Source organism: Pteronotus mesoamericanus, unplaced genomic scaffold (assembly GCF_021234165.1).
Source record: "Pteronotus mesoamericanus isolate MK-2021 breed Mesoamerican mustached bat unplaced genomic scaffold, CSHL_Meso_final contig_24, whole genome shotgun sequence".
NCBI classification, from domain to species: Eukaryota; Metazoa; Chordata; class Mammalia; order Chiroptera; family Mormoopidae; genus Pteronotus; species Pteronotus mesoamericanus.
The window spans coordinates 1-210,409 of record NW_026555100.1 but is presented as its reverse complement, the minus strand read 5'-3'; the positions used below and the strand labels follow the sequence as shown (position 1 = coordinate 210,409).

General features: G+C 43.8%; 4 protein-coding genes, 1 long non-coding RNA gene, 1 other non-coding gene and 2 pseudogenes across 10 annotated transcripts; 5 read left to right on the top strand and 3 right to left on the bottom strand.

Moving 5' to 3' along the window:
- Positions 1–71,793: 71,793 nt before the first annotated feature.
- Positions 71,794–74,242, bottom strand: LOC129069720 (tRNA wybutosine-synthesizing protein 3 homolog; annotated as a pseudogene).
- Positions 72,946–115,659, top strand: ANXA11 (annexin A11). Of its 2 annotated transcripts, none has more exons than XM_054572482.1 (15): positions 72,946–73,099; positions 95,186–95,248; positions 97,095–97,207; positions 98,216–98,608; positions 99,992–100,079; positions 100,313–100,407; positions 101,187–101,300; positions 103,943–104,033; positions 104,473–104,552; positions 104,690–104,746; positions 106,885–106,978; positions 111,633–111,728; positions 112,722–112,780; positions 112,989–113,111; positions 114,588–115,659. In XM_054572482.1, exons 2-15 carry the CDS (start codon positions 95,194–95,196, stop codon positions 114,645–114,647), a joined length of 1,518 nt encoding a protein of 505 aa, XP_054428457.1. In that variant the 5' UTR covers positions 72,946–73,099; positions 95,186–95,193; the 3' UTR covers positions 114,648–115,659. The 2 variants fall into 2 exon arrangements, with proteins under 2 accessions (XP_054428457.1, XP_054428456.1); XM_054572481.1 differs by lacking the exon at positions 72,946–73,099 and adding an exon at positions 76,276–76,525.
- Positions 108,007–108,170, top strand: LOC129070037 (U1 spliceosomal RNA). Its single transcript, XR_008529059.1, has one exon. It is a non-coding gene; the product is annotated as a U1 spliceosomal RNA (small nuclear RNA).
- Positions 108,515–108,597, top strand: LOC129070042 (uncharacterized; annotated as a pseudogene).
- Positions 115,660–125,666: 10,007 nt separating the features above from the next.
- PLAC9 (placenta associated 9) lies at positions 125,667–138,773 on the bottom strand. The gene is made up of 4 exons (XM_054572480.1): positions 138,488–138,773; positions 128,668–128,765; positions 127,235–127,358; positions 125,667–126,727 (listed from the first exon to the last, which is right to left on the bottom strand). Exons 1-4 carry the CDS (start codon positions 138,549–138,551, stop codon positions 126,717–126,719), a joined length of 297 nt encoding a protein of 98 aa, XP_054428455.1. The 5' UTR covers positions 138,552–138,773; the 3' UTR covers positions 125,667–126,716.
- LOC129069838 (uncharacterized) lies at positions 136,923–153,806 on the top strand. Of its 2 annotated transcripts, none has more exons than XR_008529053.1 (4): positions 136,923–137,067; positions 138,943–139,065; positions 152,714–152,820; positions 153,312–153,806. It is a non-coding gene; the product is annotated as an uncharacterized LOC129069838 (long non-coding RNA). The 2 variants fall into 2 exon arrangements; XR_008529054.1 differs by having other exon boundaries at positions 153,283–153,806.
- A 5,105-nt stretch (positions 153,807–158,911) lies between these two features.
- Positions 158,912–171,212, bottom strand: TMEM254 (transmembrane protein 254). 3 transcript variants are annotated; one of them, XM_054572478.1, is made up of 4 exons: positions 170,719–171,008; positions 169,148–169,251; positions 168,895–168,954; positions 158,912–159,202 (listed from the first exon to the last, which is right to left on the bottom strand). In XM_054572478.1, the coding sequence occupies exons 1-4, from the start codon at positions 170,821–170,823 to the stop codon at positions 159,088–159,090; spliced, it is 384 nt and encodes a 127-aa protein (XP_054428453.1). In that variant the 5' UTR covers positions 170,824–171,008; the 3' UTR covers positions 158,912–159,087. The 3 variants fall into 3 exon arrangements, with proteins under 3 accessions (XP_054428453.1, XP_054428454.1, XP_054428452.1); XM_054572479.1 differs by lacking the exons at positions 158,912–159,202; positions 170,719–171,008 and adding exons at positions 163,018–165,085; positions 171,091–171,212; XM_054572477.1 differs by lacking the exon at positions 158,912–159,202 and adding an exon at positions 163,018–165,085 and having other exon boundaries at positions 170,719–170,990.
- On the top strand, positions 171,169–209,109 carry LOC129069834 (pulmonary surfactant-associated protein D-like). The gene is made up of 5 exons (XM_054572476.1): positions 171,169–171,428; positions 203,932–204,133; positions 205,415–205,531; positions 206,156–206,239; positions 208,532–209,109. Exons 2-5 carry the CDS (start codon positions 203,935–203,937, stop codon positions 208,909–208,911), a joined length of 780 nt encoding a protein of 259 aa, XP_054428451.1. The 5' UTR covers positions 171,169–171,428; positions 203,932–203,934; the 3' UTR covers positions 208,912–209,109.
- The last annotated feature ends 1,300 nt before the right edge of the window (positions 209,110–210,409 follow it).

The window sequence follows — 210,409 nt, the reverse complement described above, 5'->3', positions numbered from 1 at the left end:
GCTGGCCATGCCACTCAGAGTCACCCTGCCTCAACAATGAAAATGTAAACATCTCTCTTTGACCATAACTCCTCTCCTTCCAACTTCATCACCCACCTTCTCTTACTCTTGTCTGTTCTTCTTTCCTCATGTACTTTACCTATCTTGGTGTGTATTGTCTATCATTCTCGTCAGCATTTCACTGGCCCCATTGGCCTGGCATCTCACCTGCCCAGAAAATTTCCAGTGTAGATTCGTCCATCATCAGCCTTCTCTAGATTGGCCTGGAAGGTCAAGGGTTGCTGGACAACCTCATACAATCACACAGCCTGAGGCCACTAAATTCTTGGTCAAAGAGATGGCATGATTGAATATGTGCTTCTGACAGGATAACTTGGCTACAATGTGTAACGCATCCTGGAGGGGAGGGCCTAACAAGCAGAGACCAGAGCGGAGTTGTTCATTCACCAAAACTTTACTGAGTACATTCTTTGTGCAGGCACTATTTTAGGTCCTGGAGATCAAATAGTCCACAAAACTACAGAAAAACCTTTGCTCCCAGCAAGCTTACATTTTAGTGGAGGAATTTAGACAATGGACAAGTGTATTCATCTAGGTTCTCCAGCAAATCAGAATCAATAGGATATGTATCTCCCTCATCCTCCCCTTGCTTTCTCTCTCTCTCTCTTTCAGATATATATATATATATATATATATATATATATATATATATATATATATCTGAAAGGCAAGAGAGGACCAATACCCCAGCCAGAGAGAGGGAATCATTACTCACTTAGCCTTTTATTCAATTCAGGCCTTCGACAGATTGGATAAGGTCCATCCACATAGGGGAGGCAATCTGCTTTACTGGGTCCACTGATTTAAATGTTAATCTCACAGAAACACCCAGATTATTTTACAAGTATTTGGGCACCCAATCAGAATGACACCCAAAATTAATCATCACAACCAATAAGTAAATAAAATAAGTAACATGTTAGGAAGCATAAGTGTTATGGAGAAAAAAATAAAGCAGGAAAGGAGGCTAAGAAAAGCCAGCAGTTGATGCTTTAGATGGGGTAGTTAGGGTAGGCCCCTGAGAGGAGGTGACAGGTGAGGACTTGAATGAAATGAGGGAGTAAAACCTTGGGGTTATCAGGAGGAACAGCATTTTAGGAAGAGGAAACAAGTTCAAAGGCTTTGAGCTGGGACTAGCTTGGCCATATTCAAGAACATGGAATAGGACCCAGGACAGCAAGAGGGAAAGTAGAAGACAATACAGTTTAGAGAAGAAGCAGCATCCCACATAGAGCCTTGTGGGCCATTGTAAGGGTTCTGGCTAACATTGAGTGTGACATGGAGGAGGACTAAAGAGTTACAAGTAGAGTGACATGATCTGAATTATACTTAGAAGCGGGCTAGAGCAGAAGCAGGGACAATAGTTGGAAGCCACTTGTAATCCAGGAAAGAGATGATGGTAGCTGGGACCAGTTTGTTAGCTGGCAGGGCGGTGGGAAATGGTTAGACTCTGGATATATTCTGAAAGTAGAGCTGGCAGAACTTCCTGACAGATTTATTGTGGAGTGTGAGATATAATACCAAGTATTTTTTACCTAAGCAACTGGAAAAAATAGGGTTGCCATTAACTGAGATGGAAAAGACAGATTGCAAGAGAGCAGGTTTGTGGGAATGATTAGAAGCTCAGTGTTGGATAGGGTTCATTTGAGATGTCTGTTCAGTGTTCTAGTGGAGATGTCAAGTAGGCAGTTGAGATACAAATTAAAGATAGAGGTCTGAACTAGGGCTGGGAATCATCAACATAGAGAGGGTATTGAAATCCATGGGACAGGATGAGATCTCTCATGAAGTAAGTATTGGTAGAAAATAGGAATTAAGAAATGAGCTTCAGGGAACACCAACAGTTCAAAGTTGGTGAGATGAGGGTGAACCAGCAAGAAAGACTGAGGGGATGTAGCCTGAAAGTTAGGGGAGAAATCAGGCAAAAAAAAAGTGTCCTGGAGACAAGTGAAGAAGGTATCTCAGGACAGGGAGAGGTCCCTTGTGTCAGCTGCAGCCAGTGGGCAAGTGAAGATAAACTCTGGGAATTGTTGGATCTGACTTGGTGAGGGTGCTGGAGATCTTGATGAGAGAAGCCTGGGAAAAGTGAGGGAGGAAGAAGCTGGAGTTGGTAAAACAGAGACACTAGGGAGACATGGAGAGAGAGTGTGTCATGTCACAGTGTCCCAGAAAACTGATGGGGCCCTTCATTGCTCATGGGTTGTTGGACAGGGGAGGGTGCAATCGAAAGATGTCAAAGAGGGTTTGCAACTGAGTGGATATAGGGAATGTGGAAGACCAAAGCTCTAGTTGCCACCCAGCATTCTGGCTTGGGTCCCTGGTTGGATGTTCTGGTCTTTCTGAGACTGCAAACATTGGAGGAGTAGCAAGCCTTCAAGAGGAAATGAAGAGTTCGGTATGGACATGCCAAGTTGGGGCATACTGAGACTCTAGGTGGACAGGCCTGGGATGCATTGAATATTCAAGACTGGGCTGAGGTGCTGATTTAGGAGATTAAAGCAAGACCAGGGTTGAAAGCCGGCTCTGTAGTAAATTATTACAAGTATCTTCCATTTTTCAAGTCCATTGTACCAGACATTAGATGCTTATATGCCTCACCCCGTTTGCTCTCGCAGCCACACTGTGCCATCAGTAACATCATTTCCCAGATGTGGGACAAATGCTTGAAGGTGTTAAGTGACTTACCCAAATCATACTTGAATTAAATGGCAATTCAACATACAAACTGTTTTGACACCAAAACCCAGGTTTTATCCAGGGCCTCTGAGTTTAGCAGGGACATTGGACTCCCCACCCAAACCCCCACAGTGTGCCGGTCCTGGTGCTAAGGTCCTGGATGAGGGCCCTGTGGTGGCACGGGCACACAGTAGGAACTCTCTAAATGATGCTGGATCGAAATGTGCTAGTAAGTTCTTCCAATGTCCCTGAGTGTGGGCAGCCTGGAATATGAAGCTAATCCATTGTCCTTGTCTACTGGCAGAAGGTGTGCCTGGTTCAGGGCTGGCCTGCCCCGGCAGAACCTAGGAAGATTCTCAGAGACAAGCTTCCCACAGGGAAGAGTTGACCAAAAACAGCTGCAGCCCACGGAAAGTGTCTCTGGAGACCAGGAGCTGAGCAACCACCTTCCCCATTTCCCTGCATTTGCCTGCCTTGCACCTGTTACTACCTTTGGCCAGAGCTGCCAGTGCTAGAGGCTTGATCTTGCCCAGGCAGCACAATTTTCTCTCTTGGAGTGGGAGAAGCAGTGCCAACTCTCAGCTCCCACTATTGTCTCAACACAAACAACTCTCCTTAGCTTAGTGGAAAGCCAGGCTCAGTGGAAATTCTTGTTCCTAGTGGGTAAGCTCCAAGCAAGCCATTGCTGACCCCATCCATTGTATTCAAGTGTCTTCCCTCAGAACCCGTGAAGAGAAAATGGATTTGTTCTGCCGTATGTGGTTAGACCCAAAGAAGGACTTACTGATCACTGGGTCATTATCGCAATCATCATTAAAGCTTTAATTAATTGCACAGTATGGACTTGTTTTTCAGAGTTGGTCAAGCCCCTGGGAATGTATCATTTCAGAAAGGTAGACTTGCTCAAAATACGAGTAACAGAAAACACATTTGCACACATCAGACAAAATTCAGAACTCCACAGATGGAAGGAATTTGAATTTAAGGTAAAAGACTCTGAATATATCTTAGATATGTCACCAAAAGCATAAGTAACAAGAGAAAAAAATACATAAATTGAACTTCATTAAAATTTGAAAATTTTTGTGTTTCAAAGAGCACTATCAAGTGAAAAGGAGCCCTACCAGGTGTGGCTCAGTGGATTGAGTGCTGGCCCATGAACTGAAAGGTTGCTGGTTTGATTCCTCATCAGGGCACATGCCTGGGTCGCAGGCCAGGTTTCCAGTTTGGAGCGTGAAAGAGGATGGATGTATCTCTCGCACATTGACGTTTCTCTCCCTCTGCTCCCCTCTCTCTAAAAGTAAATAAATGAAGTCTTTTTTAAAAAGTAGAGAGGAAACCAGCATAACAGAAAATATTTGCAAATCATATATCTGATAAATAATTTGTATTCAGAATATGTAAAGAACTATTACAACTCATTAATAGAGACAAATAACCAATTTTTGAAAATGGACAAATGATCTGAATAGATATTTCCCCAAAGAAGACATACAAACAGCCAATAAGCAATGAGAAGATGCTCAACATCATAAGTCATTGGGGAAATGCAAATCAAAACCACAGGACAATACTACTTCTCAGCCACTAAGATGGCTATTTTAAAAAGAAAAAAAATAACAAGCATTGATGGAGGATGTGGACAATTTAGTGGCAGAAATATAAACTGTAACACTTTGGTGTTTCCTCAAAGAGTTAAACAAAAAATGACCATACGACCCAGCAATTCTACTCTTAAGTATATACCCAAAAGAATGGAAAAAAGGTACTCAAACAAATACTTGTATGCACATGTTCATAGCAATACTATTCACAATAGCCAAAACATGGAAACAACCCAAATATCCATCAACTGATAAACTGATAAGCAAAATGTGAATGTCATTCAGCCATAAAAAGGAGTGAAATAATGATATAACTACAACATAAACCTTAAAAACTTTCCATTAAGTGAAAAAAGTCATACACAAAAGACCTCATTTTGGATGATTCCATTTGTATGAAATGTCCAGAACAGGCAAATCTACATATATAGAGTAGGCAGTTTAGGGGTTACCAAGAACTGGAGAAAGCAGGAGGAAATATTGGTGTGGGTCTTTTTTTTGTTTTTTGGGTTTGTTTTTTTCTTTTGCAGCGATGAAAATGTTCTGGATTTAGTGGTGATGATTGCAAAACTCTACGAATACACACAAAAAAGCTAAATCACACACTTTAAATGGATGAACTTATGCATGTGAATTACAGTTGTCTGCCTTTATCTACAGGGGATATGATCCAAGACCCTCAGTGGATGCTTGAAACTGTAGATAGTACCAAACTCTATATATACTATTTTTTTTCCCTATAACTGTCCACCTTTTCACTTACTAACTCTTAAAGGGAGCACTTTGCAGCTTCTCTTTGGCATATCCAAATTGCCAGTGTCACGACTCTTGCGCTTTAGAGGCATTATTAAGTAAAATAGGGGCTACTTGAGCACAAGCACCGAGATACCTTGACAATTGATCAGATAACCAAGATTGCTAAGTGACTAAGGCAGATAGCATATACAGCGTGGAAACACTAGGCAAAAAGATGATTCATATTCCCGACGATACAGAACCGAATGGTATGAGATTTCATCATGGTACTCAGAAGAGCACACAATTTAAAACTTATCAATGGTTTATTTCTGGAATGTTCCACTTAATATTTTCGAACTTCAATTGACTGAAGATAATTGAAGCAGTGGAAAGCAAAACAATGGATAGGGGAGACTACTGGATACCTTAATGTTTTTTTAAAAGCTGAGAATAAATTCTCAGATCACGTAGGGGCCGATTTTCCAGCACCCCTTACATGTAAACACAGACTTTTGTTTGTTGCCTCCATCTTAGGCTGTGTTGAAGAAAGAGCCAAGTGTGGGGACACGGAAAAGGAGCCCTCTTGAAGCAGCTGGAGCAAAAGGGAAGATTTACCAGATCGATGCAGAAATAGTTCATGATGCCTGAGGGCAGGTAAGGCAGGACTGGGGGAGTGAAAACAGGAAGGGAAAGTTGTCAGGAACCAAGGCAGCCCCTTTCCGAACCTCCCTCCTGTCTCTGCTTATGTAAGAATCCACATGACTGCCCCCAAAGACCCTGTCTATTTACCTCCAGAGCTCAGCACTGGCTAATATCTGACCTTGACACCCTGTGCTCCAGTTCTAGGATACATACAATCTGTTGGACCAATCCTGTTTTTGGGTAGATTCCCAATCAGCTGAACCTCAGAAGAGGCTAGGAAAAAATGGGCCATTCCTTTTGTATGCTAAGGATGGCTTGCACCACTAAGTGGTGGGAGAGACAGGCTGAAGAACACCTGACCCTTGGACTCGAACATGTTGTGTCATTTGTCTCTGTTTCTCTCTGGGTGTCAGCTTTGTTCCCTCACTGCAAGCTGGTATTTTCCACATGGCTGCCAGCAGCTGCAGATCTACACACAATGGAGAAGGAAGGATTCTTTCACTCCCAACATGAAGAATCTCAGAGAGCTCTATTTAGCCCAGCTTAGGTCATGGAAAAGGCATGATGTCAATGGAGGCCCAGAGATGTGGGATAAGCCAGCAAGGTGTCCCCTCTATAGACATGTGAATGGGATAAGGATAGTCCCCAAGAAGAAGAAAAGACAGAACTACAGATATCTTCTGTATGGTCTATAAAAGTTGGAAATTGGAACAGTATAGGAATACCACACTATCTGATCAATATGCGAGGGCATCTTGGAGGAAGGCAGGAGTTTAGAAGTGTTTCCATTACAGAAGAGTTACCATCTGGTGCCTTCAAAGTTGCAGGGTTACTACAACAAAAACTGGTAGCCATCTCAACGGTTTCTGATAATCAGGGGAGCATTGGGGAGGCCTCCACTGATAAAACATAAGCCACATACCTGTTAAGAACCCAGTGTATGCTCAGTACTTTTGCATTCCCAGGCCACCTCTGCAGATGATTTCTTTCCCTGTTTTTCAGAAAAGGGAAACTGGGGCTCTGAGAGGCAAAATCACCCATCCCAGAGGAGCAAGATTCACTGCAGGACTTCTGACTCCAGCTTGGATTCCTTCCATTGTTGTATACACCTCACCCTTTGCAGACCTCTGAGTAGTGGGGGGTCAGGGCTGGGGCTGGATGTGGAGCCTAGATGTGTGTGGCCAGATGGGAGCAGCCTAGACCTCAGAAACCACAGCCTCAGAGCACATGGCCATTGCCAGACACTTCAGAGCTCCTGTGGGAGCTGCTGGGGTAGGAGGCAGGCAGAGTTTGTATGTCTAGGAGATCACATCCTCCAAATAAACACATCCATGAGGAAACTAGGGCTCCTCCCTGTGACTGAGGCCATTTGTTTCCAAGCAGTAAACTGTGGCTGACCTGGAAACTGGATTCCAGAGAAGAAACTCATCTGTTGTTCCATAAACTCCAAGGTGCTTGCTCTGAGGGCCCCTCCAGACCCCCAATCCAAATGTTGGAGCCCTTCTGTGGCCACCATCTCTGAGGAGACAGGCTTGGGAGGGGCCAGTTTGTTTCAGAGAAGTCTTAGGGGAAATGCAATCACTGTTTACACTTCCCTGTAAGACAGAGAGTTAGGGCAGATGAAGCAGATGTGTCCTAGAAACTCCAGAGAAGATACAGAGAGGAAGATTCCAACACAAAATGAAGAGAGACGTCTAATGGTTAGAGATGTCTGTGGAACAAATACGGATTACTCTGAGTAGCGGGCTCCCTATTGTTGGAGGTATATGAGCTGAGACTTAATGCCACTTTGGAGGACAAATGAGGAGGGAATTGCAGCAGCACCAGTGAGTCAGGCTATGTGATCTTCAAAGTCCTCTCCCAACCCCAGGCTTCCAGGCTTCTGTGCTCCTCCTCTCCCAAGCTTTATTTCCATTCCATTCCTTTTATTCTAGGGAATACTTATGAGATGAACACTGCCTTTTGTTTCCCGGCATCCTTCGTACCGTCCCAACATTCCGGGACAGCTGCCATGCACTTCTGGTGGACTGGCCCCACCTCCAGTCCTGGAAGGGTGTGAGGAGGCCCTGGTTTGTCTCAGCCACTCAGCATGACTCTGTTTCTTGCCACAGTGATGGGTTACTGGGTGGGCAGTAACAGAAGACTAAGGCAATCAGACAGAGCGTTCACCTGGACATAGGTTTTGGTTCAGGTGTGGACACAGGACCTCAGCAAGACAAATCAGAGTGCAGTCCAACACTACAGTGTGACCGCTGTGGGAAGGATTGCTCCCTCTCCCAATAGGCATGACTGAGGAAGCACATGCCCGACATTACAAATGTACTTGGTGCCCTTCCCATACCCCCTGTCCTGTTTCCAATTGCTAGTTCTTGGGTTTGGGAGTTGTTTTTTGTTGTGTGTTGTGTTTTTTTTTTGTTTGTTTGTTTTTTGCCTGAGGCTTTTTGTGGCTTCTGGAGCCTACTCTGCCTGCTCCCAAGGTTGTTGGGATAACTCTGATACATGGTTCTACATCATTGCCCCTAATTGCTCTGTGGGGTTGCTCTAGTTTTGAAACGTTATTTTCTAGATGATGCTTTAGACATTTCTTCCCCTCCCTATCACAGTTTCCCATTTTTCTACTAATGTTTCCACAGATTGCCTCTCAAATAAACTATTTATTCTTAAATCCCCATCTCAGGATGTAGTGGAATCTAACCTAAAGTACCTAGACTGCTGCTGACAGCCCTGCTGAAGCCCTAGGGGAGCCAGCGGATGGATGAGACCAGGACCCGGAAGAAGGCAGGCCAGGAGAACGACAAAGTGGCTCCTCAAGGACATTGATGAGCCATTGGATCCACCCTTGCTTGAAGTCTAAACAGTTCCTTTCCTCTAAACATTTAATTTTTATGTACAGCAAATTCCCTGCCTGGTCTCAGCCAGCTTGAGTTGGGCTTTTTAGTACTTGCAACCAAGATCATTGTGAATAATTTCATTCACAATATGGAGAACCCCAAGCATGACCTTGCAGGTAGGGGTGGTAGTGGATGCTTGATAGTAAGAAAGGGAGAGACACCTGCCATGGAAGACAGAGTCGGATGGACGCTGTTAAACTGTCCACCCTGCCACTCAGCAGAGCCACTTACTTTTCCTCTCTCAGGCTTAGTTGCCTTATTTATAAAACAGAACAAAGTTACCAGCCTTTCCAAATTATTGGGAGTTTAAGGAAAAACACTTGAAAAGTGACTATCATGTAGCAAATATTCGATAAATGGTACTTATCACTGACAACAGAAGAAAGAGAAAGAAAGGCGAAGGGAGAGGAGGATTTAATCTGTGCCCTTGAAGACTCTATTGAACAGAAGTTCAGGGTTGGGAAGGGAAACAGGGAGTGGCCCATTCTGAGTGGAGAGGAGGGTCTGTCTTGGGATACAAAGAGGTAAAGGTAGTAGCTGACAGTTATAGAGCACTTTCTGAGCCCTTTTCATCTACTAATTCATTTAATCATCACAAAAACTCTATGAAGCATGTACTATTATTACTATCACCCTTTACAGAGGAGGAAAATGCAGCATGGAAAGGTTAAGTAACTTGCCCAAGGTCTCACAGCAAGTACGTGGCACCCGGGGGGTCTGGCAGCAGAGCCCACACTTTCGACCTCACTCTGCTGAGTCATTGCAGCCCCGAGATAAGAGCAATAATGCTGCAGATGCTGAGTGGCTTTAATTACAGGACAAGGCATTTGGGCTCTATCTAGTAGGCAGTAAATATTTCCTGTGAGGACATTGCATAAACCCCTGGTAATTGGTTAAATAGTTATGGAATCATCCTAGGGAGCAGATTTTCATCCCATCCTTCCCATGGGAACAAAACGTCCAGTGTGTTTTCCAAAGGGGAATCCAGAGATCTGGGAAGCTGCTCTTACCCCAGTGAGAGATGAGATAATGAGGGAGGAAAAAGAACGATGGTCAAAATAAACTTGAAGAAAAACTACCAAATGCATCCTAAACTGTTTAAGAGGTTGGGAAACGTTGTTCTCCGAGGAAGGCAGACTCTTAGTCATCCTGAGATGGTTGAGGTTGAAGGAATACCATAAGGCCCTTCAAAAATGAACCCCCAGAAAGGACATACATGTTGTTCCAAGTTTCAAGTCACACAGCTCTCTTGCTCCCCACCCAAAGACATAAAAAAATTATAGCAAAGATATTTAAAAGCCACCAAATAAATATATAACAGTTCTCAGAAACAAGGAGAAGATATGCAAGTGAACCAGAAACATGGAGAATCCTTAAGAAACCCAAAACAAACGATGGGCTTGGATCTTAAAAAGAAAGTGTGATGCAGAGTGCATATAGCTATGATATCTGTGGTACATCCAGAGCAGAGCATCTCTGCTCAGCTAGGGGTGAGGAAGGGGACTGGCTGTAGATACAACTTGGGGAGTCCTTGGGATCCAGGCCTCCAGTGAGGGCACTGAATGGATGGAATCGCCTAGGGAAAGGGCTTCCTGGGAAATGTGAAAGAGATAAGGGCAAAGAATATTAGAAGGTGGTCAGAGGGAAGTAATTCTACTCAATGACCAATCTCAGTTCCTTGACTCTAACCCTAAATATCGCCATCTTTATCACTCCCCCCCAGAAGGTTTGCTGCAAGACATTGTTAGGGAGATGAGAATGGACATGTCAGAGACAAGTTTACTGGTGGGATTCTTCCTTTATTTGCCCCTAACCCTCACCCACCATTTGTGTTTTTTCCCCCGGGCTGAGCCATAGACACACATGGCCTTGCTCTGAGGCCTCCAGCTCAGAACGTTGAGCCAATGTCCTTCCCTTCTCAATAGGTTTGGGCCTTCAAAGCCCTAAGGAAGGATTCACCAAGGGCAGGGGCTCAGGACTGAGGCCCTGTCTGAAACAGAGATCTGAAGCAGAGGGTCTTTTTTTTAAAAGTATATTTTATTGATTATGCTATTCTATTACAGTTGTCTCATTTTTTTCTCCCTTTTCTCTCCCTCTGCCCTGCACCCCCTTTCCCTCCAACATTCCCCGCGCCTTTAGCTCATGTCCATGGGTCATACATGTAAGTTCTTTGGTTTCTCCATTTCTTATACTATTCTTAACCTCCCTCTGTCTGTTTTGTACCTACCAACTATGATTCTTACTCTCTGTACCTTTTTTGCCCATTCTACTCCTACCCCTTCCCCACTGATAACCCTCCATGTGATCTCCATTTCCGCAATTCTGTTCCTGTTTTAGTTGTTTGCTTAGTTTGTTTTCGTTTTTGTTTTTTTAGGTTCAGTTGCTGATAGTTGTGCATTTGTTGTCATTTTACTGCTTATTGTTTTGATTTCTTTTTCTTAGGTAAGTCCCTCTAATATTTTGTATAATAAGGCCTTGGGAATGATGAACTCCTTTAACTTATCTGGGAAGCACTTTATCTGTCCATCCATTCCAAATGATAACTTTGCTGAATAGTGTAATCTAGCTTGTAGGTCATTGCTTTTCATGACTTTGAATACTTCTTGCCAGCCCCTTCTTGCCTGTAAGGTTTCTTTTGAGAAATCAGCTGATAGTCTTATGGGAACTCCTTTGTAGGTAACTGCCTCCTTTTCTCTTCCTGCTTTTAAGAGTATCTCCTTATCTTTAATCTTGGGTAATTCAATTATTATATGTCTTGGTGTGTTCCTCCTTGGGTCCAATTTCTTTGGGACTCTCTGAGCTCTCTGGACTTGCATGTTTATTTCCTTCCCCAGGTTGGGGAAGTTTTCTTTCATAATTTTTTCAAATAAGTTCTCGATTTCTTGCTCTTCCTCTTCTCCTTCTGGCACCCTATGATTCGACTGTTGGAACATTGAAAGTTGTCCCAAAGGTTCCTAAACCTCTCCTCATTTTTTTGAATTCTTGTTTCTTCATTCTGTTCCAGTTGAATGTTTATCTCTTCCTTCTGTTAAAATTGTTGATTTGAGTCCTGGTTTCCTTCCCTTCACTGTTGGTTCCCTGTATATTTTTCTTTATTTCACTTTGCATAGCCTTCACTTCTTCCTCTATTTTGTGACTATACTCAATTGCTTCTGTGAGCACCCTGATTACCAGTGTTTTGAACTCTGCACCTGATAGGTTGGCTATCTATCTCCTCATTGCTTAGTTCTTTTTCTGGAGTTTTGATCTGTTCTTTCATTTAGGCCATATTTATTTCTCTCAGCGCATCTGTTTTGTTATAAGGGATGGAGGCTTAGGTTATTGCCAGGGTAGGGAAACCCACTTGGCTGCATTGTGCCCTTTCAGGAGCTGATTCCCAGGTGGGTGGGCTTGTGTACATTCTAGGATCCTGTGAACCCTTCCAATGGACTTTCCTATGAGACTGGGAGTTTCTCCTGCCACTGCAACCCCCACAAGTTTTTACAGCCAGAGATTTTGAGGTTTTAGTTTCCGGCACTGGAACCCTGGTTTGCACAGTCTGTCTCACTCCCCAGTTGTTCCTCTCAGCTTCCCAGCTCACATGCACATGAATGTGGGACCACCTGGTCAGCCAGCTGCTGCCTTGTCATGCATCCTTGCCACTAGCTACCTGTCTCCACCCTCCTACTAGTCTGGATGAATGTTTCTTTAACATCTTGGTTGTCAGACTTTCATGCAGTTCGATTTTCTGGCAGTTCTGTTTTGGGTTTTTTTTTCAAGTTGGTTGTTATCCTTCTTTTGGTTGTGCAAGAAAGTGAAGGGTATCTATCTATGTCTCCAACTTGGCCAGAAGCTAGAGGGTCTTCTCACATGACTGGAGTCACAGCATCTAGGCCTTAACAAACACTGGCTCTCCCTACTACATCCACCAGGAAAATCTCAAATCTCAGCCTTTGAGAAAGAAAGAGAAGGTATTTATGGTTGAACACTGACATTAGCTTTCACTCCGTGATTCTCTAAAATGACAGTAAAAGGTCAAGAAAAAGTAAAACCACAAAAATAATGGGACTAAGAGAGGCAATTATGCAACGTAATTTTCCAGGTTGGAAAGCTGATGTAAGAGTGTAACTAGCCTTCGTAGAACAGAGAAAGCTGAATCTTAAAAGCATAGGTATAAAGTCATGAAGCAGCTAATTTACAGTGCAGAAGCCCAAAAGTTATGGGAACAGGTGACTTTTTTTCCTCTGAAAGAGAGTGTGAAGGTGGGGCCAAAAAGAGGAATGATTGGTCAAAAGTCTGCTTAATTACCGAGCTGATCTGAAAATTTATGTCCACAAAAAAACATTTATTTTTGGAGCTTTGAACTATTCTTTCATTTGGGCCATATTTCTTTGTCTCAGTGTGCCTATCATGTTGTAAGGGGCAAAGCCTTAGTTATTTGGGGGTGGGGGGTGGCCAGGTCACACTGCATTGTGACACTATATGTGGGGGAAGCGTCCAAGAGTGAACAATGCCACTTGCTCAGCTGGCTCTCAGCTGGCTTTCAGTCACTTCACCTGCTACCCACAAGCAAATTTGGCCCTTCTAGTGCTGATTCCCTGGTGGGTGGGTTTGTGTACATTCTAGGACCCTTTGGGTCTCTCCAATGGACTCTCCTGTGAGGCTGGGAGTTTCTTCTGCTGACACAACCCCCAAAGTTTTCACCTCTAGAAGTTTCGAGGCTTTCTTTTCCTGCAGTAGAACCCTGGATTATGCAGTCTGTCTCGCTCCCCAGCTGTTTCTCCAGTTTATCCGCATGCAAATGTGGGACTGCTTGGTCTGCCAGCCACAGCCTCTTCCACCCAGTCCTCCAGCCACTGCCTTGCCGTGCATCCTCTCTTCACTGGCTGCCCTCTCCACCCCTCCTACCTCTCTGGATGAATGTTTCTTCTTGAGCTCCTTGGTTGTCAGACTCCCATACAGTTCGATTTTCCTTTCTTTCTTTTTTAATTTATTTATTTATTTTTAAAAAAAAATTTCAAATATACTTGTTTCCATTTACCCACCACCACTTTCCCCTGCCCCGCCAACCCCCCAATTCTTCCCCACCTTGGCTTCATCCATGTGTCCTTCACACCTGTTCCTTGATCTGACACTTTCCCTTCCCCTCCCTGCTACCCTCTCCCCTCCCACCCTCCCATTCCTGTCATTTTATTCTTTCTTTCAATGTTGCTGGTCATATTTTCCTTGCCTGCTTCCTTTGCTGATTAGGTTTCACTTATAGGTGAGATCATATAGCATTTGTCTTTCAGCACCTGGCTTATTTCACTTACCATAATGCTCTCCAGTTCCATCCATGCTGTCATGAAGGGTAGTAGCTCTTTCTTTCTGCTGTGTAGTATTCTATTGTGTAAATGTACCATAGTTTTTTGATCCGCTCATTTACTGATGGGCACTTAGGTTCTTCCAGCACTTGGCTATTGTAAATTGTGCTGCTATGAACATTGGGGTGCATAGGTTCTTCTGAACTGGTATTTTGGGACTCTTGAGGCATAATCCCAGGAGTGGAATTGCTGGCTCAAAAGGCAGTTCCATTTTTAGCTTTTTGAGGAAATTCCACACTCTTTTCCACAGTGGCTGCACCAGTCTGAATTCCCACCAACAATGCATTAGGGTTCCCTTTTCCCCACAACCTCACAAGCACCCACTGTTTGTTGATTTATTTATTATGGCCATTCTGACTGGTGTGAAGAGGTATCTCATTGTCATTTTAATTTGCATCTCTCTGATGGCCAGTCATGCTGAGCATCCTTGCATACATTTCTGGGCCCTGTGTATGTCCTCCTTGAAGAAGTGTCTGTTCAGGTCCTTTGCCCATTTTTTAATTCAATTGTTTGTCTTCCTGGAGTGGAGTCATGTGAGTTCTTTATATATTTTAGAGATCAAACCCCTGTCTGAGGTGTCATTGGCAAATATATTTTCCCATACGGCTGGCTCCCTTTTCATTTTGCTGATGTTTTCTTTAGCCATGAAGAAACTTCTTATTTTGATGAAGTCCCACTTGTTTATACTTTACTTTATGTCCCTTGCTTTAGGGGACATATTGGTGAAAATATTATTGCTTGGGATATCTGAGAGTGTCCTGCCTATGTTCTCCTCTAGGACTGTTATGGTCGCGACTTATATTTAAGTCTTTTATCCATCTTGAGTTTATTTTTGTCTACAGTGTAAGTTGGTGGTTGAATTTCAATTTTTTGCATGTAGCTGTCCAGATCTCCCAACACTATTTGTTGAAGAAGCTATTTTTACTCCATTTTGTGCTTCTGCCCTCTTTGTTGAACATTAATTGACCATAGAGACATGGATTTATTTCTGGGAGCTCTATTCTGGTCCATTGATCTATGTGTCTGTTCTTATGCCAGTACCAGACTATTTTGATTACAGTCACCTTGTAATATAGTTTAATATCAGGTATTGTGATCCCTCCTACTTTGCTCTTCTTCCTCAAAATTGCTGTGGCTATTTGGGGTTGTTTATGGTTCCATATAAATTTTTGAAATGTTTGTTCTATGTCTGTGAAATACGTCATTGGTATTTAAATAGGGATTCCGTTTAATCTATAAATTGCTTTGGGTATTATGGACATTTTGATGATGTTAATTCTTCCAATCCATGAACATGGTATATGTTTCCATTTATTTGTGTCTTCCTTAATTTCTTTCTTCAGTGTTATGTGTTGGATAGTTTTCTGTGCACTGGTCTCTTACCTCCTTGGTTAAGTTTATTCCTAGGTACTTTATTTTTCTTGTTGCTATAGCAAAGGGGATTTTTTTCCCCTCATGTCTGCTTCTGATGTTTCATTGTTGGTGTGCAAAAATGCCTTCAATTTCTTAATACTGACTTTGTATCCTTCTGTTTTGGCAAATTCACTTATTAGGTCAAGGAGTTTATTGGTGGAGTCTATAGGGTTTTCTATATATACACGATCATGTCATCTGCAAACAATGATAGTTTTATGCCCTCCTTTCCGATTTGGATGCCTTTTATTTCTTTTTCTTTTCTGATTGCTGTGGCTAGGACTTCCAGTACTCTTTTGAATAGAAATGGTGAAAGCGGACATCCTTGTCTTGTTCCTGACCTTAGTGGGAAAGCTTTTAGTTTTTGCCCATTGAGTATGAGGTTGGCTGTAGGTTTTTCATATATGGCCTTTATTATGTTGAGGTATGCCCCCTTTATTCCCACGTCGCTGAGTGTTTCTGTCATAAATGGGTGCTGTACCTTATCAAATTCATTTTTCTGCATCTATTGATATGGTCATGTGGTTTTTGTCTTTCCTTTTGTTTATGTGATGTATTATGTTTATTTATTCGCAAATATAGAACCATCCTTGCATTCCTGGGATGAATCCCACTTGATCATGGTGGATGATATTTTTAATGAATTGCTGGATGTGGTTTGCCAATATTTTGTTGAGGATTTTAGTGTCTATGCGATATTGACCTTTAGTTTTCTTTCTTGGTTGTGTCTTTATCTGGTTTTGGGATTATGATGATGCTGGCCTCTTTAAGAGAGTTTGGGAGTCTTCCCTCTTCCTGGATATTTTGGAATAGTCTCAGGACAAGGGTTAGCTCTTAAATGTTTTGTAAAATTCTCCTATGAAGCCATCCAGTCCAGGGCTTTTGTGTGCTGGGAGTTTTTTGATTACTGTTTCAATTTCACCAGCTGTTATGGTCTGTTCAGGCTTTCTGTTTCTTCTTCATTCAGTGTTGGAAGGCTGTGTTTTTCTAGAATCTTGTCCATTTCATCAAGGTTTTCAAATTTTTTTGCATATAATTGTTCATCGTAGTTTTTTAGGATCCTTTGTATTTATGTAGTATCAGTTGTTATTTCTCCTCTTTCATTTCTGATATTATTGGGTCTTCTTCGTTTTTTTTCTTGAGGAGTCTGCTAAAAGGCTTGTCGATTTTGTTTATCTTCTCAAAGAACCAGCTCCTGGATTGGCTGATCCTTTGAATTGTTCTTTTAGTCTCTAGGCCATTCAGTTCTGCTCTGATCCTGATTATTTCCTTCCTTCTACTCGCTCTGGGCTTTGTTTGTTGTTTCTCCTGTTCTTGAAGCTGGAGAGTAAGGCCATTTATTTGAAATGTTTCTATCTTCTTTAGGTAGGCCTCATTTGCTATGAACTTCCCTCTTAGGACTGCCTTTGCTGTGTCCCATAGGTTTTGGACTGCTGTGTGTTCATTTTCATTTGTTTCCAGAAACTTTTTGATTTCTTCTTTGATCTCATTACTGACCCATTCATTGTTTAATAGTGTGCTATTCGGTCTCCATGCGTTTGAATGTTTTTGAGTTTTTTCCTTGAGGTCAGTTTGTAGTTTCAAGCTCTTGTGGTCCAAGAAAATGCTTGTTATGATTTTGATTTTCCTGAATTTGTTAAGGCCTGTTTTGTGTTCTATCATGTGGTCTATCTTTGAAAAGATTCCATGTGCATTTGAAAAGAATGTGTATTTTGCCTCTTTGGGATGAAAGGTTCTCTATACGTGAGTTAAGTCCATTTGATCTAATATGTCATTCAGTTCCACAATATCTTTGTTGATGTTTTGTTTGAAAGATCTATCCATTTTTGACAGTGGGGTGTTAAAATCTCCTACTATGAGCATGTTGCTGTCTATATCTTTCTTGAAGTCATTCAAGATTTTCCTTATACATTGGGGTGCTCCTATGTTGGGTGTATACAAGTTTACAATGTTTATGTCTTCTTGATGGATTCTTCCTTTGAGGATTATAAAGTGTCCTTTTGCATCTCTCGTTATGGCCTTTTTTTTTTTCAAATCTATTTTGTCTAATATATGTATTTCTACCCTTGCTTTTTTTTCCCTATCCATTTGCTTGGAATATTTTTTTTCCATCCTTTTACTTTCAGTCTGTGTAGGTCCTTTGTTCTGAGGTGGGTCTCTGGTAGGCAGCATATGTGTGGGTCATGTTTTCTTATCCATTCAGCTTCCCTATGTGTTTTGATTGGGGCATTTAATCCATTTACATTTAAAGTTATTATTGATAGGTACTTATTCATTTTTTCCTTTTGTACCTGTGATCTTCTCTTTCTCACTCTTTTTCTTCATCTTTGTAAAGCAATCCCTTTAGCATATCTTGTAGTGCTGATTTGGTGGAGGTGTATTCTTTTAGCCTTTTTTTGTCTGGGAAACTCCTTACTTTGCCCTCCATTTTAATTGAGAGTCTTATGGATAGAGTAGTCTTGGCTGCAGGCCCTTACTTTTCATTACTTGAAATATTTATTGCCATTTCTTTCTGGCTTGCAGTGTTTCTGTGAAAAGTCAGCTGTTAGCCATATTGAGGCTCCCTTGTATGTTACTACCTGTTTCTCCCTTGCTGCCTTTCGGATTCTCTGTTTGTCTTTGATATTTGCTTTTTTAATTATGATGTGTCTTGGAGCGGGCTTCATTGAATTCCTCTTGAATGGGACCCTCTGTGCTTCCTGGACTTGTGTGACTTTTTTTCTCCTCCAGTTAGGGAAGTTTTGCATCATTACTTTTTCAAATAGGTTTCTATCCCTTGTTCCTCTTCTCCTTTTGGTATCCCTATTATACAGATACTACGTTTCAGGTTGCCCTGCATTTCTCTAAATGCCTCTTCATTCTTTCTGAGTCTTTTTTCATTTCCTTGCTCTTTCTGGGAGCTTCTTTCTACCTTGTCCTCCAGCTCACTGATTCAGTCCTCAGCTTCATCTAACCTGCTTTTGATTCCTTTTACTGTGTTCTTCAATTCAGAAATTGCATTCTTCATTTCCTCTTGTCTCTTCTTGATAATTTTTATGTCCTTTTTCATGCTGATATAGTTTGCAGTAAGTTCCTCATAGTTTCCCTGCAGTTTTTGGTAATTCTCTTTGAACTCACTGAGCTCACTGAGCTTCCTTAGAACTGTTATTTTGAACTCAATATTGGATAGTTTACTTGTCTCTATTTCATTAGTTCTTTGTGGGGATTCCTCCTTTCCCTTCGATTGGGGGGGTCTTTTTCTTCCCATTATTTGTGAGAGTCTTCTTTTTTGCTTCTGCTTCTTAAATTGATCTGTCTTGACTTCCCAACTTTGTGGTGTGAACTTCTATGGTAGGATGCCCACTTTTTTTTTTTTTTAATTTTCTTTCAGTTCTGCCCCTGATGATGTCAGCTGTTGATCCCATCTGACCTTAAGCAGTCTTTAAGAGATTTCCAAGAATCTATTGTCTGTGTTGGTCTCCTCCAGTTGTTAATCTAGTCACCTTTCCCTCAACAGCCAGGGTGGGGCAGAGTCCCTCTTGTGGGTGGGGCTATTGTGTCCCTTCACGTTGTTGCCATTCAGGGGAGTAGTCTGCCTGAGCAAGATGGCTGCTGCTATATGGGGGAGGAGTCAGCACTGGGATCCCCCTGGCTACTCCCTCAGTTCTCTAGCTAAAGCCTATGTCTCCAGACTTTCCTCAAGCATCTCTAGACTACTCTGCAACCTCTTTAGCCAGGGATCTACTATCTGTGACTGCTGCTCTGTAGTCAGTACCCATGCCTGTGCAACGCCTGGCTGGAGCAGAGACTCCTGGTGTGGGGGCGATTGTGTCCTTTCATGCTGCTGCCACTCAGTGGAGTGGTCTGCCTGAGCAAGATGGCAGCCGCGGAATGGGTTGTGAGCCAGCACCAGGACCCCACCGTTCAACTTCTCCGTTCTTTTCCCAAAGCCTCCCTCCCTAGTTTTTCCTCAGGTGGCTCCAGGTCACTTAGCCCTCGCCTCTGCTGGAGCCCAGGGTAAGGTGCTGCCACTGCAAATTTTTGCATTGGCCCTTTAAATGGCTCTCTGCATTTCCAGCGCCCCATCTCTGGCAGAGAGCACCCTGACGCTTTTCACAGCTGGTTGTTGTCTTTGTGCTTTTTGCGCTCTGGTTCTGTAGACTGCAGACCCTGCTCTTCTCAGGAGGATCCAACTGGCCATTTCGATATCCCTCTAGTTCTGCTCCCTGTAGGCACCCAGTCCACTTTCTTGAGCCTCTACTGTACTCCTTACCAGTCAGGTTGTGCCAAAGCCAATTCTTCTGTCTGAGGTTTTAAGGCTCTTCTCTTGCTACCTCTCAGCTGCCTTCCATGTGCTCTCTCCACAATTCAGTTGTAATTCCAGACTGGTCCTGGGAGGAGGTCAGCGCAACTTCCACTCACTCCTTTGTCTTCTCAAGTTCCTCCAGCCACAGTTCATTTTTCTAAAAGTTCTTTTTATTTTTTGTCTTTAAATTTGTTGTTGTCCTTCTTTTGGTTGTGCAAGGAGGCAAAGTGTATCTACCTATGCCTCCATTTTGGCCAGAAGTCCTCTTTTTTTCTTTTTAACCTCACTGGAGTACATTTTTTTCATTGCTTTTTAGAGAGAGAGGGAGGGAGGGGAGAAACATTGATGTGAGAGAAGCATCAGCTGGTTGCCTCCTACAGATGCCCAGACTAGGAACTGAACCCACAACCCAGGTATGTGCCCTGGCCAGGAATCAAATCCACACAACCTTTCAGTCACAGGATAAGGCACCAACCAACTGAGCCACACTGACCAGGGCCAGGTTTCGGTTTCTAATACAACTGTCCAGTAAAAGAAACAAGGACTCCTTGGAGAAATGACTGACCTAGAACTGATGCAGAAAAATATACAAATGAGCTTGGAGCATCTTATAGTTCCAAAAAGTAAGGAAATTCATATGCATACACACAATGCACCCACAACAATGAGGACATGTCAGAGGACACTGAAAGAGCTCCTCATAGCCAAAGCTGGAACAGTTTGAGCAACTACATAAAACAGTATTGGTTTGTAGCTCAAAAAGGGAAATAAATATTGATGTGGCCATATTAATATAACTAATAATTAAATAAGTAAATAGAGAATAGTTAAATCACCTGTGCAGAAGAACTCCAGCCTTGGCTGGTGTGACTCAGTGTATTGAGTGCCAACCTGTGAACCAAGAGGTCGTCAGTTTGATTCCCAGTCAGGGCACACATGCCTGGGTTGCAGGCCAGGTCCCCAGTAGGGGCGTGTGAGAGGCAACCACACGCTGTTTCTCTCTCTCTCTCTTTCTCCCTCCCTTACCCTCTAAAAATAAATAAATAAATCTTGTTTTTTAAGAAGAATTCCAAATAATTTATGTAAATATTCTGCCTTCAAGGAGAGGGAACATAACCCCACAGTCTTTAAGTATGGCCTGTAAATAGTGACTTCCTTCCAAAGACAACAGTATGGAAGGGGAGGGGAAGGTGGAGAGAGTCAAACAGTACCTCAGTCAGGTGATCAAAGTTAACATCATCTGTGACAAAACATGTTGACATTTTGTACTCTTGGCAATGTAATGAGAATGGCATTATACATCTGTGGTCTGTCTCTCAAGAATGAATAACCCTAGTCTAATAATGAGGGAGACATCAGCATATCCTAAATGAAGGCAATTCTACAAAATACCTGACTAATACTCCTCCAGACTGTCAAGGTCATCAAAAACAAGGGAAGTCTCAGAAATTCATAGCTACAAGGAGCCTAAAGAGACAAGACTACTAAACAGATTATTTTTAATAAATAAGTGGAAACAATAAATATATAATGCTAACCAGAATACCTTGAAAAATCTACTCAACTAAAATATACAAAAAATATTTCCTAATAGGAATGTCTTGTCCAACTTCCTTCATTATAAGTACAGATAAAGGGTAATAAAGTTGGATCTTTGGGTGATTAAATGACAGAAAAGTATGAATTTTAGTAAAATCTTATCTTCGGATGACAGAAAAATAACTTCATGTTTTTATTAAAAAGAGATTATTGGAAATTCATGTGAATACATATAAATTTAGTATCACCATTTCTGATCTTAAAATGTTAAGTCCACAAGTAACATTAGAAGACACTAAATGTTATCCTTGTGGAATACTAAAAACTTGGGAAAAATGAAATCTTCCCTTTTGAACAAACTAATTTATTATACAAAAAAATCTAAAAACAAGTTTAACCCATATTCATTCCTTCTCTCACTATACAGATGGGGAACTGTCTCTTCTCTACCTAAGCAGAAGCTTAAAGCTTCATTATCTAGAGAGGATAAAATAAGGCTATCCAGACAGAAAGAAACCAGGCACAGATGACTGTGGAGCATTAAAAGTAGGGATTAAATGGAAGTATATGTACTAGATATTAAAACCTCCAGTCCTGGCTGTGTGGCTCAGTGGATTAATACCACTGCATACCTACTAGAATCGCTAAAATCCAAAACACTGACAGCACCAAATGCTGGTGAAGATGTGGAGCAACAGAAGCTCTCACTTATTGCTGCTGGAAATGCAAAATTTTACAGCCACCTTGGAAGACAGTCTGGAAGTTTCTTACAAAGCTAAACATACTCTTACCATATAATCCAGAAATCATGCTCCTCAGTATTCAGCCAAGTGAGTCAAAAGCTTATGTTTACACAAAAACCTGCACACATATGTTTATAGCAATTTTATTCATAACTACCAAAAACTAAAAACAACCAAGAAGTCCTGCAATAGATAGATTCTAAAAGTATCAACACAAGCAAGTTATTGTGCAATATGGAAGTAAATACCAAGAAGGAAGTTGTTAAAAAGAGTTGGAAGTGGTTGCCTCCCCAAGCTTTTGTAGTCGATTAATATTTGACAAATGAGACAAAGACATACAATGGGATAAAGATTGTCTATTCAATAAGTGATGTTGGGAAAATTGGACAGATACATGCAAAAAAAATGAGACTAGACCACCTTCTTATACCATGCACAAGAATAAACTAAAAATGGACTAAAGACTTAAACGTTAGACTTGAAACCATAAAAATTTTAGAAGAAAACAGGCAGTAAAATCTCAAACATTTCTTGTAGCAATATTTTTTTTCTGAGATATTGCCCCAGGCAAGAGACACAAAAGAAAAAATAAGCAAATGGGACTACATCAAACTAAAAAGTTTTTGCACAGCAAAGGAAACCATCAACAAAAATAAAAAGACAACCTACCGAATGGGAGAACATATCAACAATGATTCATCTGAAAAGGGGTTAATACCCAACATTTACAAAGAACTTACAAAACTCAACACCAAAAAGGCAAAAAATCCAATTAAAAAATGGGCAGAGGACCTGAATAGACACTTCTCCAAAGAGGACATACACATGGCCCCTAGACTTATGAAAAGATACTTGACATCACTAATTATCAGAGAAATGTAAACCAAAACCACACTGAACCCTGGCTGATGTGGCTCAGTGGATTTGGCACTGGCCTGTCAACTGAAAGGTCGCTGGTTCGATTCCTATCAGGGCACATGCCTGGGTTGCAAGCCAGTTCCCCAGTGGCAGGTATGAAGAGGCAATCAAACAATGCTTCTCTCACACGTCCATGTTCCTCTCGCTCTCTTTCTCTCTCCGTCCTCCTCTCTCAAAAAGTGAATAAATAAAATCTACAGAAAAACACACCCCAGACCTGTCAGAATGGCTATTATCAATAAATCAACAAATAACAAGTGTTATCGAAGATGTTGAGAAAAGGGAACCATGCATTGTTGGTGGGAATGCCGACTGGTGCAGCCACTGTGGAAAAACAGTGTGGAGATACCTCAAAAAATTATAAATGGAACTGCTTTATGACCCAGCAATTCCACTTCTGGGAATATATCTGAAAATATCCAAAACACTAATTCAAAAGACTATATGCATCCCTATGTTCATTGCAGCATTATTTATAGTAGCCAAGATTTGAAAGCAGCCCATCAGTAGATAGAGGAGTGGATTAAAAAGGAATACTACTCGGCCATTAAAAAGAAGGAAATATTACCCTTTGTGACAACATGGATAGACATGGAAAGCATTACGCTAAGTGAGATAAGCCAGTTAGAGAAAAACAAGTACCATATGGTTTCACTCATATGTGAATTCCAATGAACTAAATAAACAAATAAGCAAAATAGAGACAGACTCATAGAGAGAGCAGGCTGACAACTCAAGGGGGGATGTTGGAGGCCTGGGTAAGGAGGTGGAGGGATTGAGAAAAAAAGGAAAAAAGAGAGAGAGAAAACTCAAGGACATGAACAACAGTGTGGTGATTGCTGGAAGGAGAGGGTTGGGGGAGGTGATAGAGCATATAGAAGGGAAAAAGACGGTGAACACACAATACAGTGTACAGATGATGTGTTATGGAATCATGTGCCTTAAATCTGTATAATTTTGTTAACCAGTGTCACGCCAATAAATTTGATAAAAGGAAAAAAAAAAAAAGAAAGTGGTTGCCTCTAGGGAAAAAATAGTGAGGACAGGATGGGAAACTGGTTTTTGTTGTAACAAAAGAAGAATTTGTCTCTTTAACTATGTCCATGGATAACTGTGATCTGTGATAAAAATAAAAAACAAAAATAGAAAAAAAGAAAAGAACTAGAGAGGAAGGAAAGCTGAGCACCCACTCTGAGCCAGCGTTGTTCCAGACCCGCCCTCCCCCCCCCCACACCGCCCCTGCCCTGGCTCGTGCCTTGTCTCATTTAATCCCCACCACCACGTAGTATATATCACCCCTCCTCTGGTCAGGTGAGAACACAGAGGCCCAGAGACGCTGAGAACCTGCCCAGACACACACGCAGAGTGAGACAAGCTCAATGTGTGCATCTCTCTCCCTTTGGGCAACAATTTACAGGCATATTATTTTTCTTCTGATTTAGTTCCTCTAAGGAGAAAAGGCCTGAGCCCTTCCTCAAAGCCTCCCTCTAAGCCCCCACTTACTTGGGAACATAACTCTGTCAGTTATTTAATTCAATCCAGATGGAGGCTCCACTTGGGAGTGCTGAGATTTGCAGATAAGCCTTGGGGTGCAGAACAAGAAAACAGGAGGGTGACAGAGTATGAAGGCTGGGGGTAGGGGAATCATTTAGGGATGAGTATGAACCTAATAAAGCAGCCTCCTCCACAGCTGTCAGGCTTGTGGCCAGGGTTTGGGGCCTTGGGCCACCAGCCCAGAATCTTAGAGGCAAAGACGCATGCACTCCACCCATTCACAAATTCCCCAGACGCTTTCAAATGCCCAGTGGCAGGCATTGGGGTGGGAGCTTGGGTACAGTGTTGAATAGGACTAAATCTCTGCCTTGAGGGTTTCATAGTCTAGCAAATGAGACAGTAAGATAGACAGACACATGGATAACCAAATATTTAAATAAACATAATAGAAGCAGGGATAGAATACAGAGGAAAGACAAAAGAAAGAGTCAGAGTTATAAAGGAGTGTGTGCTGAATCAGAGAAGCCAGCCCAGGGTTATCTGGAGCCTCCCCATGTTGCTCAGGGGAGCTGCTATGGTGAGGGGCAGGGTCTGTTCCCGGCACCTCTTCAGTTTCTGTTTAATGGGGAAGGTAGGTTTTCAATTTTAAAAAGTGGAAATAATAAATTACATTGTATTTTTTAATCTACAAATATATATTTGCATAATGAAAAACAAGTTTCTTGGTTCAGTTTTCCCTACCCTGACTCACTTCCCCAAGGTAACCTCTTTTAATTAGTTGCACTTTTGTTTATTTATGTAGTTAGCTTCTCTAATTCCAAATAAAGTGTTATGGATCTATTTCTTGATTTACCATCTTTAAGGTAATTTACTGACCCCATGGTATAAAAAATGAGAATTTAGTTTGTACAAATTCCTTCTTTTTTCTCTTCAGCTCTGTTCTATCTATCTACTTATCTACCTACCTACCTACCTATCATCCATCTATCTACGTCTTCCACTGGCTATATTTGACCATTTAAACAATGTACTTACAATTCTATTCCTTGTTTTATCAACTCAATTCAATATCTCAGCAGCCCTGTATGAGGACTAGACTCCTCCATCTTTTATTTTCCTGCTCCCCTCTAACTCAAATATACACTTATTATATATTTACTTTTATATTGTCAAGATTGTTAACATTTACATTCTCTCTTTAATCATCACTAAGCTTCTATACTTTGTAGAGAAGTTGTTTCTAAAAATCAAAAATAGTGTTTATATACTTATAACTACTTAATATTTACAATGTAATCAATAGTATGTTATAATTACATTTCCTTTATTGTTATTCTTGCCTTTTTTTCTCGGAGTTTATAATTGTCTTTCTTTTTTCCTTACATTGTCTTAGTCTACTCTGTTCTCAAGTTCTTCCAGTGTCTCAAGAATAATATAAAATCTATGGGTCTTCTATATTGCAAGCTCCACAAAAGCAGGCATTTTTATCTGTTTTGTTCACTGCTATCTATCCTCAATCTGCCATCTTCAACCTGAAGTCAGAACAATTTCTATCTACCTCTCAACACTATTTTAAAACTCAGCTGTACCCAAACAATGTATTACCTGTCTAGTACTAGGAACATAAAATTATTGTTTTTGGTTTTTTTCTATTTAATTGTATTATTTTCATTTAAATGCAGTAATCCTTTCAATCACCTCCCAGACTGATGACTGTTCAATCTCTGTATGCAGTAATGAATGAGAAACTCACTTCCTATATTTAAGCCTCCCTGACTCCTAGAACTTCTTTCTTCTATTATGCTTAAATTTCCCTCTCTATATTTCCTTGCCATTGAGCCTAGCTCGTTTTTCTATGGCCTCATTGTGACAGGCAACTCACTCTTCCTGGGCCAGTCCTTTGGAGATAATAGGATGGCCAAACCGTAACTTTCTTGAGGTTTGTCTTCTGTAGATTGTACTTTCAGCTCCTCCCTTCATTTTCCCCCATCATGCAGATTTCCACCGTTCACCGTCCCAACCATGCTACCCCAAGGACAGGGCCTAATACTGTCCGCTGATTCTCGGCCCATCCCTACCTTCACAGTAGACAGTAGGTGTACATAGATGGCATCATTTTCTTAAACTCTCAACCTTTGGGATAGCATGCAGACCAAATATAGAAAACAATGGCAATAATATCTTCTTTTCATTTAAAGCATCAGGTCTCAATATTTCATGAAATATGTACTGAAAGCCCAGTACTGACACCACCTTAGTGTCACAATCACAACACACCTGGTGCTCTACTCAAATGAGATGCTCACACTGGCTTGCTCCCCAATCACTTCCCCAAGGACACAGGCTGGTGTGTGGTCAGTTTTTGATTTGTTTGTGCAAAATAGAAAAATTGAGGACAATATAATGAATGTTTCACAAAGTTAAAGTTATTAACTTGGAAAACTTTTTTTTTTTAATTTGGACAGTCTATTTCTCTTTCTTGTTTCGCTATTAAAGCAAAGATATTGATAAATATCAATATTTTTAAATTAATATTATTAAAATTTGTAATAAAATTATTTTATAAAATGATGGCATTCCCATTCAAAGGCTCTAGGATCTACATTTTGGGAAAAAAGAAGTGCAGATCAGATAATATTTTAATGGGCTTCCTGGCAAACTTAAAAGTTGGGAACTTGATTTGGCCCTACAAATTGGGAGTTACTTACAAAAGTCTGGGAACCACATGGCTAAATGGATGGAGAGTAGAAATCCATGTGGTCTCTGGCTTTAGCTGCAGTGACTTTTGGTTCCCTCTGAACACATGCACTTACCTTTGCTGCTCTGGAGATCAGCCCAGGGCAGTGAAAAGTCAGCCAGTGTCCTGCATTGGGCAACATAACTGATGAGATGGTGAACTGAGAAGGAACCAGGCTAACTTGCTGGGGCTCAGGCTATGGAACGGGTTAAATTTGTGAGGGATTGGAACGATCTTGTCCTTTTTTTTTTTTTGGTCTTGGAGATGTTGTCTAGAGGGGCCTGTGTCTATGCTTTTCCTTAAGAATGAAGGGTGGGAAGAAGTTTTGTTATATTAAGATGGTTAGAGCTGAGCATTCTGAAAGTGACAAAAAAATGCAATATAAGGAGGGTGCGTATTGAGGCTGTAGCCCTGAAGCCCTGGCTGTGCTACAGAGACCCCCTTTTTGGGGCAGGGGTTAGTTTAGGTCTGTGTGTCTAAGGGAGAGTTAGCAGATGATAAAGAAGTGGCAAAGTCCTTGACGTTTGCAGGGACCATGGAGGAAACATTTGGGTCAGGCCTGACAGTAGTCAGGGCGACCTTTCTCAAGGTGTGCTACATGTGATGTTAGTAAGTATTAAACACAGATAAAGGGAGTTCCCAGTCAATTAATTTGGAAAATGCTACATTTAACAAAGTCATACAGTCTTCTTCATTACAGGGCTTTTAACATGGTAGTTTGAACTAGGACTTTCCAGGAATCAAATATACAGTGTTTCCCAAAATTATAGATCCTTTGCCTGAAAACCTCAATGGAAAATAGGGGAGAAAAAGGTGAAGAGGTTTGATGGGCTAAGGTCATGGAAAGCCTTGAACTTGAGGTTCTCAGTCTCCACTGTGTGTGAGAGGAACATGGGCTGAGTACAAAACATGCGGATTCCTGGGCCCCATCTCCTAACAAGATGTCTAGAGCAGGGCCCAGGAATCTACATTTCAACAAACTGATTCCCATGCAGGCAGTCTAGGGACCACAGTTTGAGAAACTGGACTGTAGTTGAGTCAGTATCAATGGACATAAGGCCTGGAAACTGCACTTTATTTTTAGACCATATTCATGGATTCAAGCCTTTGTCTTTCGGGATAGAGGACTGAAAGTTAAAAACTTAGCTCCTTCCCCTGCTCAAATGTATGTATAAGGGGAAGGAGAGCCCGGTGGGCCTCCTTTCCATCCGAGCATAGGGGTCCAAGCAAAGCCACTTGTCTTCCCCCTGGTGTCTGGATGAGGTACTGCAGGTCAAGGCTTGCAGATCTAGGCAGCAGGTTGACCAGCAGCTGACCTGTGAATAGTGGATGAGGCTCAGCTCAAACCTTGCCTCTTCCAGAAAGCCTGTCTTAACTTCCTTCTGCTCTCTAATCTCCAGCAACACTCATTTCTGAAACATACTACCCCACTTTGCCGTATCTCCTCCTGAAGGTTCTAACGTGGTCATTTTAGAGCTTATGGAGACGCTGATAGATTTGTCTCAGAAACTGTGGAGCCTGAGGGGATACCATCTACGGTGAAAGGTCACACATATTAGAGTTATAACAATAGCAACCAAGGAACAAATACCAGTAATCTAACTGGACGGGGAGAAAGCTCATGGAGAGGTAGTGTCATCTCCCAACTAATATGGCCAAACCTTAATAAAGCAGATAAATCAAGAGACAGCAGAGAAGCTACATGCTGTAACACTCAATTTATATGGCATTGTAGAAACGGCTTTTAAAATCATGGAGACCATAATTACATCTATTTTTGTCAAGGAAGATTTGGGGATGAGCTGAAGAAGATCATCCTGATGAGCTTTCAGTCAGGCTTGGAGCCAAGATGAAAGGGAAATATATTGGGGGTGAGTTAGAGAAAATCCCAGGAAGCGCCCTGCCTCTGGAGACTATGTGACAGTGGTGTAAAAAGCAGCCTGCTTGTCCAGTGCATAGAACTCTCCCAACTCTGCCCTGGCTGCTGACTAATGTCTTAGGGATGTGAGAGGCCTGAGAAGGGATGCAGCCAGGATTCCAGGAGAAGCAGATCACAGGATCTTGGGTAAGAATGAGAATGACAAAAGTAACTGACTTGATTAGACCTTCCCATGTGCCAGCATGATGTGCTATAGGTTTTACATATAGTATCTCATTTAATTCTCACAACAATCTTATTGAGTTATCATTACCGCCACATAACAGAGGAGGAGACTGGAGCCCGGAGATTTAGGTAATCTGCACGAAGTAACAGCTAAGAAGACAACAGGATTTGAACACAAGCACCTCTGGTTCCATTGCTCTTGCCCTTAACCACCTCTGCCCTTTAGTGCCACACAGGTCATTTCCCATCACTCCAGGGATGACGGAGTCTCTTCTACCACCTCCCTGCAATATACCTACCCCGTCTTGGGGGGTCCACCTCTGTTGGCAAGTACTCACTATATCCCGGGAAGCTCATGCTTAAATGGACCTAAGAGTCAACTTCGTAATGCATTTACCCATAGCCCCAGTTACCCCTTTGGGCCCTGATGTAGTCATTAGTGTTGCCCATCAAAACATCAGTGCTCCTGGGCACTGGATGGGGTTAAGTTTCATGGCCCCCTGAACTTCAATATTTCCATGTGACTTCCTTCAGCCAGTGAAATGTGAAGCTTCAAAAGCCAGTGCACTATTCAACTCTTTCCTATGCACAGTGTTTGGGGGAACTCCTGTGTAGAGAAAATTCCACTTGCATTGGACCCCTAAGTTACTAGAACAAACAGAGCTTTCTCCTGACCTGTACTGAACATGTGATATGAGCAAGAAATAAGCCTTGGTTGTGTAAGCCACTAACATTTGGGGATTGTACATTATAGCAAAACGTAACCTACCCTGGCTGAATCTGTCCCACAGAACAAGGTCTGCTCAAGGCCCGTAACAACACAGCCTCCTCTAAGTCTTCTCTAAGCTAGAGAGCCCCAGTTTTTTTCAGCCAAGCCTCCTATGACCTGGTTAGTTGACTTTCCACCTGATCTTTCCTTCTGGGCAAGATGAAATGTGAGAACTGGATGTGATAGTCCGGAAGAAATTTGCAAAGCCTGTTGTTGCCTCTTCCCTCCCTTTCAGTGATGCTCTATCTCAGTGAGGCAGCCAATGACTGCCCTAAGCCTTGGGCAGGCTAGCCCCATCCTAGTATACATTCTTACCTGCCTAGTTCTAATTCTTTGGGGCCCAGATAAAGAGAGGGCTCAGGATTCTGAATTAGACTGGCCTGGGTTTTTTTTATCTCGGTTCTACAACTAATTTACTGCGTCACTGTGAGCAAGTTACTTAATGTCTCTGAGCCTGTTTTCTCAAACGAAGGGTGGAAATAATAATGCCAACCTTGAGATAAATACAAGTAGCAGATGAAGTGGCCAGCACCTCTCTGGTATCCAGTGGTCCTTCTCTTCTTGTCCCATCTCCTTCAAGCTCTCAAAATGCGGAAAGGGGAAGGCATTTCTGGAATGAGACTCAGGCAGTTCCTGTACCATTATTGTGTCTTAATCCCTGAGTCTTAGGCCATTTGGGGCCCCTCCTACCCCCCTCCAGGTGGCAGCTGTCTGTCCCCCCCCTCCTCCATCACAAGGGGCAGCCCTATGGGGCTAGGAGAGAGGGAAGTGGACCCCAGGCTGCAGATGTTCAGAGCTCAGAGGAGGCTGCTGAGCTAATCCCAGGGCTGCTGGTGAGGCTGGGCCAGCGCCTCAGAAGTCAGCTTCCAAGAGGCCCTCTCCTGCCTGTAGCAGCCTATGGCTGGCTCGAATTTCAGAGGCCCCCAGCTCAGGAACAGCTGCGTGCCTTCCCCTCCCCTGCCTCTGTTTTTCCTCCTCTCTTTCCCCAACGTGAGTCACAGAGACAGTGGAGCAGGGCTAGCCAGGGGTCTGGACAGGATCCAGAAGGCTCCCAGCCTCTCAGTCCAGGTCTCTGAAGCTGCAGGGAGCTCAGACACATGGTTTCTTAGGCTTTTCAACTCAGAGACACATTTCCTACTGTTCTCCATTTGGTCAAAACCTCGGCCCCAGCTTTGATGTTTGGTTTCTTGTCCCTCTCTTTGCTCCCTGGCTGGCTGGGTTTCTCAAGATACCTCTACTTTGTGCAAGGATGGGACCAGACTTTGGGGGAGGGGTCTTCTTGGTTTGGCAGCACCCCACTTATCAGTCTTCCAGCCTCTCTCCCACCCAGGACCCTAAATGTTTTTTCCAGCTGCTTCCCTACGTAAAGGTACTGTTAAGTGTGACCTTCCAGGGCATTGGACCTCTGACCTCCCTTTCCACGTCCTCATCAACACCTGTACCTGACAGAGAGGGGTATATATGCACACGCGTGCATGTGTGTGTGTACTCCTACATGCACAATGCTTGTTACATGAAAAGTTTGTTTCATTTTATCCTCAATTATCTTGCTTTTTCATTTTTATGAATAAGGAGATATAGAATCAGAGAGGACGACAAGCTTGATTTACCCACAGGAATATGATATAGCTAAGCCCAGTTCCCATGGTCTGGTGACTTTGAGCCCTTACTCTTTCTCTCCTTAACCACATGGCCTAGTAGAGAGACCAGACCATCTATCTGCCCAGGGGCACTGGGGCAGCTGTATAATTCACCCCTACCTGGACATCGAACATCACATCAGCCATTTTAGCTGAACGCGTCTGGACAGGAACGAGAATGATTTAGTCAATGTTGGAGACCCCATAATCCCTATGTGCTGGGAGGAAGTGTGCAATGGGAGGACCAAATCTGTTACCCTTGACTGTGTCCCCAGCCTCTGGCACAGTACATGTTCCTTTTTGTGATGGGAGTGATTCTGGGTAAGCATAACGGTATTGTTATGTGTGACCTTGAAACACAAGTCAGCTACTTTGCCTGGTGCCCACCAAAGAAACAGTAGATGGGTGGGGTTGGGGGGATGACCTGACCTTGTGGGTTTGTTAGGGACTGCGTAGATTGGTCTGCCAGGTCTCTTCTTATGATGTTCTTAAGGATAATTTTTGACTCTACACAGTCTCTGCCTATGCTTACACACTAACCCAAACATTGAATAGTTGTCCCTTACCACCAGGGAAATCACCTCTAATGATGGGATCCAGAATGGGGTAAAGTCCAGGGAGACACTGGGAACCTGGGTTCTTGTGGCACCTTAATCTGGTGCCGTGAGGTCCCAGAAGCTTCCTGTTGTCTCTCCCCATTTAGGTTTCCAGTGTGGTGCAATGGGGAAGTAGTGCCAAATGGGGAATTAGATCTGGGTCCCAATGCATCTATGTAATGGGACCCGAACAAGTCACTTATACCCCCTCTGGGTCCCCGGTTACCTCATCTGTCAGATGTAGCTGTTGGATAGCCATCCTGATGAGAGGCTAGAGGCCCCTGGGCACTCCGTCTGGGCCAGGGAAGGCTCAGAACCCAGGCTCAGAGGCCAGTGCTGACTCCAGTACCAGCTATATTTTGCCTAGGGTCCCTTGAAACCTCTGCCCACCAACTGGTGCTTACTTTTGGTTCAGGGCTGGCTACTAGATCTGCTTGCTAGGACTGTGTCATCACCTCATTTTCTGTCTTTTTAAAAAAATATATTTTATTTATTGATTTTTAGAGAAGGGAAGAGCGGGAGAAAGGGAAGGAGAGAAACATCAATGTGTGGTTGCATCTCGTGCACCCCCTACTGGGGACCTAGCCTGCAACCCAGGCCTTTGCCCTACATTGGGAATCAAACTGGTGACCCTTTGGTTCACAGGCCGATGCTCAATCCACTGAGCCACACCAGCTAGGGCTCATTATCTCATTTTCTAGGTGAGAAAAGCAACTGTGTTGCCTGAAGGGTCTGTGCAGCCCTACCCTGGCCTTCCCAACAGCTACTCCCGACCTCTGTTCCCCTGTTTTGGAGCCCCACTGTTCTGGCAGCATTCTAACCAGGCCTGCTCTTCTGTTGAACCTCCAGTTCAGGCCTCACTGGTCTCCTCCAAAGCAACTAGATGGCTCCATCTTCCTAAGGACTGTCCCCTGCTCTTTTCTTCTGCCTCAAAAGTTTATGTTTTGACTTGAAATAATCATGGTCCCAATTGTCCTTTAGCACCAGCTGGGTGACCTTGGACAGGTTGCTTCAGCTCTGAGCCTTACCTTTGACATCTATGAAATAGGGGCTGCAATAATAACAGCAATTCAGGAAGCAACCTTGTGTTGGGTACTTCCCATGAAACAGGCTAAACACCAAGTTGTCACAACAAGCCAGTGAAATTAGAGCAGTTGTTTTTGCAATGACAAACTTGAGGTTCAGAGAGGTTACTTAACCTAAGTAACTCACTTAGGGTCACAGAGTGACTAAGTTGTGGAACTGGGAGTGAACCCAGGACCTCAAGTGGTAGAGGCTGCCTCTTGGGTCATCACATCACACTGGGCTTCTGGGACCTTAGTGAGGCTGCCGTGAGATGACAGTGCAAAAAGGACTGGGCAGAGGAATGGCAGATCTTTCCCCATAATCTTATGGTATCAAAGTTATTGTATCCAGTGAATCTTCCTGGTGAAACTGAGAACACCTGGTCATCTCTAAAGCCCTGGGGATTCCATCTTAGAGGGAAGAGAGTCATGCCCTGATCTTAGGTGAGTGTCCCAGGAAAGCCTGGCCTTTCTCAAAGGCTGGGACATTCTCTAGCCACTGCTCAGACTACAGATAGATGGGTTACGGGCTACAGGCTACAGTGGGCTGGGGGCTGCCATTATGTGGTCCCCTGAGTCTAGGCCGGTGCCCACAGGGGCTTGTACATGGCAACAAGCTGGGAGCGAGGCTGAGGGAGCAGGACAGAGGGGACGCTTGTACCAGGGCATCCAGTGTGGTTTTAAGGGGTGACAGGCCTTGTGTGGGAGTACAAGAGGCCTGGCCTGAGGTCTAGCCACCCACAAGGGAGCTGCAATGTATCAGCACTGAGCACCTTGCACCTCACTGTCAAACAGGGAGAAAGTGTCTGCCTCTCAGGCATGTACACTCAGCAGGGGGGTGGCATACGGTGTGTTCTAGCTAAAGGGGGCCCGTTGCATTGAGTTTAGTGGAACCCAATGGGGAGTGTTAGCCTGGAATTGGAGAAGGGTTGAAGTAGGGTTGGGGATAGCAGACGAGGGGTGTTAATGGGCTCCGTGGTGGGATCTGGAGGCCACTGAGGCTGGGGCAGGTTGGGAGGTGCAGGCACGGGCAGCAGTGATTAGCCCCACTTTTTAAATCGAAGTAAAATTCATGTAACATAAACAATTTGAAAGTTATAATTTAGTGACATTTAGTGCAACTACCACCTTTATGTAGTTCCAGGACCTCTTCATCACAACAAAAAGACACCCTGTACTCAGTAAGCAACCACTCCCCATTCTCCCCTCTCCACAGCCACCACTAACTCTTGTTTGCTGTTTCTTGGGTTTGCCTGTTCTGGATGTTTCAGATACATGGATTTACACATGTGACTTTTGGTGACTGGTTTCTTTCACTTAGCACAATGTTTTCAAGGTTCACGTGTGTTGTTGAATGAATTAGTATTTATTTCAGTCTGTTTTATGGCTGAATAGCATTCTGTTGGATGGATGTGCTAATCTTGTTTATCTATTCATCCATTGGTGGACATTTAGTTGTTTTCACCATTGGCTCCATTTTGAAGTGAAAGTATTGAAAGCCTGGGGCCCCACCATCATCACTTAAAACTTGGGGTGAGCAGAAACCACCCACCCCAACACCGCCCCCCCCCACAATAAAGTGTCAGTTCTGTCATGGGGACCACACTAGTATGAGTGACACGCCGGGCACCTGCCAGCCCAGGAAGCTGCTGTGGCAGCCACGGTGGCTTACTGGAGGGGCTGCTGGGCAGTGGCCTTGAAGAGCAGCTCTGAGATGCTCTGGCCTTTATTCAGATTTCATGGTCCAGGGCAGAGGGACAAGAGGATGGGAAGAGAAAGGGAAGGTGGGAGGAAAGAAAAAGGGTGAGCTCCTGTGGAAGCCTCTGGAAGCTTCTGGTCAGTGAGTGGAGTCCATGAGCTACAAAGCCCAATGTCTGAGTCTCACTGAAGCATACCTGGGCACCTTCGACTGGACAGGCTTTGGGTTGTCCAGGCAGGGAATTTGAGTCCTAGGGAGCAGCAGTGGCTTGCCCAGTCCGCAGTCTAACTAAGGACCAAACCCAGACACTCTGATTCCCAGCCTTTCTGACATCAGCATGGGGCCTGGGTGCAGGCTTGGAGGTGCCTCCCCAATGGGCCCATTCCACAGCCCAGAAAGCAGAGGAGAGTGTCAGTCTCCTTCCATCACAGGGGCTGGTGACAAAAGAAGGAGGCTGGATCTGGAGTCCTGGGTTCCATCTGCACCATCTGTTGCAGGTCCCTTGCGCCCTCACACCTCTCTCGTCTCACCTGTAAAATGGGAACTTTAGTTCCCAGGTGATTGTGGGACCCAAATGAGACCACACCTGTCAAAGGGATTTGCAGGCTGTAAAGCCCTAAACCTACTTTTTTGACTCTCTGTGGCCCAGTCAGGTGGGGACCAGCTGTCCTGTCCTCCCGGAGGAAGGACAGTCCCTCTGGGCCTGCCCTCAGGTGCCTTTGGCCCGGAACACACTTGAACCAAACACTGGTTCGCAACCACAGCCTCCTGCCCAGGAGAACTGCACTGATCTACACTAATCCACCCACCTTGCCAGACTTGGGCTGAACTAAGTCTGTCCCAGGCCAGGAGTTCTATCCCTGAAACTGAACCCATTCTTCCTCCTGCAGCTCTCCCACCTACAGTTGTGCCCTCCCTTCGGGCTGGGTGGCAGGAAAGTTGACTGGCCCCCCATCTGCAGCCCTCTGCCTGGCCATCCCCAGGTGGTGAGCAGGAGGACCCAGTGGGGAGGGGATCCTCTTCTCCCCATGAGTGCCTCCTAAATGTCATGCACTCACTTCTTTAGGCACATGAAAAACAAAACACAGATTCCTGCCCTCGAGGAGCTTACACTCTAGTGAAGTGGAACAAATAATAATAAACATGTGAAGGAAGTTATACAGAAGGATATGTGCTGTTTTAAGAAGAGAAAAAGGGGCCACCAAGAGGGGGCCAGGAGGGCAGGTGGGTGGAGGGGCAGGGATGGTTCTGTAGGTCTGAAAGAGGGAGGTCTGGTGGTCTCCCTGACAGGATGACAGCTGAGGAGGCCACCAGATCTCCACCACCAAGGGATTTAAGTGTTTAGAATGCTGGCGTCAGGCACTCGTTTTGACTTTTTTCAGGGGTGGGGAGGACAAAGAGTTGTTGACATGGCTCTTCTGGGTCAGGCTAGTGAAAGGCTTCTCCCTGTCCTAGGCAGGGAGAGGCTCTTCTGTGGGTGGAGTTCCCACTGGAGCTCGCGGCAGCTGGTGCGGCCCAGACGCTGTCTGCTGTCAGGGATGGGGCCAGTGTGAAATCATGGTCTGTGCCAAGAATTTGGCCCCGTTGAAAACAAAAGAACATGCAGTCGACACATGGAAACAGGCCTCAGCCGGGCATGCTGACTTAGCCAGGCAGTGACGCTGGTGTAAGCACCTGGGGGCCCATGAGCCAAGACACATGTGCTGCTGGAGTCACAGGTGTCCTGTCCTCCTGTCCCAGCTCCCTCTGTTCCAGACCTGCCCTGTCACCATACACACTCATACTCACCCAAACTATACTGCACAGACTCACATGTCATACATCACACATCTTTATACACTCGTGAGAACACACTCACCACACACACACACACAATGCACTAATCAGCGGGCTCAAAAAGACCCATCAAGTACACTCAAACATACCAATTATCACACAGCACACATACCTACCCTATCTGCATACACACAATATTATCACACACACAGCAACCATCACATCACACACATTACACAGCTACCCCCCACATGCCCTCAAGTGAGCATACCCAACACACACACTAGTCTACACAGAAACACAGATATATCCACCCACCGTCGCATATACAACACATGCGCCATACTTTGTCATAAAACACAAGCATCTAGACAAGCTCTCTGAAACCATCTCTTTCACTTATAAAGTTAAGTGGGTTCCAACTTCCTGAGCTGGTTCCTAGGAGGGGTCCAGCTGACAACCACTTTACCTCTGTCCCAGGGCAAGCAGGACAGAGAAGGTCAGAATTTTCTAAGCATTGTTTCATAAAATGCTCAGTGAGACGGGAAGACTCTCTGGCATAAATATCAGAAAACAGGTGTTACATGGGCCTGGGTAACTTTTCTACCCCTCAACACCTCAGCTCTTTTTAGCTGCAAAATGGGAATGAAAACTGCTATTTCCCAACTCCTCAGATGGTGTGAAATACTGTGTGAAATTGCTTTGTAACCTAAAGAACTACCAATACCAAGTGGAGTTATCTGTAATTCCTGGAAATAGTATGTGCCTCGTTGCTTGTCCCTCGTCCCCCACTCCACTTCCTGTCCCTGACACCCTACACATCCCAGGGGTGTGAGGAAGGACCACTGCTGGAGCAGGATGGCGCCACACATCGCTACGCATCAGGCCATCGTTTCTCACCTCAGGACCCTGCAGGAAGTGACACTTGCCACTGGCTGCCTGGAACAGCGAGGTGGCAGCCGTGGTGAGGAGAACACCAGTGCAGGACACAGGGTCAGAGAGCGGCAGCCTCCATCACCCAGCCCCGCCTGCGTGCCCTGCTCAGGGCTGACACCTGTACTGGGAGAGAGGTTCCCTGAGCAAGGGGACAGCAGCTCTGAGCAATGGCAGGGCTGCGGGTCCTGGTAAGAAGAGAACTAAACCCTGTGGACCACTGTAAGAACATGCAGTAAACCCTCAAAGCCTCCATCCTCCTCAAAATCTACAAAAGGCTGTAATATATTGAGTGGACACACTTTGGCAGCTCTGAGCCACTGCTACTTGGGGCCTCCCTCATGTAAGAATCCTAACGGCAGCGGCCTGGGGCCGGAGCAACAGCCCTGTGGCTTTAGGGACCAGGCTTCCTGTAGTTTTTCTGCCCTGTTGGGGTTTTGCCCTCATCTTCATGGTCCCAAGTCCCTCACCTTTCCATGTGTCTGCATTCCAGGCAGCAGACAGTGTGGGGCAGCTTGCAGTGTCTGCCACAAAGGGCAAGGAAAGGAGCCCTTCTGCTGGTCCTGTTTGTCACGCCTTCCCCGCTTCACTTGTCTGTCTGCTCTGTGCTAGGGAACACTCATCCTGCAGACTGAGTTTTTCTGGCTCCCTTGCCTCTGAGTTAACCAACAGGAGGTACAGTGGAGTCCTGGAAGGTGGGAGAAGAGAGGGCTGTGCGTATTTCTCTCCTGCTTCCCGCTGTCTTCACCATCCTGTCCCGTCTGCAGGTATAGCTACATGATCACTGTTCCTTCAGGGGACCCCCACCTCTATGGCTCTGGCTCTCAGGGAGTCCAGAATACAACTTCTTCTCCTAATCCCTTTAGCCTGGGGGTGGTAAAGGCTTTCCCCTGTTGCCAGCCTCTGGGGGCCTCTCTCTTCCCTGCCTGTCCCCTTAACCTGCCCACACCTCTGTCATTAGTCTCTGTAGCATCTTCATGGGAACCAACTGGGGTGATTTTGTATCTGTAGAAGCCCTAATGGATACAGCCCTTAAAGGAAAATGATGTGAAAATATCTGGCTGAGATGGAATAGTCTAAGATGGAATAGACTCTTGGAGTCTAAGCTCTGAGTCATCAGCAACAACCTCCTTCCTCCTCTCTCCTTGTAAATCCTGCTACATTTCTTTATAGACCTGCCATGAGCAACCCAAGCCTTGCATTGAGCACATAAGTAGAGTTTAACACCTTCGAGTGAATGAAAACTGACTCTCCATGCTTGAAAGACTTATCTAAGAATGGAGGATCCAATGGGATGAGACTGTCTTTCTCAGCCTCAATCAAAAGCTTAGGGACCTTAGAGTCACATCCCACCTCATCCAGGACTCATGTGAGTAGCCTCCCTGGCACGTGGCCAGCCAATCTCTGCTTGTGTACGTCCAGTAGTGGGGGGCTCAGTGTTTCTTGAGCAGTTTATCCTTTTTCTAAATGGTTTTTCTAATAATTAATTGGAAGCAAAGTCTGCCTCCCTCTATTTCTACCCAGAGGACAGTTTGTGATCTTTACACAAGTCTGTTCCTCCCTCCACACGAGAGCCCTTTGAAGACTTCTTCTCCAGTCATTTCATGTCTAACCCAGCTTCCATGTGGCTTCCCTCTTTCCCTCCTTTCTTACCTGGATATGAATCATTTGCAGCATGTTTTCTGGGGAGACAAAAGGAGAATCACATCTCATCTCACACAGCAGAAACTTGACAACATTCCCCTTTACACATTTCTGATTTCCCCTCCAAAGTTCTTTTATCCCTTTGCTACTTTACCTTCCTCCTCCTCCCCCTCCAGAGTGATCATGTCACCTACCTGCCTACCCAGAATCCCTCAGTAACCGCCGGGCCCACGGCAGAGTGTACAAGACGGCGCACTCTTCCCCAGTCATCACCTGCAGACTCACTACTTGAATCTGGTTTGTTCCACTCCCAAGCTGCCCTGCTCCTCTGACTCTGTGGTTTTGCATACACTGTTTCCTCTCAGGACTATGCTTGTCCCTCCTGTCCTTTTTTTGGCCATCTGGATGAAAATGTCCATCTATAGAGCTCCTGATTACCTTTCAGTTATCAACTGACATCAAGTCTCTAGGGAGCTTCCTTGACTGCCCTCCCTTGCCATTCTAACCCTGCAGAGTTAGATAGCTTTGTCTCAGTGCTATCTGTTCCCCACCAGAGCACTCATTACATGGAATCCTCAGTGTAATTGCTTTCGTATCCTCGAACATAAGCTTTGTACATTTTATATCCTCAACACAACATACAAGCCTGTGTAATACACTGACCAGTGTAGTGTGGGACTATTACCTCTCTTGTTTTTGTTTTCATGTCTTTATTAATCTTGTGAAAGATGGTAATAGCTTATTGGTTTTGTTTTAGTCTTGGAGCCAACCAAAACCCATAGACATGATCCCAGACCCTTTCTGAGTCAGTTCTTCTCTGATCCTGAAGTTATGAAGTTAATTACTTGAACCCAAGGAGAGAATGTTAAGACGAAACTGTAGCAAATTTCTCCTAGTTCATTTTGGCCTTCCATCCATCTTACCAAGACCTCTGGATCTTGATTATCTGGTATCAGCACAATTCCCAGGATTTTTGTTCGTTAGCCTCACAGCAGACCAGTGAAGGCTGCACCTTCCCCATTACTTCCAGGTGCAGCACCTGGCCAGCAAAAGGTAGCAGCTTTCCCTCCATTGAAGGCAACTCTGAACATTTCTCTAACCTGTCTTTATCCTCAAAGTCAACCAAATTGCAAGACACTCTCTCACCATCTGGGACACAGAGTAGACACTCCTGGCCTCCCGCTGGGTCCAGGCCTCACCAGCCCCTCCCCAAGGAGCTCGTTGCAGTCAGCCTGCCCCTGTCCCAGGATAACCATGTGGGACTGAAAGTACTCTGTTGGTAAGGCAGGATGGAGGAGAAAGATTATTCTTGACAGCAGCTAGCTCTGCGTCTGCCAAGCTCTATTAGCCTGGATAAAGTAATTGCTAAAATAACTCAGACACACAGCCCTGTGTCCTCGGGAGGACTCTGGATTCTAGAACAGGAGTCCCCAACCTCTGGGCCACGGACCAGTACCAGTCCAGGCCTGTTAGGAGTCGGGCCGCATGGCAGGAGGTGAGCTTGAATGTAATGTGCCTGAATAATCCCAAATCCATCCCTGCCACCCTGGTCTGTGGAAAAATTGTCTTCCACGAAACAGGTCCTTGGTGCCAAAAGTTTGGGGACTGCTGTTCTAGAGCACAGGCCTGCTGTCTTCCCCAGTGAATGTCTTACAAACACCTCGTTGAGGAAGAACTCATCTCATTCCTAGATAAGTAAAAATCAATGAGAAACACAGCATGTATGAAAAGATACTTCATACAGATAGGAAAATGACAGAATATTTGTGAAGTAAATGCTAGAATGGTAGAAAAATATCACTGCATAGCCATTGAAAATTGTGTTCAAATACATCACCATCAATTTTATCAATGTAGCCCTGGCTGGTGTGGCTCAGTGGATTTAGCACTGGTCTGAGAACCAAAGGGTCACCGGTTCAATTCCCAGTCAGAGCACATGCCTGGGTTGCAGGCCAGGTCCCTGGTTGGGGGCGTGCAAGAAGAAACCACACATTGATGTTTCTCCCACACATCGATGTTTCTTGCTCTCTCTTTTTCCCTCCCTTCCCCACTCTCTAAAGATAAATGAATAATATCTTTAAAAAATAAAGAAAGAAAAAATTAAATAAGCCATGACCAGTGGTATGGCTCAGTTGCTTGGGCATTGTTCCACAAAGAGATAGGTCACAAGTTTGATTCCCAGTCAGGGCACATGCCTGGGTTGCCTGGGTTGACTGGGTTGTGGTAGGGATGCCTGAGAAAGGCAACCGATTGACGTTTCTCTCTCATAAATGTTTCCCTCTCATTCTTCCTTCCTCTCTCTCTAAAAAAAAATAAATAAAATATTTTTTAAAAATAAATTAAATAAGATTTGCAACTAGAAAATGAATATGTATGGAGATCTGATGCATAGCATAGTGATTTGAGTCAACAATGCCTATATTTCAAAGTTGCTACTAGATCTTAAATGTTCTCACCACAAAAAAAGAAATGATAATTATGTGACCTAATACAGGTATTAGCTAAGCTACAGTGATAATCATATGACATTATATAAATGTATCAAAACAACATATTGTACACCTTAAATTTAAAGTGTTCTATGTCAATTTTACCTCAATTTAAATAAGAAAAAAGGGGGAAGGGAATACAGGGAAACCTGTAGTGACTGTAAACAAACAAACAAACAAATAGATATTACAGGATTGAAAAGAATAATTGAAATTAAGAATCCAATAGACTGGTTTAACAGCAAGTTAGACAAAACAGAAGAGATTAGGGAAGTGGAAGTTAGGTCAGTATAAATACTAAAATGAAAGCTCAGAAAGGAAGAAAAGGATGGAAAACATAGAAAAGTGAATAAGAGATAAGGGACATGTTGCAAAGATCTAACATATGAATAATGTCACAAATTTAGCAGGTTAAAACAGCACCCATTTGTCTTCTCATGGGTGAGTTGGACTAGGCCAGAGGTCCAAAGATGACGTGGCCGGGCTCTCTGCTCAGGGTCTCACAGGCTGAAATCAAGGTGCTGGTTGGGTTGTGGTTTCCTCTGTATCTCTGGGTCCTCTCTCCAGCTCATAGTGGTTGTGGCAGATTTAGATCCTTTAGGTTGTGGGACTGAGGTTTCCAGGTCTGTCTAGGATGTAATTAGGATTACTAATCTACTGACTATGAGTTAATAAAGAGGGGGATTACCCAGATGGGCCTGACCAAGTGACATGATCCCTTCAAACCTGGGTTTAGAGGTCAGAAACAGAACAAGTCCGAGAGATTCAAAGCATGAGAAAGAGTCAACATGCCATTGCTGGCTTTGAAGCTGGAGGCGGTTCCGTGGCAATATAGGTTGTCTCTAGAGACTGAGAATAGCTTCTGAATGACAGCCAACAATATAACATCATCTAGAATGATACCTGTCACATTCACAGATTTGGTCTATTTTCTTCGGGAGCAGAGGCAGTGTACCAGGGTGGGGGGTCACGAAGGTCATCTAAGAATTTTGTCTACCACAATTAAATTATAATTAATAACTTCTGTCCTTCAAGAGACACTTATAAGAAACTGGAAAGGTAAGCTATGGAATGGGATACAAATTTTACAATATTCATAAATAATAAAAGAGTTATATCCAGAACATATTTTAAAACTCTTACATATTAATAAGGAAATAGACAAAACAATAGAAAAATAGACAAAAGAAATAAACAGGTATTTCACAGAAGGAAATTAAAATATCAGCAAACATGAAAACATGCTCATTATTAATTGAGGAAAAGTAAATGGAAATCCATATCATCCTACCAAATGAATAAAATGTTAAAATATCTGACAATAAGTGCTTGTAGTGAATCTGGGGTTATAAGGACTCACACGCACACTTCTGATATGAGTTTAAGTTGGTGCAACCTCCTGAGATAATAAACTGTAATCATCTACAAAACTGAAAATATACATGGTCTACAACCCAACAATTCTACCCCCTTGGTACATACTTGACAGAAATGCGTGTGCATGGATGTCCAAGGCAGCAAAATATTGGAAACAGGGGGAAACAATTGAAATGTCCATTCACAGTAGAATGTGTAAATAAATTATAATATATTCATATAATAGAATGTTTTTAAGACAACAATATGTTTCTATTTCTTAAAGTTGGTAGAGGCTGCACAGGTGTTTATTTCACTTTTCCTTCCAGGAGTCTTTCAATGCCTCTGTCCCTTCCCCTGAGCAGATATCAGAAGAGGACTGGTACTTAGAGACCTGGCATCCAACATTCAGTTCCACAAACAAGGAGACAAAGGAAGAGGACACATGTCAGGCTTTCCTAGGGCGGATCTTAAAACCCTCCTCTTAGTCAACCCAGGACACCTTCCTCCTTTGCTTCTCAGTACTCACCTATAACATTCTCTTTACTTTTCAAGGTCCTCCCTCTGGATCCTTGCAGATCATGCTAATCCATCCACCTGGTCCTCTCCTCCTTTAGCTAAGTTTAAATAAGAACTTTGTATAACTATTAAAATTTGATGCTGCTACAAAGAAAATGACCAGCAGGTGACAGCATTTTGCTTTCCCAGCTCCTGACTTCCCAAATGCAGGTCTAAGGGGAGAAAAGTCAGGTTTTCTTTACTGTTCTCATAGCTCTGCCGTCAGTGCCTCTGGAATGCCCATTACTCCCATTTGAACACTCACCCTCCCGCTCCTTTGCTGAGAAAAAGTACTGAACATCTGCAGAAGGTCCAGTTTTAGACATGGTGGCAAAGGAGAACACAGGGATGTACCAAGAAAAGGCTGATTCCCATAGATGTCCTGGGGGACAGCAGCAGGGAAGGCATTTTAAGATCTCCATTTTCAGTTGGGAAACTGAGGCTCAAAGACAAGATAATATGCTCAAGGTCACACGACAAGGTCAGGTTTTCTGACTCCTAACCCAGTCACTTTTTGCTTTACCATGTTAGGTCTGTGGAAGAAAATGGGCCACGTACAAAACCTGACAAGCTCAGGGGAGGCCTATCTGGCAGCCTTACAAACTCAGAGACCTGAAGCAACCACAAAGGATGGTCTGAAATTAAAATTTTCTAACTAAAAACAGTTCAGGGTGGGTAGCCTTGTCCCAGGGCAGTGTTTTTTCCTAACAAAGGTCAATCTTTACCTTAACTGAGCCTGTCTGTTGTCTTTTTGCATCTAGGAGAACCTACCTTCGGAAAGTCAGATTTTCTTTTTCCGGACCCCTCAAAGCACAGGCGCCGCACCCGGGGGAGACCACAAATCCTCATTGTTATTGTTATTGTTTTTGTTATCATGTTAGCTGTTGACTGTTAGGTATCCTATATCCACCTATGTAAAAGTAAGTGCCTAAAATTTTACTTTGTAAAAAAAAAAAATTATTTATTTATTCTTAGAGAGAAGGGAAGGGGGGGGCGGGGGGGGGCGCGGGGTGGGAGAAACAGAGGGAGAGAAACATCAGTGTGTGATTGCCTCTCAAACACTTCCTACTGGGGACCTGGCTGGCAACTCAGGCACGTGCCCTGACTGGGAATCAAACTGGCGACTCTTTGGTTCGCAGGCTGGCATCCAATCCACTGAGCCACACCAGCCATGGCTATCATTTTACTTCTTATCCAGTCCCAGAGGTTTCCCCACTTCTTTGCTTTCTCCCAGCTCCCGAATTTATCACCAATAGATTTCATGTAACCCTCTTCAAGTCTCTTCCTTTGATTATACTGTATAAAATAAGGTGCAAAACCGCTATTCTCTGGAGCGTTTTTTCAGCTGACTGAGTTTTTGCTTCCCAGCAATTGTCATCAATTTGGCTCAAATAAACTCATAAAAATTCTTACAGGTTTGTAGGCTTCTTACATTGAGAGGTCTCAAAGGCAAAATCTACCCTGAAGCCATTTTCAGCCTATATGTGCAGACAAATGGACTGAAAGTTTAAAAATAAGCCAAAATGCTATCTTGTGACTAGTAGAGGAACAGCGTATAGAAGAGGATCTGGGCTCAGAAAAGCAGACCATACCACTTCAAGGCACGCACGCCTGTGTGCGTGCGTGAGTGTGTGTGCGTGTGCGTGTGCGTGTGTGTGTGTGTGTGTGTGTGTGTGAAGTGCTGTGAGGTCAGGGGAGAAAGAGTTCCTGGCAAGTAAGGAGCTCTTACCCTTGAAAATAGTCAAGATGGGCAAAGGAAAAAGAGCTGCAGTAGAAAGTTTAGATCAGGATGACAAATGTGTTGCCTGGGTTTTCTTCCTTCCTTCCTTCTTTCTTTCTTTCCTTCCTTCCTTCCTGATTTTATTTATTTACCTTTAGACAGAGGGGAAGGGAAGGAGAGAAACATTGATCAGTTGCCTCTCACACGTGCCCCGGCCAGGGATCCAACCGGCAACCCAGCCATGTGCCCCTACCGGGAATAGAACCGGCCACCTTTTGTCCCACAGAACGATGCCCAACCAACTGAGCCATGTCGGTGAGGGCTACTACTTTCTCTCATTTCCTATCATGCCATGGGAACCACCCCTCATGCCGTGAAGTCTTCCTTAATTATCTGTGGGTCTCTTCCCGCCCCCCAAACCTGAGCGCAGGGCCTGCCCAGAGTCCAGGTCAGCACGGTGCTCCAGGCCTCCCTACCAGCCAACAGCAGATGGCACGCCAGAGGCAGCTACTGGCTCTCCTTCACCCTGCTGGTTTGCTGCTCTAATGGCTGTCCTTTATTGGGCACTTACTATGTGCCCGCTGTTGTGCTCAGTTGTGCTGAGTCCTTTACACTCACTTTCCATTTAATCCACTTAATAACAAATTCCCTACTTTACAAATAAAGGAAACTGAGGCACGGAAGTGTTACAAACCTCATGGTAGCAGAGCCTGGATTAAACCCAAGCCTGTCTCTAAAGCCCATGCTCTGAAACTACCAGATCAACGATTTTCAACATTTTTCATCTCACAGCACACATAAACTAATTACTAAAATTCTGTGTCACACCAAAAAATATATTACATTTTTTTGCCAATCTGACAAAAAAAAATTTGTGTAATTTTGATTCATTCACACCAGACGGCTATTGTTGTGTTGGCAGCCATCATTTTTTTTGACAGTCTAAGGGAAAGAGATCAGGGCTCTTGACTATATAGTCAGGTATTGCATGTTTAAAAATTCTGTGGGCACACTAGTGTACCATGGCACACTGTTGACAATTGCTGTCCTGGATAGTTGGGGTAAGCCCAGGTTGGAAGAAGGTCTGTGGTTTAGGCCCTTGATGAGAAGGCTGCAGTAGAGACTGAGTCCCAGAGAACAAAGGGCGTTAAAGATGCTTCTTTACTCATTCATTCCCTCTCCGTAAATTTATTAAGTACCTGCAACATGCCAGACACCTTCTAGATGTTGGAGTATAGTGGATAACAAAAGAGACAAAACATCTCATGCTTCATTGAGGGAGACAAACAGATCAATCAACTGCATTACACCTCGGGTGATGCTGTGTGCTGAGAGGGGAAATCAAGGCAGCAGGGAGGGGATAGGGATTGAGAGAATCACAAAGACCTTCCTGAGCATTCTAGTCTGGGAGATAAGGGATGGCCTGGGGCCTGAGCTTCAGAGGCTGTCTTCACTCTGCCAAAGGTGCTGTGGCCAGGGAGGGGTAGTCTTATCCAGAATACACTCCCCTCCTGGGCCCCTTCCTGACTCTGGCAGATCTGGGATGGAGGCAGAGAGTCCTATTTGTGCATCATACATTTTTGGAGCACCCGATGGAATTAATTACATTCTTCAGGGCTCTCTGACTACTACCAACATCCAGCCCCATGGATGAGGTTGGGTGGGGTAGGAGATCAGTTTTTAGCCCTCATTCCCACCAGGGCCACAAGCAGATACTTACTGTGCTAGGAATAATAGAAACTGTGGAGACTGATGTTCATCACTGTCAACAAGGAGTGTGATGTTTAGTTGGGGGAGCAAAAAAACTGTCCATGAGCCTGTACAATAACCCAGGAAGCCCATTGTTCATAGCACAATGCCCACTGCATGTCCAAACTGACAGATCGGCTAGATTCAGGAGGAAATGAATATGCAAAAAGAAAATAGCCTTGCCCTGCTAGAGTTTTGATTTGTTTTGCTTTGTTTTTTTATCCTCTCTGAGGAAATTTTTTCATTGCTTTCAGAGAGAGAGGAAAAGAGACAGAGAAAAACATTGATGTGAGAGAGAAACATTGATTGGTGCCCCTGCCCCCGCCCCGTATGCACCCAGACTGGGGATTCTACACATCCAGACCAGGGATCAAAACTGCATCCAGGCATGTGCCCAGACTGGGAATCAAACCTACAACCTTTTGGCTACAGGATGATGTCCAACCAACTGAGCTACATTGGCCAGGGCCTGCTAGAGTCTTTAAAGTCTCCCCTTAGGTGCATGAGCAATGGAAGGGAATAGAGGGAGAGATGTCACCCTCCATAACTCAGGCAGTGTTGCCAAACCCTCATGGCCAGTTCCTTCATGCCACCTTGCTGCACCTCCCCCCAAGAGTTCAATGCTTTGCGGAGGCTTTCTTGTCACTGCTCTGAAACCATGAACAGCCAGCTTTTGGATAACTTTCCCTCCAAGTGCTCTCACGTGGGGCCTGTGAACACCCTAGGAGTATTATCCCCCATGAGCAGGGTGGATCATTATACACATGTGCACATGCATGAGTATAAGTATCCACACATGCTCCCAGTTTCCTTCTAATGTCTCTGAGGTGTATGTGCTAGTTCTTAATTTATATTCCTCAGGTCCAAGTTCACCCACCAATGCCTGCTCTGCGATAATGAGCAGAATTCCCATAAGCTTCTTTCCCTAACAGTGAGAATAATGCTAAGCTTTCTCAGGAAAGAGTGCTAGAACACAGCAGGAGGAAGAGGCTTCTTCTGCTTATTTTGGCAGGTGTAGGATATCCTGTGGTGCCCTCCCCAGTTATGTGCCCAGAAGGTCCCTCAGAGACCTTGCAGTCCTGCTTGGCCTAGTGATTGCCTTCCCAAGACCCACCCAACACAAACACTGTGTGCTCCATGCCACCCAGCTCCCTCTTCCTACCCACGCACCCACTCACTGGAGACTTGCCTCCTGCTTGTCCAGCAACTGCAGACCAGCTCTGGGCTGGGCACCATCAAATTTCCCTGCCATCCAGGGAGCTGCCATGACATCTTCTCCGATGAGGGACTCCCTTCTTGGATTGTCCTCCCTTGGGTAGCCTTCCTCAGGTCTAGGGAGAGTAGCCCTATGATGTTTACCTTACATCCTATAGTTACCCTTTTTCATAACCTATTAAGTTTTCAAAGTTTCATTGCTTAAACCCCAGTGGTTTCTGTCTCCTGATTAGACCCAGACTGATGCAGTACTTGTGGCCCTCAAACTATTAAGATCCACCATACCTAGTCCGAGATAAAACAAAAATATAAAAACTCTCAGCACATCACCTACGACACAGAAAACAGTAAATCTAAGTAGCTATGTTACAATCATATGTTGGAGATAGAGTCAGTTTCCTGTTACCACCAAGGTTTCCTGTTACCACACAGCTCTTGAGAACCTCCCTCCGATGGTCGCTCTTGTCTGTTTAGCTAGAGCTAAACAACAAGCAGTTAGAGCTATCATTTCTGAAACACACACTTCATAGCAAGCAGTATGCCAAGAGTTTTCTACATATTATTAGCCCCATTTTTCAGAATAAAAAACTGAGGAATAAAGAAATTAGAAACGACCAAAGTTTCACAGGTGGCCTGGGAAGAGATGGAATTTGAACTCAGGTACATCCAATTCCAAAGCCCAAACTCTTAACCACCAGAATGTGTTTCTTCACAGTAAACAGCTCTTGCTGTGTCAAGCTCCATGCTGGATGGTTCACAGTAGTTACACCATGTGTCTCTAACAACTGCATTTGGTAAGGAATGCTTTTGTTCCTGACTTACAGATGAAGGGACTAAATGTCTTACCAAAAGCCACTCATCTAAGTGAGTGTGGAGGCAGGATTTGAAATTGGCCCTCCAACTTCAGGGCCCACACTTTTAATGTCTACGGCGTACCACTTCTCTGGCTTACATAATAGAAGTGAATCTGAGAGTGAGAATGTACCTAGACCTGGGGACTTTGATGGGCGAAACGATGGAGAGCGCACAGCGTTTGACTTCAATAGGTGCCCATTAATCACCAGCAATGCTGTGTGTATTAAAAGAGAGAAAGCAGTCTACGGCCATACCACCCTGAACGCGCCCAATCTCGTCTGATCTTAGAAGTTAAGCAGGGTCGGGTCTGGTTAGTACTTGGATGGGAGAGAGAGAGCAGGTGAGAGAGAATGGTGTGGAACCAGATATGCCTGTCTTCCCATGTAATTGCCCTACCATGGCTGAGTCTAACCCCAACTCTAAGGGAGAGGGATGATCTGCAGTCACCTCTGTAAGACTGATTTGGAGACACGTGTGTTCATCTCCAGTCCTTGTCCAGGGAGGGGATTCCCTGACACTCAGCATGGCATGCATAGCCCTTAGAGCATATTGCTAACACGCCATGTTCTGAGTCCTTGCTCACCAGTGGTGCCAACCTGAGTGATTTAGTCCCCCTTTGTGTGGTCTCATGGTCATTCACCAACTTAGCTCTAAGACCCTAGCAGCTGATTGGGGAGGGGGAAATATGACCCATTATATAAGATCCAGAGTATTTTCAGGTTGCTAAGAAAAAGCAACTATTCCAGGTAGTGAGGCCAATGAGCATATTCACTTGTATGAGTGGTCCTCATAGAGAGGCCACTGAGGACATAAGGAACATCCTCAACAGATACAGCATCGATGTTACAAACCATGTTTTCTATAATGTTCTTCAGTGCAGGTTGAGGGCCACCAACCAAAGCACAAAGCATTAAAAGTAATTCTTCAAGAAGCCATGGGAAGCAGTCAAGCACACAACTCTGCTGCTCTGGGTAGACTGAAAACATTTAAAAATATGTGTCTAGAGAGTGAATCCGATATGTATTTTGCAGGCACTTGTCCATAAACAGCACTTCTCTCAGGCAAGCTTTTGAAAAGTATGTTGTGACTATGAGGTTGAGATTCTACTTGGAATGTTGGTACCTTTCATTGCCAATGAATAAATGAGCCCTGGCTGGTGTGGCTCAGTGGAACGAGTGCCAGCCTGTAAACCAAAGGGTTCCCAGTTTGATTCCCAGTCAGGGCATGTGCCTGGGTTGTGTACCAGGTTCCTATCTGGGGGCAGGTGAGAGGCAACCTATCAATGTGTCTCTTACACACAGATGTTTCTCTCCCCTCCTTTCTCCCTTCCTTCCCCTTTCTCTAAGAATAAATAAGTAAGGAGGGAGGGGCATATAAGGGGACTATATGGTAATGGAAAAAATAATAAAGGTGAAAATAAATAAATAAAATCTTCAAAAAAAAAAAAAGAAATGAGCCACAAGACTTAATAATAAACTGAGCTGAGACTTTAATTAGATCTTGCTACAAAAAGTCAGGCGGCACCAAGAACATGTTCTTCAAGAGAAGACCGACCCTCATCCCCTCTAAACTGGAGCAGGGGAATCTCTGCTGGCAGAGCCAAGATTTGCTTTGAGAGGAACTTTGAAATTTCTCTAACAATGTAACAAATGGGTAATTAAGGCCGCACAGTGCCACATCAGAACGTGCTGTGCCAGTAAAAATTAGCCTGGAAAAACTGTGAAGCAGGTGTGTAATCATATAACCTATTTGGCGCCCCCCCACACACAAAAATCTGCCACACATCTCATTTTGCAAAACAGGCCTTGCTAGTTAAACTGATTGCAAAATAGACTTACAAAGTAATTAAATAAGTAACTTACTATACATAATTATCTTCTTTTATTTAGTTATTTATTTGAAGTCATTTCTTAAAAATTTAAATCATTTTTTAATATTTCAATTACAGTTGACTTACATTACTATGTTAGTTTCAGGTGATTAGGCTCCCCAGTGATTAGACATTAAATAACTTACTAAGTGATCTTCCCAATAAACCTCACACCCATCTGACACCATACATAGTTATTAGAATATTAATGACTATATTCGCTATGTTGTACTTTATATCCCCATGACTATTCTGTAACAACCAATTTGTACTTCTTAATCCCTTCACCTTTTTCATCCATTTCCCCAACCCCCGCTCCCATCAAAATGTTCTCTGTAACTATGAGTCTGTTTCTTTTAGGCTTGTTCATTTATTTTGTTTTTTAGATTTAATTATTGATAGATATGTATTTATTGCCATTTTACTGTTCATATTTTTTGTCTTTTTCCCCTTCTTAAGGAAGACGATTTAATATTTTATATAGTGTTGGTTTGGTGGTGATGAACTCCTTTAGATTTTTCTTGTCTGGGAATCTCTTCATCTGTCCTTTGATTCTAAACAATAGCTGTGCTGGATAGAGTAATCTGGTTGTAGGTCCTTGCTTTTCATTACTTTTAATATTTCTTGTCATTCCCTTCTTGCCTTCAAAGATTCTTTTGAGAAATCAGCTGACAGTCTTATTGGAGCTCGCTTATAGATAACTAACTGCTTTTCTCTTGCTGATTTTAAGATTCTCTCTTTATTTTTAACCTTTGACATTTTAATTACGATGTGTCTTGGTGTGGGCCTCTTTGGGTATGTCTTCTTTGGCATTCTCTGCATTTCTTGGACTTATATGTCTATTTCCTTCACCAAGTTAGGGCATTTTTCTGTCATTATTTTTAAAAATAGGTTTTCACTTTCTTGCCCTTTTTCTCCTTCTTGCAGCACCCCCATAATGCAAATGTTGGACCTCTTGAAGTTGTCCCAGATGCTTCTTAAACTATCCTCATTTTTTAAAATTCTTTTTTCTTTTTGCGTTTCTGATTGGGTGTTTTATGCTTTCTTATATTCCAAATCACTGATTTGATTCTTGGTTTCTTCCACTCTACTGTTGATTCCCTGTAAATTGTTCTTCATTTCAGTCAATATATACTTCATTTTATACTGGTTCTTTTTTGTTTTCATGTCCTTTTTTACGCTGTTGAAGTTCTCTCTGAATTCATCTGCTCTTCCCCTAGGTTCATTGAGCCTTCTTATAACCTACTAGAACCAGAGTTCAGTATTTTGAACTCTGAATCTAGTAGATTGCTCATCTCTGCTTTGTTTAGTCCTTTTTCTGGAGTTTTGTTCTGTTCTTTTGTGTGGGCCATGTTTTTTTGTCTCCTCACTTTGGGAGCCTCTCTGTGTTTGTTTCTATGTATTAGGTAGAGCTGTTATATCTCCTAGGCTTGGTAGAGTGGCCTAATATAGTAGGTGTCCTTCAGGATCCAGTGTCCTTCAGGATCCAGTGGCCTCCCCTATCACCCAAGCTGGGTGCTTGAAGTTCCCACACCATATGGGCTGTGTAGACACTCCTTTTGTAGTTGAGCCTTGACTGTTGTTAACATCTCAATGGAACAGATATACCCACAGGTGAATTTGCTACAAGGACTGTCTTTGACCACCAACACCAACCTCCAACCACTGTGGAGATCAGTTGCGCACTAGCCCACCCCACAGAGCAGGACTTACTTCAGCGGGGCTCTGGTACCTACTGAACCTGCCCCTTGAATGTGTCACTTGTGAAGGTGGTTGAGTAGCCATGCTTTGATATGGTCTGAAACTGTTCACTGGGTGAACTGACTCTGGGGCCTCCAGGGAGGTGCAGGCCAAACTCAGCTGCTGCCTGTGTTCTACCTGAGACCACCTGGTATGAGATACAAAACTATCTGCAGATAACAGACACTGGTGCTGGGCTTAGAGGTGCTCAGGTGAGGCCAAGCTGCAAACCAAAGCCAGCTGCTGCTAGTGCCAGGGCTGGGGCCACTTAGCCAGAGGTATGGGGCACACTGAGGTTAGATGCTGCTTATTTGAGAGATTTTAGGAAAACCTGAAACATGAGACAAAACAGGCCATCCATATGAATAAGCCACTGGAACTCACTTGGGTGGGCCCAAAAGTTGAGTGGGGCAGGGCCTCAGGGATTCATCAGGGCTGGGTGAACAGTGTGAGTGAGGTTGATGGAGTCTCATATATGTACCCCACCTGAGGGTCCTCTGTGGAGAGGGCTCATCAAAGGAACAATGGCCTCAGCCAGCACTTCTGCCTTGGGAAAAATGACCACCCTCAGCTCTTAACCTGATGCTCAGCAATTCAGTTTCTCTATATGTCCCTGGTGCCTTTTGAGATATTGTCCCAGCAGTGGAGCTCAGAGCAAATAAGCCTGAGTAGGTCTATCTGTGGGCCCTTTCAAAGGAACTGCCTGGGACTCAGACGCCCTCCATCTTCCTCAGCTGGTTTTTACAGCCAGAAGCTATGGGGACTTCTCTTCCTGGCACTGGGACCCTGGCCTGGGGGCTTGGCGTGGGGCTGGGACCCCTCACACCTCAGAGGAGAACTTCACAGCAGAGATATCCTTCCTGATTTTTATCTGCCACATGTGGGTATGGGACCAGCCTGATACGTGTCTCCACTCCTACCAGTCTCATGTAGCTTCTTTGAATTCCTAATTGTAAGACTTCCATTGGTTTTCAGGTGGTTCTGAATGATGGTTGTTCTGTAGTTTAGTTACAGTTTTGATGTGATTGTGGGAAGAGGTGAGTACCACATTAACCTGTGCTGCCATCTTGGCCAGAAGTCCTATTTATAGTTATTTTGTACAATCTCTACTGTTGAAGGATATCTATTAAAATAACCATTTGAAATCCATAATTGGTAACGCTTATTTCTGGAGGTAATGAAGTAGCAGTATCAATTGTCTATTAAGAAAGATCACTCCTTGCCCTGACTGATGCGGCTCAGTGTGTTGGGCATTGTCCCGCAAACCAAATGGTCACTGGTGTGATTCCTGGTCAGAGCGCATGCTTGGGTTGCAGGCCAGGTCCTCATTTGGGGTCATGAGAGAGGCAGCTGATTGTTGTTGCTCTCACACATCAATGTTTCTCTCCCTCTCTTTCTTCCTCCCTCCCCCTCTCTCTAAAAATACATAATTAAAATCTTTGGGGGAAAAAAAGAAAGACCACTCCTAGTCCATGATATCAAAATCAGGTAACTTGCATCCAAAAGAATACTTAGCTTTCTGGTCTCTAATGTAGGGCAGGATGGCATGGTAATACTTAACATGGCCTGGTGATACCATATTTAACGGCTTGCATGATACAGACACTGACCCTTCGGAACTGACACTGGCTGGTGGGCAGCACTGAGTCCAACAGGAAAGCATTTCTGCAGCCCATCCAAAAGCTGTTTCAAGTGATTGAATATCAAGTTAAAAATAAAAGAAGCCAACTAGAAATTACTAACAGTGTTATCCATATTTTTCTCTATGTATTGTGTCATAGGCTGGAAGAGGATCAGCCAAAGTCACAAACCATTTTATACAATTTTTAGCAGATTTGGCCACTAGATCCTATAAATTATAGCAGATGATTGTGCTGTGCACATGGAATGTCAGGTTTACAAATTATGAAGCAAAAGCCAAACTTATGGATCTTGCTCCTACTTACTGGAGTTGAGTGACTAACTTGTCCTAGTTTGCCAGTGTCTTTTCCAGTTTTAGTACTACATGCCCTGAGTCCTGGGAAACCCCTCAGTCACTGGCAAACCAGGACAGCTGGTCACCCTACCTGAAGGCCTTCTTCACAAGCTGGTGACCCCTGGTTGGACATCCACATTTAGGGATGAGGGACAGTACACTGACTGGAATCTCCGTGTGGGGGTGAGGCTTGTGAATAGATGGAGTTCACTGCAGCGTGTTTGAAGATCAATCAGCTCTTGCACTGAAGGAACCAGCATATGTCCGTTATTGGGGGAAACTTGTCTGGGATGCTTCTTTTCTCAACTGATGAATCCTCCGGTGTCCTCCTTGTGGGCTGTAAATCTGTTCACTCCTGCCCTGGGGTTGGGATCTCATCATTCAATATGCAGATTTTTGCTTAATTGTTGTGGTTAGCCCTGTACCTTACCTCCTCTGCCTAAATGTAATGCCTCACATCTCTCATTCTGCAGTCTCCACATTTTAATTTCTAAAGCAGATTGCGTCTCTTTTTTTCCCCCCATGGGCAGAGGGGGCCTTTGCTGAAGGGGAATTGGGAGATGAGCTATGGTTTCCAAACCTATGTCCCCGTTCCTCTTTCAGCCTTCCCCTGTGCCTCATATCTTGAAGGCAAAATCTGAGACTCTAGGAGTGCAGTAGAGAGAATCACCTGGCTTCCCCTTATTTCCTCCCTTTGGGAGCATCCAAGTGAAAGCACCCTCTATTCTGCCAACTCAGTTACCACTGCTCTGTATGCTTTCTATCTTCAGAAAAATATGGTGGGAATTCTTGTCCACTGTTTTCTCCTCTCTTGATCCCCTTGCACTTGCAGGTTTTTACCTATGCCACTCCTCTATGGTCATTTTATTGTATTGAGATTTGACATGAAGAGGAAATGAACTCACACTGCCTGCCAATGAAGCACATGTAATTGGGCAACTATTCTTCTAGTCTTTTTTTTAACTTGATGGATAGACGTTGGCATTTCTGGAACTATATACCATGTTTATTATTGTTTTTCTTTTCTACTCTTATTTATCTTTCCATTGTTTTCAGGGAAAACTGCTTTGCCCAATTTTGCAGCTCACTAGCTCTTCTGCCACCTCTTAGCTCATCCACTGGAGTTCGTTTCTTTTTTTAATTATAAATATATTTTTCATTTCTTTTTTTAAATTTTCATTTCTAACATCTCTATAGAGTCTTTTTTATCTTCTCTTATTTGAGAATATTAATTATACTTACTTCAAAGCTCAGTACTGGTTGTCTTGTTTGTTCTGATTTGGTCCTGGAACCTGGAGGCAGGCAGCCTTTGGTTTGAATTGGGGCTCCACACACTTAAGCTCTACAACTTTGTGTCAGGTTACTTAATTACTTACACCTTAGTTTCCTCATGTGTGAAGTGGGGATGCAAATAGTTCCACCTTAGAAAGTTGCTGATAGAGATTGAAGTCTTTTTTTAATCCTCATCTGAGGACATTTTTTTCATTGCTTTTAGAGACAAAGGAAGGGAGAGGAGAAGAGAGAGAGAGAGAGAGAGAGAGAGGGAAACATTTATTGGTTGCCTCATATATATGCCAGATCAGGGATCATATGCACCTGGACAAGGTATCGAACCCCAACCCAGATATGTGCCCTGACTAGGAATCGAACCCACAACCCTTAGGTTATGGGCTAACTCTTCAACCAAATGAATCACACTGGCCAGGGTAGAGATGAAATTTTTTGATATATGCAATGTTTTTAGAATAGTGCTTGACATATAAATGCTTAGTAAATATTAGCAATTATTTTGTTTCCTCAGTCATGTCTCCTTTTTGTGGTATTGGTGCTTCCCCAATGATATTTAATTTTTTGACAGTGAATCCATGTTTTCCTGTGAGATTTCCTGCAAGAAATCTGTTTGCATAACTCACTATGATAGAGGGGTAAAAACTATTTCATGAATGGGTGCTCCACATTGCTTTCAGGGAGAGTACAAAATGGGCAGGATACACAGAATGGGTGGACACTCTTGTAGTCAGCTTTTGGAGCTTAGCTGCTGCCCATTACTCCCTGGCTTTGCCATCCATAAGGCCCTGCCCTGTCTCTCACCCCCTAACACAGCTCATACCTGGAGACAGATGTGTCTGTCTTGGTCATCTTGTCTGCAATAGTGGGTTTTAGGGTGATGTTTCAGCTACTTATCCAGCTACTTCCATGGAAGCTATTGTTTAATCCCTCCATCAGTACCCCTTTGTTCCCCTTACTCCAGTCCTCCCCTACATCTGGGCATGAGTACACTTGTTTCTGCTCCCACTTTTGTAGTATACGTTGTAGACATTGAAGAATATACGTAGGGTATTCTTGACTACTGCTCGTAAGCTGGGCTGCAGTATTAAATCCCACTTTATCTGCTTTTGGCTTCTCAGAAATTCCTCAGCAATTCTGCTTCTCTGAACATTCTTTACTATCATTTTTGAGAACACTAATTTTTTCCTTTCCTGTTATTTCTGGAGTTTCTGAAGCTGAGGAGAGGTTAGAGCATGTATTTAGTCTACTATCATGAAAAGGGAAGTCTGAGAGCTTCTGTTTGATTAAAAAAAAAAAAAGTACAGTCAAGCAGAATCTTGGAGAATGAGAAGGAGCTACCAGTGAAAAAAGGGAGAGAAAGGCATTACATATAAGGAAACAGCATGAGCAAAGGTATGGGGGCATGACACCTTTGGTAGTATGGTAGGTGAGGAAGGTTTGCAAGCTATTTGACATTTCCAGAGTCAAGAGCTCTATGGGCTGCAAACAGGGAGGAATGGTCTTATGTGTCAGGTAAGAGTCTTAACCTTATAGTGGAGAGCGCCTGGTGGTTCCTAAGGAGTGATACAGCCATATGTGCATCCCGTACCACTCTGGAGGACAGATTTCAGGGCAATGAAACTAGAGCCAGCAAGATCAGTTAAAACAATCCTGCAGAAATCCAGACTAGAAATCACAAGAGCCTGGAAACTAGGACAGTGGTAGTTAAGGCATAGAGAGTGAGGGCCTGATGCCAGAAATGGAAAGACAAAATTTAAAATAATAATAATAAAATGAAAAAATAAAAAATAGGAAGAAAAATCTGTAGATGGAGAATTTCCTAATACTATTTGTTTTCTTTAGATAGAATAAAAAGGGACTCTACTTCCTCCAATATGGTCAGATGTTTTTGCACAATTTGCAAAATAAGCTATTTTAGTTGCAAATGGTTAATACCACTGGTAATATCATACAAATTTTATAACTATTGTCAAAGTGGAAATACTCCTATTGTTTCATGTGTGAGCTATGAGATTTCAGGCATTTTAAGTTTTCTTGTGAAGTGTATAATCTGAAATGCTTCTCGTATTAATACAAGTATTTTCCAGTTTGTCATGGATATTCTTACTGAAATGATGGATTGAGTTTTGTGTTGTACTTTAGATGTAAGTATTTCACATCAAGTCATCTTAAAATTTAATCTTTCCTTAGCAGGTGCAACTAGAAATGTGCAGATTTCATAAGGATCAAATATGTGAGATAAGTTAAGATGAGATCTGATATGGTGGATGTATTAAACATTTAATTTCACATGCAGGAATACTGCTATTCATAGTGCTCCTGCAGTTTGTGCATTATTATACAAGATTTCTAGTAAAATATATTTCCTGAATTGCTCAAAGAAGATGTATTTATATATGTGTATATGTTATAATTGTATATGTTGGCTTATCAATATATTCCCTATTAAAAACAGAAGGAAAGAACTTCTGTTTTAAATAGGCATGGATGAGAATACACTTACATGCTTAAAACTTTATATACACAATGACTGAAAGAATTTCCCATAGACTGATTTCTGGCTCCATTCTTGTCAAATCTTCTTTCTCCGCCACTGCATACATACCATATTTTGTCTTCTATAACCTGATCCTGTGTATAATGCACCATGTTTTGGGCCCAAATTGTCAGGGAGAAAAAATCTTTCATCTTAACTTTTTAATTCAATTTCTTATTTCTATGTTAAACTTATTATCATATTCCAGGGTATTATTTTCATATGGATATTGTTATTGCTTTCTAGAGTTACACTTTTAATGCATAAGCATAAATAAAAGAATTTAAAACATTTAAAAAGATACAGAATTAGTACTACCCATGTATAATGTGCATCCTTACTTTCCCTCAAAAATTTGGGCAAAAAATGCACATTATACATGGCAAAATACAGGTATTTCCAAAAACAGATGCTGTGAGGCATGTTTATAACTGAGCTGGCTGGATCAGAATGGTGATCTTAGAAGCCATTCCTACACTGGAGAGACTAGAAGCAATATAACTACATATAGAAATGACCACAAATAACAAACATATTCCACTATGCCCATAAACATATTCTACTGAACCTGAACTAAATGTATCTCCAGCTTACCTTTTCCTAGCTAGATCCCCAAAATGCCTATAGCCACACCAACATGAGGGGTTTGAGGCGAACTGGGATGGACAAAAAATCAGAGTAGAAAGAGCCATCCATCCATCTTCAGTTTTCAGTTTGTAGAATTTTACAAATTCTATGAAAACATATGACCACATAAAATATTCCTGAGGGCTCCCATGGGGAACCCTTGCAAGCATAATTTGCAATCTTCATGGTGAATCCTTCTCAGTCTCTAGGACCTGAAAAGTGATTCTGGCAGATGGAAATAAAATCACTATCAGATCTCCAGCCTGGATGCCTTGGCAGAAAGTAGTATCCCATGTGAGATATAGGACCCAGGAGAAGAAGCAGGTTGAGGGGGAAAGGTGGTAGATTATTTTTTGACATGATAAGTTTGAGTTTTTTGATGGGTATTCTAGTAAATGCATTTAATAGTTATTTATTGATACGCTAGTAATTCTAGTATCATCTCCCCCACCCTTTGTTTACACAAAGACAATTCAAATAATCCAAAGGAAGGTAGAAAAGAGAATGCATATTTCATATGACATTCAAAATATTTTTTAAATGAAATACTAAGCCACCTATCTGGCCTGTTTGCTGACCAATCAGAGACTTGGAAAAGGTCCTGGAGTGCCTCCCTGTGACAAGACAAGCACTGCCCTTTTTGTTGGTACACCAGGGGAAGGTCAAGGGTAGGGGCACTGTGAGGTCCCAAAACAATCAGGTGGAAGAATTTCAATTTGTAACAATTCAAGGGGTTAACCAACTTGTTTTAGGTGAGTATCAGCCCTGAGAGTATGTGTGTATATATTACAAATGGCAGAAATAAGTCCAAATATTTCTGTAATCATTATCAATATAAACTAGTTACATTCACCAATTAAAAGCAAATACTCATACATTTTTTAAATCTTGCAAAAAATTGTCATTTCCAAGAGACAAACCTAAAGAACTATAAAGACTGAAGAGAGAGAGAGAGACAGAGAGAGAGAGAGAGAACATATACTAGAAAAATACTACCTTAGATTGAATATTAATAGCAGGATAATAATTTTTTAAGGAGAATAATATTAAAGGAGATAAGTCACCAAAAAGATAAAACAATTTTGAACTTGCATGAACCTAATAATTTGTTCTTAAAATTATGAGGCAAAACCGGATCAAATTATGGGAGGAATAGACAAACTATGCGAATTTAAAAATAAAAGGTCCTTTTAAAGTGAGAGACAAATAAGCATTTATTTAGGATCAATAAGTATACCTAGTTGGTAATCATTAATTCAGGCAGAAGCTTGAAATAACATTCTGACTTAGAAGACAAAGGCAATGGGTATTCATGAGAAGGGGAAGGGAACAATTTCATCAATAAAAGGAAGGCATTTCTGTAGCAGGTAGGTAAATAGGCATGAGCAGAGTAGGAAAAATAGGCCAGGTGCAGAGTCACCAGAGTGGAGAGCCCTGGGGGCCTAGCAACCAGCAAAACTACAAACCCTGCAGGACCACTCCCTAAAGCATTAGCCCCTGAAGAAGACATCAAGGTCTCAGCTGTGTTTCAGCTTCAGGCCCAGAGAAGCAGCAAAATAAGACAGAACAATGCCAGGGCTGTCATCAGGACCAGATGCAGTGACTAATAACTCCCTGTCCCGGTGCAGACCTATCAGTGGAGACCGTGGAGACCATAGCCTCCAGAGTGCACATCTGGGAAGACGATGAATAGTTTATTCAGATCCTCCCTTGAGACCTCTAGATAAAAGCCCTAAGACAGGAACCCAGCGCTCCTGCGCTCGCTCTCGCTCTCTCTCCCACTCCCACCCTCTCTCCCTTCCTCCGGAGCACACCTGAGCCTTTCCTCCCTCTTTCGTCTGTCAAGGTGCCTATTTTATTTCTCTGCCTCTAACTTGTTTATTGAGCCCACTTATTCTACTCTGTCTAACTCATCTTCCTGAGCCCACTTCATCTACCGCTCCTATTTCTATGACTTTCTATATAAACTTTCTCTTATAATTTGACTCTTGACTCTGAATTCTTTCTCAGACAGACCTCAAGTACCAAGGCTGCTCTAACACCTGGTGCTGTACAGCTGCCAACATTTCTATTGGTGCAGAAAATGTAACATAGTAATGTCAATTCTAAACAATGTTTTTTAATTTTCAGCTCAGTAGTTATATTGTTACAGAACCCTCCCCCCACCCTGTGAGGTCTTTTGTTCTGTTTCTTCTTTGCCTGCCATCAGTAGGAATTGTGGCTCTCAATGCCAGAGTTTGGTGAAAAGGAAAGGAACTATTTATTCAAAAATTGAACAGGTTCAGATTAATGGCGGAATGCCACCGTTAAATTCCCAATTATCTTTAAAACACCCACAAATATACAGAGTCCTGCCTCTCCTTGTCAAACCAGGCCAGTCAGAAGTACTGTATCTCACAGAAAGAAAATAGACATAGATCTTCTACGCTCCCAATCAAACTGTATCCTCATGGTGGGCCGGGAATCCTTCTGCACCCTTTCAAACCGCTGGACCAAGACATAGTTCTGCATGGCTGCTCCATCTTGCTTTCCTGCTTCCTAAGCCATGTAGCCAAGAGAGCCCCCTCTCCGATTCCAAAACCGTGTGGTTGAGCCCCCTGCATGGCTGCTGCACCCAGGTTTAAATCCTTGTGCAAGTTTTCCTCTGTACCCCATTTTTGACCCCTCCCACACTAGGTTACACCTGCCAGTAGTCTGGTTTCTTCTGCCTTTCTCGGCTGCCATTGTTAGTCTGGGCAAGCAAGGCCCCCTAACCCAGAAGCCGCCTCCAAGCTCTCGCAGATGCAAGAAGCACCTCTGGCTACATCATCACATCACAGGTTGTTCATACCCTTCTCCCTGGCTCAGAGCACAGACAAAGCTTTTTAATGTTAGTAAATCACTGGCTAAGTCCTTCAGATATGCAAAGTAGCTTCCCTCATCCCTCAAGTGATAGTTATGGGGGTTTTCTCCACTTTGGGGGACGTGCAGCTCTATATCCCATTACAATAATAACAACTGCTTTCTTGTCATCTTTGCAAACAGCTCTTTGGGACACAACATTGCTCTAAGGCCAATCCAAAATTTCCTTTGCCCTGTTTTTCTGTTTGTCATTTTAATAATTTTTATTATTTATTTTTAGAGAGAGGGGAAGGGGGTAAAAAGAGAGGGAGAGAAACATCAATGTGTGGTTGCCTCTTGAGCATCTCCTACGGGGGACCTGGCCCACAACCCAGGCATGTGCCCTGACTGGGAATTGAATGGGCAACCCTTTGGTCATAGTCCAGCACTCAGTCCACCAAGCCACACCAGCCAGGGCTCTTTGCCCTGTTTTTAACATTCTAAGTTTGAGGCATAAAACCTGCCAGGCAGTTCCTCTGGCATGGCAACTCCAGCTCTATTTTAAAGTCACTCAGCTTATATTATTGTTTGTGTAAAACAATAAAAGAAAATGTTAAGCCGCTCTCTCAGAAATCAGTGAATTTGTCAATCTAACAAATGTCCAAACCTGTCAGAATTTTTATGAGTTTATTTGAGTTAAACTGATAACAACTGTCAGGAAGCAAAACCTCAATGGGCTGAGAAAATGCCATGAAAATAGCTGTTTTACTGATGGGACACTCAAGTGTTGGACAATTTTTAGTTTCAGGTAATAGCTAATAAGCTTTGTAATCAATGTATGTAAAAAGCTCTTGTTTCAGGAACTGAAGGTATGACCCACCTGGACTCAAGGAGACGATAACAGGTCCACCTTGTGCCTCAGGGGGACTGCAAGTAATTAGGTGGTATCTGAGCCATTGTGCTCCAGGGTGTCCCAGATAAAGACCACTGCCCAGGGCACAGACGTAAGGATGCTGCAGCTTTTATCTGATTAACTTTTTCCCTGAATTCCAAACCCCTTACCTACACTTTTCTTCTTATGAAAAGGTTTGGTTTAAAATGGAATTTAAGATGATCTGTTAGGGTACAAACCTGAGGTCTGCTCAGATCGAAGACCATCTGAATAAAGTGCCCATAAAGATTCAATCCCTGTCTTTGCTTATTGGGTCTGGTAGGTGACAGGCAGCACAAATGCCTGCTTTTTTGGTTTTGTAACAGGGCACAGCCAGGGTTCCCCCCACAGGGTATTTGTAAGGGTCCAGAAATTGGGGTGTCCAAGAAAAATATATGCTTCCCACCCCAAGATGGGCCGCCATGGGGGATGGGAGCCTTGAGCAGGGCCATTGAGAGTTACTTTGTCTATCAGTAACAGGCCAGTTTCTTACCTGAAGTGGAGCAGGGCCACTGAGTCATTCTGCATGTTAATAACAGCAGGATAGCTTCATTCCTCATAGGCCAAGAGGGTTATTTTGCATCTCAACAAGGCTAATCAGGAAAGTTTGAAAGACTTTTACAAAAGGTAACTGGGAGAGGAAGGAGGAGAGACAGGGACCTGTGGGAGAGACAAAGGGACACAGACTTTGAGGAACAATATGAAGACCATGCAAGAAAGAGGGGAGAAAGGACTCTTGCTAGGTGCCGCATTGACACGGATTAAGAGCTGGAGATCGCGGCAACGCAGTGGATGGTGCTGAGAACCGAGAGAGGTCTGCCTAGCCAAGCCCCAGACTTCCGTTCTTTTTCTTCTGAAGGACAATACCCCTGACTGGCCTGACTGGGCAAAAGCCGGAAGGCAGCACTGTGTGTGTTGGTGGGTGTTTTAAATGGTGGGAGCTTTTAAGGGGATTTTGAGATTTAGGAGCGATATTTAGCCATTAATCAAACCTGTATAACTTTTGAATAAATAGTTCATTTCCTTTTCACCAAACTCTGCCACTGAGAGCCAGAGTCCCAAGGGCGGCAGGCAAAGGACCTACAACCGAGGGACCCCAGGGAAGGAGAGTGGTCGTTGTTTCGGTAATAGCATCTGGGCACCTCCCCCTTCCATGGGTCCGTTTGTTTGGTAACAGTTTCATTACCACTTATTTTATACATCAGAATCAAAGTGGAAGACAGACATAAGGGGGTTACATGAAATTCACTGGTGATAGATTAGGGGGGTGGGAGAAAGCAAGTGGGAGAACCTCTGGGACTGGATAAAAAGTAAAATGAAAAGACACTGTATTTCTTTTACGTAGGCCAGTATACATAGTTCAGAGTCAACAATTGACACATAACAATAACAATGAGGGGATTTGTGGTCTCCCCTCTGGTATTTTGAGGGGTCCAGGGAAAAAGAAATGATTTTGTAATACCAAAGACATGTTATCAAGTATATTATCCTAGATGCCAAAAGACAACAGACAGGCTTAGTTAAGGCAAAGACTGACTTTTGTTAGGGAAATACTGCTCTAGGACATAACCAGCTGCCATAAGCCACTTTTAGTTAGGAATTTTAATTTCAGACCATCCTGTATGGTTACTTTAGGTCTCTGAGTTTGTAAGGTCACCAGCAGGCCTCCCCTGAGGTTTTTAGGTTTAGTGTGTGGCCCCCTTTTCATCCATACATTGAAAAAACAAAACAATTGAGATATAAACAATTCAAATAACCAGATTAGCAAACTGGCTAAAGTGATGTAGAGAGAGAAACTTGCACATATGAAGAGTAAACATAAGCCCTGGCTGGTCCCCTGGCTAGTGTGGTTCAGTGGCTTGAGTTCCGGCCTACGAACCAAAGGGTCGCTGGTTTAATTCCCAATCAGGGTACAGGCCTGGGTTGCGGGCCAGGTCCCTCGCAGGGGGCATGTGAGAGGCAACCACACATTGATGTTTCTCTCCCTTTTTCTCCCTCCCTTCCCCCTTTATAAAAATAAGTAAACAAAATCTTTTTAAAAAATCAAATATACATTCACAAAAACTGGGACATTCAAGAAATTTCTGTACGTAGGCCATAAAAAGTTTCAATAAATTCTAAAAAGATCACATTTTCTCAATTCCAAGCATTAAAGTTAGAAATCTATGACAACTTTTTAAATGTTTTATTTACTTGTAATTTTAAAAAGAGAGACCTTTTTATTTCTGGGGGAGAGAGACTTTTTATTATTATTATTTTTTAATCCCCACCCATGGACATTTTTCATTGCTTTTTAGAGAAAGAAGGAGGAAGAGAGAGACATTGATGCGAGAGGGAAGCATTGATAGGTTGCCTCCTGTATGTGCCTGAACCAGGAACTGAACCCACAACCTAGGCATGTGCCCTGAATAGGAATCGAATCGACAACCTTTTGGTTATGGGATGATGCTTCAGCCAACTGAGCCACACTGGCCAGTACTATGATAGTTTTCTTTTAAACTATAACTTTGAAAACAAAAAGGAAAATAGCCCTGACTGGTGTGGTTCAGTTGGTTGGGCATAATCCTGCAAAGTGAAAGGTTGCCAGTTCGATTCCCTACTGGGGGAAGTTGCAGGTTTGGTCCCTGGTTGGGGCACATGTGAGAGGAAACCGATCCATGTCTCTTGCTCACTTCAATGTTTCTCTCTCTCCCTCCCTTCTCCTCTCTCTAAAAATAAATAAATAAATATTTTTTTTAAAAAAGGAATACACACTTCTAAGTAATCCATGAATTAAGGATGAAATTGTAACAGAAAAAAACTCAAAATATTTATGACTGAGAGAAAACAAAAAGGTGGCATATTAAAATTTATAATGTGTAGCTAATGCAGGATTTAGAGGGACAATTATAGTCTTATATACATTTACTAGATAACAACAACAAATAAATATGAAAATAAATGACCCTAATCTTCAACTTTTCTTTAAAAAGAAAATACCTGAACAAATCCAAAGAAAGTAGAAGGAACAGAACTCAAAGATACAAGCAGAAATTAAAGGAATAGATAATTTTTTTTTTAAACTCAACATGGTTTTAAAAGTTAAAAGTTGGTTCTTTGCAAAGTCTAGCAAGCCTTTCTGGATCAGATTCTCTCACCTGACTCTCGTACCAGATATCCTTTGCAAGCCTCTATTATACGGAGTATTTACGATTTATTTGTTTCTCTGCTTTGCCATGTGATGGTCGGTAATCCATGACAGGTAAATTATCTCATGCCGAGATAGCAACCCAAGACAGATACCGATTAGGTATCGGCAGCAGACAAATTGGGGGACACAAAGCAAGGGCAAAAAGGCGTGCACCCCTTGGCTTGGCTTCGACCTGCCCAGAGTCCTCATTCTATCCCAAAGAAGTCTCCTTGTCTCTTGGCGGCTCCCTTCCCCTGCCTGGCTCAGGCTCAAAGCAATACTGGATTCAGTCCTCAACCGGATCTGGTGGTTCCCAGGGAAATCAGGCCTAAAAGTAAATATTTTTTAATGGTCTTTGTTCTTCCCTCATAAGCTATAGCCAACTCAGGCTGGGAAGGAAATTTACATTATTCACAGACTCTGACCCTATACCCTTAGGCACTCTTGTTGTGTTTACTGCACTCTTGTGTTTACTGCACTCTTGTGTTTACTAAGCTCTCCTGTTTAGTCCTCTCTCTTGTTTACTAGTCTCCTCTCAGGCCCCTGTAAATCAGTGTGTTCCTGCCATTTGTTTTCTTCAAAACATTACCCATTCTCTGTGAACATTAACATACTGATGTAATGAGATGACCTGTGCATTCCTGTTACCAAGCCCCACTGATAACCTTTTCAATAAAAACCTTTGAACAAAGGGACTTTGGGCCTTCCCCACTAGAGGGATGTGCGATGTCCCCTCTCCTGGCAAACGGAGAAATGTTTATGACGACTCATGTTTATTCCCTCCATCCATGACACCCTTGGGACAGACTCTGTGGGATTCAGTCCCCAATCCCATCTCCGCTGGCCCTGGATGGTAACCTTCAGATCCTGGAGTGCTGCGCTCTGTCCCCCGATGCTACAACCTTACCTGACTTCTGACTTATCAGCTCCCACCAGGACCCCAACCACCTAACTCACCCATGTCTTGCGATTTTGTTCTATATAATCTGCAATCTATTTGCCATCAAGGTATCAGGTTATGGATGAAAGAGGGGCCACATACTAAATCTGACAACCTCAGGGAAGGCCTACATGGTAGCCTTACAAACTCAGAGACAGGAAGTAACCATACAGGATGGTTTTGTTACAGAACCCTAGTCTATGCTGTTCTGGAACAGCTGTGGGGTCCAATTGCCTGCTGCCGAGAAGCGCGACTTCCAATGCTTGAGTTTGGTAAAGGAAAAGAATTGTTTATTTGAAAGTTATACAAATTTAGAATAATGGCGGGATTCTGCCGTTAAGTCCCACTCCCTTTAAATCACCCACAGACACGCAGTCCTGCCTCCCTCTGGCAAACCAGGCTAGTTTCAGAATATGCCAGGCAGAGATACCATCTTTCAGAAAAACAGGTCTGTGGCTTAGCATTCCTGATCACAGTTCAGCATTCCAGTCATCTCCCATTAATCTTTGCTTGGCTGGGCAAGTCCCGGTAATTCCATCAGCTGTGCTGATGTGTTCTCCCAGGCAGGTTTCCCAGCAGGTCTCCCCTTTCTTCCTCCAGTCCTTAATCCAAAACTGCATGGCATGTCCTTACTCCAAACTGTGTGGCACCTCCTTACACACCAGACCTCAAGGCAGGCCAATGGGAGCCCTTCTACACCCTTTCAATCCACATGGCTCTGTGTATGGCTGGCTGTCTTAATTAAATGCTGATCTGGGGCTCCCTACGTGACTTCATAGTTGACATTATACATACTGAAGGCTACCTAGGCCTTTGCCTGGGTGGCAGCACAGCTTCCCTTCAGGAAGGACAGAGCTATGACTTGCCATTGTTATGATCTTAAACCAAATCATCTGCTTTGCCCCTTCCCCCAACCATGAGCTGTGGGGGTACATACTCTGTACCCCATATCAGTCTGAAATGACAACTTTCTAACTAAAAGTAGTTCATGGCCTGTAGTTGGGTCCTAGGGCAGTACTTTTCCGTAACAAAGGTCAATATTTACCTTAACTGAAACTGTTGTCTTTTTGTATCTAGGATAATTCCCCTGTTATCCTGATCTCCTTTTTTCCAGACTCCTCAAAGCACAATCACTGCAACTGAACAAAGACTACAAATCCCCTCATTGTAATTGTTATCATGTTAATCTTGTACATGCCTATGTAAAAGCATGTACCTATTCATTTTACTTCTTATCTAATCCTAGAGTTTTTCCCCACTTTGCTTTCTTGTGCCTCCCTAATCTATAACCAATGAATTTCAAGTAACCTCCCTTACATCCTTCCCTTTGATCATTCTGTTTAGATTTTGCTTCCCAGCAATTGTCATCAGTTTTGCTCAAATAAATTCATAAAAATTCTTACAGGTTTGGATGTTTCTTATGTTGACAGGGTCTTTAAGCTCCCCATGTCCATATTCGTCAACTCAATATTAAACTTTTTTCCCCCTATATTACAAGCTGCTGCTCATTTGTTTGGGACAGTGCTCCCAGGAAGGCAGACTAAAAAATAACAACAACAGACAACTCACGGGCGTTCTAGTAACACAAGAACAAAAGGAGGGTAGAGTAGAGGGGTCACTCTTCCTCTCCCCAGTACTGTTTGATTCAGTGCTGAGAAGCAATGAAGTAAGAATTACTTTGCAGATTTTTATAAATAATCTTAATGATTTTATAGGTTGGAAGAATGTATCACTTCAGCTTCAGGGTAGTAAAACTTTGGTCCCTTCAATAGCTACTGCTGTGCACACAGTTTTATGATTTTCAACCATTTATTTTCAACAAACGTGGGTTAACCCCTCACTGGATGAGAACAGCATGTGGGGAAAAAGATTCTAGACTTAGTGTTCAAACGTTAGTGTTCTAGTTCTGATTCTGATCCATGGAAATGGATAGGAATTAAAATTCTAACACCCTGAAGTGGCTTCTTTGGGATATTAATTTTAGCTGTTTATTAAGAAACAAAAGACTCAGAGAAAACCTTTGACCTTCTCCACCCTTTTTCCTGTCCAGGAGGTTCAGGGAAACCTGCTTCAGGAAGGGGATTTTAGATTGGGTGCTGCTTTAGCCTGATTTGAATTGAGTATGGTAAACAAGAGGGCTTCAGACAAGTGCCTGTCAGCTAAATACCCTTGTGTCCCATTGTTTCTAGCGTTGCCTAGCAAGGATTTGCCTGCCGCATTGGTTCCCCTCTTCCACAACTACCTGCAAACGGCCCACTTTCACTTGTAAAATCTAATACCCCTCCCGCCTCCTTTGTCCAAAATGTCTTATATACCCAAGGTTGCCTCCCTGTCTTCTGGATTTTCATGCTTATGTGAATTCCCCATGGGCATGTCTTAAAATTTTGATTTTCTCTTTATGTCTCTGTTACTTTGATTAGCTCAGCCAGAACATGCAAAGTGCAAGGAAAAGTATTATCTTTTTTTTTTAGTCCCTACACTATTAACCGTTCTGACCTTGAAGAGCTCTGTTCTGAGACAAAAAAGTGAGAGTTACATTAGGAACTCCACCCTAAATGACTTATTATTGTTTAGCGTGGTAATTAAAGAACCATTCACTCAGCCATATAAAAAAAATGAGCCATTCAAAGAAGCTCGCCTTTGTGGCAGCAATGAGGAGGGAGGGAGGCATGCAGTCTGTCTAGGCGGAAGGGTTGGGTGGGTGGGTGACAGGTGACCTTGAAAGATGAATCTCCACCTCCCAAACCCCTCCTCCCTGCCTCCCCCCCCCCCCCCCGTGACAGAACGAAGGATGACAAATCCTGGCTCAGAATGCTGTGGATTAGGTGGAGGCCTCACGCAGGAGCCGCAAGCCCTGCCAGCTACGGCACCGACCTGGAGCCCCCACCAGAGTAATGACCACAGTTTCCTTTAAGATGCTCTGAAGCCTTTGGCCTCAGTTTTGCTCTCATCTGCCCACTCATCTCCAAAAAATGCAGTCCTGGCCATAAAAAGAACCGCGCCCTGGGAGAGGCCATGGAAGATGACTGGGTCCCCAGGGCTTGCCGTGGGGCGGAGGCTAGACTGCCAAGAGGGCGAAGCTCCTGCCCAGTACCCGCTCCCCGGTCAGACCTTCAGCCTACTGCTCCTTTCCGGCATCACCAGCTGTATAAAAAGCAAATAGGACCAGCTGTTACTGCTTGTAACAGCCCAAAGTAGGCAACAAAGTAAAGGTTCTTCCCTAAGGAGCTAGGTGATAAGACTATTGACACACACGATGGGGCACAGTGTGCAGTGATTAGGAAGAACCAAGTTAATCTAGCTCCATTAGCATGGCCTCTCCAAGATACAGTGTGAAAAAGCACGTTGCAGAAAAATACTACAAGGCCCTTTGTAAATAATGTATCTACATGAAGACACACATACACATATATACACACAATTTGTTGCAGAGAGAAAGATCTGGAAGGGCACACCTAAGAGTGGGTTGGGGGGACTGAACAGTGACTCTCAGTTTAAAAAAATACATTATCAGAGGATAAAATGTCCTTTTTCCAGGAGTCCATCCAGGATACCACATTATATTTAATTTTCAAAAATCCTTATGCTTTGCTTGGCTGAGACAGAGTGTCTCAGACTTTTCCTTGTTTTTGATTACTTCCACAGTTTTAAGGAGTATTGATTAAATATTTTGTAGAGTATTCCTTAACTGGGAATTTTCTCATGGTTTTTTTCATGAATAGACTGGGATTATATGTTTTGGGAAGACCACACTGGTACATACTATTCAGAATTTTTTGTCATTAAAAGTCGTAATTTTATTTTTGCAATGAATTTCTGTGATTTAAAAGGTAGCACTTAAATCAGCAAACATTATATACAGCTATTTTAGAAAGCCATCTATGTTTATAAGATCGCTGCCTCTAAATTATGGAGAAAAATTAAACCTTGCTTTTCTGAATGTCTGCTACATTCAACAAATATTACTCTTATGAAGAGCAACTTTATAAAAATTGTTAGAAAGAGCCCTGGCTGGTGCGGCTTAGTAGATTGAGCGCTGGCCTGCAAACCCAAAGAGTGGCTGGTTCAATTCCCAGTCAGGGCACATGCCTGGGTTGCCAGCCAGGTCCTCAGTAAGGGGTGTGTGAGAGGCAACCACACACTGATGTGTCTCTCCCTCTCCTTCTACCTCTCTTTACCCCTGTCTAAAAATAGATAAAATCTAAAAAAAAAAAATTATTAGAAACATTTTTCTACCAGACACTTTAGAACCAGAGCTTAGTAATCTTCAGGGAAGATAGTAACAGTGATTCCTGGATCATCATTTTCAAATTCTTAAAAAAAAAAAAAAGATTTTATTTATTTTTTAGAGAGAAGGGAAGGGAGAGGGAGAAACAGAGGGAGAGATACATCATGTGAGTAACATCCATCGGTTGCCTCTTTTACATGCCTCCAGTGACCCCACCAGGACTGAACCCTCAACCCAGGCATGTGCTCCGAACGAGAATGAAACTGGCAGCCTTTCACGTTGCCAGGCACCCAACTGACTGAGCCACACCAGTCAGGGCTCATTTTCAAGTTCTTTATCATTTTCTTCAGTGATACATTTGCCACATACTTTCTCTCAGTTTCTTTTTTACTTATGAGAATACGAATGATTTTTCTCATTACCTCTCTTTGGGATGTGAGTTAGTAATAGTTCCTCTTTCTAAAGCATGTTGTAGGCAGCTGTAAAACCTTTCAATTCTCTTATTTTCCTCCACTTTTTGATTTACTATCTTTAATAGAAAGTCTATATATTCCTCTGTTACCATCAGTTTTTCCTTAGGGCTTAATGGAACTTAGCCAAGTGTGCTCCGGCCACCCGACATAGTCTATCCTCTCTTCCCACTGGTAGGCCAGAGTTCTTGAAACCAGAATCTATCGCCACTTAAATGCAGAATCTGTGCATCTCTGCAACTACAGGCTCAAATTTCACAATGACATCATCATTCGCTTTTTTCAGAGCTACAATCATAGCATTTTTCACATAAGGTTTGTATGTAGTCAATAGCCAGCAACAGTTTTGTTTCTGAACCTCAAAGCCATTTATACTCCCATGAAGGAGGATGTTGTGGCCAGTACAGGAACTGGTGGTAAAAAAAACTTTTTCTTTCAGCAGCTGCACAAGCTCATCCTGTCCACACTGCCTTTCTGGCTGAGGCCCGCTTTGCTCAGACCCTGGGCCTCCATCTCCTGAACTCTGAGCTAGGATGCCATGAGGGATTTAGAGCCTGGACTTGGACTTGGACTTTGGCTCTCGCCTTCCCCTGGGGGGGGCCATATTGAAGCCCTATTCACTCAAGATGTTGACCTTCAACACCTGGCTGAGGTAGTTTGTCAGATTTCTCCACTATAAAGCTATTCTCCCCAATCCCGTACTATTGTGTGACCTTACTAACGTAGAAAGTTTTCTTAACTTTCTAGAGAGTCACTAACAATGGTACCCGGGGCCTGGAGGGGATTTGGGGAATCCCCTCCCGGAGAGTGGTGGGGGCAGGGCGGCACTGATCTGCAGAGGTGGGAGAGCTCCACGCAGACCTGGGTATCTCCGCGGAGTCCATCCCTGGGCCCCTAAGAGCCGGAAGGTCTCGGCTTCCTCGTTCAAGCTCCAGGAGGCAGTTCCGGGTCAGCTGGCCCAAGATGGCTCACACCTGGGGGCGGTGCTGCGCTCAGACCACGCCCCTAGGGCCTCGGGCTCCGCCCTTGGAGCAAGTGGCTACGCCCCGCGAGCCGACCCGAGGCGCCCTCGGAGTTTTCCGACCTGCTGGCTCCTCCTCCCGCTCCACCCTGACTGCTGTGGTGCCCGGAGAACCCGAGCGGGACAGAGGTGCAGACGGAGGAGCCGCGCCCGGGAGGTCCGCAGTGATAGCCGCTGCTGTCCGCGTCCCCTTTCGCCCCTTGTGGCTCCTCGCCCCCGTGGCCAGTGGCTAGGTGAGTGAGGGTCCCTAGCCCGCCCTGCGGCTTCCTGGTTGCACAGCGTGGGGGTAGGGGGCGGTGTCCAACTGGCCTGGGGCGGGTTCCATCTACTTGCATCTCTGCTTTGGCTGGATCAGCTTTGGGAGCTGCCCTCCCTGTGGATCCCCATGGCAAGGGGCACGTGACTGCGCTGCGCTGCCAGGGACAGTGGGCCTGGGTCGACTTGGGACCGGGTGATCCTGCGACCAGAAGGCGACTGGCTGGTGTGGACCAGTGGCCCCGTCGCCTCCGACCCAGCTTAGTTTTCGAGGGTGTGTGTGCCCTTCCGGGAAAGTCTTATACTAAGGAAATAGCTGGTAGAGGAGGCTGCCTTAAGGGGCTTTCTTCCGGAACTGAGGGGACGCAAGTTGCTGGGAGCTGCTGCTTTTGGAGTTTATTTGTAAGGCACTTTATTTGAAAGAATGCAGGTTTCACCCCGGGTGCTCTGTTCACCTTCTCTGCCTTTTCACCTTCTCCAGCCTTGGCCAGTTTCAGGGAGGGGTTCTTGGACTTTTATCTTCCTTGGGGCCTCAACTCTGTCCCTTAAAGGCTTAAAAAGGTAGAAACTGGGTCTGTGTCTTGAAGGAGAGTTGTGGAGTTCCTCACCCAAAAACTTTGGAGGGCAGAAGTTAAGCTAGCCTGTACTAGCCCAAGCGGGGAACAGTCTGCCTGGGACATTTCTGTCTCCACCCCTCTAATCAGTGACATTTTGTGGAGATGGGTGTTTAGGACAGACCCTGGGTATAAAGGTAGCTAGCCTTTCTGCTCTCTTTCCAGTCCTTTCACTTTGGTCCCTGCTGCCCTGACCTAGGCATGGAGTGGCAGTGTGAGGGATGAGCCTCTGCCCTGACCACACATAGGAACAAAAGCTTGCAGGACAGTGCCAGGTTGAGTCCAGGAGCTGGTCAGGCAGAGCCTGTTACATTGCTCATCCTTAACTGGCTCACAAGTTTCTTCATTCCTTCCTTGCTTCAGTTAATCGTTGGGAATTCCAGGGGCATTAACAGGTACCCTTCCTTCAAGGCACTTTGTGTTCTGTAATGTGTTCCCTGATGAGAGTGGCTAGGTGAGGTGCCAGGGCAGTTTGTTGCCCTGGCCTTGGGTCCTCACCTTGCGCATCCCTCCCTAATCTTGTCTCTTACTAGTCTCCTGCCTTTCCTCATCTTTAAAATGGGGGTGTTAACAATACCTACCTCACAGAGTGATCGTGAGGATTAAATGAGTGTATTTAACAATGGTACAGGTCAGGCAGTGACCTGAGCAAGTGACCTGGTATAACTGTTATACCATACTGGTGGGTGTCACCCAGATTAGACATAAAGCTCACAGCAAGGCCTGTGCATAAGTAATCACCTGTTACAGTGAAAATAATATAACTGTAATAGCTATCAATCCCTTTATTTAGCTGAAAGTCCCGCTGAGTTGAACTACTCTTCAGGCTTGTCCCTCTGTTTTAGCTCATGCTGTTCCATGTTATTCCACCCTCCTGGACATGCCCTCCTCCCCTCATTTCTACCCATTATTCACCACCCTCCTGGGAGCCATGCAAGTGCCTGCTCCCAGTAGGAAGGAACAAGATATACTGTGAGCCCACAAAGCTTTGGCACTGACCCACTTCTTGGTACTGGCCTTTCGTAGTATTTGTATGGCCTCATGTCTTATCTTTGTCCCTTTCTTTGACTCTACAGGGTGAGGGCTGTTTCTTATCTTTTATCTTACAGCACCCAGGATGGGCCTTGCCTAATGTGGGTGCTCAGTAGATGTTGGCTGAGTGAAAGAGGCAGGCCAGGGAAGTAAAGGTTCCCTGTTGTTAAGATATTAGATGTTGAGAGGGAAATGAGTCCAGACTACATGGTGGGAATAGGAGCTGGAAGTCCTTTGGCTCCTTTATGTAGCCAGGGCAACGGTGACAGACAGGGCACATCCTGGATTGCTGTTCCTAGAAGGCCAAGACTGATTGGTGATGCCTTGGTCACATGATTTTGAGGAGGTTGGGTAGTTTGGGATGAAGGAGTGAAAATTGCACCAAAATAGGTTAGTGTGATTCATTTTGAGAATTCACTGCAGGACAGAGAGAGAGAAAAAAGGCTCGTGTGGGCAGGAGGTGAATGTAGAAATGAAATCTGTGCCGCATGCTGGATGTTCAGAGGGGCTGGGCCTTTCTGGAGCTCTCTCGCCTTCCTTTCGCAGCTGCCGTCTCCTTGTAAGCCTGAAGCAGTTCCTGGCATTTGTTTTGTGGGTTGCCTGGGGGAGAGTCTGTATGTGTGTGTGCTTCACAGTCATAGCCAAGCAAATTAACCCAGGTTTTTGTGGATTTTTCTTCATAACACCCTCTGATCACATGTCCCTGGAACATCAGGAATTTGAGTGATACCTAGATAGGAAAGGTCTTAGGGGAAAGGAAGAAGCTGAAGTTTCCTTGGTGGAAATTTGCATTTTTAAAAAGAGTTGCTGAAATTCGCTGGCATATCTAAATAACCACTGAAGCGATACACTTGATTTGCTGGCCCTAACCCTGAAATAAAGGTTTGATGTCATATGGTGGGGAGATCCTGACAGTACAGCCTGCAGTGACTCGAATCACAGCTGACCATGCTACACTGATGAGAGAATTTAGGGAGAGCAACCAAGGAGATGAGACTGAGCTCATTTGTGTTGGGTGACCTGGGACAAGCCATGTAACCAACCACTCAGGCTCCCAGAGTTCTGGATGGTAAAATGCCTACCTCCTCAAATGGTTGTTTGCAGTAAGAAGATGTTTGCAGAAGGGGTTTGAGGTCAATTAGGGGGTGGTGATGATAGTGGTGGTATTGTGGATGTGTTACTGCAAGGAACCTGGGAGCTGGGAGTGACATGTACCGGTGGCTTTTGCCTGGCTCTGTGATCACTTAGTGTCTGGTTTTCCAGGGGCTTGTGCTCCTGAAGGTCCCACTGCTTTGGCAGAACAGAAGGGAGGGATTACTCCTGAAATTGAGAGGGAAGTCAGGTGTCCCAAGCCTCTTATACCTGGAGCATGAGGAGAGGCTGGCTTGGAACACAGCTATGAGAGCAATCAGAGAGAAGAGAAATTAGGCTGTTAACAGGGAGGTGGAGGGAGCATATGGCAGATTAAGCCCAGGGAGTGGCATCTCTGGGGAAGAGGGTGAGTATGTGGGGAAGGCTGGTGATAGCAGATGTGAGCTTGTATCCACCTAAAAGGTCACGGCTATTTTTAGGAAGTGGGTGGTGAGACTTGTTGAAAACTCTGTGTTAGGTTGTAACTGATGTCAGAGGCAAGGGGAGATGAGAAACTCACCTGGAACAGCTAATTAAAGAAAGAAAGATGAGCCTGTAAAGGAGCCAGAAAAAGAGCAGTTCAGAAGGGGGAAGGAAAACCTAGACACTGGCCCACCCGGAAACTAGGTGAGTCTGCTCCAGCAGTGGCCATCGCCGCTGTGGGAAGGGATGTGGAGGAGACTGGTTACCTTAGCTGGCACTGCTTTTGTGGGATAATGGGAAAGGGGAGTAGCAGGAGGTCATGATCTGGGGTTATTAAGTATAGGCAAGCTTTGAAGATGTGGGCTTTGAAAGGGAGGAGAAAGGTTGGATGGGGCTGGAGGAGGATGGCCTTGAGGGGTAGTTGTTTCTGTTTCCTTAACTCATTCTATTCCCATTTCTCCTGAGAAGTTAGCAGTGTGGATGCCCTGCAGTCAAGGATCCCTCCTTCCTTCCCCCACCTCTCTCCATGTCACAGAGACACAGGCACCTGTAAAACTTTGCATGTTTCACCAAATGGAGTCATAGTGTATATCCTACTCTGTACCTTGTGCTTTCTATTATTTTTATGATGGACAGTAACTCTGGATTACTATTCTACATCACTAGCAGGTCTATATGTAATGCTCAGATGTAACAACATATTTATTCAACTTTTCCTTTGTTGATGGGTATTGAGACCATTGACCATTTTTAAAACCTGGAACAATGTTGGAATAAACAACCTATAGGATTCTAATTGGAATGTCATTGAATGTATTTATTTTTAAGGAAAAGTTGACATTTTTATGACGTTAAGTTTTCTAAATCAGAGACAGATTACTTGTAATATGTCTTTGCTAGATGTTGTGAATGGGATTCTAACTGGATATGCTGAATTTATATAACTAGATAGAAGGAGGGAGGAAGGGGGAGAGAGAGAGAGAGAGAGACAGAGAGAGAGAAGGAATTTTTTTGTATTCTATTTTTTTGTATCTGTGTTTGCTGGTTGTTAATTTCAACCTTTATTTTTATTCATTTCTTCTTTTGGCTTTACCAAATCTATATTGTGTTGTGCTACCTTTAATATATAAATTGATTAATTTATATTTAGCCTTTTTTAAAAAAAAGATTTTATTTATTTTTAGAGAGGGGAAGGGAAGGAGGAAGAGAGGGAGAAAAACCATGAATGTGTGGTTACCTCTCGCAGCCCCCTGCTGGGGACCTGACCCGCAACCCAAGCATGTGCCCTGGACTGGGAATCGAACTGATAACCCTTTGGTTCTCAGGCTGGCACTCAATCCACCGAACCACACTAGCCAGGGTTATTTTTAGTCTTTATAAAGCATATAAAGCTCTACATTTTCTTTTGAGTATAGCTCTAGCTAATGGGCTTTTGTATGAAATGGTCACCTTTCTGTTGCTTTCTAATCATTATGTAAATAAGTTTGATCCAAGAATTATCTACAAGATGGGATTCTGAGTTTCTGAATAATTTTGTGAGGGTGGGGTATGGTCATAATTTATATTGACTGATATTCATTGGGTCATAATTAGTGAATGTGATCAGCAAAATCTCTTTTCATTGGGCTGCATTAAGATTTTCTTTGTGGCCAGCTATATGATAAATGTTGCAAGGTTTCATGGACATGAAAGAAGACTGTATTCTCTGTGGGGCATAACTTTAGAGTTATCAGATAACTTCAGCTTGCCTGATCTGACAGGTACTGACTAAGAAGTGTATCAAAAAGTCTCACTATATCTTTTTTTTTTAAAGTCAAACTCTACTAATATTTTTTTCTAGCTTTATGAATTTGGCCTTCATGTTTGACGTATGCAGGTGTATCAAGCTTATCTTTGTGAATTGTACCGTATGTCATTTGTGGTTTATTTAATGCTTTTGGCCTTTGGCCATAAATTCCATATTGTCTGTTCAGAAGAATATATTGCCAAGGATCTGGAAGAATCCCTTCTTCTGTACAGTCCTAAAATTAATAAATAAGTGTATTTTATAAAACTTATTTATAAAATAAATAAGTGAGTGAGAGGCTCAGAAATTTAGAGGCAGGCGTCAGTCTCAGTGGGGGTCATTCATGCCCCTTTAGATTTAATTCAGGCTGTGGAGTAGGTAGTAATCAGGTCTCCCCGACCTGTTTCTCAGCTCTCCATTATTGTGAGCTCCTTCCTTGATTGTCCCAGTGATTCCCCTGAAAAACAGATTATTAGGAGGGATGGATAAAATGAGATTTGCATGCAAACCCCAGGGCCAGGCCTGTGTACCTCTTTTTCTCCCTTTGCAGTTTCAGCCTGCTTCCTTTATGTTCAAAGATTTGGCCCAGTTGCTCTCACAGCAATTACTGTTTCCTTCCTCATTTGTAGCAGAAGGATGGACTTTCTTTGTTCCCCAGGGGACATGACAAAATGGATAGCTAGTACACAAAAAGGACCCAGGGCCAAATGTCAGATGTAAAGACTTGGACCCCCAAGTCTTAGGTTCTGTTTTATGTGATATTTTAAGTTGCACAAACTGTTAAAAAGAACTGGCTAAACTGTGTCGTACCATGAAATCCTAGTGAGTAGTTTTCCAAGGTCTGTTTTTCCAGATAAAGGCAAACGACAGAAAAATGGCTGGAAAAGCCCTCGGCCTGCTGAGGCAGGATTATTGAAAAGTCCTCTCCATATTTTTAATGTTAATATTTTCACTTCTGGTTTTTCTCTGTGTTTATCTAATATGTTTTTGTGCAACCCTTAAATATTAACCTTTCTTTCTCACTTAAAAAAGAAAATGTTTCTTTTGTAATCAGCACATGACTGGTGTGCGGGCAGAAGAAAGGATGGTAGAGGCTTTCTCAGTTATAAAAAAAAGTTTCTCTTGTAATCAGCACATGACTGGGGGAGGGAAAAAGGATTGCAAAGATGATAACAAACTGAAAGTGGTGGCTTGTGTCTTTGGCAGAGAATTTAGAGAATTCAGACTGTTTGCATATTGGATATTCTTGATTTTATTCATTGCATCTTGTTTTCTGTTTATTACTTATTACACTTGGATGTTATTTCTTTCCTGGTTGCTGTTATCCTGGTTACAATTCTCATCATTTCCTCTTCCGCACCCACCTGCATTAGGATTAAAGTTTGGTTATGAATTAAGAGAGGAATTATCTCTTACTCTTTAGAAATTAGAGGATTAATAAGTGTCTGTTCCATGAAGTTGTCCAGGCACCAGACTCTATGTCTGGTTGTATGTAAAGTTGCTCCCAGCAGTCTCTAAGGTGATGGTTTTCAAACCTGAGCATGTATGGGAACAACCTGGAAGATTTGTTAAAACACGGAGTCACTGGACCCTACCTCCAGGCGTTCTGATGTAGGAGGTCTGTGGTGAGGCTTAAGAATTTTCATTTCTCTCTCTCTCTCTCTCTCTCTTTTTTTTTTAAAGATTATTTATTTATTTATTTATTTTTAGACAGGAGGAAGGAAAGGAGAGAGGGAAACATCAATGTGTTGTTGCGTCTTGTGCACCCCCTACTGGGAACCTGGCCTGCAACCCAGGCATGTGCCCTGACTGGGAATTGAACAGGTGACCCTTTGGTTTGAAGACCAGCACCCAATCTACTGAGCCACATCAGCTGGGGCAGAATTATCATTTCTAATAGTGTTACCGAACAAAAAACGGAGGCTCGGTTCCCTGTTGCCACAAAAAGCCAAACTTGTGAGACAGGTGCTGATGCAAAAGGGAAGAGATTTATTCAGGTGCCACACAGTCTGGGAGGATGGTGGACTCCCTTGTCAAAGACCGTCTCAAATCGCTCAAGCCCTCAGTTGTTACAGGAGTAGAGAGGGGAGGACTTTTTTTTCTAATCCAATTATCACTCTATGTGTGTGTGTGTGTGTGTGTGTGGCGGGGGTGTTCGATATCCATTCATCTTTATAGCTTTTCAGGATCTGGAGCCCTAGCCATTCATATCTCTAGCTTTCTGGTGTGCTCGGTGTAAGAACCTCCATGTGTAGCCATCTTGGCCAGTGGGCGGAGACCCCCCTGGCACTCCACTATTTTAGGGTAGCAGTACGTGTCCAAGTTGTGCTCATGCCTCCAATCTGGGGACCACACTTTGGTTTCACTGCTTTTCCTCATTTATAGCACTTCCCTTACCTGCCTGGCCCAGGAGAGCTGACTTTCATATCTACATGACAGGACCGTGCCTTGCTGCCAGGGAGACTTTGAAACAGTCCTTATTTGGGGCTGCCATGTGCCAGGCTACAGCTAGTTTTCTGTTATAGAAGCAGAGGGAGACAGATAGCTTAAGGGGGACAGCCAGAAGTTTCTGACCACCTCCCATTGCTGTCCTTAATTTGAAGCCACTATGGTGCTTGTCAGTGTTGCCATTGGCTAACTTAGGAAGTGGGAATTGTTGGTGTCTCCTGACAGCTGGTGAGCTAGCACACAGTGCAAGGCATGGCAGCCTCCGATCCTGTGGGCTGGTGAAGAAACTGGCAAGCTGCCGCTGCTGCTTTGCTGACGTGCTAAGAGTCCTTGTTGCTTCCAGGCCATTCCCATTAGTCAGGACTGGCAGCCACATAACACCACCTCCCAATTTTACAGGTCATACAGGGTGAGGGTTGGGGGCTCCAAGACCCAGTTTAGGGATGCAGGGTATTTCCTGCTGTGCTCCACCTGCCTCCCCTCCCCCACAACTTGCCTCCCTCAACTTCAAGTATCACACATAGGTGACTATTTCTGGAAGAGCTTGGGGGCAGAGGCCATTTGAACCCTGAACGGAGCTGGGACTAATGGTTTATGCATCTCCTGGTATCCCAGTGAGATCAGAACAAGTGGCTGCCAACCCTGCTGTCTGCTGCTGTTTACTCACGGGGAGATGAACCTGAGGAGAAACTATGTCATAGAGACTTCCTTGGAGCAGGGGACACTTTCTGTGTGGCTCAGTTTTGTGGGATTATATTTGCAGGGGGGTGGCAGAGTCACTTTCTCATTCTGTCTTTCCCAGGGTAGCCTGTATATTCCTCACATCCATTCTCCTGCTGGGAAGGTGGAGTGGAGCCCAGAAGTGTGCTGAGTGTAGGGGAGCCATTCTGGGCCATCGTACACCTGCCTGGAAGTGGAGAAACACAGTTCTACCAGCCAGTCCTGAGACTTCCCGCATGCCCCTTCTGCTCTCTCAGTAAAATGAGCGAGTTGAACCAAATGATTTCACGAAGGCCCCTTCCAGCTCCAATGTTGTAGGATTCTTGTGTGGTCCAAATGCCACTGCACAGGAACTGGCTTTTTATTTCTAAGAGGTGTCTTTCAGAACCTGCTTTCTCAAGTTCAGTCCCTAGGTCCAGCCTAGGCACTGCCCCATTGCCACTCTCCCAGCCTGCTGTGCCCAGACTTCTCCTGGTGCCGGCCCTAGGAGGGCAGGGTCTGAGGCACCGCTTGGCTAATGATTGATGTGGGCTCCAGCTATTCTTAATTCATGACAAGTGGGTAGGGAAGTTGAATGTTTAACAGCACCTTCTGTAGGCTTTTTGTTCGATGCCTGGGAAATACACTCAGGGATGGTGGACTGCTGCCCTGAGGCTCTCCCTGGCTTCTTTCTGTAGCTTAATGGCACCTGTGACCGACTCCTCAGAGGTGAGACAGGGCCCAGTGAGGGCAGGGCTCTGGGGCTCTGCAGAGGGTAGGGCCACCACCTACCTACTTTTAGCAGAGTTAAGGGTGTTCATACACCGTGGAGGTCCTCCCTTGGCATGGGAGGGAGAGAGGAATGTCCTAGATATGTCCTCTGCCCCCAGAATTCCTGGAGCCTACTTACCAGAAAGTCAGACCGAAGAGGCTGTCAGAACAGGTGCCACCCAGGGTTTGGAAGAGGGCCTTGCTGTGCCCAGCCCTGTGCTAGCTGGTGGCAGGAGGAGGAGAGGCCTGTCCTACAGCCTGGACATTCTCTCACTGGGAGGCATAATTCTAGCTCTGGCACTAGTTGGGTATCTGACCCATGCTTGTCAAGAAACGTCTCTCAACCTTAGTTCCTTTGACATGGTAGTACCTATCTTGTAGGAACACTGTGAAGATTAATGAAGGATGTACTCATAGTGAAGTAATGTATGTACCTATCACAGGTACTGGAAAACAGGAATATTATTAGAACACTACAGTCGTAGAAAACATTTTAGGCCAAGTGCTGGTGAGGATCATTGTGGGTGGAGATATCAGGGTGGGCTTTTTGAAAGAGCTGGGCTTCATCTGGCCTAACGGAAGGCCAGGATTTATGTAGGTGTAAGGAAGGTGTCAAGGGGATTGGAGGACAGAGCAGGTAAGAGGGACTGCTGAACAGAAGTCCTGAAGATGCAATGTTCTGAGGTAGCGAGTGGCTTGGTTGAGCTACGGACAGGCATTTCCTATGGTCCTTTCCATCACACAGATACCTCTGGGAACATTCCATTTTCTTGCCATGGCACAGTGTCACTCAGACCAGAGTCCTTTGGCAGAGCTTAGGATCCTGTCTGCACAGGTCAGCCCTTACTCGAGACCCAAGAGAGAGTCTTCTCCATTGTGATCCGTAGGCTCTGGTGGAAACTTCTTTTCAGCTTCCAGTTGTAGGAGCCTGGCTGGGGACCTTGTCGCCACGAGGAAAGCAGCCTTCAGTAAGTGCTATTTGAAGGAGAGTGTACCTGCTGCCTCTTGGCAAGGCGGGGGTGCTTCAGCCATTGGGAGATGGAATAGGTACTCTCTCAGGTCTCCTAGGTTTGAAGGGACCTGGGTTTTCCAAAGCTGTTTGAACAGGCCCCAAGGGCTGGGTATATCCAGACCTCCCTGGTAGAGGCCAGGGAACCCTCTGCTGCCTTTAGATCTTTAGTCTTACCCTGCCAGCCACCCCTGGCCCCCATTTCATTGTGAGAGAGGACCTATGACAGGTTTTCATATGGAGGTGAGATGGCTCATGAATGTTAACTGGCAGGCGTAGGGGCGACATGCATTCCTTTGATTACAAATTCAGGTGCCTGCAGGCGCCATTGAGGTGGGGACAGTGGGCAGCTGAAGCAGGCACACCTGGCTGAAGGGGGCAGCCGCTACAGCCAAAGCCTAATGCCACGTTTCCTATATTTCTATTAAAACAAAATTAAGTCAGAGAGTCTCTTTTGCAACACCACCCCTCCCCACAAAGAGATAAATGTTTATGAACTACAAAACCTTCACAGAGCCCCAGGTTCTGGGTAGCACACGTTGACAACAGATTCCTCACAGACCCACTCATTTAAGAGGTGATGGAGGAGAGATGCCCCAGAGACCCTTGGGTTTGCCTGTCAGAGAGAAGGGGTTTTCTAGGCCCCGCCCCCAGCTCCCAAAGATCACATTTCCTGATCCTCAGCCTTATCTCCATTTTTCCTGGGAATGCCTCTTACACAGGTACTCCTAGGCATTTCCTTTAATTGCTCTATTGTGTTTCTTTCCCCAGTTAGAGGGAGAACCTGGAGCAGGCCAAGACTTTGTTTTCACCTTCTCTGTCCTCTGGGAGTCTAGCCTAGGGGTAGAATTATGTGAAGCTAATGAAACTGAAGCCTCAGCTTTAGACACCCTGCCCCTCAATTGCCTCTGGGCATCCCAAGGCCCAGCCTGGGGAGGGAATTCAGTCACATGCGTTTGTAAAATTGGCCAAGAAGTGTTGTTTCATATTCGTTCTCTTAAAGAGGGCCCCTTAAATTGTACATGCTCCAGGCCCCACATAACCTGGGCTTCCCCTGTAGATGCTGAGGTTTTTGTGTGTGTGTGTGTGTGTGTGTATATGACTGGTATATTTCACTTAGTATATTTATGAGGTTCATCTATGTTGTAGCATGTATCAGAATATTCCTCTTTATGGATGAATAATATTCCATTGTGTGACTGTATCACATTCTGTTTATCAGTTCATTAGTTGATGGACAGTTCAGTGGATTACACTTTTTAGGCTGTTAGGTAGGTATAATGCTGTTAGTGTTACAGCGATGCTGTCAGCGAAACAGCACCAGTTGTTACGGGCAAAGTTGGACCTTGATTCTTGAGTTCGGCAAAGAAAGAGTTCAGAGCCAGGCACTCAAATTGTAAGAGAAAGTTTATTTAGAAAGTTACAGAGGGTGTACAAGTGAGGCAGCTGGGCTGTGTAGGCCAGGAAACAAGTTACAGAGGCAAAAGAAGGGCCCTTGGAGCTCAGGAGAGACAAAGGCAAAGGTATCTCACCTGGGAGGAAGAAGAGGGAGAAGGGAAAGGTGAGCCCAAGAGGTGCTGGTTTTTACCAACAATTGGCTGGCGTCCTGCCTTTTGGGCAGTGGACTCTTGGCTTAGGGGCAGGTTGTGGGGGTCCTGGGACAGCTCTGTTAGGATCCTAATGTTTCACTTTGGCATGTCACTTTTTTCCCTCTGGTTGTCGGTTTCCCTACTTGTGAAATGCGAGCAGAGGTGGAGTAGATAGGAATGAACTGAGTCATCTCTAGGGCAGAGTGACCTCTGACTTGCCATTTGCATGGCCCAGCCCTCTGGGTGAGATTGCCCTGCCTGTGCGGATTATCCCGGGACCTTTTCTCTCCCTAGAGCATTTGCATTGCTTGCTGGGTGTGTCATGCCTGGCCACGGGGAACCCATTCAGAGTCTCACCTTGGTGACTCATGTTGCCTGGTAATAAAAGTGAGCAAAACTTTTTTTAGCTCTTATTCCCGGACTTACCGGAGAGGTGAGCTCCTGGCCCTTCCTTTCTCTGTTGGGGTGGTTTTTATTGGTGGTCTTGGTGGTTTATTGTTGGGTTGGCCAAAAAGTTCGTTTGGTTTCTTCCATATGATGGCTCTAGTAGTGCTTAGTTGTCTTTAACTTCATTTGAAACAATTTTGTTAGATTGTATTGTGACAGCTGTCATATTAATGAGCATTAAAAAAAGTTTATCAAAATTGGTGAATTTTTGTGTAGCCATTTTAATATTGAAGATAGATGAAAATATGCAACATTTTCAGCATATTATCTTTATTATTTCAAAAAAGGTAGAAATGCAACTGAAGCGCAAAAAAAAAGATTTGTGCAGTGTTTGGAGAAGGTGCTGTGACTAATCGAACATGTCAAAAGTGGTTTGCAAAGTTTCATGCTGGAGATTTCTCTTTGGATGATACTCCATGGTCAGGTGGTAGTGATCAAATAAAGATATTAATTAATAACAGTGATATACAACGGAGATAGCTGACATACTCAAAATATCCAAATCAATAAGGTTATTGGTGAAAATGAAAAAATGTGTTTTATTTTACAGAAAAAAACCTAAATGGACTTTTTAGCCAACCCAATACTTCCCTTGTCAAAAAAAGCTTGCTGAGCTAGGGGAACTTGTGCATAGATCTCTTATACAAAGAGAGCAGAGGCCTTTTCAAAGAGGACACCATGCAAGTGTTACCAGACATGTTGCTCTGGTTCCCCAGCAGCAGAGTTAGAAGATGATATGTTTGTGGGTTGTGGGTAAAATTCATACAGCAGAGCCGAGAAGTCTCTGGTGACTGTCCTGTGATGTTTGTGGCTCTTGATGGGGGAGTGTAGCCTGTGTGAAGATGGGGAGCTGGTTTAGAGCGTTGGAGGGAGAGTAACTGGGGGTAGTAGAAAGAAGGACATACTGAGAATCTGGAAGAGATATCCTGAGACCCACTGTTGGTGCTGTTTGGCTGTAGGACCTGGGTTGAGCCACTCAGTTTGCCTTTTCCCCACCTGGACGAGAGAGGGGTTCAGAGCAGTAGCTCCCCATGATCTTCCAGCTCAGCTAGAAGGGTTGTGTTGTACAGGCCATAACTGCTGCAGGGCTTGGAGTGTTTGGCCCCACTATGGGCCTAGTGATTGTGGAGAAACAGCACTTGAGTTGGATTTTCAGGGAATGGAGAGATTTGAGAGCTAAGTGGGGACGGCAATGGAGGGGGGTGGCTCAGACACATCTGGGACTAGTGCTTGATTAACGTCTGCTGGTCCCTCCTGCTCTGTTTCTCTTGCTGGTCCTGGGAGGAGCCCATTCTGATCAGGTGTAACTGGGAGCAGCTTCCCTGTGTGGAAATGGTGAAACAAACACAGGCCTGTCTCCCCAGCCTGAGCCCCCCTTAGAAACACAGGCCACAATTTCCCTCTTTTTTTGAGTGGGGGTGGGGTGTTTCCTTTTGTTCTGACCATATTTAGGACTTGGGTGGAGGGCTTTTGATAAGAACTTTGGTGTCTATAAGGACTGCAGCTTGAGTCCGGTCATATTCAGGGCCTGGGTTTCAGCCAGATGCTGACACCATGTGTAGGTTCACCGTTCTCCTTTGCCTGTTTTCCATTCCTTTGAAATCCTGAATTGGGTTTAGCATTTGAGTAAGTGATGGCTATTCCAGAAGTCTGTGTTGTGTGGACAGGTGTCAAAGGGGGCTCTCTCCAGCAACAGGAATGAGCCAGGTTTGTCAGAGAGCTGTGCTGTGGAAGGCTAAGTGGAGAGACCTCATGTATGAATCTTTGTGCATGTGAAAGTGGTCCTTCCTGCGTTGCTTCCTCCCCTTCTCAGTTTCAAAGACCTGGTCTGGAAAGGCAGCTGATAGGAGAGCAAATGGTGCCTGTCAGGGTGAAGAGGCCAGAGGGGAAGTATAGCCATTCCTTGGTATTTGCAGGGGTTTGGACCCCAAAATCCAAGGATGCTCAAGTCACTTATAGAAAATAGATTAGTATTTGCATATAACCTATGTGCATCCTTCCATATACTTTATTTTTTAAATTTCAAATTTGATGTTTATTTTTTTACATAATCTTTATTATATTTTTTCATTACCATTTATTCCCCTTATATACTTCCAATTATCTTTGGATTACTTATAATACCTCATACAGTGTAAATGCTATGTAAATAGTTTTTATACTGTATTGTTTAGGGACCAACTGTCAGGGATTTTTTTTTTTCCAAATATTTTTGATTGAAGGTTGGTTGAATCAGTGGATACGGAATCCGTGGATATGAAGGGCTGAGTGTACTGACAACAGGCTCCTCAATGCCTGCAGAGCTGGAGCTTGGTGCGGGCCAAGGCCCTGGTTCCTCCAGTCCTTCTTCCCAGGCTGGTTTCTTGTCCTAGGGGCCTTTTCAAAGATGCCCCCCCTTTCCCCACAGTCCACTTATTCTGCTTCCTGCCCTTCCCCATTCCTGCAGCTTCGACCAGGCCCTGGGCACCCGGGGCATGCAGAAGGGATTCCTTGGGGATATCAGAAAATAAAACACAGCCTTTCACAGGATCTGCTGCTACAAAGCTGGGCCTGGTGTGAGAGAAGGAACCTGCAAACCTCACTCCACTCCTCCCTTCCTCTGGCCTTCATTCTGTCCTGATGCTCCCACCTCTCCTGTTGCTCCCCCACCCCATCCACACCCTGCTCCCACATTCCTAAGTATTACCAAAAGGCCCAGGGTCCTCTGAGACCCTCTAATCCTGTCTGCTATTTTTCACTGGGGAAACTGATATAATGAGAGGTTAAGTGATAGGAGAATGTTTGATATTAAACTTACCATCTGTGTTTTATAGATATGGAAGATGGAAGCCCAGAAAGGTTAAGTATAAGCTCACACAACTAGTAGAGAGCAGAACTGTATTTGAACCTGGGCCTATTGGCTTCAGAGTTCATTTCTTACCATCACCCTGTACTGCGGCTAATGGAGTACCTGGGGTATGGTGAAACCTGACATCCTGATTCCTAATCCATTGCTCTTCCATCACTTGGTGTTTTTAACACTTCAGTCTTTGAAATACTAATTTCTGGGGAAGGTGGGCTCTGAGGAAGTAGAGCATGGGCTGAAAGCCCTGGGCCATGGAGCCTGACTGCCTGGGTTTGAGTTCTGGCTCAGCCATCTACCAGCTGTAGCCTTATGCAAGCTTCATAAGCTCTCAGTCTCCTTTCTAATATGGGGATCATAATCTTAGTATTTGTTTTATAGAGTTGTTGTGACGTTAAATTCCATGTAAACCACTTAACGCAGTGCCTCGTATATACTAGGTATTCAGTAAATGTCAACTACTATTGCCTAATAAGTTTGGGAAATTTGGGGTTAGAATTAAGGAAGTTCCTTTGTTATAGGCCTTATCAAAGCCTTCATTATGCTGTTATGAATTGGTACTTTCCTGGAAGGGGATGTAGTAGGTAGTGCTTTCCAAAGATTTTGGACAAATAATCTCTGTCTTTTTTTAACTGGGTAAATTCTCAACGTGCAAGACGTTCAGTTGGTGTCAGAGAACACAGCTCAGGAAGCACTGAGTTGTGTACATTGTGCAGCTTGTTATGCTTGGCAAGACTGACCTGGCGATGGGGGTCCAGGTTAGGCCTGAGTCAGACTTTCAGTGACTGTATGTGGCAGAGCTTGGGCTATGCCTGGCTTCCCTCCTTGCCTTTCCATAGGTATGGGGAGAGGGAAGTGATGTGAGCTGAGGCTTCTGAGGGTTTCTGGAACCTCCAGACCATGAGGAATGGCCTTGGCCAACTCCAGTTCAAAGCATAGTCACTGCGCTGTCTTCCCACTGCCCTTGGAGGAGGGATTTTAAAGTAGTTCACCCACTGCAGAACCAGCTGGGGCCACCAAACAAGCCAGCCTAGCTCAGGTTGGTCACAGGTTTTGCAGCACTGGGAGGGAAAGGAAGGCAGCTCTGCTCTCAGCCAGCCGAGTTCTAGCGTGTGTTTGTGACTTGAATAAGCCATGTCCCTGGTATGTTTTAGTTACAAAACCGAGGCGGCTGGAAACTAGATAATCTTCAAGATCCCTTCCAGTATGGACATTTTGGGAGTCTATAAATAGGATTGGGCTGAGAACTTAAAGAGGTGTGTCTTCTTCAGGAGTCCTAAAATCAATGGAAGGGAGAGCCCTGAAAAGTGAAGTCCCCTGTCACACCCATGGGATAGTGAGGTCTCTGGAGGTGAGGGCCTGGCTCCAGGTCACACTGCCTGAGATCCTTTTCCATGGGAGAATCTTGGAACTAAACTATGTTAGACATTTCTGTCTTGCATTGGGTCCCATTCACAGACTATTCTGGGTTGTAGCCTCCCACTATCCAGCGCAGTGACCTGGGGAGGAATGTCCCGTGCTCTGGGGTGGTTGGTGTATGGAGGCCGGGAGCTGCTGAGACCAGAAGAGGGGTGGCTAACCTTTCGCCTCCCCAGCAGCGCCAGGAGGTATGCCAGGTGGGGCAGGAATGCAGATGACTAATTACACTGAGTCTAATTATACCTTTGTACTGGAGGGAGGAGAGTTTGCAGAGAAGCAAATAAGTACCTGTTTTTTAAAAATTACACATATATGAATATACATATACACAAACTAATATACTAATATAAACAAACACATTTGCATTTACATTTGTACCTGTGTAGTTTTAAAAAATTTTTATCTTTAGAGGGAAAGGGAAGAAGAAAGAGGGAGAGAAACATCGATCAGTTGCCTCTCAAATGCACCCCAACCAAGGACTGAACCTACAACCTAGGCATGTGCCCTGGCCAGGAATCAAACCTGTGACTCTTCGCTCTGCAGAATGACACTCAACCAACTAACTTGAGCCACACTGGTCAGGGCTGTGTATGTATGGTTTTGTTTTGGTCTTGAATTCCATTTTAGAAACTGTTCAGTGGTAACTTTTGGGTAGGGGGGTTAGGAAGGGGGGTGACTTTTGCTTTTCACTTTGTGCCTTTCTATTCGGTTTGAATTTCCCTGCAGTGTGCTTATATTCCTTTCATTTTTAAATTTTCACTTGTAATTTATTTATAGAGCAGTTTTAGGTTCACAGAAAAATTCAGTGGAAAGTGCAGATTTCCCGTTTGTCCCCTTCCCCCAAACATGTACAGCCTTCCACCCGTCCTTTTTCTCCCACGTCCCTGAAAGTCAGGCAGGACACCAGAAGATGTTTAGGAGCGAAGTCCCCCTTGTATCTCCATCTTGAATTGTTGGATGGGAGGAGTGAGGTCCTTGTTCTGGGTGATTCTGCCTCTTCTCCCAACACACTGTTTCTAGATTCCTGTGTCTGGGGACTCTGTAGTGCCCTTATGGAGCCCTTGAAATTCAATGGTATACTTGTGTATGTATACACAGCTGTAGGGGATGGGTCCTTTTATGGTCCCTGAAAAGTGCCCTGTGTGCCTGCTGTATTTTTCAGCAGTGCCCTAGCACTCCGAAACTCAGCTCTGGTGGGATCCTGTGACACCCAGGCTCTGGTGCTTCTCCTGAGGCAACTGCTGAGAATAAAAGCTAGAAAGTGTCTCTGCACCTTAAAGAGTGTTTTCTAGAGCGGGGCGCAGAATCACTGGTGATGGTGATGAGGGTGCTTGTTTAAGTTTCAGAATCCCGAGTCCATCCAGGTTGAAAGCCCCGAATGACAGGGTCCAGCCCAGTGCGTTTTTTTAGTGGGCTCTCCAGGGGACTCTCATGCATGATGATGCAGTGCTGCCCAAAGTGTGGTCTGTAGTCAAGCAGCATTTGGGGCCCTTTCCCAGACTTAGTGATTCAGACACTATGGGGGAGGGACCCGGCAATCTGATGTTAACAAGTCCAGCAGGTTAACAAGTCCATTGTTTTGCAGACTGAAGTTTGAGAAACACCAGTTTACCAGGGAAGGCCATAGCTGGATGAAATCGGTGTACAGCTGCAGGTAGAAGGGCCCAGTGAGGAAGGAAGGGTGGTGTTTGTGCTGCAACAGCCCCAGAAGAGGCAGGACCAGAGGCCCCAAGTTCCCTCAAGGCTACTTTCTAAGAATTGGATCAACCCGGAAAGGCCAGCTGCCTGCCCTGAGTCCCGAGTTAGAGTTCTGTGACTAGAGCAGGATGTGCCCTGTTAGAATTGTGTCAGCAATGCGAAGTATTCTCCCCCAGGCACTGTTTTTCTTTGAGATGACAGAAATAAATAGGAGAGTCACAGAAGGTGTGACACTCATGGATGCCAAAGAGAAGGCACTGTCTGCTGGATTGTATCGGACTATGTTCCCTTCTGTGGTGGACAGTGAGTTCAGACAGGCGTTGGGAGGGGAGGGTGAGGGGCCCCTGGAGGCCCTGCCTAGCTCCCTCCTGAGCCAGGGCATGGCAGCCCAGGAGTTCTGGAATGACTTTGCCAATGACTGCAGGCCCTGGTGGTGGCTTCTTTTGAGAAGAAGGGAAGGCCAAAGTTACACAGAGACTGAAGGATGAGCAGATTTCTTAATTTTCAGAAAAGTGGGGAAGATTGTAAATGTTGAGTTAGAACCGCATGAGGTTCCCGGAGCCTCTGAGGACAGGCCCTAGATGGGAAGGGAAGAGGCCGGCACTGGGAGCCAAGGTGGTGCGTCCCAAGGTTGCCCCAGGCCCTCCAGCTGGCCTGCTTTTCTCCTGGGAGTTAAATAGGAGGATCTAGGTGTGAGAGATGTGTTAGAACCCTCTTTTGATGGAGGCCCTCCTTACACTGTAGTGAGCGCCATGGGGAAATGTTCGCTGTTTTGTGGTTTAGTTAGGTGGCCAGGTAACTGGTGAGTACCTGTACCCACCGTTGTCTAGCTGAGAACTGGTCAGCAGACACAGTTCAGGAGTGTCTGTCCTTAGCCCTTTCTGTATCGGTGGATGTAAAGTAAAGCTGAGAGAGCACACTGAGATGTTTGCGCTCGCTCAGAATCCCAGGAGATCTCAGTAGGCTGCAGTTCTGGGCAGAAGATAAGGGAGGAACTTAATGGGAATCTGCCTCAGGTCTCCATTACCCAGAATGTCCAAGTGTTACCAGTACAGGGAGGTGGGGAGGAGGAGGAGGGGTGGCCCGGCCCCTGCACCGCACTCCAGACCACATCTGGGGCCTCTGGTTCTGAAGAGATTTGGAGAAAAAGAAGGGGGTGGATTATAGACCTGAAATTATTTCAGGCAGGAAATGGGAAAAAGGACTGTTCTGTTAGGAGGGGAAGACCAGAGGTCTCTTGGGGAGAGGGGGGGACCCAGGGATGAAGGGACTGCTCTTTGGATGCAGGATTAGACCCAGCCTATGGGGCACACTAGGGCCGACTTCATTGCCAGGGGACAGATCCTGACTCTTGCTGGGAACTCTGAAGCCCTGCAAGGAATGAACACAGTCACCCTGGGAGCAGGCTGAGGCTGACCTGTGGTCCTGCCCCAGGCGGGGAACACCCAGGTGGGGAACACCAGTGGTCCAGGCCTGAGTCCCATGGTATATTTATACAATCATGTTCACCTCAGGCTCAGTGAGGGGCTGTCTTGGACTGAATGGACCCTGTGTGTGTTCTACAAATCCTGTGAGAACAGCTCCAGCCTCCAGTGAGCTCAGAAATCCCCACCTGAATTGGGCCTTTTAAAAGTTTTTTAATAGGCAATACTTACATGGCAAAAAATGCAAATGTAAACAGTAAGCTTCATTTCCATCCCTAGTTTTTTTGGTCAAAGGCAGTGAGTATTACCCAGTCTCTTGTTTATTGTTCCAGAGATGGTCTCTGTGCATGTGTATATACACACACACAGACACACACCACTAAGTTTGTATGTTTTGAAAAAATACTAGCTTAGTATTATACCTTGATTAATAATGATTATCATTTCATATATCCATATATAGAGCTGGTTATTCTAAAAATAGCTACAGAGTACCCATTGTATGGTTCCAGTGTGATTTATTTAGGCTCATATTTAGGGGTTTGTTGTAACAAATAATGCTGCAGTCAAATCCATGTGTGGATCATCTCACATAGGTGTGTTTGCAAAATAGAGTTTCTGGGCCAAAGAGTGTGTAATTTTTAATTTTGACATCTCTATATTTTTAATTGGTGATTTTCAGCATGTTAGCTTGAACATCTTTAATATTTAGTTTTCTTTCTATAATCTGTTCATATCATTTAAGTTTTTCTAGTAGTTATTGGTCTTTCTCTTAACAATTTTTTTGAAAAACTTTTTAAGATTTGTCATTTTTCTTGTTTTTATGTTTTCTTTATTTTTTTCTTATGCAGAACTTTAATTTTATGTCTTTGGAGTTTGGGGCCACTTCTTCATTTAAATCTTTGGTCTGACTGACATTTATTTTGGGTGTGGGATAGGGTAGTACCCCACTTTCTTTTTTTCCTCCCTGCCATTGGCTGTGGCTGGGGCCTTTTGCCCTCATTGCTTTGGGAGAAGACAAGAAGTAGACAGGGGTCTTTGATTCCCAAAGTTTCTGTGTAGAGGTAGGCTCCAGAAAGAGGGGCGTTGGGAATATAGCCACAGCTCACCCTGCTCTCTTGCACAGGAGTTCCTCCTCCTCTCGTCAAAAGGTTCCTGAGTCATCCATCATTCAGATGCCCAGGATATCTCCACACCAGTGAGGTCTGAGGGTTCTGGTGGAAGAGTCAGGCTGAGGGCAGGACCTGGAGGGCTTTGTGCTGATTGCTCAATGAATCAGCGTTAGGGCAGCCCCGCTGGGGTCTTGACAATCATACCACAATATACAGGGGTCTTTGGTTCACGCTGAAGGTAGCCAGTTCTACCTCTCTCCAAGGTCACTTGGTCATCATCTGGCCTTCCATTGTTTTGCCTACAGTTAACCTCTGGGCCCACTGACCAAAACAAATGACCTCACCATAGTGCTCAAGAACCAGGCTCACCCTGTGGGGACCTGTGATACCTTAAGGAAGGCCTGTAGTTTCCTTGGAGACGGCATGCCCAGTTCTCCAACATAGCTAAGAAAAGCAACTAGAATATTGTGGGTAGATAGCAGTCTCAAGTGGGGCCTGGACCAGCAGGCAGCATGATGAGGGAACTTGTGAGACATGCAAATTTTGGTTCCACTAACTCAGACTTCTGTAAATGCGAGCCCCACTATTGCTTAACAAGCCTCCCAGGTGGTTCTGGTGCACTGCAGTTTGCGAACCAGTGGTCTGTGCTGGCTTGAGGCCCAGTATACAAGGAGCTGCTCACTTAAGGCCAGCAGGTGTGATTGTTAAGGGGGCCTACCAGTGTCAGCAAGAGTAGGCAGGTTGTGTGACAGCCTGAGTGACTGATGTCACAGCACATCTGCCTCTCTCCTGGGTAGTTTAATTAACATGGGACATGGCAGAGGGGTCTGTTTACAAAGGGACTTTTGAGAGCAAATATCCCATCCAGCACCAGCCCATAAGTGCCCCTGATCCCAGGCCTGTTTGCTTCCCTTGCTGCTGATCTGCAAGTCACTTACCTTTTCTGAGCTCCATCTGCTCCATCTTAGAAACATGATGGTGCTGGCTCACGTGCCTAAGGATCCAGATCCTTAATCAGATGAGCCCTCCCAAAATCCCTTCTTGTTTCTGGGATCAGTAGTTCCATGTTTGGTGTTCCCTTGAAGGATGGATTAGGGGCTGGAGAATGAAAGTGTAGCCTGGGACTGATCCAGTCTGGGGGTCTGCTGTGAGAGTGTGGGGTCTGCAGGTTGGGCACAGGAAGATGGGCTCTGGTCACATGTTGGATGGATGGTGATAAGGACACTGGAGATAAAGACAGACAGACCTGGACCCCTGAGAAGGAGGCAGTGTACTCTCTTGAGGCAGAACGTCTGCTCACACACAGCCTCCCTTGTCAAGAGAGGTGGGAGGGAGCCGAGGGTAAAAGGGGTTTTCAAGGAAACCCACTGCTCCTGGGCGGTGAATCCTACAGTGGTGAGTGTAGGCCTGAGCCTGGCCCTGAAGACCAGCGGCCTGGTTGCTATTTGTAGCTGGAGGCCCTGGCAGGTAGAGTGTAAACTGGTTGCCACACTCCAGCCTGATGCAATTTCTCCTACAGGGGCCTGGCTTGTGGGTATTGCTGTTTTCCCAAGAAGCTGCTGCTGGTAATGCTGATGAGAGCTCCCGGCAGACCCTGAGTGGCTTTTTTCTTCCTTTCAGATCTGACCATGAGCTATCCAGGCTACCCGCCGCCTGCAGGTGGCTACCCCCCAGGTGCACCAGGTAAGAGAGTTGGTGGGGAGGGGTGAGAGATTGCTTTCCCGTCATTTCCTCACTCCCTTTGTCCCCCACAGTGTAGCCAGGTGGGGGTGGGGCAGGTGGCTGGAGGTGGTTGGAGGAGAACATGGACCCTGAGGCCAGGAGAGCCAGGGTTTGAAGCCGTCCTTGGAAGGCCAGGACCAGGTCTCTTAACTTATTAGCTGATAGTAGTGGGCGGTTGCCCTCTCTTCTCTGGCTCAGTTTTCTCCTTTGCAAATGACTTCATGGATCTCTTCCTCACTGGGCTGTCCCAGGTACTAACAAGGTAGCCAGGTAAAGCGTCTGGCATAGATGTCCTTGAAGCACTGTTAGGTGACTTATCATTTCTCCTACCCTGTGCTCAGGGTGCATGGTTTTGCAGTGTCAGGGGGACCTGCACAAAGGAGGAAGTGAAAGCGGTTTCTAACAGTTGGGTGCTCCTTCTTCAGCTGACAGAAGCTGTGTGCTGATAGCCATGAGGATGCACCAGCAGGTTAGGTGCTCAGAGCCTGGCCCTGACCACAATGGTGCTCTTCACACCTGGGCTTCTGAAATGAGATTTGGCCACCGGGGGAGAGGAAACTTGAGAACTCTTGGGACAGGGGGAGGGAAGGGTCATTCCAGACTGATCACCCTGAGCTGCATTGCCCCTCACCCCATGAGACCCTTAGGCACATTTGCTGAGGGCTCCACAGGCTATTTGGACCCACCCTCCCAACTGAGCAGTGAAGAACAGGCCCAGAGCTAGAAGGCAGCTCAGCCACTGGCTTCTCAGGGGTTGACCTGGGCCATTTCGCTTTGAGCAAGCCCTTGTCCAGATTTGCCCGCGCTGGCCTGAGCCCCCTCTCCCTGGTAGGAATCCTGTCATTTGTGTTCCACCACTGCCGCCTCTGTCAGCACCTGAGCGGCAAGAGAGAGCAGGGAGGTGATTCTGGGAAGGCTCTGTCCTGAGTGTCCAAGAGCCCTGCAGCTGAAAAGCCAAACTTGAGGCTTCAAGACCTTTTTGGTGTGGAGAACAGAAATGTACCTAACAGAACAGCAGCTCTGACGATGACACTAGCTGCTTGTCACAATGACAGCTGTAACATAGGAGCTCATTGGGCACCCAGCTAAGCCCTGCATGGGCATTAACTCTCAGTCCTCAGCACAGCAACTTGAAGCAAACACTAATTATCATCCCTGCTGTCAGCAGTGAAAACTTCACCACAGTGGTGAGGGCCTTGCCCTGGAGCACATACTCTGGGCCTGCTGGTTTCAGAGCTGGGGCTTTTCACTGATATTCTCTCACTGCCCTCCTTACAAGGATGGTGTCTGTGTTTTCTGTGACTCAGGCTCATTGCCTTCCATTTTCCCAACCTGCTTCTCCCCGCCCCTTACAGACTTGTGACAGCAAACAGCCACAGCTGCGGGACTCCCCTCTGCCCCCCACCATGGCTTTTCATGTCCCAGATTCTCAGTGCTTCCTGCGCTCGCTGCTTTCATGGGCTTGGTACAGTGTGCTAAAATGCCCTGTCCTTGCATCTGCACTCCTGCTTCATGACAGTGAGCCCAGGGGGGCAAGTCTGCCTTGGCCCTCTTGCATACTCAGTACCCCACAGAGGGGCTTGGAAATATTTACTTGGAAGTATTCCCTGGAAGGAGAGGAAGTCTCCCTCTTCTCTTTCTCTGGCAGTGAGATTGGGTTAGACTCTGTTGCCTGTGTGTTTTCTGTGTGGCCTATAATGCTGTCCCCAAGACCCTGCTTGCCCCTCTACCACCTAGGAGCTTGCTGTCCCTGCCTTTCCCTGTTGGGGCTGAACAGGGGGGCTAACAGGCTTGGTGTTGCTTTCAGGTGGCAGTGCCTGGGGCGGTGCTGGCTACCCCCCGCCCAGCATGCCCCCTATTGGGCTGGATAACGTGGCCAACTACGCAGGGCAGTTCAACCAGGACTACCTCTCAGGAATGGTGAGTCCCGCCCTCCTGCTGGGCTGCCCTTGGGCCCACTCCTGCATGGCCAGAGGTATAGGCTGCTAGCTTCCCTGGTGTCGGGGAAGGCGGGGGGGGGGTGGGTGGGTGTGTGTGTGTGTGTGTGTGTGTGTGTGTGTGTGAGACCTGTGAGTGCTGAGTGTATTGAGGGGCATCTCAGAACGTATAGGTTTTTTCCAGGGCTCTCACCTGCTCACTCTTCCTCTCTACATCTCCATTTGCCCAGCTGTAAAATCAGGGATGAGGAATGCATTGGGCACATAGTCTGTTAGGTCCTTTTTGGCTCTGTGGGATTGGGTAGGGTGGCGCCTTCATGGAATGAGTATCAAATGCCTTCCGTATGAGCTCAGAATAGGGACTGCAGGGAGGTGAGGGTGGGTAGGTGTATGCATGTCCATGTGCTGTGTACAAGTGGCCATCTGCGTGTCTGTGTGTGTGTACGTGTGGATGACTTCTGGTTGGGCCTGGGAGTGGCTGCCTGGTAGCATGGACAGACATGCTACTTTTAGTTGTTGATTTGCTTTTAAAATAGTAAATTTTATAATCTGAAAACAAATGTATGTTCAATGTAAACAGTGCAACCAGTAGACACTCTAATTTGTGCCGGCCCATTCTGGGTACTGGGGATATGTGAATAAAAAAGCCCACAGACTCAGCCCTGGAGTACTTACTACTCACTGGGAAGAGACAGGAAATTGCCATAGGTGAACCATGTGGTATTAGAGCAAGTGTGGGTGCTTTGAGTACAGGAGCTGGTTGGGGGGTCAGCAGCGCAGGTGGAATGCATGTAGGACAGTGTCAAGGTGCTGGGACCCTGCTGCGGGGGCTCAAGGTGGGGACGGACAGAGGCAAAGTCTCTCTCTTTCTCTGGCAGTGGGGTTGGGTTAGACTTTCTTGCCTGGGCATTTCCACGTGGTCTGTAATGCTGTCCCTGGGGGCCTGCTTGGCCTCATCACTAGCCTTAGGCTCTGCTTTGTGGACTTTCAGGCGGCCAACATGTCCGGGACATTCGGAGGAGCCAACATGCCAAACATGTACCCTGCGGCCCCTGGGGGTGGTTACCCTCCTATCCCCCCTGGGAGTTTTGGGCAGCCCCCTTCCACCCAGCAGCCTGTTCCTCCGTATGGAATGTACCCGCCCCCTGGAGGAAACCCACCATCTGGGATGCCCTCCTACCCGCCATACCCAGGGGCCCCTGTGCCAGGCCAGCCAATGCCGCCTCCTGGACAGCAGCCCCCAGCAGCCTACCCTGGGCAGCCGCCAATGACCTACCCTGGGCAGCCACCAATGCCACCTTCTGGGCAGCAGCAGCAGCCTATGCCAACCTACCCAGGGTACCAAGGGTCTGGGACCGTCACCCCTGCTGTACCTCCAGCCCAGGTAAGTGCCAGCCCTGTGCTACCTTCAGTCGCAGTCTGGCTCCAGAGGCCCAAGACATGTGGTCAAGTGTCCTCTGCTAGCAAGGCAGGCGAGGGCCCGGGGTGGGGCAGGCCCTCAGTCCTCCAGCTAGAACTTGTTTTAACAGAAGTGTCAACTTCTTGTAGCCTCCGTAGCCCCAGTGTGTGGTTGCGTGTGTTCCTGAAGAGCTAGGGAGCTACCCCGTCTCTCCCAGTTTGGTTGTATGTTCTGTGTGCGAATTGGGTGTGGATGTTCCAGGGTGCTCTTCATTCCCCTGTGTTATTTATTTACTGCCTGGGCTCTGTGTTTTGTAAGAACTGCTCAGGTTGATAGGCCCATGGCTTTATGCTCCACAGCTCTCAGTCTTCAACTCCTGGATATGCCCACTGTCCAACTCCCAACTCATTTGAAAGGATTTGTAAAACCTTCTTTGGGTAGGGGAGATTGTTGGCTGTTCCTTTAAAGCTACTCTGGGCTCATTTTGGAGAGCAGTTCATGTTTGCAGTGCCTAGAATTCATTGTCATGGTTACATGGCCAAGCCAGCCAAGTACAAGGCTAGTGGTATGTGCTTGATGACTACTTTTAGACAGAGGGTCCCCTCACTTCCCTCCCCCCACACATTTCCCCACCCCTGCCCTGCTCTCCATCCTCCCACCCTTCCTTCCACCTCATCTTTTCTTTGAGTATATCTCCTAATTCTGTTAAAATCAGTTTGTATTAGCCACAGAAGATGATCCACCAAGAGACTGTTTAGACAAGGACATTCAAGTGTGCTGGGCAGCACATGTGTTGGTGATCAGGAAGAAGTGAGGCAGGCAGGCAGGTTGTAGAGTCTAGAAAACATTCCAGGAGACCAGTGCTGATCCAGGAGGTGGTCAGGCCACATGGATCATCATGAGGGTTGGACACCCACATCCCCCCAGAGGAGTCACCCTTATCTAATTTGCACAGAGGTGCTCCGTGGACTAACCAGGCCTCACTGGGAGGGCCCTGCTGTGTGCTCATGTGTGCTTTGGTGGTAAGGTGTCAAGAAGCCACTGGTTCCTGCACCTGAGGCCTCTTCTTCAGCTGCAACCCAGGCCAGCCCTGGAGGACCTGGGAGTAGGGCAGATTTTTCAGCATCAGGACTCAGCGGTAGATGGGCGGGCTACTAGCCATGGGAACCAGACTGAGGCTTCAGTACCAGGACACAGGACAGATAGTGGCCACATTAGGGCCACTCAGTGTGGATTCCTTTGTGCTATTAATTGTGAACTCCTTCAGGTACCCCATCTTTTAGAGAAAAGGTTATTCCCAGAGTCTGGGGTGGGGAAGTCGTCTTGCATCTGTGGGATGCGACATCTCACCTAAGTCTGTTTGAGCAGTTTGGAACGCGAGGCACCATCACAGATGCTCCTGGCTTTGACCCCTTGAGAGATGCCGAGGTCCTGCGAAAGGCGATGAAAGGCTTTGGTGAGAAGTCCTGGTGGCTCACATGCTCACTGCCCTGCACCCCCACCCACTTCCCAAGGCAGTTACCCCGTAGCTCTGTGGGCTGGGGTCGCTGGTGGTAGTGGAGAGAAGATGGATGTGAGGGTGCAGTTGGGGTGCCCAGAAGAACGGGAGGACCCATGCCTGGGAGTCTCCAGCTGCAGATGATCCCCACTACCCCCAGCCCTGCCCACTCTCGCCTCTTCTTCCTCCAGGGACTGACGAGCAGGCCATCATTGACTGCCTGGGGAGTCGCTCCAACAAGCAGCGGCAGCAGATCCTCCTGTCCTTTAAGACAGCTTATGGGAAGGTGAGTGTGTGTAGGGGACGTGTACAGGGAGACCGTGTCCCTCCTGAGTCAAGGCATGTCCTCCAGCATAGCCCTACTCACCCCTGCTTTTCCTTGGGGCTGAGTAGGCCTCGATCTCCTGCATGGACAGTAAGACATGTTAGGGTATTTCCTGTTGCTCACCCAGCCAGTGGGCTCTCAACTGATGGCATCTTCTAGGTGTGAATGATGCTCTGAGGGAGAAACTTGGAGTTCATAGGGCACTGAGATTTGATGAGAGGTACCCAGGAGGGCAGGGACAGAAGCCAGGGTTCCCAGGAGGGGACGCAGGCCAGGTGGGAGTGGAGATGAAATAAGTTGCCCGGGGTCTTGGTGAATCATGGTAGAGCCAGGCTGAGAACCCTGGCTTCTGTCCCTGCCCTCCTCACAGCCACCCTGGGAGGTCTAGCTGATAGCAGGGCTTTGAAGACAAAGGCTTTCAGTACTGAATAAATGCGTGGGGTATATTTTGAACTTTTGGGCTTTTGAATCTTAGAAAGGTAAAACCTGAGTAAATATTGAATAGGCTAGTGTTCTAGCCTATTCCTTCTCCAGCATTAATGTGCCTCAGATACCCTGGGGATTGGGGTCAAATGCAGGCTTTGATTCTGCAGGTCTGAGCTGGGGATGGAGATCTGGCTTTTCTTTTTCTTTCTTTTTTTTTATGCTCCCAGTCCTCAGATCTCTGATTCTCTTCCTTCTGTGGATTCTGTAAATAGGGTTGTGTTCTTTTTTGTTTGTTTGTTTGAATATCCAATCAGGATTTGATCAAAGATCTGAAATCCGAACTGTCAGGAAACTTTGAGAAGACTATCTTGGCTATGATGAAGACCCCAGTCCTCTTCGATGCTTATGAGATAAGAGAAGCCATCAAGGTATGTATGCGTATGTGTGAGTTCATGTGCGTGGACACAGCCCATGGGAAGACCTGAACTGTGTAGTGTGTGTTTTAGCCCATTCACTAGCTACTGTTGTCATTTCGACTCTTACGCCCCCTTGGCTGGAGTCCAAGTGCTGTAGAAAGGGGAATTTCAGTAACTTCCTCAAGAGGAAAATGAAGTGCCTGTCATTGTCAGGAAACATCTAAGTCTCTCTCTTATCTTTTTCTTTTTTTAAAGATTTTATTTGTTTAGTTTTAGACAGAGGGGAAGAGAGGGAGAAAGGGAGGGAGAGAAACATCAATGTGTGGTTTGCCTTTCATACACCTGCTACTGGGGACCTGGCCTGCAACCCAGGTATGTGCCCTGACTGGGAATCAAACCGGTGACCCTTTGGTTCTCAGGCCAGTGCTCAGTCCACTGAGCCACACCAGCCAGGGCCTCTCTCCATCTTAAAAACATGGTGGGAGCTGGGGTTGTAGCGGGGTATGAGGCATGGGTGGGGACATCCTCATTCATTAGGACTCATTATTATTAACATTATTGTTTTAGTTAAATGATTTTAGATGGGGAGCAAGAGAGGGAGAGAAACATCAATTTATTGCTCCACTCATTGATGCATTCTTTAGTTGCATCTTGTATGTGCTCTGCCTGGTGATCGAACCTGCATCCTTGGCACATTGGGATGATGCTCTCACCAACGGAGCTACTCTGCCAGGGCAGGGCTCTATTATTAGCAAATAACAGAAATACCCTTGAGGACTTAAAGCAGAACAAAGTGGAGATTCAGTTATGAGGATAGTGACAAGCACCCTGTCATGGAGAAAGAGGGGACCAGATGTCACAAGCAGGCACCCAGGCAAGGTTTCTCTAGTCTCTGCTTCTTGGGTCCACCTTACTCTTCATCTGCTTCCCTGCTTCTTCTTCCATGTCTGGTTGGCAGAAGATCCCTGTCTGTTTACCCATCAGAGATCCAGGCACAGGAGAGACCAGCTGCCCCTGAATCCAGATTCCAAATAGAGTGCACATTGTGATCGGCTGAGTTTGGTTTAGTATGTGCCCCCAGTGCCTCAGTCATGACCAAACTCAGGGTCTTCTACATTCCATACACTCCTGGGGTTCCCACTTCCACAGCAGGAATCCTGTGGATGGGGAGGGGCAGTCCCACAGAAGGAGAAGCTTTGTGAATAGAACAGGTGCTTCAGAAGGAATCTAACATTTCCTCAGTGGTGGAGAGGCACAATGACGCTTCCTGCCCCCAAGAGGAGAGGTAGAGAATTAAGCGTGGAACCAGGAAGGGAGACAAGACTCTCCTGAAACACCTTACGTCAGGAGTCCCCAACCACTGTCTGTGGCCTGTTAGGAACTGGGACTCAAGCAAAGCTCCGCCCTGCCTCCCCGACTCCCGCGCCTCCCCTCCCAGCCCCCATCCACAGAGGGTGAGGGAAGCTCATCTGAGCTCTGCCCCTGCCTCCTGTTGCCCTCTGCCCCCATCCACAGTGGGTGAGAAAGGGAAGCTCACCTGAGCTCTACCTCCTGTGCCCTCCCAACTCTCCTGTCTTTCAGGAAACTGGTCCCTGCTGCAAACAAGGTTGGGGACCACTGCCCTATAGTGTAGGGCCTACATGCTTTTTTCTATAGAGGGCTTCAGGAGGCAGTTGGGGAGGGCACCTGGGAGTGGCCCCTAGCTCTCTGCCCAGCCCCTGCTCCCAGCCATTTATGAGGTGACAGTGGTTTTGGGGTGCTGGAAACAGCACAATCTGGGGTCAGCTGTCACTGAGCAGCTGTGTGTCCTTGAACACCCATAAAATGGGAATGTGGTTGCTCTCTCAAGACATGTGGTGAGCACTGAGCTAGAGGCTAACGGAAGTGCTTGGTGAACTCTTGAGTCATCTATCATAGCAGTAAACATGAAATAGTTAAGCCTTTGATGTGCCTCCTGTATGACAGGCACTGTTCTGGGTGCTTAACTTGTGTAACTCATTTAATCATCGTGACTTTCCTATGAGACGGGTACCAGCATCACCCCCATCTTACGGACAGGTAAGCTGAGGCACAGAGGTTAAGTAATGTGTGCAAGGTTACACAACTAGTCAGCAGCAGAGCTGAGATTCAAACTGACAGAAGCCAGGCTGGTGACCTTGCCCTCCACCTTCCCACTGTCCCTGGCATGGTTCTCCCTTGTCCTCACTGTTGCTGCCTTTTCCTGGGTGTCTCCAGATGCTCTACAGTCTTCGCTAAGACTCATCTTTCCACATGTCCGTGCTTGCTTTAAACCCATTTTCTCAGCCCATTTCATTATAGGCTGAACTTGGAATAAAACAGTTCTGGGTCCACATTTCAACCCCCTGCTTACTGTGTGGCCTTGGACAAGTCACTACACCTCTCTGATTCTCAGTTTCCCAGTGGGTAGAATGGGGATGATCCTTCTCTCGATCTCTGTCATTATCTGGTACTTTCCTGGGGGCTGTGGAAGACAACTTGGCTGCTTGCAGCCGGATAGCAGCCCAGTGGCTCCTAGTGGCCTGTTGCTGGGATTTGTTCTTTGGGGAGGAGGGTAGTGGGATGGCACCTGTTGTCTTTCCTGGGTGCCAGTGAGGGAGCTGTAACAAGTCTGTGGTTTGTTTTGTTCTCTGCAGGGGGCCGGCACTGATGAAGCCTGCCTCATTGAGATCCTCGCCTCCCGTAGCAATGAGCACATCCGGGAACTGAGCAGAACCTACCAAACAGGTTAGGCTGCCCTACGTCCTTTGTCCCCTGCTCTGTCCCCTGCTGGATCCCTGTTGTGTTCAGGGCCTTGGCCACTCCCTCTCCCAGGGCCTGTATTACTTCCTGGTATGCTTATCACCTCATCTACCACAAGCAATACATGGGGCTTTGATCCAAGACCTAACCCTGCCTGCTGTTTGTGCACAGGACAGGCGACTAAAGTAAGGGAGGGTGGAGGAGAACCTTGTGGTTGAGGCCAAGCCTAAGGAGAGGCCAGGACCACCTGGAGTTCACAGCCCCTCCTGGATTTCCATTTGTGTGTTCCTGGAGAGCCTTGTGGGCCACCTGCCTCCTGGAGCCCAGGACTCCCAGGCCCGTCTCAGTGCCCACTGTTGACTGTGTCTGCAGTGGGCAGCTTCGTCCACGGGGATACAAGGTAGGCCTTCCCTGTGTTTCCCAGAATTCAAAAAGACCTTGGAGGAGGCCATTCGAAGCGACACATCAGGACACTTCCAGCGGCTCCTCATCTCTCTGTCTCAGGTACCTTTCCCACGACAGCTCAGAACCAGAGCTCAGAGTGGAGAGAAGGGCATCCCTGAGCAAGGAGGAAAAGGAATGGGGAGGGAGGGGTGCAACTGCAGGGAGTGGTCTTTACCATACAGACTGTTTCCATTCAGGGAAACCGGAATGAAAGCACAAATGTGGACATGTCGCTGGTTCAGAGGGATGTTCAGGTGAGTGTCATGGCCAGATCAGGCACCCTGCCTGGGCTTCCTAAGGTGGTGGGAGTGCCCCACTTTCTTGATGAAAGAGGAGCTCTAGGATGGGAAGAGAACTGATAAAGAGTGGGTTACAGATGCTGTGACTTTCAGAACAGCTCTGCTACTTATCAACTGTGTGGCCTGGAGCAGGTCACCCAGCCTCTGGGCTTCAGTTCGCCTACCTGTAAGATGGAACATACGTGATAACTCTCACAGCAGTTGGTAGATCACAGTTACGAACGTGGGACTTAATGTGACTTGTATTTCGTCTGTTTGGATACATATGCCATTACATTTGCACATGGACAGAACTCACACTTCCTTGTGAAGCTTTTGAAAGTTTGAGCATAGAAACCATCTTTCACATTCGTTGTACAGCCTTAGAATTCCACCCTGTCCCCAGCGTGTTGTGACTGCAGACAAAAATGGAAAAGTCATCATTTCCTCTCTTTGTCCAGGCATCTGAGTGTCCCTTCTAGAGGAGTTTGGGTTTCCCACTAATGAATTCAGACCATCGAAGTTTTGGAGAGAGCCACAGCTTTCTGGTGGGATCGAGCTGGCCATACCTCTCTCCCTCGTCATTGCTCCTGCCCCCACCCCAAACCCTCAACAGAGCTTCCCAGGAACTGCCCGTGGTCTCCTTATCTCTCCCATCTGTCATGTTGAAGAGGACCTCTGTGGAATGCCCTCTTGTTAGGGTTGGAAGAGAGCCACTCTTATGATCTGGTCCATTTTGTTTTCCAGATAGGGAAACTGAGGCTCAGAAAGGTTGAGCATTGTGCCCAGGGAAATCTGGGGGCAGGGCCTGGACACGGGCCCAGACTCCTGGCTCAGTTCTCTGCAGGGAGCACACAGACCCCACCGGGTCCCCCCAAGATGCCCTCCTGCAGGGTCTCTGCCTTCACATCTCCCTGGCTTGAGACATCCATTCCCATCTCTAGACTCAACTGGACAATTTCAAAGCTCCCGGGCTCTGGCTCTGACCTCAGTGGGAATATTCCTATTCCTATTTTCCTATTTCCTGTCTTGGCCATTCTCCAGCTGATGGCTAAAGTTGTCTCCGTCTCAAGGTCTCATGCCTGCTGCTCTGCCTTCATAGTTCTGGACCTGCTCCTGCCTCACCTTGACCTGTGGGATTTCTGAGCCCCTGATGGCCACCCTCTTCCTCTGGGTATTGGTGCCTTTAGATCCAGAGCTGTTACCTGAGGCCAGGAGACACTTTCGAGTTACCTGTTACAGGGGTTGCAAATGGGCAAATATTTTGAGCTCACACTTTCAAAAGCCTTAACAGATAAATGCAAGTTCTGCCCATTTGTAAACATAATAGTATATACACCCAAACAGGAAAAGTTTGGGTGTATCCTATCATGTGAAATCCCACATCTGTAACTGATTTATCAGTTATAATATTTATTGTCTTGCATGTTCACCCTTATAGATGGGGAAGCTGCTTCTAAAGATTGGGGAACTTTACATAGAAACCAGGATTTCTGGCTATTTATGCAAAATGGATCTAGCACTTGTGCGCCTGAATTTCTCTGTCATTGTCTCAGCAGATGCTGGGAAGTAACCACCCCTCTGTGTGGTTAGCCTTGGTTCCCAGCACTCTCTGGCCCTACAACTAGCCTGTTTTCCTCAGGTTACCCAGCTGGCCCCTTTGTGTTTTCAGCTCTGACTGCCGAATCTAATCTCACCTTTACATTGTAGAGACAAGGGAACAGGACTCAAAGAGGGCCAGAGTCTCATGGCAAGTTGGCTCTAGAGCTAGCACTCAGACCCATGCCGGTCATTGCCATTTTTTCCCTTGGTACTGCTGCTCCCTTCATTGGGTTAAAGCTGTCCCTTGCCTATCCTGGGCTCTTGCCAGGCTCAGTTTTCCAGGTTCTGAGTTCTTGCCAGCTTCAGAATCCTTTGTGTTGCTCAGTAAGGGGATGTATGGGCAGATGGTGTCTAGTTCCGCACAGTGAATGGAGCACAGCCGGGGCACTGCTCCTGTTTCCTTCCCCTCTGGGCCTGCAGGGCCCAGCATCTCTGCCCAGTTCTCATAGGTGGCCTGAGCCTGGTGCCTGGGGTGAGGCCTGCATTGTGTGCCTGTCTTCCCCTCTGCCCAGGAGCTGTACGCAGCTGGGGAGAACCGCCTGGGAACAGATGAGTCCAAGTTCAATGCAATCCTGTGCTCCCGGAGCCGGACCCACCTGGTGGCAGGTAAGGCAATCCCAGGCCCCCCTGGGGCCAGGTAGTGAGGGTAGACAAGGTTATGACAGGCAAACAGAGCTTTCAGGAACACTTAGCAGTTCCTTTCTGCATGGGGCTTTTGTTTGCTGGTAGTAAAGGGTAAAGGAGGTCAAATATATGTGATAGAAGATGATTTGACTTTGGGTGGTGGGCACACAATGCAATATGAAGATCATGTATCATAGAAATATACTTTTGAAACTTATATAATTTTCTTAACCAGTGTCATCCCAATAAATTTAATAAAAAGGAAAAAGATATCAGTCCTGCATGTACAAAACTCAGGATGGCCCACACTATGGAACCATTGGCAAAGAATATTTTTAAAGGACTTTTAGTAACTGAATTTGTGGGTATTTGGGGAGCATATATCTTTTTTAATAAGATGAACATAAGCCAAGATTTCAGGCAAACAATGAGCAAGAAATTTCCCCTCATTCTAGAAGTTTATTACAAATCTATTCAGACATCCTGTCTGGCTCTATGTGACTGTGGTTAGGCGGTCTCAGGAAAACAGGTTTGTAAGATATCTGGGGATTGTGAGTCAGTGATGCTATCTTTAAAAAAATTTTTTTTAAATCTTCACCCAAGGATATGTCTTTATTGATTTTAGAGAGGGGGAGAGAGAGAGAGATAGGGAGAGAGGGAGAGAGAGAAAGAAATATTGATGTGATAGAGAAACATTGTTTGGTTGCCTTCCATATGCACCCCGACTGAGGATTGAACCCTCAACTTAGATATGTACCCTGACTGGGAATGGAGTCTATGCCCTTCTGGTACACGGGACCACACCCCAACCAACTGAGCCACCCAGCCAGGGTGGTGACATTATCTTAAGAGCAAGAAGAAAAGAACAGAGCTACACATGCTTAGCAGGCTATATTATTCTGTTGTCTTAAGCAGAGCGTGTTCTCTGAAACTTGCTTCATAGGCAAGTCTACAGGCCTCAGGACAACATTATATTCTAGTGCAGCTATGAATCTTAAGAGGGGTAATTTATACTTACCTGGCTGGGGAGATGCCATGATCACGAAGGTGGTTTTCCCAGGGCGAGGCTTCGCCATTGCCCTCCGGATGTGCTGGCCCCTGCAATTTCCCCAAATGTGGGAAACTCAAGTGCACAGTTTGTGATAATGGGGGACTGTGTTTGTGCTCTTCCCTTTAAAAAAAAAAAAAGTCTGGTGTTCTGGAATGTATGGAATCAGAGAGCAAGATCAGAAAGAACGCTGGAACAATAAAAGAAATTTGGCCACCAATCAAGGTTTACCCTATTTTATGGTATCAGGCAAGATTAAAATGCCGAAGTGGACATGGGTGAATTTTGGGATATTTAAGGCAAAATGTAAACTCTACTTAAGCCAGAGTTTTACTCTTTGGACTAACTGTGAACACATTGGTGGTAGGTATGCTTATTAAATTATAAAATTCTGTTTTTACTACTTAAAGTGGTTCTCCTTTAAAAAGGAAAACAAACCTCACCTATAATTCTGAATATAAACTTTTTTTATTGCTTCTCGGCCTTTTGGCTAAGATCAAGTGTAGTATCTGAATATAAACTTTTCAAAATAGATAAAATACGAACATCTTTTTAAAATATTTATTAAATTTTTCACACATTTAAAATCCCAGTAAAAAATAGAAATACTGCTTTTATCCATTTCCTGAAATAGCATTGCCCAAACTCTTTACATCTTTGACATCGATGTTTCTGGCACTAGTAGAGCAACTATTTATTTAATTATTATTCTTTTAAATCCTCAGCCAAGGATATGCTTATTGATTTTATAGAGAAGGAGAGGGAGAGAGAAAGAAACATCAGTGTGAGAGACAAACATTGATTGATTGCCTCGTATGTATCCTCACTAGGAGCTGAACCTGCAAATTAAGTATGTGCCCTGCCTGAGAATTGAACCCATGACCTTTAGGTCTGGTAAGGGGCTAGAGCTGCTTTTTAAAAACAGCTTAACTAAGGAATAAAAATTTTCCATAAAACTCTAAAAAAAAACAACCCCAAAATGTACCAACATGTTTCCTGCATTTCTGCAAACATCAGTTCTGGAGGAAGGCAAAGGAAGAGATGAGGGAAATGTCCGCCCCCGCGCTGGTTGATACCTGTATGCTAAAATGTGGAATGTTAGACTTGAGAGAGCCATCAAGAGCACCTAATCCAATATTTTCCAAAGTGTGGCATAGAAAAGCATAACAATGAATAAATACTAAGTAACTTTCATTCATTCACAGATATATAAATTGAGCTCCTGCCTTGTGCCAGGTCATGGAGTCAGGGTGGGAAGCAATAGGAAACAGCACTGCATAAGCTCTGTTCTCGTGTGCTTCACATTCTTGTTTGGGGATACAGGCAGTAAAACAAAATTAAGTAAAATCTATACCAGATGGCAAGTCATTTAGATCAAAATAACAAAGTTGGAAACAGAAATATGAGTGATGAGGGTTGGGGGGGTGCTTGGGGCAGTTCTCACTGAGGCGGCGGCAAGTGAGTTAACAACATGAAGGTGTTGTAGGTGGAGGGGGCTCCTGGCACAACTGAGAAACAGTGAGGGGGCTGGTGAGGCCAGAGCAGGTGGAGTGAGTGAGAGTGTTCAGATCAGAGATGGCCAGAGATTCTGCTGACAATTGCATGGACTTAGGTTTCTATCCTGAGTGAACAGGAAGCCTTTGAGGACTCTTGAGTGGAAGAGGATGTGATTTAGGTTTTGGAAGTTCACTGGCTGTTGTGTTGAGAAGAGTGAAGGGGCCAATGGCAGAGCAGGACGCCAGCTAGGAGGCTGCTGCAGTATCCAGAGGAGAAATACTCGTATCTTGGACCAGGTGGCAGGGGCAAAAGGTGAGAAGGGGTCAGCTTCTGGCCTTGTTTGCCAATGGCTTGGACATGGAGTATGTGTAAGAAAGCACTCAGGGATGTGATAAAAGCATTTCTTCTGACTGAGTCAGAGAAAGAATGTGCTTAGGAAGCTGTGGACAGAGCAGACCTTATGAGGGAAGGAAGTGGGAGCCTAAAGCTAGAGATACCATTTAGAAAATTAGACTTACAAGTCAGGAGGTCAGGAGAGGTCTGCGCTAGAGATGGAAGTTTGGGAGCAATGAATGGGTGGGTCAAAGGCGTTTGAGGTTCTGGGACTGCAAGAGACCCACTCAGGAGAGAGACTGGAGAGAGACAAGTAGTCTGAGGACAGAACCCTTGCCATAGCAGGAGACTAAGAAGAAACACCCAGAGAAAGAGGAGTGTATTATGTAAGGACAGGTGAGGACTAGAATGAGGACCATACTTGGCAACTTGGTGGGTGGCCTGCATGAAAATCCAGGTCCCTACTTGTACATGCACTAAGTCTTACAGTGCACACAAGTAAGTGCTGTTGTTCACTCACTTTATAGATGAGGAAGCCAGGCACAGGGCAAATGGGGAAGTTAGGTCACCCAGCTGGGAACCTGGCAGAGACTGGATTCGAACTCAGGGCATCTAGCTCCAGAGTGTACTTTTTAACCTCTGCACTAGAGCGTGAGTGAAGATATTTTCATCTTAGTCATGTAAATAGCATTTAAAACCCTGGTTTCACAAAAGTTATTACATAGGAGAAAAGAAGAGGTGATCTAAAAAGAATATTAAGTAATGAAGACAGATACAGCAGAAATCACCACATTGAAATACAAATGACAGAAGTTTGGGGAACAGTGATAGAAACAGACCTGGGCTGGGGGAGGAGGGATTTATATCCAAGGTTAGAGCTGGAGTTAGGACCCAGGGCTGCACGGTGCCACCTGCCTCTCTAATAACTGAGTCACTTCTTGTGGGTGCTCAGCTCATCCTAGGGTGAGTTGGTGAGCTGGATAGGTGTTAGCTCACAGTCAGATTGAGACAAAATTGACGCACGGAATAATGGAGAAAGAATGGAATGGACTGGAAGTGCAGGGTTTCCGAAGAGAGGGATCTCTTTGTTGTGTTTTGGTGGGGGGTCCTGGGTGGCATCTTAGGTGCAGTTTGGGTAAGCGGCCTGGTGAGGGCAGTCCTGGCCGTGGGACTGCATGAGCAGGCGCGGGGGCGGGGCGCACACAGCTTGGGTAAAGCGACTGGCTGACCTGAAAGCTAGACAGGTGTGGTCACTGGGGCCATACAGATGCCAGGAGCAGAGGGAGAGGTGGCTCGGAAAGGGACAGAGCTTGCTCACCGTGTATCCTGTGTTAGTTTACTCTGACTACCATAATAAACACCACAGGCCAAGTGACTTCAACAACATGAATTTATGTTCTCATGGTTCTGGAAACTATCAGTCCAAGATCAAGGTGTCAGCACATTTACTTTCCTCAGAGTCCACTCTCCTTGGCTTTCAGGTGGCCACTTTTTTGCTGCGTCCTCACATGACCTTTCCTCTGCATGTGTGTCCCTGGTGTTTCCTTGTGTGTCCAAATTTCTCCTAAAGACACCAGTCAGATGAGATTAGAGCCCACGCTAAGGTCCTCGTTTCAAATTAATTACCTCTTTAAAGCTAATTAGACATCTCCAAATACAGTCACATTCTGAGATACTGGGGGCTGGAACTTCAACATAAGAATTTAGGGGGGAGGTGACAGAATTCAGCCATTACAAGTCTCTTCTCTCTTCTGCTAGTTTTCAACGAGTATCAGCGAATGACAGGTCGAGACATTGAGAAGAGCATCTGTCGGGAGATGTCTGGGGACCTGGAGCAGGGCATGCTGGCCGTGGGTAAGTGTCCTGTGCCTGCCTTGTCCACTGCCTGCCTGCTGGAACTGATTTGTACTGTCAGTGTTCAGAGTGCTCACCATCCTCTGGTTGCGGGGCAGGCAGTGCAGTAAAAGAACCACAGGGTCCAAGATTGCTAAATCCAGCGTGCCTACGTGGTGGGAAATCACACTGCTTCCCGTATCACTGCGTGGTTGTACTCCCAACCATCCTGGAGGTGTCTTGTTTCTATTTCCAGTGAAACTCTGGGAAGGGAGCTGCACTGTGGGTATTAGTGGGAGAGCAACCAACTGCCCTGCTGGAGGAGATGACTCATATCCTGCCAAGTTTCCTCTAAAAATACATCCCTGCAGGCAGTTGTCAGATGTTTGTGATGGAAACACATGGTTGCAACAGCAACACACGCCTTGCTAAAGGAAAGCTGGCCCAGCTCCCAGGAAGATGGTGTGCTTCTTGCAGGCCCATGCCCTGCCCTTTAAAGCAAGGGCTCTAGGTCCCGCCCCACTAGGGGTTGGCCCTTCTTTAAACCCTCTTGGGAAACTCATGGTTTGCCCATCTTTTGCTTTGCTTTCCTTGGAGCTTTCTGATGGAAGACATGACGAATCCTCGCTTCCCTGCATGTCCCCCATGGTAGGTTTCATGGTCTGAGCACACTAGGGAGACATTCACCTGCTCAGCCATCCTTTCTCCATGAGGTTCACAGCATCTCCAGTTCAGCCCCTCCTGCTTGAGCAGCAACACGGCGCCTCATCATCAGCCTGTTTGTTCCCTGCACAGCCCCTTTCACCATGTTGGTTGCCAGGAAAGAAGTTGGGCCGTTGTCCAGGCTCTGCATGTTTCTATGCTGAAGAACTGGAGCTGAGACCGTAGATAATTGATTGAGCCTCAAGGAGAAGGGGGAGACGAAGATGGCCTCCTAAGAGGACACTGTGTACTCTGTGCCCCCTGACTGGGAGTTCCCTGCAGATGGAGTTATACTGTGTTTTTCTCTTCTAGTGAAATGTCTCAAGAATACCCCTGCCTTCTTTGCTGAAAGGCTCAACAAGGCCATGAGGGTACGCAACATCCACGTGGAGGGTCTGGGTAGGGGAGGGTGTCAGCTCCACTTGTGCCTGGGACCAAGGGCTCAGAATTGGAGGCCTGGGGAGAGCCATACCTCAGCCAAGAGGACAGAGGGCCCATGGACAGGAGGGGACTAGAGTGCTGGGGAAGCTGGGATGGTGAAGAGGCCTGTTGTTCACACCCTTGGTGGACACTCTTTAGGGAGCAGGAACAAAGGACCGGACCCTGATTCGCATCATGGTGTCTCGTAGCGAGACTGACCTCCTGGACATCAGGATGGAGTACAAGCGGCTGTACGGCAAGTCGCTGTATCATGACATCACGGTACGGGCCTCTGGGGGTGACGGGGCTGCCTGTGAACCCCCTGGTCACCTCCTGCTGTCTCCTTTATCTCCCCTGTGGAACTCCCACGGCTCAGCCTTCTCAGTGCATGGGTGTCTTGTTTGTGGACCTTGTGCTTTCTCTTTTCAACTTTTACTACTTCATCCAGTTGCCCCCAAACAGATTGTAAGCTCCTTGGGACCGGCGGGGGGTCTTCATCCTACTGCCACCCCGACCTTGTATCCTCAGCATGCAGCACAGCTGCTGCTCAGAAAATGAATGGGGGCGGGGAGGGGTTCCTAACATTGGTGTCAGAGAAAATGCAGGACCGGCCACCCGGTGATTCTGTTACCGTCAGTGACACTCGTGCCCAACACCTCTGGGATTGATGCCTGACTCACTAGGAGTTGCTTTATGGTGGAGGCAGTGAGGAAGGCAGTTCTGGGTGAGGGTTCTGGGGTTGGGTCATGGTGCTTGGAACCTAGTTCTGCTTGTTGGAGATCTGTGTGATCTTGAGCAGATATCTTAAACCTCCCTAAATCCCATTTCCCTGACCCTAAAGGGTAGGATAATGATAGGTCCCTGAGGACTGTTGAATCTTGAGTCATGTGGTACGAGTCAAGCACATTGAGTGAGACGTGTAAGTGTCTGTCTAACACCAGCAACTCTTATCACTGTGTGCTGGAGCCAGTGTGACAAAATGTATTCCTGTCTGGGTGATCTGAAAGTTAAATTCTGAACTCACATGAACCTTGCAACTGAAGTCACCACGACCAAGTCCTGATTTCAAACTCACTAGCATTTGATATTGAGCATGTCACTGAGAGAAGCTAACCTCCATTGCCCTGGCTATAAAAATGATGCTATTGGTAGAAAAGAATTAGTAACTAGCTATAAAGTATTATTTTCTGTGTGTTAGTGGGCTTTGGGCATCTGGAAGAAGCCATGGGCCTTGACCTCAAGGAAGGAAATGATTAGAAATTAGCGTAGCATGGTCTGTACTTCTGAAGTCAGTACCATGGGCTCAGGTGGAGGAGGCAGCAGTGTGGACTGGGATGCCCACATAGTAACAGTGCCTCCCACTCTTACTATGTGGGCATCCCAGTTCAGTTCATTGCGTTTCCTGAGTGGGCCACACTAATCCCAACTGAGTGCAACCAAAATGCCCCAGGAAGTGCCACCCTTAGTTAGCCTTGAGTGGTGGTGTGTTTTGACTGTTTAAATTTTTTGTGTGTGTTGAATTTCAAATTTCGACTTTGATATTAGGGTGATTGTAGCTTTCTGTTTTTTAAAGGGGGGTCGGGGAGGCTAAACTGCCTGTGCTGCCTAGTGTGTGAGTCTCAACTGCTCTGGGAACTGTGTGATGGGGGATGGGGCCTGCCGCTCTCTGTGAGGGCACATGGGGCACAAGAAAATGAGGAGCTAGGAGGTCAAAACTGGCCACACCTCCCTTAAGGATGTACTTGTTTCTGCGACCAGGGAGACACCTCGGGGGATTACCGGAAGATTCTGCTGAAGATCTGTGGTGGCAACGACTGAGCGGTGACTGATGGTTTACTTCTGTCCACCTGCCAGCAACAGTGATGCCAGGAAAAGGCCTAAAAAATGTCTGTCTTTTTCTAGCAAACCCACAATGTGTAGCCCCTTAGGTGTCCCAGTGCCGACAATCGTAGAGCCTTGGCCCTGTCCTCCACTTGCCCCTCCTGATCGTACGTCGTGCTCGTGCCGAAGGGCCTGGGGTTGGTCTGGAACTCAGGATGCCTGTTCCTCCCACCCCTCACAGCCTCTTGCTGCTGAAGTAGCTGTTTTGTTTCCTGACTCAGGCAGTCATTCCATTTTGCTTGTAGCTGAGACATTCAGCTTCATTTTAGTTCTGTAATTTTAATGTTTATTTTGAGGCACTTTTTTTAATAGTCATTGCCAGACAGCTGCATACAAGTCTCTGCTGCCATACATACCCAGTCCCTGCTGTCACGTTGGGGAGCCCCATGGCTTCACTGAGGAGTAAAAGGGAAGACCTTTAAGGGTAATTGAATCTGGTGAGAATGTGTCATGAGCTTTGTTATTGCCAAAGTCACCGCTTTTTGGAAAAGAAAAAAAAAAAGGCCAGAAAGTCAGCTGTTCCTTCTTCCATGTAAAACCACAAAAACAAAGCCAGCTCCCTGCCAGTGACAGGGTTTCTGTAATTGAAACTGTGCCTTAAACATGAATGTTGATAGCCAAAAGCAGTTTATATATTAAAGCCAGCCAGTTCTGGAACATTCTGGAAATGTCTCCTTGGTGCCAGCTTGTTTTCTTCGGCTCCATGATTTTGCCATGTAGCCCAGGGTATCCAACCTTATTAGCCAGTGAAAATTTATGTGACTTTAAATAAAAACTTGAGCTCAGGAAGCCCTGAGCATAAGTAATTTTCAGGGACCCAGATTGTAAGGATATGAGAAAGGGATGCTTCTTGAAATCCATGCAGGAGCCAGACACTGATAAGGCGCAGGGATTTTGGTCACAAGTGGACAGTGAAGTCCACGGAGAGCAAGGTAGGAAGAGTGTGATCCTTCACTCGGGTCCTGGAGCAGAACACTGGTAGGAGGGTTTGGGCAGGAGTCCTGGGGTCAGCCTTACCGCCGGGCTCCAGAGAGGTGTGAGACCAGCACCTTCCCTGGGGACCCTTCAATCTGAAGGGGTGGTCCTGGTTGTGGTCCTGGCAGGCTCCTTGCCTCTCCGCCCCCCACTTGCCTCCCACACATTCCATACAATGGTCAATGGTATTAGGGGAGGGCAAGTCCAGAAGGGACAGAGTTTCTAGAAATCACTGTCGTGTCCAGAATCCAGAGCATGGCTTGCTGGTCAGGGGTCTTTGTTCACTCCTTTTCTGACCTCCTATGTGGAAAGTTTAGAAAGGAGAGAATCCAGAGGCTAGGCTGGAAGATCAACCTGAGGGCTCTGGCCAGGGGGCCCAGGAATGGTTTGTCCACAGAGCAGACATCTGCTTGGGGATATCTCCTCACTCCTCGCTGCCCCTTGGACATGGTGAGAGGAGAGGATAAACCAAGGGGCATGGAGCAACCTTTGGCTGGATACTAGCTTGGTCTACCTAGACCTGCCTTCCCCAGCCAGAGAAGACTGATGTGGGCGTTGGAATCGATGGCAAGCCCAACAAATCCTTTCATCTCTGCCTCAGTTTCCATGCCTGCAGCTTCCTGACCAAGACCCAGCATGCTTGGCTGAGGTGTTCTTCTCCTGCTGCTCCCTCCCTTGGATGCCAGGTGTGACCTGCTGGTGGGATGGACTGCTTGGCATTGCACAGCTCACCATGTACTCAGGCTGACCCCAGAGGCGTCCAGGGTTTTGCCAGGGCCTTGATTCAATCTGTTATAATATGACTGCAAATGTTTTATGACATTACTTTGCTCGGTTGTCTGCATCAGAGCTTTTAACCTGGTGCCGCGCAGGCACTGTCTAACCTGCACATGCATTTACTTTGGTCTCCAAAGAGTCTTTTTAGACATTTGAAATTGTTGCCAACATTTAAGCAATGAAAGATTTTATATTAAAAAAAAATGAAAACTCCTAGCTTCTCTTGAAAAAACAAAAATTCTGGCAATGCTGGCCCAGCATTCCTGCACAGCAGTTTCTGCTGGAGCCAAATTGCTGCTGCCCCTTTTAGGCATGTACTTTTCATTTGGCTACAGGTCCCACCACTCCCTAATGTGTTCCATCATCACGTGTGACCTATTTGGCCCTGTAGGCCTTTGAGTTTGAGACTCTGGTCTCTACACTTGGACCACCTGTGTTCATTCTGGTCCTGGTTCTCTCTGCCTTCCTGTACCTCTAGCTGCCTTCTTGGTCATGACCAGGGGGCCCACCCCATAGTAAGTATGGGCTGGAGGACAGTGAACTCCACAGATCTCTCCAGGGGCAAAGGAATCTACTGGCTTTTAAGGTCAGTAGGAGGTTATTAGCATTGTTGATTATATCCAGAACAAAAAAGATAGGGAGGGGGGACATTTGACCTTACAGGTCACCTTTCTGGGAGAGTACTACCCTGGGTCTTTTGCTGCCTTCTGAAGTTGATAGATACGGCCAGTCCATGGTACACATCTAATGTCACTCCTAGAACAGAGGGTGAGGCAGCAGATTAATTCAGCCCTTACTAAATTTCCAGCCACTGTGGGTCATTGGCAGGAACACTATATATTAGGGGTAGGACTGGGACTAAGATGAGGTGCAAAATTTAGGAAAGGAACCCAAGAATGCTCATGGGGATGTGGATGGGGAAATGGTCCTGAAGTCGTGATTCTTAAAACTTTATGTGACATAATAAATCACGTAGAGACACTAGTAACATTTGGGGGACGGGGGCGCGGGGGAATACCTTGTTACAGAGTCAGGGAGTCACTATGCTGTAATGAGATCCCATGGAGCTGAGGCTTGAACTGAAGATCACAAAGATAGAGGAAACCCGCCCCCCGCAAAAAACAAACAAACAGTAGGTTAGCCACCATTGTTAAGAAACACCATGAACTTCCATAGATAATACTTTGGCTCTGAGAATCAAATTCTGCCTCCACCATGGAAGCCCATTCAATATTTCCATGAAGCTGTAAGCAAGTTGGTACTGAGCACTTCAGATTAGAAACTAGAATGAAAAATGAGGCACAAAGGGAGGTAAAACTCCAGCTCTGTATTCACTACATTCTTAACCACAATAATCTTTAACAGTGCCTTCATTTATCAGGAAAGTGCAGAAACAATTTTGCCTCCATAAAAATGTGAGTTAGGGAGGTGGGGAATTAATCAGATGTTAGCTTTTTTAAACACTATTGATGATTTGTCTGAGACATGTGTTTCTATGACACTAAACGAGATGAAGGCAATAAAAACAAAACAAACCTTAGTGCACATGAGGGTCATCTGAGGAGCTTGTTAAAGATGCAGGTCCCTGGGCCCCACCCGCACAGGCTCTGAGCATACATGGGGGCCAGGAAACTGCATTTGTAATCTGCTTGCCTTGTAATTCTGGTGCTCATTTAAATACTTGTACACTGAGAGAACTGAGACATGGTGTTGACAGAGGGCAGGTGTGCAGGTGGCACGGTGTTTGGAATTCGGTCAGGTGATGAGAGATGGGAATGTCCCACTCCCCGTTTTGGGAAGTGGGATCTGAGAGGTGAACCTTTGCGGATACTCATGGTCCAAGCAACAGCTGGATGGCTGTACCATGTCCACTTTCTTGCTTTGGTAGGGATTTATAGTCCTAGTCTAAGACTTTGCCCCATCTCTACTGTGAGCTTCTTACTGCCCTGGCTGATAGGGCTGGAATCAGACCAAGAAACAAATCAACCTAATCCATTTGCCCAGGCAGATAACAGCTTAAGTTTTCACCCCACCACACCTGAAAACTCTTGCTACCTACCTATGTTCCTCTGGGAGACAGAGGTATCATTGCTGTTTTTCACTTGGCCACATAAAGTATACCTTCCTGGCAAAAGATTCAATCAGTCAAGCCCCCAGTTCTACAACAGGCTCTTAACTTCAGTCCTTGCTCCTTGGAAAGCTCTCCTTTGCCTAATACTGGGGTATACTCTGAACCTGGTTCCTTCCTAACAATCAAGAGTTGATCTAGTCCTAAAGTAAAAAGAGCAGTGGTCTGGGACTCAGGCATCCCTATTCTGATCTCAGATGAGCCACTGATTTACTCTGCGATCCTAGAAAAGTCACTTATCCTCTTTGGGCCTCTTGCCCCTTTGTAAAATGAAGAAAAGAGTAGTCAAAGCTTTCGAAGATTTATGTCAGCAAAAATGGTGGGGTAGGGAACTCCAAACGTCTAGGGCAAACAGGAGACAAATTAAAGAGCTTGGGAAGGAAAGACTGGAGATGAGATGCTTTAAGGAATAATGGTTTTGAAGAGTGTCCACGAATTCCTGAGAATCAAGAAAGACATGCACATGCCCAGGGCTGGGCACATGTTTAGAAAAGACTTGAGAAGGCCCTAAGCTCTCACCTCTGGCTGATCTTCAGGATCTGCACAATCAGGAAGTGAAGGCTAAGGCAGAGTCAGTTTATAACTGAGTGTCAGAAGATTTGCCCCAACACACACAAATCTGCAAAGACTGGGAGGTATGTTTCTTTCATTTCTACTTTTTTTTTTTTTTGGTTCCAGGAATTTAAAGAAATTTGTTGAATCAGTAGTGACAACTAAGCTAATTGAACAGAAACTTCAATGGCCACACCTGAAAGAGTGCAAACATTTAAAAAATTAGTTTTCTTAGGAAAGTCATTAACTGTAATGACTTTAACTATAGTAAATAAGCAGCAACAATGTATCCTACTGGGAGAGGAAGGAATCGGATTTATAGAAGTGTCACTTTATAATTTTCAAAATGCCCCGTTTTCAACAAAAGTTATGAGGCATGCAAAGAAACAAAGTATAGACGATATGCGGGGGAAAAAATTTGTTGGTACAAATATGAAAGCCCAGATATTGGATTTACTAAACAGACTTTAAATCAAATGCCCTTAAAAAGGTAAAGGAAACCATGAACAAAGAGATAAGGGAAACCAGAAGAATGATGTCTCAAGTAGCATAAATAAAGAGAAGGAAGAAAAGGAACCAAATAGAAATTCAAGAGCTGAAAACTACAGTAACAAATTCACTAGAGGGATTCAAGAGATTTGAGAAGGCAGGGGAAAAAATTGGAAAACTTCATGATCAGTTGAGATTTCCCAGGCTGATGAGCACTATCAAGTGTACCAACATAACAATGGGGAGTCAGGAGAGAAGAGAGAGCAGAAATATTTGAAGAAACAATGTCTGAAAACCAAATTTGATGAAAAACAATCTACACACCCAAGACTATACATTAAATATAAATGAGATAAATTCTCCAATTAAAAGGAAGAAATTGGCAAACAAAGGATATTAAATTATATCCTGATAGAAGGGTTAGTTTATCAAAACAGAACAATTCTAAACATATATGTCTTTAACAATAGAGACCCCAGAAATTTTGAAACAAAAACTGACAGAATTGAAGGGAATAATAGTTAAACAATTATAGTTGGAGACCTCAACATCCCACTTTGTCGACTGTATAAAACAATTAGACAAGATAAGCCAAGAAAACAAAACGTGAACAACACTATAAACCACTAGACCATATATGTGTGTGTATGCATATATATGTAGGACAGTTCGCCCAAACAACAGAATATACATATATACATTCTTCTTTAGTGCACAAGGAAAATTAACCAGCTAGACCACAAAATTAATTTTAGAAGATTGAAACCATACAGAGTATATTCTAGGACCACATGAAATGAAATTAGAAGTAAACACAGGTGGAAATTTGGAAACTAAATAATAAACTCTTGTTTGTTTTTATTATATTTTATCTTATTATATTTCATTCTGCTATATTCTGTTACAGTTGTCACAATTCCCTTTTTTCCTTTTGCCCCCACCTCCACCCAGCTCACCCCTCGCACACAGTCAACCCTCTCTCCATTGCCCATGACCGTGAGTCACTCATACATCTCTTTTAACTAGTCCCTTCCCTTTCCTTCTACCATTCCCCCTCTCCATCCTCCCCTCCTACAGCTATCAGTCTGTTCCATGTTTCTATGTCTCTGGTTCTGTTTTTCTCATTAGTTTATTTTGTTCATTTGATTTCAGTTAAAAGTGAGGTCATATGGTATTTGTCTTTTGCTGACTGGCTTATTTCACTTAGCATACTAGTCTCCAGTTCCATTTGTGCTGTTAAAAAAGGTAGGGCTTCTTTCTGCTGTGTAGTATTCAATAACATACTCTTTAAAAAACCCCAGTGAGTTAAAGAAATTACAAAACAAATTAGGAAATACTTTGAGATTAATGAAAATGAAAACACAATGTACAAAAACATGGGATTCAGTGAAAGCACTGCTCAGAGGGAAACTTAACAGCTCTAAATGCCTACATTAAAAAGAAGCAAAAAAAAATCTCAATTATCTAATCTTCCATTTTAAGGAATTAGAAAAAGAGCAAACTAAGCCAAAAGAAGGAAATAAAGATTGGAGTGCAGATAAACAGAAGAGTATAGAAAAAAATAGAATCAATGAAACAACAACAAAAAAGGCTATTTGAAAAAAATCAACAAAATTGATAAATCTTTACCTAGACTGACAGAGGAAAGATGAGTCAATTATTAAAATCAGAAATGAAAGTGGGGCTATTACTAATAATCATATACAAGTAAAATAGAGGATTACAAGAAAATAATGTTAACAGTTGTATATCAACATATTAGATAACCTAGAGGAAATGGAAAAAGTCCTAGGAGCACAGAAATTCCCAAATCAGACTCAAGAAGAAATAGAAAATCTGAAAAACCTGTAATGAGATTAAGTCAGTAATTTAAAAACTCCCAACAAAGAAAAAATCAGGACCAGGAGACTTCATTGATGCATTCTATCAAACATTTAAAGAAGTAACACCAATCTTTCTCAAGCTATTCCTGGAATATAAAAAGAATGTTTCCAATTCAGCCTATGAGACCAGTGGTTACCTTGACACCAAAGCCAGACAAACACATCACAAGAAAAGGGCAAAAATCCTCAGTGAAACACTAGCAAACTGAATCTACCAGATTTTAAAAGAATGATCTAATATGACCAAGTAGGATACATCAAAGGAATACAAAAATCATTCAATATATAAACATCAATGGGATACACTATTAATATGAAATAGAAAACATGTGATCATCCCCATGCAGAAAATTATTTGAGAAAACCCAACAACTTTTTATGATTTAAAAAAAACCCAAGAAAATAACAGGGAGGAGGCAAAAGGTGAAAAACTAGGACAACTGTAATAGCATAAACAGTAAAATATAATAATAAAATTATAACCAGAAAAAAAAAATAGAAGGGAAGTTTATCAACCTGAAATAAAGGGCATCTATGAAAAGCCTAAACTAACATACTCAATGACGAAAGAATAAATGCTTTCCCTCAAGATTGGGAACAAGACAAAGTGGTCTTGCCATTACTTTTGAGCATTGTACTGGAAGTTTCAGTCGGGGCAATTAGGCAAGAAAAATAAATAAAAGGCATCTAAATTGAACAGTAAGTAAAACTCTCTTCAGAGAGAGCATAATTGTATATACAGAAAATCCTAAAATATTAATACAAAAACTGAGTTAAATTCAACAAAGTTGCAGGATAAGATATATGATGCACAAAAATCAGTTTTATTTCTAAACATTAGCAATGAACAATCTGAAAATAAATCAATTTCATTTACAATAGTATCAAAAAGAATAAAATTCTTAAGGATAAATTTAACCAATGTGGTGTTAAGACTTGTACACTGAAAAATACAAAACTATAAAACATTCTGTGTTCATGGATTGAAAAACAGTATTGGTGAGAAGGCAATACTCTGCAAATTTTTCTATGGCTTCAACCCAATTCCTTTCAAAATTTCACCCTGCCTTTTTGCAGATATGGACAAGATGAACCTAAAATTCATATGGAATTGCAAGGGACTAGTCTCCAAACAGCCAAAACAGTCTTGGAAAAGAACAACAAAGTAAGGGAACCCATACTTCTTAACTTCAAATCTTAATGCAGATCTAGTAATTCATATAGTGTGATACTGGTGTAAAGATAGGAACATAAACCCATGAGATAGAATTGAAAAATCAGTCTAAACATCTCTGTTCAATTGATTTTGACAAGGGTCCCAAGGCCATTCAATGGGGAAAGAATATTCTCTTTAACAAATAGTTATGGGAAAACTGGGTGTCCCCAAGAAAAGGAATGAAGTCGACTTCCTACTTCACATCATATACAAAAATTAACTCAAAATAGATGAAAGAACTAAATGTAAGAGCTAAAGCTATAAAAATCTTAGAAGAAAATGGAATAAATATTGATGACCTTGGATTTGGCAATGGATTCTTAGATATGACACCAAAAGCACAAGCAACAACAACAACAAAAAAAATAGATTTTATCAAAATGAAAACTTTCGTGTTTCAAAGGACACTATCAAGAAATTAAAAGGTCTGGTCAAGATGGAGGCATAGGTAGACATGCTTTGCCTCCTTGTGTGACTACAGAGAGAATTGCAACTAGACCTCAAAGCAAATAACACTCAGATCTGTCAGAAAATCGAACTGTATAGAAGTCCAACAATCAAGGATGTAAAGAAGCCACATTCATCCAGATGGGTAGCAGGGGTGGAGACAGAGAGGTGAGGAGATGCAGTGTGGCATGGAGAGGCAGCGTGGTGGTGGAATGGGCAGCCCACATTCACGTGTAGTGGGTAGAAGTTAGGGATATCTTGGGAGCAAGTGATCCCAGCTCCAGGCCAGACCACACAGCCCAGGGTTCCAGTGCCAGGAAGATGAATCCCCATAACTTCTGGCTGTAAAAACCAGTGGGGGTTGGGGTGGTGGAAGAAACTGCTGGATTTTCAGGAGATTCTACAGTCTCAGAATATGCAAACCTACCCACTGTGGGATTCAGCACTAGGCAACAGCTGGAAGGTCACCAGTCGAATATGGGGAATGGTTGAAGTGACTGGAAACAAGGCAAGTGCCAGGCAAACCTCCAGAAGCCATACATTGGTATTGTCACCTCTCTAAGCACCCCACCCCTGCTCTGCCCACACACATACACAGAGCCATAAAGCAGTGAAGCAGGTTGCCCTGCCCGGACAATTGCCTAAGGCTCCACCCCACACAGTTTACAGGTGCCTTTTCTACAATAGGCCATGCTACAGGGGATCAAAGCAGCTCTACCTAATACAAAGAAACAAACACAGGGAGGATGCCAAATTGAAGAGACAAAGAAATATGGCCCAAATGAAAGAACAGTACAAAACCCCCAAAAAAGAGCTAAACAAAATGGAGATAACCAACCTGTCAGATGCACAGTTCAAAACACTGGTTATCAAGATACTCAAAGAACTCATTGGGTACGACAACAACATAATGAAAGACATGAGGTTTACACTAAGTGAAATAAAGAAAAATCTACAGGGAACAAACGGTGAAGGGGAGGAAGTTGGGATGCCAATCAATGATTTGGAACATAACGAAGAAATAAAGCATTCAACCAGAACAGCAAGAACAAGAATTTTTTAAAAACTAGGAGTATATGAAGCCTCTGGGACATCTTGAAACATGCCTACATCCAAATCAGAGAGATGCCAGAAGGAGAAGAGAAAGAGCAAGAAACTGAAAACTTATTTGAAGAAATAATGAAAGAAAACTTCCCTAATTTGGTGAAGGAAATAGACATACAAAGCCAGGAAGCACAGAGAGTCCCAAGCAATTTGGACACCAAGACACATCATAGTGAAATGTTAAAGGTTAAAAATAAAGAGAATCTTAAAAGCAGCAAGGGAAGAGCAGAGTTACCCGCAAAGGATTTCCCATAAGACTCTCAGCTGATTTCTCAAAAGAAACTTAGCAGGCGAGAGGGACTTGAAAGAAGTATTCAAAGTCATGAAAAGCAAGGTCCTATAACCTAGATTATTCCATCCAGCAAAACTATCATTTAGAAGGGAAGGACAGATAAAGTGCTTCCCAGGCAAGGTAAAGCTAAAGGAGTTGATCATCACCAAGCCATTATTACATGAAATGTTAAAGGGATTTATTTAAGGAAAAGATGAAGATCAAAACTATGAATACTAAAATGGCAACAAATTCACAACTATCAACCACTGAATCTAAAAAAAATAAACTACACAAATAACCAGAACAAAAACAGAATCATAGATATGGAGATCATTTGGAGGGTTATTAGTTGGGAGGGGGGAGGGGAAGAATGGGGGAAATGTTGCAGAGATTAAGAAGCATAATTGGAAGGTATAAAATAGGGGGGTGTTAACAAGAGTATAGGAAATGGGGAAGCTGAAGAGCTTATATGCGTGACACATGGACATGAATTGGTGAGGGGGGGGTTGCTGGTGAGGGAAGGGAGATACTGGGGGAGGGGAGCAAAGGGGGAAAAACTGGGACAACTGTAATAGCATAATCAATAAAATATATATTTTTTTAAAAAGTAAAAAAGACCACCTACATAAAAACATATTTGCAAATTACGTATTTGATAAAAGCCTAGTATCTACAACACATGAAGAACTGTATCAACAACAAAAGGCAACCCAATATTTAAAATGGGCAAAAGACTTGAATAGCCATTTTTCCAAAAAAACAAAAACATACAAATAGTCAACAAATACATGAAAACATGCTTAGCATAGCTAGTCATTAGGTAAATGCAAGTTAAAGCCACAGTGATATACCACTGGACACCTAGTATGATGGCTATAATCAAATAAAAAAGACACGGCAAGGATGTGGCAAAATTGAAACTCATATAAATGCTGGTAGGAATGTAAAATGGTACAGCTGCTGTGCAAAAAAAGAAAAAAAGTTTGGTCATTCTTCAAAAATTTAAACAGGGTTACTGTTTGAATCAGCAGTTCCATCCCTAGTTATAGACCCAAGGGAAATGAAAGTATATATCCACACAAAAGGGAATGAAGTACTGATACATGCTACCGCATGGATGAACCTTAAAAACATGTGAAGTGAAAAAAAGACACAAGAGGCCACATATTGTATGATTCCTTTTTATAAAATGTCCAGAAAAGGCAAGTCCATAGAGACAGAATTATCAGTGAGTTCAAGGGATGGTAAGAGGAAATGGGAAGTGATGCTTAATAGGTACAGGGTTTCCTTTTGGGCTGACCCAAGTATTCTGGAATTGGAGAGGTGATGATTGTACAACATGGTGAAGCCACCGAATTTGTATTTTAAAATGGTTAAAATTTTGAATTTTGTGTTATGTGAGTTTTACCTCAATAAAGAAAAATTGTTTTACTTTTAATGGGTACTCAAATCCCCCAGTGGGGGTCTGATTAAAATGTAAATTCTGATTCAGGAGGTTTGGGTGGGGGCCCAAATTCTCCATTTCTGACAAACTCCCAGGTGAAGCCACTGCTTCTCATCTGTGGCCATACTCTGAGCAGCAAGGCTACCAAGAGGGCCCTTCCACTGCATCATCTTATGATTCTGGGATTCAGGTGCCTCACCTCTGTGGACCAAGCCTGCCCTGTCCACTTCTATAAAGAAAGGTGGCTGAACCCTAGCTGGTGTGGCTCAGTGGACTGAGTGCCAGCCTGTGAATGAAAGGGTCATTGGTTTGAGTTCCAGTCAGGGCACATGCCTGGGTTGCAGACCAGGTCCCCAGTAGGGGGCGTGTGAGAGGCAACCACACATTGATGTTTCTCTCCCTCTCTCCCTCCCTTCCCCTCTCTAAAAATAAAAAAGAAATTTAAAAAAATCTTAAAAAAAAAAAAAAGTGTCTCTGAAGCACAGGGGCCAGGGGCAGTCAGTCAGATCTGAGCCTTCAGGGGGATGTGGGCCTCAGGGCATGGGAGTAGTTAGAGGAAGGGCTGTGGCTATAAGGGTCGCAGACACAGATGAATGGAGTAGCTTTTATTTTGTGCAAAGCTGAGGAAGAAAGGCCAGATGCAAGGCTCTGTTCTCAAAGAAGAACTGTTCAACAGGTGTATGAATTCCAGCTTCTGGGCAACTCCATCTCTGGTGCTCAAAAATGATCTGAAAGAAATGGGGTGGCTCGGCGGGAGTGGGTGCTGAAGGCACCCTGCCCTCTCCTCCCCTTCCCTGGGGAACTCCTGTGCCAGGGAACACAGGACTCAAGGAGAGAGCAGGGTAGCAAACTCTCCGCTGCCTGGTCAGAGGGAAGCCAGTCTTTCCTGAAAGGGTTTTGGGGTGGCACAAGAGTGGTCCTTGGAAGGGAGATGAAAGGAACCAAGGAGCTTGGAGGCAGCTGCTCTGTGTCAGAGTGTTAGTGCTGAGAGTGGAACTTCGGTGAATGGGCGCTCTTCCAGGCGCCCTGAATGATGCTGGGCTGCAGCCACTCTGGGTCGGGGTGGGGACGGGGGCGGAGAACACTTGGAGTGAGCTGTGAGAAATGCATGCCCACTTCGGTCGACGGAGGAGCTGGAGCCCTGACTTGACCAGGCTACACCAGTACAATCATCCCGGTCCTGCTTGCCCAGCCCCAGAGGCTGTCACCTCTGCCACCCGAGCCATCACACTCACCATCTCCCAGGAGGTCGGGGCTTGGGCTGAAGGGCCCCTGAGGCAGGTTCCAGGCCAGCTTCTCCAGCTGGCTCAGCAGGCCTTTCACTTCTGCCTCCAGGTGTTCCACTGTCTTCTCCACCTTCTAGAGCAAGGAGAGATGGGAACGCGGTGAGGTAGGGTGAGAGAAGCCGAGAACAAGAGTGGTGCCAAGTCCTGCTTCATAAGGAGCACCTGGTGGTCCCGTGGGGCGAGAGCTGGGTGCCAGGGGACCTGTGTTCTTCTGGTTCAGCTTATGCCCCTGCCTGTCTCTCGTTCCCCAGATGACAAAGTCTTTAGGGGCTCCCTCTCTATGGGTGCTCCTGGCTCTGGCACTCCGTTGTTTTTTTTCTCGCTCACAGGTGTGGAGTGACTAGGATTCCTTCTCCGTTTCTAGGACTCATCACTAGAAGCGCACATTCCTTTTGTTGCTCCGCCCCCTGGTGGCAACTCTGCTAAATGACAGTTTAGGGATTTGGCAATTTTCCTTATTCAGTGTTCCTAACTTTTTTCATGACTGAACCTCATTAGCAGTCTGGTGAAACCTACAGACCACTTCTTAGGAAAGCGATTTAATTGAAAAAATAAAACATACAGGCTTTCCAAGGACACCAACTGCATATTAGAATTAAATTTTTGATATAAAATTTTTTTAAACGTTTATTTATTGATTTTAGAAGCAGAGAGAGGAGAGAGAGAGAGAAAACAATGTGTTTTCACTTATTTATATGTTCATTGGTTGATTTTTGGCTGATTTTTGTATGTGCCCTGACTGGGAATTGAACCACAATCTTGTCATATCAGGATGACACTTCAGCCAAATAAGCCACCTGGTCAGGACTAAAATTTTTGTTTTTATTAACTCACTAAATAACATGACCTACCATGAGGTCTAACAATACTTCAATTATGACATACTAATTAGAATAAATGATATGTTGAGATATTCACAACAACTATAATGGGATGAAATTATCTGATTTCTATTGATGACAAAAATCACAGTACTATTGATACTTCTATGGTTTGTTGTATTTATAAGAAATGAGAATGTGAAGGTTTTTGAAAATGAAGTAAAATTTTCCCCCACACAAGTTTACGAACGCCAGGTTACAAACTGTGGTTGTATAACAAAATGCAGTGACTGAATTTCCACCTTTTCTGCTGGCAATTACACAGAGATTTCTGGCTGGGTGTAAGCAAGGCCCCAGGGGTGGCAGAGTCCTTTGGGGGCTGGTCAGCCTGACACCCAGGCAGGGCAGGGAGATGGTTAGCCTGACAGCCCAAATGGCCAGGGAGCAGGACTCGCCTGGATTTCCCTAATATTACAAAGCAAGGCTGGCCTGAACCCTATAAAGCCACCAGCCTGGCAGGCAGACCCGAAGACACATGCCCTCCCAGGTCACCCCTATTACCTCCTCTATGACGTCTAAACGGCCATGGACAGCCACGTGTGTGTCACACCCTGTGCTCTGAGCTGGGTCTCCTCGGGAGGGGATGAAAGGTTCGGCAGCTGTGGGAAGACAAGTCTTGTCACTGTGGGGGCCTTAGTTTTCCCCGTAACACTCGAGACTCCTGTAAAGCACTGGGCTCAAGTGAAGCGGGGCCTGAAAACAGTCACAAAGAGAAACAAAGTCAGGCTCAGTGGGGGTCAGGGAGCAAGTGTGGGGCTGCTCTAATTGCTCACTTCTCTCTATGGTCTCTATGAGCTCACCTACCGTTCCGGGGGTGGGGGACATTCCTCAAGGAGGTACTGCCTGCCTTGGGTAAGTTAAGGAAGGGAGGAAAGTTTCCACCAGGGAGAATGGCATGTGCAAAGACAGAGAAGCATGAATGAGCAGGGCTCATGTACAAACCCTGGGGAGTTTACAGTGGCTGGGAAGTACAGGGTGGGATGGGAGATGAGACTGAATAGGTGGATCACAGAAACCAAGCCAGAGGCCCTAATAACCAATCTGGAAGGATTACATAGTCATATATGAATTTTTAAAACACACAGACTGGATTGTAGGGCTTTGTCTTTGAAGGCAGGAAGTTACTGCAGTAATCAGGGTAAGAGCTGAGGAAAAAGGAGGCAGTAGCAGTAGGAACAGAGGGAAAGAAAATGAATGGAGATTTTAACGGCAGCATTGATATCAGTGACAAGTTAACAATAGCTGACATTTGATGAGTGCTTACAGTGTACCACAAAGTGTGTTAAACAAATGTATTAGCTCAATCAAATTCTACAACAAAGAATTATTATCCTTAATTTACACATAAGGAAATTGATGCACAGAAAGGTGAAATGATATGTCCAATGTCACACAGCTAGTAAGTACAAGATCTGAGGTTCAACCTCTTCAACCCTTGATTCATCATTTTTCTCCCCAACGCTGGTTCCTCCTTGGCTTCTCTTGGCACTACCAACCCTCATACTGGAAGTCTTAGACCCATGGTTCTGAGCTCAGGTTTCAGAGTCAGTGGCTCTGAGATGCCCGTGGATCATTAGAGTTGGCTGGAACCTTGAAGAATGCTGACTCTCAGAAAGAAGGATAATGTCCCAGAAACTAAGAGAAGCAGAAAGCTTTATAAAGGATGAAGCAGTCAGCATGACCTAAAGCAGCCCAAAGGTCCCGCAAGCTAAGGATGGAAAAACAGAACAACAGGGAGGTCACTACTAAATCCACCCCGGAACTTTCGGTAGAGTGGTGGAGGCAAAGCAAAGTTTAGGTTGCAGTGGGATGAAAAGGGAGAGATCAGAAGGTAGAAATCTGGATCCTGGAAAATGTTTTCATGAAGCTTCTCTGTGAAGAAAGGAAGAGCAGATCTCAAGGTCTCGAGCAAGTTTATTGTTCCTTTCGATTTTCTACCACACTGAAGAAATGCAGCCATGCTTGCAGCCCGAGGGACAAGAGGAAGAGAGGAGAACTGAAGAAATGCATTTGAGAGGCTATGCAATCCAGAAAGGGGTGGTGGTGGTAGGGAAAACACGTGGTAGGGAAAACACATGGAAGGAAGAGAGAAGGAATGCAGCAAAAATGGGCCAAAAAGTTCTACTTCTAGAGGGCCAAAAGTTGAGTGAGTTCCCACCTGATGGCCTCTACTCATTCTGTACAGTTAACAGGAGAATCATGTTGCTGAGAATTCATATAGGGTTAGGAAAGAGGAGAGATGGTTGTTGAATTTTCAGGAGTTCTGTGAGTGGGTTAAACACGGTTACTAAAATAGAAGCCATGGTTAGAGCATTTACAGCACACTAGTGGGAGGGGGGCGTGAATAAAGAGAGGGTTCCCAGAGGGGGTGACGAAAATGGAGGCAGAGCAGGAGGACCTCAGAATGACCTGACATCAGTGAGGAACTTTGGAAGCACCAGTTCTCCCCCAGCGCGGTGTAGAGCAGCAAAGACGAATGACTGGACGGAGCTGAAACCTGGGAGTCTGCAGGATGAGTTGTGGTGAAGGGCTAGAGACCAAAGGAATTGAGGGTTTGACCAGCAAGGGGTTGAGAGAATGAGCTCTGGAGTCTTGCTTGGATAAGGAAGAAAAGAGGCCAATGAGGAGACCACTGGGAGAAATGGAGGGGCTGAAAGGACTGGAGGTCTTGATGTGACAATGAAATAAACAAATGGAACAGGTGGTAAAGGATACTGCAGTTTTAGTTTTTGAAGGTGGAGTAGTGTCACAGTGACAATATCAGGTGTGTGGCTATGGATATGGACATCTGAAGCAGATGGGGTTTACAGTTACTGCACTTTGGTCTCTGTAGGTGCAAAACTTCTGGACCTATAAGACCTTGGTGTTGATTGGGTTGTCCAAACAGACATTTAGAGTTGCCCTAAAGGTTAGCAGGTCTTAAAGTAAGAATGGAGATGTTAAGCCATTTTGCTGGTGATAAATATGTCACTCTGAGAGGTGGAGTGATTTACTCAAGGTCACACAGTCAGCAAATGACAGGACCCCAAGCACTCTGGCCTTGTCCTGACCCCTCCTTAGCAAGCTGGCCTTCTGATCTCTGCTGGAGTTATCAGAGTCTCTGGTTTCAACTCTATCTGGATGCCAGCTCTTGCATTCAGAGACAAAGACCATGAATAAGGACAAAACTTCCTTCTACTCTGATCATCTTTTGTGGAGAACAATTTGTTTTACATCCTCCATTTCATTATTTTGCTCCACTTAACTTACAAAAGCCTTTTCAAAAGACAATTGTCTTCTTGTTGACTTTGGGTAGAGAGGATGTCATAATGCAGCTGTGGTTACTTTTTTTTTAAGTGAGTCTTTTAGAGATTTATACTAAAATATTTACAGATGAAATCCTATGATGTCTTGGATTTATTTCAAAACAATCTAGGCCTGGGAGTGGGAGGAGGCATGGGCGAGAGGATAGAGCAAACAAGATTGGCCAAGATTAGCAACTGTTGAAATTGGGTGATGGGGACATGAGAGTTCATTGTACTCTTCTCTCTACCGTTGTACATATGCATGGTTTAAAATTTTCCATAAGAAAAACCAGTTGTTTGGTGGATTGTTAGCAAAACACAGAGGCCAATGTGGGCCGCATGCACTGATGTAAAATGATCAGCGCGGGGATATGGTAGGGAAACCCCACCTAAAGGGCTGTGCTCCATTCTGGGCCACAAGTCCCAAGCAGGTCTGGAGGTGACCAGGGTGAAGGGACTCCAAATTCTGACTTGTTTATCTCAGCTGAAAGAACTGGGGCGCTTGGCCTGAAGAGGAAAGACTTCGAGAGGGCAGTAAGAGCTGTTCTCACCCACCATGAGGGTCTGTGTCCACACTCACCTTGTGTGAGTCTGCCCAGAGCCTTTGGCCAAATTTTCCCCCTGAGCCTCACCTGCCCTCTCCCAGGCCCTAACCTACTCTCCCCGACCCGTCCCCCCAGCTGAGGCCAAGAGGAAGCACCATGACCCTGTCAGCCAAGTAGGGATCTGCCAGCTTTGTAAGTCATGAACAACATGAATATGCTTCTCTCACTGGCCTAAAACATACTGTTCTTTACGTGTCTGTGGTGAGATCTAACTTGGCTCCAAAACCCCTCCAGGGATAAGGCTGGACTGAGGTTGCTCTCCAAGTCACACAGTACTAATCTCTCACATCTGGATAGGACTTTGCCCTGGGCTCCACCGTCCAACTCTCAAGGAGCTCATCCACGCCTCCTGACTAGCTCCTTGGAGAGAGAGCTGGGACAGACCTGGGACAGAGAGGGGGCCAGGGCCCTCACTCTGCACCACAGCTCCCTCACCCACGTGGATCTCCACAGCATTGATCTCAACGCATGATGGCAGAAAACACACTGACCACCCATGTTCTCAGCCCAGCTCAGCCATGAATTGGTGCGAGCCTGTGGGAAACTTTCTCCTCTTGCCTCAGCCTCTGCAGTGTCCTCTGTAATACGAGTAGAAAGGCCCAAAGCGCTGCTGCCTGGATATAGCTCATCTGAGATTCTGCTGGATCTTTCAGAGCCTGCTGAGAGGCCTCAAAAATTAGCTATAGCCCTGACGGGTGTTGTTCAGTGGGTTGGGTGTTGTCCTGAAAACTAAAAGGTCACAGGTTTGATTCCCAGTCAGGGTACATGCTTAGGTTGTGGTCAAGGCATGTACAAGAGGCGACCAATCAATGTTTCTCTCTCACATCAATATTGCTCTCTCTCTCTCTCTCTCTTTCTTCCCCCTCTCTAAAAATAAATAAATAAAGCCTTAAAAAAATAGCTCCAAGGACAGCACTGGGATGAGTCAAGGACAAGTTGCTTCCTGGACCAGAACCTCCAGCAAGGCAAGACCTGGGTGCCTTCTGGTTTTTTTTTTTTTTGAACTTGTACACGTGTACACACACACACATCTTGGAGTGTTGGCTTCCTTATCAGTAGAAAGGGGCTCATGATAATGGTTGCTTCATGGGGTTTTGGAAAGCTCCAATGAGAGAAGGAGTGGGGAGCTGAAGGATTACTATGCTCAACCTTGAGGAGCCAAGGCTGTGGTTCCCGTCTTCCCTTCCTTCCACTGCTCCCTCCCTCCCTGCCCTGGCCAATTGGGAAATGGACCTTTTTGGATGCCGGGTTGTTTTCCCTGGCCTGGCTCCTGCACAGGGCCTTTGTGAACCCTGGACAGTGGCCAGGGGTGGAATGTCGTGAGCTGGTGAGAACAAGCTGCCAGTAGAGGCCAGAAGCACAGGGGGAGGGACTGGGCCAACTTCTCCAGTTAAGGAGAGACATGGCCCCTGGGTCATGGGAGAGACATAGCCCACTCCCACTTACAAGCAGAGGAGACCATTTTTTATCTGGGACTCAAACACTAAGAAAGCACGTACAACTCAACTGATTTCTGCCATGCTAGGTGATGACAGACACTTTCTCAATGGTGACACTTGCTGCTATGCCTCCTGAATCATCAAAGATACTCTGCTTTGAACAGCAATTCTTGTTACTGGGCGGGGTTAATTATATTTGACCACATTCTATATAATAGAATAATAAATTTTACCACATTCGATATTTATATTAAAATTTGTCATTCATTCAAAACTATCAGTGGTTTTTGATTTTCTTTTTTTTTTAAGCAAAAGAACATTATTTTTAAACGATTATATGAAGAACTCCAATCTGTGGAACTGCTCTGGCTGAAAAGCAAAGGGATCCTCAGGACCCCAAAAAGAGAGCTCAGACTCTGAGGAACATTTTAGTTTAGTTTCATTTTGTTTTGGGAGAGACACGTCCTGCTCCCTTGGTCTCTGGTCCTCTTGCAGATGTGGATTTGAGCCTTGCTGATCACTCTGAGAGCACAGCAATGTCATTCCGATACCTTTAGTATCTGGTTAAGCTAATGTTTTGCTTAAGATACAAGTTAGGCTGCTGTAACAAAGAGCCCCCTCAATTATACACACATTTATTTCTCATGTATCAGTTCAGAGGCAGACTGGCTGGTGGTCAAGGCTGGCAGGCAGCTCTGCTCCATGAGGCCACACAGAAACCAAGATTCCTTTTATCTTAGAATACTGTGTCTTTTAATCCGCTGGGTTATAATACACTAGAACATTCCAAAACCCCCATAATGTGGAGAAAGTCTAAGAAGCCAGCTGGGATAACTAACCTCTCTCCTCATGCTTTGAGTGAAACACAAGACTGGGAGTCGGGGACACAGTGCCACCGTTACTGCTTACTGTGTTCTTTGCCTTGCACTAGCTTCCTTGTCTGTAAGGATCTGCCCTGCTCTGCTTACTTTGCAGGATTGCTGTGTTGATCACAGGAGATTCTGTACTTGAAAATGCCTTGGAACTGCCAAGGGATGTACAAATGCCATGCAGGGCACTTACCAGGCGAGCTGAAGACTGTGCAGGTCAGTGAAAATACCCCCATGGCTCCCTCCTCCGCATGGGGTCAGTGCTCTTGGCTAGATCACTCCAGCCAGCTCTCCTCAAGATGGAGTGGGGGGAGCATCTGCTCTAGAACTGTTCTCATGCAGGGGTCCCAGAGGTGCTGGGAGGGGCTTCTCCAACAAGCACAAAAAGGGCTCAGTGCTGACCCAGCTCACTGGCCTCTTTTAAACCAATCCCACTTGTTGGATCCTTGGTTTCTTCACCTTGAGAATGGGCATAGCCGTTCTCTATATTCAAAGCTAATCTTGATTTGTGTTCACATTATTTCATTTAATTCTATCTGTAAGCTCATTATTCATACAATTTTTTTTTTTTTTTTTTTTTTTTTTTTTTACAAATTAGAAAACCAGCGATCAAAGATGTTGATGCCCCAGATTACACAGCTAGTAGCTGGTGGGGACAGGATTTGAATCTGACCTTCCTGACACCTCTATACTGTACCCTGGCAGTCACATGACTACCCATTTGGAGCCCCAGCTGCCTCTTCTGAAAAATGAGGGGAGGGACAGGTGTGGGGCAAACAGAACCTGTACACCTGACATCTTTGCAGCTGTCTTGAGGCCCCACAAGAACCCAAATGTGTGCCTTTGATTCAATGGTCTTTGAGAGCTTTGCTCTCCACAACATATTTTTTTTAAGAAGAAATGCTGTGATCCTCACCGCAGCCCTTCAGTACCTTCCCCTTTCTCCCATAGGAAAAAGCAGAATCCTGAAGGAAGGCAGAGACCTGGAGTGGTTGGTAATGGACAGTGAGAGCTTCCCCAGTGGGCTCAGAGGTATGGGTGCGGGTGGTTAGACTGGTTAAAAGAACCAGGTTCTAGGACTCCAGGTCCCTCTGATGGCAAAACAGAAAAGGAACACAGCCAAAGCCTGAACCTAAGGAAAAATTCTCTGCAACTGACACAAAACAGTTTGCCTCACTCAATACATAAAAGGTTTTTACAGATCAATATGAAAACAATTTTAACAATTTTAAAGTCAAAAACAATTTACAAGAAGTAGTAGAAATGACCAATATGCATTTGAAGAAAAAGTCCAATCTTGGTAGTGATCAAAGAAATGCAAATCAAAGCAATAAAGACCATCTTAAAATATTCGTGCAAAAACTAGAACAAACTTCTAGATCTAACTATGAGTTTATAGACCATACAGGGGCAAAAAGAACATTTAAATACCTGGGGGATGCAAGCAGCCAAAATCTAAATGTGGAAAACTACAGGACAACCAGTTTCTTCAACAAATAAATTTTAAGAAAAAAAGCAGAACTTACATATTTAAAGAAACTTAACAGATATAGCAACCAAAAGCAATGTATGCACCTTATTTAGATCAAAGAAAGCAAATATAAAAACACGACACAATCAGGGACATTTGAATGCTGATTGAATATTTGAGGACATTAAAAGATTCCTGTCCATTTTTAGGTTGTAATGATGGTATCTTAGTTACGTTAATTAAAAGATTACTTATCTTTTAGAGATACATCAGGAAATCTTTAGAGATGAAAATATATGATATCTGGAATTTCCTTCAAAATAATTTACAGGCATACCTCAATTTATTGCACCTTACAGATATTGTGGGGTTTCTTTTTCTTTCTTTCCTTTTTTTTTTTTTAAACACAAATTGAAGGCAAGATCCTCCACCAGCAAAAAATTATGACACACTGAAGATTCAGACAGTGGTTAGAATTTATTTTGATCAATAAAGTACTTTTAAATTATTGTTTTTCTAGACATAATGCTATTGCTCACTTAATAGACTATGGCATAGTGTAAATATAACTTTTATATGTATTAGGAAACCAAAAAAATGATTTGACTTATTTTACTGCAATAGTTATTTTATTGTGGTGGTCTGGAACTGAGCCTACAACATCTCTGAGGTATGCTTTTATATCCAGAAGATTTCATAAATAAAATTTAAGAAAAACAATGGTACATTGTGTGAAGTTTGAAAGGTTATACACAAAAATGTGTGAACTCAGTGTGGAATTACATTAATACCTTTATACTTTCCTTTTCTTTCTTAATCTGTAGCAATGAGCATGCATTATCAGAAAGAAAATAAAAACGACTTTAAATTAAAGGACACACACACACACACACACACACACCCACACACACCAGTTGTGGCTAAAGGAGCCACAGACAGTCAGCCACTTGCAGGCAGGTGGCCAGCTCCTCTCAGGGGAAACTCAAACTTTGCTTTGTTTCCTCAGCTCCAGGAGGTGGGGACTGCAGGGGGAGGGGAGGAAGGAGAGAAAGAGAAAAGGAAGGACAGGCACTGTGCTGAGCCACTCCCCCCACAGCCAGTCAGGTCTTCTTAACAGGTGAGGAAATTGAGGCTGAGGGACCACCTGGGGCTGTCTGAGGGGAGCAGGATCCAATGTGTGCTGACATTCAGGTGCTTCCTCTTTTGTCCAATCTGGGCAGAGGGCTCTGTGGGGTAGGTATCATTCTTTCCAATTTACAGAGGAGGAAACAGCCTCAGGGAGGTGAAGTGACTTACCCAAGGTCACTCAGCCAGGGGTTGCCCTGATCAAGACTGGCCTCGATTCTTTCCCTGATGCTTATTCCCACAGGTCACTGTGCCCTGAGGTGGACTGGGGTTGGGGCCTTCCATTCAAACTAACACCGGGGACTTTGCCTGGGTGACTCAACATCCACCCACTCCAGGTTGATGGGGGGGGGAGCAGCCTGGCCTCAGGGGCAAGGGTCTGACTGAGGGTAGGCAGCCTGGCTGCTTAGTGAGGGCTCTTCCTTGGCATCACCATGAGATCTGAGCTTCCCCCTCCCCTGGACAACTGGGATGAGCACCAGTTGCCTCTTGCTGAGGCCTTTGGGAGACGTTGGGTATGTGGGAACGTGGCTTGTAAACTAACGTACTGTACAGTATGCAGAGTCTTGGCGGGGGTGGGGAGGAAGGAATGAGCACCTGTGTGTATACAAAATAAATATACCTGAAGGCACCTGACCCGTGAAGGGGCAGCACTTAAGACTGTGAAGGGATGGAAGAGGGGACAGTGCGAGGCAGAGAGCCCAGCTAGTAGAGCACCCAGAGGGCTTCTTCCTCCTGCAATGTTCCTCCTCCCCCCAAGGCAGCCGGGCTCTCAGGAGCCTCTCTGGCAGCCTGGAGACTGGTTTCCTCACCCAACCTGTGGAGCTGTCTCAGGCCGCCTGACAGGTGAAACAGAGGGACCTTTCTCCTGGGCCTGCCTGCCTGACCTTCACTGGTTGTGCTGGGCCAGGCCTGGTTCCTCTGCCTGTTGGAGTTCAGTTTCCAAGGCCCAGTAAAACCAGGCCTGGGAGCCTCTTCAGACCCTCTGGAGAGAGGTGGGGAGGCGTCAGGGGCTGCCACACCTGTAGACTTGACCTCCCATCCCGTAATCCTTGTCTACTCCTTCTCTCCTTCAGACTTGGGGTTTCTCCACAATCTCTCTTTCTTTTTGGTCTCTCAAATCTTTCTTTTTTCCTCTGCATTCTCTTCCTGCCCCTGCTTCTCTTACCATGTTAATTCCTCTATTTCTTTTCCTCTTGTTCCTTCTGCCTCTCAAACTCCTTTTTCTTTCTATCCCAGTTCATAGCTCATAGTTCACACCCGTCTGTTTACCTCCAAAGTCTGCCTCAGTCTCTACCTTTCTCTCTCTACTTTTCCCTCTGTCCTCTCTCTAATCGTCTCAGTCTCCTGCCTTTATTTCTCTGCCTTTTCCTATCTTTCTCTTATCTCTCACCATTTTCCTTCTTCTCTCTCCATCTCTCTCCATCCGGCTCTGTTTCCCTGTCCCTCCCTCCTCCATCGCTCTCGCTCTTCCCTACCCCTCCGTGAGCGTCTCTCCGGAGCCCCTGCCCGTCCAGGCCCCACTCACCGGCGTCCGCGCCCGAGGCGCGGAGCAGGGCGATCCCGGCCAGCGCGCAGAGCAGGGTCCGCATGGTGCCGTCTGCCCGCCTCAGCCCTCCCCAGGATCGCGCCGGGATCGCGCCAGCCCGCCCGGGAGGAAATGCTCTCAGTTCCAGCCAAAATTCCTGGGCGGCTCCGGGCTTTCTGGCTCAAGCGAACCCGCCCCCTTTAGAGGCCCCTCCGCACCCCGCGGGCCCTGTAGAGCCCAGAGACCCCGCGGGCGGAGGGCGGATGCGCCAGCCTGGGTCCCTGACGGGCAAGGGGCCGCCCTGGAGTCAGCCGCGCCTCCAGTGGGCCGGGGCGGAGGAGAGGGAGGGGGGCGGGGGGCGGGGGGCGGGGGGCGGAGGGTGGGGTAAGGGTAAGGGAGTGGGCTTCAGGAGACCACTCCTGGACCCGGATATTCGTTATGATCCCATTTTACAGACCGTCCGGCCAACTGAAGCTGGGAGAGCAGTGCTTTCTTCCTCGGTGTGATCCATAGCTATGGCACAGGACCTAAACCCCTGGCTGCACATAGTGTGGAAACCTGTCTCTGTCCCCCCACGAGTAAGTTATTAACTTTACTTACATAGGACCAATGCCTGGCCCTGAGACGTGGTGTCTGCTTTCTATAGAAATGCACTGTTCTGCTAAAGGAGTAATCAATAGTAATGTTAGAAGATACTTTTCAAAAAAATGGTAAAATCATGACAGCTGTAAAACGAGCATGTGTTGAAGATTTGATTTAACTCACTGTTAATGAAGGAATCAGTAAGAGGTGACATCCAGATCAAAGAACTGACACATCTGAAATATTGACATGAATGTGGAAATAGAGATAAAACTGGCTTCTTCCACATCCTAAAGGAGAATGAATTGAATCTATAACAGGAATAATTTGCATACATATAGACAAGCATTTTTTGCATTACTGTCTATGGCTTATAGACTGGTGAAACAGCTTATAGACAACAAAAGGCCCAGATCCCTAATAGAATCAGAATCAAGACATTCAGCTCTGTTCTAAGAGTGTTAGGTAGACTCTAGTGGAGGGAGGAAATGAAGCAATTCTTATTCGCATGTCTGCCCTCAAGGAGTTTACAGTCTAGTTACCACCATAATATTAATAAACTGTAATTTTTGATTGATTTACCTCTACATAAACCCTCTCACTGATCTGCACTGCAGCTCCGTGAGGGACACATCATTATGTTCATTCTTCAGCTCAAGAAACTGAGACTCCGAAATATTAAGAACCCTGTTGACAGCCACCCAGCTGGTATAATGTGGAGTCAGGATTTCAATCCATTTCTGCTGCCTCTGCAGGCCCTCCCTTAGACCAGCTATTTTCAACCCTTTTCACCTCATGGCACACATAAACTAATTACTAAAATTCTGCAATACACCAAAAAATAGACTATATTTTTTTGCTAATTTGTTTTGTTGGCTGTTGTCATTTTTTAATTTGACAGTCTAAGGGAAAAGAGGTTAGTGTCCTTAACTAAATAGTCAGGTATTGCATATTTTAAAAATTCTTGCTGCACACTGGTTAAAAATTGCTGCCTTAAATAATAATATACACTGTGCTCCTCAGAGCTGGTTTGTCTCCCTTCATCATAAACAAGCCCAGAGTAAAAGCTGGGTGGATTTTTCAGTGAACTTCAAATCCACCTCCTTCTGAGGCAGGAGATAGTCAGGAAGGAGGAAACTCCAGAGGTGCCCCAGGAGATAAAGAACATGGATAAAGGGCGGAGACCCTGTCCTAAGTCTGGTAGTTTCTGTATCTGCAGAAGCATTGAATCCTAGTGAATCAGGAATGCACCTGCACAGAACACGGTACCTGACCCCTACTTCATTATAATGAATTAGCATTGTGGGACCCTCTTCCCAGTAGCCAGTCAAGGAAAGGAAGGCCCACCCTAAGGAATAAAAGTCCTCTAGCCCCTGAGTTCCGCCCTTTTTTGGCCCTGCTCCAGCTGCCCCTGCTGCCTGCTGCTGCTGTGTCTGTTAGGCTCTTCTCCTTTCTTCTCTGCTCCACTCTGTTCAGAGTTGGCCTGTTCCCATGTTTTGTGTGGCTTAATAAATCTGCTTTTCCTTGCTTTCTGCTATAAACTCTGTGTGTTCGGTTCAATTTTTTGTCCATGATCACCAAGAACCTGGTTACCTGTGCCCACCTGTGACACCTCTAGTTTAGAATACAATAGGCAAACCCTCATTCATGGAACATGTCCACCCAAGAAGTGCAAGTTAAGTTTTAGTAAAAACAAAAGAAAAACTCAGCAGCCCTAACATCTGTTTTGTAGAGCCTTGAGTACATAGCGTAGTTTCAGTGGAGAGCCTTCATCACCAAGCCGAGGAGGATGTATTTATGCAGAAAGAACGCCCATCAGGGTTAACTAGAGTCCTTGCAGATCAAGGCTTCCTCTCTGTCTTCTCATTCCCAGCTGTGGCTGTGCAGTCGTCCAATACAGTCACACTAACCAATAATCCTCACTTCTCTCTCCACATAATAGCCTTAAGCACAGAAATCCCAGTTCTGAATCAGCAGATCTTGAACAGAGACTTGGATCTAATTTTTAAGATGCCCTCATGGGGATTAGGATGCCCAGAGGAGCTGGCTCAGAAGAAGGACTTATTTTAAGAATGCCATTAATTTCTCACACTTGTCAGTAGGACATTCCTGGACAGGTTAGTCAGGTAGGAAGATGTCAAAGAACAGCCAAACTAACAGGGATTCGAGCAGCTCAAAACCATTGAGCTACCAAGTATTTTGAATTTGCAATAAAAACAACACACATAAAATACTTTCTTGTGGTAGAGTCACAAAGTAAGAAAGCAGGTAGAGGAAACTGTGGAGCTCCTCCCTGTCACTAACCTCCCCTACACAGTGAATCTAGTCCAGTTCTCTCAGCCTATTGGACTCTTCCAGCTCCTTGTCTATGCATTCCCTAACTATCTAATATATATTCAGACAGACACAAGCACATACCTGGGATTGAAAAGTAGATATTTTTGGAACTTGCTTTCACATACATGTTTATCTCACTCATATCATCAAATCTTGAAGATCATTCTACATTAATGTTACTGGCGGAAATGGGGTCCTTTCAAAGTCTCAAGGAAAGCATTCCAGAGTCCCACACATGGGTGGATAAGGTGTAGTAGTAAGATGTACTGTAGAAGCAAAATCAAAGGACTGTTCTGGGTTCAGCTCCATCCCACTGTAAAGAAAGTTTAGCTTTGTCTTCATCAGGCCCCAAAATAGGGACAGTGTCCAGACATTTTATGCTATGCTGACGTTTAGTCCAGTTTAGCCTCTGTCCTTGTCCAGCTAGCATAGTCTGTGTTCCTGGATGCACTCTGAGACTGCTGAGTTGCTGTACCCAGGCTCATGCTTGGAGCCTGCACTTTGAAGTCTGCTGTAGCTGCTAGGTTCACGTGGCTGCTATGGAGAGAGAATGTGTGCGTGCATGGAGCAAGCGCATGAGAGGGAGAGAGAGAGCGAGAGCAAGAGCGCATGCGAGCACTTTGTTAAATTTGGATTATATTATATTGGGCTTGGAAAGAACCAAGCACCCTTTCAAGCTAACCGATTAGTTTCTCAGTCCTTCATGGGTTTGCACTGGGTCCTTTCCTCTAACCAATCCACTTCCTAGATTTTCTGGGGGGTTTTGTCCCTTATTTGATGGGGCACAGCCAGGGCCTGCCAAAGGGTATTTATAACGGGGCCCAGAAATTGGGGTGTCCAAGAAACATAAGTTCTCCCCACCCCAAGGCAGGCTGTCCTGGGGGATGCGAGACCTGGAGCAGGGCCATTGAGAGTCATTTTGCATGTAAATAACAGGATAGCTTCATTCTTCATATGCAAAGAGGATTATTTTGCATATCACCAAAGCTAATCAGGAAGGTTTCAAAGACTTAATACAGAATGTAACTGGGAGAGGAAGGAGGAGAGACCGGGGCCTGCGGGAGAGACAAAAGGGACACAGACTCTGGGGAGCAATGTGAAGACCACGCAGGAAGAAAGAGGGGAGAAAGGACTCTTGCTAGTGGGCCAGGAGAAGGTGCCACATGGATATGGAGTAAGAGCTGGAGATCGCGGAGACCCAGCAGATGGTGCTGGGAACCACAAGAGGCCTGCCTAACTGAGCCCCGGATTTCTGTTCTTTTTCTTCTGAAGGACAGTAACCCTGACTGACCTGGCTGGGCAAAGGGGGAAAGGCAGGACTATGTGTGTGCTGGTGGTTGTTTTAAGGGGATTTTGAGATTTAGGAGCGACATTTAGCCATTAATCAAACCTGTATAACTTTTGAATAAATAGTTCATTTCCTTTTCACCAAACTCTGCCATTGAGAGCCAGAATTCCAAGGGTGGCAGGCAAAAGACCTACAACCGAGGGACCCCAGGGAAGGAGAGTGGTCGTTGTTTCGGTAATAGCATCTGGGCAACCCCCCCACGGGTCCATTTGTTTGGTAACACTTATGCTATTGAATAATTTTTTTCCAAGCTAGGCTCCACCCCTTATGGTTACCATCTTTGCTCCTGCTGTGCATGCTTCATAGTAGAGAAGCATCCCCCTGCATCATCTTGGCTTCTTTTGGGCATGTGCCCAGCAGAGGAATTTCCCCTTTATTGTCTTATTCCTGCCCTCACCCCGTTGTACCCTGGGGAGATTGGAAAGCTGGTCTTTCCTCCCAGCATGGGGGAGGGAGGGGTGTTAATCCCCTTGGTGGAGCAATGCTATGACCCTCTGAAGTTTCTGAAGCTGTAATTTCATAGTGAAGCAGGTTTATGTTTCCTAGTTGATCTGCTTAACAATGTCTGATTCCCTTTGCTCCCTTCCTTTATTAATATCTAGCTACCTATGCTAACATTAGTATACATAAATCTACTTCAGTCCTTGAAGAGTTGCAAAATATCTTGTCAATGGATGCACCATTATTTTTCTGGACAATCTCCTACTGATGCACATGTAATTTATTTCTTTTCCCCCCCCAGTGTAAAGCATGTTTCAATGAACATCCTTTTGCATATATCTTTATGTACATATTACATAGGCATGTATTTCTGAAAGGCTAGATTCCTGGGAGAGAAATCATTGAGTCAGAGGGCCTTTTATATTTTGTTGGATATGACAAAAACTCTCACTAAGGTCTTCGGTGGGGCCTGGCACGGAGTTACTCCAGGGCTCCCTGTATTAATCCTGTTCTGTGTTGGAGTTGTGCAGCAGGGGGTGCTATTTACATAAAATAACTTCTGTAGTGGAGAAACTTGAAGTTATATATCTAGTAGCCTTGTACATTCGCCAACACTAGATATATATATTTTAAAAAACAGACAATTTGATGACAAAGAATCTAGTCCAGTTTTTAGTCTAGTCTAGTCTTGTTGTTTTTATTTACATGCTATTTATTATGAGTAAAGTTGAGCTTTATTTGCTAATTCAAATACATTTTTCACTGCCCCCCCCCCCCGTTTTCTTTACATACTCTGATTATTAATTCAATATTTGTTATAGATAGTGGCAATGTTTTCTTTCATTCTCCCATTGTATTTTTTTTTGTGGTGTCTTCATCACACAGAAAATTTACATATTTAGGTTGCCAAATCTCTCAATACTTTCCTTTATGGATTGTAGGTTTTACACTTGTTTATGATTCCTTATGCCAAAACTATAAAAATATTTTCTTCAAATAGTTTAAAAATTTTTCAAATCCATTTAGAATTTTTGTATGGTTGTAAGAAAAGATTCAAATTTAATATTTTCCCCCAAATGAACTTTTAAAATCCTAATATTCTTTATTGCATAGTTCATCCTTTGGCTACTAATTTGAACATAAAATAAGTTGCTGATTACCTATCCAATCCCAAGTGGAGTTCCAGAAACTCTCTAGCCATCCTTCTATCATGAGGTCAAGGAAGCAAAAATAAAAGCTTATCATTTTAATAAGTACTGAAACTATTATTTGATTAAACAGCTATCCCAGACCTAAAAACAACAACAAACTCTAAGAGGCAGAAGTAAGGGAAATAAAGGGATATTTCCTTAACAAGACAACTACTTTTATCTTAAACAAATAGTTTACATGTACGTACTGGAGGAAGGAGCGAGGCATTCTTATTAAGCCACCATCACCACTAGTAATTATCCATGGTCTGATCAAGGCAATGAGGCACAAATGAACAGAAGAGCTTTATGAAGGAGACAAAATAGTGCTAACAGTGGAAGATTCATTTGCTTTCTTAGAAAATCCAGTCCAACTAGAAGAATTAAGAAGTGTTTGGAAATCAATTTATTTCCTCACACCAACAGAAATCAGCCTAAACACATAAAGAAAAACTTCTGGATTAAGATGATAGTAAGGGCTTAGTTTGCTAGTGTCCTCCTTCCAACATTCTCTAGAAATGACCAACGAAACTAAAAATAGGGGAAACTCGCATAAGTGCCAGTAACTTGGGAAATACGCTGCCCACAAGCCAGGCCTTGAAGCACGTTGATGGCTATCTGGGATTAATGGCAGTAAGAATCATTATGTATCATTAATCTGTTATTTGTTGAACTTCTTTGAACATGGTAGTTAGCTAAAGCTGTACATGTGTTATATCATGTAATCCTTGCACCAATAAACCTGTAAGGTAGGTATCCTTATTCCCATTTTTCAAGTATGATATATTTGATCAAGGTCAGAGGGTGGCAGATCCGAAGTTGAAAGCAGGTAGATCTGATTCTTAAGTCTATGCTTTTAAGTATTATGGGACCTCTTTACTCTCAGGCCCCAACACAGTAGTTAGATAGTGAGGGAATTTGGAGAGAGACGGAAATAAGAAGATGGCAAATGGGCTCAGTGTAGCAAGTTCTTAGCAGTTAGTGGAAGCCTGCTCATAACTGCCTAAATAAATGAAATGCCATACTGTGCAGGCTTTCCTTTCATTTAATGCTCCTGTCACCCTGGCAGGCAGCACCAAGGTCCACAGTGAACACAGCGTGAGGCTCGGAGAAGTTAGGAGGTACACATGTAGAAATATGGGGTTTGTTCCCAGGGTGCCTATGCCTCCAGAGGCAATGCCACAGAATGTACATGGCGCTCCCAGCCTGGCTGTGCTGAGGGAACAAATAGGTGGGAGCCTGGCATGGGGCCAGGGCAACAGGACATAGGTGCTGGCCATCTCTCTGGGGATAAAGTAGGAGGAGAGGGACAGCCTTATTGAAAGGGTGTTGGTGGCCAGGAGGATGGAAGCTGCACAAAGCTCCCTCCCCTCCCCTCCCCTTCCCTTTTTGGCACTGGCAAGACCAGGTCCAGGAGAGCCCTCAGCACTATGTGGGCCAGGCCATCTCCTTTCATAAATGCAGAACGCAGGGGCCCAGGGCCACACAAATTATGATCAGAGAAATCGAACGAGTTGGGTGTCAGTATGAATGTCTCTGTTGGTGGAATGAAAACCAGGGACACTTGACAAGTTGAAATTCAAGGAATTTTTTTCTAACCCCCACCCGAGGACTTGTTTCCAGTGACTTTTTTTTTTTTTTTTTTTTTTTTTTTTTTGAGAAGAGGATAGTGTAGAGAAAGAAACATTGATGTGAGAGAGAAACATTGATTGGTTGCCTCCTGTTCACTCACAACTGGAGATCAAACCTGCAACTCTGAATCGAATTGGCAGCCTTTCCATGCACAGAATGATGGTCTAACCAATTGAGCCACCTAGTCGGGGCTTCTTCTTTTTTAAATCTACCTCCTTATATGCAATCCTGAATCCTCCCAGGCAGGAAAGATGGGAAAATCTGCTGGGTACAGGGAGAAGTGAATTGTGGGAGGAGGGTAGACGTGTATTATTAACAATAATTATAGTTCTAACAGCTGATGTTCATTGATTCTGACTTTGTGTCAAGCACGGATGAAAAGCACTGTGTGCTTCATTTCTCTGTTATTCTGGGCTAGTTACTGTGGGAGGTGGCTTCAGCGGTTATCCCTGAGCTTGGCAATATCAGTTTCCCAAATAGTGTGTTTTGAAGCAATGAATCCACATTTAGAGGTGTCATAATGGTGCCCTACCGCCTTGGCTTTGAGATATTTTTGCACACATTCACATTGCTATTGGCAATTCACTTAATCTGTGGTTCTGGGATTCTTTGTGCACTTGGGGAATAAGGAGTCTGTTGGCCTCTCCCCCAGCCCTTTGAGAACTTTGTTTGCTGTGCTCTCTAGGGACATCTCATTTTGCCCCTTGATGTTGGAGTTGGGGTAAAATGTAAACTGAGGACCCAGTTTACCTGACTACTCAAAACATTTCAGTTAAGAGTCCCTCAGTAAGAGGAGGTTTCAAACCCTGACCTTATCCTGACTGGCTGTGTAGCTTTAGGCAGGTTACTCTCCTTCACTGAGCTTCAGTTTCCTTACCAGCAAAGAAGGCTAACAGTAACACCTTCTTCACAGTGGGAAATGTGAATGCCCCCCTGCCTTTGATCTGCTTTTCCAGTTTTTCTTGAGCCTGTCACTCTTCCCTTGTCTTATTTATTTGCACTCTGGGAGTTTCCTGAGAGAAGAAATGGTGTGAGCAGTACCTGACAGGGCTACAGAGGCCCTTGGCAGGAGCTCAAGTTTTCCAAGGAGTCAAGAAAGTCAACCGCTGACCAAGTACAAGTCAGCAGCTGTTTCCTGAAGTAGGTACAAGAGGGTCACAGCCTTCGCTTCTTAATCTCTTTTGGAACAGAGACCCTTTTTAGGATTTGATAAAAACAGGGAACTTGTGCCCTGAGTATACACCTACATTCACACATACACACATGGAACTTTGCATATAACTTCAAAGAACTAATCAACAATCTCATTGTATGAGATATCATGTAAAAAGCCAAAATTCACTTTCTGGAGGATGAGATACTACATAGAGTCCCAAGTCTTTCTAGTCCTCCCAAACAGGTTCATAAGTGAGCCCATCTGAGTTCAAAAAAGATCAGCAGGAAAAAATCACCCCGCTGAGTCCAGCCCAAATTGGTAATGTGCAGAATCATAAACTAAGTAATGGCTATTGTTTAAAACTCTTAAATTTGGGGATGGTTTATTATACAGCAAAAGCTAACTGATACAATCTCCATGAAGAAAACTTGGAAATGCTATTCGCAGACACAAAAGAAGACTTGAACGAATGGAAAGCTGTATCATGTTCTTGGATAGGAAGACTCAAGAGCAGAGAGATGTCGTTTTCCCCTAAGTTATTCTATAATTTAAATAAGCTACATGCCCTGGCTGGTGTGGTTCCGTGGATTGGGCACCAGCCTGCGAACTGAAGGGTCACTGGTTTGATTCCCAGTGTAGGGCACATGCCTGGGTTGCAGGCCAGGTCCCCACCAGGAGGCGCATGAAATGCAACCATACATAGATGTTTCTCTCCCTCTCTCCCTCTCTTTTCTCTAAAAATAAATAATAAAATATTTTAAAAAAACAAACCACTAACCCACTGAAGACCAGCATGGTGGTAAGAGTCCTAAAAATAAATGAATAAATAAATAAATAAATAAGCAAGCTACAAATGAAATACAAATGGGATCTTTTTATAGTCAGATAAGCTGATTTTAAAGTTGATACTGAAAAACACTCAAGAAGTAGGAAAAAAATCTGAAGGAGAAAAAGAAGAGAAACTAGCTGCTTGCTGGGCCTCTTTGGATTCCAGACATATCAAAGGTTCACTGACCCATCCGCGGACCCCAGAACAAGAACCTCTATTTTAGAACTTCCGGATGATGAAGCCCAGGTTCTTCTTTCTAAATTCTGCAAGACAATCCTCTACCAGCCCACCTCCAATGTCACAGGGATGATTTATCGCCTCCCTGTTTCTGGGTATACCTTTTTCGGTGCCCAGCCCCCTCAAGTACCAGTGGTCTCTTTAATCTCTACCTTGATTCTGCTTGAAGCTCTTTTGTCTCTGACTCATAGGCCCTGAAGGCCAATGTCCATTTACCTACCCCCTCCACCTAGTCTGGATGTAGCAGTTACAGCTGGCCTGCTTGGACTTATCTTCCCCACAGTGACCATGGAAGAAAGCGTTGGTATCTGCTTGGGTATGTGGGGGCCTGGCCACCCCCACCCATAAAAGCCATTGGTGCCACTGACAAGACCTTGGACTGTGTCTCTTAGCCACATCGACCTTCCCTCCCAAACGATCAGCATGGCTGGCTCTGTGCTCCTGAGTTGGCCCCTCTTCTTCGCCTTGAATTAACTCCTATGGTGAGATATCAGAAAGTGTCATTGCCATCTTTTACAAGGCCTGAGCTTCTGCTATAGTTTCCCAGTGGCTTCAGAACAGGCTGCTCTAGCCAATCCTTGCTCAGATTCATGTTCAGATACCATTTCAAATAGACATTTCAACTGTACCCTGTGCTTGAAGTAGAAATGGAATAATTACTATACAAGGAATTAGATGGCAGAATCTATATTAAATAGATTAAATATGTATTTCATAGAGCCTTGTATTTTGCTGTGAAAATATTGATACCAGGGAGTGATTTTAAATGCTATGGTTTTACCTACAGTTTACAACCAATAGGCCATGAACACACACATGCTACAAACACAGGCTTTGCAGTCACAGGGATCTAGATTTGATTTCTGCTTCTGCCACTCACTAGCTCAGATTGTTAACACACTACTTAATTTCATTAGACCTCAGTTTTCTAACTGGAAAAATGGCACAGTGGCATCTACCTCCTAATGGCTAAAGGGAGGATTAAGAGAAAGAATGCAAGCGAGGTCCTAAGCACAATGCTTGGCATACAGTGAGTATAAAATTAATGTTTGTTCTTATTACTATTAACAAAGAGCCATTCTGTCACATTCCTGTGGGTTCAAGGATATAATGAAATTATGTAAGAATTTTTGCCTCTGGCCAACAGTATGTTTTGCAACAGGCATGACAGGATGCCAGGACAGTATTAGTGACACATTAACAATTGAAATTTTATAACATATTTATTTTCAGTTTCCTAGGAAATATTCTGTAGTACTCTGAAAACCCTGCAAGCTCTCTAGCGGTGCAGATGTCACAGTTTCATATTTGCTATGAATACCTCTGTTCTGTGTACATGTGCAACATATTATTGCTGCACCTTTAACCAATGGCAAGAAAATCCCTAGATCTGTGAGTGTTTATGGTATTTGTGCATTGCTATGGATACAGTATGAAAGGCAGGCGCCAGTAACATGAACAGGATGTACGGGCTTTAGGGCAGCTAACAATGATGGAAACTATTCTCACTCTTAATGGGTCATTCTTGGATAATATTTGTATAATATTTGGGAGGTGAGGCATTCTGTTGAGAACATTAATTGGGATGTTTCATCCAATGCTGCTGACAGGCGTTTGAGGAGTTTGGGACCTTGGCCTGCCACCAAATTGGCTGTGTGACATGGTGGTTACTTTGTTTCATAGGCCCTTAGTTTCCCTCAGTGTCAAGTGAGGGGTCTATCTGAAGATTTCTGCAGTCCCTTCTAGCATTCTGATTACAAGTGGACACAAACATGACTTTATCTCATATCCTGTGTAGTTTAATGCACTTCTGGTGAAATTAAGCAAAATTGAGAGAGATTTTTGAAGGCATTCAAGATGAGCTATGCTAGTTGGCCAGCCTGGACTTTCCTTTTCTGTTGTTACCTGTCTTGTTCACAAAACTGGTAGGTTTGACTGGCTCTCACAGTGTCTTGAAGACAGATTTTCTTTCTCCTCCAAGGGAGCAACATGCAAAGTGGACAGCTCAGCTCTTCTTGGCAGATTGTCAAGATATAACTGAAAACCAGATTAAGTAACCAAATTCCCACTGTCCTGAGAGTCCTCAAGATGCCAAAGCTCAGCAGCAGTTGGCATATTGGAACATGATTGGGTCTTCTCACAATGCTGTTTATTATTTTAAATGTTTTATTTATTGATTTGAGAGAGAGAGAGAGGAACATGATTTGTTTTTCTACTTACTTATGCATTCATTGCTTAATTCTTTTGTGCCCTGACTGGGGATGGAACACACAAACTGGATGTATCGGGACGATGCTATAACCAACTGTGCTACCCAGCCATGGCCACAAAATTATTTATTTAAATTAAAAATACATACTCACAAAACAGCAATGTAGATTTTGCAAGAATACATGCATGGCAAACACATTGGAATCATTGACTGGGAGTGGGGGCAGGAGGAAAATGGGGATAAAAGGAAATAAACAAATCAAGAGGGGAGTAAACACTGAGACTCAAAGAGAGGATAAAATTTACCCAAGGTGATTTTGAGCTAGTGAATAGTGGGTAACAACTTGAACAGAGCAGTCATGCAAAAGCCAAGGACACTATTCCATTACATTCCATTGTCTTTTGCTCTTAAAGGAAACAAAAACAATTAAGAGCAAAATGATCTAAATGTGACTTGTTATTTATCAGTTCTCTCAGAGGGTTGCTGTTTTTACTTTTTCCTTGAAAAGTAAAGTACCTGCAAGATTCCCTCTTAGGGAGCTTTCTCTTTATCAGATCTTGTTTTTTTTGGGTGATTTCATTCCCTTGTAGCATGAGAGTTACAGTAATTAATGTGAGTCACATTGTCTGAGATTGTTTTAGGGTAAATAATTCCAGTTCATTGAGATTTTAGAGGACTATAGAGAGTTAGAAAGTGGAAAGTTTTTCAAAATTTGTTTCTTAGTCTGGTATATCACTCTCCCAGGGATGGCACCAGAAATACGATGTCAGGTGTTTTGTGAAAGAACATATGCCTCTTTTTGTCTGGGAAATCTACACTATGGTGGCATCTATTACAGGAATTGACACCTAAGGAAAAGGAAAAATAAAAAAATATTCATATGTGTTTGCTTTTATTTGCAAAATTACACACAGGGAGGATAAACCAGAAATTAATGATATTTGTAAGGCAAATGAAATAAGATTGAATTTTCCCTGTTGCCAAAAGGGAGAGATATTTTCTCCCTTCTCTTTTGACATCTTAAAAAAAAAAAGATTTTATTTATTTTGTTCTTTTTTAGAGAGAGGGGGAGGAAAGGATAAAGAGAGGGCGTGAAACATCAATGTGTGGTTGCCTCTCATGCACGCCCTATTGGGAATCTGGCCTGCAATCCAGGCATGATTGGGAATCGAACTTGATACGCTTTGGTTTGCAGGCTGGCACTCAATCCACTGAGCCACACTAGCCAGGGCCCCTCTTTTTTCTTTGAACATTTCCTTGAGAAATTGTATTTATGAGTCTATAGTTAATATAATAATATAATGAATGTTATATATAATACAATAATTAATAATATTACTATTATTCTAACATATCACTTATATAACATACAATATGTAACATATTATAACAATATGATAGTCTTTATGAGTAAACTATATTTATGAATCCTTTCCCTGTTCCTTTGTTATGCATGTTAAACTTATATAAAAGCTAAATAAGCCTCTTGACAGTGTTACCACCCTGGAATGTTATTCCGAAGGTCATGGGAGTTATTGCTTTGAAATGTAAATACCAAGGAAGATAGCTCTCCTGTCTCCTGGACACAGGTGCGTTGCTCCAAGCTGTGACTATCCACTTGTCATTTTAGAGGTTTTATCTTTCCTTAAGATGGAGGTAATTAATACAGATGGACACCACAGATGAATTTAGGACGAACTTTGAAAGAGTGTAGAGCAAATGGTGCTGTTAAGCCCTCTTACATGAGTACCAGCTACCATTTATCCTGAGAACATGGGTGTAAAGATTGCCCATAACACACATCACAGTCTAGTTTAATGGTTATTCAATAATAAAGCTATTTATTCTTTTCTACATTTGTGGAGAGAATTTTCTGAGTTGGCAGGAGATTTTAAAACACAGTTGTCAGTAGAGAGTGGATATGAATGAGCTGAAAGGATAGAGGAGGGAATAGACTTCTCTGATGTCTTTGTATATAGTTTTGGCTTTTGAACCTTGTTGATGTCTTGTATATTAAAGGATGTAAGAGAAAATTAATAAGGATGGTGGGGGAAGGAAACCCTAAAATTGAATACAAATTAGCAAATGAACCTAAAACCTAAGTAAATACCAGTTAATAGAATATTCACAAGGAGGAAAAAAGTATAACTCCTGTGACATATATTGTAAAAATTAAAAAAAAAACTGCAAAGAAAGTTTGTTGTTTGTAGTAATATTGGCTGACAAACTGAGAATTCTGAAACTACTGTGTGCTTGTTGTAGGACCGTGTGATTAAGTATGTTGACGTTATTCCAGCCACAGCTCTCACTGTGGGAGGAAGCACAGGAGAGGAGGAACCTTCTTCTGTGAGAAGAATTGGAATTACAAGGTTCAGTATCAATTCATGATTTAAAAAAATGTGTGGCCTTAGCCCTGTCCATTGAAGCTTTGCAAAGCAATGACACTGTTGATAGCAAGGGACACACCAGATCTTGTTTTAAAAAAACGTTTCTTCAATACAAGAAAGCCAAATTGCTTGGAAAAATGGCTGATTCTAGGGCTAGGGTAAGAAAATTACAGCTTGTTGCACATACTCAAAAACTGATGAGGGTATTTCAAAAGGACACTGGTGAAACATGATAGTAAGAAGCTAGGAAAATTCCTTGGTGAGTGGGATAGGGAAACTGATACAGATAGCTGAACTCAATGGCCAAGCAATTTTATAGCCAGGGGCAGATGGTCACCAGGGCAGAGGGCCCAAGGCCCAGGTGCCTGGCAGGCAGCAAGCCTGGGAAAACAAGGACCTTACCCCCAAGCTAAACTCTTGTCCTCTGGCCTTTCCTCCCTGGAGGTAACATCTAGGCCTCTGTTGTGGTTCAGCTCCAGGCCCCAAAAAGCTTCAAAATCAGGTGGGTGCCTGACGCCAGAATCAACTGCAAAGACTAAGGACTCCCTGCCCTGTCACTGACCAATCAGAAGAGACCATGGCTCTGAAAGCGTGCACCTGAAGAACTGATGAATATTCTACTGAAACCCTCTCTGGAGACCTTCCCTAAGACTCCGCTTGCATGAAAGAGATAAAAACCTCGAAACAAGGGACCCAGTGTGGGCGCTCTCCCTCTGGGGTGCAGCCAGGGACATTCCCTTTCCCTTCTTCTCCCACTTTCTTTCCCCACAGGCACACGTCTCCTAAACTCTAAGGCAATGGGCAGCTGGCAGCTTGTCCCAGGCTAACACCCTGAACCTGTCCCCAAGGCCCCCTTTTCTCTGACTCCCCAGTGAGCTGAGGCAGCCCAGCCAGGCTCTCCTGTTGCTTCTTCTATGGTAGGTCCTTCCTTGTTTCACTGTCCCTTTAATAAATGCATCCTCATTGTCACCCTGAACTACTGTTGTGAAATCTTTTCTACACAAAGAACCCACACTGTAGCTGGCCCTAGGAGACCCGCTCGGGACCAGGTCTGTCTGGTAACACTGGGACCGACTTGAAGGGGCTCCCACTGGCCAAATTTGAGCAACCAAATAAATAATGATATAAATGGTTTATAATGTATTAAATAAAAAAGATTTCAGAAGTTCCTACTGATACCTCCAATATTAACCAAAAATAAAAATAGAAGAGGGGGAGAAAGGAAAACTTTTTTTTGGTAGAGAAGTGCCATCTAATAAATGTAGAAGAAATAGCAGAAATAGGAAGATCACCAGTTTATAAACATCATGACTAAGACTGGCTGAGCTAAGAATCATTAGTTGATGCTCCAACCATTGGTGGGGAACATGTGGTCATGTGGTATTGAAGTATGACCACATAGATCCCTTATTAATTCAAAGGGATGGGAAATACCTTTAAAATGGAGAAAACTGGCATACAGCAGCTTACAAGTGGAGAAATTTAAGCTCATCAGTAATGGGACAAACACACTGTGTGTCTCTTGATGTGATACACTGAAAAGGACACAGCATCACTGGGTGTCACTCGTTCAGCCTGATCACGAAGAAGCAGACAAAACTGAGGGACATTCTGCAACATGACTGGCCTGGGTTCTTCAAAAATGCCAGTCATTAAAGGGCACAAACAAAAGGGAAAAGGCAGAGGAACTCTTCTAAGTTCAAAATGACTCAAAAGACCTGGGAACTAAATGCTCTGTCTGATTGATACCGAACTAAAGGACCCGTGGGGGGGATGCCCAGATGCTATTACTGAAACAACAACACCCTCCAAATGTGGGTCCTTTGCCCGCCCTCCTTGTAATTATTGCTCTGAATGGCAGAGTTTGGTGAAAAGGAAAAGGAACTATTTATTCACAAGTTTTACAGGTTTGATTAATGACTAAATGTCACCTTTAAACCTCCAAATCCCTTCAAAACAACCACCAGCACACACATACCATCCTGCCTTCCCCTCTTTGCCCAGTTGGGCCGGTCAGGCCAGTCAGGGTACCCTCCTTCAGAAGAAAAAGAACAAAAGTCCGGGGTTTGGCTAGGCAGGCCTCTCGCGGGTCTCAGCACCATCCACTGCATCGCCGTGATCTCTAGCTCTTACTCCATAACCATGTGGCACCTTCTTCTGGCCCACTAGCAAGGGTCCTTTCTCCCCTCTTTCTTCCCGCGTGGTCTTCACACTGTTCCCCAGAGTCTGTGTCCCTTTGTCTTTCCTGCAGATCCCTGTCCCTCCTCTTTCTCTCCCAGTTACATTCTGTATTAAGTCTTTGAAACCTTCCAGATTAGCTTCGGTGATATGCAAAATAACCCTCTTTGCATATGAGGAATGAAGCTATCCTGTTATTGACATAAAAAATGACTCTCAGTGGCCCTGCTCAAGGCTCCCATTCCCCATGGCAGCCTGCCCTGGGGTGGGGAGAATATATTTTTCTTCGACACCCCAATCTCTGGACCCCGTTACAAATATCCTTTGAGGGGGGCCCTGGCTGTCCCCTGTTACATGATCCTGGGCTTCCCCACCCCATCCTCCAAAATGTTCTTAAAGACATTATCAGCACAATGGGGGAAGTTTGAATCTGAACTGTGAATAAGATAATGTTCAGTTTCCTGAGTGTAATATTTTTTTATTTACTGATTTGAGAGGGATAGAGGGAGAGAGAAATCAATTTGTTGTTCTGCTTATTTATGCATTCATTGGTTGATTCTTGAATGTGCCCTGACTGTGGATTTAACCCACAACCTTGGCATATTGGGACAATACTCTACCTGGCCAGGGCCATGACTGTAATATTATTTTGGGTTTATGTAACACAGTACTTTTGTGCTTAGGAGATGCACACTAAAGGTGAAATATCAGGGGAAAAAGAAAAAAGATTATATGGAAAAAGAGAGTGATAAAGCAAATGTAGCAAAACGTTAACAACTGGTGAACCTAGGAGGTGATTTTTCCTGATTACTTTCTTAAATTCATCCGTATTTATATTTTCTCATTAATAAAGCAAATACGGTAACTTTTTCTTACGCCCAGTTAACTCATTCTACTGTGCCCCACCCCACCCCCACACCCATATATCATCATGGAAATTGTTTAGAATGTTTCTATGATGATATATGGATATATTTGGCTGAATGTAAAACTCTGCATTCAAAGTTATTTTCCCCCAATACTTGTTAACTATAATTCCATTGTCTTCTAGCATCCATTGTAGCTGTCAAATGACCATCTCACTGTCATTTCTTTGGAGGTGATGTGCTTTTTCTCTTCAGAAGCTTCTAAAGTTTTCTCTTTGTCTCTATTTTTTTAAAGGTATATTTTATTGATTATGCTGTTACAGTTGTCCCAATTTTTCCCCCTTAATCCCCCTCCTCCTGGTACCTGCTTCCCTCCAGCAATCCCCTCCTTAGTTCATGTCCGTGGATCATGCATGTAAGTTCTTTAGCTTCTCTATTTCCTATACTGTTCTTAACATCCCCCTGTCTATTTTGAACCTACCAATTATGCTTCTTAATCCCTACACCTTTTTCCCCATTCACCCCCTTTCTCCTCCCCACTGATAACCCTCCATTTGGTCTCCATATCTGTGATTCTGTTCCCATTCTAGTTGTTTGCTTAGTTTGTTTTTTAGGTGCAGTTGTTGATAATTGTATGTTTGTTGTCATTTTGTTGTTCATAGTTTTGATCTTCTTCTTTATCTTAAATAAGTCCCTTTAACATTTCATATAATAAGGGCTTGGTGATGATGAACTCGTTTAGTTTTACCTTGTTTGGGAAGCACTTTTGTCTTTTAATTCTAAATGATAGCTTTGCTGGACAGAGTAATCTTGGTTGTAGGTCCTTGCTTTTCATGACTTTGAATACTTCTTGCCAGTCCCTTCTTGCCTGCAAAGTTTCTTTTGATAAATCAGCTGAGAGTCTTATGGGAAATCCTTTGTAGGTAACTCTCTTCTTTTCTTTTGCAGCTTTTAAGATTCTCTATTTATCTTTAAACTTTGACATTTTAATTATGATGTGTCTTGGTGTCATCCTCTCTGTGTCCAACTTGTTTGGGACTCCCTGTGTTTCTTGGACTTGCATTTCTATTTCCTTCACCAAATTAGGGAAGTTTTCTTTCATTATTTTCTCAAGTTTTCAATTTCTTGCTCTTCCTCTTCTCCTCTGGCATCCTGATGGTTTGGATGTTGGTGTTTGGGGATGTCCCAGAGTCTTCTCATTCTCTCCTTGTTTTTTTCTTTTTTTAAATTCTTTTTTTTTTTTTTCATTCTGTACTGGTTGACTGTTTATTTCTTCTTTATGTTCCAAATCATTGATTTGAACCCTGGCTCCCTTCCTTTCATTCTTGGGTCCCTGTGGGTTTTTCTTTATTTCACTTAGTGTAGACTTCATTTCTTCCCTTATGCATTTGCCATACTCAATGAGTTCTCTGAGCTTCCTTATCACCAGTGTTTTGAACTCTGCATATGATAGGTTGGCTATCTCTGTTTCATGTAGTTCTTTTTCTGGGGTTTTTATGCTGTTCTTTGGTTTGGGCCATATTTCTTTGTGTCTTCCGTTTGGCAAGCTCCCTGTGTTTGTTTCTGTGTATTGGGTACAGCTGCTTCAACCCCATCTTGGTGGACCTGTTACAATGTATCGGGCAGAGCCTTAGGTATTAGACAGGGTGGGGCAACCCGCATGGTGCTGTTTGTCAGAGAGGGAACAATGCCACTTGCTTGTCCCTCACCCTGTTTCCAGTCACTTCACCCACTTCCCATATTCAACTGGCATCCTTCTAACTGTTTCCTTGGTGTGGTTCCTAGAGTGGGTGGGTTTACATATGTGCTAGGACCATGGGGGCCCTTTAAGTGGATTCTCCTGAGAGACCCACTGTTTCTTCTGCTGCCTCAACCCCATTGTGTTTTTTTAAAGGTTTTATTTATTTATTTTTTAGGGAGAGGGGAAAGGAGGGAGAAAAAGAGGGAGAGAAACATCAATGTGTGGTTGCCTCTTCCGTGCCCCTACTGTAACCCAGGCATGTGCCTTGACTGGGAATTGAACCAGCGACCCTTTGGTTCACAGGCTGGCATTCAATCGACTGAGCCCCATCAGCCAGGGCCCCACTGATTTTTACAGTTAAAAGTTATGAGGCTTTATCCTCTTGATGCTGGGACCCTGGGCTGTGCAGTCTGGCCCCAGGCTGGGATCACTCATTCCCCAGGTGTTCCTCCAGGTATTTATCTACCACATATGAATGCAGGATTGTCTATTCTGCTGGCTGCTGCTGCTGCCACACCACCACCACACGGCCACCACACCGCGACTTCTCTGCCCTGGCTCCCTGGCTACTCCCCTCTACCCATCTGGGTGAATATTTCTTCTTTAAATCCTTAGTTGTTGGACTTCCATACAGTTCAATTTTCTTGCAGTTCTGGTTGCTTTTCATTTTAAGATTAGTTGTGTGAGGAGAGGGGGAGTATGTCTACCTATGCTTCTATTTTGGCTGGAAGTTCTCTCTGTCATTAATACTTTTAAATGTTATTGTTCAGGAGTGGATTTCTCCTTATCACATTTGTTTAGCACTTTTTAAACCCATTTAAAATAGGGTGATTTGGAGGAAATTTATCTAAATTATTTCTTCAAAAATTTCCTCCACACCATTTTTACTTTTCTCTCTATCTGGAACTATTGCCCAGGCATTGGCATTTCTAAGTTAATCATCCACATTTCCAAGCTTTTCTTTTACATTTAATATCTTTTGTATTTTCCTACTGTGAGATTTCCACTGTCTTGTGTTCACAAATTGTTTCTTCAACTACATCAATTCAATTTTACTTATTCTATTTTCATTTATTAGGTTCTTTATATCATACCTTTGTTGAATGAATTCAAAGAGTCTGGAGACTTTCCTAGAAATAAATTACAAAAATATATTCAAGAATCTTAGGGTTTGCAAACCAAAACAAAACTAGGCAAAACTCCAGAAGTGTTCTGAAGAAGAAAGAAAAGTTAAAAGTTCTTTTTTAAAAAAGATTTTATTTATTTATTTTTAGAGAGAGGATGGGAGGGAGAAAGAAAGGGAGAAAAACATCAGTATGTGAGAGAAACACAGATTGCAAGCCCCCCACAACACATCAGCCAGGGCAAAGTTAAGAGTTCTTATAGTAAAAACTGCATTCTTGAGAACAATCAGTCCTGCATTCATGACCTTAGGACTGGTTCAGGATGGTTATCAGCGAGATGTTAGGTGGTCTGGACAACAGGTCGTCTGGAAGATGGGCACCAGAAAGTCTGTTCATGTCTGGTGGTGTGGATGATGGAAGTCACATAGATGTCAGGCGGTCTGGATACGTGAGTCCTTCAGGAGGTAATCAGAGGGTTATCTAGAGTTTTGACGTGGGCCTGGAAAGTTCAAAATTTAAGTTCCTAGCCAGTTAAAGCAAGAATATAATCATTTCCTCATGTCTCATCCTACATAATTTTTGTAAGTTAGCAGTTTGACTATAGTGACTCCATCTTATTTCTTTACTCTATTCCTCAATGAATATTTTTACTTAGTTCTTTTTTATCATTTCTTGTTCTATTTCATATTGTTAATATCTTCTTTTATTAGCTCTTTATCTCCTACTCACAGAGCAATTTTAGACTCTGGTTCTTCTGTTCCAATGCTTCTCTTCAGATAATACATGTGGCTCTGTGTCTAGTTGTCCTCTGTTGCCCAGTTATTTGGTTTGTGAGCTTGTTTTCTCTTGGGGCCACAACCAGCATGTCTGGTAATATGTACTGGGAGAGTGCTGAGGCCAGGCTCAGTCTATATGGAAATCCGATTTAGAGCTGAGAATCCAGGAACCACGAAACCCTTAATGAATTGTTTGATGACAATCCACTGGTCACTCATTTGCCTGGGTTTTAACTTTTAAGCCTTTAGAAAGAAATGACAATGTAATCCACAATTCTGGTGATTTGGTTGGGAGCATGGTGGAGTGAATGACTGAGGGCTGACAGCCTCTGTTTATTTCAATGAATTCTCCCCTATTCCGCAGTAGGGCCTTTGTATTATTAATAATGACAAACACTGCCATGGCACTATTATTGCCCACTTCTGTACTCAACGGTCAGGCCAATGACCATTTGTCCCAAGGCACCTTGAGGGAGAGACAAGAAAAGAAGGTAAAAGCTCTCCTACTTTGCTCTGCTGCCCAAGGCTACAGCCACTAGCACTCCCTCCCCCACCCCAATTCCAGTAGTCTTCTGTCTGGCAGCAGTGGGACAGTGCGGGGGCAGGGGGCAGGAGAGGTGTGTGGGGAAGGGTGAGATGATTCCTTAATTTCCCTCCTTGGTTTCATGAATCTCTCATTGTCTACTATTTCTTTAGGGTTGACCTTTGGGGGAGGGGGTCAGAGACCTGAGCTCATCAGCCATCTGGGCAGGGATCCTGTCAGTGTCTTCAATTAAATGGACATAATTGTTACCTCAAAGAGATGCTTTGGATTTTGGATATTTTATATCAATGTCTAGAACAATATACTTGAAAAGTACTGGATTCTTTTTACTTTCAAAGACCTCAATCCCAAACTTTATTCTTAAGGAGGGAGGAGTATGTAGGTATGCCAGTTGGCTCATTTGATGAGCATTTTTAGCCTCACATCACTGCTTTTTGCCAGTTGTTGTTCACAGAGTGCTGAGCTCCAGGGAGGCACTTAGCAACTTTTCTTATTGACAAAGACATGTCAGCACATACAAAAAATCAGTCCCAAGCCTCATGAAATCAGGGTTGAACAGTTTGATAAATTTTCTCTAAAATGTTTGCTGCTCAAAGTGGTCTGCAGAGCAGCAGTGTTAACGTCACCAAGGAGCCTGAAAAACAGGAAGAATCTTGGACCTGCTCCACACTCAATGAATCAGAAACTACTTTCGCCAGATCTCACCTGACCCACCAGCATGGTCAAGTTTGAGAAGTGCAAGATGCATCAACGGCAATTACCAACTTTCCAGTAAAACTATACTCTTGCTTAATGTGTTATAGTGTACAAAGTTGCTTTACTAGATGATTCCACTAAAATTTACCATTCCATTTTATCCCAGCCACAAGGTAAAATTATTCATACTCTTTTTAATGATGAGACTGAGGTCCAGGAAGGTGGCATACTTGCCTAAAATGCTGTGGATAGACCTAGGTTAAAGCCCACGCTTATTTCAGTCAGGAGTGTAATACTTTTTGATTATTAATAGTATGCTGAATATTATCATTAATATGCATGGTGATTTTAGGTAATAATTCTGCTTTATTCTAACATGTACTGGAGAAAAATATAATGAACCAAGCCTGGTTTTTTGTAGTTATTCTTGCCTAGAAAGATTTTTTAAAGTCTATTCAGGTGCAGTATAGACATGACTAAAGTTGCAAGTGACAGTGGTTCCTACATGCCTGTTTAGGGAACACTTCACTACTTTATTAAAGATGACATTCCTCTTTTTCATTTATAGTAGTGTCAGGATTTCAATTTTAGTGGCAATTTTAACTGAGTAATTTTTATTTACTAGCAATATCCTGTGCAACGTGTTGGCACAAGGAAAAAGTAGTTCTTTCATGACTATTTCCCTGAACAGTATTAGTATGCCAAAGATATTTTCCCTAATCCAATTTTATCATAATACAAACAGAAAAAAGGCAATCAGTATACGCAATCCTATTAAGAAAGCTTAGGAATCATTTTAAAATGTTTCTTGATAGAAATTGCAAATACAGTATTTTGAATAGGATTTTCAAGTGTCCCCTGTGGAATCAAAGTATAGATCTCCTTTTCATAAAGAGAAATGCAAAATGACAACTATGCACTCTCATTGTCCAACCTTGGTGAAGAGGGAACAGTAATTCCCAATTTGATGGGGACAAGTGATCTTGCAGAGAAAAGGTCTCACAGACTTCAATTATATCACTTACCTGCCCCACTGACTTTTTTTTTTGGCCCGTGCTGGTAAGGGGAGGATAAATGATACAACCCAGGCTGCTAAACTAAGAGCTTTAATTAACAAGACTCCAGGAAGGGCTAGGGCAAAGATAATATGATTCCATTCTGTACTCTAACCTCAACGGCAGGTCCTGTAACTTCTGTTTCCAGACACTCCATGTAAATACATATGGGCTCTCAGATGGCAAGTTGTTTTGCTAAAGAACTCTTTAGCAATATATTGAATCTTTTATATAGGAATATAACCTCTTAAATCCAAAACTTGTTTTAAGACCATGGTTTATAAAACACATTTGGACTTGGATTGCATAGTCATAAACATTTTGAATGTAGGAAATAGAGTTAGTTTATAAATCTGGCCCGTTTTAAGTTGTGAGGTCATTAGTTGTTCCCCACTCCCCAATGGTCCTTTTTTGTTCTTCTAAACTACACATGCTCTTGACAATTTCCCAGTGAGGGGAGAAGGTGGGTAATAAAACAGTTCAGCTTGGCTTCCATGGTTGCTTCCACCAAAATGCCTTTGGCCTTTTCTTATCCAAACTCAACATAAAGACGATTCTCCTAAATCACCACTATGACTGCAATTCAAAGCCAAGATGTCTCCACTTTTTATTTTTTTGCTTCACAGACTTCTAAGCTCCCGGGTTGTGGAGGAGGGGAGAAACACAAGATGCAGTTAGTCTGGCCTCTGTGTGATGTTGTTACCTCACCTCAATGGGATGCAGTTTATGGGTCCAAAAAATGAATCACAGGCTCCATCTGTCCAATAAGATCATTTTTTGCTGTAAGCCATATATCCAAAATAAGATTACAGAATTTTATACTTTTGGCATTTTAAAAAAAAGTCAGAATACTAGTCTCACTTGCTGCATAGATTGCATGATACACTAAATGAAATGTTAATGGAAACTAAAGGACAATCCCATAATAAAAGGAGACACTCGTGTCCACTTGGGGCTCAGTGTGTCTGGAGAAGTTAAGTGGGCTGTGGGCAGCTCTAGAAATGTAATGAGGAGAATACACGCCATGACCAGGGCATTCTGTATTTTTGTATCAGTGAAAAAAAAACAACTCTGATATCTGAACTGGATAAACAGTTCTGTAACAGAGTCTATTTAAGAAAAGGTAGAATCAAATGTGTGACACTATATCAAAACTGACATACAAAAACAATATTTTATTGGAGAGACAATACACAGCATTTTATTAATATTAATCCATTTTATTCAATGATCTGCCATATTGTTCTGGGCACCATTAGTACTACTGTCATTATTTCTTTTGGGGAGGACCATGCTTTCAAAAAAATCTGAGTTGGATTTCCACTATGTTTAACTCTTAAAATATTTTACTGTACCAAAAAACAATGCCTAATTAAAGAGAAACAGAGGGAAAGACAGATTTGTAGAGATTGATCTCCACCAGAAACAATTCACTATCCATAATCTTTCAGGGTTATGCTTTTACATGGGGCCTTTTTTTGGAAGAGGGGAAGAGGACTGTTTCTCATAAATGTTTGCTTAAAACACAGCATGTCCTACTGCAGCGGTTTTTAACAGGTATGCTGTAGCACACTGGTGTGCCTCAAGAATTTTTAAAAAAATTTAACCGCACCCAAGGATAGGTTCATTGATTTTTAGAGAGATAGTAAGTGGGAGAGAGAAAGAAACATCGATGTAAGAGAAGCATTGATCAGTTGCCTCCTGGAGGTGTTCTGACTGGAGACGAAACCTGAAACCCTTTGGTGAACAGGACAATGCTCCAACCGAGCCACCCAGCCACGGCTGCAGCAAGTTTTAAAATAGACAATACCTGACTCTTTAATCTGGGGCACTGACCCCTTTTCCCGTAGCTTGTCAAATAAAGAAATGACAACAGCCGATACAATAGCTGTCTGGTATGAATGATCCAAAATTACACCTGTTTTTATTTTTTTAGATCAGCAAAAATATATATATTTTTTTGTGTGCCAGGAGATGATAAAAGTTGAAAATTGCTGACCTATTATAACCAGTCAGTAGTAATTAGGTGAATGGGAGGAAGAGGTAGTAACCACTTGGATCACCCGTGGACTAGAATCTCTAGAACAGGAATGTTTGTGTTGGAACAAGCCTGGGCTGAAGGGAGACACCTACAGAGTCTGGAGAAAGGGACCAAAAATAGGAAAGTGTGAAAAAGATACTGGCTTACCATCAGAAAGGTGGTATTACCAGTCAAAGATAGTCCTGTGCTTTTATTTGAGACAAGATTACTCTAAATGGGTCCTACAGTTTTCACATAAAAATTGGAATGATACTAGACAGTGAAATCAAAGTTTCCTGCCTTTGTTCAATAAACACTGATAGAACAACTGTGTGCAAAGCAATGGGGCTGGTGCTAAAGATAAAATAAAGCTGTCTAAGATGTGGTCCTGACTTGAAGGAGTAATCTAGCAGTAGCCATCAGATACTGCACTGTGTCCAAGGGGCGATATGGAGGGAAGAATCACTCTGGTTGGCAGAATCAAGGAAGGCATTCTCCAATTCTTTCCTCTTGGGTGTCAGCATGTCCTTTGTGCCTTTGTGCCATCTTAAATATAAGATGTATATTTAAGATGTATAAAGATACATCTGCTCAGCCTGCCTGGTTCCATGCACTTGCTTATCTTTCCTATCTTTCTTGGTAGTTTGAGAAATGAAAATTTGAAAGGATAAGATCGTGCCTCACTGGTGCTAACAAATACATGTGGATTTGATGTACTATGGACACGTTACTCCATCTTGGTCCAGAAAGGTGAAAATTTTTGGGAAAAGAGAGCTAAGATGGTTGTAAGGTGTTTTAAAAGATGGGAGGAAAGGTACACCAACAAACAAATTTAGTACATGGCTTAAACCAGATGATAGGGAGAGAGTACCAACACAGCCAACGACTTCAAGAAGGTAGCTGGAAGCCCTCTGCCAAATGGGTTAGTCTGCAGAACAGGACAGCTAAAATCTTTTCCTAATATCTACTCAAACACAACCAGAACATATGAAATAATGAATGTCTAGAGGGTCTTAACTTTCTAGAAAATAGAAAGATGGAGTAAACAATGCACCTCCCTGCTCCATTCCCCCCAAAAAGGTGAGGTGGGATGTCCAATTGTAGAGACAGCTTCTGAATATGTTTTTTAAGTTTTTTTGGGGCGTTTTGGTTTGTAAGCAATCAAGATGGAGAGGGAGGCTATCCCAAAGAGCAAAGTCTGTAGGAACCAGAGTAGTTGAGCCCGAGCATTTGTGATGCCTTTAGACCTAAAAAAAGAAAAGAAAAATTTAACCACCAGAATTTTAATGTTATGGTTTCATAGGAATTACTATCTTCTATTTTTTAAAAAATAACATACTACTTTCATTGGGTTTATTTTGCCATTTCCTCCAGTTTCTTAACTCAATGTGTAGTTCATTTATTTTCATTTTTCTTGTGCATTTAGAATGGTATACTCTTCCCTGAGAAACAGTCTGGCTACTGACTAGAGCACTGTATTATACAACTGTTTCTCATATGATTTTGATGAATGGATAGGGTTAATTAAGTAGCACTGGTATGGCTTCAGAGCAAGTGTTTTGAAGATATGCTAGATGTGAATCTTAGGTTGGCCAACTATCAGCTGTGACCTTGGGCAAGCCACTCATTCTCTCTCAGAATCAGTTTCCTTGTCTAAAAAAATAGGAATAATGGTATTTATCTCATCAAGTTTGAGATGATTTATGAGATACTGGACACAAAGTGCTTAGTAAAGGGCTTGACATATAGTAATAACAAAAACCTGTAATTAAACTGCTTAAAATAAAGCTCAAAAGAACATGATCTAATTGAAGTGAATGGCTTGCTATAGTTTTATCCGTATATAAATTTTTCTCACGTGAATGACTTTTAATTTAAAATAAAATTTGAAAACAATATATGTAAAAGTGATACACAGCTGACACTCGAACAATGAAAGTGCTAAGGGAACTGATCCCTCCACATAGTTGAAAATCTTTGTATAACTTCTGACTCCTGCAAAATTTAACCACAGTTGGCTCTTGATATTTGCAGAGAATTGGTCCCAGGACCCTTCGGAGATATGCAAATCAGAGGATGTTCAAGCCTCTTGTATAAAATGGTGTAGAACAATGCCAACAGTAGGCCCTCCACATCTGTGGATTCCCAACTGTGGAGTGCAGATACTATTTTCAATCCGCAGTTGGTTGAAACTACAGATGTGAAACCAACATATATGGAAGGCTGACTGTATTTATTGGAAAAAAAAACCCACCCCAAAACCCAACATGTTCTTCAAGGGTCAAGCATAATTTTCTACAATAACAAATGAAAGGAGAAAAATAGTATGATAATCTTAATAAATGAAGAAGCATGTGATAAATTTCAAAATTCATTCTGAATCTAAGATCTCAGCAAACCTAGAAATGTTAAAATGGAACTTCCTTATTCTGATAGTGGAGATCTACACAACTCTAGAAAACACATTATACAAAATGTTACAAGCTTTCCCTTTGATGAGGAATAAGGCAAACATGCCTACTACCACCATTTTTAGTCACTACTGTATTGGAGATACTAGCCAGTGCAATATGAAAATAATCATAAATAAAAGACATACAGAATTGAAAGGATGAAATAAAACTGCTTATATAGTGTTACTTATAACAGTAAAAATTAGACCTGAAATCACAATGGGAATTTGTTAAAAACATAAATACTACGATACATCCACATATAGAATACTATGCACTAACAAAATGAATGAGGCAAACTTATAGGTATAGACATGGAAAAATAAAAATAGGCACATATGATGAGAAAAGTTATGGAAGAGTTTAAATATATAAAATTGTATATATATAAAAAAATAAATAAAATAGTGGCTACGAAGTCAAATATATAGTCCAATCTTAGCTATGGTTAAAAGGAATTCAATTCATTTTTAATGCTGGGTGGTGGGATGTGGGATGCTACAAATACACAATATGACTTTGCACCTTAAGTCATTTACTTAAATTTATTCATTCTCTCACAATCTAAAAGGAATATTTATTCTGTTTTATAGTCACCAACAGTACACTGCAACATGGTAGACCATAAAGAAATGATTTCAAGAACAAAATAATGGTGACTGAACTTCTCCACGTTTGTTCTCCCTCTGCCCTTCAAGAACTAGATAGGAGGATGTTAATGAGCCTTTTGGTTTTCATTAGATGTTCTAAACCAAGAATAAAATAGGTGTCAAGTATGCCAACAATGTAAGCTGAGGTGCTGAACTACCTACCTCCAAGGTAAGATTTCACTGAGAGGCTGAAGAAGCCATTGGAAAGAGGCACTAGTGCTGTGGCATTTCCTATCACAAGTGAAGCCCAAAGAACAGCTTCCACAGAGCCACTTGGAGAGCATGACAGGAGTCCCCTGGAATTTGGGGGTAGGGCTTAGTATCTGATTCAAAGTTGAAAGACTGGTTGGCTTGCCTCCTGGGTACAAGGCTGTGCTGAGAACGGCACCCACTTGCAGATTTACCCCACTGGCAGGTCAGAGAAACTGTTACTGTGAGCCATACAGACCTGTGGAAGGGCATTGGATGTGGGCGGCCTTAGAAGGGACCCAGGCCTGAGGCCTAACTGAATGGAAGAAGACAACTCAATAAAGGGGATTTTCCCCCAATAATGGATCCTGAGGGGAAACTGCAAGTGGCATGCCAGAGGCTGAGTCTGATTCAAACCATCAGGGGAACTGCAGAAGGGAGATCCCAAGTGATGGGAGGTTTCACAAAAACCTACCAGGGCCCCTCTGGAGGGAAGAGCCAACCCTGGGTATACAACATCCACAGCACCCAGCTGCCTATCACAAGGCAGACTGTGCCTCGTTGCCTCTAACTGCTCACACTCCATCCAAGGCCACAAACAGCTGATAGTGAGTAGAAAAAAGGTGGAAGAGGAGAGAAAAAAAGGTGGAAGAGGAGACATCAAATCTGCTCTTGCCTCCACAGCAGGCTCCTGAGCGCCAGCTTCATGAGAGCAGACATTCTAAATAGATAAGTTTCCAATTCTAATAAACTGATTGGACAAGACTGGCAAATATCACAAGGAAAACCTACAGAACTGCTTCAGATTTCGTCTAGGGCTAGGGTGGAAGAAAGACAAAAACCTACAGGGTGAGAGTATCTGAAGAGGGGTGAGAAAGAATAAAGCTGGTTTCTGTTCCTCTCCTGGAAACTCTAGCTTGTTTTATCAACTGGAAGAGAGAGTACCATCTATTTAAAGCACTTGGCAGTATTTGGAAGACTGTGTACCCAATAAATATTAATTATTTTTATTAATAGAACACAGTAGTAATCAAACACCATATTTTCCACTTTTCAAAGTAATACAATAATAGAAGTGATAGCCTTGACTAGAAAAATATCAACTGCCAAGCAGTTTGGCATCACTGTAACCATCTCTTTCATTACATCATACTTTCTGTATATGCTATATAAAATACACATGTAAAGAGAATCTTTCCTAGTACTCTCATAGTATTAACCTACACTGTCTTCTGCTGAGAGGCATTTAGTCACGCAGCTTTTAACTTGCACTGCACCCCAGAATTATCTGTGGATGTTGTAAAAATAACATAGTCCCATGTCTGAAACAAGGTTGATGAGATCAGAATCTTGCAGGTCTGGAAACCAGGTTTGTGTATTTTGAAAAAGCTCCTCAAGTGATTCAGTTGTGAAACTAGGATTGAGAATCATCAGCCCCAGTCAGTAACTTAGCCTTTTCAAACTAGGAGGCATCTTAATCTTTTGTTCTTGTTGGGGTTAATACAGAGAACTTAAAAAAAGAAAGAAAAGTCATCTAAATTAAGTAACTAAATAACTGATTAGCTAACACAAATGAAATTAATTCATTCTTTAAATATTTATTGAGTACTCCCTCTGAGTTAGGGTCAGTACTAGGTGTGGGGATTCAACTCTACCCTGAGAATGCTCTAAGCCTACAAGTACATGAATTATTTAAATATAGCCACTCTCAAATTATATTAGATACTAAGAGAAAAGTGACAAATACCTACTAAAAACACTTACTTGCACAATACGATAGCATATAAAGACTCTCCCACGTGAATCAGCCAGGCAAGCCAATAACTGAAACAAAGACAGCCTAGTTTAAGGTGATGGTTATCTGCTGATGAAATCTAACACAGAAACCTCAAAAAGAAAGGTGCTTTAATGTGAACTGGTACCACTCTTGGATATTTAAAGGCAACTTCAGGCCTCCCAAGTCTACAGGGAGACTGGAACGGCAGTGTCCCGATCCCATTTCTGCAGCTTTCCTTACCAATTGTGTAGGAGGGTGTGATGGTGGTCCACCAAGTACTGAGTGAAGAGGCCCAGGGGCCCTAGGCTCTGATAAGGAATACTTTGAGGCCCGAAGATAACCCACTGAAAGAGAAGCAAAGGCAAAGAACACCTATTAGGTCATGCAAATCATTGCATTTGAGAGAGGCTATGAAATGATCCTGATTCTACAAGAGCAAGGACTGAACAAAAAACCTTCTGAACTAAGTCATCTGGGGCTCCACTCTTGACTTCTATTTTCTAAGAACTATTCTAGTGTAGATTTATGCTGAGGAAACTATGTGGTTATCAGACTCATTGCCCAGGTTGGATGACTTCTATTCTTAATTAATTCCACCAAAACATTATTTTATACAGGTTATTAACAAATTTTAACAGCTTACGTGTCCTGGCTAGCTTATTTACAGCACAAACTATGGCTTGAGCTGAACGCCTATTTAATTTACAATCCCTTTCTCTTCTTTCACCTTTTCTACCTCTAAAACTGTGACTGATTCACTGCACAGAATTGGAAAATAAGTAAGATCAGGTTTGTGAAGTGCTAATAGCAACTACTTAGTCATATAAGGTTTTTGTAACCTTATCAACTTTCCCTTTGTCAGTTAGGCTTTTTAGAATAATTAAGTCCCAACAGGACGAAAATTTATGGTCCCACTCAGATTTTAGCCAAGAGCAGTACTACCTCTCACTATGATGTAACACGCCTGAAATTTAAATAAAGCATAAAACATCACTCCATCCTTCCAAACCAAGGGGAATGGAATGGGCAGCATCTACCAGCTCCACAATATCACAGTTTGAAGTCACCAAAGCTTTCTTCTATTTATATTCTAACTAATCGGAGACGCAGAATCACAGAACAGAGATGCACCTTCGAAATTTTTCAGTTCAGCACCTCCGTTTTACGTACGGGGAAATCAGGACAAAGGTGTTCAGATTTCATAACAATAAAGAACATCGTGAACAAACAGGCTTCTAATCCCCAGTTTCCAGGATCTACCCGGAAATATCCAAATAGCTTTGCTTTCATTCAAAATTATACTAACTCAGTCCCCAACTGACTTCTCCAGTTTTCCTCTTTCCCTTTTAAATGAACTGTCAGCCAGACAAAAGTCGCTCCTCTTCAGTAAAGATCCTCTGCCTTCTTGGTTCCACATCCATGCCATAACACTTATATCCTCTCTGTCCTTTTTTACCAATTAAATCCTTCTCATCCTTCAAATTTAACTCCGTTTTCTAAGGACTTCCAACTGCCTCATACATTCTGCTTCGGAAGCCCTATCCTGACTCGGCAGGCCTACGGCAGTCTGTAAACCTGGCTTCTTCGCGAGTTCTGAGACTGGAGTAAAACGCAGTAACCATGGAGCGAACACAAAGGTAGGGTACAGTCTAAAGTAGAAAGTGGGATATAAGGCTATAGAACTTCCGCTTACTGCAGTAACCTTGGCAACCGTGACCGGCACAGGGCAACAAAGTGCTCTCAAGGAACCCATGGCTCTACGAGGGCCTGGCGGGCCCAAAACAGATGCCCCGCCCCGTCCGACGCCTCACCGCGAAATATCCTAGCCCGAGGACGGTGACCAGTGAGGGCAAGGGTCTGGCTGTCCGGAAGTAGTTGGTGGCAGTTTTGCCGGCCTCTGCCTTAGCTACCACCATTTTGAAAGATGTAGACTGAGCCGTGGGGCGGAGAGTCGTACCTACTCCCGCCCCCACACAGTGAAAGCCTGAGTAGTTGGTTTCTCAGGGCCTTCGGTGACGGGTAAAGGCGCGGCCAGACCAGTGAGCCTGCGTCTTTTTCTGGGCTCTGGGCTCTAGTCTCCCGAGTTTTGAGCGCGGGTGCAGGATTGCGCCTGCGCGACCTGTCCTCCCGGCCGGCCCCGAACCTGCGTTGAATGGGGCGCTCGCTCCCTTCGCTGCCCTTACCGTATAATAGCCAAAGGAGAGGGTGATGATGGTGAACCAGAACAGACTGCCCCTCTGGAAGTAAGCCTCATTGTCCGCTGCTGTCCCCATCGCTGCAGCACTTCGTGAAATGCGCCGCAGGGCCCCGGTCCGATAGAGGTAGAGCCGCTCCTGGGCGGGGCCTCGGCGCGGGCTGCCCCACTCCCCACTCTGTCCTCTGTTGTCCTTCGTCTCTCCCGGGCGGGAGAAGGCTCTGTGAGTTCGGCCACCTGAGAGAGCGATTCTCGCTGGATTCTGGGCTGGACATCATCTGCAGGGTAGACCCTCCTCTCCCTCAATGTCACTTTGCCGCCTTAAAGGTAAAGGTGTGGAAATAGGTGCTGCTTTATGTACAAGTCTAATAACCACGAGTCTCAATTTTTGAACTTCAGCTCGGCTGGCTCTGTGAGAAACAGTGCTCTTCCTTTTCATCAGATGTGTGGAACCACAGGGCACTGCAGTTAGGAACAGGGACTGTGGCGTAAATTTCCTGGGCTTAAGCCCAGGAAGTGGCTCTGCTACTAATTTTTTTGGCGTAGATTAGTTACATAAACCGTCTATGCCTTAATTTACCTCTTAACTCGTCCTCTCCACATGAGACAGGGGCGGCTAGGTCTTTATCCTCCAGGTATGCTGTATTCCCATCACCTCCGGGTTGGCAGAGAAATTTCTTACCCCATTATATACTTTATCTCCCTCTCTTCTAGGTGGATTAGTGACCTAAACATTGAAAATAGTGAAGAAAATATCGAGAAGAGTTTTCCAACTTTTGAGAGAGGGGAAAGAAACTTGTTAGCAAGCTATTAAAATTAAAAGCCATAGAAGGAAAGATTAAACATTTCACTACATCTAAATTTAAACTTCATTCTTATGAGAGTCACCATAAAACTGAAAGACCTGGAAGAATGAATTCTTTAACATGTATAATAGATGAGTAAGGGTATGAATTGGACATCCTTTAAAGAGAAAACATGAATGGCTGAGAAACATGAAAGGATGTTCAGCCTTAGGCAGTTTGGAATGTGCAAAATATAGCCAAAATTAGATGCTGTTTTTTCCATATAAGGTTGGTCTAGGGATTTTATGGCACACTATAAAGAACTATATTAAAAGCATTTAGGTGTTTGTCACACAAACCAAATGTCAATGAAAAATGATATTCCAAAGACAGATCTGACACAGATACCCAAACATTTATTTTATGATAAAAGTAAACATTTCAAATTTAAGAGGGAAAGAATGAATTATTCAATAAATTTTTTCCAGGTGATTTGTTGTCTATATGGGAAAAATATTTTAAACTCTTCCATCAACCTAACACAAACACAATGGGGTATCATGAGGTACAGAGATCATAGTCCTAATCCCCCTAAGGGAGTGCTGATGATGTAAAGTGGGATGGGCATATGATGATACAGCCAAAACACAAAAAACACACAAAGCCCACACTTTCTCAGGAACATGGAAGGAGGGAGCAATGCAAACAACTTTATGGAAATATGGATAGCATTGTATGTCTAGAGAATTAGGAGCAATTTATTGTTGTAAGAAGGAACAATGTGAAATTAAGTGAAGGGAGGTGAGGGTCAAAAGACTGGAGTTCCGGTCACTAATCTCATTTGGTTTTGATTCAAACAGTTTTGATTTGACTCTTAGCCAACATGAATCAGTGAAGAGATTTGCGGTTTTTGGTGGTTGTTTTTTTTTTTTTTTTTTTTTATCAGCGGAGTAAAAATATATGGTATACATTGGATGGAGGTAAAACTGAAAGCAGGAAAGATGAAAGGTTGATAAAGTAAAATAATGGAAATGGAAAAAAGGTATGTCATTCACTCAAATATTCAAAAAGTATTTCTGAGGACCCTTTAGTGTCAGGTGCCTTGCTAGATCTGGAGATAAAACAGTGAACAACAGAAATGCAGTGCAGGCTTCATGTTGGGCACAGTGTAGTCCTGATAACAAGCAAATCAATACAGATTTACTAGAGGCAGCATAACAATTTTTTCTTCTTCTTCTTCTTCTTCTTTTTTTTGGATTGAGAGACAGGAAGGCAGGGGGTGGGTGGGAGAGAGAGAGATCAATTTGTTTTTCCACTTACTCATGCAATCATTGGTTGATTCCTGTATGTGCCCTGAGGGAGGATTGAACCTGCAACCCTGGCATATGGCCATGACACACCAACCAACTGAGCTGCCTGCCCGGGCCAATACTTAGTGTTTTAATACACTGACCACTTAAACTTCAAAATATGAGATCTGCATTCAGAGGTTACAGAAGAAATGTCCTCAGGCAATTAAATGAACAAATGAAGGAAGTGGGACAGATTAATTTGGTAGTGTGAGATGAAACCAGTGTGTGCTTGTCCTGCCTAAAAACCTTCATATTCAAATAATGATGGTTGATGATGATGATGATTAGGTTTTATGCAGGATTTTGGCCTATTGAACACTGATTTTTTAAATATATGCTTGGGAAGTAGTTAGTTTATAAGTGACATGATAAAAAATTTTAATAAATGTTATCTATTCTTTTTACTACTGTTACATTTTGGAGAACTGAGTGCTGTAATATAGAGGATGAGGCAAGCAAATGGCTAAAATTTATATAAAATCATCTCAACAAGGCCCAGTGAGCTCTAAGCCAATTTGCTGGATCATCGGTTTGCCAAATTCATCATATTTGTGGAGTGTGGCTGTAATACTTTAACAGGGATGTTAAAGACTTCCAGCCAATATGGAGGCATAGGTGGATATACTTTTTCTCCTCGCACAACCAAAGGAGGGACAACAGCATGTTTAAAGACAGAAAACAACCAGAATTGCCAGAAAATTGAACTGTGTGGAAGTGCAACAACCAAGGAGTTAAAGGAGAAACATTCATCCAGACTGGTGGGAGGGGCGGAGATGGGCAGTTGAGGTGGAGAGGATGTGAGCAGGGTGGCAGCTGGAGGAAAGGCCAGGGAGATGGTGTCTGGCTGTCCGGTGGTCCCATATTTGCATGCGAATAAACCAGGAGGAACAGTTGGGGAGCAAGACAGACTGCACAACTCAGGATTCCAGGGCGGGAAAAGAAAGCCTCAAAACTCCTGGCTGTAAAAACCTGTGTGGGTTGCAGTGGCGGGAGAAACTCCCAGCCTCACAGGAGAGTTTGTTGGAGAGACCCACAGGGTCCTAGAACACGCACGGACCTACCCACCTGGGAGTCAGCACCAGAAGGGCCCAATTTGCTTGTGGGTAGAGGGAGAAATGACTGAAAGCCAGCCGAGAGCTGAGCAAGTGGCAGTTCCTTCTTTGACTCCCTTCTGCACATACAGCACCACAACGCAAGGACACGGGTTGCCCGCCCTGGTGAATACCAAGGCTCTGACCCTTACAATGAAACAGGAGCACTGAGACAAAGAAATATGGCCCAAATGAAAGAACAGATCAAAACCCCAGAAAAAATACAACTAAGCAATGAGGAGATAGCCAACATATTAGATGCAGAGTTCAAAACACTGGTAATCAGGTGCTCACAGAAATGGTTGAGTATGGTCGCAAAATAGAGGAAAAGGTGAAGGCTATGCAAAGTGAAATAAAGAAAAATATACAGGAGCCAACAGTGAAGGAAAGGAAACTAGACCTCAAATCAACAATTTGGAGCAGAAAAAAGAAATAAACATTCAACCAGAACAGAATGAAGAAACAAGAATTCAAAAAAATGAGGAGAGGCTTAGGAACCTCTGGGACAACTTTAAATGTTCCAACATCCAAGTCATAGGGGTGCCAGAAGGAGAAGAGGAAGAGAAAGAAATTGAAAGCTTATTTGAAAAAAATAATGGAGAACTTCCCCAATCTGGTGAAGGAAATAGACATCCAGGAAGTTTAGGAAGCTCAGAGAGTCCCAAAGAAGTTGGATCCAAGGAAGCACACACGAAGACACATCATAATTAAGTTCCCCAAGATTAAAGATAAGGAGAGAATCGTAAAAGCAGCAAGAGAAAAGGAGACAGTTACCTACAAAGGTGTACCCATAAGACTATCAGCTGATTTCTCAAAAGAAATCTTACAGGCAAGAAGGGGCTGGCAAGAAGTATTCAGTCATGAAAAGGAAGGACCTATACATCCAAGATTGCTCTATCCAACAAAGCTATCATTTAGAATGGAAGGGCAGATAAAGTGCTTCCCAGATAAGGTCAAGTTAAATGAGATTGTCATCACCCAGCCCTTATTATATGGAATGTTAAAGGGACTTACCTAAGAAAAAGAAGGTCAAAAGTAGGAGCACTAAAATGGCAACAAATTCACAACTAACAACAACAGAACCCCCAAAACAAGCAAGAACAAACTAAGCAAACAACTAGAACAGAACAGAATCACAGAAATGGAGATCACATGGAGGATTATCAGTGGTTAGGGGGAAGGGGAAGAATGGGTGAAAAGGTGAGGGGATTAAGAAGCATAACTGGTAGGTACAAAATAGGGAGAGGTTAAGAATGGTATAGGAAATGGAGAAACCAATGGACTTAAATGTATGATGCATGGACATGAACTAAAAGAGGGGAATGCTAGTGGGAGGGAGAGTGGAGGAGAATAAAGGGGAGAAAAAAATATGACAACTGTAATAGCATAATCAAAATTTATTTTTAAAAATTTATTTTTATAGAGGGGAAGGGAAAGATAAAGAGAAGGAGAGAAACATCAATGTGTGGTTGCCTCTTGAGCGTCCCCTACTGGGACTTGGCCCCCCAACCCAAGCAGGTTCCCTGACTGGGAATAGAACCCACAATCCTTTGGTTCGCAGGGTGGTGCTCAATCTACTGTGCCACACCAGCCAGGGCATGACAATATACTTAAACAAACAAACAAACAAAAAAACCCAAAGGAAAATGGATGTTGAAGAGCTTTGTCAGATATGTTTATTCTTGATCATAGAGTAACTTTTTTGTTTATGTATACGAAAATTCTGTGAATCCTTTAAGATGTCACTTCTTGGTTTGTTGACCTTTAGAATTTTTAAAGTTTTTTTAAGCCAATTTCTCAGGTAGTATATTGTATTATTTAGGACTAGATATGGCTGTGAGAAAGCAAACCCTTATTTTTCTTCCACAAATACAGATATTGACTTCCAGGGATGGTTTGGGGGCTACCACAGGGTGCTACTGCCTGATCTTATTTTACCTCTACCAGGCTGTTCCCTTGTGGCTAACCCTCGCAGGCATCCTCACTCATGGGTGAATAATTGTGAAATATTATTGCACGTTGCATACAATTTGGTGTGATTCTCATGAATAAATACTATTTCATCATAGTGTATGGGTAAAAGGAAGTGACAATGCCTAATAATTTCCTTTTGAGCACATATATCAAGAGAGAAAGAAAAGAGTACGACTGAGAGGCAAATGCAATGTCTTTGTAAAAATAAAAAAGAAAGAAAAATGACCAAAATTTGAATATAACAAACATATTACTGTAAATCTCTGCATAGAACAATTGTGGAATGTAGTAGGCATTCAGAAATATTTATTGAATAAATGAATGAGTGAAATATTCTGTTTCAAACATCTATATAGAAAAAAATGTTACATTTTTGAAGTAGGCAACCTGAGGACAAAACAGATTTTGAGGCATTCAAGTTTACTTTTAACATCACACAGACAATGGGGAAATGAATTAGAAATTCTTGGGATCCAAAAAGTGGAGGACACAGTCTCAAAATTCTTGTGGGGAGGGACCTGGGAGAAAAACACTTAAGGAAAACCAAACTACAGAGCACCAAATTCTTAAAATCATCTGTTATTGTTACATTTTTCTTTTTTAACTGGATGATCACTTTAATCAAATTGCCAGGTTGATCAACTTGCTTTAACTAAAGTATTTTCTTCTAAAGTTACTTGAACTCTTCTCTGCAGCACCTGAAGCAGATGTATAGGCCAGGAGGGCAGAAAGTATTCATTGTCTTAAATAGCCTAGCTCGATTAGAGAGCTAAGAGTTTGCAGAAGGCCACAGAAATTAGAAGGTGAGGCTGAAAGGGAAGTAGTGGCCAGGTCATGAAAGTCCCTCTTAGGCACTGTAATAAGTTCTCACTTTTCTTTGCAGGTGATAATTGGGAGTTAAGAATTTACAGATTACTGAATGTTGGTTTTCTGTGAGCAGGGACTGTGGTTGTAGGACTCAATACACAGGTGGGGGCTCTTTCTGTTTTCAGGTATATATCTTTTTATCCTTACCTGAGAACATTTTTTCCCCCATAGGTTTTAGAGAATAAGGGACAGAGAGGAACAACAATGTGAGAGAGAAGCATGGGTTGGTTGCCTCATGTAGGAAACTGAACAGGAAATCGTACCTGCCTAGACTTGGGACAGAACCTTCAACCCAGGTACCCTGACTAGGAATGGAACCCACAACCCTTTGGTTATGGGATGCTACTCCAACTAACTGAACCACACCGATCAGGGCGTTATGGTGTATTTTTCAAAAGCTTAAAGGACTCAGTAGATACTCATTGAAGCTAAGCTTAATATAAAGAATCTGAAAAGAGCTTTCAAAGAAAAAAAATGTTTGATGACTTAGGAAGATTAACCATAAGACTAGACAATTTAGGGGCTAATTTGCCACTGAGATCTAAATAATAGAGTAGGAACAGAGGTAGAACCGACTGGAGTTGAGAATAGAATGTAAAGCAAGGAACTGAATGAAGGTCTGGTAAAAATGTTTCCCGGAAGTAGCTTGATTGAGGAGGCATGGGGAAGGTCGCCACCTGGTGTGAGTTCAGGGAACTGAGAAAAAATAATACCAAAAAGAGCTGATCTGAATTTTGGATTGTTGGGGGAAGGGAAAAAAACCCAAACAGAGAAATTCGTTTAGATTCCACCTTATTTTTGTTTCCTCTGCTCTTATACTTTTCAAAGTCCTTCAATGCTTACAGCTCCTCAGGTGTTCTTCTCAACCACCTCAAAGCCCAAATGGACTGGTTGATCCTCTAACTCCAAGGAGCGGCATTAGGACCCATCTGCAGTCATGACTCATTAAAATGGTCTCCCATATTTCCTCTGTCCATCACATCTTTTCCTCATGCTTCTTGATTTTTTGTTGGGGAGGCATAATCTATACTGGAATCAAATCAGAAACATGGCTGTTCCCTCCACCTGCACCTCAGCCATTGACTTCCCCAATTAAAAACCTTACTTTCACCTGCTTTACATTCCTTTGGCATTTTCCTCTTCTTAGAGTTTTACCTCCAACAAGTTAGTCTCTCTTTGCTTCCATATCCTTATGTAGCTGAGCCTCTTGTGATTTTAATGCCCCAAGTATATCTGGCAACTTGACCTTAATAGTTTAATTCTGAATTAGGTCTTTGTTCACATATTAACCACTCTTTTTCAACTCCTTTTGTTCTTACCAGTAGAGTCATAAGTTGCTGAGGTGGTATCTCTGTCAAGCAGGAGGGGATAATTCAGGATTGGAGGGGATTTTACTCATATGAGTCTGTTTTCCAGAAGGAAAACGTGTCTTCAAGTTAGCTGCAACCAGCTGATGACGTCCAGGAGTCTAATGAGAAAAAGTATTCTGTGACTGAAGAAACACACTTCTCTTTCAGTTCTCTGGAACTCCACCTCCACTACATCCTTGCTGCATAAAAACTCCCTATCTTGCTTTTTGAGAGAAATGGATTTGGGAGATCTTGCTCTCCTGTCCTCTTGCTTTGACTAAAATGAATAAATCTTTCACTCTCTCCAAGTGTTACTGGACTAAAGTGGTCCATTTCCCTGAGCACATCAAAGCCTAATAAGACAAGATTAGGTGCTTGCAGCAAAGAAAGGAAGGGTTTATTTTTTAGGAAATGGCTCGCACACAGTCACAAGTGAACTAATGTTCAAAGACCTGTCTCCATTCTGGCTTTCCCAGTTAAGGACTGGGTCAGGGTTTTAGTCTCTACTGATTGGTTGGTGCTGAGGCAGGGAGTAGTTGATTAATGCATATGGTCCTGATGTCAGCCATGGTGTTGATTCCTCTGGTTTGGCTGGTTTTCTGTTTCTGTGGTCAACAGACCCGAGGCTTTGCTCCTAAGATCATTTGATGACGACCGGAACCCCACTGTCCTGAGGGCTTAATGATTAAGGGAGTGGATGTACTCCAGTAATCATTAAGAGGAGGAGGCGGGTGAGTCAGGGTGCTGGGTGAGGCCAGTTTGAATCAAGTGGAAAGAAAGGACAAAAGGTCACATTAAAGAAATGAAGTTTTTGCAGTTACACAAGCACTGGTGTCTCAATGTATTGGCCTATTAATGCATGGGGTACACAAAACTGAATTTTGGGAGGTAACTCTGTAGCACTCATGAATACAAGTAATATACAGGGTGGGCAAACGTAGGTTTACAATTGTCAGTACATGAAACAGTTTATTCTTGTATCATCATTTATTAATTATTGTATTATTTTTCCATACAAAGAATTGTAAACCTACTTTTGCCCCACTATAAGATTTAAGTAATATAATATATGAATGATCTTTTCTTTGAGCCTCCCACATAAATTTGTAGCAATTTATTGAAATAGAAAGGGGGACATGTAGATCACTCTGAATTCAGTTAAATTAACAAACAGCTGTCAAGTAATGTTGCATTTTCTATACCTGTAGTATACCATAAGACTAGGCAATTTTCTATACTAGAGGTATAGAAAATGGCTTCCCACCCATCTGGGAAGGTACAAAGTCCCACACTTGCTCAATGGCCTGCAGTTTCCTCATCCTTAAAACAGTCCTTTGAGATAACCAAAGGACTGTTTTAAGGATAGGATGAATTAGCAAATGATATAATGTCTATAATCCTTATTTAGTATTATTCTCTTGTCTCTCCTGCTTCCAACCTCAGTATTCCTTAGTAATGAGGTTTCAAGCAATGTGGATCATCAGTGAGCCTGACAAAGCTTCCAATCTCTTGTCCTATAGAGCCCGCCGTCTATAACACAATAGGGTGATAGTGACAAGCATGAAGTCAGAGGTTAGATTGCCATGGTCAGCGGCTCACTCTGTTCAAACCTCTCTGCTCCCAGTGTTCTAAAGTCTAAGTGGGGATAAAATACTAAGTAAGGGTATTATGGGGAAAATTATATCCAGCTGGTGCTCAGTGACTGGAAGCTAAGTTTTTGAAAAGCTGTATTAGGTGAAGCGGTGAAGAGGCATGTCTGGGTTGGGCACTTTAGGGGTCTATTAAATGCTACGTCAGGGGTCATTACTTTGTCACTCAGAAAGACCCTGGACTAGTGATTTAATGTGGCTTCCAATGGTGAGTTTCTCTGGTAGGAGACAGCCTGTCTGATGTACTGGTGTTCGGTAGGGGTTTGAGCTTTCATCTCGTAGAAGTGCAGGCTTATAGGCTCTGAGAACTCATGCCACTGATGTCATTGTGGCTGCTGTAGAGTGGAACTGGGCAGTAGGACTTTATGAGAGACTTAGGTATTTTATTTTCGTTATTGTTTGGGATATGCTAAATTTTTAAACAATTGTATTTTATTGTTTATGCTATTACAGTTGTCCCAATTTCTCCCTCTTTGCTCCCCTCCACCCCACACCCCCCACTCCCTGAGGCAATCCCCCCACCATTCATGTTCATGGGTCATGCGCATAGGTTCTTTGGCTACTCCATTTCCTATGCTGTACTTTACATCCCTATGGCTATTCTGTAACTACCTAGTTGTACTTCTTAATCCCCTCACCTCTCCACCCATTCCCCTATACCCGCTTCCCACCTGGCAACCATCAAAGTGCTCTTCATGTCCATGATTCTGTCTCTGTTCTTGTTTGGTTAGTATATTTTTTAGGTTCAATTGTTCACATATATGTATTTATTGCCATTTTATTGTTCATAGTTTTGATTGTTTTCATAAATCCCTTTAACATTTCATATAATAATGGTTTGGTGATGATGAACTCCTTTGGTTTTTTCTTGTCTGGGAAGCTCTTTATCTGCCCATCAATTCTAAATGATAGCTTTGCTGGGTTGAGCAGTCTTGGCTTTAGGTTCCTGCTTTTCATGAATTTGAATATTTCTTGCCAATCTCTTCTAGCCTGCAAGCTTTCTTTTAAGAAGTTAGCTGACAGTCTCAGGCCAACTCCCTGTAGGTAACTAAATGCTTTTCTCTTGCCTCTTTTAAGATATTCTCCTTATCTTTAACCTTTGGCATTTTAATTATGATGTGTCTTGGAGTGGGCCTCTTTACATCCATCTTGTTGGGGACTCTCTGCACTTCCTGGACTTCCATTTCTTTCCTTCACCAAATTAGACAAGTTATCTTGCATTATTTTTTTTCAAATAGATTTCCAATTTCTTGCTGTTTTTCTTCTTCTGGTATCCATATGATGTGAATGTTGTACCACTTGATTTTGTCCTAGAGGCTGCTTATACTATCCTTATATTTTTGGATTCTTTTCTCTTCTTGTTGTTCTGATTGGTTGTTTTTTGCTTCCTTATGTTCCAAATCATCTGTTTGATTCTTGACTTCATTCACTCTATTGTTGTTTCCCTGTAAATTGTTCTTTGTTTCAATTAGTGTATCCTTTATTTCTGATTGGATCTTTTTTATGCTGTTGAGGTACTCACTGAGTTCCTTGAGCGTCCTTAAAACCATGTTTTTTTTTTTTAAATGTATTTATTTTTATTTTTTAAAATTAATTAATTTATTTTTTCAAATGCATTTGTCTCTGCCTCCCCCTCATCACTTTCCCTTGCCCCCTCCCTCCCTCCCTCCCTCAACTGTTCCCCTTTGGTTTTGTCCATGAGTCCTTGCTATATGCTCCTTGACTTTCCCCTTCCCTTCCTTTCCCCCCACCCCCCCTCCCTCCTTCCCTCTTGTCTCTGTTGGTTTCTTTTCCTTTCAGTGTTGCTGGTCTTATTTTCCTTGCATCTTTGTATTGTTGGTTAGGTTCCACTTATAGGGGAGATCATATGGTATTTGTCTTTCGCCCCCTGGCTTATTTCGCTTAGCATAATGCTCTCCAGTTCCATCCATGCTGTTGCGAAGTTTAGTAGTTCCTTTTTTCTTTCTGCTGCGTAGTATTCCATTGTGTAAATGTACCATAGTGTTTTGATTCAATCATCTACTGATGGGCATTTAGGTTGCTTCCAATACTTGGCTATTGTAAATTGTGCTGCTATGAACATTGGGGTGCATAGGTTCTTTTGAATTGGCATTTTGGGATTCTTAGGGTATAGACCCAGCAGGGGAATCACTGGATCAAAAGGGAGTTCCATTTTCAGCATTTTGAGAAAATTCCACACTGCTTTCCACAATGGCTGCACCAGTCTGCATTCCCACCAACAGTGTACTAGTGTTCCCTTTTCTCCACAGCCTCGCTAACACCTGTTGTTTGTTGATCTGTTTATCATGGCCATTCTGACCGGTGTGAGGTGGTACCTCATTGCGGTTTTGATCTGCATTTCTCTGATGGCTATTGATGCTGAGCATCCTTTCAAATGTCTCTGTGCCCTCTGTACCTCCTCCTTGGAAAAGCATCTGCCCAGGTCCTTTGCCCATTTTTTGATTGGATCGTTTGTCTTCTTGGAGTGGAGTTGAGTGAGTTCTTTATATATCTTGGAGATCAATCCTCTATCTGATTTATCATTAGCAAATATATTTTCCCATATGGTTGGCTCCCTTTTCATTTTGCTGATGTTTTCTTTAGCCATGCAGAAGCTTTTTATTTTGATGAAGTCCCACTTGTTTATTCTTTCCTTTATGTCCCTTGCCTTAGAAGACATATCAGTGAAAAAATTGCTGCGTGGGATATCTGAGAGTTTCCTGCCAATGTTCTCCTCTAGGACTTTTATGGTGGTGTGACTTACATTTAAGTCTTTTATCCATCTTGAGTTTATTTTTGTGTATGGTGTCAGCTGATTATCCAATTTCAGTTTTTGCATGTAGCTGTCCAGCTCTCCCAACACCATTTGTTGAAGAGGCTATTATTGCTCCATTTTATGCTTCTTCCCCCTTTGTCAATATTAGATGTCCATAGAGACCTGGGCTTATTTCTGGGCTTTCTATTCTGTTCCACTGGTCTATGGGTCTGTTCTTGTGCCAGTATCAGATCGTTTTGAGTATAGTGGCTTTGTAGTAGAGTTTGATGTCCGGTATTGTGATCCCTCCTACTTTGTTTTTCTTTCTCAAAATTGCTACGGATATTCGGGGTCGTTTATGGTTTCATACAAATTTTTGAAATGTCTGTCCTATTTCTGTGAAATAGGTCATTGGTATCTTAATAGGGATTGCGTTGAATCTATAAATTGCTTTGGGTAGTATGGACATTTTGAGGATATTAATTCTTCCAATCCATGAGCACGGTATATGCTTCCATTTATTTGTGTCTTCCTTAATTTCTTTCTTCAAAGTTGTATAGTTTTCTGCTTACAGGTCTTTTACCTTTTTGGTTAAATTTATTCCTAGGTACTTTATTTTTCTTCTTGCTATATCAAATGGTATTTTTTTTCTGATTTCTTCTTCTTCTATTTCATTGCTGGTGTACAAAAATGCCTTTGATTTCTGAATGTTGACTTTGTATCCTGCTGTTTTGCCAAATTCACTTATTAGGTTGAGTAGTTTTTTGGTAGAGTCTACAGGGTTTTCAATGTACACTATCATGTCATCTGCAAACAATGATAGCTTTACTTCCTCCTTTCCTATTTGGATGCCTTTTGTTTCTTTTTCTTGTCTGACCGCTGTGGCTAGGACTCCCAATACGATGTTGAAAAGAAGTGGTGAAAGCGGACATCCTTGTTGTGTTCCTGATCTTAGTGGGAAAGCTTTTATTAAAACCATGTTTTGAACTCTGCATCTGATAGGTTGCTTATCTCAATTTTGTTTAGTTCTTTTTCTGGCATTTTGGTCTGCTCATTCATTTGGGCCATTTTTCTTTGTTTCTTCATTTTGACAGTCTCCCTGTGTTTGTTTCTATGTACTAGTTAGAGCTGCTATGACTCCCTGTTTTGTTATCGTGGCCCAATTAGTAGGTGCCCTGTAGGGTCCAGTGGCACAGCCTTTCCTATCACCCAAGATGGGTACTTGAAGTGTGTCTCTCTTGTGGCCTCAGTTCATCCTCCTTTTGCAGTTGAGCCTTGATTGCTGTTATGAGGTAATGGGGGGATTTACTCAGGCCCATCAGTTGCAAGGATTGGCTGTGACCACTGACCACCAACCTCTGCCCTCTGTGGAGGATCAGCTGTGCAGAGGCAGGGTGGTGGTGCTCCGATGTGGTCTGTGGCTGTTCACTGGGTGTGCAGGCTCTAGGGTTTTACAGGTGGTGCTGGCTAAGGTCAGCCCCCACCTGTGTTTTACCCAGGGCCACCCAGCCTGAGGTACAGACCAGTCTGAGGTGGCTGCTGCTTGTGCTGGGCTTGGAGAGTCCCAGATGAAGCTAAACTGTGAACCTAGGCTGGCTGCTGCTAGAGCTGTGCCTGGGGCCACTTAACAAGAGGTACATGGGCTGAGGGCTTACTGAGGCCAGATATTGCTTGATGAAAGGATTTAGGAAGTTGTGAAACATGAGACAAGTCCAACCATTCATATAGAAAAGTCACCATTAAGAGTTGTAAGTTGGGTGGGACAGAGCCTCAGGGAACCTCCAGGGTGAGGCAAACAATGTTAGCCAGGTTGACGGAGTCTCAGGTATGGTACCTGCCTGCCAGCTCTGTGGCTCTGCCCACCTTTCTGTCTTGGAAGAAGTTTTCCTCCAGCTCATGCCTTGATGCCAGCCACTTCAGTTCCTCCCTGTATGTCACTGGTGCCTTACCGTGGTGCTGGAGCTCAGACAGTGTGAGTCTCAGTAAGTCTGTGTGGGTTTTTTAAGGGAAACTGCTTGGGACTCCAGGAGTTTCTTCCACTGACTCAGTCTCCACTGGTTTTTGGAGCCAGAAGTTGTGGAGACTTATCTTCCTGGCCCTGGAAACCTAAGCTAGGGGACCTGGCCTGGGGCTGGGACTCCTTGCTCCCAAGATATCCTTACTGAGTTTCTATCCACCACATGTGGATGTGGGACTAGCCTGTTCTGTGTCCCGCCCCTCCTACCAGTCTGGATGGATGTGGTTTCTTTAATTCCGTAGTTGTCAGACTTCTATTCACCTTGATTTCTAACGGTTCTCAGTGGTGGTGGTTCTATAATTTAGTTGTAATTTTGATGTGGTTGTGTGAGAAGGTAAACCCCAGCTATATTTACCTATGCTGTCATCTTGACTGGAAGTCCTCTAAATTTTTATTTTATTAAATATATTGGTGTGACATTGGTTAACAGAATCATTTAAGTTTCAAGTGTACATTTCTATGATACAAGATCTGTATATTGCACTGTGTGCCATTACCCAAAGTCCAACCATATTCCTTTATCATGTATTTATCCCCCTGCACCACCCCCACCCCACACCGTCTTCCCTCCAGTAACCACCAGTGTTGTCTGTGTCCACGAGTTTCAGTTTTACATCCCACAGATGAGTGAAATCATATGGTTCTCAGGTTTTTCTCACTAATTTTGCATAACATAATATTCTCAAGGTCCATCTATGTTGTTGCAAATGGCAGTAATTTATCTTCTTTTATGGCTGAATAGTATCTCATTGAATGTATGTACCGCCTCTTCTTTATCCAATCATCTATTGAAGGATACTTTTGTTGTCTTCATGTTTTGGCCACTGTGAATAATGCTGCAATGATACATAAGGGTGCATATATCTTTGCAAATGAATGTTTTTGAGTATTTTTGGGGTAGATACCCAGGAGAGGGATTGCTGGGTCATGTGATAACTCTATTATTAATTTTTTGAGAAACCTCCAGGGTGTTTTTCATAGTCGCTGTACCAGTCTACATTCTTCAGTATTTTAAAATGAACTTTCAGTTACATTAAAAGGGATTTGTTGTCAATTATATCTCAATAAAACTGGGGAAAAAGAGAAAAAGGAGAATCAGGCTAAATATTAAATATCTATTAACAGAGAACTGGTTTACAACAAGGTTTCTAATATTTTAGAGATATGCAACAGGTCCTCGAATAGTATCATTTCATTCAATGTTGTTTCATTATAATGTTGATGAGATGCCATAGGAACTTAAATGCTGTTCCTATTAAATAGTGTGTGGTAAAATTGGTTTCCTTATACATCATTTCACTTAAAGTCACAGACCATGTTGATGATGTTCTGTGATGACTTACTATACAGAAGTATTTCGGGGTGAAACAATGTATCTGGGATTCACTTCAGAATAATGAGAGAGATTTGTTGGGGAGATGAGTGGGCTGGGTGGGTGTGGGAATAATATTGGCAATGTATTGTTATATATTAGCATTGAGGGATGGAATCATTAAGTTCATAATGGACTTCTTTCTTATTTTTATGCGTATTTAAAAGTTAACAGGATTAAAAAGTTAAAAGAAAACATTTCCCAAGGTCAAAAGAGCTATCCTGGAAGAATTGTTGAGGTTGCCCTTTGATTTTTTTCCTGATTCACAAGTGATTTGATATTTGAAGTTCAGAGATAATTTAGAACTTTCCAAGCTTGGGATATGGATGAAACTTGACCCTGCTGGGTCTCTGTACATATGAGCTCTAATCATATCAAAATGTGGACGAAGATCCTGGCTTCTCTAACTTGATTGGAAATAATTCCAAGGTGATTGACAAAGGCTAAGGATTATTTAAGGAAGAAATTTACTCTGGAATTTTCAAATCCAAATTGTTTTCAGAGCTTTTGTTCATTTACAAGCAAAGAGACATATTTGGAATCTCTTAGTCTGCAGTACAGGGCGTTGCCCTGTGAGAAGAACTCACAACCTGTAATAACACTCAGGTACTTCAGTTTGCTAGAGTTTGAAGATTAAATTAGGTACAACGTGAAAAAAAAATTCAGACCATGGGAAAGGCATGTCTTGAAAACACAAATGATGGTAATATTCTTACTATTCCTCATAGATGTTTCCTCAATGAAAATTAGGCAATGAGGACAGTATGGAGATCTCTGCACAAAGTGGAAGATAACTAACCTTCAGTGAATATTGTTAATCTCATTTTTGCTGAACCCAATCCCACAATCATCAGAAAGAGTCAGAAGGCAATCAGGGAAAGATGCCCTAGTTTGTGAAACTAATTTCTCTAAGACAAACCTGAGCAACATTTCATCATATATATGTATTACATGGTCTTTATCCAGTCATCTATTAATGGACTCTCAGATTGTTTCCATGTCTCGGCCATTGCAAATGACACTGTATAGGGATGCATATGCTTTTTAAATTAGTGTTTTGGGTTTCCCTTGATAAAATCCAGAGGTGGGATTTCTGGTCCTTTGTCTTTTGCATAACCTTTGTTTTAATGTCTGTTTTGTCTGATATAAGTATTGCTACTCTTTTCTAACCCATCCCTTCAAACCTCCTTCCATCTGGCAACCCTCAAATGTTTTCTGTGTCTGTGAGTTTGTTTCTGTTTTGTTTGTTCATTTATTTTGGTTTTTACATTCCACATATAAGTAAAATCATATGGCATTTATCTTTCTCTGTCTGATTAATTTCATTCAGCATAATGCCTTTTAGGTCCATCTGTGTTGTTGCAGATGGCAAGAGTTCATTCTTTTTATGGCTGAATCATACTCTATTGTATATATGCAGCACTTCTTTATCCATTCTTCCATTGATGGACAAAATTGCTTTCATATATAGGCTACTATAAATAATGCTACAATGAACTTTTCAAATTAGTGTTTCATTTTTCTCTGGATAAATACTCAGAAATGGAATTTCTGGGTTCTTGTCTCTTGTTATAACCTTTGTTTTAAAGTCTATTTTTTTTCTGATCATAAGTATTGCTATCCCAGCTTTTTTGTTTCCATATGCCTGAAATGTCTTTTTCCATCCCTTTACTTTCGGTCTGTGTATGTATTTTGGTCTGAAGTGGGTCTTTTGTAGGCAGCATATGTGTGGGTCTTGTATATATCTTCTTTGGAAAAATACTTAAGTCCTTTGCCCATTTAAAAATGTAGTTGGTTGTTTTAATGTTATTGAGTTGTAGGACTGTTTATATCTTGGATATTAACCTCTTATCAGATACACTGTGTGGATATTTTCTCCCATTCCTTAAGTTGCCTTTTCAAGCTGCTTTTGTGTCTTTTGCTGTGCAGTTTAATATTTGGCTTAGCACAAATTATTTTTTTTGTTATTGCCTGTGCTTTTGATGTCATATTCAAGAATTCATTGCCAAATCCAACGTTGTGAAGATTTTGATGTTTTTTTGTATTGATTTCATAGGTTTCGTTCTTACATTTAGATCTTTGTTCCAATTTGGGTTACTTTATGTGTATGGTATAAGGTAAGGGTCCAGTTTTATTTCAGTTTTTCCAACACCATTTGGTGAATGACTGTTCATTCTCCATTCGACGGTCTTGCTACCCTTTTCAAAAACTATTGGACCATATATGTGAGGATTTATTTCTAGGCTCTCTATTCTATTCCATTGGTCTACATATCTGTCTTTATACCAGCACCACAGTTTTGATCACCTTAGCTTTGTAGTAAGTTTGAAATCAATGAGTATGAGATCTCCAATTTATTTTTACTTTTCAGTATTGGTTTTGGCTATTCAACATCCCTTGACATTCCAAATGCATTTTAGGATAAAATTTTTGATTTCTGAAAAAATGGTCATTGGGATTTTGGTAGGGTTTTCATTGAATCTGTATATCACTTAGGTAGCATGGATGACTTATCAGTATTTAGTGTTCCAGTGCATGAACATGGATATACTGCTATTTATGTGTTTCTTTTTAAATTTCTTTCAGCAATGTTTTGTAATTTTAAGTGTATAGGTCCCTCCTTGGATAGATTTATTCAGAGTAATCTTATTCTTTTGATGCTATTGTAAATGGAATTGTTTTCTTAATATCCTTTTTGGATTGTTCATTGCTAGTGCATTGAGATGCAACTGATTTTTGTGTGTTGATTTGGATTCTGCAACTTTGCTGAATCTGTTAATTAGTTCTGACAGGTGTGTGTGTGTAATTTTTATGTTTTTCTACATGAAATGATATCATCTGTGAACAAAGATAATTTTATTTCTTTCTGATTTGAATGCCTTTTCTTATTTAATTGCTCTGGGTAAAAATTCTAGTAATATATTGAATAAAAGTCATGAAAGAAATGTTTTTGCCTTGTTCCTGATCTTAGAGGAAATCTTTCAGTCTTTCACTGTTTAATATTATGTTAACTGTAAGTTTTTCATACATGGCTTTTATTATGTGCAGAAAGTTTCCTTATAATCCTAGTTATTTGAGTGTTTTTTTTTCATTATCATGAATGAATGCTGACATTTGTCAACAGCTTTTTCTGCATCAATAGAGATGATTATATGGTTTTTGTTCTTTCTGTTAATGTTGTATATTACATTGGTTTTTTTTGTTTTGGTATTTTGAGCCATCCTTGCATTCCAGGTATAAATTCCAGTTGGTCATGATGTGTACACTCTTTAATACATTGTTGAATTTGGTTTGCTATTATTTTGTTAAGGATTTTTACATCAATATTCATCAGGTATATTGTTCTGTAGTAGTTTTCATTTCGTGTAGTATTTTTGTCTGGCTTTGGTATTATGGTAATAAAATGAATTTGAAAGTATTCTCTCCTCTTCAGTTTTTTTTTTTTTTTTTGGAAGAGCTTAGGAAAGATTGATGTTAATTATTCTTAAAATGTTGGGTAGAGTTCTCCAGTGAAACCATCTGGTCTGGGCTTTTATTTTTTCTTTATTGGGAGGTTTTTGATTTAATCCCCTTATTTGATATTGGTCTGTTCAGATTTTCTTTTTCTTCATGATTCAGAGTTGGTAGGTTTTGTGTTTTCAGAATTTATCCACTTTTGCTAGGTTATGCACTTTGTTTTGTACAATTGTTCATAGTACTGTAATTTTTATTTGTATGGCATTAGTTTTAATGCTCTTCTTTCTAATTTTTTAATTTGAATCTTCTTTTTTTCCTTAGGTAATCTAGCCAAGGATTTCTAGATTTTATCGATCCTTTCAAAAAGTCAATTATTTGTTGATCTTTTAATTTTTTTTAATATTTTCTATTTATTTATCTTTGCTTTAATCTTTATCTTCTAAGTTTGAGTTTAGTTTTTTCTTTTTTTAGGATTTTATTTATTTATTTTCAGAGAGAGGGGAAGGGAGTGAGAAAGAGGGAGAGAAACAGTGATGTGTGAGAGAAACATTGATTGGTTGCCTCGTGCACGCACCCAACTGGGGACCTGGCCTGCAAACCAGGCATGGGCCCTGACTGGGAAACAAACCAGCAACTTTAGGTTTGCAGGCTGGCTCTCAATTCACTGAGCTATATCAACCAGGGCTGAGTTTAATTTTTTCTTGACAAGAGAAAGACACACAGAAATATATTAATATGTATACCTCATGCATACATGCGAGATACCCAGGGAAAAAAATAAGTAACTCCCTAAGTGTGGGTCATTTTCATCCACTGTTCTATGTCCTTAGGGAGCCCTCTCAATCTTGCAATTTTAAAAATATTATTTATTTAGAAATGTTTTCTGTCCTATTTTTATAGTTCACTCATTCTGAAATTTCTGTGCTTGAATTTGAGTCTCCCCAGAAGCAAACATTCAAACCTTGTGTGCTGATTTTCATAGATAGGCTGGAGGTCTAGGAGGATAATTGCTGGTTCCAGGATGGGCAAATCCACTTCTCTTTTATATGTGATCTTTATTTGTGTTGGGACAGAGGGTGACTCTATGGCCTGAAAATCATGTGCCCCTAGGGCTTCCCTTGCTTCTCTTAGTGGAGTCTTCTTTCTCTTGGTGGAATCTTCTTTCTTCCTATCCTGTCCTAAGTTGTCTCTAGGATCTTCCATTAGACCCAGCTGGAAAAACCAATTTCTTCCTCAGTTCCACTCCCAGAACTGGTGGTCTGGTTTGTTATTTTCTGGTTACTTGAGGTATAAAATTAGATTGTTGATTTAAGATCTTTTCTAATGTACTTATTTATAGCTATAAATTTCTCTCTTAGCACTGCTTTCATTGCATTCTGTAAGTTTTGGTGTTATGTTACTTATTTTCATTTATGTCATAGTATTTTCTAATTTCTCTTATAACTTCTTTAGCATTGGTTATTTAAGAGTGTGATTAATTTCTGGGAGTGTGACAAATGTATTTAAAAAGTAAATAAATTAATTAAAAAAAGAGTGTGATTAATTTCTGCAGATTTATGGACTTTTCAGTTTTTCTTCTGCTTTGATTTCTAGTTTCATTTTATTTTGATCAGAAAATATACTTTGTATGATTTCAGTATGTTCTTTTAAAAAATATTTTTTAATTTAGTTTTCAAAAGAGGGGAAAGGAGAGAGAAAGAGAGGGAGAGAAACATAGATGTGAGAGGGAAACATCGATTAGTTGTCTATTGTGTGCTCCCTGTCTGGGGACTGAACACTCAACCTAGACATGTGCCCTGATCTGCAGTCAAACTGGCGACCTTTCCCTTTGGGGGACGATGAACAACCATATGAACCACACTTGTCAGGGCTGATTTCAATATTCTTGAATTTGTTAATACTTGTTATATGTTTTTGGTGATTTGACCCTTTTATCATTATATAATTTTCTTTTTTTGTCCCTTATACTAGATTTCAACTTGAAGTCTATTTTGTCTACTATTAGTATAGCCACCCATGCTGTCTTTTTGTTACCATTTGCGTGAAACATCTCTTTCCATCTTTTCACTTTCAGCCTATGTGTGTCCTTAGATCTAAAATGAGTCTATTGTAGACAGCACATAGTTGAATCCTGTTTTTCTTTAATCTTTCATGTAAACTCCCTACAAAACCTTCTTACTGTTTCAAGTGCCCTTTGATTGTTATGTTGAAGAGTACGTGCACTTTCAGCTTGGTTGTATATAATAAAATCTCTTCTAGAGTGTTTCTGGCAGTTGATGCTTATACCAAGCCTGGTGCTGATTTCCTGTTTTCTTTAACCTTTATGATTCTTCCCCCACACTTTTAAATTGTCAGTTATAAGATGGGTGTGTGCCAGTTTATTTGTATTTCTTTAATTATTAATGAAGCTGAGCATTTTTCCATCAGTCTTTTTCTTTACGGTGTGTGACTTTTTGTTAGACTAAGAAAATTCTTCCCTTCCCCAGATAGCATTAATCCCATTTTGTCCTCACAAATTTAAAGTTAGGTCTTTAACCCATTAGTAACCTTATTGTTATAAGTACTAAAGGCAAAAATAAGATGAATATATTTTGAGGATCTAATGTACAGCATGATGAGTACAGTTAGAAATACGGTATTATATATTTTTTGAAATTTGCTGTGGTAGATCTCAAGTGTTCTCATACACAAAAAAAGAGTTAACTATATCCGGTGATAGATGTGTTAAATATCTTTATCTTGGTAATCATTTGTAATGTATATGTATATCAAATAAACACATTTTATACTTCAAATGTATACAATTATATTTGTTTAACATTACTCAAAAAAATTGGGAAAATATTCTTTTAAACAAAACAAGAAATAACAAATGATGAGGATGTGGAGAAAAGGGAACTTTTCTTTAAACATTACTTTTATTGCTTACGCTATTACAGATGTCTCCATTTCTCCCTCACCTTTGCCTGCCTCCACTAACCCCTTGCCCCCACTTCCCTCTTGCCATCACCACATTGTTTTCTGTGTCTATGTGTCATGCATATACTGTATGTTCTTTGGCTAATCCTTTTACCTACTTTCATCCATTATCCTTCTCTCCTTTCCCCTCTGACAGCTGTCAGGCTATTTCATGTATCTATGCCTCTATTTCTATTTTGTTCATCATTTTGTTTTGTTTATTGGATTCCACATATAAGTGAGATCACATGATATTTGTCTTTCTCTGATGGGCTTATTTCAGTTAGCATACTAATCTCCTGGTCCATCCATGCTGTTGCAAAAGATATGATTTCTTTATTTTTTATGGCTGCATAGATTTTTTTATTCATTCATCTACTGATAGGTACTTGGGCTGTTTCCAGATCTTGGCTATTGTTAATAATGCTGCAATGAACAAAGATGTGCATATATTCTTTCAAATTAGTGTTCTATGATTCTTAGGATATTTTCTCAGAAGTGGAATTGCTGGGTCAAAAGGCAGTTCCATTTATAATCTTTTGAGGAAATTCCATATCATTTCCCACAGTGGCTGCACCTGTCTGCATTCCCACCAACAATGCACAAGGGTTCCCAGTTCTACACATCCTCACCAATATGTGTTTGTTGATTTATTGATGATAGCCATCCTGGCAGGTGTGAGATGATATCTATTGTGGTTTTAATTTGCATCTCTCTGATGTTTAGTGACATTGAAAATTTTTTCATATTTCTATTGACCATCTGGATGTCCACTTTGGAGAACTTTCTATTCAGGTCCTTTGCCCATTTTTAACTGGGATAGTCTTCCTGATGTTGAGTTGTGTAAGTTATTTGTATATTTTTGGAAATTAACCCCTTATCAGATGTATCACTGGCAAATATGTTTTCCCATACAGTGGGTTTTCATTTTGCTGATGGTTTCCTTTGCCATGTATAAGCTTTTTAGTTTGATGTCCCAGTTTTTATTTTCTCCTTTGTTTCCCTTGCCTGAGGTAACATATTGGCAATAATATTGCCATAAGGAATGCCTGAGATTTTACTGCCTAATTTCTCTTCTAGGATATTCACAGTTTTACAACTTACATTTAAGTATTTTATACATTTTGAGTTTATTCTTGTGTTTAGTGGAAGCTGGTGGTCTAGTTTCATTTTTCACATGTACCTGTTGACACTATTTTTTAAAAAATGTATTTTGTTGATTATGCTGTTGAGGTTGTCCTAATTTTTCCCTCCTTTCCCCTGTCCATGTGATAGCCTGATTCCCTCCAACAATACTCCCTCCCCTTAGTTCATGTCCATGTGTCATGCATGTAAGTTCTTTGGCTACTCCATTTCCTATATTGTTCTTAACATCCCCCTGCCTATTCTGTACCTACCAATTTGTACTTCTTCTTTTTGTTTAAAAATTGTATTTATTTATTTATTAAAGATTTTATTTTTATTTTTGGAGAGAGAGGGAGGGAGGGAGAAAGAAAGGGAGAGAAACATTGATCAGTTGCATCTCATATGCCCTCAACCGGGGACCTGGCCTGCAACCCAGGCATGTGCCCTGACTGAGAATCAAACCAGCAACCTTTTGATCTGCAGATCGGCGCTCAGTCCACTGAGCCACACCAGCCAGGGCAGATTTTATTTATTTATTTATTCATTCATTCTTCATTTATTTTAGAGAGAGGGGAAAGGAGGGAGAAAGAGAGGGAGAGAAACAGTGATTGGTTGTCTCTCATGCCCCCAACTGGGGACCTGGCCTGCAACCCAGGCACGTGCCCTGATGGGAATTGAACCAGCAACCTTTTGGTCTGTGGGCTGGCACTAAATCCAGTGAACCACACCAGCCATGGCCCAATTTGTACTTCTTAATCCCTGCTCCTTTTCCTCCATTCTCCCCCTTCCCCTTCCCAACTGGTCACCATCCAAATGATCTCTATACCTATGATTCTGTTCTGTTTGTTTGCTTAGTTTGTTTTTCACTTTTTTGAGTGTATTTTATTGATTTTGTTATTACAGTTGTCCCATTCTTTTTCTCCTCTTGATCCCACTCTGCCTGGTACTGCCATTCCCTCCAGCATTCCCCCCACCTTAGTTGATGTCCATGAGTCATACATATAAGTTCTTTGGCCTCTCCATTTCTTATTCTATTCTTAACCTTCCCCTGCCTACTATTTATGCTGCTTATTCCCTGTTCTTCCCCCTTCCCCTCCCTGTTTTACTGTTCATAGTTTTTGATCTTCTTTTTCTTAGATAAGTCCTTTAACATTTCATATAATAAGGGCTTGGTAATGATGAACTCATTTAACTTGACCTTATCTGGGAAGCACTTTATCTGCCCTTCCATTCTAAATATCTTTGCTGGATAGACTAATCTTGGATGTAGGTCCTTGCATTTAATGACTTTGAATACTTCTTTCCAGGCCCTTCCTGCCTGCAAGTTTTCTTTTGAGAAATCAGCTGATAGTTTTACAGGTACACCTTTGTAGGTAACTGTCTCCTTTTCTCTTGCTGCTTTTTAAGATTCTCTCCTTATCTTTAATCTTGGTGAACTTAATTATGATGTGCCTTGGTGTGTTTCTCCTTGGGTCCAACTTCTTAAGGACTCTCTGAGCTTCCTGGACTTGCATGTCTAGTTTCTTCCCCAGGTTGGGGAAGTTTTCTTTCATAATTTTTTCAAATAAGGTCTCAATTTCTTTCTCTTCCTCGTCTCCTTCTGGAACCCTATGATTCGACTGTTGGAACATTTAAAGTTGTCCCAAAGGTTCCTACACCTCTCCTCATTTTTTAAAATTCTTGTTTCTTCATTCTGTTCTGGTTGAATGTTTGTCTCTTCTTTCTGCTCCAAATCGTTGATTTGAGTCCCACTTTCCTTCCCTTTATGGTTAGCTCCCTGTATATTTTTCTTTACTTCACTTTGCATAGTCCTCACTTTTTCCTCCATTTTGTGACCATACTCAACAATTTCTGTGAGCACCCTAATTACCAGTGTTTTGAACTCTGCATCTGGTAGATTGACTATCTGTTCATCGCTTAGTTCTATTTTTAGAGCTTTGTTTTGTTCTTTCATTTGGGCCACAATTATTTGCCTTGGCTGCCTTGGAAATCCTTGGAAGGGGTGGAGCCTTAGGTATTCACCAGGGCAGGTCAACCCAGGTGGCTGAGTTGTGGTCCTGTCTGTGGGAGAGGGGTCTGAGAGGGAACAATGCCACTTGCTTGGCTCTAGGCTGGCTTTAAGTCACTTTGCCTGCTACCCACAAACAAATTGGGCCCTTCTAGGGCTGATTCTCAGGTGGGTGGGTTTGTGTACATTCAAGGACCCTTTGGGTCTCTCCAGATGACTCTCCTGTGAGGCTGGGAGTTTTTCCTGCTGCTGCAACCCCACAGGTTTTTACCTCCAGAGGTTTTGAGCCTTTTTTTCCCTGCACTGGAACTCTGGATTGGGTGGTCTGTCTCTCCCTCTAGCTGCATGTAAATGTGTGACCACCCGGTTTGCAGCCACCGCCTAACTGCACATCTTCTCTACCCTGGCTGCCCATCTCTGCCCCACCTACTAGGCTGGATGAATGTTTCTTCTTTAGTTCCTTGGTTGTTGGACTTCCATACAGTTGATTTTTCTGGCAGTTCTGATTATTTTTTTTTCTCTTTAAGTTTGTTGCTGTCCTTTTGGTTGTACGAGGAGGCAAAGTGTATTTATCTACGCCTCCATCTTGGCTGGAAGTCCATAGCCAGAAGTTATTATGAAACTTATATTCCTGGCACTGGAACCCTGGGCTGGGTGGTCTGGTCTGGGGCTGGGATCCTTTGCTCCCGAGGTATCCCTCCTGATTTTTATCCACCACAGGTGAATGTGGGACCGCCTGTTCCATGTCTCTGTGCCTTTCCATGTGTCTCTATGTCTCTGCCCATTCTACCTATCTGGATTAATGTGGCTTCTTTAAGTCCTTTGTTGTCAGGCTTCCAAACAGTTTGGTTTTCTGATGATTCTGGGTGATATTTGTTTTGTAGCTTAGCTGTAATTGTTACTGTAGTTTTTCAAGGAAGTGTGGTGTGTTTACTTATGCCTATATCTTGACTGAAAGTCCTCAACACTATTTATTGAGACTCTCTTTACTCCATTGTATGCTCTTGCCTCCTTTGTCATATATTAATTGACCATTAAGGTGTGGGTTGATTTCTGGGCTCTTTGTTCCGTGCCTCTGATCTGTACGCCTGTTCTTATACCAGTACCAGACTTTTTTTTTTTATATAATGTCCTTGTAGTGTAATTTGATATCAGTAACTGTGACACCTCCAACTTTGTTCTTATTTCTCAAGATTGTTAAGGCAGTTTGGGGTCTTTTAGGTTCTACATACATTTTTGGAATGTTTGTTCTAAATCTGTGAAACATGTCATTGGCATTTTAATAGGAATTGCGTTGAATCCATAGTTTGCTTTGGGTACTATGGACATTTTAATGATGTTAATTCCTCTATTCCATGAACACAGTATGTGCTTCTACTTATTTGTATCTTCCTCAATTTTTTCCTTCAAAGTCATATAGTTTTCCAAGTACAGGTCTTTTACCTTCTTGGTTAAATTTATTCCTAAGTACCTTATGCTTTTGTTATAATAGTAATTGGGATTTTTTTTTCTTATAGTTCATTACTGGTATATAAAAATGCTACTGAATTCTGAAAATTAATTTTGTATTCTGCTAACTTGTTGAATTCATTTATTAGATCTAGTAGTTTTTTTGGGAAAGTCTTTTGGGTTTCTATGTTCAATCTGTCATCTGCAAATAATGACAGTTTTACTTCCTCCTTTCCAATTTGGATGCCTTTTATTTATTCTTTTTGTCTGATTGCTGTGCCTAGGACTTTCAGTACTATGTTGAATAATAGCAGTGAATGTGGACATCCTGATCTAAGGGAAAAGCTTTTAGTTTTTGTTTATTGAGTAGGATGTTAGCTGTAGGTTTGTCCTATATCGTCTTTCTTATGTTGAGGTATGATCCAAAAAGGGAACTCTTGTATACTGTTTGTTGGAATGTAATTGGCACAGCCATATGGAAAAGTGTATGGAATTTCCTAAAAAAATAAATATAGGACTCCAAAAACAATCCTATTTTTGTATATATGTCTAAAGAAAACATAATTATCTTGAGATATCTGTACTTCCATAATCATAGCAGTATTATTCACAATAGCCAAGATATGGGAGCAACCTAAATGTCCTCTTAAAATGAATATATAAATAAAATTATATATATATTTATATAAAAATATATATGCAATATTATGCAGACATAAAAGGAAGAAATCCTGCCATTAGTGACATGGATGAAACTGGAGGGTGCTAAGCTAAGTGAAATAAACCAAAAAGAGAAAAACAAACACTATGTGGTATCATTTATATGCATATAACTGAAAATTTTATTTCATTTTATATTTATAAATACTCAAAGACTTTTTCTTTCATTGCTTTTGTAGAGAGTGGAAGGGAGAAAGGAAGGGAGAGAGAGAAACATCAATTGGTTGCCTCCCACACACACCCAGACCAGGGATTCATTTACGCCCAGACCAAAGATCAACCTGCACCCTAGGTATGTACCCTGAGTAGGAATCAAACCTGTAACCTTTTGGTTACAGGGCAATACTCCAACCAATTGAGTCATACCAGAAAGGGCTAATTGAAAAATTTGCTGAGAATAGATCCTAAGCATTCTCATGAAATCAGAACTGCTTACTATGTGAGATGATGGTTGTGAAAATTAACTTGATTATGGTAATCCTTTCACAGTGTATATATCAAGTCATCACATTGTATACTTTAAATATGTTACAACTATATTTGTCAATTATGCAGTACTTCAATAAACCTGGATTGTTGGGAACCGTCCTGTCTGGTTTCAGGAACTGTTGCCTCACTGACAGGCAAGAGGGCCCCAAGTCTGGAGCTAGGCAAGGAGGCCTTGGGAAAATAGGCCACTGAGGAGACAAAACCTGTCACCCTGGCAGGGGCGCAGCCCCTACCTCCCTCACATCATCCTGCTTGGCCCCGAAGGATGGCTAATTAGTCAATGATGGGTAAGACACCTTGATGGCAGGGGCAACCTAAGACAGGCACAGTCAAATAGGGCCATCATGGGAAGGACTTTGGGGACATGGAGAAAGGGCAAAAGACCCTCACCCCTTGGCTCTGATATGGCTGGAGTCCTCATTCCATCTGAAAGAAGTCTCCTTATCTCTTGGTGGCTGTGCTCCCTGCACCGGGCTCAGGCTTGAAACAATACTGGAGACAGCCCTAAACTGGATTTTGTGGTTCCGGGGGAAATCAGGCCTAGAAATAAATTATACTCTTTGAAGCATGCTTTGTTTTTCCCTCAAAAGCTATAATAACCAGCTCATGCTGGGAATGAAATTTATATTATTCACAGACCCTGACCCTAAACCCTTTGGTGCTCTTATGTTTACTTGTCTTGTCTCAGACCCATGTAAATCAGTGTGTTCCTACCATTTGTTTTCTTCAAATTGTCATCTATTCTCTGTAAACATTAATATACTGATGTAAGGAGATCACCTGTACATTCCTGCTACCTATCCTCCACTTATAACCCTTTCAATAAAAGCCACTGGACACAGGAGCTCGGGACATTCTCCACTAGAGGGAATTGCCACTCCTTCTCCTGGCAGATGAGAAATGTCTGGAATGGCTTATTTTTATTCCCCAATCTGTGATGACCTGGAGCAGCGTCTACAGGACAGAGTCTGGATCCCTTGTCAGCTGGCGCTTGAAAAGAAACCTTAAAGACCTGTGCCACCTCACTGTATAAACAAAGAGAAATGTGTTATATGCACACAATGGGAGATTATTCAGTTTTACCAAGGGAAGTCAATTCTGCCATTTACAACATGGGTGGAGCTGGAGTACATTATACTAAATTAAATAAGCCAGACACAGAAGGACAAATACTTCCTGATCTCACTTTTATGATGAATCTGTAATAGTCAAACAGAGAAAACCAGGGAGTAGGATAGTGTTTCCTAGGAACTGAGTGGAGGAGCAAATGTGGAGGTTATAATTAAATGGTTCAATGGTTCAGTTAGGCAAGAGAGGTAAGTTCTGGAGATCTATGGTGCAACATAAGGCTTATAGGTATCAATATCCTATTTAACAGTTAAAAATTTGCTAACAAGGTAAATCTTAGGCTAAGTGCTTATACCATAAAAACATAAAAATAAAAAAATAAGGAGCAGGAGGAAACTTCCAAAGATGATGGGTAAGTTTACAGCCTTGATGTTTTCACATGTGTATACCTATTCCAAGCTCATCAAGTTGTTTATATGAAGTAAGTACAGTTTTTTGTATGTCAATCATAAGCTAATAAAATGGTTTAAACACAACTTCATAGTCTCACTGAGAGGGGAGGGAAAGAACATGAGAATACAAGTCACAAAAGAAGATAGCATGGAGTGGCTGAAAGTGTGGGGCATGGTCATCTAGAACTAGAATTGTTGGGGACTCTCACAGGGAAGGGGGATAAGAAATCAATACATCAAGTATGCAGTTCAATGGGATTTACATCAAGGGAAGTAAATAAGAAAAAGATCGTAGTTAATGCAATTGTTTTTGGTTTCAGAATAAGTAGATTGAGATGTCTCAGTCTTCATGAAGTCATGCCATACCTGCATCCCCACCTCCATCCGCAGTCACAAATCACACAGCTAGGGTGTGCTGGCTCAGCTCAGATCAAGTGAAGGTCTGGGTTGTGTTTCAGGTTTATTGTTTGCGCCATGAATAAAGACCAGAAATTTCCAAGAAACTAGCATAAGCTTAGAAGTCTGAGAGAGGCATCAAGCCAGGAACATAGAAGAATCAAGGTCCAATATCAAGGAGAGTAACTAAGAACAACATTATTGTGGCACCCATGGGGCAAGGATTGAAGTCAAGGCCTGGGGCCAAATGTTTGGAGCCAGGAAGCGAGGTCAAACAATAGCAAATCAGGCAAAGGTGAGGAGTCTAGAACTATTGTTTTGAATGTCAATTAGTGTCCAAAGTTCTTCTAATGTCAGTGACTTTCAACCTTTTCATCTCAATAATAAGCATACATAATTTATTAAAATTCTGTGCTATACTGTAAAATATATTTTTTGCTGATCTAATAAAAAATAGGCACAGTTTTGATTCATTCACACTGGGTGGTTATTTTTATGTTGACTCATCATTTTTTTATTTGACAGTCTAAGGAAAAAGAGGTCAGCGTCCCTGACTAAATAGTTAGGTATTGCATGTTTAAAAAATTGTTGTGGCACATTGGTGGAAAATCTCTGCCTTATGGCCTGGCAGTGATAAGAAATGTAATGGGCTTGCTGAGCTGGGAGTTTCAGCAGTGATGTGGGCAAGCAGCTGATTAACCAAATAGGGGCCACTGCTTAGCTCTCACGAAAGTGCAGATAATGAGGCCTATTAGGGGCTGCAGGTGTTGCTGAGGCTACAGTATGGCATCAGTAGCCAAGCAGCCAAAGAAACCATGTCATCATTCTAGACCTCATCTTGGAAAGATAGGGTGGTCCAGTGGTTGCCTATATGAAAGCCATTGTGATCATCATTTAAGATCTGATTCTTCTCACCTACGTTGGCATAACTGAGGAAAGCAAAGACTATCATTGGAACAGGAGTGTCTGGGTTGGATCATAAATAAAACTAGACTCTGTTGTAATGTGGAGGTAGTCAAAGGAAACACTGTATTCTTTACTGTAATGGGATCAAAGGGTAGTGAGAGGGAAGTATTCAACAGACTAGGAGATAGCAGTTAATTGAAGCCAACTTGCAAAGGAGAGAAAATATAGGGCTTCTGAAATAAGTCACCATAAATAGAAGTTTGTCAAACTATCAGAATAAGACTTGACAAGTAGGCCTTGTGTGGTAGGAGAGCAATGGTTCAGTTCAGCCTCCATGCTGATCTAGGTCTCTGGGAAGCACCCAAACAGCCTAGAGTGGAAAGGGCTGTGTTAATAATGAAAGAGCTTTATCATTTGGGGCACATGTCACTCTACTATGGGATTCTGCTTCAACAATTGCAATAAGGGACACAAAAGACCTTTTCCTACCAACTGAGGAAACCTGGCATTATAAATTCTACAATGTACAAGGAGATGCCGCAGAAGAATGAAAAGCAGGAGCAAGTCAGCACCACCTATGGGGTGGACAAAGGGGAGGATTGGAGACATGGGGCTGCTGGTGTGTGGACCTAGGCAAAGGGTTGATGCAAGAGATGAAGTCATAGGGATCTAGCAGAAAGCAGAGATGACAGCAACAGCAGTAGGGCAGACAACTGCCCCACAATCACTGGAAGTTGGAGTTCACTGGGTATTGGCTGCAATAGCGTATCAGCAGCTCAGGTGTCCAAGCTGGTTGGTGGAGCAACACCCAGGAAAACCCCAGCTAAGGAAGTGGGGAGATGAAGGGAAGAAATTTAAGGGAAGTCCATCCCACAAAAGACAATGAGGGGCTCTCTAATATCTAGAGCAAGAAGCAAAAGAGTGGCCCCTACCAGTGGCAGCTCCCCAGCCACTGTCCTTAGAGGCTCCTGCTGCCCCTGCAACCCATCACCTGCTACACCTCTGCCCAGAAATGTCAAGAAGTTCCCAGCTCTTTCCCATTATAAGGATAGTAACATTGATGTGAAGGATGAAGAGCAGTTGGCATAGGAGATCCTGGCTCTTGAAATCTGCAGATGTAGGTTGCTTTTGCAATGGTTGTGGCTCATTGTGCAATTTTCTGCTCTTCTCTGGACCTCGTATTCCTGGATATCTGTAAAATCCAGAACCCAAGGATGTGACTTAACTCACAGAACTGCAGTGTGGTGCAGGTGAGCTCATGGACTGATGATGCTTTGTATACCCTAAGGTGATATGTGTGTCCTGTTAGGAATACAGTGGCAGGTTTCCAGAACTCAGGTCGGGGCTGGGTGAGTGAGTCAACAAAAAAGAAAACCGCCCCTTCTTAAAGAATCCACAAAGACCAGGGTTGGGTGGCTGGGGTTGCAAGGCAGCATAAATAGCCAGTGTCTGCCAAGGAAAGGTTAGTTTGCTTGGAGATCCTGGAGTCCTAGAGGGAGCAATGGTGAGTATTTCTGTCCTTGCCTCTCATGCTGTTTTCCCTATGCCCAGTGACTATCACCCTCCCCAGGGGTGGTGTGTTTTACTGGTGTTGAGGAAAGCAGTAGCCTTTCTGGTCTAGGAGGTGTGGGTGTGGGCACAAGAAGGGGGCATAGCGGGGAAATAAGGAACACTCCTCTGCCCCTCACCCTGCTTCCTTTGCTCAGTGGAAGATTTGTCCAGAAAGCAAATCTTAGCTCCCAAGTCCCTCTCACATGGTAACTGGATGCCCTACTGGACATCTGTTCTTTCCTCCCCCTAAAACTACCCTGTCCCTGACTGAGCACATCTCCCACACCCCTCGACCCTGAGGCCCCTCTTCCAAGTCATCTCAGGTACACTGAGCAGGACCCAGGTGTCTCAGGGTCTCTCTACCTGCTAATATAGTATCTCTGAAAACTTTGGCCTGGGTTCCATCTTGAACTTTCCTCATGGAGAAAGGGTCTTCCAGGAATGGCCCAGTCACATGGTGAACATGCAGCCATGTACCCATCTTGTGCTCAGGACAAGTGTCACTGAGTGGCACTGGATGTTAGCTTCTCTTCAGACCTGCAATGCAGACTGCCAGTGCTAGTTCAACCAAGGCCACAAGTGACAGGAAATTGGATAGCCTTTTTTGCGCTAAGCCACCTGCCTTGTGATACTGACAGGGAGAAGGAGGTTCAAAGAGGGGAAAGGTCCTCATCAAAGGCACTTGATGAATCCTTCCTGATGGGACAGATGGCCTCAGTGAGGAGTTCTACAGCCTAGCCACTGTCACTGATGGTGGCAGTAAGCAAGGGAAGTCACTAGAAGGGACAAAATGGGGCACCTGAGAGGAGATAGCGGCTGCTGTGGACCTATGTCCAAGTTTCAGCTAGGTAGCCATGCCCTCCCAGGCCAGGCTGTGTGTCCACGTTGTCCTAAACTGCTTTGGGAGTCGTGCTGCTTGTGACCTCACAGAAAGGCAGAAGAGGTAGAAGTGCCTCTCCTGACTTCCAGGAGCTGGGCCAAGATCTCACCCACGTTCTAGAACCAAGAGCATGTCCTGTCTCTTCCTGTCCATCTTCCTAGGCCATGCCTCTCCTCCTCCTCTCCGTGCTGATCCTAGTCACTCAGCCTCTGAGGTCCCTGGGAACAGAAATGAAGACCTATACCGAGAAAACAGTGCCCGATGCCTGCACCCTGGTCCTATGTAGCCCTGTGGAGAATGGCCTGCCTGGTCGTGATGGACGAGATGGGAAAGAGGGTCCCCGGGGCGAGAAGGGGGATCCAGGTAGAGCTGGGACTGTGGGCTTGTGCTGGTGGGCAGGGGTGGGCATTGGAATCATAACCAACTCAGCAACCTGGGATGTTCTGTTGTGGAAGCCTTGGAAACAGACACCCAACTCCTTGGGAAGGAGAAGTCCCCTAGACACTCAGTCTGTCTAAAACAGTGCTTTACCAGCTGCCAAATGACTGGTTGTCCTGAGCCTCCACATGTCTCTCCACCCACCATCACCCAGCTGCCCTGATTTCTCCCCTAGGATCATTTACTTCTCTTCCCTCTCCACTCCCCCCTCCTCCCCTCCCCTCCCCTCCCCCTTCTTCTCCTTGTATCCTCCTCCTCCTCCTTCTTCTTTCTTCTTCTCCTTCTTCTTCTCTTTTTGATTTCATTTGTTTATTTTTAGAGACAGAGGAGGGGAGGGAAGAAGAGAAGGAGGGAAACATCCATGTGTGAGAGAAACATTGATCTGTTGTCTTTTTACACCCCAAGCTGGGGACCTGGCCTGCAACTCAGGCTTGTGCACTGACTGGGAATCAAACCAGTGAACTTTTGTTTTGCAGGCTGGTGCTCAATCTGCTGAGCTACAACAGCCAGGGCTAGATTTTGAATTAGTGTTTCATTGTCTTTGAATAAATACCCAGAAGTGGTATTGCTGGATCATACTTTTATTTTTTAGTTCTATTGTTAATTGTTTGAGAAAGGTGAGTACTGATTTCTACAGTTTCTGCACCAATTTACATCCCACCCACAGTGCACAAGGGTTCCTTTTTCTTCACATCCTCACCAACACTGGTTATCCTGTCTTTTTTTATAATAGCCTTTCTAACAGGTGTGAGGTGATACCTTGTGGGTTTGATTTTCATTTCCCTGATGATTAGTGTCAAGTATCATTTCTGATATAAGTTTCATTTTGGGAAGGGGAAAGCAAGGAGTCCATGATCAAGGGTAAATGCTGTCAGACTGCCTGCTGTAAATACTAGTGCTGCTCAGGGCTGGCATCCCTGGGCAGTGGGGAGAGTTGGCATGCCAGGAGGGTGCCTCACTTTACAGGAGGTGCTCTCTGTACCTGGTGAGGGTGCGGTATGAGCCATGGGGTTAGTCTGTTTGCAGGGAAGGTTGGTTGCTGGGTGATGGGGAAGGTCCATGTACAGACAGGGTTCATGTCTGGGTTCTGAACAGACTATGTGAGGAGGGTGTATTCCTGGATAGTAGCACAGACCTTATACTGGGAGGGTGAACATGCTGGGAGATGTGTGCAGAGCTCACCCAACTGTTCTTCTCTGACCTCAGGGCCTGCCGGAGCCATGGGCCCAAAGGGACCTCCAGGTGCCAGGGGTCCCCCAGGACTGAAGGGGGACAGAGGTGCTCCTGGGGACAGAGGAGAAAAAGGAGAGAGTGGGCTTCCAGGTAAGGCAGCCTCTGCTAGCTCTGGGAACCCCCACTGGCGGGGCAGGGGGAGGGAGGTGGGCTCTCTTCAGCCCAGAACAGCCCCTCCACTCAGTGGTCAGCCCGTTCCAGGGGTGCGTGAAAAGCACACAAGGCTGACGGGCTGGAAGGCAGGAAAATCGGGCTCTGGTTTTACACTCTACCACTTGGTGGGGGGCAAGCCCGAGCTGTTTTCCATCTGATCATTGGAACAAGCACAGCCCCCTTCCCATTCACCAGACAGCTTTGAGCATCAAATAATCCAGGGGGTGGGAAGTACCTGAGGAACGTGCAACCCTGTCTCCCCAACCCACCTCCCAAAGGAAGCATTTTCAGATTCTGAGAATGTGGAGAGACAGTGCCACCAATGTCAGTGGGGTGCAAGGACCTGCTCAGCGGGCAGTTTGTTCACAACAGCAGCACAGGAAATGTCATGGGCAGCAGAGCCAATGGTGTCAGCAGATGTGGGCTTCGTGGGGGCCAGTCCCAGCTCCTTACTGCACCCCAACAGTGCCGGCACCTGGGCACCATTCCCTTGGGGCCCAGACTCTGAGCCGATCCCTGCCTGTGCTAGACTAGTCTTCAGCCTCCCTGTCTCTCCTGCAGATGCCACTGCTCTGAGGCGGCAGGTGGAGGCCTTACAGGGACAGGTACAACGCCTTCAGGGTGCCTTCAATCGGTACAGGAAAGGTGAGTCCTTGAACCTGGACCTGACCCTGAGCCAGACACCTGGCCTAAGGCCCCAGACTGGGTTTGTCTTTTGGCTTGGAGTCGGCTGGGCTTGAGGCAGGTGTGGGTCTGGGATTGCAGTGGGTCGGGGTGATGGGCTGGACCTGGGCCTGGGGCAGGGAGTGGGGTTAAGGATAAAGGTGGGACAGAGCAGTGCAGCCACAGGTTCCTGGAGCAGGAGGTAGGTGCAAGGGACAAGTAGCAGGGTGTGGCCCTTATCACCAGTCTAGTGGGCTGGCAGAAGCATGGTCAAAGCTATCAGGCTCCAGAATGTCCCCAACATCACAGCCAACCGTGACCCGAGTCCCATCAAGGCCCTGAGCCCAGTGTTCAGCAGACCTTCACTCCTGCAGACCCTGTGTTTGTCCCTTTGATGTATAGGGACACCCAACCACCCAGGATGTGTTTCTTATCTCTGTAGGACTGGGTGTGGTAACATCCCCAGATGTCGCTGCCCAGCCCACAGCAGCAGAGATTGCAGACTCTGCTCTGAGAGTTGGGGCTGGGGTGCTGTCCTTGGTTCAAGGCTGGTGAGAGCCAGACTTTGGCAAGTGGCCACTGAGAATCTCATCTGAGGCATGCTCTGGGTCTGGCAGGGGGCAGGCTGCCTCTGGGCCCTGAGTGTTCGACGCAGAGATTCTTCCCCAAGCCTGGAATGCTGAGGAGTCTGAGGCCTCCGGGAGCACACATCCGAGTGCCCTGTGCCTGCGCCCTGAATCGCCTCCTCTCTCCTTACTTTGCTCCCCCTCCTCCCCTGCTCTCCCTGATGTCAGCTTTGAGTTCACATCATTCACCACACCTCATTGATCCAAAAAAAGAAGAGTCCTGAAGGAGGAGACCCACAAAGGGTGAGACATAGGGTTGGCTCCTCAGTACCTAAGCCAACTAAGTACCTGTGTACCAAGGATTTGCGTATGGACTCGCTCACTCCTAGGCACACTTATACAAACAGAGGGAAACTTGTAACATCCACCTGCCACACATATGTGCACTTACATACATACTGTCACTCACTTCACAGCTTCTACACACAGGAGTGCACACATGCAGGCACACACACTATTCACACACATCCAAATGGACCTTTTGGACTCCCATGTACATTCTGATGGAGAATGGCCATATTCATGTATGCACAAGTATGCACAGGTGCATGTAATGGCAGGTGATCTCTTGTGCTGGCTTTGCTCAGGGCTGCTCTTGGTGCCGTCCTGAGCCTGTGGATAATGTGTTCCCTGAGCCCTTGTGGAAGGCACTCACAGGTCAAGGACAGTGGGTTGGGGAGCAGCCTGGGCTCCTGACCAGGCCTTTGAGGTCAGGGCACAGCCCTCTCAGGAGCCCTGAAGATTTCTGTGCATGAACCCAGAAGTCAAAGGGATGGAAAACAAGATGGAATAAAAACAGATAGTTAAATGTCATATAGGTGATGCTTTTATAAAATATATTTGGACTTTAGAGATGAGAAATAAGAAACCCTGGAAAAATTGGACTTTGCCACCTGGGCAGTCATTGCCAAGGTGGGCTGAACACCTGGCCCTCTGATTCCCACACAGGGCTCTCCAGCTCTGATTCTTTCCCTGCCCCCAACTCCCCTGCACACAGATCAGGTGCCTTCGACCCCTCACCCAGCCCTCAGGCTTCACACACACGCACACTGTGAGGCCCGCACTGGGCGGCACACAGTGCAGAGGTTAGCACATTGCTGCTCTGAGATGGCCCTCCCTTTCCTCTTCTTTCCTACACCGCACACACAGCACAGGCCTCTGACAATCCCACGTGCACTGCTGTTACACGGGTTCAGAGTGAGGTCAGGGTGAGCACCTGCATTGTTTTCCATGGTCTCAGAGACTGCTCCAGGCTGCAGGCTGCCATTTCAATGGCCAGAGTAGGTACAGTCCTACCCAGTAATTGGCAAGCCAATTTTGGCATTTAGTGTGGGGTGAAACAGAAAGAGCATGTGTAAGCTTTAGTGTCAGATCAAATAAGGTTTAATTCTTAACTCTACATTTGATGGCTATGTGGTGTTGAGCCTCTTACTTAACTTTTGAGCCCAGGATTCTCACGTTTAACTAGAGCTACCTCATAGAGCACATTGTCAAGATGGGGCTTCTCCAGTACCAAATGTCTCACTTTTGTCCTATCTGGTGCCCTGATATCCTGTATGGGAGGCCTGGGGCTTGGTTGGAGCACAAGGGTCCGCTGCGTTTTGGCTGCGTGCTGACAGAACTCAGAATCATCTGTCCTCTTCTGTAGTGGATCTGTTTCCTGATGGACGAGGTGTTGGAGAGAAGATCTTCAAGACAGGAGGCTTTCAAAAATCGTTTCAGGAGGCACAGCAAGTATGCAGACAGGCCGGCGGGGAGTTGGCCTCCCCACGCTCTGCAGCTGAGAATGAGGCCTTGCAACAGCTGGTCACAGCTCAGAACAAGGGGGCTGCGTTCCTGAGCATGACTGACTCCCGGACAGAGGGCAAGTTTACCTACCCCACAGGGGAGACCCTGGTGTATTCCAACTGGGCCCCAGGGGAGCCAAACAATGATGGTGGAGAAGAGGACTGTGTGGAAATCTTCAACAATGGGAAGTGGAATGATAAGTCCTGTGGAGACAAACTCCTTGTGATCTGCGAGTTCTGAGCCACCAAGGGTGGGTGGGGCACTCAAGCCCAGGAGCCTGGCCAGTGAGTCAGGGCCCAGACCTGTGTGCTGCTGACGTCCCAGCGATAAGCTGACACCTCTGCTGGCCACGGCTTCTCCTCTAAGCCGTGGGATGAGGCCAGAGGTAGGGCTCCCTGGATCGCCTCTCTCAGAATAAAATACGAATCTGGCATCACACACTGGCTGACCTATCATTGGAGGAAGGGGCAGCCTGCTTTCCCAGTCCCAAGGGATAAAATTAGGTCTCAAAGACCTTTCTTCTGCAAAGTGCAATGGCTCCTCTTCAGCCCTCTGAGTTCTTGAACTGTCAGTCACATGTGACCCAGCTATGCAACATCTCCTGTGTTACTCTTCATCCATTTCACTTCCAAATCACCACTCTCGCTTGTTTTTATCCTTATGGCTGTTCTTATCATCCTCTTTGCTAGTCCCGGCTCCTCCTCTTGACCTCTTCATGGTGACATGCTCAAGCCTGAACTCCCTGTTCTCTTCTCTCCTTACCCTTAGTCCGGGGATGAGCTTGTTCTGTCCGTGGCTTGGAACCCTTCCACTGATGGCAGCCAGATGTGTGTCCCTGCTCTGGAACTGTCCCTTTGCCCCAGACTTCCTTAGCCAATGCAAGCTGGAGCCTGAGGGCTGGGAGGTTTCAGTGGCTGTGTCTTGCTCTAAGGCCACGGAAGCTGCACAGCACAGTGGGTAGATGGGGCAGGTCATCTGCTCCCTGGACTGACTGCATGGCCTTTCATCCCTTAGCTTCTTCCTCATCTTGCTACTGAGGACCTCTTTCTATCCGTGTCAGTATGCTTCCTGGATCATGGGACGGGGTACCACCTGCAGTATTCTAATTCCATCCGAAATCTCAGGCACAGAGGGTGTCCAGCCATGCTCACATTCTCCCCAGTCCTCCTCATGCCTGACTGTTCCAGGAGGTTCTTTCCCCACTTTACCTCAGAAACAACCTAGGTGGACCCCGTCCTCATTGTACAGATACGGAAACCAAGACACAGAGAGCAGAGGAGATTGCACGGGGCCACAGGTGGTATCATTGCTGCAGCTTCGCCATGTGTAAGGTCATCTGACTCCAAATCTTGTACTTTCAGTTTGCAATTTTTTTTTTTAGATTTTATTTATTTTTAGAGAGGGGAAGAGAGGGAGAAAGAGAGAGAGAGAAACATGGATGTGTGGTTGCATTTCGCGTGCCCCCTGCTGCGGACCTGGCCTGCAACCCAGGCATGTGCCCTACACTGGGAATCAAACCAGCGACCCTTTGGTTTGCAGGCAGTGCCCAATCCACTGAGCCACACCAGCCAGGGATGGCTTGTAAATTTTTAGGCCATAGGACTCTGTGTGTAAGTTGAGTTTAATGAAACTTGTGCTTAAGGAATTTGAACAACACCTGGATGAACCGTAAGCTCATAGGAGGGGGCAACAAATACCCCTTCCCCAGACAGGAAAAAACCACTCTCCTTCGCTCCCA

Bases quoted from the DNA above. Each gene is read 5' to 3' on its own strand.
- ANXA11 (XM_054572482.1), top strand. From the start codon at position 95,194: ATGAGCTATCCAGGCTACCCGCCGCCTGCAGGTGGCTACCCCCCAGGT. The intron at 101,301-103,942 runs GTATGTATGCGT...TGTTCTCTGCAG, and splicing joins AGATAAGAGAAGCCATCAAG to GGGGCCGGCACTGATGAAGC. The intron at 104,034-104,472 runs GTTAGGCTGCCC...TGTGTTTCCCAG, and splicing joins GAGCAGAACCTACCAAACAG to AATTCAAAAAGACCTTGGAG.
- TMEM254 (XM_054572477.1), bottom strand. From the start codon at position 170,823: ATGGTGGTAGCTAAGGCAGAGGCCGGCAAAACTGCCACCAACTACTTC. The intron at 168,955-169,147 runs GTAAGGAAAGCT...TCTTTGTTTCAG, and splicing joins CACACCCTCCTACACAATTG to TTATTGGCTTGCCTGGCTGA. The intron at 165,086-168,894 runs GTAAGTGTTTTT...TTCTTTTTTTAG, and splicing joins TATGCTATCGTATTGTGCAA to GTCTAAAGGCATCACAAATG.
- LOC129069834 (XM_054572476.1), top strand. From the start codon at position 203,935: ATGCCTCTCCTCCTCCTCTCCGTGCTGATCCTAGTCACTCAGCCTCTG. The intron at 205,532-206,155 runs GTAAGGCAGCCT...TCTCTCCTGCAG, and splicing joins AGGAGAGAGTGGGCTTCCAG to ATGCCACTGCTCTGAGGCGG. The intron at 206,240-208,531 runs GTGAGTCCTTGA...CCTCTTCTGTAG, and splicing joins CTTCAATCGGTACAGGAAAG to TGGATCTGTTTCCTGATGGA.
- PLAC9 (XM_054572480.1), bottom strand. From the start codon at position 138,551: ATGCGGACCCTGCTCTGCGCGCTGGCCGGGATCGCCCTGCTCCGCGCC. The intron at 128,766-138,487 runs GTGAGTGGGGCC...GTCTTCCCACAG, and splicing joins CGCCTCGGGCGCGGACGCCG to CTGCCGAACCTTTCATCCCC. The intron at 127,359-128,667 runs GTAATAGGGGTG...TCCTTGCTCTAG, and splicing joins GTTTAGACGTCATAGAGGAG to AAGGTGGAGAAGACAGTGGA.